General features: G+C 48.5%; 6 protein-coding genes and 2 non-coding genes across 10 annotated transcripts; 6 read left to right on the forward strand and 2 right to left on the reverse strand.

Moving 5' to 3' along the window:
* Positions 1-3794: 3794 nt before the first annotated feature.
* trnaw-cca (transfer RNA tryptophan (anticodon CCA)) lies at positions 3795-3866 on the forward strand. The gene has a single exon. It is a non-coding gene; the product is annotated as a tRNA-Trp (tRNA).
* A 3452-nt stretch (positions 3867-7318) lies between these two features.
* On the forward strand, positions 7319-42546 carry LOC127580254 (lamina-associated polypeptide 2, isoforms beta/delta/epsilon/gamma-like). Its single transcript, XM_052033411.1, has 6 exons — positions 7319-7623; positions 17496-17622; positions 22219-22341; positions 27286-27365; positions 34030-34109; positions 41019-42546. The coding sequence occupies exons 1-6, from the start codon at positions 7399-7401 to the stop codon at positions 41299-41301; spliced, it is 918 nt and encodes a 305-aa protein (XP_051889371.1). The 5' UTR covers positions 7319-7398; the 3' UTR covers positions 41302-42546.
* Positions 42547-47371: 4825 nt separating this feature from the next.
* LOC127580253 (phosphate carrier protein, mitochondrial-like) lies at positions 47372-57590 on the forward strand. Its single transcript, XM_052033410.1, has 7 exons — positions 47372-47601; positions 50137-50264; positions 51225-51404; positions 53457-53638; positions 56037-56209; positions 56653-56763; positions 56846-57590. Exons 1-7 carry the CDS (start codon positions 47430-47432, stop codon positions 57004-57006), a joined length of 1107 nt encoding a protein of 368 aa, XP_051889370.1. The 5' UTR covers positions 47372-47429; the 3' UTR covers positions 57007-57590.
* LOC127580652 (small nucleolar RNA SNORA53) lies at positions 53676-53919 on the forward strand. Its single transcript, XR_007957853.1, has one exon. It is a non-coding gene; the product is annotated as a small nucleolar RNA SNORA53 (small nucleolar RNA).
* A 12694-nt stretch (positions 57591-70284) lies between the features above and the next one.
* Positions 70285-134792, forward strand: appl2 (adaptor protein, phosphotyrosine interaction, PH domain and leucine zipper containing 2). 2 transcript variants are annotated; one of them, XM_052033407.1, is made up of 21 exons: positions 70285-70397; positions 73640-73738; positions 76110-76169; positions 82212-82283; positions 89729-89816; positions 91508-91549; positions 100287-100345; positions 107889-108035; positions 110147-110229; positions 113924-114085; positions 117093-117281; positions 119219-119261; positions 119352-119408; positions 119500-119591; positions 124457-124609; positions 124698-124750; positions 125742-125916; positions 129423-129459; positions 129702-129848; positions 132997-133044; positions 133964-134109. In XM_052033407.1, the coding sequence occupies exons 1-21, from the start codon at positions 70344-70346 to the stop codon at positions 134081-134083; spliced, it is 1980 nt and encodes a 659-aa protein (XP_051889367.1). In that variant the 5' UTR covers positions 70285-70343; the 3' UTR covers positions 134084-134109. The 2 variants fall into 2 exon arrangements, with proteins under 2 accessions (XP_051889367.1, XP_051889369.1); XM_052033409.1 differs by lacking the exon at positions 91508-91549 and having other exon boundaries at positions 133964-134792.
* Positions 134793-138653: 3861 nt separating this feature from the next.
* Positions 138654-193947, reverse strand: washc4 (WASH complex subunit 4). The gene is made up of 33 exons (XM_052033404.1): positions 193874-193947; positions 193295-193434; positions 183906-183959; positions 183374-183439; positions 183208-183253; positions 182084-182151; positions 178262-178344; positions 177622-177664; positions 177341-177444; positions 174895-175015; positions 174280-174403; positions 172776-172903; positions 172523-172683; positions 169854-169980; positions 168950-169075; positions 162388-162495; positions 160766-160912; positions 160146-160225; positions 159960-160065; positions 157181-157297; positions 155497-155665; positions 155241-155395; positions 154651-154725; positions 154458-154562; positions 152154-152288; positions 151168-151276; positions 149900-149966; positions 149718-149804; positions 148550-148697; positions 145843-145939; positions 144819-145015; positions 140589-140688; positions 138654-138801 (listed from the first exon to the last, which is right to left on the reverse strand). The coding sequence occupies exons 1-33, from the start codon at positions 193932-193934 to the stop codon at positions 138737-138739; spliced, it is 3519 nt and encodes a 1172-aa protein (XP_051889364.1). The 5' UTR covers positions 193935-193947; the 3' UTR covers positions 138654-138736.
* An 8266-nt stretch (positions 193948-202213) lies between these two features.
* LOC127580251 (mitochondrial 10-formyltetrahydrofolate dehydrogenase) lies at positions 202214-279864 on the forward strand. 2 transcript variants are annotated; one of them, XM_052033405.1, is made up of 24 exons: positions 202259-202361; positions 203760-203904; positions 212033-212267; positions 213048-213190; positions 229987-230102; positions 231418-231519; positions 238648-238737; positions 244693-244827; positions 246244-246369; positions 251100-251191; positions 254411-254558; positions 257564-257683; positions 259264-259391; positions 260953-261103; positions 261528-261598; positions 261693-261798; positions 262642-262729; positions 263852-263945; positions 264619-264718; positions 267530-267628; positions 267727-267892; positions 269903-270008; positions 271678-271877; positions 277524-279864. In XM_052033405.1, exons 1-24 carry the CDS (start codon positions 202275-202277, stop codon positions 277577-277579), a joined length of 2904 nt encoding a protein of 967 aa, XP_051889365.1. In that variant the 5' UTR covers positions 202259-202274; the 3' UTR covers positions 277580-279864. The 2 variants fall into 2 exon arrangements, with proteins under 2 accessions (XP_051889366.1, XP_051889365.1); XM_052033406.1 differs by lacking the exon at positions 213048-213190 and having other exon boundaries at positions 202214-202361; positions 229937-230102.
* A 2321-nt stretch (positions 279865-282185) lies between these two features.
* On the reverse strand, positions 282186-285964 carry nopchap1 (NOP protein chaperone 1). The gene is made up of 4 exons (XM_052033412.1): positions 285861-285964; positions 284392-284475; positions 283327-283463; positions 282186-282619 (listed from the first exon to the last, which is right to left on the reverse strand). Exons 1-4 carry the CDS (start codon positions 285925-285927, stop codon positions 282437-282439), a joined length of 471 nt encoding a protein of 156 aa, XP_051889372.1. The 5' UTR covers positions 285928-285964; the 3' UTR covers positions 282186-282436.
* Positions 285965-287249: the final 1285 nt, after the last annotated feature.

The raw sequence follows: 287249 nt of genomic DNA on the forward strand, positions 1-287249 counted from the left end.
TGTGGAGCTTGTACATTCTCCCTGTGACCGGGTGGGTGCTCCGATTTCCTCCCACATCCCAAAGATGCGCGGGTTAATTGGGCACGGTAAAAATCGCCCCTCGTGTGTAGGTGAGTGGTAGTGCCTGGAGGGGATTGATTTGAATGTGGGGAGGATAAAATATGTTAAGGGAGGATTAGTGCAAGTGGCTGGTTGACGGTCGGCACAGACTTGGAGGGCTGAAGGGCCTGTTCCCCTGCTGTATCTCTCTGTAACTCAATGCCTCAACAGGCCTGGTACAAGGAGGATGTTGTCCCCACTTTGAGAGTGTAGAACCGGGGGGGGGGATCAGTGAGAATATGGGGTAGGCCATGTTAGACGGAGATGAGAAGAAATCTCTTCATTCAGACAGTGGTGAGCCTTCGGAGTCCTCTGCCCGGCAGGACTGTGGAGGCTCATTCACTTGAGTACACTCAAACCAGAAAATGATGCACTCCTTGACATGAGAGGCATCCAGGAATATAGGAACAGTGCAGGAACGTAGAACAGTATAGGAACAGGACCTTCAGCCCACGATATTGTGTCAAACTAATTAAGATAATGATGCTTTATTAAACTAGTCCCTTCTGCCTACATGTGGTCCATATCCCTCCAATCTCTGCCATATCTATGTGCCTATCTAAGAGCCTCTTAAACACCCCTATTGTATCTGCCCCTGGTACCCACCAATCTCTGTGTAAAAAAAAAACTTGTCCTGCACATCTCCTTTGAACTTTCCCCCTCTCACCTGAAATGCACCCCTCTAGTATTGGACATTTCGACCCTAGGGAAAAGATACCATCTGTCTATCTATGCCTCTCAAAATTTTATAAACCTCTATCAGGTCTCCCCTCAGCATCTGCCGCTCCAGAGAAAACAACCCTAGTTAGAGTCATAGTCATAGAGCAATACAGCACAGATACAGGACCTTCAGCCCAACCAGTCCATGCCGTCCACGGCACCCACCCAGCTAGTCCCAATTTCCTGCATTCCGCCCATATCCCTCCAAGCCCCACCCCTCCACCGACCTATCCAAGTGCTTCTTAAATGTGCTTTTGTACCTGCCTCACCCACTTCCTCTGGCAGCTCGTTCCACACACTCACCACCCTCTGTGTGAAAAAGTTGCCCCTCAGGTCCCTTTTAACCCTAAATCTATGCCCCCCTAGTTTTGGACTCCCCTGCCCTGGGGCAAACACGATTACCGTCCACCTTATCGATGCCTCTCATAACTTTAAACATTTCTATAACGTCACCCCCGCATTCCCCTACGTTCCTAGTTTGTCCAACCTCTCCTCATAGCACAGGCTCTCTAATCCAGGCAGCATCCTGGTGAACCTCTTCTGCACCCTCTCCAAAGCCTCCACATCCTTCCTGTAACGGGGCGACCAGAACTGAATGCAATACTCCAGATGTGGCCTAGCCAGAGTTTTATAAAGCTGCAACATAACTTCCTGACCCTTGAACTCAGTCCCTCGACTGACAAAGGCAAGCATACCACCTGCCTTCTTTACCTCTCTATCAACCTGTGGAAAGTGGTACTGAGATAGATGAACCATGATCTCAATGAATGGCACAGCAGGTTTGAAGGGCTGGATGGCCTCCTCCTGCTCTGGTTCCTTGTGTTCTAACAATGAGGAGGCATTTGGGATTAGGGAAGATATTTCTTCATTAGTCACATGTACATCGAAACACACAGTGAAATGCATCTTCTGCGTAGAGTGTTCTGGGGGGCAGCCCGCAAGTGTCGCCACGCTTCCGGCGCCAACATAGCATGCCCACAACTTTCTAACCCGTACGTCTTTGGAATGTGGGAGGAAACCAGAGCACCCGGAGGAAACCCACGCAGACAACGGGGAGGACGTACAAACTCCTTACAGACAGCAGCCGGAATTGAACCCGGGTCGCTGGCGCTGTAATAGCGTCGCGCTAACTGCTACACTGCCATATTTGTTCATTCTGGGAGGTAGTTCAGGCAGCCAAACCCAGAACCACGAAAGAGAATATGATGAAGCAGAGAAAGGGATGTATAACACAAGTTGTGCAGAAGTAAAACATCAGGAGGTAGGGAATATAAGACAGGTGACCGACTGCCAGCTTTCCTTAATTATTTGTTTTTCTTGGCATCATTGGCAAGGCCAGCACTTATCGTTCTTCCCCATCCATCCTTGAGGTGTACGACTGCTGTCCTTCTAGTGAAGGTACTCCCACAGTGCTGTCAGGGAGGGAATTCCAGGATTTAGACCCAGTGACAATGAGGAACCAGCGATTCATTTCCGAGTCAGTTCGATGTATGACCTGGAGGGGGGACCTGCAAGTGACGGGGTTTCTCTGCTCCTGCTGCCCTTGTCTTCGTGGTAGACGTCATGAGTTTGGGGGGTGCTGTTGGAGTAGCCTGGACTTTAACCGCAGTCCAATTTGTAGATGGTGCACACTGCAGTCAGTGTGAGCCGGTAGTGGAGAGGTGAAAAGGAAACACAGCCTCCTCTGGGTATACAATGGGTAGCGGGAGATGGCGGAGAACCAGTGGGTAGCATGAGATGGAGGAGAACCAGTTACAGAGGAGAAAGATCCACAGGTGACTGCTCAAAGTGGGGGAGCAGCCAGGATGGTGTTGAGAACCATGGGTCCATTTGCTGGGAGCACGCAGCGTAAGGGGAGGAAGACCACCACCTGACAACCCATCCACCCACCTCGCTCACCGACCACCTACTCCTCCATCGGCGGCAGAGCCTGTGGATCTCACACCGTCCTCGTCAGACACCCCATCGCCCCAGAACCGGAGTGGAAGCAAGTCGTCCCTGAGCCCCAGGTGCTGCCAGACAAGGGGAAGACTCTGGCTGGGATCAATCCGCAGCCAGTCTGCCTTGGACATCTGAGTGAGGAGGAGTGAGGCTGGCCAGAGTCGAGCCTGTGGGAGTGGAACCACAGACGGCAGGACAGCTGCTGAACAAACAGGGCATGGGGTTAGGGAGCCCCCTCAGCGAGGGAACCGCCCCCCTCCAGTGTGTGGGAAGCCCCTCAGTGTGAGGGAACTCCCACAGTGTGTTAGAATCCCCTCAGTGTAAAGTAATCCCTCTGTGTAAGGGAGCTCCATTGAGGGAACTCCTCTCAGTCTGAGACTACCTCTTTCTGGGGGAGATCCCCTCATTGTGAGAGAGCTCCCCACCATCAGTGAGGGAGCTCCCCACACTCAGTGAGGTTCCCACCCACATTGACCGGACCCCACCTGAGTGAGGGAGTGTCCCACAGGGGTAGGGTCCCACAGGGAGCGCCCCATCTAGTGAGCCCCACAGTGAGGGAGCGCGCCACACTGAGGGAACCCCCCACAGTGTAGGAGCGCCCCACCCACAGTGAGGGAGTGTCCCACAGGGGTAGCGCCCCACAGGAAGCACCCCGTCCAGTGAGCCCCACAGTGAGGGAGCGCGCCACACTGAGGGAACCCCCCACAGTGTAGGAGCGCCCCACCCAAAGTGAGGGAGCGTCCCACAGGGATAGCTCCCCATCCAGTGAGCCCCACAGTGAGAGAGCGCCCCACCCACAGTGAGGGAGCGTCCCACAGGGATAGCGCCCCATCCAGTGAGCCCCACAGTGAGGAAGTGTCCCACAGTGAGGGAGCGTCCCACAGTGAGGGAACGCCCCCGGCGGGTTTCTAGCCGCCCCTGCAGCTCTCCCCGGGGCGCGGGTGGCCGCGCGGCCCCGCCGGAGCTCGGGGGCGAGCGCCGGGGGCGAGCACCGCCGCGCTGCTTTAAGGCGATCCCTGAGCCCCAGTGTTTCAGACCTCGTGGCGCAACGGTAGCGCGTCTGACTCCAGATCAGAAGGCTGCGTGTTCGAATCACGTCGGGGTCAATCCTTTTACCAGCTCAGCCACGGCTCCATCTAAACATAAACCGCACTCTCTCACCAACGGCGGGTCAATCACCCCAATAATTACATGCCCATGTCGTGTTATTCTTTTCATATTGTCTGCTTCCGGGCTATTTGAGGGAGGTGAACAAGAACCGTGAATCAATGTTGGGACCATTGCTTTGATGACCTATTTTAGCGACCCAGGCTTGCACAATGTATAAGTCTGCAGATGTAGTTATGTGACAAAAAGAAAAAAATATTGATAAATTGCTGCGGGCGGTAAACAGGCTTTTGTTAGCATGGCAGATGAAATTTAATCCGGAAAGTGTGAGGACGCCGAGTTCCTCCGGCACTTTTTGTGAATTGCTCCCCATTTCAGCGTCTGCAGAAGTTATGGTGTGTGCAGAGGTCAATGCGTTTCAGTGGGAGGATGAGGAGAGGTGATCCAGTCTAAAGGGGACGGTTCTAAAAAGGGGTGCCAGAGGGAGCTGAGGATACGGGTGTTCAAATCATTGAAAGTGGCAGGGTAGGTTGAAAATGACATGCACAGTTCTGGGATTGATCGATGCAAGCATAGAGTATAAAAGCAGGGAACTCACGCTGAACCTTTTCTAAAACAGTGGCCCAGCCTCATCCGGAGTATTGTGTTCAGTTCTGGTCACCTCGTCAGAGGACGATGCAGAAAGCATCAGCGAGAGTCCAGAGAAGAGTTAGGAGAGTGGGTCCTGGGGTAAGGGACTCGCGTTGCAAGGACAGACTAGTGAAGCGGGGACTACCTTCGGTAGAGGGGGATGAGAGATTTGGTGGGTCCTGGGGTGAGGGACTCGCGTTGCAAGGACAGACTAGTGAAGCGGGGACTACCTTCGGTAGAGGGGATGAGGGATTTGGTGGGTGCTGGGGTGAGGGACTCGCGTTGCAAGGACAGACTAGTGAAGCTGGGACTACCTTCGGTTGAGGGGGATGAGAGGTTTGATGGGTCTATGAAATGATCCCGAGTGGACAGCAGGAGTCTGGGGTTGAGAACTAAACTCAGGTAAAAGGGGGGGGGGGGGGGGGAACTTCTTATCTGCAGCCTGTGGTTGGAATCTGGAAGGCTTTACCTGCAGATGTGATGAAGGCTGGTTTTTATTCTGGCCTTCAAGAGGAAACTGGATAAATATACGGCGAGGGAAATTTTGCAAGGCCACGGAGAAGGGGCCTGGGGTGGAACGAGAGAGTTGCTCTGGTAGAGAGCTGGCGAGGACACAATGGGCCAAGTGGTTTTCTTCCGTTATTTGACCCAACCATTGCAATAATCATTTCAATGATATTACAGGAACTCCTCAATTTACAGACATTAGATTTACACTTTTTTTGTTGGTGCATTGCCTCTTGGGTCCTCAATTACAGATCTATTTTTCACTGTGAAGATAGTGGGTACTGAAATGTCCATTGTGCACCACTCAGCCTAAAGTGTTACCCAGAACAGTACATTTATGGGTTATGAAGGGCAGATTGGTAATAATTGAAAAACAAAAAAATGGTAGAGTGTTGTTGGAAGATCAGAATCAACAGCAGTTGCCCCTGATGATGATCCAGGAAAATACAACACAGTTATGGCAAAACTTGAGGCAGGTGAAGGGTCGTCAAAGAGGGCAGGAACTTCACTGCCGGGAGCTACAACAAATCATTGAGGAATATGGCCTCTCTCCTATATATGCATTTAACACATATAAGATAGAGCTGCTTTGGAAAAAGAGATCACACCCCTCCTACCCAAACACCCCACATCTCACCCCTCTCCCCATTAGCCCTCTGCCCCCATATCTCACCCCTCTCCCCACATATCTCCCTCTCCCCCACATATCTCCCTCTCCCCCACATCTCCCCCTCCCCCTCACACACCTCCCTCCCCTCTCCCCAACACATCTCTCCCTCCCCTCCCCCAAGCACCTCCCGCCCCCTCTCCCCCCACGCACCTCCCTCCCCCTCTCCCCCCCACGCACCTCCCTCCCACTTTCCACCCAGCCCCGCTCCCCCCCACGCACCTCCGTCCCCCCTCCCCCACGCAACCCTCCCCCCACAAACCTCCCTCCCGTCTCCCACACACACCTCCCTCCCCCTCTCCACCCACGCACCTCCCTCCCCCTCCCCCCCACGCACCTCTCTCCCCCACACACATCCCTCCCCCTCCCCATCTCCCTCCGCCCTCCCCTACATCTCCCTCCCCCTCCCCCACCCCACATCTCCCTCCCCTCCCCCACATCTCCCTCCCCCTCCCCCCACCTCCCTCCCCCACATCTCCCCGTCCCCCCACTCTCCCCTCCACCCAACATCTCTGTCCCCATCTCCCCCCTCCCCCAGATCTCCCTCCCGTCTCCCCCACACACCTCCCTCCCCCTCTCCACCCACACACATCCCTCCCCCTCCCCCCACATCTCCCTCCCCTCCCCCACCCCACATCTCCCTCCCCTCCCCCACATCTCCCCGTCCCCCCACTCTCCCCTCCCCCAACATCTCCGTCCCCATCTCCTCCCTCCCCCAGATCTCCCTCCCCCCTCCCCCACACATCTCCCTCCCCTCACCCACACCTTCCTCCCTTCCCCCACACCTTCCTCCCCTCCCCCCACATCTCCCTCCCGCCAACTCCCCCCACAGCTCCCCCTCCCCCAACATCTCCCTCCCCCTCCCCCAACATCTCCCTCCCCCTCCCCCCAACATCTCCCTCCCGCCAACTCCCCCCAGATCTCCCTCCCCATCTCCCCCTTTCCCCCTCTCCCCTTCTCTCCCTGCCCCCTCTCCCCCTGCCCCCCACATCTCCCTCCCCCTCCCCCAACATCATCCTCCCGCCAACTCCCCCTCCCCATCTCCCCCTCCCCATCTCCCCCTCCCCCCAGATCTCCCTCCCCATCTCCCCCACATCTCCCCTTTCCCCCCTCTCCCTCCCTCTCCCCATCTCCCCCTCCCCCCTTTCCCCCTCCCCCTTCTCTCCCTGCCCCCTCTTCTCTTTCCCCCCTCCCCCCGCCCCCCCACATCTCCCTCCCCCTCCCCCCAACATCATCCTCCCGCCAACTCCCCCTCCCCATCTCCCCCCTCTCCCCTCCTCCCCCTCCCCATCTCCCCTCCTCCCCCCTCTCCCCCTCCCCCTGCCCCCTCCTCCCCCTCCCCCCTCTCCCCCTGCCCCCTCCTCCCCCTCCCCCCTCTCCCCCTGCCCCCCTCCCCCTGCCCCCCCACATCTCCCTCCCCCTCCCCCCAACATCATCCTCCCGCCAACTCCCCCTCCCCATCTCCCCCCTTTCCCCCTCTCCCCTCCTCCCCCTCCCCCTCCCCCTCCCCCCTCCTCCCCCTCCTCCCCCTCCCCCATCTCCCCCTGCCCCCCCTCCCCTCCTCCCCTCCTCCCGCCCCCGTTGCTACGGGATCCGCCCCCTCCGCCGGGGACCAATGGGCGCGGGGCTGGGCCGGTGCGTGGGCCAGTGGCGGCGGCGGTTGCGGCGGGGTGGGGCGAGGGCGGGAGCGGGAGCGGGAGGCCTGGTCGGTCGACCGGCAGGCAGCCATGCCCGAGTTCCTGCACGACCCGTCCGTGCTCACCAAGGAGCGGCTGAAGAGCGAGCTGGTGGCGCACAGCGTCCGCCTGCCGCTCGGCGACCAGCGCAAGGATGTGTACGTGCAGCTCTACCTGCAGCACCTGACGGCCCGCAACGCCCGCCGCAGCCCCGACTTCTCCAGCGACGAGGACGAGGGCCCGGCACCGGGACCAGGCCCGGGCCGCCCGCACCGGGTGAGGCAGCCCCGGGGGCCGGGGGGGGGGCTGTACCCCGGGACTGGGGCGGTGTAGGGGGGACGGGGGTGTGGGTGAGGGTGTGAGGGGAGATGGGGTGTTGAGGGTGTGAGGGGGGATGTGGGTGTTGAGGGTGTGGGGGGGTGAGGGGGGATGAGGGTGTGAGGGGGGATGTGGGTGGGCGGGTGAGGGGGATGAGGGTGAGGGGGGATGAGGGTGTGGGGGATGAGGGTGTGGGGGGGTGAGGGGGGATGAGGGTGTGGGGGGGTGAGGGGGGATGAGGGTGTGGGGGGATGGGGGGATGAGGGTGTGAGGGGGGATGGGGGTGTGGGGGGATGAGGGGGGATGGGGGTGTGGGGGGATGAGGGGGATGGGGGTGTGGGGGGGTGAGGGGGGATGAGGGTGTAAGGGGGGATGAGGGTGTGGGGGGGTGAGGGGGGATGGGGGGGTGAGGGGGGATGAGGGTGAGGGGGGATGGTGTGGGGGGGTGAGGGGGGATGAGGGTGTGAGGGGGGTGGGGGGGTGAGGGGGATGAGGGTGTGGGGGGGTGAGGGGGGTGTGGGGGGGCGAGGGGGATGAGGGTGAGGGGGGATGAGGGTGTGGGGGGGTGAGGGGGATGTGGGTGAGGGGGTTGGGGGGATGAGGGGGTGATGAGGGTGAGGGGGGATGGGGGTGAGGGGGGATGTGGGTGGGGAGGTGAGGGTGAGGGGGATGGGGGTGAGGGGGGATGTGGGTGGGAGGGTGAGGGGGGATGAGGGTGTGGGAGTGAGGGGGATGTGGGTGGGGGGTGAGGGGGATGAGGGTGTGGGGGGTGAGGGGGGATGTGGGTGAGGGTGTGGGGGGGTGAGGGGGAATGAGGGTGAGGGGGGGTGAGGGTGTGGGGGGTGAGGGGGGATGGGGGTGAGGGGGGGATGGGGGTGGGGGGGATGAGGGTGTGGGGGGGTGAGGGGGATGAGGGTGAGGGGGGATGGGGGGGTGAGGGGGGATGGGGGGGTGAGGGGGGGATGAGGGTGTGAGGGGAGGGTGAGGGGGGGGATGAGGGTGTGAGGACTTGTGGGGGGCGAAGACATGGTGGAGGGGGCAAGGACGTGAGGGGGTTTGGGCTTGAGGATGTGGGGGTTGAGGATAAGGACGTGAGGGGGTGAGAACGTGAGTTGGTGGGGGTGAGGGCAGGCGGGAGGGAGGGGGGATGAGTGTGGGAGGATGGTGTGAGGGAGGGAGGGCTGATTCGGGGCAGTGGCTGGGGTAAAAGTCAACAGGTCAGGTAGCATCTGTGGAGGCAAAGGGATGGTCAACATTTCGGGTCAAAACCTCACATCAGGATTGGATGCAGGGTCTTGACCCAAAACGCTGGCCAATCTTTTCCCTCCGCAGATGCTAACTGACCCACTGAGTTCCAGCAATCATTTTGTGCCATTCAAAGGTCCAGGCAGTGGGCTGTCAGGGGGTCCATCCAAATGACTGCCTGCTCCTCTTCCGAGGATACAGACTCGTCTGAGGAGAGGGAGCAACGGTATCCACTTGCTCACTGGTGGCCTTCCGAGACTGGTGGGCATTGTGTGGGTTGAAGTGCATCCTAGACGTCAAGGATTGCATTTTAATCTGTACATTGCTGTGTGCATTGTAAATTAATGAAGTTATTGTCTTTTTTTTAGTACTTGTAAGGGGTCTATGCTGTTTTCCAACTGTGTGTGTGCATCTTTCCGTCAATTTATTTTTGTCAGAATACCAGAGTGCCAGAATGACTCTTATCAAAATTCACAGTTAAAATACTGTTTGACTGTCTATTGTTAGCTCCCCCTTAGAATTCTGTAGTCTTTGAGGTGGGGCAGACCTCCTCTGATAGTTGCTTATACGTGTAGAATTGCAGTTACTTGGTTCCATCTCTATCTAGCAGGCGTAATAACAGAAAATGCTGTTCAGCAGGTGAGGCAGCATCTGTTGGGGGGGGGAAACAGTTTCAGTTTTAAGACTCTTTTTCCACAGATGCTGTGGGACCTGCGCAATGTTTCCAGCATTTTTTTTTTGTCTCCTGGAGGAGCTTCTCTTTCCACTCCTGCTGTCATCTTGAGTTCAATCAATGACTTGCTTTTTCTCATGTACATACTGCTCTCTATCAGAAAGCATAGTGTTAAGTTTTAAATATATGTGGCTGGTACCCAGCTCTAACTTGCACACCTTTCCTAAATAATCGATATTGTTGACTTAGATGAAGGAACCAAATGTACTGTAGTCAGTTTTGCTGATTATGCAAAGATAGGTGGGTTCACAAGTTGTGAGGAGAATACAGAGCCTGCAACACAGTGTAATGGGTTAAGTGCTGAAGATTGATGAGGATGGGGCAGTGGATGGATGTATGCATGGACTTTAGTAAAGCATTTGACAAGATCCTTTTTACAATATTTTTTATTAATTCGGCAAAGAAAATACAGAGTACCTGAATGAAAAAGGTAGAAGTACTACTAAATACATTGTGTTAAATCATACTTGAAATCACAATACTCTATATTAGTAATCACACATAATTAATTAATAATGAATAAATTGGAATCATTTTATTATTTAAAAAAAATCTAAACCCACTACCAAGACCGGAGCTGTTTAGTAAAGAAAAAGGACAAGGAAAAACCCTTGACACATGGTGATATCAGCCAATATCTATACTTTAGCCACCAAATCAAAGGTTTTGAAAATAATTCAAAAAAGGTCCCCAAAGTGTTTGAAAATCTAAGTTAGATTCAGAAATTGAACAGCAGGTCTTCTCTAAATTCGGGTAGGACATAACATCCCGTAACCATTGAGCGTGAGTAGGTGGAGTGACTTCCTTCCATTTAAGCAACACAGCCCTCCTGGCTATAAGAGAAATAAAAGCCAGAATGTGTAGATCAGAAGCCTCCAAAGTTGTATCCTTTTCTCCAACAATCCCAAATAATGCAGTCAAAGGATTAAGTTTAAAATTTATTTTAAAGAGCACAGAAAAAGTTTGACACACCTCTGTCCAATTTTTTTTAAGACTCTGACGTGTCCAAAACATGTGAATTAAAGAAGCCACTCCGTTATTGCATTCATCACAATAAGGAGATACATCCAAATAAAAACGGGTAGCTTGTCTTTAGACAAGTGAGCTCTATGGACCACTTTAAATTGAACGAGAGAGTGACGGGCGCATAATGATGAAAAGATCCTTCATGGTAGGCTGATCGAGAAGATTAAGCCAAATGGGATCCACACTGACTTAGATTAGATTCAAAATATGCTTGGCCATAGAAGATAGGGTAGTGGTGGAGCTTTGTTTCTCAGACTGGAGGTCTGTGACCAGTGGTGCCTGTCAGGGAGGAGTGCTGGGACCTCCGTTGGCAAAATGAGTTGGACAAAAATGTAGGTGGGCCGATTAGTAAGTATTGCAGGTGATGCAAAAATTGGCAGAGGAATGTTGTTAAAAGATACAGCAGGATGTAGACCAGTTGGAAATATGGGTGGAGAAATGGCAGGTGTTGCACTTTGGGAGGATAATTGCCCTAAGTTTCGGCATGCAAAACTGTCATGGGACAGTCTAAGGAAGAGATCGTTTAAGTACAGTTGAGGCCCATTCCCATGAGCAAAGAAAGAAAATACAAATCCAGAGCTCCCTGGCTGACAAAAGAGATAGGAAGATAAAGCAAAACAAGGCTGTCTGTGAGTGTCAAGTTATAAATATCAGTCGGAAACTAAGCTCGTTACAGATGGTTGAGAAGGGAAGTGAAAATTAAAATAAAGGGTAAAGAGAGTGAATGAGAAAAGATAGCTGCCAACAAAATTAGGAATCTAAAAGTGTTGTATGGGCACATAAATAGCTAAAAGATAACGTGTGTGTGGAGGAAAATGGAGTAATTAAGGGAAACCAGCACACTTTTTCAGGGCAAATCGTGTTTGACATATCTGGTAAATAGTTGCAATGAGCTACTAGATAGAGTTGATGAGGACCATGCAGTTGATGTGGTGTGCATGGACTTCCAGAAGGCTTTGGATATGATGCCACATAATGAAATTTGAAATAAATGGCAGGAATGGAACGCTGATAGCACGGGTATGAAATTAACAGACCAAGCACCGTGAACTGTGGAGAGGACAGTGATCGGCTGCAGCAGGGCATAAACAGGCAGACGCGTGGCAGAGGAAGTTTCATGTGGAGAAAGAGATGTGAGGTGATGCTCTCTGGTGGGAAGAACGAGGTGAGGTGATAATAGAACGAAGGATACTGCTGTAAAGAGGTGTCGGGGAACCTGCAGTATGGGTGCACAAATCATTGAACGTGGCAGGGCAGGTTGAGAAAACGATTAATAAGATGCACAGAATTCTGGGCTTCATCAGCATGGACCATCAAAGCAGGGATGTTGTGCTGAAGCCTTTTGAAGCGCTGGTCTGCACTCAACTGGTGCACTGTGTTCAGTTAGGGTTACTTCTTTATAGGAAGGGTGTGAAGCATTAGAGTCCAGTAAAGATTTACATGATTGGTTTCTGGGTTGAGTCACTACAGTTACAAGGTAGATTAGAGAGTCTGGGACTGTTTCCTTTCCTGAGGGGGGGATTTGATAGAAGTGTATAAAATGATGAGTCTGGACAATGGGAGACTTTTCCCTTCGGTGGAGTGAGCTGGGGCACAGAGGACGTCCAATAAAGAAGAAAATTAATAAATGAAAAGCTTGTTTAAGCAGCAAGTGGGTGGAATCTGCAGATGTGGTGACAGGTTCTACTGGGCCCTTGAAGAGGGAATTGGAGGTATGGGAAGGAAGAATTTGCAAAGCTACGATGTAGAAATAGAAAGTTACTCTGATAGCTGGTTTGAACATGACGAATCAAATGGTAGCCTCTGCAGTAATTATTCTAAGATTATAGCCTCAATAAGCATAGAAAACCAAATGTTATGCTGAAGCATTGACAATTATATGAGCCCAACTGCATTTAGAAAAGTGGACTTTGGATGATCAGAGGCTGCTTATTGTGTGTCAGTTGTGCTTCTGAGATTTTTAAATTCCCTATCACTTTTGCTGCTGTATGTCTGGTGTAAAGGGCATAGTTGAGCCTATACTGTGCCAGTTGCGCCAATCTGGAATTTGGTCAGGGTTCCTGTTACTTGATAGCAACCTGTGTGTATTAATCAAAATATTAAAACAAAATACTGCTGATGCTGGAAATCTGAAATAAAATTAGAAAATGTTGGAAACGCTCAGCAGGTTAGGCAGCATCTGTCGAAAGATAAATGGTTAATGTTTCAGGCCGAACACCTTTGTCAGAACTGCGGAGGAGAGAGAAAAGCTAATTTTAAGCTGCAGATCGGGTTTTGGAAAATGAAATGGCGCTTTCTCAGGTGGTTGTCCCTCATCTTCTGTGTGACGCATGTTTCTTGTAAAACCTCTCCGTGGAGGAATGTTGTCCGAGGTCAAAAAATTGTAAGAATGCAGCTGCTTTTGTGCTCTTGCTGGAAGGCTTTCCTGTTTCTCCCATCTCATCATTTTGAAGGTGAGCTTGCCAGAGTTTTGGGAATTGTAAAATTAACTGATGTGTGCTTTCTTTAGACGCCTTCAAACAACATAATACTGTTGATCTCAAGAATCCAAAAGTAAAATACTCCAGATACTGGAAATCTGAAATAAAAACAATGCTTGAAACAAGTATGTCAGGCAGAATTAAAAATTTAGGTCAATTTGCACTTGAATTAGAGATTAACTGAGTTAAACTCAAAGTTGGAAGTGTTTTGATTACAAGTTATTGTCATTGAAAGCCAGTGGATGCTCTGCTGTGTGTAGTCCGAAAATTACAGATTCCTTGCCATGTGTTTTGATAGTAGTTCTTGTAACTGGGCAAAAGCAGCATCTGTATCTGACGAGTCTAAGGGTAGCAAACATTAGGGTAGCAAAGCAGTGAAATGTTATAAATTACATGATTAGCCTTGGCTCATCATTTCGCCTATGACTTGCATTTCTTTTTTTTTACTTCACCTGGCTCACAGCCATTTGGGTAATGGAGATTCACCCTTACGGAATTCACAAAGCAATACCCAAAAATTTGAGATATGGAACAAAATTTGCTCTTGTCGAATTTATAGGGGGGAAAATAAACACAAAATGCGAAAGAAACAAATTTTGTCAACTTTAAATTTAGTTACTCAATGCTGATTGCCAAATCATATTATAATTGCCAATATGATTTGGATGTGACGTCACCATGTCCGTTGGATTGGCAGTGACAGCGGAGTCCCTCCTTTGCCACACCCTGACCAATCCGAGGACCTGTGAACAGATGTCTCAGAGTGCAGGACTGCTGCGCTCTTTATCTGAGGCATTTTCTCTGACACACTGCATAGTGGGGAGCTGCAGTAGCCATGGCCAGCTCCTTAAAGTAATCCCTTGGCATCTACTCCACTTCCACTAAGTCACTCTGCCTTAACCCATTGCCCCCACCCCCCTCCCCAGAACTCCTACACCTCCTTTCTCCCATGAGCCCTGATCCTCAAATTCTGTCCCTCTCCCTGATATCCCCACTTCCTAAGCCCTTTCCCAATCCACAAACCTTGCACATCAGAGAAAATGCCTCGCAGTTGAAGAGTATGATAGCACTTCACACCGAGGCATCGGTTCACATGTCCTCTGAGTGGAGACTGCATGGCAAAGGAGGGACTCAGCTGCAATTGCCAACCCAATCGACGTGGTGACGTCACATCCAAATCTTATTGCCCCACAGTAGTGAGAGACTAAGAAAAATTGACATAATTTACTGTTTCTTTTGCACAAGCCTTGTTCATCCTGAGTCTAATGTTGGCCTCAGCTGTTAGGTAATGGCCATGGGTCACTTTGTCATTGCCAATAAAATGGCTTAATAATGTTTCTTTATTTAAGAAGGACTGCAAAGAAAAACCTGGGAACTATAGACCAATAAGTCTAACATCAGTGGTAGGTAAGTTACTGGAGAGGATTCTGAGGGATAAGGAACACATGCATCTGGAAAGATGGGTTGATTAGGGGTAGTCAGCATGGCTTTGTGCTGGGAAGATCATGTCTTATGAACTTGATTTTTTTGGTGATGTGACCAAGAAAGTCAATGAGGGCAGGGTGGTAGACGTGGTTTATATGGACTCCAGTACGATAAGGTTCTGTGTGGTAAGCTGCTCTTGGAAGGTTAGATTGGAAGAGAGAGCTGACCGATTGGATGCATAATTGGTGATGGTAGGAAGCAGAGGGTGATGGTGGAAGGTTGTTTCTTGGTCTTGAGGCCTGTGATTAGAGGTGTGCCTCGGGTCAGTGCTGGGCCCGTTGCTATTTGTTACCTATATCAGTAATTTGGATAAGAATGTACACTGCATGGTTAGTAAGTTTGCAGGTGGCACTAAAACAGGCAGTATAGAAGAAGGTTATCAACATTACAGGGGGATCTTGATCGGCTGAGTAAGTGGGCCGAGGAACGGCAAATGGAGTTTAATTCAGATAAAGTGTTGCATTCTGGAAAGTCAGGTCAAGGTAGGATTTTCACAGTGAATGTTAGAGCCTTGGGGAGTGTTGTAGAACAGAGGGACCTTGGAGTTCAAGCAGATGGTTCCCTGAAAGTGGAATCACAGATAGACAGGGGAGTGAAGAAGGCCTTTGACACGCTGGCCTTCATCAGTGTGGGCATTGTTTAAAAGTTGGGAGGTCATGGTGCAGTTGTACAGGACGCTGGTGAGGCCGCACTTGGAGTACTGTGTTCAGTTTTGGTCGCCCTGCTATAGGAACGATGTTATTAAACTGGAAAGAGTACAGAAAAGATCTACAAGGATGTTGCCAGGACTTGAAGGGCTGAGTTATAGGGAGAGGTTGGAAGGGCTGAGTAAAAGGGAGAAGTTCGACAGGCTAGAACTTTATTCCTTGGAACGTAGGAGAATGATCTTATAGAGGTGTATAAAATCATGAGGGGCATAGATAGGGTGAATGCACACAGTTTTTTTCCCAGGGTTGGGAATCTAGAACTTGAGGGCACAGGTTTAAGATGAGCAGGAGAGATTTAATAGGAACTTGAAGGGCAACTTTTTTTTGCACAGAGTGGTATGTGTATGGAACAAGCTGCCAGAGGAAGTGGTCGAGGCAGGTACAATAACAACTTTGAAAAGACAATTGGACAGGTACGTGGATTAGAAAGGTTAATAAGGTTATGGGCCAAACACTGGCAAATGGGGCATCTTGGTGGACACGACCAGTTGGGCCAAAGGGCCTGTTTCCATGCTGCTTATCTCTATGACTCAGAGTAAAACATACTGTAGGAACTCATCTCTGCTTATAACATGGGATTCAGTGGGGAATTGTTCACCTGACAGAAAATTGTGATATGGATGGTTTTCTAGGAATGTAGCCTGTCCGTGATGCCTGTATTCAGCTACTCCTAGCGCTTTCCCTTGGTTTCTGTAACTGACTCAAGTAGTAGGCAGCAAAATCCTGACACAGGAATACTCATTAACAGGCCATCCAACAATAAGGAATTGTAATTAACATCAGTTTTATTTTTGTTCGAACAGGGAAGGTGCTAATGTAGAAAATTGGAATAGGTTCAGAATTGAGTTTGGATTGTCACTACATTGATGAGGCATCATATGGAGTGCAGTGTACTGTATTGGCCTCCTTATTGAGGAAGGTGTTATGGCTTTGGAAGCAGTTCAGAGGTTTACTGGACCAGTGCCTGAAATGGACAGGTTTTGCTGGTATCTGCAAGAGTTTAGAAAAATGAGAGGTAACTTGATTGAAACTGAGGGATCTTGACAAATTGACGTAGAGAGGCTGTTTCCTGTGGGAGAATCTAGAACAAGGGCTGCTCCATTAGAGATTGAGATGAGGCAAAAAAACGATTCCAAGTGTCATTATTCTTTGGAATTTTCTTCCTCAAAGGGTGGGGGAAGCAGAATGTGAATACGTTTAAGGCAGAGGTAGATGGTAAATTATTGATAAATAAGGGAGTGAAAGATTACAGTCTGCTCGGTCATGAACTTATTGAAAGGTAGAGCAAGCTGAAGGGATTGAGTGATGTGCTCCTAATTTGCGTGTATGCACAACTCTGATGAACTAGTACCTGATTGTGGGCAAAACAATGTTTTTTGGAACCAATAAGCTTTAAATCAAATTAACGTGTTGACTTTGGTAGATCCCATTGTCAGAACCAATGAGTGGTTTGATCCCTTTTCTCTCTGTGCCCTGGAGAGTGGTTTAATTCTGATCCACTGTTAAGAATTAGCTTCATTTCTACAGTCCTTGTATATTTTTGAGGGAGAATGTGAGAAATCAAACAAGGGAAAAGAGGATAATAAAGTATGTGAGAAACATCAAAGGAGCTCGGGCAGTTCTGGCCACAAGGTTAAAGAGTGAGGAGGGGTTTGGGGGAAAAGTGTACGGGACACCTGTGTTATTGTGGATGTAAACTTGGTTGCAGATAAAGTGAAGAACGTAGCAGTGAAGGAATGACGAAAGCTTTACTCAGGATTTATGCACTAACACCTATGCTTCATCTCAATAAAGGGCAGGCACGGTAGTGTAGCGGTTAGCATGACGCTATTACAGTGCCAGCGACCCAGGTTCAATTCCCGCCGCTGTCTGTGAGGAGTTTGTATGTTCTCCGGGTGCTCTGGTCTCCTCCCACATTCCAAAGACGTATGGGTCAGGAAGTTGTGGGCGTGCTATGTTGGCGCCGAAAGCGTGGCGACACTTGCGGGCTGCCCCCAGAACACTCTACGCAAAAGATGCATCTCACTATGTGTTTCGATGTACATGTGACTAATAAAGATGTCTTGCGTCATACTTCAGTTGATCATTTAAAGAGTAATGGAGATTTTCCATTTGTATCCTTTTCTTGGCCCTAATATTGCCTTTCTTACACAGAAAGCCACAAAGAAGACAGACAAAACCAGTGTGGAAGAGAACAATTTTATTGATGTGACTCAGTTGACAGATGAAAACTTAAAAGAACAACTTATAAAATATGGGTATTCTGTGGGTCCCATTGTGGGTAAGTATCAATGCCGCATCTCATGATGTGACTGATCTTTTCACTTCGAAGTACTAGGCCTCCTGGAGGATTATTTAACAGTTCATCCGTTCAGAAATTTGCTTCTTTCCCTGTTGGATCATTCAATTATTTTAAATTACTGAATCATAAAATCGTTATAGCACAGGAGGAGGTCATTTGGCCTATTATATCCACACTGGCCCTTTACCAGAGGTGTTTAGATGAGCACTTAAATTGCTTAGGCATTGAAGGCTACTGGCCAAGTGCTTGAAGATGCGATTAATATGGATGGGTGCCCACAAGTTAGCATGGACATGGGTGGAATGGTCTGTTTCTGTGCTGTAGGACTGACTCACTTGCCCTGCCTTCTCCACCCCCCCCCAACTCCCCTGACCCGGCCACCTGTCTATAGCCTTACAGATGTTTGCATGATGAGGCTTTCCGCTCCTGGACACCCGAGACGTCCAACATCTTTCTAACCAGGGATTCCCCCCGACTGTGGTCACGAAAGCTCGCACCCACACCTCTGCCATTTCCTGCACCTCCGCTCTCACCCCCACTGCTCCCAGACCCAACAGGGATAGGGACCCCCTTGTGCTCACATTTCATCCCACCAGCCTACGTATTCAACATGTCATTCTCCCCCACTTCCACCATCTCCAATGAGACCCCACCACCAAGCATATCTTCCCCTCCCCACCCCTTTCTGCCTTTCACAGGGACCGTGCTCTCCGTGACTCCCTCATTCACTCCTCCTTCACCCCCCCATCTGTCCTGCTCCCACCCCGGGGACTTTCCACTGCCCCCCCCCCCCATAGGTGCAACACCTGCCCCTACACCACCTCCATCCAGGGACCCAAACAGTCCTTTCAGGTGAGACAGAGATTCACCTGCACCTCCCTTAATATCATCGACTGCATTTGGTGCTCAGAGTGTGGCCTCTACATTGGTGAGACCAAACGCAGACGAGGTGACCATTTTGCAGAACACCTGCGCTCCGTCCGTAACCGCGATCTGCATCTCCCTGTTGCCAGTCACTTCAACTCCCCCTCCCACACTATCACTGATATGTCAGTCCTCGGCCTCCTCCACTGCCAGGAGAATTCCAAGCGCAGACTGGAGGAACAGCTCCTCATTTTCCGTCTTGGAACCTTGCAGCCTAACGGCATGAACATTGAATTCTCCCGCTTCAGGTAATCCCCACCCCACCACCCCAGGGTGCTTCTTCTCTTCTTCCATTTCCTAGCCTCCTTTTTTCCTACCTTTTCCTTTCTCTCCTTACCTGTGACCTATCCCCCGGTGGATCTACTCTCCTGTCCTCCCCCACACCTGCCTATCACTATCTCTTACCTGCACCTACCTATCATTGTGTCCACCCCGCCTCCCCTCTTCTGTCCACCTATCACTGCTCTGCATTCCCCTCCTATATATTGGGCTTCCCCTTTTTCCACCTTCAGTCCTGAGGAAGGGTCCTGACCCGAAACGTTGACCGCCTGCTTTTCTCCACGGATGCTGCTTGGCCCGCTGAGTTCCTCCAGCATCGTCGTGTTTTTCATTCTTACAGATGTTTTCCTCTCCATATATTTACCCAATTCCCTCTTGAATGCCACCATGAAACCTCCTCCATCACATCTGTAGGCAGTATATTCCAAATTCCAACCACATTCCAAAAAAGTCTTTCCTTGTGTCACTATTAATTCTCTTCCTTATACCTGTGACCTCTGGTATTCAACCATCTCCCCAGTAGAAACACCCTTCATGGATCCACTGTCCAGATCCCTGATCGTTTTATCAGATCTTCATTCATCCTTCTCTCAAGAAAACAGTCCTAACCCCTCTAATCAATCCCTGCAACTAGACCCTTGTCCCAGCAACTATTCTCGTAAGTCTTTTCTGTGCCCTTTCTAACGCCAGAGGTTCCATTTCCATCATGTGCAGGAGCTGCTTCGTATGTTGGCTGCAGTGTGAACAGTATCCTGATTAAAGGCCTAAATTTACCAGTTACTGATTGGAATCTGTGACCCTTCCCTTACTCTTGCAATTTAATTTGAAATAATACCTGTGATTTGTCTTCCATTTTCTTGACTATCTTTATTCTATCAGTACAATCACCTCCCAGTTTTAAAAAAATTACCTCCAATCTTTTCCTCAGAACCCAAACTTCTGAGACTATTGCTGTTCACTTTGGTGCAGACATGAATGATAGGGAAATGAATTGTGTGTTCCCTTGGGAAAATGTGATGTAATACACTGTAAGATTAAATGTTTTGACGTCTACTGTTACTTGTGACACATCCGATTCCAATTGGTGATCTTGAATACCAGGTGTCACCAGGCGCGCATGAGCAGTCAGAGGATAGATTAATTCAGTTTTGCTTGTTTTACAATCCTTCAAGTAGCTCCTTTTTGCAGTTTGATATCTGCACTGTTAATGTGCAAGATGTACATTCCCTCTCCCTAACTAGGGTAAAGGTTAATTCTTCGTGCTTTCCTTACCATGTTTTAGATCTTTTCATCTATGGCAGTAAACCAATTGTTGGGTAACTCTGTTTGATCTGTTATAGTATGCAATGGATACCTTCATTAATGCATTGCATAACCAACCAGAAAAGGCAATGACGCCTGTTCCTCCTCACTTCATACTGCTTTCTAAACGAAAATCTATCGATGGAAGAGAATTCATGCTAGGCAAATGTGAACTTAAAACTGGACTCAGATGAAACTCAATCTGAAGTCTCATTTTGAAGATAACATATTGATAAAAAGATTCTATCCGGTCTAGAATTGCCACTCTAGTACCATTCACTAGATGTGTTTTGTTATCTGGACATTGTTCATGGCAACACTGAACAGATCAAATAATTTTTTTAAGTGGCACTTGCATTCCATGTGTCATTCTGAGGGTCAAATGACTTGTGTTCTTGCCTGATAAATGCCCTAGGGTGTACTGAATTTGAAAACTGCAGTTTGATTAATAATAAAGAAGATTGTCATGGTATTGAAAAGTTGTTTTGCATCCCACAACTGCAGTTCCCAGCTCTGAAATTACTGCACGTTTGATGCCAGAACTGGTTGAGAACAGCCTAATGGAAACAGCTTGTGTCCTTTGCACCAAATCTCGAGTCAGGGTCACCTTGAGAATGGGAAATTGCTGCCTTATCAAACATTGGAGTTTCACAGCATTGCGCTACCTCTTGGGATCAGCCTCTTGCAACCCAGGAGCAAACGCGGAGGTGCCTTTGGCTCACTGGATGAAAACAAAACTGTGGAAGCTCTAAAATCTAGTAACCCAGGCAGTGTAAAGGAAAAATAACCAGTTCTCATACTTTATTACTGTGGCTGTTTGTTGTCAATTTCTTGTCACTCAACTAAAGTGGTGGTGTTTTGTTGTACATCTTTTGTGTTGCATTTTCATAGAGTCATAGTTATACAGCATGGAAACAGGCCCTTCAGTCCAACTCGTCTACGCCGACCAAGATCCCATTTGCCTGCATTTGGCCCATAGCCCGCTAAACCTTTTCTATCCATTGTACCTGTCCAAGTGTCTTTTAAGCATCATGAGTATGGATTATGAGGAGAGACTAAGGGAGCCAGGGCTTTACTCTTTGGAGAGAAGGAGGATGAGGGGAGACATGATAGAGGTGTACAAAATATTAAGGGGAATAGATAGACAGCCAGTGCCTCTTTCCCAGGGCACCAATGCTCAATACAAGAGGGCATGGCTCTAAAGTAATGGGTGGGAAGTTCAAGGGAGATATCAGAGGGAGGTTTTTTACCCAGAGAGTGGTTGGGGTATGGAATGTGCTGCCTGGGGTAGTGGTGGAGGCAGATACGTTGGTCAAGTTCAAGAGATTGTTAGATAAGCATATGGAGGAATTTAAAATAGGGGGATATGTGGGAGGAAGGGGGTAGATAGTCTTAGGTGAGGTTTAAAGGTCGGCACAACATTGTGGGCCGAAGGGCCTGTATTGTGCTGTACTGTTCTATGATTGTACCTGCCTCAACCACTTTCTCTGACAGGTCGTTCCATATACCCACCACCTTCTGTGTGTGAAAACTTTGCCCCTCAGATAACCTTTAAACCTTTCCCCTCTCACCTTAAACTTGTGCCCTCTAGTTTTAGACTGCCCTACCCTGGGAAAAAGATAGTGACTATCTATGCTCCTCATAATTTTATAATGCTCTACAAGGTCACACCTCAGCCAGCTCTGCTGCAAGAAAAACAGTCCCAGCCTATCCAGTCTCTCCTTGCAACTCAAGCCCTCCGTTCCAGGCAACATTCCAGTGAATCCTTTCTTCATCCTCTCTAGTATAATCACATCTTCCTTATAGCATGGCGACCAGAACCACACACAGTGTCCAAGTGCAGCCGAACCAATGATTTGTGCAAATGTAACATGTCATCCCAACTTCTATATTTGCCTTGGCCAATGAAGGCAAGCATACCATTCACCACCTTCACCACTCCGTAATGTGCTGATCAGTATTGTAAAGTTCTACTTTTTGTTTTGTAGGGTTTTCTTTTGCTTTCATTTTTTCTTACCTTGTCCGAAGTTTTCAGATGATGAGTGATGTGTCCTTGTTCTCTCTGTGTAGCCACCACGAGGAAAGTCTATGAGAGGAAGCTGGAGCAGCTGATGGACCAAGCTTCAGCAGCAGCTGAGGAAAACCAGCCAAACGGGAGCACAGATTCTGATCAGTACAGCGACACGGAAGAAGGTGACTAAGATTAGAGTGTGAGATTCAAAATGAAAGTGTTTTAGCATTCTGCATTTTAAGATGTGAAACACAGATGGTTAACGGATACATAGGAACAAAAAATTAATTTGGTCCAGTCACTTTTGATTTCCATCATAAAATAATCTTTCATTCCATGCACTTCTGTTCCTTTTATTCTGTTTTTGTAATCCTGGTTTTTATTTATTTGAATCAGAGCAAATGGAACTTTGGTTGCTTTCTGGGTCAGGGGTGTAGCAGAGGCTGGGTAGTTGTCATCCCCTGTGTCACTGGGAAAAGTGACCTGTGAGCTTCTTGTTGAAACAAAAATTATTGCCATATTTCTAAAACTTAATTTTGGTCCGGTGCTTTTTGAAACATTACCCAGTTGAAAGCAGCCACTGATGGGAACAGCAAGCAGTACAAATGTAAATTAATCATCTACCATACTAGAGAATTTTACTCTCCCCACATTCTCATCAACTCTCCTCGGATTCTACCACTCGCCTACACATTCAGGTGTAATTTACAGCGGCCAATTAACTTACCAACCCGCACATCTTTGGGATGTGGAAGTCGGAATGCCTGCAGGAAACCCACATGGAGAACGTGCAAATTCCACCCTGGCTGCACGAGAGGTCAGGACTGAACCCAGGTCTTGGGCTGTGAGGCAGCGGTTTTTCTAGCTGTGCCATCCTTGTACATGTTTTTCCTTCAAATATTTACCCTATTCCCTTATAAAAAGCCCTCCTTACTACTGGCACTGCCATTTCTAACATTCCAAGAACCTTCTGTCTAGCTGATATTTTAGGAATGTTTAAGTTTATCTAGGAGGTGAAAGACTAATTATGCAGGGAAATTACTGAGAGGTGCATGAGCTATGATGGTAATCCAAGACTCACTGTAGAGTGAGTTAGTGATATGTTGAAGCCCCAGAAGGATTTGTGAGTGCTTAATGGTTGGCATGGACACAGTGTGCCGAAGGGCCTGTTTCCCTGCTGAATCTGTAACTCTGAGCTATAGTAGCCCGTCTGACTTCTGAAATCACTTCTCATTTCAGTTAACTGAGCTCCTTATTTTGATCCCCTTTGTCTGATTCTATATTGTGAGATTATTGCTCAGAAACCACTGGAGTCATATTGTTTTATATCTGTAACCTAGGAAACATCCATTGAACATAGAACAGTTCACGGGAACATGCCCTTCGGCCCACAATGTCTGCGCCAAACACAATGCTGAATTAAACTAAATCTCTTCTGCCTGTAGATGAAGCATATCCCTCCATTCCCTAAACATTCATGTGTCTGTCTAACATGCCACTATCTGATCTGCTTCCACCATTTCCCCCCCACACACCCCCAGCAGCCTGTTCCAGGCACTTACTACTCTCTGAGCTTTTTTAAAAAAAAACACTTGCCCCGCACATCTCTTTTAAACTCTTTCACCCTCTTGCCTTAAATGCATGTCCTCTAGTACTTGACATTTCTACACTGAGAATAAGATTTGGACTGTCTCCCTGTCTACGCCTCCTGATTTTATAAACTTCCATCGGGTCTCCCCTCGGCCTCTGACACTCCAGAGAAAACAACCTACAGTAAGTCTGTCCAACCTCTCCTTATAGCTCATACTCTCTAATCCAGGCAGCATCCTGGTAAGCCTCTTCTGCACCCTTTTAAAAGCTTCCACATCCTTCATGTAATGGGACGACCAGAACTGCACATAATACTCCAAGTGCTGCCTAACCAAAGTTTTGTATAATATGACTTCCTGACTCTTGTACTCAGTGCCTTGACCAATGAAGGCAAGCATGCTGTACACCATTACTTCCTTAGCTACTTGGTCACTTTCAGGGCGTTGTAGACCTGGACCCTAAGGTCCTTCTGTGCATCAGTGCTGTTTAGGGTCCCACCGTTAACTGTATACTTTCCCCTTGCATTTGATCTACCAAATGTGCAACACCTCCCACTTGCTCAGATTAAACTCCGTCTGCCATTTCTCTGCCCGTATTTGTAATTGATCTATATTCTGCTGCATCCTTCGACAGCCCTCTACACTGTCCATGACTCCGCCAATCTTTGTGTCATCTGCAAATTTGCTAATCCACCCGTCTACGGTTTCATTCAAGTCACTTATATATATCGTAAATAATAGAAGACCCAGCTCCGATCCCTGCGGAACACCACTGCTCATGGACCTCCAGCCAGAACAACACCCCTCCACCACTACCCTCTTCTTTGGGCAAGCCAATTCTGAATCCAAGTCACCATGGATCCCATGCATCTTAACCTTCTGGATCAGCCTACCATGAGGCACCCTGTCAAATTACTGTCAAATCCATGTATACAACATCCACTGACCTACCCTCATCAATCACCTTCGTCACCTCCTCAAAAAAAATTAAATTAGGTTTGTCAGACATGACCTGCCCTGCACAAAGCCATGCTGACTGTCCCTAATCAGGCTATGTTTTTCCATATGAGTGGAAATCCTATCCCTAAGGATGCTCTCCAGCAGTTTACCTACCACTGATGTGAGACTCACCAGCCTATAATTTCCAGGATCGTCCCTATTTCACTTCTTGAACAAAGGAACAACAGTGGCTACTCTCCAGTCCTCCGCGACCTCGCCTGTAGCGAGAGAGAACACAAAGATGTTCGTTAAGGCCCCAGCAATCTCATCTCTTGCCTCTTTCGATAATCTGAGAGGTGTCCCATCAAGCCCTGGGAACATCCACCTTGATGCCTTTCAAAAGACCCAGCACTATCTCCTCCTTGATCTCAAATGCCCTAGCATGTTAGCATGCCCCACACTGCTCTCGCCTTCCTCCACATCCTCCTTGGTAAATATCGATGCAATATACTCATTTAATACCTCACCCACTTCCTCCGATTCAGAGTATAAATTCCCTCCTCTATCCTTGAGTGGTCCTACCCTCTCCCTAGTTATCCTCTTGTTTTTAATACAAGTATAAAATGCCTTGGGGTTCTCTAATCCTACTTGCCAAGGACATTTCATGGCCCCTTTAGGCCCTCCTAATCCCCTGCTTGAGCTTTTTCCTGCTATCTTTATATTCCTCAAGAGCCCTGTCTGGTTTTAGCTTCCTAAACCTTACACGCGCTTCCTTTATCTTTTTGACTAAGTTCATAACCTCTCTCGTCATCCAAGGTTCCCTTACCCTGCTATCCTTGTACTTCCTCCTCACTAGAACATGCAGTCCTGAGCTCTGATTAGCTGGTCTGTAAACAGCTTACACGTGGCAGGTGTGGACTTGTCCGAAAACAGCTGCTCTCAATCCCCTCCCCCCAGCTCCTATCTAATAATGTCATAATTTGCCCTCCCCCAGCACGTTGGCATGTCCCACACTGCTCTCGCCTTTCTCCATATCCTCCTAGTACATTTCCCACAAGGTCCAGACTTGTCTTAATTCATAACCATCTTAAAACTTAAGGAGTTTTCTATTCTTATTTTTATTCATAGCCATCTTAAAACTTAGGGAGTTGTGATCACTATTCCCAAAATGCTCTCCCACTAAAAGATCAGCCACCTGCCCAGGCTTATTTCCCAAAACAAGATCCAGTGTGATCACCTCCTCCAGTTGGACTGTCCATGGACTGTTTCAGGAAACCCTCTTGAGTGCACTGAAGAAACTTAAGCCTTTTGCACTAAGGAAGTTCCACTCAGTATTGGGGAAGTTAAAGTCACCCACTACGACAACCCTGTTGCTTTTATATGGTTCCTTAATCTCTCTGCGCATCTGTTCCTTTATCTCCCAGTGGCTATTGGGAAGCCTATAGTATAACCCTGCATTGCTTATTTTTGAGCTCTACCCATCATGCTGCAGTGGATGAGCCCTCCACTGTGTCCTCTCTGAGCAGAGCTGTGACGTTCTCTGATTAGTAATGCAACTCCTCCCCCTCTTTTACCTCCAGTCGACTTTCTCTTCTGTTTTCGCAATTCCTGCTTACCGTATTTCCTTGAGTAACTTCATATTATTAACCCATTTCCTGTATAGTATCTTGGCAAATCTCTTTTGAAAATCCATAGTTCCAGCATCCAGTGTGTCCTTTCACTGTTACTTTTTGAGGGCAAATTGAATCCAGTCCCTGGAACAGTGAGGCAACGCACTAGCTGCTGTTACATTTCCTGGTTTTTCCACATCATTGATATCAGTTCCTTACCCGCTGTTTCTGGGTGATCATTGGAGTATGGAGGAAGGCAAAGATGTGGGTACCCCTTAGGGTTACGGTTAACGTTGGGGGTGCAATTTAACCAAGGAACATTTATTAAGCATGTAAAAAGTAAACGGGAGGACCATCTGGTCCAGCCCAGCCAGCCTGTCGTCATTCCTTGTTGGAAAAGAAAAACAAAATAGTTTTAGGGAAACTGACGATTAATAATATTAATTATAAGTTATGATTTATCTGCATCCTTTTTTTTGCTATCGGGTTCATGTCAGTAGAACAATCCCATCAATCCCATTTCCCCCTCCGCTTAATTCCCTTTGGTCCCGCAATTTACTTTCTTTTTCCTTCCCTCGTATCAACTCCCTTTAGATTCTCCAACTGCTTATCAATACTAAGAGGCAATTTACAGTAGCCAATTAACCTGCCAACACCCTCTTTAGGATGTGGGAGAAAGCCCATGGGGTTACGGAGAAAATGGGCGAACACCCAACATCCAAGGGCAAATTGAATCCAGTCCCTGGAACAGTGAGGCAACGGCACTAGCTGCTGTACCGTTGTATTGTAATTGGGACATTGAGTTTGTGCAGGGGAACCTTACTAAGGTTCTGTTCATTTTCTCCTCCCGTGTGATAGTAAGGTCAGCTTTGGGAATTTGGTGTCACCTATGTTGTAGGCCCATTTATACACTAAAAGTGTTCTTGTGACGGAAGAGCCATTCTTAAACTTGATGTGTAATATTCCTTCATGTTTTCTGAACATTTAGAGGTAATTGTGGCAAAAGAGCTGTTTCCAAGCAAAACCAAGACCCCCGTGACCAGGCAAAGGAAAACAGACTGCAGTCGGGTAAGTGATTTAGAAGAATTATTCTGTGACGCTTTTGATTTTGAACTGCAGATGCTGGAAGCACTCAGCAGGTGTCAGACAGCATCTGTGGAATGGGAAACAGAGTTAGATTTTTCAGGTTGAAGACCCTTTGTCAGAACACCTTGATCATTTTGGGCCCCATATCTGAGGAAGGATGTGCTGGCATTGGAGAGGGTCCAGAGGAGGTTTACAAGAATGATCCCAGGAATGAAAGGGTTAACGTAGAGGAACGTTTGATGGCTCTGGGCCTGTACCTGTTGGAGTTTAAGAGGATGGTGGTGGGGGGGTGTCTCATTGAAACCTACCGAATATTGAAAGGCCTGGATAGAGTGGATGTGGAGAGGACGTTTCCTGTAGTGGGAGAATCCAGGACCAGAGGGCATGGCCTCAGAATAGAAGGGCGTCCCTTTAGAACAGGGATGAGGAAGAATTTCTTTAGCCAGAGGGTGGTGAATCTGTGGAATTGCCACAGACGGCTGTGGAGGCCAAGTCATTGGGTATATTTAAAGCGGAGGTTGATAAGTTCCTGATTAGTAAGGGTGTCAAAGGTTACAGGGAGAAGGCAGGAGAATGGGGTTGAGAGGGAAAAATAAATTGGCCATGATTGAATAGCAGAGCAGACTCAATGGGCTGAATGGCCTTATTCTGCTCCTATGTCTTATCTTACTGTCACAACCCCAAGTAGAATTTTAAGCATAATTGTGGCTATTCCTGAGCTCTGTTTCTTTGGATCTAAATTAATGCTCTAATACCTATTTTAGAATTTAGAGCAGTAAAAAGATTTACTATTATTATTTTAAATTAAGTAGAATGTACACAGGGCCAAGCAGTTGATTATTTTGTGTGCAGTCCGAGTTTCACATCCTGTGCAAACTATGAATGAAATTATAGAATTTTCTTTAACTATTTTGCATGAATTTGTTTCAAAAATTGTCGTCCACGTTGAATTGAACTATTTAATTGAAATTTATGTGATTAAATTGGAGAGAGTACACAAAAGATTCACAGGAATGTTGCCTGGACTGGAGGGCTTGTGGGGAGAGAGTGGACAGGCTGGGACTGATTTCCCTGGAGGGAAGGAGGCTGAGGGGTGACCTTGTAGAGGTTTTTAAAATTATGAGGGGTATAGATAGGGTAGATAGTCATAATCTTTTTTTCCCCAGGGTAGGGGAGTCCAAAACTAGAGGGCATAGGTTTAAGGTGAGAGGGGAAAGATTTAAAGAGGACTGGAGGGGCAATCTTTTCACATGCAGGTGGTAGGTATATGGAACAAGATGCCAGAGGAGGTACAATTACAACTTTTAAAAACAGTTGGGCGGGTTCATAGATAGAAAAAGCTTAGAGGGATATGGGCCAAATGCAGACACATGGGATTAGCATAGATAAGCATCTTGGTCGACATGGATGAATCTCTCTGAAGATGTGATATTTTGCTGCATAGAGTGTAAGTCATAAGTTGATGGTTGCCTTTGATAGAGTTCTGTAATTATATCAGGGTATTTTCACAGAACTGGGGAGTTGTCACATTTGGTATTTGGCTGCATTGATGTAAAAACATGATGTAACAGGACTTAAGAGCCAAGATGTGGTGATCTCAGCATGTGAACAGTGAATTGGTTTGTGTGATCCTCTTAACAAGCTCTCATCTGCTTGTTTTAGTTAAATTAACTTCAGGAATACCAGAGGAATATTATTGAATGCTATCTGGTAACCTGAGAAATTTACATGGAATCTGCAGTACTTAAAGATCCCACTTGGTTCCACTAGTCCTTCATGTGAGCTTTCTCTTGCTCTGCTTCATCTTGGTCTAATAGAGTGCTCTTATATTTAGCTTCTCCTATGTTATTAATTCTATTAAACATGTCATACAGCGACTGATAGATTATTTACACTGTAATCCACTGATGGATTTCTGACCGTTGGGCATGCAGTCAGTCTGCAAGTGGGCATGCATACATAAGAAACGGGGGGAGGAGAAGTCCATCTGACCCTTTGAGCCTGCTCTGCCATTCATCAAGACCTTCTACCTTCTATCGATTTTCCTGCACTCTCTTTGTTATCCCTTCATTCCCATATATCAAGGAATCTATCAATCTCTGTTTTGAACACCAGACCCCTGTGGCTCCTTTGGATGGTCATTTCTTAAAGATTTATATCACCTTGAATGAAAAAAATTCTCATCACTTAGTCAACCTCAGTAAGAATTCTATCGGTTTTGATGAGATTACTTCTCAATCTTTAAAAGTGCCAGGACTACAGACCTAATCTACTTGTATGGCAAACCTGCCACCTTGGAACCAGTCTGATGAATCTTCACTGCACTCCCTCTGACAATTTTTTCTTTTGTAAGATGAGATTTCTTTATTAGTCACATGTACATCGAAACACAGTGAAATGCATCTTTTGCGTAGAGTGTTCTGGGGGCAGCCCGCAAGTGTCGCCGCGCTTCCGGCCTGCAACTTCCTAACCCGTACGTCTTTGGAATGTGGGAGGAAACCCACGCAGACACGGGAGAACGTACAAACTCCTTACAGACAGTGGCGGGAATTGAACCCAGGTGGCTGGCGCTGTAATAGCGTCGCGCTAACTGCTCCACTACCGTGTAGTGTACACGAGTTGTGGTCTTACCAAGGCTCAGTTATATTTGCAGTGAGAGACCTTTACACCTGCACTCAAATCCTCTTGTAATAAGGACCAACCTTTCATTTGCCTTCCTAATTGCTTGCTGCACCTGCACATTAGTTTCATGTGCAAGAGCACCTCATTCCCTTGGAACATTTTCATTTCCCAATCTGTCATCATTTAATAGCACACTCTGTTTTTCAGTTTTGTGCCCTAAAGTGTATGGCCTCACATTCTCCCACATCATATTCCATTTGCCATGTTCTTGACCTCTCACTTGGTGTGTCTGTAGACCCCTGAAACCTCTCTACATTCTCCTCCTCACTCTTGTTCTCATCTAGTTTTTTGTTTATCAGTGAACTTGGAAGCACAACATTTGGTCCTCTCGACCAAATTGTTGGTATAAATTGTGAACTTGTATGCTGTGTTCTGGCTTGGCAGTTAATGCTGCCACATCTCACCTCTGGGGACCCATGTTTGATCCTGACCGGGTGCTATCTGTGTGGACTTTTCATGTTCTCCCCATGATCCCATGGGTTTCTTCTGACTTCCTAAAGTAGTGCTAGTAGGTTAATTGCCTATCACAAAGTACAATTAGTGGAAGTAGGTGAGACACAATCAAAAGGAGATAAATTGGTACCTCAGAGAGATAAAATCCCACATAACCAATACATGCATGGCCGTGAATTGCAGGGATTCAGGGAAGTATAAAGAGAGATTGGGATTGAATGGATTGCTTTCTTGGAAGCTAGCATGGACCTGGTGGGCTGAATGGCTTCCTGTGATGTAATAAGTAGGTAGGTAGGTAGCTGGGCCCCAGGTGCAAATTCCTGCAGTGTGCCCCCAAGTCAGAACCTGCCAACCTGAGAAAGATCTGTTTATTCCTGCACTTGGCTGTCTGTTGGGTTAGCCTCGACCTGGCCATTGGAGCCATGTCAGTGTGGGAATAGGAAGTGGAATTAAAATGGCTGGACACCAGGAGATCCCGGCTGGTATGGCAGATTGGAGCGAAGGTCCTCAGCAAAGCGGTCCCCCAATCTGTGTCCGGTCTCTCTGATGTAGAAGAAGCCGCACCAGGTACAATAAATGACACCGGATTCGCATGCCTCACCTGGAAGGACTGTTAAGGGCCCTGGATAGTTCCACTGACATCTTCTACAAACCCACCGACTCCCAGTTACCTTGACTACACCTCTTCTCACCTGGTCGTTTGCAAGGACGCAATTCCCTTTTCTCAGTTCTTCTGTCTCCACTGTATCTGTTCTCATGATGAAGCTTTCCATTCCAGCACATCCGAGATGTTCTCCTTTCTCAGAAGACAGGGTTGCCCCCCCCCCCCCACCCCACCCCTTACTGGTACTGATGGAGACCTCGCCCCCTTCTCTTCTATTTTGCATAGATCTGCCCTCACCCCATCTCTCTCTCACCCCCCCCCCCCCCCCCCCCCGCTGACATAACAGGGATAGGGTTCCCCTTGTAATCACCTACCACCCCACGAGCATACTCATCCAATATATCATTCTGCACAACTTCTGCCACCTCCAACAGGATCCCACCACCAGGCACATCTTCCCCTCCCCTTTCTGCTTTCTGCATGTTTTGCTCTCTCTCCATGACTCCCTTGTCTGCTTGTCTCTCCCCACTGATCCCCCTCCGGGCATTTATCCCTGCAACTGCACAGTTAGACCTGCCGCCACCATTCAGGGCCCTAAATACCCCTTCCAGGTAAGGCAGTCCTTCACGTGAGTCCATCGGTATCATTTATTGCGTCCAGTGCTCCCGGTGAGGCCTCCTCTACATCGGTGAGACCCAACGCAGATTATGGGACAGCTTCGTCGAGCACCTTCGCTCCATCCGCCGTACCAGCCGGGATCTCCCGGTGGCCAGCCACGTTAATTCCACTTCCCATTCCCACACCGACATGTCTGTCCTCATCCTCCTCTACTGCCAATTTGAGGCTAGATGCAGATCAGAGGAACAGCACCTCGTATTTTGCCTTAGCATGAACATCAAGTTCTCTTAACTTCTGGTAACCACTCCCCTCTGTCCCTTCCCTTTCTTTTCCTTTATGCCACCGGACCCCATCACCGTCTCTCTTTCCTCTCTCCATCTGCCCATCACCCACACTTTCCTCTGACTGGTTCCCCTCCCCACCTCCCTCCCTCTATTCCATGGTCCACTGTCCTCTCCTATCAGATTCCCTCTTCTTCAGCCCTCTGTCACTTCCACCCCTCCCCTCACAGCTTCTTGCATCATTCCCGCTCTCCTCCCTCACCCACCTGCCTATCACCCCCGCCCCCTCACCTGGATCCACCTATCACCTGCCAGCTCCTGCTCCACCTCTTGCCCCTGCCTTTTTATACTGGCTATTTCCCCTCTTTCCAGTCCTGATGAAGAGTCTCGATCCAAAACGTTGATTGTTCATTTCCCTCCATAGCTGCTGCCTGACCTGCTGAGTTCCTCCAGCGTTGTGTGTTACTTTTGTACGTTAATACTCATTTCTCATACTTCCTTGTGACATAGGAGGTTGGTCACTGGCCTAACAGTGGTTAGGCTGCATTTGAAGTATTGTGTGCAACACCCACACCATAGGAAGGATGTGATTGTGCTGGAGAGGAGATTCACCAGGACGTTGCCTGAATTGGAGGACTTCAGTTATGGGGAGAGATTGGACTGGCTGCTCATGTCTTCCCTAGACTGAAGGAGGCTGAGAGGGGATCTGATAGAAGTACGTAAGGTTAAGAGGTATGGGTAGGGTAGATGGTCAAAATCTTTTTCCCCATGGTACGAGTGTCAAAAACAAGAGGGCATGAGTTTAAGCCAAGGGGAAGGAGGATTGAGGGCAAGTTTTTTTTACACATGGTAGCTAATATCTGGAATGGACCGCTAGGGGAGGTGGTGAAATCAGATTCAATTACTCAGTTTAAGAGGCATTTAGACAGGCACTTAAATGGGCAATGCACAGATAAATACGGTTTTAGTGTAGATAAATGGAATTAGTGCAAATGAGCAAAATGGTCAGTATGGACGTGATGGGCCAAAGGGCCTGTTTCTGCGCCATACAGCTGTGGAACTCTGAGACCAATCATCTGGCAGATCTCCAAGCAATCCCATTCTCCCTCTCATTCCTCTCTGCCCATTCTTTCTCTTGTCCACCAACTCCTCCCGGCTCTCCATCCACCTACTTAACCAGCAGTGTTTGCATCTTTCCAGACGTCTTGATAATACATTTATGCAGCTTTTTGAAATGTGTGTTTTGCTGCAGAAAAGTGCTAAAGTTCCAAGCTGTCTTCCGGTTGCAAGTGTTGTGACTAACACTGGTCCCGTAGTACATTGCCTTGTTTGAGTTGAATAGGACGTAACTTCTATAGGTCTGGATAAATGTTTTATGCAGGGACACAGCAGGGGAACTACTGGACTGCAATATATTACATAACCAGCAGTCCTGCCAAGTGCAAAGGCAGAAACAGGGATGTTACCAATTCCTGTACTGTGGTACAGTCTCTCCTTAACTGCATCCCTCTCTGACTTTTTGTCTTGTGTCACATGTTGCAGCCTTTACATCTTGCTGTCTCGGTGAAGCAGCCAGCATAATCAAAGACCCCACCCACCCGGGTCATTCTCTCTTCTCTCCTCTCCTCTCCCATCAGGTAGAAGATACAGGAGCCTGAGGGCACTTACCACCAGACTTAAGGACAGCTTCTACCCCACTGTGATAAGACTATTGAACGGTTCCCTTATACAGTGGGATGGACTCTGACCTCACGATCTACCTTGTTGTGATCTTGCACCTTACTGCACTGCACTTTCTCTGTAGCTGTGACACTTTACTCTGTACTGTTATTGTTTTTACCTGTACTACATCAATGCACTCTGTTCTAACTCAATGTAACTGCACTGTGTAATGAATTGACCTGTACGATCGGTATGCAAGACAAGTTTTTCACTATACCTCGGTACAAGTGACAATAATAAACCAATACCAGCACCAAAAGTTTTATGCCAAGTTTTCATTTTATAGGTGGAGCAAAAAGAAGTGGTGAAGGACAATTTGCTGGAAGAAGTGCTCCCCAATCAGGCACCAGCACCCACAGGGATCAGGTAGGATTGGCCTCCTTGCTCTATTTATCTTCTCCGTCACAAGTTGGTTTCAAGGGTGCCCACTCGCTCACGCCAAAAATGGTTCAACAGCTGCCGGAAGTGCATTATTTGTATTGCAATTCTTCCCATCCAAGTACTGTGAAGTTTTGAAAGTAAATGAGTGCAATAATTTTCTTGCTTCATTTGTAGAAATGTGGCATATAGCATAGTAAGACTTGAAGGGTCAGTCAAATAAATCTCGTTCAAGTTGTCGAGTTTATTGTCATCTGCACAAGTACGTGTACTCACGGAGGCAATGAAAAATTTACTTGCAGCAGCATTACAGGCACATAGCATTAGAGAGACAACATTCACAAGAAAAACAAATTAAGAATATTATACAAAATTATACAAGAAAGAACACAATTAGAACAAAAAAAAGTCCATTGTAGTGCAAAGTGGTCGTAGTGTTGCTACGCTGAGGTAGTGATTAGGGTTGTGCAGGTTGGTTGAAGGGGAGTAGCTGTTCCTGAACCTGGTGGTGTGGAACTTCAGGCTTCTGAACCCCCAGTAGCTGCGAGAAGATGGCGTGACCTGGATGGTGGGGATCTTTGATAAACATTGCCTTCTTGAGGCAGCACCTCATATTGGATATTTTCGATGGTGGGGAGGGATGTGTCTGTGATGCATTGGGCTGAGTCCACTACTCTCTGCAGTCTTGTGTTCCTGCCCGTTTCATTTGCTGTCCCAGACCGTGATGCAACCAGTCAGGTTATAGGTATGATTACTTGCATGCTGTCAGCTGGCTTGCTTTGATGAAATGCCTGAAGCTGCTTATGATTTGTTTCAGTTAGATAAATTAACTGCTGTCATGTAGTTTTGTTTGAAATGCTGCACTTTGCTGATTGAATTTCCATTATAATCAAATTTGTCAGCAAGCAAAAAGTCACTTCAATTAATTGATTTATGGAACATGTAGGAATATACACAGCATTTAGATTCCCTGAGCATTAAAGCAGTTAAATGTTCTATTTGCTTACCTGTTTTGACCTTTTGACTCTTGATTTCCTTAGTATACAGTTACCAGTGGGGCACGAGTGTGTGGTGTGTATACTTGTGTGTATTATGTAAACATGCCAGGTTATTCACTGTTTGACAGGATAACAGAAGCTGTGTCAAAAACATTACTGTAAACCACTTCTGCAACACAGCTGGCTGGAGTAAGCCATTCAGTTCCTCTAATATTGTCCTACTATTAGCTTATCTGTAGCTTAACACAGTTCACCTGTCTGTGTTCCACAATATTTAGTACCTATGTCTTATAAAAATCTACTAGTCATTTTTCAATGATATGGTTAGTTTTCAATGGTCTGATTAGTAAGTTTGCAAATTACACAAAAATTGGTGGAGTCGTAGATAACACCGAAGGATACAGCGGGACATAGATCAGCTGTAAAGTTGGGTTGAGCAGTGGCAGATGAAATTTAATCCAGACAACTGTGAGGTAATGCACTTTGGGTGGTTGAATTCTGGTAGGATGTATAGAGTAAAATGACAGGGACCTTAGAAGCATTGATGTACAGAGAGACCTTCAGGTGCAAGTCCATAGCTCCCTGAAAGTGGTAACACTGGTGGATAGGGAAGTGAAAAAGGCACTTGGTGTGCTGACCTTCATACACCAAGGCACTGAGTGTAAAAGATGGGGTGTCGTTTTGCAGTTGTACGAAACACTGGTTAGACCATACTTGGAGCATTGTGTACAGTTCTGGTCACCACACTATAGGATGTAGTAACAACAGAGAGAGTGTAGAGAGATTCACCAGGATGTTGCCTGGAATGGAGGGCTGTGCTTATTGGGAGAGATTGGACGTGCTGGGTTTGTTCCCACTGGAACGTAGGAGGCTGACTGGTGACCTTGTAGATATAAAATTATGAGGAGCTTGCATACAATAGATGGTCAATCTTTTGTGAACAATCTTTTTCCCAGGGCACAGGTTTAAGATGAGAGGGGAGAGATTTAAAGGAGATCTGAGGGCTACATGGTGAGTATCTAGAACAAGCTGCCAGAGGAGGCGGTGGAGATGGGTACGTTTACAATGTTGAAAATGTGTTTGGACAGGTATTTGGAAACAAAGGTAAAGAGGGATACAGACGCAATGTGGGCAAGTGGGATTACTACAGATGGGCATCACAGTTGGTACAGATGAGGTGGGCTGCTGGGCTGGTTTCTGTGCTGTAATTTTCTGTGATTCTAAATTTTCAATTTTGGGGCTTTCCCTTTTGCTTTGGGCCCGCTGCTACTGGAGGAAATTGTTTCTGTCTAATCTCTAGACTCAAGGATCAGGAACCCTAGTCTTTGTTTTGGTGAATCTGCACTCCGCCTCTACCCCAAAGTTAGGATGTTCTTACTGAGGTGTGGTACCCAGAATTGAATGCGGTACTCCAGGTCACTGAAGCTTCAAATAACTGCCGCTTTCTCTCCTTTATTTCAGCGCTGTGAAGGTCAACATCCCACCTGTCCACAAGCTTTTAGTGACTTTATATTTGGGCCTTTATCTCTGCTCCTTCATATTTCCTAGTACACGTTAGAATGTACTGTGGTGAATCAGTCTTAATCCCAGAATGTTTCAGTTTGCACCTCCCCCACACTGAACTTCATCTGCTACTGTTCTGCCCAGTCTATCTAAATTCTTGCTGAGGAGGTGTGAATCAGTGTACAAATGTGAGTTCTGTGTGATGACGTATACCCTTGCATTGAGCTTGGAAGTTTAGTCAGTCTTTCATGACAACAAAGATGCAGGGTTGTGGACGTGGACAAGAAAATCTTCTGTGGGTGTAACCCCAAAGAATATTGTACATTGAAGAGTGTTGTGCAGATGAGGTTGGTTTCCCTGCCTCAGCAGGAAGAAGCACTGAGGAGCTATTAGCTGTCTCCACAATTATTACACGTCTGTTTAGTGTTTGTATAGGAGACAGCATAATGTGTTTAATATACCGTGTAGTGCCTGCAAATCACCTACAGTGCATCAGGTCCCCCAATGGTGGCAGCAACAACTTTAATCTGCCTGCAATCTTTTAGTGCAAAGCTCAAACTGGATTTTTCGCCATCTTGTAGAGCCATTGGATTCTGTATGAAATTAAAGTAATTCAACCAACTGAGATCAACTCAAGGATAGAATTTTATATGGAAATGTGCTGTGTTCCAAGGCATGACTGACCCCCTTCACTCACATTTTCCTTGTTCTTTCCTGCTCCCTGCCTCTCCATTTTATTAAGATTCCGCTAAATGAGTGAACTGTCGAGCAAATTTTATGAAGTTATTACCTCTGAGTCCAGTAGAAGAATATTCTCTGATGGAATTACAGAATAATACTGCAAGATGATCCCTGAGGTTTTTTGTGTGAGGCTACACAATTAATCCCTTGCTCATTTCCCATAGCTTTGCAAAGCTTTCATTCTTAAATATTTAACTAATTTTATTTTGAATGTTTACTAACCTTCTGGGCAATCACGATGTCTTCTTGCTGAATTTATTTTTAAATTTTCTTGTACGTATTCATTAGTTAGAATGATTCTACTTTTAAATTGCTAAATGCATAATCAGCAACAAAGAATTACTACATCATAGGAGAAGACAATTTGTCTCCTACAGTCTGTGCCGGCTCCTTGTAGAGCAATCCAGAGACTCCCATTTCCTCCAAACCCCTGGCACATTTTTATCTCCAAATATTTATCTAGTTTCCTTTTCAAAGCTACAATTGAATCTGCATCCACCTCAGGCAGTGCATTCCAGATTATAATTATTTGCTGCAAAAGCATTTTACTTGTCTCCCTGGATCTTTTACCGGTTACTTTAAATCTGTTCTTTGACCCACTGCTGAAGTTTACCTCAGTGTACTCTTATCTAAATCTGTTCAGACTTTACACCTTTCAAATCTCCATCTCAACTTTTTCAGCTCCAAGGGGGATGATTCTAATCTGCTTTGTCTGCATAGTATAATGTAGAACATTACAGCACAGTACAGGCCCTTTGGCCCACACTGTTGTCCTGACATTGTATCCTGCTCTCAGATCTATCTAACCCTTCCCTCCCACATAGCCCTCCATTTCTTTATCATTCATGTGTCTATCTAAGAGTCTCTTAGATGTCCCTAATGTATCTGCCCCCACAACCTCTGCTGGCAGTGTGTTCCACGCACCCACCACTCTGTGTGACATCCCCCTTGTACCTTCCTCCAGTCACCTTAAAATTATGTCCCTTCATGTTAGCCATTGTCGCCCTAGGAAAAAGTCTCTGACTGTCCACTCAACCTATGCCTCTTATGATCTTGTACACCTCTATCAAGTCACCTCTCATCCTCCTCCTCTCCAAAGAGAAAAGCCCTAGCTCGCTCAACCTATCCTCGGAAGACATGCTCTCCAATCCAGGCAACATCCTAGTAAATCTCCTCTGCACCCTCTCTAAAGCTTCCACATCCTTCCTATAATGAGGTGACCAGAACAAGACACAATACTCCAAGTGTGATCTAACCAGGGTTCTATAGAGCTGCAACATCACCTTGCAGCTGTTGAACTCGATACCCCGACTAATGAAGGCCAACACACCATACGCCTTCTTAACAACCCTATCGACCTGTGCGGCAACCTTGCGGGATCTATGGATGTGGACCCCAAGATCCCTCTGTTCCTCCACACTGGTAAGGGTCCTGCCATTAACCTTGCATTCTGCCTTCAAATTCAATCTTCCAAAGTGTATCACTTCACACTTATCTGGGTTGAACTCCATCTGGCACTTCTCAGCCCAGCTCTGCATTCTATTAATATCCTGTTGTAATCTACAGCAACCTTCTACACTATCCACAACACCACAAACCTTTGTATCATCAGCAAACTTACTAACTCACCCTTCCACATCCTCATCCAAGTCATTTATAAAAATCACAAAGAGCAGGGGTCCCAGAACAGATCGCTGCGGAACACCACTGGTCACCGACCTCAAGGCAGAATACGCTCCATCTACCACCATCCTCTGTCTTTTATGAGCGAGCCAATTCTGAATCCACACAGCCAAGTTTTCCTGGATCCCATGCCTCCTGACTTCCTGAATGAGCCTTCCATGAGGAACCTTATCAAATGCCTTACTAAAATCCATGTACACCACATCCACTGCTCTACCTTCATCATTGTGCTTTGTCACATGCTCAAAGAATTCAATCAGGCTCGTGAGGCACGACCTGCCCCTCTCAAAGCCATGCTGACTGTCCCTAATCAGCCTGTGCTTCTCCAAATGCCCATAAATCCTGTCTCTAAGAATCTTCTCCAGTAATTTGCCCACCACTGAAGTAAGACTCACTGGTCTGTAATTCCCAGGATTATCCCTACTCCATTGCTTGAACAAAGGAACAACATTTGCCACCCTCCAATCATCCGGCACTACTACTGTGGCCATTCAGGACGCAAAGATCATCACCAAAGGCGCAGCAATCTCCTCCCCGTAATAACCTTGGATATATCCTGTCTGGCCCCAGTGACTTATCTACCCTAATGTTTATCAAAAGTTCCAGCACATCGTCTTTCCTCATATCCACATGCCATAGTAGATTGCCTTGCCACAGGCACTCTCCTCAGGCATTCACATCCTTCCTCCAGTGGAATGATCAGAACTGGACTCAGTGCGCTGGTTGTGGCCTAACAGCCTTTTATAAAGATTCAACCTAATTTTCTTGTTTGCTCAATGCTTCTATGTGTGGAACGTGAGATACTTATACATACTTTATAAGGTCTTTCTCAATGTGTTCTGTCTTTAGGCACGCAATCACCCAGGTCTCTGTTTCTGGATTCCTTTTGGAATTGCACCACCTTATCTATGTTGTCTCCTGTTTCCAGCCAAAATGAATCACCGCTGTGTTTGTCTGCCATGTGTCTACCCATTCCACCGGTCTATGTCCTTTTGAAGTCCATTACCCTCCTTATCACGGTCTACCACAGTTCCAAGAATTTTGTCATTTTAAGCTTTGGAATTTTTACCCTGCTCACGTTTAGTTATTAAGTCATAAAGATGGTAGTGACTCTTCTCATTTAGTCATAAAGATCGCAATAGTCTTAACACCGAGTTCTAAACCAACATTAAACTGGCACCATTATCCATGAAAAACAGCCCTCTGCTTTCTATACATATATAAGCCTATTTCTTAGCTGCCACTTTTATTCCTCGTGCATCAATCTTCTAACCAGCCTTTTGTATTGAACTTTATCAAATGGCTTGTGACTACATCCACTGTGTTCACTTCACTTTTTGTTAGCTCAACAAAGCCTCAATTAGATTAGTCAAATAAGATTTGCCTTTAACAAATCGGTGCAGACTTTCCTTTATTCTCCAAGGGACCGATCATCTTTTCCTCCGAATATAGTTTCTAAAAGTTGAATCTCCACTTCGAATTGTTGTAGTCCTTGCGGCAAATATACACATATGGTTATAAAGCAGTCTGCCACTTCATCCATGTATTTTCTTTCCGTTCCCCTCTGGCTACAGTTCCTCGGGTGCCTGTTGTCTTCTGACGTAGCCGCAAGACTCCATGCCTTTTCTTTTTGTTATCATTTTTGCCAAGAATAGTTCTGCCATTACTCATCATTCACACTTGTACATTTCCAGTGGGAGTTATTGAATGGGGATCATGGATTGGAATATTGATTGTTCATCCCCATAATTCAGGGGTTTTCTGTCCAGTTGGTACTGATGCACAGGTTGGATTGCTTCTTTGGAACCCTTGAGCCACCACACAACCAGGAGGGAATCTCGCACCAGCAACCACACCCACCTCCCCCACCCCCCAAGTAGTTTCTGAGAAGCAGTGCCTACTTTAAAGTTTTAAGATTTTGGTAAATTTAAAATATTGCATAATTTACTCTATTTACATGATTTTCTTCCAGTGCCACTTGCCGTAAACCAATCAGAGGGGCTGCTGGGAGGCCAGTTGAGTTCACGTACAAGGACGCACTTCCAAGGAGGCCCGTGCCCAAAGTCCAGCCGCTGGCACAGGTCAAGCCAGAGAAGAGTAAAAGCCAACGCTCCGTGCCCATCTGGGTCCAGATTGCGGTTCTCCTCATCGTGGCGTTCTTCCTATTCCTGGTGTATCAGGCCATGGAAACCAACAAAGGCAACCCATTCCATGTGATTCCAGAGGCCCCCAAGCAAATGGCTGGCACTCAGTGAGCTGGGTGGTGCAAGAAACATAACCGTGGCTATGTCCTCATCCAGGTCTGAACGAACAGTTCTATTGTTGTTCCAGAGTAGTCAGGTTAGGGTTAAGAGGCTGAAGGAAATCAGTCGTGTAGAAATGTTTCTTAATGTGACAGAAAAGGAAACGGCGCAGCTGAACTGCTTTAGAAATGGACTTTTTCAGGTCTCTGCACTTCAGGATCACTTGATTGAAATTTAAAGCCTCAGATTTTTTGGTAAATTATTTTTCTAAATTTAAACATCAATTTTTTTTTTAAAGAAACCAATCAGTCATGGTACAATTGGCACATTCAGGGTAACAAATGTACACTGATACTCGCGCTGCATGTCTGTAGCAGTTTTAAGTAGTCAACAATAAGGATTGTATATGAAGTCAGTAACTATGAATCTTTTGTACTTTTTTAAGATACTGTTAGGGCATTCTTTAAGCATGATTAGTTTTCTAAAAGTAACTGATGTTGGATAATGTAGACTTTGTGTTGATCAGGTATAAGGATTAAAATAGCTGGAAGCACAACTGTTGCATAAGTTTGAAAGACATGGTATCTTTCACAGAATTTGGATAGTACTGCAAATTGTATCATGAGCCTTTGCATATAAGCTCTGTGACATTAGATATTTTTCATGCTAACTTCACTGATATTTTCCTTGTTTTATTGTTAGAAAATACATATTTACAGTTGAAAATAGATGTGAATTTTAATTTTGAAATGTCTTTTTAGGAGATCTTCGTGTTAGCAATGCTGTATGTTTGTATTGAAGTAAAATGACTTGAATATTGATGGTAATGGTATTTGTATACATCTTCCTAACGTTTTTCTTTTCTATAAACTAGTGACTAGCAGGTCGTTCACTGCTGCAGTAGCATTCCAACACACTTGGGGACTTCCCTGATCGTTTGCTGTGACTTCTGAAGCTGTTTATGCTTGTACTCCAGGCTCTCCATTCAGGTTACATTGGAGGATTGGGGAAATACCCCACAAATTTTGGTTGATGCTGCTTTGACCAGCATGCTTTGGCTTAGCCAACTATTTTGTAGAACCCAATGTTACAAACTTGTGTTTTAGCTTTAACCTATCTGTGAAGTTTTTAGGGCCCGTAATCTTACATTGGAGCCTCTTGTTGCTTTAGGTTTGGCCAGTTTTGTACAGGTAGAATTGTCATGAAATGTCATTGTGTTATAATGTGATCTAAGGGAATAAATGATTATCAATACAAGTACTTGTCTTCATTCCTAAACTGCATTCCATTTTATTCCAAAGGTGGGTTATATAAAATAGGCTAGCGGGTTAAGGACATCCTTGATGAGTACCCCCTGCTCAAAACAAAATCCTGAATATAACCAGGAGGTTTCAATAACTAAAGGTGGAGAGCAGCTTTATCTGCAAAATCATCTATAAATCTGGTACCGTGAAAGAGGCGCAGCTACAGTAGAGGAATGGAGAGACTCCTCTGAAAGTCTGCATCCTCATTGAACAGAGCCTATGTTTTATAGCTATCAACAAGGCTGTGTTGGTAAACTAACAAAGCTGATGATGGATTTCAGATCTCACAAGTTTCTATGACATTAATCAAACAACAACGAAAGACTAGTGATGAAGCTCCAAGTCCAGATCATTGGCTTATTGGAGGAGATAGATTTGTGTGACACTGCTCACGTATTTGACGGTAGCGGTCAAGGGGAGGGAGATTGTATTGAAATCTTACAGAAAACATCGACATACTTGTTTTTTGAACGGCAACCTGGTCTCTGTCAAAATCTATATTATTAACTAAAATGAATCAAGCAAAGGATTCTTCATTGGTAAAGTTATTGGCCACTGGTCCAGCAACACATTGAAAATTCTGCCCCCCGCCCCCCCCACCCCCTGACATTTCATCTAACCTACTTGAGCTCAATGACTCCATGATTGGTTGATTGGTTTGTTCCTGTAGTTCTGTACCCCTGCACATTCAAATTCTAATTCCTCCATTATTTGCAATCATGCCTTCAGTATCCTCTGCAATCCTTAACCCTTCTTGAAACTTAGCTCTTTGAGTCCTAATGTCATTTACATGACTTCTATTGCATCTCAGTTCAATCTATTTCCTTATTTTTGTCTGAACTTCAGCATTGACTTGTGGTCTGGGCTACCCTTGGTGCTTTTTTTCCTGACCATGCACTTTATTCATTTGCGGTTTTAAACCAAAGCCTTCCCCTTTTTACAGTTTATTTGTCTGAAGCTCATTCTACCAGCCATCTTGCATTTAGACAGGACCTTCATCCTCCCTCAGTGCAGCCACTCCTGCCTCCTTTCTGTTCATGAAATGACACCCCTTCTCTCTCACACATCCTTGGCACACATTCTACTTTTGTTCCTTTTTGTTGGAAATAAATGTGGTTTGAATAATCCTGAGTTTATTACCCTTGTGATCTTTTAATCTGGTTCTCTTCTTGTTGGACCTGAACCCTGTTTTGTCTCTTTTGGTCCCAGTATTGGTTTATTATTGTCACTTGTACCGAGGTACAGTGGAAAAACTTGTCTTGAATACCGTTCGTACAGATCAATTCATTACACAGTGCGTTGAGGTAGTACAGGGTAAAACAATACAGAACGCAGAGTAAAGTGTCACAGCTACAAAAAACATTAAAAAACAAAGTTGGTAATAAAGCCACCTGTAGAAGTAATGCAGGAAATGAGAGGGAAATTTAAGGAGAGGATTGCATGGTAACTTGTTTCTAATTATTTAAAATTGGGGCTGCTCAATCATTTTGGTCATATAGGTACGAGAGGACATGGCTTTAGGGTGAAAGGGGAAAGGTTTAGGGGGAACATTAGAGGGAACTCAGAGTGGTGGGAGTGTGGAATGGGCTGCCATCTGACTTGATAAATGTGGGCTCGCTTTTAACTTTTAAGAGTAAATTGGATAGATACACGGACGAGAGAGGTCTGGAGGGGTATGGGCTGGGGGCAGGTAAATGGGATTAGCAGAATAATGTTTTGGCACAGACTAGAAGGGCCGAATGGCCTGTTTTCTGTGCTGTAGTTTTCTATGGTTCTATGGAGGAATGCAGGTAGCGTGGAGACTTGTCACTAGAGTAACTTGCAGTGATGGGGAGAGGCAAGACCTTGAAAACAAGTAAAATCATTGCAAAATCAGCCGAAGTGAGCAACAGTGCGATGAGTGAAAGGGGCAATGTGGTAGAGGTCATGAGAAGAAGGTTGGATCAACCTAGGAGAAGGTGAAAATAGGTCGAAGTAACAAAGGTACGAGTGACATCTTCACAATGTTGAACACTGTTATTGTGCATTTTTAATCAGGGTGGATGTATGGTTAGAAGTTCAACTTGTGTCAAATACATCAGTCTCTCTCCCTTATCACACCAAAATAAAAGTTCCTCATGTCTGTATCAACATCACTCGAGGACTGAAGAATAACCAACAAGTTAAACTAATGAAGTTACTTATTAAACAAAAGCACTTCATTTAGTTTAACTTCCTTAGACATGCATCATTTCTCTGCTGTGTGCCTTCTCCACATAGAGAAGCAGACAGTTTCTGAACAAGGAGACAGATTCAGGCTGTTCCTGGGTAACCAGTGGGTTCAGTTTTTACAGATGTACAGAAAATAAGACAAAAAAAATCATACGCTGTGGTAACCATACCTCCACAGTATTGTAATGAATGGCAGTAAAGGTACACATAACTGATACAGAAGAGGAAACTAGCTCTGCCGTTTGTAGGAATGTAGGAACGTGCGTACAGGAGTTCGTTCGTATTTGGTGTCCATAAGGCGGGCATCCGTCACCCGGGAACAGCCTGTATGTAGGCCGTATGTGTTGCATCCATTTTAATACTGAAAGAGCATCCAAAATAACTGAGCTTTGGCACAGCTCCTTCAGGTTCTTGGATGGATGAACTATCGTTCCAGATCCCGTCTCGCACCTTTTCCTCTAGTTTGGGACGTGTCAGGTCATCACTGCCTCCTGCCACAACTGATGTCAGTCTGATGTGGACTTCAGTGTCTTCCATTCTTGGTGGTAGCAGGTCGGTACTAGTGTGGCTGGCCTGCTTTGACCCTGATCCTGCCGTCGTGTACCTTTTATCAGCTGGACTTCACCACTTCCAAGTGTGGGTGTGACATCCGCAGTCTACTGCGTTGGAATCCTTTGTGCTCACCACCTTGCGGGAACACCTGTCCACCCGAGTGTAATCCTGTTGTACATCAATAACGTGTTTAAACTGCTCCACCTCGCGACTGATGGCTTGCTTCAGGCTGGCATTGTTGCCTGGAGTCAAATTGAAACGTGGTTTGCCCTGGCATCAACATTGTAGCCAGGATGCATCCCGCAGGTATTCTCACTGCAAAGCTAACCTTTTAAACTAAAAATGTATTCAACCGGCATTCTCAATCTGACGCATATTCCTGACAGCTCACCTCATCCCACAGACCTTCCATAACCTCTTCATTGTGCAGTTTTCAGGAATGATTTTTCCAATCGCATGACATACTTTTTTCCACATTCACAGGGCATTCCTTTCCCACTTGTATTGCGAAGTGTAGGATACTTATTATCTTCATTTAATCTCCCATAACCATCAAAGTCCTCCCCTTTAATTCTTTCTTTCCTGTATTTTGTAAAACTTGTATCTCGACTTTATTCCAGTTCTGATGAATTCATCAACATTAACTTGGTTCCTCTTTCCACAACGTGCTGCCTGAGCTACCTACCACATTCTCCGCTTCTCTTGCTGCAGCTGTTGTTACTTATTCTATCTTGTTCTTCTGGTTCTTGAACATTCATAGGTGCTTCCTGAAACACTCTCATTCACCTGGCTGATACCTTCCTATGTTACATGGCTCTTTTAAATGGGTGGATCTGTTTTCCTGTGTGATTTTTATTTCCAAATAGAATTCATTGATTTGTGGACACTATTTGAATTGGCAAACATTTTAACTAAATGTCATAATTTACCACAGCCCCTCGTTTTTGATTTTAAGTGCAAGATTTTTGCTTCAGTATAGTTTGCCTCCCAGACCGAGAACATCATATTGCGGTTGCATTACCCTAGAGGAACTCGTGTGCATTCCTTTCTGTCACATTTCACAAGGTCTAAAATGGTCTGCTTCCCCTTCCGTGTTGCTGCAGGAAATTGCCCGGAATCCACTGTGGGAGCTCAATTTCTGAATTAGTTTCACCAGTTTGACTCAAGACAGTCGATTCGAAATGTCCCCAAGTGGTCGCGTTATCTCTGCTACGAGCTCATTTCATGCTGCCGTGCTATCTGTTGGGACAAGTACTGCCAGTGTTTGTTCTAGCCATTACTGGCACCCTCCCTGCACTTTCCGAGAGAAGCCTGAGCTTTCGTGCACACGTTATTTTAATTGCCTTAATGTCGACACCGATATTCTGGAGCCGGATACCAGATGAATGTGGAACTGAATGGTACTTGCCGGCTGTGCTGTGTGTGCTGGTGGTCCGGGCTACCTCAGGGGGAGCAGGCTGCGGTCCGGCAGCCGCAGTGAGACCAGGCTGAGCAAGGGCCTTGTGGAGAACACACAGTCACCTCCACTCACCACTCCACACCCTCCATTTATTTAATTGCATTGAACCGCCGGTGCAATCGGGCTGGGCTGTTCATTGGCCGGCCCCGGTGCACCGACCGGAGGGGGCGCGGACCTGCCCCGGTGCACCGACCGGACTGTGCTGGGACCGGCCCCGGTGCACCGACCGGAGGGGGCGCGGACCTGCCCCGGTGCACCGACCGGACTGTGCGGGGACCGGCCCCGGTGCACCGACCGGACTGTGCGGGGACCGGCCCCGGTGCACCGACCGCGCTGTGCGGGGACCGGCCCCGGTGCACCGACCGCGCTGTGCGGGGACCGGCCCCGGTGCACCGTCCTCCACAAGGACACCCTCCGCCCTCCCCCCGGGGTCGGCGGCCACCCACGTGTTCGGTCGCGGCCAATGGGCATGGCGGGCGGGCGGGCGGTGACGTCAGGCGGGGGGCGGGGCGGGCGGGCGGTGACGTCAGGCGGGGGCGGGGCGGGCGGGCGGTGACGTCAGGCGGCGGTGTGGGCGGGAGGCGCGGCCATTTTGCAGCAGCCGGCCGCTCGCCATGTTGTCCGCCGTGCTCCGCCTGGCCCCGGCCAACCCCTTCAACGCGCCCCGCTTCCAGCTGCTGCCCCCCGACCACCGCGCCGACACTGACACCGACACCCACACACACACCGCCCAGCCGCCCGCCGGCCCGGGAGTCGGCCGGCGCCTGGCTGCGGCCGCGGGGCCGGGTAAGGAGGGGAGGGGACGGGTGGGCCGGGGGTGGTGGGGGGATGGAGCCCGGGGTCCGGGGGCGGCCGCGCCGCTTCCCCCTCCTGCCGCCCGGGGCGTCGCCGTCCGTCCGTCCGCTGGCGGCCCCGGGCCGCTGCCCTTGGCCGGGACATCCGGTGACCTCTAACTCCCGGGCCGGGGCTTCGCCGCCGGTCGGTGGGCCCGGGGCCCTTCCCCTCCCCCTCTCCTGCACCCTCCCTCGCCCCCCCCCCGGTCCCCCTCTCCTGCACCCTCCCTCCCCCCCCCCCCAGTCCCCCTCTCCTGCACCCTCCCTCCCCCCCCCCCCAGTCCCCCTCTCCTGCACCCTCCCTCCCTTCCCCCCCCGGTCCCCCTCTCCTGCACCCTCCCTTCCCCCCCCCCCCCCGGTCCCCCTCTCCTGCACCCTCCCTCCCTTCCCCCCCCGGTCCCCCTCTCCTGCACCCTCCCTCCCTTCCCCCCCCGGTCCCCCTCTCCTGCACCCTCCCTCCCTTCCCCCCCGGTCCCCCTCTCCTGCACCCTCCCTCCCTTCCCCCCCCGGTCCCCCTCTCCTGCACCCTCCCTCCCTTCCCCCCCCGGTCCCCCTCTCCTGCACCCTCCCTCCCTTCCCCCCCCGGTCCCCCTCTCCTGCACCCTCCCTCCCTTCCCCCCCCGGTCCCCCTCTCCTGCACCCTCCCTCCCTTCCCCCCCCAGTCCCCCTCTCCTGCACCCTCCCTCCCTTCCCCCCCCGGTCCCCCTCTCCTGCACCCTCCCTCCCCCCGGTCCCCCTCCCCTGCACCCTCCCCCCCCCCCCCGGTCCCCCTAACCTGCACCCTCTCTCCCTCCCCCCCCGGTCCCCCTCTCCTGCACCCTTCCTCCCCACAGTCCCCCTCTCCTGCACCCTTCCTCCCCACAGTCCCCCTCTCCTGCACCCTCCCTCCCCACAGTCCCCCTCTCCTGCACCCTCCCTCCCTCCCCACAGTCCCCCTCTCCTGCACCCTCTTCCCCCCCCCGGTCCCCCACTCCTGCACCCTCTTTCCCCCCCGCGACCCTCTTTCCCCCCCGCGACCCTCTTTCCCCCCCGCGACCCTCTTTCCCCCCCGCGACCCTCTTTCCCCCCCGCGACCCTCTTTCCCCCCCGCGACCCTCTTTCCCCCCCGCGACCCTCTTTCCCCCCCGCGACCCTCTTTCCCCCCCGCGACCCTCTTTCCCCCCCGCGACCCTCTTTCCCCCCCGCGACCCTCTTTCCCCCCCGCGACCCTCTTTCCCCCCCCGCGACCCTCTTTCCCCCCCGCGACCCTCTTTCCCCCCCCCGCGACCCTCTTTCCCCCCCCCCGCGACCCTCTTTCCCCCCCCCGCGACCCTCTTTCCCCCCCCCGCGACCCTCTTTCCCCCCCCCGCGACCCTCTTTCCCCCCCCGCGACCCTCTTTCCCCCCCCGCGACCCTCTTTCCCCCCCCGCGACCCTCTTTCCCCCCCCGCGACCCTCTTTCCCCCCCCGCGACCCTCTTTCCCCCCCCGCGACCCTCTTTCCCCCCCCGCGACCCTCTTTCCCCCCCCGCGACCCTCTTTCCCCCCCCGCGACCCTCTTTCCCCCCCCGCGACCCTCTTTCCCCCCCCGCGACCCTCTTTCCCCCCCCGCGACCCTCTTTCCCCCCCCGCGACCCTCTTTCCCCCCCCGCGACCCTCTTTCCCCCCCGCGACCCTCTTTCCCCCCCGCGACCCTCTTTCCCCCCCCGCGACCCTCTTTCCCCCCCGCGACCCTCTTTCCCCCCCGCGACCCTCTTTCCCCCCCGCGACCCTCTTTCCCCCCCGCGACCCTCTTTCCCCCCCCGCGACCCTCTTTCCCCCCCCGCGACCCTCTTTCCCCCCCCGCGACCCTCTTTCCCCCCCCGCGACCCTCTTTCCCCCCCCGCGACCCTCTTTCCCCCCCGCGACCCTCTTCCCCCCCATCCTCATCTCCTAACCTTGCCCCTCGCCATCCCTTTCATCTCTCCTGCCTTCACTGTTTTCCCCCTTCCTCCCCTACTGTTTCCTGTTCCCTCTATCCACCCCACCTCTGCCTGCTCCTGAACCTGACCTCCCCAACACTGCTGCTGACCACTTCCATCCACCGCTTGCCCTCCCCTCATTCCTCATTCCTCTGGGCAACAGTTTCTTCCAGCCTTGCTCTCACTGTCCTCTCCCACACAGACCCGGAAGAGTACAGCTGCGAGTATGGCTCTGCTCGTTTCTATGCCTTGTGTGGCCTAGGTGGTATCCTCAGCTGCGGTACAACACACACGGCGGTGGTGCCCTTAGATCTGGTTAAATGCAGAATTCAGGTTTGTTGTGTGGAGTATGGTGAACAGCTCCTCGCAGGAAGATTGGGGTGAATAACTGCACGTAAAAACCAATGGTATCTGGATTGTGGAGGTGCAGGTTTAGCACCAGACACCAGAAAAATAAACCTGCCACTCCACGGTGTCTTGCCTGCTGAACATTAATCTAACCTGCCTACATTAATCTAACTGCATGGTGTGTCTTTATTTTGCTATACAGTAGAGGACTACAGCTGTGAATATGGCTCCTCCAAATTTTATGCTTTGTGTGGATTTGGAGGTATACTGAGTTGTGGTATTACACACACTGCAGTTGTTCCATTGGATCTGGTGAAGTGTCGAATCCAGGTTTGTATTTAATGTTAATATGAATTTTGCAGATGTTCCACTAGCATCCAAGTGTGGTTCCCATTGAGAAAGCCAAAGTTTTGTTAACATGAAAAATGTGAGACTGTGCACTGTTAGAATAAGCAGGTTATTTCTTTTAATTGGTGAGATTGAAGGGGTCTGATATTTAGAGGGAATTACTGAAAGTTAATGTGCAGGTATAACAAACATTTAAGAAGGCAATTGGACTTGTGCTGCAAGAGGATTTAAGTACAATAGCAGAGACAGTTTGTTCCTATCATAGAACCCCAGTAAGATGACATTGGGAATATTGTGCACAGCTCTGGCCTCCCTACCTAAGCAAAGGTATAATGTCATATAGTACAGGCAAGATTTACTGGATCGATTACTAGGACCGAAGGGTTTGAAGAGAGATTGAGCAGAATGATTTGCGCTCTGGACTTGTAGAAGAAAAAGTGATCCCTTTGAAACATGGTTCTTATTGGGGTTAACATGGTATATGCAGGGTTGATGTTTACCCTGGTTGGGGTGTCTGGGTCGCTATCAAAATAAGCAGTAGGCTATTCAGGACTAAATCAGAAGAAAATTCTTCACCCAGTGGATTACTAACCTTTGAAATTCTCAACCCACGAGGGCTGTGGAGGTTCAGTCACCAAATGTGATGCATGTCAGTCGATATGCATTCAGTGTAGCAAAGTTGGACTGAGGTAAAGGATCTACCATGATTTTAATGAGATAGAGTAGGTGCTGAATTGCCTACTTCTGTTATTTTTGTGCTGACTTCCCCCTCTATCCCTTTCCCTGACTTCAAATATTAAAAACAAGTTGCTGTCTAAGCTGTTTTTGAAAATTAACGGCATGTGATGAGTCACTTGAATGTTGGTTCTTTATTCAGGGATGGAAATCAAACGTTGCCTACTGTTATAAAAAGGGTAACTTGTTGTTTTCTGTTTTGACCAGGTGAATCCTGGCAAATATCAGTCCATCTTCAAGGGGTTTTCTGTCACAGTGAAAGAAGATGGCTTCCGTGGCTTGGCAAAGGGGTGGGCTCCAACCTTCATTGGATATTCAATGCAAGGACTGTGCAAATTTGGTTTCTATGAAGTCTTCAAGAACGTGTACAGTGGTATATTGGGTGAAGTAAGCATCTTTTTTAAACTTCAGATATAAGTATTTTCTGTATTGTGCTGTTATATGTGAACAGTGGGTATTATACATGAGTGCAAATGTATTTATGGGAGGTAGGGGTTCTAGCTGGATGAGTTACTAGTGGTAAGGGTACTTTGGGAATAAAACTGTAGTGCACGATTTCTCTTGGTCTTCTAATGGACTAAGGATGTTGAGCAGGGTAAACTGACCACAAGTCTGAGGGGCAGAATAGATGGGTGTGCAATAGTGATGAAGTGGGAAACTGCAACCCTGTGGATATGAGCAGATAAGGTACAGCTGACTGAGCACTTAAAAGGATGAAGGGGACTAGGATTTTGAATCTAAAGGCCTTGTAGTTGAGGGGATGTGTAGGGCCATGGCGCAGAATTCTAGCGGTGCTTGGTGAATAATGATGACATCAGTGAAGCTGGGATGTCATGGTTTCAATCAAACATCTTGGTTAGAAGACTTGGCTTAGTTAGTGGGCTTTCTGGGATTAGTCTCTGGTCCACCCTGCTGCAGGGTTTTGGTCTGAAACATTGACAGTTCCTCCGCCCACCACTAGGGACGCTGAGTTCCTCCTGTTTGATTTTTTTGCTCTGGATTCCAACATCTGCAGTCCCTTGTGACCTTCTAGTCTTCTGGTAGTTTAATCCATGGGTGTCTGGCTATTATCTCTCACTTTTACAGGTGACTATGAGAAATATACATGTAGTTTAAGTCCACATGGCAGTGTAGCTCGTGATCAAGATTTGGTCCTTGCCTTGGTTGGTGTCTGTGTGGAGTTTGCACACTCCCTGTGTGATTGCTTGCATTTTCCCCGGTTCTGGTTACCTCCCGCGTGCCAACAGTGTGTATGTTGTTAGGTTATTGGTTGTTGTAAGGTACCCTGGTGTAAATGGCTGGTGGAGCAGGGAGTGTGAATGATTGGGGTACAGGGACAGTGGGATTGATGAGATTGCTCTGAGGACCAGTATAGAGGGTGGCTGAATGTCCTCCTATGTTGTAAGGAAATATATGAATCTGTTAAAGAGAAAAAATATATAAGCAGTGTATGAAGGTGGTGCAGTTGAATCAGAGGCTGGTAGGTGATTAGGTGGAGACAGATGGGGAGGGGGTGGTGGACAGATAGACCCCGGTGAGGGGAAGGTTGATCAAAAGGAGACAAGAACTGGGTTTGATAAGCGTGGGGGAGGGGAACACTAGGATTAGGGTTACCTGCAAATGGAAAATTCCATGTTCATACCATTGGGCTGCAAGCTACGCTCGCCTTTCACTCCACCAGCCTCTGTGTCCGACACATTATCCTCTGCCAGCTCCAATGCGATCCCACTACCAGTCACATACTTCTGCTTTCCACATAGACTGCTCTCTTCAGGACTCCCTGGTGTGTTCATCCCTCCCCATCTCCTGGCACTTTCCCCTACAACTGGGGGAGGTGTCCCTTTGCCTCCCTTCACTGCCATCCGAGGACCTAACAGCCCTTCCAGGTGAGGTGCTTCTTCCAATCCGGTCATCTGCATTTGTGGTTCCCATTATTCCCTTGTCTACGTTGGAGAAACAAAGCATAGATGAGACGGTCATTTCGCAGAGTACCTGCACTCTGTCTGCAACAGTCATCGTGAGCTTCTGGTTGCATGTCATGTTAACGCTCCGTCCCCACACTGACCTGTCGGTCCTTGGCCTTCACCATTCCTATGGAGAGGCCAACCGCAAATTGGAAGAACAACATTTCATCCCGCTTGAGCAGCCTACAACATAATGGTATGAGATTGATACATTTTGGGCAGTTTTTGTTTTAGCATTTTACAGTGCAGAGCTCAGGAACTTTGACTTGACAGAGAAATTTAGTTAAAGTTCCATGAGTTACTGACTGCAGCCCTGTGGTGACATGTTTTGTTGGGGGGGGCGGTGGAAAGGATTGGCTGCTATCAGTCCAATAAAGGTATTTGACACAGGTTAAAAATGAAATTTTCCTTTGAGAACTAGGAGCCAGTGATTTAAATGTTCATCAGAAAAGGAATAATCTCTATCTCATTATAGGAAAATGCGTACTTGTGGCGTACATCTCTGTACCTTGCTGCATCTGCCAGTGCTGAATTCTTTGCAGATATTGCACTTGCTCCAATGGAGGCTTGTAAGGTCCGTATTCAGACCCAGCCTGGGTATGCAAACACCTTGAGGGAAGCTGCACCCAAAATGTATGCTGAAGAAGGCCTTTGGGCGTAAGTATGAGTTCTGTTCATTGGCTGAAGGTTTGCCAACACATTCCTTAGATCCACCTTTGGGATGTATCTGTCTTGCTGTTCTGGATCATTCCATGTGATGGGTTTTCCATTACGGTTGCCAGATAATCCACAACTTTCATGGTTGTACAGTCGAAGGTGCTTGAGTCATTGATGTGTGAGAATAATCTACCTGCATGTTAGCCTTGCCTGTTCCTTTGTGAATAGTCTGTATTACATTCTATTTCCTGCCACTGGGACTTGGCTGATTTGCGGACATAAAAATTGTATTTTTAAAGTCAGTTTTTGATTTGGGAGCACTGCTGGGAATCGGTTTATCCATCGTGCATGATCTAGAGGAAACTGTGCAGCATTAGGCCGCACAAAATGTTGCCTAGACGAGTTATGAGTTGTAAGGAGCGAGTGGATAGGCTGGGGCTGTTGCCCTGGAGCACAGGATGTGGAGGGTGACCTTGCAGAGACTTATAAAATCATGGTTTTATAAATTCAGAAGATAAAGATGCACGGGATCCAGGGTGAATTGCAAGTTTGGATTCTGAACTAGTTTGCCCGTAAAAGACATAGTAGAGGTGGAAGGTTGTTTTTCTGGCTGGAGGTCCGTGACCACTGGTGTTCCGCAAGGATCGGTGCTGGGACCTCTGTTGTTTGTTATGTATATCAATGATTTGGATGACAATGTAGATGTTTGCAGATGACACCAAGATCGGTGGAGTTGTGGACAGTGTAAAGGACGATCAAATAATACAGCGGGATACAGATCAGTTACAGATATGGGCAGAGAAGCGGCAGATGCAGTTTAATCCGGGCAGTGTGAGGTGTTGCACTTCGGGAGGTCAAATGAACAAAGAAAGCGTGCAGTTAATGGTCGGCCCCTTAATAGCATTGAGGTACAGAGGGATCTTGGGTCCAGGCCCATAGTTCGCTGAAAGTGGCGATGCAAGTGGATAATGTGGTAAAGGCAGCGTATGGAATGCTTGCCTTCATTGGTAGGGGTGTTGAGCACAAGAGTAAGGAAGTCATGCTGCAGCTGTATAAAACTTTAGACCGCACTTGGGAGTATTGTGTGCGGTTCTGGTGGCCCCATCATAGGAAGGATGTGGAGGCTGCGGAGAGGGTGCAGAAGAGGTTTACCAGGACGCTGCCTGGATTAGAGGGTATGAGCTATAAGGAAAGGTTGGACAAACTTGGGTTGTTCTCCCTGGAGCGTCAGAGGCTGAGGGGAGACATGATAGAGGTTTTTCAAACTGAGAGGCATAGATAGGGTAGACAGTCAGAATCTGTTCCCCAGGGTAGAAATGTCAAACACCAGAGGACATGTTTTTAAGGTTGTGGGGGTGAGGGGAGTAAGTATAAAGGTGACGAGTTTCTTTTACACAGAGAGTGATAGGTGCCTGGAGTGGGTTACTGGGGTAGTGGTGGAAGCAGGCAGTTTGGTGGAGTTTAAGAGGCTTTTAGACAGACGCATGAATATAAAGGAAATGGAGGGATGTGGACAATAAACAGGACGTTTAGTTTAAATCAGGATCAGCACAACGCTGTGGACCAAGTGGCCTGTCCCGTGCTGTACGGTTCTATGTTTTGTGAGAGGCATAGCTAGGTTAGATGGTCAGTCTTTTTCCCAGGGTAGGGGAGTCTAAAACTAGAGGGCATAGGTTTAATGTGAGAGGGGAAAGATTTAAAGGGGATCTGAGAGGCAACTTTTGGGTATGTGGAAAGAGCTGCCAGAGGTGTTGGTGGAGGCAGGTACAATTACAACATTTAAAAGCTATTTGGACAAGTACGTGGCTATGGTTTAGAGTGATATGGAACTAGCGTAAATAGGCATCTTGGTCAGCATGGATGTCTTGGGCTGAAGGGCCCATTTCTGTGCTGTATATTTCTATGATTATTAATACAGGTGTAGATAAATGTGGGTTTTCCAAAGTATATGGGTTTAGAGGGACACTGTTGCTGAACACGTGACTTCAGTGTTGAGTGGCCTTTGTCTGCTTTCTGCCAGTGCTATATTTTTCAGCAGGCAGTCTGATGGACTTTGATAACAGCAGCCCAGAAGAAACTGATGTATGTTTGAGCATGAATAAAGAATTAATTAACTGACAGAAAACTGATGTGATGTATATTGCCACCTATTGGAAGATAGGAGAAAGTAATTGCAGTACTGAAAATAAATGACGAAGTTCCGTTCTACTTGTTATCAGTTTAAATATCAGCATTAATTTGGAAGGATGGACTGATACGAAGTCACCTCTTCAGTACAAGATGTTTGAAGTGGGTTTTGGACTTTACAGGAAATTTCTTCTGTCTTCACATTTTGAATTCTTCCTGTATTGCAGGATTTGATAGATTAAAAGCTTCACTCGTACTTTTTGTTCAACAGATTCTACAAGGGTGTTTCTCCTCTTTGGATGAGACAGATTCCCTACACAATGATGAAGTTTGCTTGTTTTGAGCGCACAGTTGAAGCACTATACAGATATGTGGTGCCCAAACCTCGTGATGACTGTTCCAAGGCAGAGCAGCTAGTGGTGACTTTTGTTGCTGGCTATATTGGTAAGACAGTTATTTGGAAACGTTTTACAGACTATTGGATGTCTGGTGTATGTGTGTTCCACAAGTGATGGTAAAAGAAATTCACAACTTTCCAAAGGGGAATTTGATCTGTTTTTTGAGAAGAGAAGGACTTAAGAGCCAGCTTGATTATTTTTATGCTACAGAAGTACTGCCTTTTGAGCTTATAATTAAGGGGTAGGGTGAATGCTAACTGGCGCTCTGGATTGCCCATCAGTGCATTCAGTTTTTATCTTAAGGTTGCCCTGAAATGGCTATTTGTAGCTGGCTCACAATGCTGGTGGCTGACGTGGTTTTAGTAAAGCAGTCTTCATGGGATGCTTCCAGTGGGGTGAAAACTTCTCTTACTCAAATGTTCCAATACTTTTGAAAATAATTCCTTGGCATCTATAGACAGTCGTTAACCTTCTGTATATTCTTTCCAGCCGGTGTGTTTTGTGCTATTGTATCTCACCCTGCCGACTCTGTGGTGTCTGTGTTGAATAAGGAAAAGGGCAGCTCTGCTTTTCAAGTTCTCAAGAGGCTTGGACCTGCAGGTGAGCAATATTCTGCTTTCCAGATGTGCAGTTTTCCCATTTCCCAGTGAAAGATGTGGTGAGTGGATGTTCTGTCTTGCAGGTGTGTGGAAGGGGTTGTTTGCCCGTATCATCATGATCGGCACACTGACCGCCTTGCAGTGGTTTATCTACGATTCGGTTAAGGTTTACTTCAGGCTTCCTCGCCCACCACCACCTGAGATGCCAGAGTCACTGAAGAAGAAGCTTGGACTGACTAATTGAAAGATACACAGATGGACTGGGCCACATGTGTTGCATCCATAAGACATGTAAAAAGTTTTATTTAATATTCAGAGTATCATGTCTGTAATGCCTCGTTGGTGAATGCTGGCAAAGTGGGTACAGTATTCGTCATCTCCACTTCTGAATAAAGAGCATTAACCCAAGTTTTAGATGTGTAAACCGATCACTTTATTTTCAGGTTTGTTTAATCAGTTTAAAATAGCTTGGATTCAAACTTTGTTTTTATGAAATACAAGATCAGCCCATTTTGGAAATTTGCTATTGGTGGACATCTAGGCAGGAATCATTTGGCTACACCAGAGCTATTGTATATTTGGTTCAGTCAGTAAAAACTGTTTAAAGCTGCTTAGACGTTGTTGATTTGTGACTGAGTTCGTCTGTAAATTTAATTGCTTGAGTTAAACTTTTTAAAGTCACTCCTTGTATTCTCTGCAGGTAAACATCAGTTTTAGTAGTTGTGCAATTAAAGGTGTACAAGGTTAATATTACCAAAGTGGTGTAGGCATGTAGACTCTGCTGCCATGGATGTTCTGTCAAAATCTAATAAAATGTTTGCAAGCTTACCAGCTGCTTAATGATCCCTTCATTGTGGAAGAATTGGCAGTTCTGCTAAATTATTCTGTAGATACAACAGTAACAAAAGTTAATTTAAGAACATGGAACAGTACAGCACAGGAACAGGTCCTTACGTCCACCTTGTCTGTACTTGTCCTGATGCCAAATTAAACAAAAGTGTTTAAACCACCACAGAGCTATCAAGGTGTCTTGGTGAACTCGGTGTGTTGGAAGAGCTGTCATCCTTACCCTGGGTGACCATTGTCATTCCAGAATCACAGTCTGATTTACTCTTTAACTGGCCTGAAGTGGAGGATGTTCTTTATACCACCTTGAGACCAATAAGATTTGGGGGAAATCTTGCAAACTGTGAATTTTAAAATTGAAAGGCTGTAACATTGAAATGTAAAATGTATGCATTTAACATTTCAGGTGTATTGCAATTTTCAAACAGGTTTAATAAGGCTAACAATCAAATGGAACCAAGACACTCCTTTTGTTCACTGATTTTTAGTTATTGGGGTCAGTAAGCATTAAAAATAAATCTGCAACAATTTTTCTTGTTTTATGCTCTTTGGTGCATTCACTTTCTGGGCTGTGCTTTCACAAGCAACTGTTTTGTCACTGTTATTATCCTGTGGCTGTCACTACTTATCAGCTGACTTTTAGACTGTGGAGTCCAGCTGTGAAGGGCATAGATAGGGTAGACAGTCAGAATCTGTTCCCCAGGGTAGAAATGTCAAACACCAGAGGGCGTGCTTTTAAGGTTAGAGGGGGGCGGTTTAAAGGTGACGTGAGGGGCAAGTTTTTTATGCAGACGGTGGTAAGTGCCTAGAATGGGTTACTAGGGGTAGTAATGGAAGCAGGCAGCTTGGAGTTTGAGACTTTTAGACACATGAGTATGGAGGGATGTGAATGATACACAGGAGGAGGACATTTAGTATAAATTGGCATCAAGATCAGCACAACATTGTGGGCCAAATGGCCTGTCCAATGCTGTACTGTTCTTTTGCCAAATTGGAGTGGGGAAGAGTCCAACTTTTGTTCACGGGCCCTGGCTAGAGATTAGAAATTATAACTCCCTGGATAGAAATGGGTGCAGACCAGGGATGACTGCACCCTCTTCAGTGCAATCACATTCTTCCTATGTTCCTATCAAGTTCTTTGTCCATATCCCCATCAAGCCTCTCTTCACCTGCCTCTCTACTCACTACGTCACCTAGTTTAGTTTCCCCATTTATCCCTTGAACCAGCCCATTGATACAGGGGGTAGTTGGGGGTCCAAGCACCAATCCCTGCCGTACCACTCGAATCACAGAACCCTGCCTTCCGTCCACTAACAGATTCTCAATCCGCATCTGATATTAAACTCCTTCCATGTTCTCCAACTTTGTTAATCAACCTTCTGTGGGGATTTTATCGGGATATCCAGATGCAGCACAGGACAGAGAGAGAAGACAGAAACAAATCCAAATAAAAGGGAATGAGAGGGAGAAAGAAATTGCAAAAGGCAGGAGAGAAATCTAGGATCCGAAACACTATGATGCTGGAGGAACTCAGCAGGCCAGGCAGCATCCGTGGGGAAAAGCAGGCGGTCAACGTATTTGGGTCAGGACCCTTCTGCGTTTCTCTAGATTCAGTGAGAGAGGGGTACCAGGGACAAATATTCTGAGGGACAGACAGATGAAAATGGAACAGTAAAACAGCAATAAGACAGCGTAAGCACCTGGGACAGAGCATGTGTAGGGAACGAGTGTGAGGCAGGCACAGAATCAGGTAGTGAGATTGTGAAAGTACAAGAGAGAGAGAGCAAGCTGTTGCATAGCAGGGGGCAGAGTGTTCATGTAGCTCTTGCACTGAAGGCTTTTTGCCAAACTAGCTCCTGTCTTTATAAAGCAAAATGAGGCTCTTCATTTCTTACTCATCAGCTTGTCCATTCTTCCCCTAAATGTATCCATACTCTTCACCTTAACCCCTCCAGTTCCTCATTCACCACTCTTGGGATAAAGACGTTTCATCTGAATTCTGATTTCTTGGTGACCATCATATTGACTGCTTCTAGCTATTACCATCCCCTGCAAGTAGTAATATTCCCCCTCTCTCTCATTTCCCCCCCTCGCCCACCTCCCCCATGCTATGAAAATATTTCATCCTTTCATTTGTCACTCCAGCTTTTCCTCACATGATGAGGTCCCCACTATGTTCATCCTTTCCTGATGGGTTTCTCCTGATATTTCTGCTATCGTCCTTGTAAATCTCTGCGCCCTCTCCAATATAGCAGCCAGAACTGCGTACGGTATTCGAAGTGTAGCCAAGCTTCCCTATTTTTCAGTTCTATGCATTGAGAATTAAAACATAGTGTTTCTGTGGCCCTCTTGCCCTGTGACACAGCATTCTTGTCATTGCGGTATTTCTTCCTCGACCCTATCCAAATAACAATGAGCTACGTCCCCCCTCCACCCCATTCTTCCTACAGTAATGCACCACCTCCTGCCTATCAACACAACTGCATTTACCAATTTGCCTGTTTTGCAAGCTTAGTAATAATCATACAACACAGAAACAGGCCTTCAGCCCAACCAGTCCATGCTGCCAAGATTCCTATCTAATCTAGTCCCATAATGTCCTCCTGTAACTTGCTGAGTCCTCGGTACGATCTCCCCACCCCAAATTAAGAATCATTCTGAAATTTATATGGCCTCTATTGTTAGATGTACTATCCTTGTCTATATTGTTATTTCAAAGGACTCAGTAAGGCTGGACATTTTGAAACTTGCCCATCGCTCTTTTACTTTCTGGATGTTTTCCTATTTTACCTTTCAATAAATACTAGCTCTCTAGTCTGGTGTTTTTTAGATGTTTCCTACCTGGATGCGCACCTAAAGGTTTTGAAATTTCGCCCTGAATTCAAGTCCTTAACGTGCATTTTTGAGAAGAAGCGGTAGCAGTAGCCCTGAACCTCGGGGAACAAGAGAGATTTACACAGCTCTCCATTACCTGACCCGGTTGGCGGGTCAGTTGGCCGCTGTAATTTGCCCTCGGCGTAGGTGGACAGCGGGAGAATCTGACGGGAGGTGGATGAAGAAAACAAATTAGAATCATAGTCCTAGATACAGGCCCTTTGACTCCGTGCTGATCATCAGCCACCCACTTACACTAATCCTACATTAATTCCATTCTGTTATTTCCCCCACATTCCCTCTGCTGATTTGTGAAATGGGGTCCTTGGTGGTCAGAGTGGATGTGATGGGCCGAAGGGCCTTGTTTCCCTGCTGTATGTCTTCCTCAGCAGGGTGGTGTAAGTGGCAAAGGGAGTGTCTGTGACCCCTAAAGACTATTAAGTAATAAAATCGTTAACGCATTGACGTATTTACAGTGCTGCAAACCATTAAAGGAATGAACTGTAACCTATTACCTGCTGTAATACCTTCATTGAAATGAATGGGTTGGTTGACTCCTGAGCCAGGTTGCACCAGCTGCCCGGCGTAAGTACAGGGAAGTTCCAGCAAGCTCCTCCTCCACCAGTGGACCCCAGCCAGGGTCCAGCAGCAGACCTTGGCGGTAATTTCAGAAACTTGCCGCAATCCTCAGTGTTCCTGCTCCGACCATGGTGGATGCCGTCGGCTGTGTACAGAAAACTCCCCATACCTGAGCTACTGGCTGACTAATTTGGATGCGACCTGCATACCTGACTCCGCTTACTTTGACGTGTTTGATGCATGTTGTTTGACCTTGCTTCTCTGTGTTTGACCTTGGCACATTTAAAATTATGATGTATCGGGGGGAGGCCTCAGGCAGAGACCTCCCTTTTGTGATGCCCTTCCAATTGTCTTTTCTCTGATTCATCCAAGTCAGATCTTTGTAACTAATATGTTTTTTAAAAGGGGGGGGGGGTTCAGAGTGATTAATACAAATCCTTCCCTCATTGAGGTCGGAACCCCAACTAACGTAACTTGGGTAATGTAGCTGGCTACAATGAACCCTTTAAATGTGCAAACTGGAGTCCTTTGATGTAAATCAGACCAATTTCTTTCGACTCTAGGTTATTAAATAGGCAGTGCTACCATGATGAGAGGTTTGCAGAGCGAAGAAAAGCAGTGGGTTATGGTGAGTGGAAGGGAAGGTACCGTGGTGTTTCCCAGGAGTAGTGACTGCTAATGTTGGTACCTGTAGAGTCACAGAGGGTTGTACGGCATGGAAGCAGGTTGTTGACTCCAACTTGTCCCTGCCAACCAGTGGGCACCCATTCGTATAAATCCCATCTTTTAGCACTTGGCCTGTGCCCCTCTATGCCTTGGTGATTCAAGTGCTCATCTAGACACTTCGGAAATGCTGTCACCACCCTCTTAGACACTGTGTTCCAGGTACTCGCCACTCTCTGGGTGATAAGATATTTCTTTATTAGTCACATGTACATCTTTCACGTAGAATGTGCTGGGGGCAGCCCGCAAGTGTCGCCACGCTTCTGGTGCCAACATAGCACGCCCACAACTTCCTAACCCGTACGTCTTTGGAATGCGGGAGGAAACCGGAGCACCCGGAGGAAACCCACGCAGACACGGGGAGAACGTACAAACTCCTTACAGACAGCGGCCAGAATTGAACCTGGGTCTCTGCCGCTGTAATAGCGTTCGTTACGCTACCATGCCCCTCGGATTCCCTCTGAATCTCTTCCCCCTTATCCTAAACCTATGTCTAGTTTTATTCACCTCTGATAATGGGAAAAGTTTCCTGCAGTCTGCTCATAATTCTGTATCTCAATCATGTACCATCTTAACCTCCTCTGCTCCAGGGAGAACAGACCCAGTCTCTCCTCAGACACTCCATCCCAGGCAACATCCTGGTGAACGTCCTGTGCACCCTCTCCCCCACTATCACATCCTTCACATTCACATCCATGTGTGATCTATTTAAAGCTGAGAGATTGAAAGGTTTTGGATCTCAGAAGCTCTCAGCTGCGGTAATCAGGAGTGGGAATGGTGCGCTGGCCTTCACGCTGCATGACAACGACTACAGGAATAAAGACATCTCACTGCAATGCATCTGGAATACTGGGCCGGGTCTCCCGTACGAAGGAAGGATGAATGTGATAAGAGTGCAGCAAAAACTCACCAGTTCGATTCCTGGGAACGGTGGTTGTCCTGTGAGGAGGGATTAAGCATACAGAGCCCTGTACTCTCAAGAGTTTAGCGGAATAAGAGGTGATCTCATCAAAGCACTCAGAATTCACGCAGGGGCTACACTGTAAGTGCAGGGATGTTACTTCCCCCAGCTCGGGTATCTAGAACCAAGGTTATCTCAAAATAAGGGACTCGTCTCTCAGGAAAAAGACATTTCTTCACGTGGTGGTGGTGGCGGGGGGGGGGGGGGGGGGGGGGGGGGTTGGTGGTGGTCGGTGACTTTTTAGAATTCTTTACCGGTGAGGGTTGTGGAGTTTGCATTGAGTCTATTCAAGACCGATAGATGGAGCTTTTGGTGGGGATTGAGGGATATGCAGAAAAACGGGGTTTTTCTGCGTGTCTGTGTGTGCATGGGGCTATTAGTGCTCTTAACTGTGCGTGGTTCTGAGAGGTGTGTCACGTGGTTGTGTGTGTGAGTCTGTCTACATCATAATGAGTGGATGTGTGTGTGTGAGACTGTGCCTCACTCTGCGGCCGATGTTTGTGAGTCAGATGTTGAATGCGGTTCCTTTGGTGTATGAGTCACAGGCCCTTTGGTCCACCTTCTCCATGTCCACCATCAAGTACCTATCTACACGAACAAACACACAAAAGAGCTAACGGAACTCATCGAACTCCTTCATCGATGAAGGCCCTCAACCTGAAACACCGACTGTCCATCTCCCTCATAGATGTTGCCTGACCACTGAGTTCCTCAAGCTCCTTTGTGTGTTACTCCAGATTTCCAGCATCTGCAGTCTCTTGTGTCCCCAACTACACCAGTCCAATTTACCAGCACTTGTCCCGTAGCCTTTTATACCTTGGTGATTCAAGTGCTTGTCCAGACGCTTATATACCATGGGTGTCTGTCTTCACTACCCCCTCAAGAACTGTGTTCCAGATTCCAACCATCTTCTGGGTGGAAAGATTCTTCCTCAGTTCCCCTCTGAACCTCCGACTTCTCACCTTAAACCTAAACCCTCTGGTTTCGGACACTTCTGCCTTGGGAGAAGCTTTCCTACTATCGACCCTATTTGTGCCCCCCCCCCAACGACTCTGTACATCTCTGTGAGGTCCCCATTCAGCCTCCTCTGCTCCAAGGACAACAGGCCCAGCCTATCCGGACTCTCCTCATCACTGAAACGCTCCGTCCCAGGTAATGTTCTGGTGAATCTGCTCTGCACCGTCTCCAGTGCAATCACATCCTTCTATAGAACTGCTCGCAGTACTCCAGCTGTGGCCTAATCAGTGACCTCCCTGCTCTTTTATTCTATCCCCAGCTGAGGAAGGCAAGCATCCCATGTGCCTTCTTCACCAGCTTATCTACCTGTGTTGCCACCTTCTGGGTTCTTCGGACTTGTACATCAAGGTCTCTTTGTTCCTCAGTACTCCCCAGGGTCAGACCATTTATGGCGTATGCCCTACGCTTATTAGACCCCACAGTATGTTCCATCTGCCGTTGCTCTGCCCAGCTTCTCAGCTGTCCAAAACCATTCTCCGCCTGATTACCCTCCTCATTATCAACGACACCAGTACTGTGTTAACTGCAGACTTGCTACTAGTATCTCCTACACCGACACCGAAGTCATTAGGAGCCGGGGAGGTCATGTTGCAGCTCTATAGGTCGCTGGTCAGACCCCACTTGGAGTATTGTGCTCAGTTCTGGTCGCCTCACTACAGGAAAGATATGGAAGCCATAGAGAGGGTGCAGAGGAGACTTACAAGGATGCTGCCTGGAATGCGGAGCATGCCTTATGAAAGCAGGTTGATGGAACTCTGCCTTTTCTCCTTGGAGAGACTGAGGATGAGGGGGGACCTGATAGAGGTGTATAAGATGATGAGAGCTATTGATAGGGTAGATAGTCAGAGGCTTTTCCCCAGGGCTGAAATGGTGGCCACAAGAGGACACAGGTTTAAGGTGCTGGGGAGTAGATATAGAGGAGATGTCAGGGGTAAGTTTTTTACTCAGAGAGTGGTGAGTGTGTGGAATGGGCTGCAGGAAACGGTGGTGGAGGCTGATACGATAGGGTCTTTCAATAGACTGTTAGATCGGTATATGGAGCTGAGTAAAATAGAGGGCTATGGGTAAGCTCAGTAATTTCTAGGGTAGGGACATGTTCGGCACAGCTTTGTGGGCCGAAGGGCCTGAATTGTGCTGTAGGTTTTCTATGTTCTATGTTCTATTAATGTATATAACAAACAGCAGGTCACAGGTTTACAGTCACAGAGCAACCCTCCACCATCACCCTATGCCTCCTATTACCAAGCCAATTTTGGATCTAACTTACCAATTTGCCAGAGATATTATTATAATATCTTTATGTGTATAATTTTGGGTTCCAACCTTTTGGGCTCCAACCTTTTGGACCTGTTTCCTTTGCAGGACGCCTTACTGAAGTCCATGTAAGCCATATCTACTGCATTGCCTTCATCCATAGATTTAGTAACCGCTGCAAAAAAACTCAATTAAGTTTTTCAGACAGAATCTCCCACTAACAAATCCGTGCTGACTGTCCCTGACCAGTCCCTGCCTTTCCAAGTGTAGAATCATGCTGTACCTCAGAATTTTTTGCAGTAATTTCCCGGCCACTGGCGTTAGACTCACAGGCTGTAAGTACCTGCCTTATCCCGTCCTGAAGAAAAAAAAACATTTGGCACCTCACCAGTGAAGATCTGGTGAAGTACCTGCCTGCCCGTCCTGAAGAAAAAAAACATTTGGCACCTCACCAGTGAAGATCTGGTGAAGTACCTGCCTGCCCGTCCTGAATAAAAAAAACATTTGGCACCTCACCAGTGAAGATCTGGTGAAGTACCTGCCTGCCCGTCCTGAAGAAAAAAAACATTTGGCACCTCACCAGTGAAGATCTGGTGAAGTACCTGCCTGCCCGTCCTGAAGAAAAAAAACATTTGGCACCTCACCCAGTGAAGATCTGGTGAAGTACCTGCCTGCCCGTCCTGAAGAAAAAAAAACATTTGGCACCTCACCAGTGAAGATCTAAATATCTCCACCAGGGCCCCAGCATTCTCCTCCCTTGCCTCCCACAACAGCCTGAGATGCATCTCATCAGGCCCTGGGCATCTATCCATCTTTATATCTGCTAAGACAGCTAATATCTCCTGCATTTTTAATCTGATCCTGCTCTAGAATTTCACCACCCGACTGAATTCTCCAATGAAAACGTCTTTCTCATTAGTGAATACAATTGAGAGGTATTCATTTAAGATCTCGCCCACGTCGTCTGGCTCCACATGTTGTTTGCCCCTTTGATCCTTATGGTGCCTACTCATTCCCTAGTTAACCTCTTGATTTTAATATATGCATAAACTCCTTTGGGATTTTCCTTAATCTGATCTGCCAGTGATATTTGATGCTCCAGGCTTCACTGGACTTGTCGTCTTTACCTTTCACCCTGATGGCAACATGTTGGCTCTTGTACTGTGAAAGGTCACGGCTGTCACGTGACGCCATCGAGTACCGGTCGAAAGCGACACCACTGTCAATCAAGGTCTGGCTCCACCCGCTCATTAGTGCCCACTCTTGACCAGTGGCTCCCGCGCACACCTTTTGTACCTGGCCATGACCCATGGGACCTGTTGAATTACCTGGGCTGGCTCCACCCAGCTCTCCAGCACTATAAAGAATGCCACATATGCGTGGCTCTTTCTCTTTTTTGATTGCTGCAGGAGTCGAAACCACACCGAGGGACCACTGGTGAGAGTGTGCACTTCCACAGGGGTTTAGGAGCATCCTAAGTAGATTCCCGGTAGCGTAGAGCTGATGCTTGTCCAGAATCAGGAGGTTCAGGCACCGTATTGCATTTTCCCTGGTAGTTTGTAACTAGTTCGCTCTGTGTGTGTGCGTGTGTGTGTGTGTGTGTGTGTGTGTGTGTGTGTGTGTGCGCGCGCGCGCGCGCATTTCACCCCCGTTGCGACTCCCTCCACGTTCCGCGATCACCTGAGTGTGTGTGTGCGAGTGTGCATCCGTTCCCGTTCATTCTGTTCCCCCCTCATTCCGTTCCCGCGTTTGTCTTTGTGAATAAATCCTTCTTTTTTTCAAAATCCAAAGGCTGTGTCCAGAGTCCTCTACCTTTGGGACCCCAAAGAACCTTTTCTCACAACAGCTCTGAACTCTCATTATTTAATTCCTGAAGGATTCCCGCCCTAAGTGTAGCTTTAACTGCAAATAGTTGCTCCCTGTCTGCCTTTACCTGGTCCTGTCGAATGATATTGAAATCGACCTTCCCCTCCCAAATCAGACACTTTATTTCTGGACCATCCTGTTCCCTCTCCATAACTACTCTGAAGCTTTCTGAGTTATGGTCACTATTCCCAAAGTGCTCGCCCACTGACACTTCATCCACTTGCCTGGTTTCATTCCCTAGAATTAGGCCTACCACTGCCCAATTCTCTCTTCTCTCCTCTCCCATCAGGTAGAGGATACAGGAGCCTGAGGGCACGTACCACCAGACTTAAGGACAGCTTCTGCCCCACTGTGGATAAGACTATTGAATGGTTCCCTTATACCCTGAGATGGACTCTGACCTCACGGTCTACCTTGTTGTGACCTTGCACCTTATTGCACTGCGCTTTCTCTGTAACTGTGACACTTTACTCTGTACTGTTATTGTTTTTACCTGTACTACATCAATGCACTTTGTACTAACTCAATGTAACTGCACTGTGTAATGAATTGACCTGTACGATCGGTATGCAAGGACAAGTTTTTCACCGTACCTCGGTACAAGTGACAATAATAAACCAATACCAATACCAAATAGTAGCACTATTTATGTACTGGCATAAAAAATCTGTCCTGGATGCACTTTAAAAATTCCAACCATCTAATCCTTTCACACTAAGCCGATCGCAGGGAATATTAGGAAAGTTGAAATTTCCTACCACTGCAACCTTCAAAGAACCCTCCTTCATTATTGCAGTGATAGCCTCCTTGATCAATAATGCAATTCCGGGGCACGGTAGTGTAGCCATTAGCGTGACGCCTTACAGCGCCAGCGACCCCGGCTTCAATTCCCGCCACTGCCTGTGAGGAGTTTATACGTTCTCCCCGTGTGTCTGCGTGGGTTTCCTCCGGGTGCTCCGGTTTCCTCCCACATCCCAAAGACATACGGGTTAGGAAGTTGTGGGCGTGCTATGTTGGCGCGGGAAGCGCGGCGACACTTGCGGGCTGCCCCCAGAACACTCTACGCAAAAAGATGCATCTCACTGTGCGTTTCGACGTACGTGTGACTAATAAAGAGATCTATCTTCTCGCCCTCCCCGTTCCATCTGTCCATCACTCCTCCCTTATCTGGTCCCACCTATCACCTACTAGCCTCTATCTCTACCTTCCCCTCCCCTCCTCCTCCCCTCCCCTCTCCTCCTCCTCCCCCACCTGGTTCCATCTGCCTAATCTTTTCCTCTCTCACCTACCATCTAGGAGCCTCTTCCTCAGTACTTCCACCCACCCCCATCCAGTTCCATCTATCGCACCTCTGTCTCACCCCTCCCTCTCGCTTCTATCTTCTACACCCTTGACCGGCCCTCTTGACTCCACAGACCCCTTCTCGGCCTCCTGAGTTCACCCAGTGGTTTGTTTTCCGTTGGGAGATTTTTAAACCTTCGCTGGCCACGGGTGAGCTGCCAGATGACCGGAGGCCAGCAAGTGCGGTGCCTTTATTCAAGAAGGGCATCAGGCATAAACCAGCCAATCACAGCCTGTGAGGTAAGAAATTCCAAGGCACAGAATTAATCAAAAATGGTCAGCAGCGTTTTGTTGGAGGAATATCCTTCGGACAAACTTGACTGAAATTTTTGAAGAGGTAACAAAATGTGTTGGTGAGGGTAGGGGAGTTGATGTGCTCCATACGGACTTCAGTGAAACATTTGACAAGGTCCTACGAGGGAGACTGATCCAAACCTTGACAGCCCATTGGACCGCCTGTTTTTCTCCACGGTTGCTGCCTGGCCTGCTGAGTTCCTCCAGCATCAGGGCGTTTTTCATCCAGATTCCAGCGGTCCTTTTGCTTCTCTGCACCCACACAAGTTTGGCAAGTCGGTCCCAAACTCGGCTTGGTGATGGGAGGCAGAGGATGATGGTGGAGTATTGCTTTGTGATCGAGAGCCTGGGATCAGTGGCGTACCACAGAGACCGCACTGTTTGTCACGTACTTTAACAAACTGGGTGTGATTGTAGGGTGCACAAGACCAGGGATCCCCGGCAGCACAGGTAGACAAGTGATGTGAGATATTTGCCTATGTCAAGCAGAGAATATATGAACAGGCAAGTACTGGTACAACTTTATAAAACATTAGTTAGGCCACAGCTGGAATATAGTGTGCAGTTCTGGTCACTGCACTATAGGAAGGCTGTAGCTGCACTGGGGAGGATTTTGCCTGGGACAGAGTGTTTCGGTTATGAGGTGTAAGCCAGAAGATTGTGGTTAGTTAAATCAGGTCAGATGATAAAGAGCAATTAGCAGGACATTTGAAGAAACGGGATGAGGAAGGGACGTAACCATGATAACGGAAAGGCTGAGAGAATAGTTCACCTGAAGTTGGAAAAATTCAATATTCATTCCAGAGGGTTGCAAATTGCCTGGACATAAGATGTTGTTCCTCTAGATTACACTGGGCCTCTATGACAGAGGAGAGACTGGATAAGTGGGGGTTGGTTTTCTTAGAGTGGAAGAGGCTGAGGGGCATCTGATAGAGGTGTCTAAATTATGAGGGGTATACAGCGGGGAGATAGCAAGGAACTTCTCCCCATGGGACTTGAGGGACGGAATTTCAGAGAGAGATTGAGCAAGCTAGGTCGTTATTCACTGGAGCTAAGGAGAATGAGGTGTATAAAATCATGAGGGGCATAGAAAGGGTGAATACGCACAGTCTTTTTCCCAGGGTTGGGGAATCAAAAACTAGAGGGCACAGGTTTAAGGTGAGAGGGGAGAGATTTAATAGGAACCTGCGGGACAACTTTTTCACCCAGAGGATGGAACGAGCTGCCAGAGGAAGTGGTTGAGGCAGAGACATTAACAAAGGTACTCGGGCAGATACAGGGACAGGAAAGGTTCAGAGGGATATGGGCCAAGCACGGGCAAATGGAACTAGCTTAGATGGGAATGTTGGTCGGCATGGACTGGTAGTGCCGAAGGGCCTGTTTCCCTGCTGTCTGACTCTGCAGCGGAGGCCACCAGTTTAGGGTGAGGGGGAAGAGGTTCAGAGGGGATCTGAGGAGGGCTTTGTTCCCCCAGAGGGTGGCTGGGCTCTGGCGGGCACTGCCTGAGGTGAGGGGTAGGGGAGGCAGGGACCGGAGAGGGCCCCAGGCGGAGGAGGCGAGGGGGTCCGCACCGGGGTGGGACTGAGGGGCAGCAGGGGCACGGCGGGCCGAGCGGCCTGACCGTGTGGGTGGCACAGATTGTGGGAACGCGCAGTGTTTGGAGTGTGGGGGCGGGGACGCGCGGGGACGCGCGGCGTGTGGGGGCGGGGACGCGCAGTGTGTGGGGGGGGGCGGGGACGCGCAGCGTGTGGGCGGGGACACTCGGGGACGCGCGGCGTGTGGGGGCGGGCACGGCGCGGGGACGCGCGTTGTTGGGAGCGGGGAAGATGCCGCCCGTGGACAGGCTGCTGCTGGAGGAGGCGCTGCTGGACAGCCCGCAGGTAGGGGCCCCGGGACCCGACCCACCGCAGCCCCGGCACCGGCACCAGGACAGGCCCGGGCTCCGGCGGCAGGCCCGGCCCCCGGACAGCGGAGGCGGCCTCGGCCGGAGCTGGAACCTCGGCCGCAGCTCCCTCACCCCTCCCCCCCCTCCCCTCACCCCCTCACCCCCCTCCCTCACCCCCCTCCCTCCCCCCTCCCCCTCCCTCACTCCCCTCACCCCCCTCCCCTCACCCCCCTCACCCCTCTCCCCCCCTCCCCCTCACCCCCCTCCCCTCACCCTCACCCCCCTCCCCTCACCCCTCTCTCCCCTCCCCCTCACCCCTCTCTCCCCTCCCCCTCTCCCTCACCTCCCCCTCTCCCTCACCTCCCCCCTCCCCTCCCCCCTCCCCTCACCCCCTCCCCTCCCCCCTCCCCTCACCCCCCTCCCCCTCACCCCCCTCCCCTCACCCCCCTCCCCCTCACCCCCCTCCCCCTCACCCCTCACCCCCTCCCTCCCCCCTCCCCCTCCCTCACTCCCCTCACCCCCTCCCCTCACTCCCCTCCTCGCTCCCTCACCCCCCTCCCCTCACCCCCCTCCCCTCACCCCCTCCCCTCACCCCCCTCCTCGCTCCCTCACCCCTCCCCCCTCCCCTCACCCCCCTCCCCCTCACCCCTCACCCCTCTCCCCCCTCCCCCTCACCCCTCTCCCCCCTCCCCCCTCCCCCTCACCCCTCTCCCCCCCTCCCCCTCACCCCTCTCCCCCCTCCCCCTCACCCCTCTCTCCCTCCCCCTCACCTCCCTCCCCCTCTCCCTCACCTCCCCCTCTCCCTCACCTCCCCCTCACCCCCCCTCCCCCTCCCCCTCACCCCCCCTCCCCCTCCCCCTCACCCCCCTCCCTCACTTCCCTCCCCCTCCCACGCCCCCCTCTCCCCGCCTCCCCGCTCCCCCCTCACTCCCCCTTCCCCCCCTCCCCCCCCCTCCCCGCTCCCAGGACTGACCCCACAGGTTGACAGACACCGTTTGTCTCCACAGATGCTGCTTGACCTGCTGAGTTCTTCCAGTGTTCTGTCTGTTGTTGGGGATGTAATGAAATGGTGGTGGGGGCATAATGTGGAGGAGGATGTGGACAGGAGTGTGTGTATGTGTCCAGTGGTGTGTGTGCGCGAATATTACGTGCCTGTGTTTGGTGAGAGTATGTGTAGAGTGTGCACTACAGGCCTGGTCCCTGGCTGTTTTGGATCTCCTTGGACCGAAAGGGTGGGTTAGTAAGTTTGCTGATGATACAAAGGTTTGTGGTGTTGTGGATAGTGTAGAAGGTTGCTGTAGATTACAACAGGATATTGATAGAATGCAGAGCTGGGCTGAGAAGTGGCAGATGGAGTTCAACCCGGATAAATGTGAAGTGATACACTTCGGGAGATCAAATTCGAGGGCAGAATACAAGGTTAATGGCAGGACTCTTAGCAGTGTGGAGGAACAGAGGGATCTTGGGGTCCACATCCATAGATCCCTCAAGGTTGCAGCGCAGGTCAGTAGGGTTGTTAAGAAGACGTATGGAGTGTTGGCCTTCATTAGTCGGGGTATTGAGTTCAAGAGCCGCAAGGTGATGTTGCAGCTCTATAGAACCCTGGTCAGACCACACTTGGAGTATTGTGTTCAGTTCTGGTCGCCTCATTATAGGAAAGATGTGGAAGCTTTAGAGAGGGTGCAGAGGAGATTTACCAGGATGCTGCCTGGATTGGAGAACATGTCTTATGAGGATAGGTTGAGCGAGCTGGGGCTTTTCTCTTTGGAGAGGAGGAGGATGAGAGGTGACTTGATAGAGGTGTACAAGATGATAAGAGGCATAGATCGAGTGGACAGTCAGAGACTTTTTCCCAAGGCGACAATGGCTAACATGAGGGGACATAATTTTAAGGTGATTGGAGGAAGGTATAAGGGGGATGTCGGGTAAATATTTTTTTTACACAGAATGGTGGGTGTGTGGAATGCACTGCTGGCAGAGGTTGTGGGGGCAGATACATTAGGGACATCTAAGAGACTCTTATATAGACAAATGAATGATAGAGAAATGGAGGGCCATGTGGGAGGGAAGGGTTAGATAGATCTTAGAGCAGGATAAAATGTCAGCACAACATTGTGGGCCGAACGGCCTGTATTGTGCTGTAATGTTCTATGTTCTATGAAACCTTTTGGTAACTGAAAAGAAATCACAAAAATTGGAATGATGTCATCCTGCTATGCCTAAACAGAAGAGCTCAAATAGGAAACTCTTCTGTTGAATGGTTTTTAAATGTATTTTACCCCAGCGATATCCTGCTTGAAGCCACCTGACCTCTTTGAGATAGCAACTTGCCATAGTCATACAGCGCGGAAGCTCCGGCCACTGAATGCATGCCAACCGTCAAGCACCCATTTACACTCATCCTACCCTAACCCATCTTATTCTCCCCTCATTCAAATCTACTCCCCCCTGATTCTACTGCTTGCCCACACACTAGGGGCAATTTACAGCTGTCAGTTAGCCCACTGACCTGCATGTCTTTGGGAAGTTGGGCTGGGCGGTCGCCCACGCAGTCGCAGGAAGAACGTGCAAACTCTGCGCAGACTGCCCCTGAAGTCAGGATCGAACCGGGATCGCTGGAGCTGTGAGGCAGTGGCTCTGCCAGCTGTGTCCGTTTGCGTGCAGAGTTTGACCACCATATGGGCGGGTGTCAAGTGTGGGTCCAACACGGTCCAGTCCAAGGTATTAAAACAGAACAGAGTGGAATTGGTTTATTATTGTCACTTGTACCAAGGTACAGTGAAAAACTTGTCTTGCGTACCGATCGTACAGATCAATTCATTACACAGTGCATTGAGGGGGTGCAAGGTAAAACAACCACAGAAAGCAGAGTAAAGTGTTACAGTTACAGAGAAAGTGCAGTGCAGGTAGACGATAAGGTGCAGGGTCATAACAAGGTAGGTTGTGATATCAAGAGTCCATCTTATCGTACTAGGGAATCATTCAATAGTCTTATCACAGTGGGGTAGAAGCTGTCCTTGAGCCTGGTGTACGTGCTTTCAGGCTCTTGTATCTTCTGTCTGAAGGTATTGGTTTATTATTGTCACTTGTACTGAGGTTCAGTGAAAAACTTGGCCCCACAATGTTGAATGTTCCTGTCAAAGGTAGCTTTGACAATCTGAAATACTTTAGCAAAACTATAAAAGTCTCTCTTTTGCAAATGCAGGAAAGATAATGTGTATTTAATTTTTGCTTTAGACACGTTCCCTGCTGAGTGTGTTTGAGGAGGATGCCGGCACCTTAACTGACTACACAAACAAGTTGCTGCAGGCCATGCAGAGGGTCTACGGTGCTCAGGTCAGTTGACTTGCTCATCTCAAGTTGAGTTAAACATTGATTTCATCAGTTCGAGGTAACCAGCCCTACAGGTTTACATTAGAGCCGACTGTAAGGTTAACACTCTCACCACAGATGCTGTCTGACCTGCTGGAAATTCCCAGCATTTCTCAGCGGCTACAGTGTCCCACACCTCACAGCTCCGTCACTGTATTTTGTTCTCTCTCTCCCGTATCCTCTTGTCATTTCTAAGTCGCCTCCTTTTTACACCTCCTCCAGACAGGCAACAAGCCGTCACCGCCCTGATTCAGCTGGCACCATCGCCTTCTGTTGTCCTTCAGCATTGCTTGGTCCCCACCCTCCCGCACACATTACGTTTGTCCTCTCCTCTGGAGCTGGCTCTGCCTGCTACTGGTCACTGTTTCTCTGCATATGCTTCATTCCCCTCACCGGCCTTAATAGATCCCTCTTCCCCCATTTTCTGTTTATATTTCTTGTTGAATTATATTGGTTTATAATTCATGTCTGTAGTAACCTAGAAATCCATATCTCACATCTTGGATCTTTATGACACATACTTTGCAATGTAATTACAGATAACACAAAGGCTTTCTACCCAAAAATAGGTTAACACGTGGCAAATATTTGAGTTTAAGCTTCAACCAACCACTCCCTTTACCTGCCAAACCAGCCTGGGTCCACTGAGAAAACAGCGGAGGATATGCTTTTGCAACTCCCAGTACTAAAAGAGCTGAAGAAAAGTCCGTGACCTGACTTAATGCACAGTCCAGTTATTCATCATAAAGCAGAGTGCATACTGGAATTAGATGTGCACATGTAAAGGATTAACTTGTCGGGCTGAGGGGAGAAAGAAATCCTTTCAAACTCCTCACCACCACCCCCCCCCCCCCCCCCAATTAGTTGCAACTGAAGAAAAGGTGTCCACATTAGAGAGATGGGGGTTGGTCCAAAAGGGTTGGACAGACCCAGACAAGCTAGAGATAAACTGAGCAGGGCCTTTGTGTGAGGGGATCCCAGAGACTCTTCAGGCAGGGGATTACCAGAGAGGGTTCCTGTGAGGGCAGGCGTGCAGCCTTCACTTCAGGAAACCTGCTTTGCCTGCTCCCGTATGTTGAAGGAAAAGTCTCCCCTCCTTGAACGCAGAGTTTGGGTGAGCTCAAACCCTGAGACGCGGCAGAGATCAGCAGCGGCGGGAATGGTCCCGAGACCGGGGCGTCGACTGTGAACCCCCCCCCCAATCTCACGGGGAGAGCAGCCGAGGCAAATGTGTGAGGTCTTGTCTGAGGTCACGGGTCTCAGTGAGGGCATAGGATGCAGTTTGGGAGTTGTCTCTCCAAACAGCATGGCTCAGGGGAAATGTTCAGTGAAACCCACCAGTAAATACGAGGCCATTGAACATTGATTTCTCCAACTTCTGGTAACTCTTCCCCCTTCCCCTCTGTCTCCCCCCCCCCCCCCCCCCCCCCCCCCTTATCCTACCAGCACCATCACCCCTTCTCTTTCCCCTCCCCCCCACCCTCTCCACCTGCCCATCGCTCACCCTTTCCTCCCATCGGTTCCCCTCCCCACCTCCCTCCCCTTATTCCATGGTCCACTGTCCTCTCCTATCAGATTCCGTCTTCTTCAGCCCTCTGCCTCTTCCACCTCTCCCCTCCCAGCCTCTTCCTGCTCTCCGCCCTCCCCCCTCACCTGCCTATCGCACTCACCTCACCTCACCTGGATCCACCTGTCAGCTCTTGATCCACCCCTATCCCCCCACCTTTTTATACTGGCTATCTCCCTTCTACCTTTCAAGTCCTGAAGAAGGGTCTTGACCTGAAATGGCAACTGTCCATTTCCCTCTGCAGATGCTGCCTGACCCGCTGACTTTTTGGGTGTTACTCCAGGTTCCGGCATCTGCAGTCTCTCTTATGTCAGCACTTTTTTTTTGAAAGGTTTGTGCAAATGATTTTGAGCCCGTCATGTTTGGGAAAGGGCATCAGACACAAATAACAAAGCTTGTCAAGAAAAAGTACTTAAAGAAATTCAGATTTTTCCCTGAAGGACTTTGCAAATTCTGACTTATCTGAATTTGCATTCTGCGTATTGATGGAAGAGTGACAGCCATACATAAATGCAATGTCATTAGTTGTTGTAACGGTGTGACAAATTGTACTTACAATTAATACACAGTTAAAAGGAACGGCAGCTCGGTATTACTGTTGTCGGCTATTTTGATGGAGCTTGTATTGAGCGCTTGTAAGATCGAGGACTGTGTATTTATTAACACAGAATTGTATTTTGCTCAAGTCCTTGCCATTACATTGCTGCCTTTAGACAAATGTTTTACCCCTCACAAACATCCTGATGCGCTGGTTTTTATGTTTTGCAGAATGAAATGAGTATTGCAACACAACAGCTGTCCAAACAGCTCCTTGCATATGAGAAGCAGGTGAGAGTATGACTGGGGTTTGATACCGACTTTCTTGCCCATTTATTTTCTAAAGTAGTTCATGTGATCTCTGTAGGCGATGGTCCATTCTAGTAAACTAAAGACAGAAAATGGCGTCAAAACCAGGGATTCAAAATAACTAATCTCAGTAATCTAGTAATCTGACTGGGCAATTCACCAAGCTGCCACTGTCTGGTTAACCGTAAAGCGTTATGGGACTGACTCATTGTAGTGTTGCTCAATGATAGTGGCTCTTCCCTCCATTGTGATTAATGCTACACCATTCACAGCTGTCGAACTGATGCAGAGACAGATGTTACTCATCTAGTTTAAGTATTCAGGATGCCGTTTAAAAAAACGAGACCATGTGAAACTGGTTGTATTCTCTCTCCTCCGATGATAACATTACAGAAGCAGCTGTTTAATCATCAGGGAATGTAAACCAAGCATACACAGGCCCACTAATCCAGCGCTCCACCTTGAATTATTCCTCTCAAGCAACAAATTATCTTCATTCAACTACATTTTGTGGCTTGCTGTTTTCCATTTGTCAAACCTAAATCTCTGCTAAAATGGATCAGTGTCTCTACATTCCAGTGCATTATTATAGGGGTGTGGTCCACTGACATTTAACAATATGCACTGGACCCAGTCTTCTGGTGTGGCAGTCAATTATGTGGTTAAACTTTCTCTGGTGAAGTACACAATGTGAAGCTGTTGTAATACATACTTGTACTGGATGGCGTATAGCTGGGAAGCCCACCCCTCACTGCCCTTTGAAATTAATGGGTCACTACTTTCAGCTAAGATAAGATATCTTTATTAGTTACATGTACATCGAAACACACAGTGAGATGCATCTTTTGTGTAGAGTGTTCTGGGGGCAGCCCGCAAGTGTCGCCACGCTTCCGGCGCCAACATAACATGCCCACAACTTCCTAACCCGTACGTCTTTGGAATGTGTGAGGAAACCGGAGCACCCGGAGGAAACCCACGCAGACACACGGGGAGAATGTACAAACTCCTTACAGGCAGTGGCCGGAATTGAACCCGTGTCTCTGGCGCTGTAATAGCATTACGCTAACCGCTATGCTACCGTGCCCGCCCCGTGCTACTGTGGTGAAGTTGCACCCTCAGTGCTTCTGAGTGGAGATTTCAATGCAGTAACAAAGAAGGAGAAGCAAGATATTTCCATGTGAGAATGGTGGTGAGTCAGAGTGGAACGCCCCTGTGGTGGCGGTAGAGGTTGTGGATTTGGGAGGTGATATCAAAGTAGCCCAGGTGAGGAAGTGTAGTGAACTGAGTAGATAATAAACACTGCAGCTACAGAGCACAGGAAGCTCGCAGCAGGGGTCAGGCTACCCGCCATTCAATATGATCGTGGCTGATCTACCCCAGACTTCAACCTCTCTTCTGTGCCAGTTTCCATTGCCCTCAGTTCTCCGACCTTTCAAACATCGACGTCTCCACTTTGAATACCTCCAGTGATCTCGCCTCCACAACCCTCCAGGGCAGAAAATTGCAGAGATTCACCATCCTGTGAGAGAAGAAATTCCTACGCACCTTGGTCTTAAGTGGCCACCCCTCTGTTCTTGTGGCCAGGTTGGAGACTCTGCCACCCCTGCAAACAGCCCCACATCTGCCTTGCTATGAACCCTTCGAATTTTATATGTTTCAATAAGATCACCCCTAAGCTGCAAAGAAAACAGATCCAACCTCTTTAGCGTCACGAGATAAGACAATCCACTCATCCCAGGAGTTAGCCTATCAGAAAATCTCTTTCTGGTGGTAATACTATTGAATATTAAATCTCCCTTGGCAAAGTCTGTGGAATCTTGGGCTTCATGTGCTCTTGGATGTTGAATACAAAAGTAGGAAGGGGTTTGCCAGGATGGTTCCAGGTTGGGGGACCTTGGCTACAGGATTGGATTGGTTGCTGGGAGATTTGATGGAGGTGTAAGGGTTTGTAAAAAGTTTAGTTTAGGTGGACACAGGAAAGTTGTTTCCATTGACTGATGTTACTGGCACTAGGGAATACCAATTTAAGGCTCTGGGTAAGAGATACAGGGGGACGAGAGTCACAGAGTCATACAGCACAGAAACAGGCCATTTGGCCCAACTGGTCCATGCCAACCAAGATTCCCATCTAAGCTAGTCCCATTTGCCCACATTTGGCCCATATTCCTCGAAACCTTTCCAATCCATGTACCTGTCCAAATTTCTTTTAAGTGTTGTTAACATACCTGCCTCAACCACCTCCTCTGTAAGCTCGTTCCATATATGGACCAACGCCTGGGTGAAAAAGTTGCCCCTCAGGCTCCTATTAAGTCTCTCCCAGCTCACCTATGCCCTCTAGTTCTTGATTTCCCAATCCTGGGAAAAAGACTGCATTCAGCCTACCTCTGCCTCTCATGATTTTGTACACCTCTATAAGATCACCTCTCAGTCTCCCATGCTCCAATGAAAAAAGTCCCAACCTGCTCAACTTCTCTCCGTAACTCAGTCCCTCGAGTCCTGGCAACATCCTCGTAAATCTTCTTTGCACAGAGTGAGGAAGGTTGATTTTATGCAGCAAATGGCATCGTGCTGGAACTTGTTACCTATACAGGAGGTGGAACTGGAGGAAAGGGAAATTAGATCGGCATGAGGGAAGTTAACCTTCAGGGAAATGGGGACCGACTGCTTGCTTTGGCACATACCTGCTGTGGACGTCTAAAGTAAAGGCAGAAAATACTGGAATTACTCAGCGGGTCAGTCTGCATCTGTGGGAAGAGAAGCAGAGCTGAAGTTTCAGGTGGAAGACCCTTCGACAGAACGGGCATGAACTTGACGGCTGAATGGCCTCCTCTGATATGTAATAACTCTTCTGGTCACTGCCAGGCACTTGTGTGGTGTGAGAGTTATAAAGGCCATACCTAACTGTTCCCCAGCTCCTGCTGCATCAAGGCCCAGCACCTTCGGCTGCTTCATCACTGACTGACCTTCCACAGTCAGAAGTGGGGATGTTTGCTGATGATCACACAATGTTCAACTCCACTTCCAATGTCTTTGCAAGTGAACTAGTCCCTACGTGAATGTGCCGGGACCAAGACATTCAACAGCATTGCCATCACTGAGATCGCCAACCATCAACATCCTAGTGGGGGTTCACTGGACCAGCCACATAAATACTGGCTACAAGAGAGGTCAGAGGCCATGTATCCTATGAATGACTTGCATCCTGACACCTCAAGGCCTTTCCACCATGTCAAAGGCACCCAGCCAGGAGTGTGATGGAACACACTCCACTTACTTGGATGAGTAGTTGCAAGGAAATGGCAGATAGAGTTTAATCGGGCCAAGTGCGAGGGTTTGCACTTTGGGAGATCAAGTGTAAAGAGACAGTACACAGTTAATGGCAGGTCCCTTAACAGCGTTGATCTACAGAGTGATCTTGGGTCCAAGTCCATAGCTCCCTGAAAGTGGCTGCACAAATTGATAGGGTGGTAAAGAGGGCATATGGCATTCTAGCCTTTATTAGCCGAGGCACTGAGTTCAAGAGTCAGGAAGTTACGTTGCAGCTTTATAAAACCCTAGTTGGGCTGCATCTGGAGTATTGCATTCAGTTCTGGTCACCCCATTACAGGAAGGATGTGGAGGCTTTGGAGAGGGTGCAGAAGAGGTTCACCAGGATGCTGCCTGGATTAGAGGGCTTCTACTACGAGGAGAGGTTGGATAAACTTGGGTTATTTTCTCTGGAGCAGTGGAGGCTGAGGGGAGACCTGATGGAAGTTTATAAAATTATGAGAGGCGCAGATAGAGTAGACAACTGATATCTTCTCCCCAGGGTCGAAATGTCTAATACTAGAGGGCATGCATTTAAGGTGATAGGGGTAAGTTCAAAGGAGATGTGCGGGGCAAGTTTTTTACACAGAGAGCAGTTGGTGCCTGGAATGTGCTGCCAGGGGTGGGGGTGGAGGCAGATACGATAGAGGTGTTCGAGAGGCTTTTAGATAGACACATGGATGTGCAGAGAATGGAGGGATGTGGACATTGTGTAGGCAGAAGAGATTAGTTTAGCTAGGCGTTTAATTACTAGTTTAATTAGTTCGGCACAACATTGTGGGCTGAAGGGCCTGTTCCTGTGCTGTACTGTTCTATGTTCTATGAGTACGGAGCCAACAATACTGGAGAAACTCAGCATCGTCCTGGACAAAGCAGCTGCTTGATTGGCTCCCCATCTACTACTACTGAACATTTATTCCCTCCACCGCTGATGCATTCTGGCTGCAGTGTACTCCATCTACAAAATGCATTGCAGTTATTTCCCCAGGATACCCTGATTTCGCCTCCGGAATCCACGATGGATAAGTGAACCACCTGCTGGTTGCCCTCCATGTCACACACCAAACCGGCTTGGAAATAATTCACTGGTCCTTCACCGTTGCTGGGTCCCCTTTGACTCTCACCAACTTCTACCGATGCACCATAGAAAGCATCCTATCTGGATGTATCACGGCTTGGTACGGCAACTGCTCTGCCCAGGACCGTAAGAAACTGCAGACAGTTGTGGACACAGCCCGGTGTGTCACGGACACCAGCCTCCCCTCCTTGGACTCTGTCTTTACCTCTCGCTGCCTTGGTGAAGCAGCCAGCATAATCAAAGACCCCACCCACCCGGGTCATTCTCTCTTCTCTCCTCTCCCAGGTGCCTGAGGGCACGTACCACCAGACTTAGGGACAGCTTCTACCCCACTGTGATAAGATTATTGAATGGTTCCCTTATATGATGAGATGGACTCTGACCTCACGATCTACCTTGTTGTGATCTTGCACCTTATTGCACTGCACTTTCTCTGTAGCTGTGACACTTTACTCTGTACTGTTATTGTTTTTACCTGTACTACATCAATGCACTCTGTACTAACTCAATGTAACTGCACTGTGTAATGAATTGACCTGTACGATTGGTATGCAAGACAAGTTTTTCACTGTACCTCGGTACAAGTGACAATAATAAACCAATACCAATCACCAGCAAGACAATCACCAGTACCCTCACAAGGGCAGTTAGGGATGGGCAATAAGTAAAAGAAACCTAGAAAGGAGAAGGGCAGCTGACGCAGGGAATGCCACGACGTGTAAGTTCCTTCATTATTGCCGGGTCAGAATCCATAACTGGGAGCACCAGAAAACTGTGTGGGTCAGAAGGTGGGTTATCATCAACCTTCTAGGGACGGATATTAAATGTTGGCCTTACCAATGATGCCCACATCCTGAGGTGACTTACACAAACGTCTGCATCAGACAGAATAACAGGGAAAAGAATTAAAAACCTGTTGTACTTTTATTCCACATCTAACTTCACTGCCCTGATGAACTTGTATAAGATTAGATGAGATATTAGTCACATGTACATTGAAACACACAGTGAAATGCATCTTTGCGTAGAGTGTTCTAGGGGCAGCCCGCAAGTGTCGCCATGCTTCTGGCGCCAACATAGCACGCCCACAACTTCCTAACCCGTATGCCTTTGGAATGTGGGAGGAAACCGGAACACCTGGAAGAAACCCACGCAGACACGGGGAGAACGTACAAACTCCTTACAGACAGCGGCCGGAATTGAACCCGGGTCACTGGCGCTGTAATAGCGTCATGCTAACTGCTACGCTAATGTGCCTGCCCTTCACTACCGTGCCGCATAAGCGTTCCTGTTGGATTATTTGGTAAAGGCAATTTGTCTCCGAGCTCTGTAAAGACAGTGACTTGATTGTAGGTTTGCCTTGAGTCACTAGAGCTGCAATTTAAATGCCAGGGTTGTCTTCATGAGCACTGGCGCAGGGAGAGGAAAGTTAGCTAATATTCACGATCCTGCTTCGAATTCCTGACGCCCACGTGCAGCGGGCTGGAGTTGTACTGTTAAAGGGATGAATTGTGCTCAGTGAATGTCAAATGTTGATGCTGTCAGCAAAGGAGGTCAGAAAAGCAGAAATCTTATCAAAAGCCATTAAAAATGCTGTGCATATTTAAACCTTAAACCTGAAACCTCTTGTCACTTCCTAGAACTTCGCCTTGAGCAAAGGGGACGATGAAGTGATTTCTACTCTTCACCGCTTTGCCAGAGTTGTCGATGAGGTAATGCATTTAAAAATTATTTACATGTCAATTGTTCCAATGTCCTCGTGGTCCTAGTGCTGATCTAATACCTGAAAGGTGAAATGTTGGGTAGAAAAGCATAACATACAACTTTAATTAATCTGCACCTTTCCCGCTGTTGCGTGCCTTAACGTGTAAAAGTGGAAACAAAGTGTATTTTTGGTAATTATACCGTAGAGGTAAGAGCACAATTACTTTCAATGACGTTGCAGAATAGCTTTGGATCTCTGATAGAAATTCAAGCAAACTTGGAGGAAATTGAAGATACTTATATATCCCAGAAAAGGTGCAAGCTTTGGGAAAAAGAAATTAGCAGTCGATGAAGTCGTACAGCACAGATCGTGTTCTTACAATCTCGTTTTCTTGTTCCCATCCACCTGCAACGATATGGGAGGAATCTTCAAAGGTTGTTGCAATGATTTTGCAGAGAGCACATATTGCAACCATGGTACTGAGATGGTGGGTGGGATGCAAGTTAGATGGGTTCCATTATTTGGTGCCAAGGTCGTCTTTGTGGTAAATGGAATATATTCCTTTGCACTCTTGACTCGTGTCTTGCAGACACTGGAAGTGACTCGGCCGTTAGAACTGAGCCATTCACTCCGAGTACCCGGTGTCTGACCTACATTTGTGTGGCTGGTCCAGTTGTTTTTGGTCTGTGGTGACTCCCACTGCGCTGATGATGGGAATTTGGTGACGGTAATGCCAGTGAACATCCCTGGTGTCTCCAGTTTCTGAAAGCTTCTGTTGATTGGCAGTAGGTCGTTAGCCAAAGCAATATTTGGAGTAAGGCTATAATGAGCTCCAGAGCTGAGTGAGCATCTATGAACAGATTACCGGTTAGTGCTACTTGATTGCACGGTTGGTGAAACTCTTTGCTAATGACTGAGAATAAAAATGGGTTGATAATAGTTGGATTTGCCCTGTGTTTTGATTGGAGATACACCTGAGCAATGATCCATTTTGTTGGATGATTGGACGTGTTGTGGCTGTCTTGGAACAGCTCGGTCTGAACATCTACAGGAAATAGAATCAGGATGGGCCATTAGCCTGACTTCCTTGCCCTAACCTCAGATCCCCTGATTCTCTTACTGTCCAATATTCTACCAGTCTCTGTCTTGGTTAGAGATGTAGCTAACTCTGGGGGCACGTCTGAGAACAATTGTCTGGATGCTGTTGGATCTGTTTCCATTGCACACAGTTGCTTCTTCCATCAAGTACCCATCCACACTCATCCTATTTACCAGCACTTGGTCCGCAGCCCTCTATGTCTTGGTGATTCAAGTGCTCGACTAGATACTTCTTAAATGTTGTGAGAATCTCTGCCTCCGGAATCCACTCAGGCAGTGCGTTGCAGGTTCAAACCACCTTCTGTGTGAAAATATTTTTACTTATATCCCCTCTAAACCTCTTAATCCATGCCTTAAGCCTCTGCCCCGTCGTTGCAGATACTTCTGCTGTGGGGACATTTACTACTGTCTACCCTACCTATGCCCTTCTGCCTGTGTTGCCACCTTCAGGGATCCTTGTATACCAAGGTCCCCTTGTTTCTCAATACTTCCTAGGGCCCTACCATTCATGGTGTATGTCCTACCTTTATTTGACCTCTCAAAATGCATCACTTTAACCCTTACCAAGATTAAACTTCAGCTGCTGTTGCTTTGCCCAATTTACCAGCTGATCAATATCTTCCTGGGTGAAACAATCCTCCTTACTATCTGCAACACCACCAACTTTTGTGTCATCTGCAAACTTACTGATTATACCTCTTGTATGAACATGAAAGATGTTAATGTATATAGCAAACATTAAGATCCTAGCACCTATCCCTGTGGTATACCACTGGTCACAAGATTCCAATCACAAAAGCACTCCTCCACTGTGTCTCCCATTACCAAGCCAGTTTTGGATCCAATTTGTCAACTTGCCCTGGATCCCATGGGCTTGAACCTTTTAGACTAGCTTTCCATGTGGGACCTCGTCAAATGTCTAACTTTATGTGGAGTACATCAACCACACTTCCCTCATCATTGTACTGAGTTACATCTTCAAAAAACTCAATCAAAGTAGACAGACAGGACCTCCTCATAAAAAAAGCCATGCTGACTATCACTGATCACTCCCTGCCTTAATCCTGTCCCATAGAATTTTGTTCTAAGAAATTAATTACCACTAACATAAGACTCTGGCCTGTAATCACCTGGTTTATTCCTGCTACCCTTCCTCAATAAAAGGACCAGATTTACTGTCCTCCAGTCTTCCGGCACCTCACCCAGGGTCCCAGATATCTCCACCCTTGCTTCCTATAGCACTCTGGGATAGATCTCGTCCACCCTTATGTCTACCAAGACATCTAACACCTCTTTAATGATAAAATGCTCTAGAACATCACCATTCCCCTCCCCAAAATCTCCAGCCGCAACGTCTTTTACTGAAAACGTAAGAGAAGTATTCATTGAAGATCTTGCTGACTTCCTGTGGCTCCACACACAGATTGCCCCTTAGGTTCTTAATGGGCCCCACTCTTTCCTTGGTTACCCTCTTGCTCTTAATATACTTAAAAATTCTTTTTGATTTTCCCTCATCTTATCTTCCAGTGGTATTACATGGCCCCTCTTTGCCCTCCTAATTTCTTTTTACTCCCCCTCTCCCCACATGATGTTCCTGAAGGGCCTTCCCATTTCTGGTGTCCATACCTTCCATACTCTTTTTGTTTCCCCTGATCAAACCCTCGATGGCCAGGATGCTCCGGACCTGCTGTTTTTACCATTCACCCTTATGGGAACATGCTAGCCTTGAATTCTCCTAGTTCACTTTTAAAATTCACTACCGCCTCGTTCTACCGGAAAGTACTTGCTCCCACTCTACATTTGCCAAGTTATGTCTAATGATGTTAAAATCAGCCTTTCCACCCCATTTCCTGCCCATCCTTGCACCTTTCCATAATTACCTGGAAACATAGAATTGTGGTCACTCTTCCCAAAGTGCTCACCCACTGGCACTTCTTTCAGTGCCTGGCTTCATTCCCTTGGGTTAAGACTAGAACCATCCCATCCTAGTCAGAAGATTAACCTACTGGCACAAGCAGCTCTCCTGAATGCACTTTAAAAATTCCACCCCATCTAATTCTGTCACACTAAGGTGAGTTATTTCTTGATTTGTGTGTGGGCAAAAATTTGAGTTGCTTTCCATTCACCTGAAACTACCTTGCCACTTATTCAGTTTAAAGTCTTATCTACAGCTCTGGTTATTAGATTCACTCAGGCATTAGTCCCAGCTCAATTCAAGTGAAGCTTATCCCAGGGGAACAGCTCCCTCTTTCCCCAGTCCCTATGAACTGAAACCCTTTTCTCCCACACCAATCTCTGAGCCATGCATTCAGCTCTCTGATCTTACTGACCCCATGCCAGTTTCTCCATGGCTTGGTAAGTAATCCACAGATTATTCCTTTTGTTGTTTGGTTTGGTCTGGTCCCTAGCTGCTCTCACTCCTTCAGCAAAATGTTTCTGGTCCAACGTATGTGATTGGTTCCCATAAAGACCACAGGACAGAATCAATTCCAACTTCTCCACAGCCCCAAGCAGATTGTATTGGTATTGGTTTATTATTGTCACTTGTACCGAGGTACAGTGAAAAATTTGTCTTGCATACCGATTGTACAGGTCAATTCATTACACAGTGCAGTTACTTTGAGTTAGTACAGAGTGCATTGATGTAGTACAGGATAAAAACAATAACAGTACAGAGTAAAGTGTCACAACTACAGGGAAGTGCAGTACAAGTAGACAATAAGGTGCGAGGTCATAACAAGGTAGATCATGAGGTCAAGAGTCCATCTCATTGTATAAGGGAACCGTTCAATTGTCTAATCACCGTGGGATAGAAGCTGTCCTTAAATCTGGTGATTCATGCCCTCAGGCTCCTGTATCTGTGATTGTGATGCATGCTTTGACAGCATGGATATACAGCTGGGCACAGAGTATTGGATACACGTGACAGAAGTGAACACTTAAAAATAAATAATTTTCTCAGTTGGATGGGAAACGAAACACTATCCCTAAACTCAGCACCGACTGAGCTTATTACCTGCAGCTTTGTGAACCAGGTGCAGAATAAAGAGTTGCTTTACTTATTGTGTATTGTAATAGCAACAACTTTGGTCAGTTTATTAAGATATTTTTATTATGTTCATACTCAGCGGGAAAATTGAGTCTGTGTTGACGGGAGAGACCTGCTTATCTGCGTGAATGTCTGGAATGGAAAGAGATAGATGCTATAATGAGCAAATTAGTGCCAAAGGTTTGACAATGAGAATCACCATTCAATTTGCATGACTGGTATTTGACAGGTTGTCAAGATGTTCGTGATTAAGGTACAGGTCAGAAATTTAAACGGAGGTTCAATGAGTTCATGAGGGAGAAAGGATTAGAAGGAGGTGTTGATTAAAAAAAAATGAAAATGCTGGAAATACTCAGCACTTGGTGGACGTGTACTTGGTGTGCAAGTCTGAAGACCTTTGAAGGTGGCAGCACAGGTAGATAACGTGGTTCTGAAGGTATATGGGATACTGGTCTTCATTAGTTGGGGCATCGAATACGAGAGCAGGGAGGTTATGTTCCAATATTATAAAACATTAGCTGAACCTCAGCTGGAGTTGTGTATGCAGTTCTGGTCACCACACTGTAGGATAGATGTGGTAGCACTGGAGAGGGTGCAGAGGAGACTTACCAGGATGTTGCCTGGGACGGAGTGTTTCAGTTACGAGGAGAGGCTGGCTCTGTTCTCCCTGCAGTGGAGGGGGTTAAGAGGGGACATGATTAGGGTATGTTTTAAAAAAAAAGAGGGGTATAGGTAGGGTAGACTGCACGAAACGTTTCTCCTTTTTGTTGTTTTTAATAGAAATAAATGACTTGGATGAGAATGTGGGCTGGTCTGATCAGTAAGTTTGCAGACAATGTGAAAATTGGTGGAGTAGTACAGAGTTGTCTACGGATACAGCAGGACGTGGAGCAGCTGGAAAGTTGGGCAGGCAGTGGCAGATGGAATTTAATCCAGACAACTGTGAGGCAACAGCTCCTCCCACCCTGTCTCTCACAAGGACGCGATCCCTTTTTCTCAATCTCTCTGCCTCCGCCGCATCTGCTCCCACGATGAGGCTTTCCACTGCAGGACATCCGAGATGTCCAACCTCATTCCTAACCGGGGCTTCCCCCCGACTGTGGTGGAGAGAGCTCGCACCCGCATCTCTGCCATTTCCCTACCTCTGCTCTCACCCCCACCCCTCCCAGACCCAACGGGGACAGGGTCCCCCTTGTCCTCACGTTTCATCCCGCCAGCCTACGTATCCAACACATCATTCTCCGCCACTTCCGCCATCTCCAACGGGACCCCAGCACCAAGTGTATCTTCCTCTCCCCACCCCTTTCTGCCTTTTACAGGGACCTGTCTCTCCGTGACTCCCTCATTCACTCCTCCCCCACCCATCCCGCTCCCACCCCAGGGACTTTCCACCGCCTACTCCACCCTACCCGCAGCCCCCCCCCCCCGCCCCCCCATAGGTGCAACACCTGCCCCTACACCACCTCCATTCCAAGGACCCAAACAGTCCTTTCAGGTGAGACAGAGATTCACCTGCACCTCCCTTAATATCATCCACTGCATTCGGTGCTCTAAGTGTGGCCTCCTCTACATCGGTGAGACCAAATGCAGACTAGATGACCATTTCACAGAGCACCTGCACTCCGTCCGTAACCGCGACCTGCATCTCCCTGTTGCCGGTCACTTCAACTCCCCCTCCCACACTGTCACTGATATGTCAGTCCTCGGCCTCCTCCACTGCCGGGAGAATTCCAAGCGCAGACTGGAGGAACAGCACCTCATTTTCCGTCTGGGAACCTTGCAGCCTGACGGCAGGAACGTTGAATTCTCCCACTTTAGGTAATCCTCCCCCACCACCACCCCCCCCCACCCCCAACCATGCTTCTCTTCTTCCCTTTCCTAGCCTCTCTCTCTTTTTCCTACCCCCTTTCTTTTCTCTCCTTACCTGTGACCCATCCTCCGGTGGGTCTGCCCTCCCCTCCTCCCCCCCACCATCTCTGACCTGCATCTACCTATCGCCACCCTGTGCCCACCCGCCTCCCCTCTTCTGTCCACCTATCACTGCTCTGCTTTTCCCTCCTTTTCCTATCTTCAGTCCTGAAGAAGGGTCCTGACCCGAAACATTGACCGCCTGCTCTTCTCCACGGATGCTGCCTGGCCTGCTGAGTTCCTCCAGCGTCGTCATGTTTTTCATCTAGATCCCAGCACCTGAGGTCCTTTGTTTCTCAAGTGTGAGGTAATGCACTTTGGGAAGTCAAATTGGTGTAGGACATATACAGTAAATGGCAGGGGCATTTGGAGCATTGACGTACAGAGATGTCTCGGGGTGGAAATCCATAGCTCCCTGAAAGCAGTGACACAGGTAGATAGGGTAGTGAAGGAGGCATTTCGTATGCCAAGGCGCTGAGTATAAGTGTTGGGACGTCGAGTTGCAGCTGTACAAAACATTGGTTAGACCACACAGAGTATTGTGTACAGTTCTGGTCACCACACTACAGGAAGGATGTGGTAGCAACAGAGAGAGTGCAGAAGAGATTCACCAGGACGTTGCCAGGGATGGAGGGCTGTATTTACAAGGAGGGATTGGACAGGCTGGGTTTGTTCTCACTGGAACGTAGGAGGCTGAGGGGTGACCTTATCGAGGTTTATGGATTCTGAGGAGCACAGATAGGGTCGATAGTTGGAGTCTTTTTCCCAGGGCACAGGTTTAAGGCGAGAGGGGAGAAATTTAACGGGGATCTGTGGGGTAAGTTTTTCTTTTACACAGAGGGTGGTCGGTGTATGGAACGAGGTGTTGGAGGCAGATACAATTGCAACGTTGAAAAGGCGTTTGGAGAGGTACTTGGATGTGAAGGGCAAAGAGGGATACGGACCTAATGTGGGCAGATGGGATTAGTATAAACAGGCACGATGGCTGGTGTGTATGAGGTGGGTCGAAAGAGCCCATTTCTGTGCTGTACAGTCCTATGATATCAAAACTAGAGAACGCAGATAGAGGGGAAGAGATCCCCTCTTGGAAAACACTGCCGGAGGGAGTGGTGGAAGCAGAGTCACTGACAGCATTGAAGAAGTTTCCAGACGAGCACTTGATCATTGAGGCACAGAAGGCTGAGGGCCAAGTGCTGGGAGATGGGGTTAGTACATGATGGGCACCCACTGGTCACCATGGATGTGGTGGGCTGAGTGGACTGTTTCCATGCTGTGATGATTTGGGCCAAGTGCCAATTTCTGTGCTGTGGGTTTTGTGTTATGTATATAATTAGAATGGTCAGTTCATCGTTGAATGGTAATAAGTGTAACTAATAAAATCATCATTTTCTTCACAGCTAAATTCTCTCCATACGGAACTAGCTAAACAAGTTGCTGACACCATGATATTCCCAATGATACAGTTCAGGGAAAGAGATCTTACCGGTAATGTTGAACTCTAGCCATTTCTTACACTCTTGGATTCATCCGAGGAGTACGTAATATTAAATGCTTAGCATTATTTGCCATCGCAGTATTTGATAAGGGAATATATTTGTCATTGCAGATATTGCAAGAAGCTTTATTTATCTGTATTGTGGTAAAACAGCATAACCATTTTCAAAATGCTGCAGGAACTCAGCAGATCGGGCAGCATCTGTGGAGGGAAATGGTCGACGTTTAGGCACAATGTTCATTTTAGTTACTCTGGTGATCAATCCTTTGTATATCAGAAGATTAGACGTAAAATAAAGCAGAAATATAATGGGGAATATTCCTAATGTAATTATGATTTGAAATGCGTTTCTTTATCTCCATCATATAGATTCAATCTGAAATGCCATATTCTCTATAGTGTGTTACACACCATTTCAGTGTGCCATAATCCTGGGATTGTTCAGGAATAACGCAATGAAATAAGTGCACCTTGACCCTCCTTTTTCTTGAAACGACTTTAATTTAAAAAGTTATGTCTGCAGATGGAAAGTGGAATGCAGCAACTTAGATCTTTATTAAAGGGTGCAAATTTCCAACTGAATTGAAGCTAATGTACTAGGGAACGTAATCTGTGGTTAATTTTTGATGACGGCTCTTGCAAGATCTATCATTCCATAAGTATCATTTAATCCCAGGGCCTTGCTTTTGTTATAGAGGGTGCTTCGTTTTAGCAGACATGACCTTATTCAATTATTATATTGTGTCACAGGTCACACCACCTGCAAGTTTAGTACTATTGTCTGTTGTATGCGTTGAGCTATTGTTGGTAGCTGGTGCAGAGCCGTTAGGTATACAGATATTTTAAACTCGCCCATGTGCCAACTGATCTGGAGTAAAAAGCTGAAGTGCCAGATCTGCATTATTTAGTTAATGTCCTCATCCATTTTCTGTAGGTCTACACCCTCAGTTCAGTACCATGCATGGACAAATCATCAGTTGTGCATTCTATGACAATATAAAACCACATGCATTCCCAGCCTTTGAGAAACCAAGCTAAATGACTCAATGGTATCTTTTAAATTATTTAGCCAAAGATTTACTTTGTCTGTTTTTATGTGTCTATGTAAACTGAGTCTGTGAGGAGGAGCTATAATGCATAATACATCGTGAAAGCAGTACTGACAGACTGAACTGAAATAAGTAGATCCTTAACAACCCTGGATTAATGATCCTCTTCTGGGGTAAACTCAACTCCTTTCTGTTGTTGAATTCCTTCATAGCCAATGCTGATTGATGCAGAATAGCACTGTACTGGTGGAAAGTGAAATGTAGTTCATGTCGTTGTTAAATTAATTTTACTTCTTTCGTTTGGATGATATTTGCATTATAGGGAAAAAAGATACCTGAAATGGTTATCTTTAATCATAAAAGTGGTTAGACAATTATTTGACAGTTCCCTGTTAGATCATATTCGCCCTCTCACTTGATTTGCATTTGCTATAATTAATTACCATTAATTTATTAAGAAAGTTGTACAAGCAAGCATCTTATAAATGGTACTACATCAGACAGAATCATAGATCTGGCTAATGTATTTAAGCCAGATCATAATTAATGCTGATTATTATTTTATTTGGATTATCTGTTTTTGACTTTTATTTTGTGCCTTACACTGAGCATTACTGTTTTATCATTTGCAGAAGTAAGCACTTTAAAAGATTTGTTTCTACTTGCTAGTAATGGTATGTATATTTTTTCATTTCCAGTTTTAATTGTTTACCCTTTTTTAGAAATGGTTTCTTGCTCTCTCTCATGTCCGCGGCTGCATGCCCGGCTTTAGTGACAGCAGACTGTCTTATTGCTACGTGCAAAACTTTCCTGTCCTTCGGGAGACGCTTTTCATTCCGTCAGTTTCAGGCAAATTCAAAGTCAAGTTGAGTTTATTGTCGTATGCACAAGTCCATGTGTGCACAGGTGCAATGAAAAACTTACTTGCAGCAGCATCACAGGCACAGAGCACCAGATAAGCAGCAGTCACAAGAAAAACAGAAATTAAACACCATTTTTACAAGAAAGAACATAATTAGAACAAAAAAAAAGTCCATTTTAGTGCAAAGTGATCAAAGTGGTCATAGTGTTGGTAAGCTCCAGTTATCTTGTGCCGGTTGGTCCACGAACCGAATGGTTGAAGGGAAGTAGCTGTTACTGCCTGACAATAGCTTTGAGAAGAGGGCACGGTCGTCAGGTGTTTGCTATTCCAAGTATCCAGCTAACAAGTCCTGTTAGTTAAGGACTGCTTACGTTGATATGCTATGACGCTGTCCCTGCCACTTTGGCACCTCTTCTAATCCTTCTCGTGTGATGTGGAACTGCATCTTTTCACGGCTGTTTAAGTCCAATCCCTACAAGTGCTGTGTTCCCCACATAACACGTCAAAATGGTAGTAAATGTGCCTCCTTTATCTTATGACAACACAATGAGACCAATCAGCCCATCAGGACCATGCCGGCCCTCCTCAGAGATATCCCATCTGTCCCATTCCCCTTCTCTTATATCCCTGCAATCTCATTCACATGTCCATCAACTCATTTTTGCCATTAATCCATACCAGCGGGTAATTTACAGCGGCTAATTAACCTACCGGCAAAGCTTTGGGACGTGGGATGAAACCAGAACACCCAGATGAAACCCACACGGTCGCAGAGAGAATGTGTGAACTCCACACAGACAATGTCCGAGGTCAGGATCGAACTCGTGCCCCTAGAGCTGTGAGACAGCAGCGCTAACAGCTGTGCCACTTTGCTGCTTCAGATCTACCATCTTTTGTTTGGACTTAAGTTATAGCACGTAGAAAATATAAATATTGAACATCCCATTGAATGATATGGGGAGAGCATTGCACAAGCTTTGTGTTCTTTAATGTTGTGCTGGCAGTTCTCGGGGAAGGTCACTTCCGTTTATGTACAGATACAGATTGAGAGCAATTTTCCCTGCGATCATGAGCTGATGCAGTTTCACCAAGGATTCTTGTCAGTGGAGACTACTTTTTGTCACTGGGTTTTGTAAATGGAGCGGTGAAGCACTTTCAAATCTCCAGCAATTAAACAGGACATTTTCCAGATCTTATCCATCGTAATCTAAAACATCATTTCCAGATATCTTCTCAAAGTATCTGTGCACATTTTAACCATTGATTAAAATAACTGTTGTCACAGTTACATAAACTCCTCAAAATTTTAATGTTTGATTAATTATTGAACATTTTACATGACACACTGACATTCTCTCAGTTCCTGCTGTTTGCTATTCCTCAAGTTGGAAGGTTACTCTAAGACTATCTACTTCCACAAAGGTGGCATGGAAAATGTTCCAAGCACTCGGCAGAGATATTAAGAATGGTGGGCAGGGAATCAAAGGAGGTAGTGGGATGGCTGATCAGAATCTTGGTCGGAAACACAAGCACAGATCCGTTTTGCAAAGCCTTTCCTTCGAGGTCATTAGTAATGGGGCGTTGATTGAATCATTGGGGCCCAAGTGGCTGAAAGCATGGCACCTACTGTGGAAGTGGGTGGTATCTTGAGGCCAATATGAGAGGAAGGGTGAGCTTAGAAGGACTGCACATGGAGTTTAGAGAGAGGAAAAGATGGGGCTTCATGAAGGGTGTGACTAGAATTTCACCTCTGAGACACTTAGGAACAATAACTAGAAACCCAACAGAATCACTTGAGTTGCAGTTGTTTTTGTTCTGAGTAAACCAATGAGAGCTTTAGAGGCGTACGTAAGGGCATGAAGATTTAGAGTCACGGAAACAGGCCCTTCGGCCCAACCGGTCCATGCCGACCAAGATTCCCCTCTAAGCCAGTCCCATTTGCCCTCGTTTAGCCCATAACCCTCCAAACCTTTCCTATCCAATTAGAAGCAGGAGGGGGCTATTGTGGCTGATCTTGTACCTCAGTGTCACATTACTACACATATTCCACATCCTCTGATTTCCTTAATATCTGAAAATCTGTTGATTTTTGCCTTGAGTATCCCAGCGACTGAGACTGAACAGCCCTCCTGGATTCAGAATTCCAAAGCTTCACCCCCCACAGAATTGTAGAAATTCCTTCTCATTATCATCCTGAATGGCTCTTTTGGGGACTGACACTTGGTTCCAGACAACCCCAGCCATCATTCCTGCATCTACCCTGTCAAACCCCGTCAGAATTTTGTACACCTCTTATTCTTTCAATCTGCTGAGAGCACAGACCCAGTTACTGTTTAACACTCCTCGTACGACAATTCCGCCATCCAGGAATTAAGCTGGTGAACTTTCGCCGCTCTCCTCCTATCACAAGTGTGTCCTTCATTGGGTAGGGAAACCAGACCTATACACAGTGTCGCAGATGCAGCATCATCTGCTCTCTACATAGCTGGAGGAAGGGATCTTCACTCCTGTACTCAAATTCTTTTGCAGCAGGGGCTTACCTACTGTTTGCATTTCTAAATGCTTTCTGTATCTGCGGGTTAACATTCAGTGATTCAGCCAGGTCCCTCTGAATGCCAGCACCTTTCAGTCTCTAACCAATTAAAGAATACTCTGCTCTTCTCCTTTCTACTAGATTTTCATAACTTGTCTTTCATCAGCCTGTCTCTATCCTCTTGTAGTCTCTCTGCATCCTCCTCGCAACCCACACTATATCATAAGGAAACTTGGTTACGCCTGGTTCCCTTGTACAAGCAACTGATGTAAATGGTGAATGGATGGGACCAAGCGCTGGCCTCTGGGGCACCCACTTGTCACTGCCTCCCTACCTGACAACGCCTTGCTTATCCCCTCTCTCGATTTCACCTCTGTTGGCCTCTGACAATATTACCCCCAATACCATGTGCACTAACTTTTAATAATCTCTTGTTCGGAACCTTATTGAAGGCCTTCAGGAACTCCAAGCGCACCACATCCACTAGTGTGCCCTTACCTGTTTTGCTAGTTACAAGCTCAAAAAATTCCACAGGCTTGTCAAACGTGATTTGCTTTCACAGATCCTTGTCAACTCAGCCCAACCTCAGTATTATTTTCCAAGTGCTCTGTGACTATTTGATTAATAATAGACTCCAGCATTTTCCCTGCCACTAATGTCAAGCTAATGTAGACATCAGAGTTCCCTATTTTCTCTCCCACCTTTATTAAATGATGGAGTTACATTTGCTACCTTCCAATCTGTGGGGTCTGCTATACAGTCTGGATTTCTGGAGATGATATATAGTGCATCTGCGAGATGTCCGTAGGGGAATGCTGCCGACTGGTACATTCCAGGCTGCAGGAGTACGTGCTGAAGGACGCACTGAAGCTGGGTGCAGCCAATGCGAGGGCTCGGTGGGGAAGGACAACAGTTTAGGTTCTTCTGCCACTGGAGAGGGAGGGGCAGGGTCAGGCGAGGAAGCCCCTTAAAGATTGTAAGTAGGGATTGGGGTATCATTCCCAGGGAGCCACACGGATGGCATCGCTGCTGTGGTTTTTTACAAAACGTAACACTGATGGTTGATCTGTACATGAATGTAAAGGTTTGCACTGTTTTATTATTGTATATAGTTTGTCTTTTATTATGAATAAGGTTTATTTTGATTAAAAAAAAAAGCCACAGCCATCTCCTTCAAAACCCTATGATACAGGTAATTAGTTTTCAGTACCAGCACTTTCTCCAATACTACCTTTTTACTAATGGTAATTTTACTGAACTCCTCTTTCAGATAGGTTGAGCGAGCTAGGGCTTTTCTCTTTGGAGAGGAGGAGGATGAGAGGGGACTTGATCGAGGTGTACAAGATGATAAGAGGCATTGATCGAGTGGACAGTCAGAGACTTCTTCCCATTGCGGCAATGGCTAACACGAGGGGACATAATTTTAAGGTGATTGGAGGAAGGTATAAGGGGGATGTCAGGGGTAAGTTTTTTACACAGAGAGTGGTGGGTGCGTGGAACACACTGCTGGCAGAGGTTGTGGGGACAGATACATTAGGGATATATAAGACACTCTTAGATAGACACATGAATGATAGAAAAATAGGGGGCTGTTTGGGAGGAAAGGGTTAGATAGATCTTACAGCAGGATAAAATGTCGGCACAACATTGTGGGCCGAAGGGCCTGTACTGTGCTGTAGTGTTCTATGTTCACTCTCAACATGTAGGTTGATTTCCAGGAAGTTTTCTGTGTCCCCTGTGAAAGCAGATGCAACATACTCATTTTTTCTTCTTCTGTCATTTCTTCATTACGGAGTCAGAAAGGTGTTTCCTTTTTGCACATCTGAAGAAGTGGTTACGACCTGTTTTTATGTCCTTTGCCAGCCTCCTCACATTCTGCTTTCCCGTTCCCGGTCAGTGTCTTGTCTTCCTTTGCCGACGTCTGAAACTTTCCCACTCTTCAGGCTTACTGCTCTGTTTTGGCTATCTTTTATACCATTTACTTTGATCTAATATCTTTGACTTCTCGTGATAGCTGTGACAGGACCACTTTTCCTGCTGAGTTTTTTGCCTTATAAAACATGTAAACTATATATCCTTTAAAAGGTAGGCATTACTTGTTTGCTGTAATACGTATTTAAAGTTATTTTCCAATCTACCATAGCCAACTCGTGGTTCATGGCTTTGTTCAGATTTAGGATGCTGGCTTCAGGTTAAAGTAGATCACTTTAAATCTTAATATAAACTTTTACTATATTATGATCGCTACTCCCAAAAGGCTCCTTTCTTATTACACAAAACAAGTTCCCTCATTGGTTCCTCAGCTTACCAAAACCCTCTCCGAGACACTCCATGTATTCACCCTCCACATGATTGCTGTTAATTTGGTTTGCCTCATCTACAAGTAGATTAAAGTCATCAATTTTAATTTTATTATGCTTGTTATGTGCACATCGTATAAAGCTTTAACTTCGACATTGGGCAAGTATAACATCAGCACCTCAACAGACATCAGCAGTGATGGTAACTCACCACTTTAAGGTCCCCACACAGAATATTGTTGACTTTGTAAGAAAGTTACACAGCCCATCAAATCTTTATGAGCTGAGCATCAGAAATATTTTACTGGGTTATTGTCAGGTAAATTTTACCCATTTCGTGTTCAAATGTTAATCTACCAATAGAATAGAAATCTGACATTAAGTATGCAATTGTTTTGGATCCAGGTTTCTAACTGTGCTTTAATTAATGCAGACGTAAGCTAAAGAATAACGATCTGATGTACCCGTATCAGTTGCACCTGTTCACAAGTGTGAGGTGGTCTGTACTCGGCCAAACCCATGTCTTGGGCATTACATGTTGGGTTGTGTCTTTGAATATCATGTTAAAGCCCTAACACCCGTCAACAAGTTGCTCTCTGTTAGTTATTGAGTCTGATTTGCTCATGAATCCCCAGTAGTCTTTGTATCGGCCAACAGAAAGGTAATTCTCTGTAATTTAGAAGGAACTACCTTGCAGTGGACCCAGGAGGAGCAGTAGTGCTCCCTTGTATTGGCTCTCCCACACCAGGACCTAACTTGAGGGCTGCTGCTGGTGAGTTAGGCAGCCAGCCACTGATGCCTGCTGTTGAGTGGGCTGCCTCTGGAGGTGTGGCTGATACCAGCAGCTCACACCAATTGTTCACATGATTTTATTTTATTTTGGGCTCATTTTTCAGCTCTTTGCTTGCATGTCGTTGCTAGTGCACTGAATTTGGCCACAAAAACAGACCAAGATTCATTTCTCATCCTATGGGGCATTATTTCCTAACCAGCACTTTTCAGCTTTTTGTTCAGTGTGCCAGTTTAACCTCAGCCAGCCAAATCTCCCGCTGATCAATCCCTGGCCCAGCGCGCTGTGATTTTTAAACACTGGCCTTCTATGGCCTCTCAAAGCAGTGAGTTAATATGTAGCTGAGTGGTTTTGGTAACACCTGCGGTTGAACATCAGTGAGGTGCCGGTTGTATCAGGATCCTAGGAAGTGCACCACTGAGATTGCTGCACATCAGTTACAAGTAGGGTAACTAACTGCCTTTCTGCTGCTTTGGTAGAACTAATCTGCAAAGAACCTGCAACAGAGTAATCGGCCCACACTGTTTTAAAAATAATAATACTTCTGCAAAAGATGTGCTCAATCCGGTTACACTGAAAAGGTAGCTGAGAAACGGCAATCATTTGCATCCCTAGGTTCCCTGGTTACAAGACCCCCAGCAACATGCTTATCTTTGTGTGTGTTATTTCTGTGATGTGTGGTTTATGTGAGATGGAGGAGTCTGAGGCAGGAAAGGTTCCAGTACCAAAGATGCTAGGTATTGGTTTATTATTGTCACTTGTATCAAGATACAGTGAAAGACTTGTCTTGCATACCAACCGTACAGGTCAATTCATTACACAGTGCAGTTACATTGAGTTAGTACAGAGTGCATTGAGGTAGTACAGGTAAAAACAATAACAGTACAGAGTAAAGTGTCACAGCTACAGAGAAAGTGCAGTGCAATAAGGTGCAAGGTCACAGCAAGGTAGATCGTGAGGTCATAGTCCATTTCAGGGTGTAAGGGAACCATTCAATAGTCTTATCACAGTGGGGTAGAAGCTGTCCTTCAGTCTGGTGGTACGTGCCCTCAGGCTCCTGTATCTTCTACCTGATGGAAGAGGAGAGAAGAGAGAATGACCCGGGTGGGTGGGGCCTTTGATTATGCTGCTGCTTCACCAAGACAGCAAGGGGTAAAGACAGAGTCCAAGGAGGGGAGGCTACAGATGGGCACATCTTCAGCAGAGAAGGCACTATTTTGTCTGAAATGATTTCCTTCCTGATCCTTTCACAACATAACTTCACCACATTAATGGATGACTTTTCTTTGTGACCATTTTGTGATCTCTCTCTCTGTGACTCGCCCAGGAATGCTGACTTCCCAGCTGTAGAAATGGAGACTGATACCACCTGATTTGGGGCTGTTCCAACTTGCTATCTTACGGTTCGTAACCCGAACAGTTTGCAAGTCGGAAATGAAGCCACCCGGCGATGTATTTAAATAAAGACAAAGGCCGACCGAAGGCCACCTGTGGTTAAACCAGGGTGTTTAACTCAGCCATTCAGATACTGCAGTCAACCGAGTTCCCACATGGCAGAAGATGCCTGCAGTCCCACTGCAGCCAGAAGATCCACCCGGCCGCTCTCCCAAACACTCGCTCGTATGAACGGGCTGTACACAAGTCGGGCATTTGTTCAAGGTTCAAGCTAATTTATTGTCATACACACATATGCTATTAAAAAAACATGGAGGAACGAAATGTCGTTTCCCCCAGACTCTCACAACAGGGGACATACATAGAACAGAGGACATACAATAAACGCAAACAAAAAATTTGTGCAAGTAGAAATAGTGCAAGAAACAGTATATACAGAATACAATTTAGTGCAGGGTTAGTGCAAAACCGAATTAGACGGAGAAATTACAGAACTCAGTGTGTTACACTAATTGTATAAACATGTTCAGCAGCAGCCAGAGTTCTTATACGCTGTTGTGCAAACCAGGGCTTTTGACGCGGCATTTGTCTGAGACTGTCTCCAGGGTATTCAGGAGCCTGACCGCCTGGGGGAGAAAAACTGTTGTACAGTCTAGTAGTTCTGGCCCGGGTGCTCCGGTACCGCTTGCCAGACGGCAGTGGGACAAATAGGTCGTGGGAGGGATGAGAGGGGTCACCTATGATTCTGCAGGCCTTGCGGGTGCATCGTGTGTTGTAGGTGTCCAGGATGGAGGGAAGAGGTACTCCAATGATCTTTTCAGCTGAACTCGCAATTCTCTGCAAAGACATACGGTCAGAGATGTAACAGTTACCGTACCGGTCAGAGATGTAACAGTTACCGTACCAGGCAGAGATGCAGCTGGTCAGAACATTCTCAGTGGTACCCCTGTAGAATGTGGTAAGGGTGGGGGAGGACCTGTACGCCCTTATTGCAGAAGATCAATTCAGTCTTTCTTGCACAGAGCTCTGGAGGTGGATGTGCCTAAATCCTGTATCATCTTGCCCCTGTTACAAGAGTCACAAAGAGCTCAGTCTCTATCAATTCTCAATTTGTTCAGTTGTTTTTATTCTTGCCTCAAAATTTTCACGGGGGATACAGGGATGGCATTTTGGATATTCGCTCTCCTGGGAAAACCAGGACAGTATTCACTGATAAAAAGATAAAATTGCATAAGTGCTAGAATTGATACATACGTAGGCAGAGAGTGCTGGAGAACGAAGCAGGTGAGTCTGTAATCGTTGGGTGAACGGTCTGACAGCATTGAAGGTTTGGGCTCTGGAAGGTGCAATCCTGAATTGTTCAGTCCGAAGCATTCTGACTCTGGTACACAGCTGCCTTATGTTTCCAGCTATTTTCCTGTTATTAGCTGATTATTAATTTGGTGAAATCTGAGTGTTGCACCTCACATTGTATTGCTTGGTTTTAAATAATCCATACCCAAAGTAAAGTGCTGGTATCTATCTTCTGTAGAACATGATGTGGCGATGGCAAAGTACAGCAAGTTACCCAAGAGAAGAGAAAATGAAAAGGTAAAAAAGATTCTCAGATGGATTAGATATGACTTGGACAGTGATGCCATAAGATAAGATATCTTTATTAGTCACATGTACATCGAAACACAAGTCAAATACATCTTTTGCGTAGAGTGTTCTGGGGGGGCAGCCCGTAAGTGTCGCCACGCTTCTGGCGCCAACACAGCATGCCCACAACTTCCTAACCCGTACGTCTTTGGGATGTCGGAGGAAACCGGAGGAAACTCACGCGGACACGGGGAGAATGTACAAACTCCATACAGACAGCGGCCGGAATTGAACCTGGTTCGCCAGCGCTGTAAAGCATTACGCTAACCGCTACATTACAACTGGGTATCCAGTGGGGACTGGAACTCGTAGTCCGTACAATACATCCAAGTTGTGTTACTGTTTGACCACTTTCTACCTCCTCACCTTTACATAGTTCTTTAAGGAGGTGTTATACATTTAATGGATTATGTTAGACCTGAGCCCACCAATTCTCTGACTGCATTCTTCTTCCCATTTTTCCTTTTCACTCTATCGCTGCTGGACTCCCAGTGAGCTCTCACCCTGAGTCAGGAGTGCTTGCTGCTGTGTTCACGACGGTCCTCAGAGTCAGTTCCCAACACAACCTGCGCAGTCCATTCCAGGAGAAGAGAGGTCACAGGTGCCGTGAATATTCAGAGGCTCTGCTTCCACCTCCCTTTGAGGAACAGATTTCCAAAGAGACGGAGTAGTGAATAGTGTGGGAGACTGGCGACTGATACAGCGTGATGTAGATCAGCTGCAGATGTGGGCAGAGAAATGGCAGATGGAGTTTAACCCGGATAACTGTGAGGTGTTGCACCTTGGTAGGACTAATGTCACGAGGCAGTACACTCTCAAGGGCAAGACCCTTAACAGTGTTGAAGAGCAGAGAGACCTTGGGGTGCAGGTCCATGGCTCATTGAAAGTGGCTACACTGGAGACAGGGTGGTTAAGAAGGTTTATGGAATGCTTGCTTTCATTAATCAAGGTATTGAGTACAGGAGTCAAGAAGTTATGATGCACCTCTATAGAACTCTGGTTAGGCTGCATTTAGAGTATTGCGTGCAATTCTGGTCACCTCACTATAGGAAGGATGTCGAGGCTTTAGAGAGGGTGCAGAGGAGGTTTACCAGGATGCTGCCTGGATTAGAGGGCATGTGCTATCAGGAGAGGCTGGACGAACTTGGGCTCTTCTTTCTGGAGCGGCGGAGGCTGAGGGGTGATCTGTTGGAAGTGTATAAAATTATGAGGGGCATAGATAGGGTGGACAAGCAATATCTTTTTCCCATTATTGAGCGATCCAATACCAGAGGGTATGCATTTAAGGTGAAGGGGGGTAGGTTCAGAAGAGACGTGAGGGGTAAGTTTTTTTTTACTGAGAGTGGTGGGTGCCTGGAATGTGTTGCCTGATAGGGTGGTGGAGGCAAACTCATCGGGGGCTTTCAAGAAGGGCTTGGATGGGTACATGAATGAGAGGAAAATAGAGGGATATGGGCATTCCGTAGGTAGGAGGGAATAGCTATGTCGGCACAACATTGTGGGCCGAAGGGCCTGTTCTGTGCTGTATTGTTCTATGTTCTATGAGACATGACCCTGTGAGGGAAAGATTTACCCTCATCTCTGTCGTAAATGGATGGTCCCTTATTTTTAAACAGTGACTTAGTTCTAGATTTTCTCACAAGAGGAAACGGCTTCTCCGTAATCACCCTGTTAAGACCCTTCAGAGTCTGGTATGTTTTAATCAAGTCATCTCTCGCTCATCTTAAACTCCAGCAGATGGGAGCCCAGACTGTGGCCAGAAGACGGCCTGCTCATTCCAGGTGTCAGCCTGTGCAGAGTGGAGCTCACAGTCTCCGGGCTCTGCACGATCTTTTGGACTGACAGTGTGCCAGACACCCCTCTCTTCATCTCTGTCAGCCTTGTGACCGCTGTGACTGACTAAACCAAGCCATGTGGAAGCTGTAGAACATAGAACACTACAGCACAGAACAGGTCGTTCGGCCCACAGTGTTGTGCTGACATTTTATCCTGCTCTAAGATCTATCTAACCCTTCCCTCCCACATAGCCCTCCATTTCTCTATCATTCATGTGACTATCTAAGAGTCTCTTAAATGTCCCTAAATGTATCTGCCCCCACAACCTCTGCCGGCAATGCGTTCCACGCACCCACCACTCTCTGTGTAAAAAAAAACTTACCCCGACATCCCCCTTATACCTTCCTCCGATCACCTTTAAATTATGTCCCCTCGTGTTAGCCATTGTTGCCCTGGGAAAAAGTCTCTGACGGTCCACTCGATCTATGCCTCATCATCTTGTACACCTCTATCAAGTCACCTCTCATCCTCCTCCTCTCCAAAGAGAAAAGCCCTAGCTCGCTCAACCTATCCTCAAAAGACAGCAGCTGGGAGTCTTTAAGTACAGCAGATCTTAGAATCTCGTTCTCCTCTCCCAATACAATGTTTTATACTTCTTGAACAGGAAGACAATAATAAACTATTAATGGAGACACGAGATTCTGCAGATGCTGGAAATCTGGAGGAACTCAGCCGGTCAGGCAGCATCTGTGGAGGGAAATGAACAGTCGACGTTTCGGGCCGAGATCCTTCACCAGGACTGGAGAGAAAGAGGGCAGAAGCCAGAATAAAAGTGTGGGGGAGGGGGGAGGAGCACGAGCTATTATCTACAACTATTCAACTATTAACTACAGTTTCAATGGCTATGATTACCTTCTTAACCATAACATTTTGAATGTTGACAGGTAACTTTGCAGAATTACATGTTTACAATGGTAGCACATCCCAGCTAGCAGAACCTCTTCAAATACTGGTCACTTGTTCAGGAGTTTCTAAGTGCAAACTCCGGAATGTACCTCTTCTGTTACAGTATTGAGGGACAGCTCCCTGAATATTCTGCTCACTGGAATATTAAGTGACATAACAGACCTATCCTGAACTGTGCATTAAGTGGCAGGGATTTAAGAATGTGTTAATACAGGAGATGGCCACTTAATAGCCTAATCCCTGATCTCATCAGGAGGGTTACAGTGACCACCAGTTAACATGAACATTCATCTACTGTCTTCCCCTGTGTAGTTACAATGGGACAGAATCGGAATGTCCCACACCCAGTGATTGGTACCAATGGCCTTACGGTAGTGTAGCGGTTAGCGCGACGCTATTACAGCGCCAGCGACCCGGGTTCAATTCCCGTTGCTGTCTGTAAGTAGTTTGTACGTTCTCCCCGTGTCTGCGTGGGTTTCCTCCTACATTCCAAAGACGTGCGGGTAGGTTAATTTGGGTTTTAAATGGGCGGTGCGGACTCGTTGGGCCGGAAGGGCCTGTTACCACGCTGTAAATAAAAAAAAATCAGTTGAAGTTAAATTGTGAACAGGTTTTATTTCCTGAAGACTGATTCTCATTTTAATTAATATCTGCTCTCCATAAATTTCATAACTCCAGAATAATCCCTAACATGATGAAGGCATCCTCCTGATTTGTAGTCCTTATCTGAGTCCTCTGGGGCTGTACAGATGCCCCCTTCCAGAGGAGCCACCCACCAGGTTCCTATCGTGGGTGCCAGTCTGCTGCCTGATACTGCCCGCTGTGCCTCCTGCTGACACATCCCTCTGACCTGCCGCGTCTGTCCCTCATGGTCCCAGGGTCTGGGCTGTCGTGGGGGGGGGGAGGGGGGGGCGGGGCGGGAGGGGCGGGGAGGGGGTCAGCTGTAATGACCTGCAGAGGATCATTATCCTCTGCCCCCCACTCTTCCCTCCAGCCCCTCCATCTCGTCCTTTTCTCCGCCCTCCCCTTCTCTGTGGGTGAAACAGGTGATAAAACAGAAAGGAGTCGTAGACGGAAAAGGGATGAAGTACCACTCAAAGTGAACAACAGTACAGCGCAGGAACAGGCCCTTCGGCCCACCATGTCTGTGCTAACCGTGATGCCAATTTAAACTAATCCCATCTGCCTGCACTGGGTCTGTATTCCCTCCACTCCCTGCCTGTTCATGAGTCTGTCCAAATGCCGCTTAAGCATTGCTGTTGTATCTGCTTCCACCACCTCCCCTGGCAGTGTGTTCCAGGCACCCACCGCTCTGTGTTTAAAAAAAAAACTTGCCTCATTAATCTCCTTTAAACTTGCCCCCTCTCATCTTAAACCTGTGGCCTCTAGTATTTGACATTTCTACCTGGGGGAAAAGACTTTTATGATCTATCCTATCTGTACCTTCCATGATTTTATAGACCTCTATCAGGTCTGCCCTCAGCCTCCGACGCTCCAGAGAAAGTCCAAGTCTGTCCAACCTCTCCTTATATTCTCTAATCCAGGCAACGTCCTGGTGAACCCCTTCTGTCCCCTGTCCAAAGCCTCCACATCCTTGTAATGAGGTGACCAGAACTGCACACTCCAAATGTGGCCAAACCAAAGTCTTATACAGCTGCACCATGACTTCCCGACTTCTGTACTCGGTGCCCCGACCGATGAAGGCAAGCGTGCCGTACACCTTCGTTACCACCCGATCTACTTGTGTTGCCACTTTCACAAGACAAGGGAGCAGAAGTGGGCCATTCGGCCCATCGAGTCTGCTCCAAAGAAAAGGAATGAGAAATGGGGGGGGGGGGTGGCAGGGACAATGAGAAAAACTATTCTAACCCCAATTTCTGGCCTTATCCCTTGATACCTTGACTAATTAGATATCTATCTATCTCCTCCTTAAAAGCCTCCACTGCTGTATGTGGCAAGGAATTCCATAAATTCACTACCCTCTGGCTAAAGAAATTTCTCCTCCTCTCTGTTTTAAACCTGTACCCTCTAATTCTAAGATTGTGCCCTCTGGTCCTGGACTCACCCACCAAGGGAAACAGCTTGGCCACATCTACTCTGTTCAGTCCTTTCAACATTTTAAATGTTGCTATGAGGTCCCCGCTCATTCTTCTGTACTCCAGTGAGTACAGTCCAAGAGCCGACAAACGCTCATCATTTCAGGGAGCTATGGACTTGGTCCCCATGGTCCTCTGTACAATGTTGCGAAGGATCCTGCCATTTACTTTTCTTTTACATTCGATCTGCCAAAGTGCAACACCTCGCACTTGTCCACATTAAACTCTCCTATCTGTCATTTCTCCACCCATACTTCCAACTGATCGATATCCTGCTGAATCCTTTGACAACCTTCCTCAATATTCACAACTCCACCAATTTTTGTGTGGTCTGCAAATTTTCTAATCAGCCCACCTACATTTTTGTCTGAATCATGTACATATATCAAAAACAACAGAGGTCCCAGCACTGATCCCTGTGGACCACCACTGGTCACAGACCTCCAGTCAGAAAATACCCCCCATCATTACCCTCCCGTCTTCTACGGCCAAACCAATTTTGAATCCAATCTATCAAGTCTCCATGAATCCCATGTGCCTTAATCTTCTGCACTAGCCTCCCTTAAGGGACCTCTTCAAATGCCTTACTGAAGTCCATGTAGACAACATTCACTACCCTACCCTCGTGCACTGCCCACCTTGGTCACCTCCTCAAAAAAAAACTCAATTGAGTTTGTAAGATGTGACCTCCCCTGTACAAAGCCAAACTCACTATTCCTAATAAGTCCATGCCTTTCCACATATTAGGAAATCCTATCCCTAAGAATCTTCTCCAATAATTTCCCCACCACTGATGTAAGACTCTCTGGTCTGTAATTTCCTGGTTTTTCTGTATTGCACTTTTTAAAAAGTGGAACAACATTGGCCTCTGGGACCACGCCTGTGGCCAAAGAGGAGAGAAAGATCTCTGTCAAGGACCCAGCAATCTCCTCTCTTGCCTCTCTCTATAACCTGGGATAGGTCCCATCAGGCTCTGGGGACCTATCCACTATAATGTTTGTCAAAAGACCCAACCCCCCACCTCTTCCTTGATAGCTACCTGTCCTAGAATATCAAAAACTTCCTGGTCTCACTATCCTCCATGTCCTCATTGGTGAATACTGATGCAAAGTGCTCATTTAGTAGCTCGTCCACTTCCTCTGGCTCCAGGCTTAAATTCCCTCTATCTTTGAGTGGTCCTACCCTCTCCCGAGCTTCCCTCTTGTCTTTAATGTATGCGTAAAATGCCTTGTGATTCTCTTCAATACCCACCAAGGACATTTCATGGTCCCTTTTAGCCTTCCTGATTTCCTGTTTAAGTTCTCTCCTGCCTCCTTTATACTCCTCAAAGGCTCTCTCTGATTTCAGCTTCCCAGATCGTACATATGCTTCCATTTTCTTTTTGACTAAATTTGCAACATCTCTCATCATTCCCAGATTCCCGAACCTTGCCATCCTTGTCTTTCTTCTTCCCGGGAACATGTCGCTCCTGATTTTTTTTTTGATTCGCTGGTCTTTAAGCGACTCCCACATGTCAGATCTATCCCAATCTACTCACCCCAGCTCCTGCCTAATACGGTTTTAATTACCCTTTTCCCAATTTAGCACTCTTCCCCCAAGGTCCAGTCTTATGCTCAGCCAATAACTATCTAAAAACTTAGTGGTAATGATATTTATTACAAAGAGGATGTTCTGGTCACAATGACACATCTTTCAGGAGCCTATATGTGCTCATCATATGTGCAAAGCCCCTGCTGGTGAGGTGGAATTGTATCAATTTGTCTCCATGTATTCATAATACCAGTACCTTAAGCAAAGCAAGCAGATGCAGTTTGGGAGGGAGCTCATCTTGACACTAACTACAAAGGTGTATAAAAGCATGAGGGGCATAGACAGGGTGAATGCACACAGTCTTTTTCCCAGGGTTGGGGAGTGAAGAACCAGAGGGCACAGGTTTAAGGTGAGAGGGGAGAGATTTAATGGGAACCCGACAGGCAACGTTTTCACCCAGAGGGTGGTCAGTATGCGGAATGAGCAGTGGTTGAGGCAGGTACATTAACAGCATTTCGACAACACTTGGATAGGAAAGGTTTAGAGGATCTGGGCCACCTACAGGCAAATAGAACAAGCTTAGATGGATGTCTTGGTCAGCATGGACCAGTTGGGCTGAAAGGCCTGTTTCCATGCTGTATGACTCTGTGATTCTAACTAACCCACTAGATAATAGAAGTGATGAGAAGTTGCATTTGAAGTTCCCATTAAAAGGTAATAAAAGCATCAAAACTGTATTAAATGGTTAAAGTAAACAGAACTAACTCTTGGTAACTGTTGATTTGTATGGATAACTCATCCTCTCTAGATATGGGTTTGTCAAATTAAAAAGAAAAACAGTATCTATAAATGTTATTAATTGGTTTAAATTACATTTCTTGTAACTTTATGTTGCCTATTTACCTTTAGTTTAAAAGGTAATATCTATGCTGACTGCATTAGAGAAAGGGCACGGGGGGGAGGGGGTATTGTTCAAGGGGCAGGTACACCCTCCTGCTCACCCTTGCACACCAACACGATCCATGGTGTAATCCATAGGTCAGCTTTGCAGGTTGCTATTTCATGTTTTACCAATGTATACTTGCAAACAAATGATTGGGACTGTAACTCCTTCTGTTTCTCAGTTGAAGGCAGAGGTGGTGGCCGAAGTAGCTGCAGCAAGGAGAAAGCAGCATCATTGTTCCTTGCAGTATTACTGTGCCTTAAATGCACTGCAACACCGGAAGCGAGTGGCAATGCTGGATCCATTACTTGGCTTCATTCAGGGTCAGGTGAGTGAATCTGGCAACGTACGCATGTCTGCTGGTTCCCCAGGTTGTGGTGGAGTCAGCAATCACAAGTGGACTCAGTGTGCCGTTTCAATGTTCTCACACTAAATTCTGATATTGAACATTAAATTCCTCTGGATTTAATACCAAATAATTTCTGAAATACTGGGCCTCAGTCTAAAGCACAAGTGCTGAGCATGGAAGGATATTACCCAAACTACAATAAACTGATGCCACGTTTGTAATTGCTGAGTCTGGACAACACTGGGGACACAAAGTTTATAAAGCAGTGTGTAAAAATCCAATATTCAGTGACGTGCATAGTCCCGTGATTGATTCGCAAGATTTTAAATATTACTTGTTTTCTCGAAAACTGATGACTGCCACATGGATCTATTGGAAGATCTCTTGTGGTTATAAATGTACTTCATTTGATGCAATTATCAAAATATGTATTGGAGGAATGATGAGTTAACTGGTTGCAAATGTATTTTTACCAATTCACAACATGGTATTACTCTCTATAAAATTTGACAAACTATAATGTAGTAGTTTTGGTAAACTAGATTCCTATTTGTGAAAATCCAATCAGCGTTCCAGTAATATGGTCCAGGTTGTGAATAAACATGCCACAATGCAGAGTGTTTGTCATATCCTAATCCCACACAACAAGCATTATTAACTAACGACAGCCCTGACCGTGAATGTAGACCTGGCGAGATTATGACAGTGTTGCAGTGCCCGTTGTGATCATTGGCCCTTCACGTTCAGGAATGCAGTGCTGAAATACGTTGCTTCTACACGTGGCCTGGGCGATGATGACAAACTGCAGCCACCCTCTCAATTAAAAGAATTACTTCATCTCTTATAAGAGAAAACCAGCACTGTGCTTCATCTTAAAACACAGCTTCATTCAGTGCAGCGTATCTGGTTTACCCGATCTGGTTATTCCTCCCTCATTGATTCCTGTCCATTGGCTTTTTGCAAATTTTAAGGCATGTCAAACTTGCGCTATTGACCTGAAAGCTCAGCTGATGTGAGCAACAGGAACGTATTCCTAATTTATAGGAAACAGAAAAAATGATAAATATATGAAACAGATTATTTCATTTATTCTTTATTTTTGATTAATTCCAGATAAAGTAGATGAACAGTGTAATCAAAAGTTCCTAACCTGCCTAACCCAGACCACAGCCACAGTCCAATTAACTTGTCTTGTCCTGTTTGCGTTTTGTGGGCCTCAAATTTTGGAAAACATTGTCCTAAGTTTTGGATCTGATGTGAATTGGCAGAAGTGTAAAGATTTTGAGGGTGCACGAAGTAGGCTGTTGTCGAACTCCCCTGTTTGAAGATCAGAGCTTGGACAATGTCTCTCTAGAAATTTTGCAAGACCATTGCCACTCTTTTAGATTTGCCTTTAACTAAAGTTAATCTTGCTTCCTTGGATTCCAGAAACCTTCAAAGAGCTGGAACAGGAGAATACAGTGTCCATATGACTCAATTTATATCACTCTTGATTCTAAGTCGGAAATTTTGAATTCAAGTCTCGTGCTAGAACGCTGCTGAGCAATTCATTGCACTGTTAAATAGTGGGAGAGGGAATAAGAGTCTCATTCTCCCTCTCTGCCTCCCAACTCCCTCTCCCACTCAGCACTCTCTCCCTCTCTCTGTCAATGTTCTCTTTCTCTTCCTCGATCTCTTTTCCTCCCTCTCTCTCTCTCAGCACTCTCTCCCCTTTTGGCTCTCTCCCTCTTGAGTTCATTCTCTCTCTCTCTAACACACATACATATTTCTCTGGCAGTAAATGTGGAGTTCTTGCCTTAATCCTGAAGTTTGGCAGGGCAGGCTGTCTGGGTGAAGGCTACACCCACACCTTGACTGTGGGAAGAAGAGGGGAAACCCGTCACCAGCAGGAGGTGCACATTGTTGTTTGTGAGACGCTGCACGTAAATTGGCTGCTGCATTTTCTTCCAGGGAACAATGAGTGAATTTGACAGGTACTTCCTTCGCTGTGGACGTGGTCTGGAGACTGTGAAGGATGCCAACTCTGTCTCCATGCCCAAGTCAAGCACGGAACCTGTGAAAACTCACTTCTGTCTCTTCTTGTATTTCAGATCAACTTCTTCAAGATGGGAGTGGAGATGTTTTCGAAGAAGCTGGATGAATTTTTGTCTTCTGTTGCAAACATGGTTCAAAGGTTATCAAAATTCTTTCTAGTCACTGTATGTGTCGTGTTCAATTGATTTTACTTCCCAGGTTCCAGGGCTGTACCCCTTGCAGTGATTGTACGGTTTTCAAGGAGGAGACGCTCGACAAATAGAATCTTAGATGGAAGTCCATGCAGTTCTTTAAGTTCAGTTCTCCACAGCAATTTTCTCTGCAATCCTACAAGTTAGTCTCTTCAGAAACATATCAAGTGGCATTTTGAAAGTTCTCCTGTCACCTGATTTCACCCCCTTTAGGTAGTACCATCCAGATCAGAACCTTCTGTGAGTACATTCTGCTCTCTCGTCTAGTTCGTGCTGATTATTTTAAGCCTTTTGCTTCTACTTTCTGATCCTGTTGCAAGATGAAACAACTTCTACTACTTAATCAAACTCTTGGAACATAGAACAGGACAGACCCTTGGCCCACGATGTTGTGCCGATGACTCTTAATTAATCTAATCCCTTTTCTCCACACATATCCCTCCCTTCTCTGCATATTCATGTGCCTATTTAAGTGTCTCTTAAATGCTCCTATGCTATCTGCCTCCACCACCACCCCTGGCAGCGCATTCCAGGCACCCACCACTCTGTGTAAAAAAAAACTTGCCCCACACATCTCCTTTGTACTTTTCCCCCCTCACCTTAAATACATACCGTCTAGTACTAGACATTTCAACCCTGGGGAAAAAAGTACTGGCTGTCTATCTATGCCTTGTGTAATTTTATAAACTTTGAGTCGAATAAAACTCCCGGAAGCAACGGCTTACCGGCGGAGCTGTACTCGGCTCTGTGGGACTGGATGGGCCCCGACCTGCTGGAAGTGTACAACGCTGTGCTTCGAGCTGGCAGCATGTCAGAGTCCATGAGGAAGGGTACCATTACCCTCATCTACAAGCAGAAGGGGGAGAGGGAGGACATCAGGAATTGGAGACCCATCTCACTGTTGCATGTGGACTATAAGATCCTGTCCAAGGCCATCGCCAACAGGGTCAAGTCTGCTCTGGGACAGGTGATCCACCTGGACCAAACCTGTGCTGTACCTGGCTGGAAGATCTTTGACAGCCTGGTGCTACTCAGAGATACGATCGCCTACGTGCAGGACAGAGGGGTGTCCACCTGTCTGGTCAGCTTGGACCAGGAGAAGGCCTTCGACAGGACATCACACATGTACATGATGGACGTGGTCTCCAAAATGGGTTTTGGGGAGGGAATCAGGAATGGGATCCAACTGCTCCACACAGATCTCCGTAGTGCAGTGCAAATCAATGGGTGGGAGACGGAGAGTTTCCCCCTCAGGTCTGGAGTCAGGCAGGGTCGTCCACTCTCCCCTGTCTTGTCTTGTGTGCTGCACTGAACCCTTTGCCGAATCCATCAGGAAGGACGAGAGCACAAGAGGGGTGACGTTGCCGGGCAGTGGGGGCACACGAGGCAAAACCTCCCTGTACATGGACGATGTCGCCGTCTTCTGCTCAGATCCGAGGTCAGTTGGCAGATTGATCAGCATCTGCGACCGGTTTGAGTCGGCATCAGGGGCCAGAGTCAATCGCGCGAAGAGCGAGGCCATGCTCTTTGGCAAGTGGCCCGACCGATCCAACATCCCCTTCACCATCAGGCCTGACTATCCGAAGGTGCTGGGGATCTGGTTCGGAGGGGCCGGGGCGTGCAACAAAAATTGGTGGGAGCGGATTGGGAAGGTGAAGCAGAGACTGGGACTGTGGGAACGGCGCTCCCTATCAATAACCGGGAAGAACCTGGTCATCAGGTGTGAGGCACTCTCAGGGCTGCTGTACTTGGCGCAGGTGTGGCCTGTTCCTCGCTCCTCTGTCTTGGGAATCACCCGCGTCGTCTTCCGGTTCATCTGGGGATCCAAGATGGAGCAGGTCCGACGGGCCACCATGCACAAGTCCCTGGACAATGGGGGTAAAGGTGTCCCCAGTGTCACCCTCCTCCTGATGACCACCTTCGCCTGTGGCTGCATCAGGCTGTGTGTGGAACCCAAGTATGTGGGCACCAAGTGTCACTACGTACCGAGGTTCTACCTGTCCCGGCTGTTGCGAAGGATGGGCCCGGCCCCGTGGCCACACGGCGTCCCAGTCAGCTGGACGCCGCCGCGCTACCTGTCCTTCATGGAAAAGTTCTTCCGGACCAATCCCTTGGACCATAAGTCCATCAGGAAGTGGTCAGCATGGAACATCCTGCAGACACTGCAGGAGAAGGACTCAATGGACACTGTGGGGTGATTCCCTGAGCAGACTGTCCAGACCATCTGGCAGAACGTCTCATCGCCAGAACTTACCAACAAGCACCAAGACCTCGCTTGGCTGGCGGTGAGAGGGGCCCTCCCAGTCAGATCCTTCCTGTATGGTTGGAACCTCACTCGCAGCGCGCGTTGCCCCCGAGAGGACTGCGCTGGGGACGAGACGGTCGCCCACTTCTTTGTGGGCTGTAGGTTTGCGAGGAGGGTGTGGCGAAAGGTGCAAGGGTCCTTGTCACGTTTCATCCCCAGCAGCAGCGTAACAGAGGATTCTCTGATCTACGGGCTGTTCCCGGGGACACACACAGAGACGGACGTCAACTGCTGCTGGAAGGTCATCAACTCGGTGAAAGACGCCCTTTGGTCTGCCCGAAACTTGTTGGTCTCCCAGCACCGCGAGATGTCCGTAGGGGAATGCTGCCGGCTGGCACATTCCAGGCTGCAGGAGTACGTGCTGAGGGACGCACTGAAGCTGGGTGCAGCCAGCGCGAGGGCTCGGTGGGGAAGGACTACAGTTTAGGGTTGTTCTGCCACAGGAGGAGGGGCTGGGTCAGGCGAGGAAGCCGCTCAAATGTTGTAAATATGGGATTGGGGTGTCACCCCAGGGAGCCACACGTGTGGCATCGGTGCTGTGTGTTTTTTTATATATATAAAAAAAGTAACACTAAGAATTGAACTGTACACGAATGTAAAGGTTTGAACAGTTTTTATTATTGTATATAGTTTCTTTTATTATGAATAAAGTTTATTTTGAATAAAAAAAATCTTATATCAAATCTCCCCTCAGCCTCCACTGCTCTAGAGAAAACAGCCCCAGCTTGTCCAACCTCTCCTCACAGTACATAGCACTTCCCTTCACATTTTCTGCTCCAAGGAAAACATTTCCTGGTGTCTCTAAGTAGCTCACCCTTGATACTATTCTGATTGATCTCTGCACTTTCTCTACAACCTGATATTCTTCCTAAAGTATCATGTACTGCTCTAACTGGGACCTAACCAGTAAATCTGTTGATTGTAAGATTTCTTTATTAGTCACACGTACATCGAAACACAGTGAAATGCATCTTTTGCGTAGAATGTTCTGGGGGCAGCCCGCAAGTGTCGCCACACTTCCGGCACCAACATAGCATGCCCACAACTTCCTAACCCGTACGTCTTTGGAATGTGGGAGGAAACCTGAGCACCCGGAGGAAACCCACGCAGACACACGGGGAGAACGTACGAACTACTTAAAGACAGTGGCCAGAATTGAACCCGGGTCACTGGCGCTGTAATGGCGTTACGCTAACCGCCACACTACTGTGCCTGCCTTTGGGGGGAAAACAAGTGTCTCATTTGCTAAAATGAAATCCTTAATAGTTACAATCAAACATTTAAAGGGGAGAGGCTCCTGTTGTATTAAATGGTGTGTTTTACATTACCCACTACAGCGTCCAAGGACAACTGGACACAGAGGCTGAATCTATGCGACTGACCCAGCAGGAGCTGCTGCTGGCCAGTGAGACCACCTATATGCCTGACAACAACACTGCCGCGTCCCAAAAAGCTAACAGGAACCTCCTTCAGAAGGCTGGCTATCTGAATATTCGAAAGTATGGCCACTGTATTTTTATTCTGTAAACTTGATCGTTATGTGCAGATGTCTGTGTTCATATGCGCCATTTCAAAAGGCAGAATATCTGTGGCTAGCTCAGCTGGCCTGCTGGTTCATGCTTTTCTGATCTCACAGTTCCTGTCTGCTGTTGAATGATGGAGTTTGTGAGTTAGTGAAAGGGCGGGGAGGGGGTGGGGAGAGTATCTGAGAGTTGATCCGTTCTTGCTGACAGTAAACAGATGATTCTAGGGGGAACAGAGACAGCCCGACTGGTCTGGTCTCTGAAAAACAGGCCTTGCCTTTTGTGGCTATGGGTACTGGGAGCATGGATGCCTTGTGGTACTGTGTTGGACGGCTGGAACTAGTGCTGGACAGTGAACTGGGGCTAATCTGAGAGCTTGGACGTGCTGAGAGATATCAAAGACCATCAGCCAGTGAGAGCAGGAATGCTGTCATCACTGTACCCTAAAGCGAGGTGAGGGAGGGGGTGTAGTGAGTGTAGGGCAGGCACAAATTCAGCTCCCCTGTCAGCAGTAAGTCCGATTTCATGGAGAAGTGGCAAATGTGGGATCTGAATGTTTAAATATAACACGAGACAGTATCTGTGGATTTCATATGGCAGGCTTCACTCCCGAGTCATCCCGGGGCCTGTGGAATTGGAGCTGAGGCCGAGGCTGGGAAATATCCAGAGTGGTGCCCCGCGGCCAGCTGGTGCCCTTGCTCCCTCCCCACGGGGAACCCTAGTCATTCCTTGGGCCACAGGTCACTCGTCCCCACTGCTCCTTCACAGCCTCAGCTCTGAAGCCCCGATGTGGCCAACTTTAGTTGTGCTCCAGTCAGGATCTAAAACTGTAAAAGAATGAACGGCGTCTCCGGAGGTGGGGATTGTGGGGTAGGCACATACCCTGTATGGGGATCACTAAGCAGGGTCCCACAACCGTTTGAACTCCTCCTCCGGTTGGGAGTGGGCTGTTCAGCACAGGGTTAACTTGCCCGGCGGGAATCTCGCAGACACTGGGTTGACTCGGGTGTCAAGCCTGGAACTGATTTCTTCCTACCTTCATCCTCCTTTTGTCCAGTCTCATCCCCAGCCTGCGACAGCTCCCAGCTCCTGGTCCCCTGTATCCATTTTCACCAGGGGCGTCCCACCCCGTATACCCTTGGGCCACAGCAGGATGACGTGAGGGTTCTGTTGTTGTTCTCCACCAGACCCCCTCCACCATCGCCCTACTTCACCTGGCTGAACTGGCTGTCACATTGAACACCCCCCCCACCCCCCACCCCCCAGCACCACTCCCCACCTCCAAAACAGGGGTGTGGTTATGGAAACCCTCGAGTCCAAGTTGTGCCTGCCTCTTGTGGGATGTGTGGGGCAGAGTTCTTTAGGTCTCCTCCCTCACCCCTTTTTCCATTACATGGGTGACTGTGTTAGAAACTAAACTGGAAACACTGAGCAGGTCAGACTCCTGCTGTGTGATGACCTTCCTGCTCTTATATTCTGCTCCCCTGTAAAGTAAAGGCATGTATCCCAAACGCCGCCTTCACCACCTTGGGGGATCCTTGGACATAAACACGAAGGCCCTCTCTTCCTCAGTAATCCCATTCATGGTATATGTCCTGCCCTTGCTTGTCATCCCAAAGAGTTATCACTTCACAATTTTCAGGATTAAATTCCACTTGCCTTGCCCTGCCCAACGTTCCTGCTGAACAGAGTCACACTGCAGCCTAAGACTACCCTTCTCTCCGTCACCACCACCAAATTTCATGTCATCAGCAAACCTACCGACCCCATGTTCCTTTCTCTCTCTCCTTTTGATCCATCCAGGATCTCTCACCCCCCCTCTTCTTTTTTCCCCCCAAACACTCCCCCACCCCCCCCCCCCAACCCACATAACCCAGTTTAATTCCCCTCCCCCTTCTGGCTTCATCTGTCTATAACCCCACACTTGACGTTCTTATGTTCATGTCCAAATCGTTAGTGTAACTGGCAAACAGTAAAGGTCCCAGCAATGATTCCTGTGGTACACTGCCAGTCACAGGCTTCCAATCGCAAAAGCAATCCTCCACCACCACCCCCTGTCTCCTATTTCCAAGATAACTTTGGATCCAATTTGCCAACTTGTCTCAGCTCCCATGGGCTCTGACCTTTTGGACCAGCCCTCCATGTGAGACGTTGTCAAGGGCCACACTGAAGTCTGTGTAGTCCTTTTTGCTCTGCACCATCGTTGTTTTCCTTGCGTAATTGCCCTAGTGTTTCACCCTTTACAGACCCAATGTTGCTCTTTCCTCTTATCTTCTTCCCCTGAGAGTCATGGAGCAACACAGTGGCGCAGCGGGTAGGGCCGCTGCCTCACAGCGCCAGAGACCCGGGTTCAATCCCGACCTCGGGTGCTGTCTGCGTGGAGTTTGCACGTTCTGCCTGTGACCGCATGGGTTTCCCCCAAGTGCTCTGGTTTCTTCCCACATCCCAAAGACGTGGGTTGATAGGTTAATCGACCACTGAAAGTTGTCCCTACTGTGTGGGTGAGGGGTAGAATCTGGGGGAGTTGATGGGAATGTGGGGAGAATAAAATGGGATTATTGTAAATGGGTGTAATATTGATGGTCAGCACAGACTCGGTGGGCTGAAGGGCCTGTTAATGTGCTGATACTCTCTATGAGAGTCATACGACACAGAAACAGGCCCTTCAGCCCACTGATTTGTAGTTGTATTTCTTGTGTAGCCATTACCCTGTTCGGTTGTATTTCCTGTGAAGACATTACGCTGTTCGGTTGTATTTCCTGTGAAGACATTACCCTGTTCACCATCTCTCCACCTTCACCCATTCTTGCCTCCGTCTGCTGAGAAGTTGTTCAATTGGAAACACCTTCCCGTTCTGATGGAAGGCCGTTGATCTGAAATGTTGACAATGTTTCCCGTGCTCTTTCTGTTTTCTTTATTTTGAACGTTATTTGGTCGCAGTAATTCGGGACTAATTTCATCTCCTTGTCACTTTTTGTGCTAGTAAAACTGGCCTGGTGTCTACATCCTGGGAGAGGCTGTACTTTTTTACCCAAGGAGGGAACCTAATGTGTCAGCCACGCGGGGCTGTGGCCGGTGGACTCATCTTGGATCTGGACAATTGCTCCGTGATGGCAGTAGACTGTGAAGACAGAAGATACTGTTTTCAGATCACATCACCTTCAGGGAAAATGTACGTCCCGCCACAAACTATCCATTTGACACCTCGCGCTAAAGTATTTTACTGCTTGATTTCTCATCCATTTGTTCTCATTTCTGAATGTTTGTACTTTGATGTAAATTGCAGTTCCCCATTTGCATTACTTAGGTTCAATACTCACTATGTTGTGTCAGGAAGAGAGTTGTGGTGTTTAGTTATTGATTAAATAGTTCACCGTTGTTTTAGATGGGGAATCCAGGGAGTGTTAGAGATGAATTGTGGACAATTCCAGTGCAGTTGAAACTTTGCAAATTTGGAGGTTTCTAAATGACAGTCATTTTCTTTTTTCTCCATTGCTGATTTAAAAGTTCAGTACATTGTGCTGTCAATACAAATCTGAATTCTTGGCCTGCTTTTAAACCTAAGTTTTCTATATATAAACTGTATATTTAGATTAAACTTCAGCTGTAAACTGCTCAGTTGCATTTCCTGTGTAGCATGACCCTGTTTGGTTGTATTTGCTGTGTAACCATTACCCTGTTTGCTTGTATTGCTTGGTTTCGGGCCGAGACCCTTCATCGGGACTGGAAAGGAAGAGGGCAGAAGCCAGAATAAGAAGGTGGGGGGGAGGGGGAGGAACACACGCAGGCAGGGGACAGGTGAGTCCAGGTGAGGGGGGAAGGTGGGTGGGTGGGGGAGGGGGGGAGAAGATGTAATAAGCTGAGAGGTGACAGGTAGAAGAGGCAAAGGGCTAAAGAAAGAGGAGGAATCCGGTCGGAGAGGGCAGTGGACCATGGAATAAAGGTTGGGGGAGGGGAGGAGCGGAGATGGGCAGGTCATCAAGGCAGGGGAAGGGAGCCACAGGAATAAAAGAAGGTGGGGGGGGCAGGGGGGAAGAAGAAGGAAAAGGAGGGGGGGGGGTTACCAGAAGTTGGAGAAATCGATGTTGATGCTGTCAGGTTGGAGACTCCCAAGGCAGAATATGAGGTGTTGTTCCTCCAACCTGCGCCTGGCCTCAACGTGGCAGTAGAGGAGGCCCCCCACTTCAATTCCACATCCCACTCCCACACTGACATGGCCTTCCACGGCCTCCTCTACTGCCACGTTGAGGCCAGGCGCAGGTTGGAGGAACAACACCTCATATTCCGCCTTGGGAGTCTCCAACCTGACGGCCTCGACATTGATTTCTCCAACTTCCGGTAACCCCTCCCCTTCGTTTTCTTCCCTCCCCCCCCCCCCCACTCCTCTGTCTTCCCTTATTCCTGTAGCTCCCTTCCCCCTGCCTTGATGACCTGCCCATCTCCTCTCCTCCCCTCCCCCAACCTTTATTCCACGGTCCACTGCCTTCTCCAACCGGATTCCTCCCTCTTCAGCCCTTGTCCTCTTCTACCTGTCACCTCTCAGCTTCTTACATCTTCTCCCCCCCTCCCCCACCCACCTACCTTCCCCCCTCACCTGGACTCACCCGTCCCCTGCCTGCGTGTGCTTCTCCCCACCACCGCCCCCCCGCCCCCACCTTCTTATTCTCGCTTCTGCCCTCTTCCTTTCCAGTCCCGATGAGGGGTCTCGGCCCGAAATGTCGACTGTTTATTTCCCTCCATAGATGCTGCCTGACCCGCTGAGTTCCTCCAGCACTTATTGTGTATTGCTCCAGAGTTTGTAGATATAATTACTGTCCTATCCCCATTGCTGGTTATGAACAACCTACAAATACGAGCATCAGATCAGTCATTACAGGTGTATTTTAGTCATGTCTCCCACACTACTGAACATTGTACTCCAGGTAAGACTTTGTAGCATCCTCTAATCATGGTGCATAAACCAAACCTCAGCTGGACGAGGCGAGTTGCATTTTAGAGTCAAAGGAAAGCAGGACAATAGGTGATAATGTAGTGCGAATCTCAATGTGTTTAAAATTGAACTGTTCACTATCGGAGCTAACTGTTTATATGTCAATGGTTGTATTTTAGGAACATTATCCTACAAGCAGAAGGCAAGCAGGAGTATGAAGAGGTATCAAACTAAATTATATTCTGAAAGTTTTCTTTAGGCTATTTTCCTTAAAAATTGACACAATTTTGTTTTTATTCATTATTTTCATAGTGGATTTGCACAATCAATAATATATCCAGGCAGATCTACCTCACCGACAACCCAGAGGTAACTTACTTTGTTGTATTAATGTTCCTGTATTTTGTTTTAAAACGTTCGAGGTTGATGGATTAACAAACAAATACCTTTGCATTGCTAGGCAATTGCAATTAGGCTGAACCAGACAGCAGTGCAAGCAGTGACACCGATGTCCACGTTTCAGAAGAAACATGAAAGTTTTCGTCCGAAGCGGTAAGAGGTGATGGGCACCACGCTGGCTCACACTTGCACTCCTGCAATGCACAGCATCCTTCTAACAACATGATGGGCTAGATCGTGCAGACTATTGTCAGTGGTTCTAAGCTATGGAAACTGATATAAATCCAGGACTCTGGCACCCGTGCTGTAGCACAGAAGTCCTGAGCTTTCTGATAGATTCAGACGGCTGACTGCCTGTGCTTCACTGCTGAACTCCCCATGGATAGAGCCCTGACCTACTGGGATTCCCCAGCGATATCCTGAGGAATCGTCTCTCAGATCCTGTAGGATCCCAATGACTGTTGGGCACGTTCTCAGGAGGAACAGTGGAAGATGTTACTTTTTTAATATATTGCTGGACTTTTAAATTTTTAAATAGTTACACGTTTTACATGCCTTTACTTAAATTCTAATATAAAAATATAAAATAGTTATCTTTTACATATTACTTACTTTAGCTTAATAGCTTTTGAATATACTTGAATGTCTTCTCCCGTCCCACTGCCTGTACCCCTGTGGCTGGACTCTGGGTTCAGAGGGCCAAGACAACAGGCCCTCTGCATCCAGACATAGTAACCGTGGGTGGGAGGGTTGACCTGACCCTGGCCCGTCCAGTCGCTGCATTATCATTGAGGAGCTGGCAATCCGTCTCCCTCAGTTTTGTGACTTTAGGGAAATGCTCGATCTCTGTGGCATCTAATGAGAAAACATCCCAGAGGTTCATCATTCTTTATTCAGAACTGAGTTTCCTCTGATACAGAATAAAGCTACAAGAATATCTGTAGTTGTATTAAATTCCAAAGCATCTCCCATTGATAGTGTGTTGAGTGTTAGAAGATGTCAGACCTGTTTGGAAGGTTCTTTTAGAGGGTGGTGTAAATGTTTGAAGAACTTGCATTACTGAATGTTATAAAGGGATTTCACACAACAACAAGAACATGGAACATAGAACAGTACAGCATAGGACAGGCCCTTCGGCCCACAATGTTGTGCCGACATAGCTATTCCCTCCTACCTACAGAATGCCCATATCCCTCTATTTTCCTCTCATTCATGTGCCCATCTAAATCCCTCTTAAAAGCCCCCAATGAGTTTGCCTCCACCACCCTATCAGGCAACGCATTCCAGGCACCCACCACTCTCTCAGTAAAAAGAAACTTATCCCTCACATCTCTTCTGAACCTACCCCCTCCCACCTTAAATGCATGCCCTCTGGTATGGGATCGCTCAATAACGGGAAAAAGATATTGCTTGTCCACCCTATCTATGCCCCTCATAATTTTATGCACTTCCAACAGATCACCCCTCAGCGTCTGCCGCTCCAGAGAAAAGAGCCCAAGTTTGTCCAGCCTCTCCTGATAGCACATGCCCTCTAATCCAGGCAGCATCCTGGGAAAACTCCTCTGCACCCTCTCTGAAGCTTCGACATCCTTCCTATAGTGAGGTGAACAGAATTGCACGCAATACTCTAAATGCAGCCTAACCAGAGTTCTATAGAGATGCATCATAACTTCTTGACTCCTGTACTCAATACCTTGATTAATGAAAGCAAGCATTCCATGAACCTTCTTAACCACCCTATCTACTTGTGTGGCCACTTTCAATGAGGCATGGACCTGCACCCCAAGGTCTCTCTGCTCTTCAACACTGTTAAGGGTCTTGCCCTAAAGAGTGTACCGCCACTTGACACTCCCAACTTATGATAGGAGAAGACCGTTAAGGATGATGGTGGACCTGGAATGGTAGATGTTTGAACTTGACCTGTACTACATAAACTAGAACACTATTGCTTAACCCATGATGCAGTCAGTGAACTGTCTGACCTTCTCTGCACAGTCATCACTGCTCTGAACTCTTTATCTTGAAGTATTCTCAACCAGCTTTACGTTACTCCCCTGTGCTCCCTTCACTTCCCGGTCTCTGACAGTCCACCTCCATAACGTGCAGTGTCTCTGTGCTTAACTGCAGTTCTGAACGTTTTACTTCAGAGAAAGCATGGAGAATATGGAAGGAGTCTGCCATGGGTGCACTATCCTGGACTCTGCCCAATTTAAGAAGTCAGTTACTGAAACGGGAGAACTTGGGAAAAAAAAATAGCCTAGTGGCCTTGCCACATTTGAGGTTGGAATGCATACTTAGAAATCCAATCACATTACTCATTTTATTCCAGTGTTGTACATCAGACACTTATTTTTTTTTCCTTGAGTGAAATTTGAGATTGACCATTTTTGGGTGGGTTTGCATCAGTCCAGGATTTGGACTGGGCACGTCCTGCCATGAGTCAAACTTTTGGAGCTGTTGGTGAAGGAAACACAGCAATCAACACAATGGATGACATCCTGTTCAATGCAACCTTCCTTTTGGAGCAATGACCTCGGAGCATGTTGCCCCGGGCACTCCCGTCACTGAGCTCTCCTGAGACACCATGGTTCTCCTAGTGGAGGGCTACACTAGGATGCCTGCTGGGTATATCAGGTAAACCTTCAGCCCACCCCCGTCACCCCTCTCCACTAATAGAACATACAACATAGAAAACCTACAGCACAATTCAGGACCTTCAGCCCACAAAGCTGTGCCGGACATGTCCCTACCTTAGGCTTACCCATAGCCCTCTATTTCAGTCAGCTCCATGTACCTATCCAGTCTCTTGAAAGACCCTATCGTATCCGCCTCCACCACCGTTGCCGGCAGCCCATTCCACACACTCACCACTCTCTGAGTAAAAAACTTACCCCTGACATCTCCTCTATACCTACTCCCCAGCACCTTAAACCTGTGTCCTGTTGTGGCAACCATTTCAGCCCTGGGGAAAAGCCTCTGACTATCCACACGATCAATGCCTCTCATCATCTTATACACCTCTATCAGGTCCCCCCTCACCCTCCGTCGCTCCAAGGAGAAAAGGCCGAGTTCCCTCAACCTGCTTTCATAAGGCATGCTCCGCCTCCCAGGCAGCATCCTTGTAAATCTCCTCTGCACCCTCTCTATGGCTTCCACATCCTTCCTGTAGTGAGGCGACCAGAACTGAGCACAGTACTCCAAGTGGGGTCTGACCAGGGACCTATATAGCTGCAACGATACCCCTCGGCTCCTAAATTCAATTCAGCCCACCCTGTCACCCCTCTCCACTGATCTTCAGCCCACCCCCGCCCACTGATCTTCAGCCCACCCCCGCCCACTGATCTTCAGCCCACCCCCGTCACCCCTGCCCACTGATCTTCAGCCCACCCCCACTAAGGCTCATTTGCTTCCCCTGACCTTTCCTTGCCTCTGGAATGTTTGATTGCTTGCCCGATGTTTAGTCCTGGATGAACAGAAGTTTTCTCCGGCTAAACATTGGGAAGACCAAAGCCAGTTTCATCAGTCCTGTCAAAACTCTGTCCCCTTCCGCTCTCGGTAAGTGTGAGACGTCTGCTGCCCATCTGACGTTCCCCAGGACCTGTCCTCCCACGAGCCTCCTGCTTGCGAACAATGCAACGACCTTGATTCTGAAATATTCACCCTTGTCTACAAGTTCTTGCCATGGTCTCCCCCCAGTTTGTCTCTGGACTCCACTCTATGAGACAGCTTTTCCACTTCTAACCTCCCGTTCAACCCCAGATTTAATTCCTCTACCATTGGTAACCACCGCTTCATCTTTCAAAGCTCCAAACTGGACTTCCTTCCCTAAGTCACTTCACTTTCCTGCCTTTAAGACATTCCTCTTTGAGCAACTTGTTGTGGCCAGCTCCTCTGTCAGGCTCCCCTGGGTCACCTCATTATTTTAACACTGTATACAGATAACAGTTGGTGCTGTCAGTATATTCTTGTATTCAAGAGCTGGTGAATTAATTCTAGAATCATGTTCATGGGGAGCATAGTTTGAAGAGCTGAAATCATAGTCGTTTAAACCTTTAAACCAGGCTCGATACGAGGAATATGAAATGATACCACTCACCATACACCTGCAGTTCTTACTGGACAGAATCTGCACAGATGTCGAGCTATAAGTGGCCTCAGTGGAGCATATCTCCTCTCCAGTTCCTGCACTGGGTACAGCTGTGTCCGACCGTCTAAGCACATCTATTTTGTCTGTTCGTTCTTCCTTGTCTCTTACTGGGTGACCAGATAGCAAGCGTAATAAACTGGGCTCTTGCCTGGGGGTAGGGGTGGGGGGCAGGTTGTTGGGGGGAGAGGGTAGTGGTTGGGGTGGTGGGGGCAAGGTTGGCCCTGGTGAACAAGGAATGCTGGTGAGAGCAGGATGGGTGTTGTGTGGGAGGGGTATGGTTGTGCACGTAACAATGTGGCTAAGTTGTTTCCCTTGGTGGGTGAGTCCAGGACAAGAGGGCACAGTCTTAGAATTAGAGGGTACCCATTTAGAATGGAAATGAGAAATTTCTTAAGCCAGAGGGTTGTGGATTTATGGAATTCATTGGCATGTACAACTGTGGAGGCCTGATCATTGGGGGTGTTTAAGGAGGAGGTTGATAGGTATCTCATTAGTCAGGGTATCAAGGGATATGGGGAAAAAGCTAGGAATTGGGGCTAGATGGGAGAATAGTTTAGCTCACGGTGAAATGGCGGAGCAGACTCGACGGGCCGAATGGCCTACTTCTGCTCCCTTGTCTTGTGATCTTGTGAAAATGCAAGCAGAACTTGTCATCACATTCAATGCATGGAACACCTAAATACTAAGGCCAGGTTCCTGCCAGTGTCCCTGTGATCCTCCCCTATATTTCACCTGCTGCCTCCCACACCCTTTGCTTCATGTGGTTGAGAGGTTGGTTGTTTCAAGGACAGGAAGGGTCTCTGGGATTGTAACTTGCCGTGCAGAAGGGATTGCTGTTGTGCGCTAGTCCACTGTTTTATGTGGATTGCAGGGCTGAGAGCGGAGGTGCAGAAGCCGCCAGCAGTGAGAAGGTTTTGACGGACCTCCCGGAATCAGCAGACCCGCTCATCGTTCCTGGAACGCCGATTCAGTTTGACCTGTGTCCAGCAAGCGAAGAGGGCGACCAGAATCAGTCTGTTGGCAGGTGCGTGAAAGCGGCGAGAGACAAGTCAGAGAGCTTCTTAATCGAAGGAAATGTGTCGGTGTAATTTAACTGGTTAACTATCTTTCAGACGCACAAACCCATTTGGAGAATCAGACCCTGACACAGATACTACTTCAGAGGGTAAGCAACATCTTAGATGAATGGTTATTGGTAATTGCCACAGGAAATAACTGTACTAAAGGGGGAAGATGAACGTTGATAATTAGAGAGCTCTGTGCCTGCCACATCTGTGTCTGTAGTCACCTCCCACACATTCTTTCTGAGGTGTAACAAGTGGAAGGCAGGAAAACCAGGCCCATTCACATTTCCCCATCTACTGCAAGCACAGCTCAAACGACTCTCTGACGGCTAGTCCCTGGGCAGACGTGAAACAACAGGTCTTTGACCCGAGGTGATGGATCTGTCCCTGTCCACAGACACTCCCTGACCTGCTGATTACTGCCTGCATTTTCTGTTTCCGGTTAAAAAGACGTGAGCAAGATGAGCCTTAAATAAAAAACTCTTCCTGGTACAGTAGAGTCCTGGGTACAGAGTAGTCCTTCAGGGGGCCTGCCCTGAAGGTGGCAACATGCTCTAGGTGTCTCAGGGGAGAGTGGGAACCGGGGTCCCAGCGAGTCTGTGGGGAGTGTGGGAACCGGGGTCCCAGTGAGTCTGTGGGGAGTGTGGGAACAGGGGTCCCAGTGAGTCTGTGGGGAGTGTGGGAACCGGGGTCCCAGTGAGTCTGTGGGGAGTGTGGGAACCGGGGTCCCAGTGAGTCTGGTGGGAGTGTGGGAACCCGGGGTCCCAATGACTCCCAGAAGTATCGGGAGACATTACCTGGTAAGCCTGACTGAACCATCAGAATTTACTCCACTGCAGATGCTTGAAATCCAAAAGAAAAGCAAAATATGCAAGAAATATGATCCAGAGAGCAAAATATAGTTAACATTCTCAGGTCCTTGGTGTTGGGTTAGAACTGATGAAGGTCACAGGTCTGAAACAGTTCTCTCTGCCGGATCTGCTGAGTATTCCCAGCATTTTCTCCTTTTAATCCATTCATTGTGTGAAGATCCCCAGGTACACGGGAACAGGATTATGGAGCTTAAAAGCAACCTATACACTTTCTTCACAGATCAGCTTCTGCGCCGAGTGTTTACCGTGAGATTTTTGGGCTCCATAGAAACGAGAACTGACCAGGACAATGAAGTGATCTATGAAACGATGAGGCAGGTTTTGGCTGCAAGGGCAATCCACAATGTCTTCCGTATGACCGAATTTCAAATGGTGGTCAGCTCCAGGAAGCTGAGGCAAGTACGGTGTGGCATTCAGCTTTTAATTGCGTACTCTCTCCCTGCCCAGGAACCAGAGTAGAACATTTGCTAACCTTTATTTTATTTTAGCTGTATGATACAGACATGCATTGTGTGCAAAGTATAATAATTTTTGGATTCACTTTTGCTCTCAAAGATGAAGTTTAAAATAAAACTAGTTTTAATTTTTAGTACTTAAGCTATCAGCAACACATGAATTGTCCAGGAGTATCAGCTGGAGACTGCGACAGGGACGTTATGAACGGATTATTTCCCATTACCCATCTTGCGGCTGGTGCCCTGTTCAGTACACGACCAAAGTCATACAGTCACACAGCACCGAGACAGGCCCTTTGGCCCAACCGATCTCTGCTAGCCATCAAGGCCCCTTCAAAGCTAATCCTGTCAAAATATACCCCGGAGGTATCTACTGGATTTAACACCTTGCAGTCAGTGTTGGTTTAACAGGACCAAACAGCCAAGGCCCCAGTTACATAGTTGTTTGCAATTTCAGTTACTCTGAATATGTAGTCGTTTGAGGGCAAACACCACAGACTACAGACCCCCCCAACACCGGTCGGTTAACACTGCTCGATGTGGTGGCAGTATCCAGTAGGATGGTTGGGGGATTGTGGGTCACATTACAGATGAACCCCTTAAACCCGGGATAATCAGAGGGTTTATCTCAGGGTAGAGACAGACGGCGGGTCTTATCGCGGGGGTGGGGGGCAGGCGGGGGTAGAGAGAGACAGACAGCGGGTCTTATCGCGGGGGTGGGGGGTGGGCGGGGGGAGAGAGAGACAGACGGTGGGTCTTATCGCGGGGTGGGGGGCGGGCGGGGGTAGAGAGAGACAGACGGTGGGTCTTATCGCGGCGGTGGGGGGGCGGGCGGGGGTAGAGAGAGACAGATGGCGGGTCTTACAGCGGAGGTGGGGGGCGGGCGGGGGTAGAGAGAGACAGACAGTGGGTCTTATCGCAGGGGTGGGGGGCGGGCGGGCGGGGGCAGAGCGAGACAGACAACAGGTCTTATCGCGAGGGTGGGGGGCGGGCGGGGGTAGAGAGAGACAGACGGCGGATCGGATCGGACCCCACCAATAGGCTACCCCGATGTAAAACAACAGACCCGTCCCCACTGGTACCGTACCCCAGTGTTACAGAGTGACACACCCGTCCCCACCAATACTGTACCCCGGTATGAGACAGTGACAGACCCGTCCCTACTGGTACCGTATCCCGATGTAATGTGTCACCACCGAGGGACAGACTGTGGTCCTACAACATCAGGGGTGTACAGTGTCACCATCCAGGGACAGACTGTGGTCCTACAACAGCGGGGGTGTACAGTGTGACCCAGGGACAGACTGTGGTCCTACAACAGCAGGAGTGTATAGTGTCACCCAGTGACAGACTTTGGTCCTACAACAGCAGGGGTGTACAGCGTCACCCAGGGACAGACTGTGGTCCTACAACAGCAGGGGTGTACAGCGTCACCCAGGGACAGACTGTGGTCCTACAACAGCAGGGGTGTACAGCGTCACCCAGGGACAGACTGTGGTCCTACAACAGCAGGTGTGTACAGTGTGACCCAGTGACAGACTGTGGTCCTACAACAGCAGGGCGTGTACAGTGTCACCCAGGGACAGACTGTGGTGCTACAACAGCAGGCGTGTACAGTGTGCCCCAGGGATAGACTGTGGTCCTACAACAGCAGGGGTGTACAGTGTGACCCAGGGACAGACTGTGGTGCTACAACAGCAGGGGTGTACAGTGTCACCCAGGGACAAATTGTGGTCCTACAACAGCAGGGGTGTACAGTGTGACCCAGGGACAGACTGTGGTCCTACAACATCAGGGGTGTACAGTGTCACCCAGGGGCAGACTGCCGTCCTACAACAGCAGGGGTCTACAGTGTGACCCAGGGGCAGACTGCCGTCCTACAACAGCAGGGGTCTACAGTGTGACCCAGGGGCAGACTGCCGTCCTACAACAGCAGGGGTCTACAGTGTGACCCAGGGGCAGACTGCCGTCCTACAACAGCAGGGGTCTACAGTGTGACCCAGGGGCAGACTGCCGTCCTACAACAGCAGGGGTCTACAGTGTGACCCAGGGGCAGACTGCCGTCCTACAACAGCAGGGGTCTACAGTGTGACCCAGGGGCAGACTGCCGTCCTACAACAGCAGGGGTCTACAGTGTGACCCAGGGGCAGACTGCCGTCCTACAACAGCAGGGCGTGCAGTGATTTAAAGCATTTTATCTCAATCATTCAAATGTCAGGAATTCCTGGAGAAACATAGAATAGGTGAGAGGTGGACCGATGTGTGCTGAAATGGTCTCCTTTTGTGGGACTTTTGCTGTTTACTTATTCTTGAAATGTTCTCCGGGGTCGGCACACCAAGGAGCGCACATGTTAACCCTTTTATTGCCAGTTGTTCAGCCATCACTGCATTCCCCTTCAAAGGAGCTTGAAGAGCTGCCATGCTTCGGTGCGGGGAGCCAGTGCGGTTTTACTCTGATGCTCTGCTGTTCAGTGTCTGTGCAAGTTCCTCATGTCACTTGCAGAGAACATTTACTGAGTGGCCTCCCATGGCTCAGAGCTGTCGCTGTGGACACTTGTTTCACAGAAACCTTGTGACAAAGTCAGTCAGAGGACTGTTTGTGCATCTATGTGTGTAAAGGAATCCAAGGCAAGGGAACAGTCCTTGCTTCCATCTTCCGTGGTCCAGCTCGAGGCCGGCTTGTGAGATGGTTGATGTCTTCAGCGAAACGGTGAATGACTTGCTCTCCACGTCCAGCTTCTCTTTCACCTTGAACAGGCCGACCCGTGACTCCATCTGCAGTCTTCTGAAGAGATTGGTGGATCTCTCGAAACCCTCTGCTTCACACAGGCATGATGTGTGTTACTATCAGACAGTGGCTGTTCCACCCTCTGCCCTGACTGAGTGCTGAGGCCTTCAAATAACACTGGAGGGAATGCGGTGGATGAACTTAATCTCGGACGAACACGTACATTAAAAAGGGAATTGTACTTTTGTGTGGATGTTTGTGGAGTCCATGCCTGTGGAGGCTCGTGCTCTGCAGAAATGACTCTCGGATTTGTTCGTTCACACCCTGCTAGATGAGGCGTTTACTCACAACTTTCTCTGATAAATGTTGACATGTTTATTTGAAAGAACTTGTGGACAACACATGCTGGATTGAACACTTCTCATTTGATCTTGATTTTTTTTTTCTCAAATTTGTCATCTGATGAACAATGTGTAGTCGAAAGCAAGTGAAACTTGGTGTTTTGTGCAGACTTGAATGCTAATTTTAAGATACCTCTATTAGTCACACGCACATCGAAGCACACAGTGAAATGCATCTTTTTGCGTGGAGCGTTCTGCGGGAACGGTCCACGCAAAAATTTTATAGAAAAAGTTTTAATTGAGAACAGAGGAAAACAGTGTAATGATCGTCAAGCACAATTTACTGTAAGTAGATTAATTATTCTGTTTGATTACAGGTTCGTTGATCCACACACTCAGAATACCAAGATAAGTGTGAGTAACAATTCTGTTGTTTTATCTTCTGTGATCATTGTTTCACCTGGTTTTGTATGCTCCTGCTCTGTCTCCAGTTCAAAATGGTTCACAACGCCTCTTGTATTGTCTTCAAATCATGGGATTTGAACCCTAACCTTTTCAATGCAAGTACAAAACAATGATGTACCCTGGGTTGGATGGTACAAGGTTCCATTCCCAGCGGGGTGTGTGACGTTTGTATTATGGCATCTGTTTTCCAGATCCCCCTCAGTGAGGTGCCCCTGTGTGCTACTCATCAGGATAACAAGAGGTTAATTGGCTTTGTGGCACGGACTCCTGACTCGGGCTCGGAGATCAAGGCATCGCTCAGCTGCTGCATCTTTGAAACAAATGACGATGGAAATGAGGTAACTCAGCTGCTGACCCCCGAGGAGTGCGTCTAACCACGCTGCCCCAGTTGTCAGGGCTGACTCTGTGCCTTTCCCACCCGATTTCTCCCCCCAATGCCCTCTGATTCCCTTCCTGCCTAAAGTCTACCGACTTCAGACTTGAAAGTATCCAGTGAGTGAGTATCCGTATCCCAGTGAGAATTCCCAGTTCTACAGTCCCACGTGTGATGACGTTCCCCCTCATCCCAGCTCCATGTCCTGAACCCATGAATCCTGACAATCCCCGTGGCCTCAGTGGGATCACCTAAGCTCTGGTGACCATGGACTCAGCCTCCTCTGCATCTCCCCAAAGACCTGACCCCCTCACCCCAGGACTCTGTGCTGCACTGACTCCAAGACCAGTGTGTCCTGCTCTCGGCAGCGAGACCCCATCTCCACGGCACTGCAGGTGGAATCCCACCACAGGCCGGGACAGTTTCAGCAGGACCTCACTGTGTGGCACTGCAGATCACTGACAGTCACAGGCAACGTTTCTCATTTCCCTGGCTGTACCAGTGCGTTCACTGTGTAGTCACAGGAGCCAGCACCACTTGGGCTGACTGGAGGCTGTGTTACACATTGAACCACGTCTGTCTGCACACATTCTCTACCCCTGTCTCTGTTACGGTCGCAAAGGCAGTGAGAGTAGGGTGTGGATAAGGAGACAAGACACCATGATGTCCCAGCTGTGGACATCCATTCATCACATTAATCTTGGGAATTAGTTAAAACCCTTCACAATCATGCTGGCCAGCTTTATGATGTGTGTGTATGTCTGAGGTGATCTGAGCACTAGAGTCATGGTCATACAGCACAGAAACAAGGCCCTTCAGCCCAACTGGTCCATGCTGACCAAGATGCCCCATCCAAGCCAGTCCCATTTGGCCCATAACCTTCTGAACCTTTCCTGTCCACGTACATGTCCAAGTACCTTTTAAACGTTGTTCATGTACCTGCCTCACCCACTTCCTCAGCAACTCGTTCCACATACACACCACCCTTTGTGTGTAAAACAAAAAGTTGCCCCTCAAGTTCCTATTAAATCTCTCCCGTCTCACCTTAAACCTGTGCCCTCCAGTTCTTGATTCCCCAACCCTGGGAAAAAGACTGAGTGCATTCACCCTATCTCTGCCCCTCACGATTTTATACACCTCTATAAGATCACCTCTCAGTCTCCTACGCACCAATGAAAAAAGTCCCAACCTGTCCAACCTCTCCCTATAATTTGGTCCCTCAAGTCCTGGCAAAGTCCTTGTAGATCTTTCCAGTTTAATAACATCTTTCCTATAGCAGGGCGACCAAAACTGAACACAGTACTCCAAGTGCGGCCTCACCAGCGTCCTGTACAACTGCACCATGACATCCCAACTTTTATACTCAATGAAGGCCAGCGTGCCAATAGCGTTCTTCACCACCCTGTCTACCTGTGACTCCACTTTCAGGGAACCATGTACCTGTACTCCAAGGTCCCTCTGTTGTATAACACTCCCCAGGGCCCTGCCATTCACTGTGAAAGTCCGACCTGGATTTGACATCCCAAAATGCAACACCTTATCCGAATTAAACTCCATTTGCCGTTCCTCGGCCCACTTCCCCAGCTGATCAAGATCCCTCTGTAAACCCCGATAACCATCCTCACTGTCAATGACACCACCTATTTAGTGTCACCTGCAAACTTACTGACCCTGCCCTGTACGTTCTCGTCCAAATCGTTGACATAGATGGCAAACAACAATGGGCCCAGCACCGGGCCCTGGGGAACACCACTAGTCACGGGCCTCCAGTCCGAGAAACAACCTTCCACCATCGTCCTCTGCCTCCTGCCATCAAGCCAATTGTGTATCCAATTAACCAGCTCTCCCGGGATCCCATGCGATCTAACCTCCCAGAGCAGCCCCCTATGTGGAACCTTATCAAAGGCCTCACTGAAGTCCATTATAGACCACGTCTATCGCCCTGCCCGCATTGACCTTCTTGGTTACTTCTTCAAAAAACTCAATTATGTTTGTAAGACATGATCTTCCACACACAAAGCCATGCTGACTACCCCTAATCAACCCATGTCTTTCCAAATGCTTGTATATCTTATCCCTCAGAATCCCCTCCAGTAACTTACCTCCCACAGGTGTGAGACTTGCTGGTCTATAGTCCCCAGATTTTTTTTTGCAGCCCTTAGAACAGAACATAGAAAACCTACAGCACAATTCAGGCCCTTCAGCCCACAAAGCTGTGCCAAACATGTCCCTACCTTAGAAATTACTAGGCTTACCCATAGCCCTCTATTTTACTCAGCTCCATGTACCTATCTAACAGACTCTTGAAAGACCCTATCGTATCCGCCTCCACCACCATTGCCGGCAGCTGATTTCACACACTCACCACTCCCTGAGTAAAAAACTGACCCCTGACATCTCCTCTATATCTACTCCCCAGCACCTTAAACCTGTGTCCTCTTGTGGCCACCAATTCAGCCCTGGGGAAAAGCCTCTATCTACCCTATCAATACCTCTCATCATCTTATGCACCTCTATAAGGTCCCCCCTCATCCTCCGTCTCTCCAAGGAGAAAAGGCCGAGTTCCCTCAACCTGCTTTCATAAGGCATGCTCCGCATCCCAGGCAGCATCCTTGTAAATCTCCTCTGCACCCTCTCTATGGCTTCCACATCCTTCCTGTAGTGAGGCGACCAGAACTGAGCACCGTACTCCAAGTGGGGTCTGACCAGGGTCCTATATAGCTGCAACAATACCTCTCGGCTCCTAAATTCAATTCCCTGATTGAAGGAGAATACACCATATGCCTTCTTAACCACAGAGTCAAACTGTGCAGCCGCTTTGAGTGTCCTATGCTTTGAGCATGCCTTCTTAAATAAAGGCACGACATTAGCCTCTGGCACTTCACCTGTGGCGGGCGGTGATGCAGATACCTCAGCCAGGGCTCCTACGATTTCTTCTCTAGGTTCCCGCAGTGTTCTTGGAGATACCCAGAGATTTATCTACCTTCAGATGTTTTAAGACTTCCAATACCTTCTCTCCTGTAATGTGGACTATCCCCATTTAACTTTCCCTATTTCTGAAACCTTCATGTCTTTCTCCATGGTAATTGGGTTATCTGTCTGTTATCCGGCAGATATGTTCTGTTATCGATCTCGGAAGGAGAATTACTCAGGCAGAAAAGGTGAGTGTTAAACTCATCCTTAATATTGCAATGTTACCAAGCATTCCATATGTATAAATACATTGAAGTACGAATGAGTTTTACTTCACAAACTATTACACCAAGGCCAGGTAGGCTTCAGTTGGCGGATAAATATTGTTTCCCAGACAGCCACAAGTTTTGGTGCATGTCAGGAAATTCTGGGTTCCCTTGGGAACAGGTGCTGAACTCCAAGGTACTGATCAGCAATCTGTTAACTGCCGTCCCGTGCTGGACTCTGTCCAGTGGTGGCCCGTCCTGCGATGAGGGGTCCTGCTGCAGTTTCCCAGTGCTACTGGCAGATCTGCCCAGTTACACCTGCTTGTTCAATGACTCCATTAGTTTCAATGGAGACAAACAGAGGCATGTTCATGTCATTTCCAGTTTTAGGGATTAAAACACTTTAGAATCATCGGACCAAGTGCTGGGAAATGGGCTTTGTGTGGATGGGTATGCTGGTCGGCATGGACATGATGAGCTGAAGGGCCTGTTTCTGTGCCTTGTGACTCCAAATGAATTAATTTAAATGCTTTACCTGTTCACTGATCTTGGTTTAACCATTTGAATGTATATCCAGCGTCGGGCACTGCTGTGGGATCCCAAGCCACAACATGGCACTGGGCAGGACTGGTCACTCAGCGTTGCAGGGTGCCGAATCTTCAGGGTGGGGGGGGAGAGCATTGCAATATTGATTTGGAGGTTAGAGAGGGATGGGTTCAGGATGGAAGGGGAAGACCATCAGCAGGAAACATCCCTGCTCCTGTCTCATCAGATCAGAGTTGAACCCCCTCCTTCACACCAAGACAGTACCTCTGCACAGCTGCTAGCCCCCCCCCCCCCCCCCCCCTCAATAGGACCGAATGGCATTCAGTTCTTTAATACAGAAACAATTCTGTTTTAGGATCCAGAAGCTTTGGCTGCACTCATGAAGTCAACAGAACTCAGTGCTGATGGGAGATTCCTTCTGCTCGGTCAGACGGACAAAGACGGAAGTGACGCTTGTTTGGAATCGGAGGCCTAGACATGTTCAGCACCGCAGCATCTCACTCGCTAACGGCATCTTTCCTCCTCCGCTCTCACTTCCCTCGAACTGCACACTGGTGAAGCTATGGGCAAACTTTCCTTTCACTGGGAGAGAAAGAACCAGTGTTTATCATTGTACTTGTAATTCGGGGTAAATTAGGGCTAATTTACACAATCAAACTTACAAGCAAAAAGGCTTCATTCAGGAACTCTCAGTAATATTTTTAAAGCAGTCTTACACCAGGCAGGTGACAAAGCTTTGAGGAATCCCAGCATTTTATAGTAAACGTAGAAGAAAGATTTGTATTTATGATCTCTTTCAAAACCTCAGACATTCCCAACGTGCTTTCTACTTATTCACATTGCAGTGTGGCTACATGTACTGCAAACATTTCAAACTTGCAGTAGATAAATTAACTAAGTTATCCCAAAAGTATCTGAGATATTTAGCTAAGTATTTCACCATAGTGTGCGTGTATATGGAGGGTTTTCGCAGGATAGCAGTTGATGATGAAGCTGGAATACTGAGCTGGTGTGACACAAGTATCTTTTGTTAGATGTCTCCCTGGTTGTTAAACATTGACAAGTCCTTCCATGTGTGGAAAGTGATCTTTCACATCTGCATTCCCACATTTAACCACTTGCGTGCTAACAGGTTAGCGAGATTTCGGTCGTACAAAGGGTAACAAAGATAAGGGGGGTGGGGGTGGGTGGGAGAGAGTTATATGGGACCTTGGTGAGACTGGATCTGGAATACTGTACATTGCTGGTCTCTTTAATGTGCTAGAAACAGTTGAAAGAACGGTTTCTCCAACAGGCAACATTGGAAGGAAAGGTTGGGCTTCTGTCGGTAAGGGTGAGTTAAAATCCTGAGGCTCTTGCCAAGGTGGACGTGGAGACACCTCTGCTGTGGGAGGAGCTAGACAAGGCCAAACAGAAAAAGGGTTGTCAATTTATGACAGATGAGGTAATTTTTTTTTGACTATTGGTAGTTTTTGGTTAGTTTAAATGGGAGGTGGGAGCAGGCTTTCTGAATATTTTTAAGGCAGGTAATCGATAAGCAGGCAGATGCGAATGTGTTAGATTGACCGCTGGAAGGTAGTGGTGTGGTACGTGAGTCCTGATGTCTCCCTGCCTCCTCCCTCTGGGAACACACACCAGCATTCACTCCCTGCAGTACAAGGCAACAGCAGCACTTTCTTTACACTGTTCTTTGCTTCATTCCTTCCAAACATAACAGGAAAGGAGTGGATTGCTTGTATACATTTACACAGTGAGCTGCTTTAATGGAACAAGAAGATAACCAACACCCATGCATGCACTCTGCACCCGTTTCAACACTTCAGAGACAAGCATGTGCTCAGGCCTGGCTTTCAACACATCACAGGGAGTGCTACAGTGCCAGAACTGCTATGTTTAGGATGTGATTTGAGGACCAGTTTTCAAGAATTGACTTTTCTTCCAAGTGACAGTAACTGCCACAGGGGCAGCAGGTGAGTGGATACCACCACCTGCAGGTTCCCTCCAGGCTGCATACCGTCCTGACTCAGAAATATCATTGTTATTGCTGCTGGCTCTAAATCCTGGCAGTCCCTCCCAGCACTGTAGGAGCAGCAGCACCATGACTGCAGCCGACCAGGGCAGCTCACCACCACCATCCAGGGATGAGCAGTAAATGCCGGCCTTGCCTGCAACATCCCCAAAATGGATTAAAAAATAACCTTAATGGTTTTCACTGGGTGTCTTGTTCATTCAAACTGGTTTACACCCCCAGGAGAACAACCAGACACACTGTGGGAACTTAACTCCAACTGCCACTAAAACTCAACATTGTTCAAATTAAATTTTTATCAATTTAAGCTCTGATTTTCCAGTTAAACTCTGTTCCCTTTGGAGCCAGGGATGAGGGGTAAGCGAGGTGCACAAAACCGTGGACACTCAGAAGAGGAAACGGGAAGGATTGCCTCAGTGAAAAGGTGGCACCCCGGGGACATTTACTCCCATCACTTGGGAGACGAAGGATGATTTCACCCCCGAACCCAGGAGGCAGAAAGTCTCCCCACCTGAAGAGCCGAGACAGACCCACGGGTGGAAGGTGGGAGCAGGCTGTGGGTCTGCCCCTGTGCCGGGTCTGTGATGAACAGTGGAACTACATTCAGACGTGACATCGAATTGTAAACAACTGACACTGAGGGGTTACCAAGTTGTGAGGTTTTATTTTGATAAAAGCTACCCAGGGAACCCTCAAATTTCTTCTAATGTAATCTCTGTAACAATGCAAAGTAGTTTGACATTCTGGTTGTTTTGCTTTTTGTGGATAATAAACATTAAATACAGTCTGGCAACTAAACAGTGGCATGGAAATTATTACTAACATTGTTAGATGTATGACAGTATGTTTCCTAATTGTTATCCAATCAGGGGGTCTAATAAAATAAATCAGAACAACATGTAACCCGTGACACATTGTCAGACCACCAGAACATGTTTACTTAGGATGTCAAGTTGAAGGACAGTTAACATCCGATCCGAAGCACAAACATAATGCATCGCACACACGCCTCAGCCCTTCACCCCACTGCTCCACCATTGAGGCCAGCGCTGCCAACATTCCCCCACCACCATGGTACTCTGGAATCGAGCAATCCGCTGTCACAGGGTCGTTCTGCCCACTGTGTTCATGCAGTGAGTACTCACAGGCCAACGGGTCCAGAGTTTAAATGATTCACAGTGGGTTGAGTCAAGACACCCCAGTGCCTTATCCCTTAATTCTGCTCTGAAGAACCGGTCAAGCTCCCTCAGCATCTTTCCTGTCAAGGTCTTTAAAGAAAAATGAAGCACTCCAGAGAATAGCCGTTCTCCTCAGTCACTCCCTGGACCACAGCCGTGCCCGGCTGCAGCTAACAGAGCCACTGCCTCACAGCTCCAACAGCCCAGGTTCAATCCTCACCTCCGGTGCTGTCTGTGTGGAGTTTGCACGTTTTCCCCATGACCCTGTGGGTTTCCTCCCACCACCCGCAGGTGTACTGATTGGTAGGTTAAATCGGCCGCTGTAAATTGCCCCTGGGTGTGTAGGGGGTGGGGTTGATGAGAATGTGGGGAGAATAAAATGGGATTAAATGTGAAGGGTGCCTGACGGTCAGCATGGGCTCCGCGCAGTGAAGGGCCCATTTCTGTACCGTACACCAACAGGTTGGAACTCTAGTCTGGCATCCTATGGTCCGGAACTCCCGTGGTCCGGAACATTTTGAATCTAGTACAGATCTGTACTAACTAATCCATTCTAACTCTTCTATCCAATTAAGATCTAAAATCAACCAAGATCTGTTCTACCTAATTCGCCCACCAGTGCAACTTGTGTGACCTCAGCTGACTGTTTCTGACCTTTGGGTTACTGACGGTTCAGGGGAACAGGACCCTCGCATTACCCACAGAGTGTCCTGTACTTACAGTTCTCCTGCACAGAGGAAGACAATCGGGGGCAGTTTCTGTGGTCCAGCACCAGTCAGGTCCCAAGGGTAGCAGGCTAAAGAGCTTCCACCTGTATAAGGCACGTGCCGAGGGACACAACGTTGTGTGCACTGAAACATTCACAAGGGTAAAGGTACAGCTGCACATTTAATGCTTTATTTTGAAATAAGTGAAACCTGTTTGAAACCGATCAGACTGCTTGGTCCAACATTTCTGAGTATTGCAAACTTGGTGCTGCCTGGCTGACAAGCATCAGAGCCCCGTTCTAGAACAGGCCACACACAATGAAAAAGCTGCGGTCAGCAGGCTTCTTCAGATACTTCGTGTGACACAAGAGGAGACAAGGGCCAAATATTTAGGAGCTACTTAAATGAGAACTCCTTTGAGCAGGAGTTAATTTTGTTCCACTTTGTATTTTGGGTATTGTTCTGTAAAATTCGGTCCCTGTGGGAAGGATTTCACTTCTATGTCAAAGTGGGGCAGCAGAATGCACGAGTGAAGCGACATGATCCAGTGCCAAGGCTGAAGTCCAATCTGGAATTGTAAATTAACACAAGGCTTGGAACAAAACAGTGGCCGTGTGATAGCACACAGCCCCCCCTAACCGTGCTGACTGGAGAGTTCCCAAACCGGACCAAACACTGACAGAATAACAAGTCTTTAACTAAACTGTATGCTCCACTTACAGTCTCAGCACCCATCATTCTGTAAGGTACAGTTCTACTAAACCACATCCATAATCCTTGCCGGTCAAAGCAATGGTGACCACCGCTCTATCTCACTACATGAACACAGTGGCACTCGGTTCAATTCACAAGACCAGGATCAAGCGTGATCACACAGACTGCACCTGGCAAAAGAGAATCCAATCGGGAAGTAGATGCGAGATGAATGGTGGCTTCTGTGAGTGAAACACAGTAACTGCTGGTTACTCTTCCCCACCCTTTACACCAGGGAAATGAGACAGTCGGACACTAGTGACCAGAGGCAAACTCTGACCAAGTTACAGGGCCGCCAATAACCCAGGCAAAGCTTCAAGGACAACAAACAAACCACATGGAAGTGTCAGCAGCCAAAATAAACACAGTGTGAGGCACAAAGGGGTGAGGGGAACACAGGAAGGTGCAGGTGGGAAGTACAGCGAGGTGAGAGTAGGTTCGCTTCGAACACGGCGCCCGCTTCACTTTGTGCTGGATTCTGACGGCAAATCATTCAGGTTATCGTTGCCCGATTTGGCGGTTTCATCTGAAGAAAGCAAATGACAAATTCTGATGAGGATTTGTAAATGATTGCTATCCAAAATTATAACACAGTGCACCAATTTTTTCCAATAGCCAAGTGTGCTGCACCACATCTGTCTCATCACTAATAGTCATAACTCTGGAAATGACAGGTCTCCACTTCCCCAAGCACAGAGGTTCGTCCGTGTGAACCTCCATCCCTAGGACAGTTCACAGAGCCACACAGATATTGGGGCAGCTGTCCAAAGCTGGAAAAGAAAGAGCTCCTCAAAGGCAACACGTCCCGGGGTAGGATTCTAGCTGGACACTGAGCAGCTGAAGGCACAGCCACCAGATTACATTCAGTGCTGAGCTACAATTGGAGGGACGGTGATCATGAGCCGGAGTTAGCTTGAAGGGGCCAGGAGTACAATGGGGCTGTCAAGTCTGGTGATAAGAAAGGAGTAGGAAAGGGGTTCAGGAAACGGGCTGGGCAGAGATGTCGGATGTTCTGGATTGGTGGGAGGGGGGGGGGCGTGGTGGTGGTCAGAAACTCTGGTCCAGTATACAACCTGGTTCAGTCTCCAGCCTGACAGAAGAGATGGAGTTGGTGGCGAGGAAACAGGATTGGCAGCGGGGATCTACTCATTCAGTACTGACAATTCAGGAGAGGGGTGGACGGGTGGAATTGGGTGTTGCCTGCGCAAGGTGTCATCACGGGAGAGTCTGTGGCTGAGAAATGACACATTGGGTGGCTTGTACAGTTGCGGTCTCAGCTCTGGAGACCGAACCTTGGGCGCTGTCTGTGTGGAGTTTGCACGTTCGCTCTGTGACTGCGTGGGTTTCCTCCGGGTGCTCCGGTTCCCCCCACCCCCTGACGACATGCGGGTTGGTGGGTTAATTGGCTGCCGTTGACTGGCCCAAGGGTGTAGGTGGTTGGGTTGGGAATTGGTGGGGAGTTAATGGGGATGAGAGAGAAAACAGGTGCGAGGGAAGTGAGAGGGAGTGTGACTAAATGGGGACAGCGGCTCACCTTGCACCGAGCTCAGCGAGGGGGGGGGGGGGGGGGGGGGGGGAGGAGAGGAGACACCGAGAACACAACAGCGGCTCGTGAGGGGGGGGGGGGGGGGGGGGGGGGGGGAGAGACAGAGGGGGGCAGAGAGAGAGGGGGGGGAGAGAAGGGGGGAGAGAGAGGGAGAGAGAGAGAGGAGACACCAAGAACACAACAGCGGCTTGTGCTGGGAAGTTACTTGTGTGAACGGGAATAATGAGCCACATCTCTGGAGTTACTGAGGATTTTTGCAGCATTTATCCAAACACAGGCAGTCCCCGGGTTATGCATGGGTTCCACTCCCAAGAACTGTCTGTAAGTGGATTTGTCCACGTCAGAAGCGTCTGTTTTCTTCAGTAACCCACACATCACCCTCCACATACACTTACTGTAATTCTTTCATTTCCTTGACTAATTGCCCTAATATTACCCATAACTAAACGAGTGGAATATATTCTGCATCCAGTCATTGAGGAACACCAAGAAACAGCATTATTACTGTGAAAAGCACTTTAACAATGGATGGGAGAACTAGCACAAAGTCAGGTCGTCCATAACCCGGGGCCCCTGTGTACTGCAGTTCAGATTTCTGATTTAGAGATGTGAAAACATCACCGGGTTCCTCATCGCTGATACTGCGACGGCCCAGCTATCACCGACAGTGTGTCACTGCGCCACACTGCAGGCGTATCAGGCATGTTAACCCAGTCCAATAGCCGGAGGTCCCCGGTGGGTGACCGGACGTTAATATTTCTACTTGCCGTCCTTCTCCTTCTGCTCCTGACTTTCTTCAGCTGCCGTCTGATCCCCTCGGAAGAAAATCCTAGCACTGCTCAGTGAAAAGTACAGCAGCTCGAACTCCTGGAGACACAAACCGGTGGAATCAACGTCAGCGAGGAATGAAGCACTCTTGGCCAAAAGCAACACTTACCCCGCCTGTAACTGACAAGGTCACTGCTCTCCCGCTACAGAAATTCAACAACTTCACAATGGCAACAAAGACAGAAGATGCTGGAAATGCCCAGCAGGTCAGGCAGCCCCTGTGGAGAGAGGTTAAAGATCCTCTGTCAGAGCTGGGGGCACCTGCACAGAATGACAACAGGTCTTCGACCTGGAACATCAGCTCCGTTCCTCTGTCCACACAGGCTGCTGAGTGTACCGAGAAGTTTCTGCTCGTATTTCACATCCGTTTTACTTCCAACTACACAACGTTGGATCCAAGAACAGGTTTTCTTTCAACTGCAGTTAGCTCTATAACTCTCTCGCACTCCTTCCTGTTCTGATATAGCTGAGTTGGCTCAGTCAGTCGCAATCTTGTCTGAGTCAGAGACAAAAGGTCCGATCCAGCGACAACGGTTAATTAGAACATTTCCGTGTGCAGTGGGAGGTGGTGCCCTATGGATGAGGTTAGAGGATTCGTTCCTAAATCTAAATCAATATATAGAGGTACCAATGAGAGAGAATGCAATACTTGGTCTCCTATTAGGGAACCAGGCAGGTCAGGTGACAGAAGTATGTGTAGGTGAGCATTTTGGGTCCAGTGACCATAATGCAATTAGTTTCAAGTTAATTATGGATAAGGATAGGTCTGGACCTCGAGTTGAGGTTCTAAATTGGAGAAAGGCCAATTTTGTGAAAATGAGAAAGGATCTAGGAAGAGTGGACTGGGATAAGTTGTTCTCTGGCAAGGATGTGCTCAGTAAGTGGAAGGCCTTCGAAGGCGAAATTTTGAGAGTGCAGAGTTTGCATGTTCCTGCCAGGATTAAAGGCAAAGTTAACAAACATAAGGAACCTTGGTTTTCAAGGGATATCAGCGATCTGCTTAAGAAAAAGAGAGAGGTGTATAGCAGGTATAGGCAACTAGGAACAAATAAGGTACTTGAAGAGTATGGAAAAAGTAAGAAAATACTAAAGATGAAATCAGGAAGGCAAAAAGGAGACATGAGGTTGCTTTGGCAGATAATGTGAAGGTAAATCCGAAGGGTTTCTACAAGAATAAAAGGTTAGTAAGCGACAAAATTGGTCCCTTAGAAGATCAGAGTGGTCGTCTATAGCCTCGGGAGATGGGGGAGATTTTTTGCATCAGTATTTACTCAGGAAACTGGCATAGTGTATATGGAAGGAAGGGAATCAAGCAGTAGTGTCATGGAACATATGGAGATTAAAGAGGAGGAGGTGCTTGCTGCCTTACAGTGAATAAAGGTAGATAAATCCCCCGGGCCAGATAAGATATTTTCCTCGGACATCGAGGGAGACTCGTGTAGAAATTGCAGGGGCCTTGGCAGATATATTTAAAATGTCCTTAGCCACAGGTGCAGTGCTGGAGGACTGGAGGGTAGCTCATGTGGTTCCGTTGCTTAAAAAAAGGATCTAAAAGTAAACCAGGTAATTACAGGCCAGTGAGCCTGACATCAGTAGTGGGTAAATTATTGGAAGGTGTTCTGAGAGATCGGATATACAAGTATTTGGACAACCAAGGGCTGATTAAGGATAGTCAGCATGGCTTTGTGTGTGGTAGATCGTGTTTAACAAATCTTGTAGAGTTTTTCGAGGAGGTTACCAAGAAAGTAGATGATGGAAAGGCTGTGGGTGTTGTCTACATGGACTTTTGTAAGGCCTTTAACAAGGTCCCACATGAGAGGTTAGTTCAGAAGGTTCAGACACGAGGTATCCATGGAGAGGTTGTAAACTGGATTTGAAATTGGCTGTGTGGGAGAAGACAGAGAGTGGTGGTGGATGATTGTTTCTCAGACTGGAGGCCTGTGACTAGTGGTGTGCCTCAGGGATCTGTGCTGGGACCATTGTTGTTTGTTATCTATATCAATGATCTAGATGATAATGTGGTAAATTGGATCAGCAAGTTTGCTGATGACACTAAGATTGGAGGTGTTGTGGACAGCGAGGAAGGCTTTCAAAGCTTGCAGAGGGATCTGGACAAACTGGAAAATGAGCCAGAAAATGACAGATGGAATTTAATGCAGACAAGTGTGAGGTGTTGCATTTTGGAAGGACAAATCAAGGTAGGACATACACAGTAAATGGTCGGGCACTGAGGAGTGCGGAGGAACAAAGGGATCTGGGAGTTCAGATACATAATTCCCTGAAAGTGGCGTCACGGGTAGACAGGGTTGTAAAGAAGGCATTTGGCATCTTGACATTCAGAAATAAAAGTACTGAGTATAGGAGTTGGGATGTTATGGTGAGGTTGTATAAGTCATTGGTGAGGCCAAATTTGGAGTATTGTGTGCAGTTCTGGTCACCTAACTATTTGGTAAGATTGAAAGAGTGTAGAGGAGATTTACTAGAATGTTGCCGGGTCTTCAGGAGTTGAGTTACAGGGAAAGATTGAACAGGTTAGGACTTTATTCTTTGGAGCGCAGAAGAATGAGGGGAGATTTGATAGAGGTTTACAAAATTATGAGGGGTATAGACAGAGTTAATGCGAATAGGCTCTTTCCACCCAGATTAGGAGAGATAAGTACGAAAGGACATGGCTTTAGGGTGAAAGGGGAAAGGTTTAGGGGGAACATTAGGGGGAACTTCTTCACTTAGAGAGTGGTGGGAGTGTGGAACGGGCTGCCATCTGATGTAGTAAATGTGGGCTCACTCGAGCTTTAAGAATAAATTGGATAGATACATGGACGGGAGAGGTCTGGAGGGTTATGGACTGGGTGCAGGTAAATGGGACGAGTGGAATAACGTTTCGGCACAGACTAGAAGGGCCGAATGGCCTGTTTTCTGTGCTGTAGTGTTCTATGGTTCTGTAGGTTCAGCTGCCCAACCAGATGGATCACTGGTAGAGTGAGGATCGCTCACAACCTTCTGTTCCCAACTAACAGACTGGCTTTGCATTCTACATTTATTGGTGTTGGTTTATTATTGTCACTTGTACCAAGGTACAGTGAAAAACTTGTCTTGCATACCGATCGTACAGGTCAATTCATTACACAGTGCAGTTACATTAAGTTAGTACAGAATGCATTGATGTAGTACAGGTAAAAACAATAACAGTACAGAGTAAAGTGTCACAGCTACAGAGAAAGTGCAGTGCAATAGGGTGCAAGGTCACAAGGTAGATCGTGAGGTCAGAGTCCATCTCATTGTATAAGGGAACCGTTCAATAGTCTTATCACAGTGGGGTAGAAGCTGTCCTTAAGTCTGGTGAGAGAGTCTAGCTTTCTAACACATTCAATAAATATAACACTTTTTAAAACATTCCATGCAAGTGCCCTAGAACCTTCAAAAGCAGTGATGGACCATTTAACCTTAACCTTTTACCTTTCCCCTTTATGCCAAATCTGACACTTGTGGGTTGTTAAACATCCAGATTTGTTGGCAAGTTATTTGTTCAGCAAGCAGATTCAAATGATTTTTTTTTCTTCTCAGGCAAGCTTCCCAATATCTTAATTTAAAACTACAAATTCCCATGTGTGGGCCAGTCAAACCTGCAGCCCCACACAGGCACTAATGCTGGGACTAACCCATGTCCCCCACCACAGAAGTCCGGGTCACAACACCAGCACCAGCCACTGCACTCCTCCTGAAGTCCAACACGGCAGCACCAGCTCCCAAAGGCTCCCAGACTGGAAGGTGCCAGGGTACACCTGTAAGCACAGCGACCTCGGCTGACTCCCAGGAGAGGGCAAGGAGGGTTTATCATTTTAGGGAGTTTCACTTTCTTCTCAAATTTATTTTGAATGTAAAAGTAATGTTGAATTTTTAAAACAATATTTGAGTCCAAAGTGCCACTGTATCCTGTATCCACAGACACCCTGTATCCCATTGATAGTTTGGCGGCTTCCGCACTGGGACATTGCGCGATCACTTTCCCATGTGCCGTGCAGGGAGTCAGGATTAGGTCTGGGATTCGGGATGTGTTTCAAGGAGACGGAGCTGGGGGGGGGCCACACTGGAACACGCAGGTGGTCAGCGACCCTGGGGTAACGGAAGATCACCGAGTACATTCATACCATTTACTTTAGGTACACTACCTGTAAATAGATGTCCAACCGCTTCTGCGTTAGGTTCATTGTTTGCATCAGCTTCTCATCCTGATTAGTTGACTGGACATTCTGCTGTTTGACAACTGCGTTCTTTTCCTTCACGTATTTCTCTCTCACGGACTGGAACCAGTGTAATGAGTCAAACTCCTGGTACTGATCCAGCAGTTTTAGAATGTAGGCAACACCTATAACGGATGAAGAACCGTTAGTGACCACAGACAGTAAATCAGACCGACGAGAGATTTCACTGGCCCGGACACCGCGTGCGATCCGCACTGTGAATCCAGCGGCGAAGGGACAGGGGAGTCCGCTCATCCTCTAAGAGCTCGCCTTGGGAAACCGACGGAGATGCAGCCCAGCCAGAGCGACAAAGCAGACGGAGCCCCTCTCCAATGTGTGGGACGTCTGTAATATTCAAACGACATCCACCCCCCCCCCCCCCCCCCCCCCCCCACTGTATCTGAGAGTTCCTGTTTGGCATAACGGGTTGTTTTGGGGGGTGGGAGCTGGGGAATGAGGTAGGCTTAGGGAAGGATAACCAGTTCCAACAACCGGGAGAAGCTGTGAGGTGGCTCACTCCATGTGGCCTTTAAAAGAGACTTTGCTCACGATGCAGGTTCAGTAAAAACTACCGGTGACACCTTTGGCTTATTCTGACACAAAGGACAGCTCCAGTGCCAGACAAGCCCCATTCCAACCTCCAGTGACCACCCAGGTAGAAGTACTAACTGCCATTTGCATCACTCTAGCAGCACCGTGAATATCTGGGCAGTTTTCAATAACGTCTAAGCGGCATCTTATTTAGAAAGTGCTGCATTTCTAGGACAGGAAACTATCTGCAATCACATCTCAGGCAATCGAATGCCTTCAGCTCCTGAACGCTAAATCGCTGCTTCTTTTTGTTAATCACTGACAATCTTCCGGTCTTTAGTGCAGGGGGTACCAAGAACACGTCAAAGGTAAATCAGCTTAATTCAAACATAGACAAGTCAAGTGGGTATACTTCACCAACCCATTGCAAACCCATCATCGGTAAAAGCAGCTCCAGATTTATTCTTCTTGTTCAACTTCTCCTTACAGCTTATTGAGTGGTCAACAAAATTCAATGTCTGGAAAGAACCAGGCACACTCATCAATAATGTGCAGAGTGAGAAATGACATTAATGACTGCTAGACTCCATCTATTCTCTACAATGGCTTGCATTTTCAATTGTCTGGAAGATTTAGGAAGGTCACTGTATTAAACTCGTTGCTACACACACTTTTAGGAAATTCTTCTCTGCACTTTAACATTGGCATTGTCCTCAAGTTACAGGACTAATGTAATTCAGAGACAGCAGTTCAAAAGGTGGTGAATTTAAATTCAATTAACAATATAAGCTGTATTTAAAAAGCCTGCAGGTCTAGCAACAGTAGCCACGACACCAGCAGACTGCCCTACAGCACCCACTGGTTCACCCCTCAGGAAGGAAACCTGCTGCTCACACCGGAGCGGTTCCACATTCCGATGGGATCGGGACACCGGTGGGAGGGACGGCATCTCCCGACCACCCCAAGCACCCTGCAGCAGATGTAGTTGAGCCACTGGTGAACACAGTGCCACAGAGAGTTCCAGGGTTCAGGCCCAGTGATGACGGAGGACTAGAGATACATTTCCAAGCCCGGGACTTGGAGTGAAACGGCTCTTGGTGGTGTCCATGTGGATCTGCTGCTCATCCTCCTCGTCAATAGAGGTTCTGGGTTTGGGAATGCTCTCGGGGAGAAGTGCAGTGCATTTTGCACGCTGCGCGCCGGTGCCGGAGGGAGTGAATGTTTACGACGGGGTACAATCAGCTCGAGGAGCTCCTGCAGGGACATCTGGGATGCAACACCTCTGTTAGAGGTGCACCTTCCCCTCAGTGTCTGGCTGATTGACACCCCCCCCCCCCCACTGTACACAACCCCAAACACTCATTCCAACACCAGGGCACCTTGGCTACAGTGCATGCACTGCAGTGATGTGCCTCAGCCATCTCAACAGCATCTCCAAGCCTGCAGTCTCTGCACCTGTTTTTATTCTAAGTCACCTGATTAACTTGGAAATGCATCAGCAGGTCTCCACTGTCCTTCCCCAACAGCGCTGTCGAAGTACGCTCACTAGAGATGAGGAGGAATTTGTCTCCGAGGGTTGTAATTCCTTGGAATTCAATACCCAGAGCGCCGTGGAGGCAGGGTCACTGAATGTATTGAAGGCAGAGAGGGCCATGCACTGAAAGCACTCGGGGCACGGGGAGAGAGCAGGAAAGGGGTGAAGCCTTGGTCTCACTGAACAGTGGAATGGGCTGGAGGGTGCTGACTGTTCCACTCTTGCTTGTGTCCTGAAAGGCGACTCACCACCACCTTGAAAAGGGCATGGACAAGATGGCCAGTGACCCCACATCCCGTAAACGAGCAACAAAACGGAAAGATCGTGCGTGTCCACATCAGCATACAGGCGACCTCCGCATTGTGGCAGTCCGCGTTACACAAACTCCCCCTTACAGAACTCACAAATCACTACCCAACAATTTGAGACAGGGAACACAATTCGCTCTCACTGAGTCTGTGTTGGAAAACAATTTTCTTTTCCTCTAACTTGCGTTTCTTGCATTATGAAAAATCGCGATACGGCCCACTTTCTAGGAACACAACCCCCGTAATGCGGGGTCGCCTGTAACTGACAAGCGCTTGGTGCTGTGAACACACGTGGTTCTCAGTGGCGGCACTGCATCACCTTGGTTTAACAACCTCCAGTGTGCTGCAACTGCGGAGAAGCTGCTCAGCATCAACCGGTTCCTTACTCTGCATTTATGCTTCTGAACTCTACACAAGACAGTAAGACAAAGGAGCAGAAGGTGGCCATTCGGCCCATGGAGTCTGCTCTGCCATTCTAGAACATAGAAAAACCTTACAGCACAATTCAGGCCCTTTGGCCCACAAAGCTGTGCCGAACAATGTCCCTACCCTAGAAATTACCAGGCTTTACCCTCTATTTTTCTAAGCTCCATGTACCTATCCAACAGTCTCTTAAAAGACCCTATCGTACCCGCCTCCACCACCGTTGCCGGCAGCCCATTCCACACACTCACCACTCTGAGTAAGACAAAAACTTATCCTGACATCTCCCCTATACCTACTCCCCAGCACCTTAAACCTGTGTCCTCTTGTGGCCACCATTTCAGCCCTGGGGAACAGCCTCTGACTATCCACACGATCAATGCCTCTCATCATCTAGCATGAGCTGATCCATTCTCCCATTTAGCCCCACTCCCCCGCCTTCTCACCATAACCTTTGATGCCCTGGCTACTCAGATACCTATCAATCTCTGCCTTAAATACACCCATTGACTGGCCTCCACAGCCGCCCGTGGCAACAAATTCCACAGATTCGCCGCTCTCTGGCTGAAGAAATTTCTCCGCATCTCCAATGGGCGATGCCTCCAATCCTGAATGGGCGCCCTCCAATCCTGAAGTCGTGTCCTCTTGTACTCGACTCCCCTACCACGGGAAACAACTTTGCCACATCTACTCTGTCCAGGCCTTTTAACATTCGAAATGTTTCTATGAGGTCCCCCCTCATTCTTCTGTTGTTACCAATGTGCACTGCAGAAGGGCAGCATGGTGGGGGTTTCTGATATCCCTTCCTCTGCTCCCTCCTCTTCGCACACGGCTAACAAGAACAGGCCCACGAGCACACTTACCAACGGCGGCACGATGATGTAGAAGTTACGCAGGTGCATATTCTTAGAGCTACGAAATTCGGGAGAAAATACATCCACCAGCATCTTGAAATATTCCGTGCCTTCTGCCGAGTTTCTGGTGAGATCAGTGAGGACAGAGTCCAGCTGTCTGGCGTTTAAAACAAACACAACGGTAAAATGTAAACCCTCAGAAAGCAACGTTTAATTAGAAGCAATTACAGAATAAACTGTGTTTCTCAGGCCTATAAATGCCGAAGGACAGGAAAACCAAGCTGGAGGAGGAATGGTCCAGAACGAACAAAACGCTGGAGGATCTCAGCGGGTCAGGCAGCATCTGTGGAGGGAATTGGACAGTTGATGCTTCAGGTCGAGACCCTTCATTTGGACTGAAAGATGGAGGGGAGATGTTCAGTACAGAGAGGTGGGGGAAGGGGGGGGGGGCAAGAGCTGGCAGGTGATGCCGGTGAGGGGGGTGATAGGCAGATGGGGGAGGGGAGAGTGGGAACGGCGACAGAGGCTGGGAGGTGAGAGGTGGAAGCGACGGAGGGCTGAAGATGATGGAATCTGACAGGAGAGAAAGGTGGAGCCTGGAGTAAAGGGAGGGAGGTGGGGAGGGGAACCTGTGGGAGGGGTGTGGGGGTGGTGGGCAGACGGAGAGGGTGGGGGGGGGGTGGGGGGAAGGAGACAGGGTGATGGGGGATGAGGTGGGTGTAGGAGGGACTGGGTCGATCAGGAGGAGAGAGAAAAGGGACAGAGGGGAAGCAGTGTACCGGAAACTGGAGAATTCCCCGCAGTCTAGTCCGGATAATGCCTTCGGAGAGTGAAGTTACCAGGTCCGAGCTGGCGCGCTATTTGGCATAGTCAACAACCTGATTTGCTAATCAATAGTCTTAAAGGTGTTGTCTTGAGGAAGAAGGGATTTTGTACAAGGTGGAATTTTTCTTCTGTGGGGAACTTTTCCCTGGAAGCTCGAGGGCAAATGGGACTAGCTGGATGGGCACCTTGGTCAGCATGGACCAGCTGGGCCGAAGGGCCTGTTTCTGTGCTGTGTGACTCTGTCAGCTGTAATACAGCAAAGAAAGGGAACGTGTGATGCTGATAAAGCTAGATGGGTAATTCAGTGCTTTGTAGTGGCATGTGGTTCCTGTCAGACAAGGGAGGACGTTACCTGGCAGCTGTCTGAGTTTCCTCAGACAGTCCCTCTTCTTTCACAAGCTCCTCGAAGTTCACAATATCCTCCAAATCTGGAACAAATCTTTTTAAAAAAAAAACACAACAGAGTCACCAAAAGCTCCTTGCAGCTAACAACAAGTTTGAACAGTTGTACATAGCTTTGTAATGAAAGCGCACCTTATAGCATTACTGCAACAATGTAGTCCACCGGATCGTATCATCCGGACGTAGCCCATTGCATTCCCTGCAAGGAAAGTTATTCGAATCGGTGAAAAGTGAGCGAGCATTCGGCAGTCACCACGTGCTGTCTCACACCCAGAGTATAAACTTACACCCACTGTATTATCATCTGGACACAAACACCCTTTAAATTACTTTATTCTCCACCACACGAACAGTATTGAAAGATCAAACCAGCCCTCTGCACAGAACTGACAGCCACTTGGCGTCAGTGGTTTGTGCCAGAGTTTACGCTGCACACAAGCTCACTCTCTCTCCTCATCCAAATTCTATTCCCATCCCTTAAATGAATCCATTCACCTCCAATATTCCTGTGATAACGACACCCACATTTTGTCAATGTTCCCTGCATCAAGCAGCTTCTTCGGAAGTCCTAATATGATTTATCAGCAAATATTTAGCTCTAATGCTTAATTCTGGTTTAGCCCACTAGTGGACACATCCCTTTCAGCTAATCCATGGTCTGAAACATGGTCGATTTTATGAATGAAGTTACTATCTGGATGCATCACAGCTTGGTACGGCAACTGCTCTGCCCCAGACCGCAAGAAACTGCAGAGAGTTGTGGACACAGCCCAGCGCATCAGACACCAGCCTCCCCTCCACGGACTCTGTCTATACTTCTCGCTACCTCAGAAAAGCAGCCAATGTAATCAAAGATCCTACCCACCCACCCATTCTCTCTTCTCCCCCCTCCCATCAGGCAGAAGACACAAAAGCCTGAAAGCACGTACCACCAGGCTCAAGGACAGCTTCTATCCCACTGTTATACGACAATTGAACGGTTCCCTCGTGCGATAAGATGGACTCTTGACCTTGCGATCTACCTCGTTATCACCTTGCACCTTATTGTCTGCCTGCACTGCACTTACTCTGTAGCTGTGACACTTTATTCTGCATTCAGTTATTGTTTTCCCTTGTACTACCTCGATGTATGATGTTTTCAAATGGTCTGTCTGGAAGGCAGGCAAAACAAAGTTTTTCACTGTACCTCGGTACAGGTGACAATAATAAACCAATTCCAATGCACAAAACGCCTTGATCACTATCAAGGCGAAAAGCCAAGACACTGACCCCAATCCCCCTCCCCATCACAACGTTCTTTCTGCAATACCAGAGACACATAATTTGGATTGAGAAACCAGGTAGGAACCTTGAAACAGATCGACTGAAACTGCACCGTACGTTCACTTTCGGTCTCTTACCTATCTGGCTAATAAGCTGCCTGAACTGGTCAAGGTAGCTCTGTCCCTCTGGAGTGAGGCCAAGTTTCCTGATGCCTCGATTGAATTTGTCTGCACGATCAAAAGGGTACTGTGAACAAGAGGAGGTTTCTTTGAGTGTGACAGAACGGAGAAGTCGACGACAAAATGAATCACATTGATACCTGCCTGTCGAGTTCAGTGACTGCACTGCAAATTCACCACCCACCCCACCCCCTGCCCGTTTTTCCCATGGAAACCACATATCAGAGATATGGCCACACTGATCGATAACTTTTTGCTGTACATTTCTTCCTTTCCAACTATTCCTCCTCCCATAAAAAAGTCGCAGCTGGTCATCAGGAGCATGCTGCCATGTGACAATCTAACCTGGTTTACAACTGCTGCCTGAACAAGTGAGGTGACGGGGGGATGTTGGACATGAGGGGCAGGCAGCAGGGACAGGAATGGCTCACGTCACGGAGGTGCTGCCACCAGGGGCAGCTACAAGGACAGTGAGAGACGTCACCGCTCATCTGATGCACCGCAGCTGTGCCCAGTACCACTGGAGAGACCCAGGAGTACAGCCTCACCTTGAACCCTCCAGTGCTCATTCCAAGACAGATTCGGAGCAGCCCGGACTTACAGGAGCTGCCAGCGTGAGGCGTAAAGGTTTGCGTTGGGAATGCAGCCCATTCAGCTCAGTCCTGGTGCAGCAGGTCTGCTCTGACCAAGACAGAGCTGTACGATGGGCGACAAGGCAATGAGTTCACTGGGCTGGGTGGAGATCACGTTCCCAGACCTCAAGTTTTGTGGGGTTTCTGTCCTGTGACTGCTCGACTGGACCAGAGGTCCCTGTCTTGGCTCGAATAACAGCCTGCCCCTGGACCTGAGGCAAGGTGACCACCTTGGAACACACAGGCTCATCATTGTATCTGTATTCAAACTGCTGATTAGATCAAAATAGCACTTTGAAATTCTGCTGATACCTTCTGATCATTTTGGTCCTTGGTCTCCTTGAAGAATCGAATGTCTTTGATGAGTCGAGACTTGATGTGTTCATCATACATGAACTGACTGAAAATATAGAACTTTTTCCTCAGAAACTGGTAGGTGAAATTAACCTAAAAGTAAAATTCAAACAATAGAGTTCGAGTAACCGACATTGAAAACTTTGAAAGCCAAGTGACCGGCGAATGGAATGCATTATACAAGTGAAAAATGTTAAAGCTTTGCAGAAATCTGAAATAAAAAGGGATAATACTGGAAACACACAGCCGGTCAGGCAGCATCTGCCGGAAGAGAAACAGTTAATATTTCATGAAGAGACTTCTACCTTCGAACTGGGAAAGGAAAAACACAGTGGTGTTAAAGTTCCAGAGAAGGTATGGGAGAGACAAATAGGGTAGAGAGGATGTTCTTCAACCTGAAACAGTAACTGTTTCTCCCTTCACAAATCCTGCCTGGCCTATAAACTCTTCCAAGGATTTTCTGTTTTCATTACATAACATACATGACAGAGGCCCCTCATTCCCCAGAAGGTGACAACACCTTAGGAGACGGTGAAATTCGAAAGTGTTATCAATGAGGTAGATTAGATGGATTAGAGCAGTATCAGTGTAGAAGGGTCAAAGTCAGGTTTATTGTCGTCTGCATGTCCATGTGTGCACAGGTGCAATGAAAACTCATTAAAATAGATCTGGTTGTATCTTGTAGGTGCTTAGGCGGGAGTTGAACCCGGGTCGCTGGCGCTGTAATAGCATTACGCTAACCGCTACACTACCGCGCCGTACTGGCAGATGTGAAAGAAGAAACCCAAGCTTCCCGGAGAGGATCGTCTGTTCAGGGTGGTGACAGGTCAAAGAGAGGATAGGAGTCGGGCGGAAGCATCCCGTTAGAGCTGGCAGTAACTGAGAGTTTTAGGAAATTCACACTTGTTGAATGTGGAGGCCTGCAGGGAGAAAGTGTGGAAAAGAACTCCTACCCTCATTCCAGCAGAGAGCTGAGATAGTGAGGGCACTGATAACTGTGGTAATGGAGAGTACATAGTGAGGAAGAAGGAAAGGAGGTAGAGAGCAGCTGTACGGAAAGTGAGAGTCAGATACAGGAGAATGGAGTTCTTGCAAGCAGCAGGATGAGAGGCAGGGTGTTGAACGTGGCTGCAGTAGATTGTGGTTGTTAGCCTCTCTTGAAATACAAGGAGGAGGAGGGGTCATGGATGGCGTGGAGGAGAGAGCAGGATGTGAACTAGCACAACAGAAATATCAACAACATTTAACTAAAGGACACAAAATTTTCCTCACTTTCCAGACAATTTATTAGCCCTGTCCTCGAACCAGGCTACAAAGTGCGGCTGCAAGTTATGGGAAAACCATGAAGGCCCATTGGACGTGCAGCAACCAGGACAATGAGGTTACTCATGTGCAGGATCCACACGTACGAGTTGCCTGCTGCAGCGCTTGGGAAACCATTCTGGCCAACGCTTGCCTGGAGCATGAGTTGTGAGCTCTTGCCTAAACAAGAGGGCCTCCACATGCGCAGAAAATACTGAAACAGAATTAATTGTGAGGCCAAATGAGACCGCAATGAAATATTGTTGAGATGGGGAAATGGTTAACAAGCAGCAAATGATATCCTTGGTATCATCTGGTGAAAACAGTACTTGCAGGAGTTGTAGAATGAGTGGAAAATACAAAAGTTTTTTTTTTTATTTACAGCATGGTAACAGGCCCTTCCGGCCCAACGAGTCCACGCCACCCATTTTTGTTTAAACCCAAATTAACCTACCCGTACGTCTTTGGAATGTGGGAGGAAACCGGAGCACCCGGAGGAAACCCACGCAGACAAGGGGAGAACGTACAAACTCCTTACAGACAGCGGCGGGAATCGAACCCCGATCGCTGGCGCTGTAATAGCATCGCGCCAACCGCTACGCTACCGTGCCGCTAATATGGTCGGGGCCATTTTCTCACACGGGGGATAAACACCACTTACTGGTTCGGCTAAATGGTCTGGTTTCGTTTTGAAACTTCGACCTCATTTCCCCTTCTCCACATATAGTTATTACATTTAAGAACAGAATACTGAACGAGAGATCATCAACCTGGAACGTTAACCATTTCCCCCCTCACAGATGGTGCCAGACCTAAATATTTCCAGCATGCCTTTCTTATTTCTGATGTTGAGCACCTGGAGTTTCTTGCTGTGTGATGCACACGTTAGATCAGGGGTTTTGTAATTCCTCCCAGCCAGTTTGCCAAACGTACCTAACACTTCTGTTAATTCATACTTACTGTCGTGTTCATGATGCCTGTTCCGTGTGTACGGATTGAGTTTGCGACATGCCTAATGTTGATTGTATTCAGGTGTTTATTATTGCTCGTGCGCTCAATGAAGATCTGTAACGTGTAATGAAACCAAGTTTCAAACTCCGAAGAGACTTATGAAAATTTATCCGCCACAACAATTTCTAAAAACAAGCAGTACCTGGTTGTTGAGATTGTAAAGATACCTTGAAACAAATACATGGATATTTCGCATGATCTCCAGAACATCTAATCCCTGTAAACAATTTGATATTATATTAGTAAAGAGTGTTATAACTGCCTTCATCGACTTTGCCTCTATATATATGAATGTAAGAAGAGTGGGGCACAAGATCACCCAAGCCTGTCGTAGTGAATTTGAAAGTTACAGACCAATTCCCATAACCCTTAATTCCCATCAACTCCAGAAATTCATCCAAATATTGATTACAGAATAACTCAGCACTCCCAGCTGTCTGGGATAAAGCACTGCAAAGCCTGAAGAAATACTGCTCATTAGAGTTAAATGGGTGAGCTTGCATCCTGAGATTGTGCCACCTAGTCCTAAACAAATAGTCGAATGTTGCAGAGACTATAATCAGTGTATCAAATGATGGGCTCAAAAGGAAACAGGAGTGTAACCCTTGGCTCCCCCCAAGAGATTCAGCACAGCTTCATTCTGCACCAGACTCTAATCATTCATCTTCCCGTTCTTCATTGCAAAATAATCAAGGTAAACGCCACGCTTAAAAAGGGCCCCTCAACACTTACCTGTTCCAAGGTCTGGCTTGGAAGGTGTGCTTCGGTCATCGACAGACTGTAGCGCTGGGTCGCTAGGTTTCTCATTTCACTATAGGTGGCCCAGTCATGGATAGCCACTGTGGTCAGGTTGTAGAAAGTCTTGTCCAGATAGTGAGTCACATATGCTGTTAAACAGTGGTGAAAATAATTTTTATTGTTGAAGTGTACACATGAAGACAACACAACAAACAGTACTGGATAAACCAAAATCTAAACAGGAGCAAACCTTTGACATCAATGAATCGGTTCAAGAAACGTATTGGTTTGATTGAGAAGAAATCTGTCAAGTCTTTGATGCCGACTCGGAATGGATTTCGATCATCTAGTTTTAAATGAGTGTGCACAGACAGCCTCAGGTCCTTTTCGATCTCCTTACACAGCTTATCCAAAAGGTGCTGTTGGAAAATGAGTGATGAAGAGATTTGCAATTAAAGAAAAAAAATTACTCTGAGTTTGCAAACTCTTTGAAGCATGTGAATGAGCTTTAGTCAGAAACACAAACTCACTCCTGCCTTTCAAATTATAAAGCATTGCATAATCAGAACTTCAACTTCACAGGTACAACTCTCACCCACCCTCAAAAAGCCTCAAGAACTCCATTGCAATGACAGACGTGGCTCAGGCCCCCAGGCTCCATACTACCAAGCCCTGCATGTAATTGGGTGGGAATGGTGACGTAGGTCCTGCATTTCCAAAGCTTCCTTGCAATGCAACACCCCCAATGAATCCCAGGAACCTCTGATCCATGACCTCTCAAAGTGAGAAAGGAACATTCGGGGTGGTATCGAGAACTTTGAGACCATGGACTGGCAGCACAGAAGCCTATTACAAGCAGGAGTTACTCTGTCACTCCATCAGCCATCTCCTGCTCCATCTACACTGGAGCCTGAAGGTTCCCACATTGGCCTCGTCAGTCACCTCAAAACCCGCACACCGGAGTGAAAGCTAGTCATCTTCAGTGCAGAGGGAACGCTGAAGAAAAGCTCCTCCAGCCTATCCAAGAAAAACCACGAGCAGCATGGTCATTCTCTACATTTATAAAAGCACCTACAACATAAAACCAAATCTATTTTAATGACACATTAATACTTCACCAACGGCTCATTTATACCATGCAAATGGTACCCAAACTTGGAACTCCTGAAGAGTCACTTAGGGGCACACAATCCATTTTAATTCGTGTTAGTTTCAAAGCCATGCTGTTTGGGAAAACTTAGCAAGCTCTTCAACTCCCATTTCAGGACTGAATCAGCATCCTATCTGGATGTATCACGGCTTGGTACGGCAACTGCTCTGCCCAGGGACGCAAGAAACTGCAGAGTTGTCGACACAGCCCAGCGCATCACAGACACCAGCCTCCCCTCCTTGGACTCTGATTATGCTGGCTGCTTCGCCAAGACAACGAGAGGTAAAGACAAAGACCCCACCCAGCCAGGACATTCTCTCTTCCCTCCTCTTCCATCGGGTAGAAGATACAGGAGACTGAGGGCACCTACCACCAGGCTCAAGGACAGCTTCTACCCCACTGTGATAAAACTATTGAACAGTTCCCTTATACGATGAGATGGACTATGACTTAACGATCTACCTTGTTGTGACCTTGCACCTTACTGCACTTTCTCTGTAGCTGTGACACTTTACTCTGTACTGTTATTGTTTTTACCTGTACTACATCAATGGACTCTGTACTAACTCAATGTAACTGCACTGTGTAGTGAATTGACCTGTACGATCGGTATGCAAGACAAGTTTTTCATTGTACCTCGGTACAAGTGACAATAATAAACCAATTCTAATACCAATAAAATTGAGGTAGTGATTCTAGTTAATATTTTTCAAATCAAGTCACTTAAAATATATTCTTATAACAATTACAACAGCATTAGCTACTTTTGCTTGGTGTCCATTACCTCATTCAGCACATCCATGATTTCTTTATCAAAACACTCCAGCAGCATGTGTGTGGATTCCAGATGTCTGGTGTGCATCATGGGTGGGACACAGTCTCTCAGAGCACTAAACATGTACTGTTAAGTGAAATATCAAAGAACACAAAATAAATGTGGACATTTCACGACCAAATAGTTTTCAGGTGCCCAAAACAAATAATGTTACAAATTACATGAGAAATTTAGGATAAATGATCTATTCCATTCAAAAAAAAATTAAATCCACATTTTATTCCACCTTGAACAAGGATCAAGCCAAGACCAAGAAAGAGTCATACAGCATGGAAACAGGCCCTTCAGCCCAACCAGTCCTTGCCCATCTGAGCTTGTCCCATTTTTAAATTAAAAAAAACATTTTTTTTAAATTTTATTTACAGCGTGGTAACAGGCCCTTCCAGTCCCACGGGTCCGCGCCACCCATTTTAAACCCAATTAACCTACCCGTACATCTTTGCAATGTGGGCGGAAACCGGAGCACCCGGAGGAAACCCACACAGACATGGGAGAACGTACAAACTCCTTACAGACAGCGACGGGAATCGAACCCCGATCGCTGGCGCTGTAATAGCGTCGCGCTAACCGCTATGCTACCACACCGCCACCCACGTTTGCCCATGTTTGACCCATACCTCTCTAAACTTTTCCTATCCACGTTCCTGTCTGAGTGTCTTTAAAATGTTGTTAACATACATACCTGCCTCAACCATTTCCTCTGGCAGCTCGTTCCATATACTGACCACCCTCTGGGTGAAAAAGTTGTCCCTCAGGTTCCTAGTAAATCTCTCCCCTCTCACCTTAAACCTGTGCCCTCTAGTTCTCGATTCCCCAACCCTGGGAAACAGACTGTGCGCATTCACCCTACCGACGCCCCTGATGATTTTATACACCCGAGAGTGAGGAGCCCAGATATCCTCTGCTTCTTGTACATCAAATTAGGCTCTTGACTGCTCATCGTCTGCCTTTCTGAGGAGCATGCAGTTAATGCGGAAGACAAAAGACTTTAATTACTTCACTTCAAAAGCTATCAGTATGTCTGCACGTGTACTTTGAAATATATGGGTTTAAGATTCAGGAGCTATAAAGAATAGAGTTATTGTAAAGTATTCCAAAATAGTTCAGCACTACATCATAAAACCATAAAGTGGTCAATTACAAACATATAATGTTTACTGACACCAAATTTATTTTCTTAACAATTAAACTTGATTCAAACCGTCAAAGTACAAGGAAAGATGTGCACACATCTTCTGGATTACTAGTGCAGAAACAAAGCCAACCTTGTAAACCAAAGTCCCTCTGTTCCTTGATACAGAGGAGCAGTGGGACCTTGGTTTACAAGTCCAAGGATCACTGAAGGTGGCAGCACAGGTAGATAAGGTGGTGAAGGAGGCATATAGAATGCCTGCCTTCATTAGCCAAGACAAAGAATATAAGAGCAGGGAGGTTATGGTACAACAATGGTTTGGCCAGATGATTTCACTGGAGGGGGTACAGAGGAATTTCACCGGGATATTGCCAGGGATAGAGTGCGACAAGATAGGCTGGGCTCGTTTTCCTTGGAGTAGAAGAGGCTGAGAAGGTTCCGTGTAGAGGGATATAAAATTATGAGGGGCCCAGATAGTAGAAAACGTTTCCCCCCAGCAGAGGTATCGAAAACTAGAAGGAACATGCACAGGGCAAAGGGGTTTAGAGGGGATTGGAAGAAACACTGTCACCCAGAGGGCGGTTAGAATCTGGACTACAATGCCTGTGTGTGTGGAGGGAGTATAACGGCTGTGTATCTGCACGAGCACTTGAATTGCCAAGGCATGGAAGGCTCCACGGCAAATGCTGGTAACTGGGATTAGTACCTGATGGTTGGCATGGACAGCACCATGGAACGATGCCCTTGTTTAACTGTATGCACCACACTGCAAAATAGGTAACACCTAACTCCCGTAATCGCCACTAATGCAAAATGCCTCGTTATCAATAAATCTGTTCCGAGGAAACTTGGAATGAAATTTTCAAGTTGGTTAATACTTCATCATTATGTGCTCGTCACTCTCTCCTTCAATTTAAAGTGGTCCCTAGAGCTCACTTGTCTAAAGACAAACTATCCTGTTTTTATTCTGATATATCTCCTTACTGTGATAAATGTAATAACGGAGTGGCTTCCTTAATTCACATGTTTTGGACACGTCAGAGTCTTAAAAAATATTGGACAGAGGTCTTTCATACTTTTCCTGTACTTTTTAAAATAAATTTTAAAATTAATCCTTTGACTGCATTATTTGGGATTGTTGGAGAAAAAGATACAACTTTGAAGGCTTCTGATTTACACATTCTGGCTTTTATTTCTCTTATAGCCAGGAGAGCAGTATTGCTTAAATGGAAGTAAGCTACTCCGCCTACGCATGTTCAATGGTTACGGGATGCAATGTCATACCTGAATCTAGAGAAGCTTCGCTGTTCAGTTTTTGAACCTAACCTAGACTTTCAAACCCTGTGGGGACCCTTTTTGAATAATTTTCAAAATCTCTGATTTGGGGACTAAAATGCAGATATTGGCTGACACTGTTACGTTTTTTTTTTAAGGTTTTTCCTTGCTGTTTCTTCTATCTAACAGCTTCGGGTTTTAGTAGTGGGGGTAGATTTTTTTTTGTAATAAAATATTTCAATTTTTTCTTTCCTTATTAACTAACTACTATATGTGATTATTGATTTAGAGTATTGTAATCAATAAATCTGCAGTTCTTACATGGATTCTCGCAGAATCGACAGCACTGTCATAAATATCGTCCAGGTAGATGGGGAATATGGTGCGATGCCAGTACAAGAAGTTGCAATTACACAAAACTCGAATCCTGCAAAATGCAGCAACAAAGTAAAGTCAGCTGCTGGGTCCCACATGGATTGTCAGCAAGTGTCTTTATGCTCTACTCACCGCTCCCTCAGCTCACTGATCAGGTCCAACTTCTTCAGCACCACGTGCAAGACCAGCAATTCCTCATCTCGGAATGTTTTCTTCACAAGACAAAACAGCGCACATCAGCTAAGCTGATCGAACAGCCACACAGAGCAAACCTAAGGCTATGATGCTCAGAACTTTAAAATATAGTCCAGCAACTGTCACATTAAGCTGAACAGATTTTGTGGCTATATTCAACTGTAATATTTAGCATGCTAATTATGATTTGAATTTTTTTTGAACTACTTTCAAAACCCTTGATTTGGTGCTTAAAGTACAGATATTGGCTAATACTATTATGTCTTCAGGGCTTTTTTTCATTTTTTTAAAAACCAAACAGCTTTGGTCTCGGTAGTGGGTTTAGATTTTTTTAATAGAATAAAATTAATCCAATTTATTAATATTAATTAGTTACCATTTCTGTTTATCAATACGAGGTGTGATTTCAAGTGTGACTCAATACAATGTATTTTGTAACATTTTGTCTTTTGTTTCATGTACTTTGTATTTTCTATCTGGAATTAATAAAAAATATTGTAAAAAGAAAGAAAGAATTATATTATTACAGATGTTAAGATACTAGACATTATTCTTACCATTTGAGTCCCCACACTCAATGCTAGGGCGACGACGAGTCTACGCTCTTTGGTACTGGGTCCATTGAGAGCGTTTTCAGCCAAAACCAGAGCCGACAGCACATCCAGGCGTCGTTCACTGTACTTCTTGTCAGATATCACTCTTTTCTGAAGCAAAATATTCAATTATTTAAAAAAATATATAGCTGTTGTTTCCAAGTCCAAATCTACAGCACTAGATTGGGCAAAAATTAAAGGTGAACTGTTCAGTTTGTGCTTTGCACTTTAAAGTCCAAACACAATCATTTTTAAAACCATCACCAACTCACATTTTCATTCCAATTACTTCCAAAATAACATTAAGACTCACGGCAACCCCATTACTGAAGTCACTGTGTTTTAATTAAAATTTACATTGTTTTAACTTTTTGGAGGAAATTTCTTCGAAGTTGCTCCACCACTTCCCTTCCCAAAGTGGAAAGCAAGTGATGACCTTTGCAAATGACTACTTCACGTCAGAAGTGACCAACTTGCCAAAAAAAGACCAAACTGTCACAACCAATACAAACTACATCTTAATTCAAAAGGCAGGACATGGCATGGGGTAACTGCCTTACGAGCCTGATTGGTTTTTTTTGAGGATGTAGATGTAGTGTATATGGATTTCAGCAAGGCATTTGATAAGGTGCCCCATGCAAAGCTTATTGAGAAAGTAAGGAGACATGGGATCCAAGGGGACATTGCTTTGTGGATCCAGAACTGGCTGGCCCGCAGAAGGCAAAGTGTGGTTGTTGACGGGTCATATCCTGCATGGAGGTCGGTGACCATTGGTGTACTTCAGGGATCTGTTCTGGCACCCTTACTCTTTGTGATTTTTATAAACAACCTGGATGAGGAAGATCAGAGGGATCCTGGGGTCCGAGTCCATAGGACGCTCAAAGCAGCTGCACAGGTTGACTCTGTGCTTAAGAAGGCATATGGTGTATTGTCCTTCATCAATTGTGGAACTGAACTTAGGAGCCAAGAGGTAATGTTGCAGCTATATAGGACCCTGGTCAGACCCCATTTGGAGTAATGTGCTCAGTTCTGGTCGCCTCACTGCAGGAAGGACGTGGAAGCCATAGAAAGGATGCAGAGGAGATTTACAAGGATGCTGCTTGGATTGGGGAGCATGCCCTATGAAAACAGGTTGAGGGAACTCGGCCCGACGGAGGATGAGGGGTGACCTGATGGAGGTGTATAAGATGATGAGAGGCATTGATCGTGTGGATAGTCAGAGGCTTTTCCCCAGGGCTGAAATGGTTGCCACAAGAGGACACAGGTTTAAGGTGCTGGGGAGTAGATATAGAGGAGATGTCAGGGGTAAGTTTTTTCACTCAGAGTGGTGAGTGTGTAGAATGGGCTGCTGGCAATGGTGGTGGAGGCGGATACGATAGGCTCTTTTAAGAAACTTTTGGATAGGTACATGGAGCTGAGGAAAATAGAGGGCTATGGGTAAGCCTAGTAATTTATAAGGTAGGGACATGTTCGGCACAACTTTGTGGGCCAAAGGGCCTGAATCATGCTGTAGGTTTTCTATGTTTTTAACCCAAATTCAGCAGTTTAAATGAAAACACATACACGGAGTAACTGCATGTACAAACCTTTGCAACTGATATAGAATTAAGGGCCTGATGCTGAAGATATTGAGCAATGTGACAGACAGAATCTGCTATAACCATGGTCCTCCTGTGCACAGTATGTTCAATTGCCTAGGAAAAAAAAATATGCTCAGAGTTAGTATTTATGGCAACAAGCACATATCCAATAAGTAGCCAGAAATTGTGGTAAGAACACAAGAATTGTGGAGCAGTCTTTAAGAAACTAGACAAGTAATTAAGAGGTGAGGACTAACAATCCAAAGACGAGAGTTCAAATCCCACAATTGCAGTTTGTGGAATTTAAATTCAGCTAAATAAATGAAAGAGCTTGTCACAGATTATTGCAAATACCCACTTGGTTCGCCGATCTCCTTTATGGAAGGAACTCTGATGACCGTATCCAATCTGGTCTAGATGTGACTGCAGACACAAGGCAAAATGGCTGACTCTGAACTGCCCTCTGAAAGGGCAAACCATATAAAACCTGCTACATTACAACAGATTAAATTAGGACAGGTCACCTAGCATAGATCCAGGCACTGAATTCAGACACAGCAGAGTCACTGCCAGTCAGCCTCACAAGGTCATCCTCACAAATATCTAGGGCATGGTGTCTTAATTGGGACACACCTCGATCACAACCTCTGGGTACGTACCATCCCACAGGCAGGACAGAGCCACCAGAAGGGGCAGTAGTGGCAGACGAGCACAGAATCAGAAACGCACAGCACAGAAAGGGGCCCTTTCAGCCCACCTACCACCTACACTAACTTCATTTGTCGGCATTAGACCCGTCCCCCTACACCTTTCCTATCCAAAGCACCGGTCCAAATGTCTTTTATTGTACCCGTCTCTGCCACCTCCTTTGGCAGCTCGTTCCAGATAGCCACCACCCTCTGTGTGAAAAAACGTACCCCTTAGACCTTTACATTTCTCCCCTCCCACCCTGGAATTGGTATCGGTTTACCATTGTCACAAGTACCGAGATACAGTGAAAACCTTTTGTTTGCGTGTCATCCAGACAGATCTTGCCACACACAAGTACTTTGAGGTAGGAAAACAGAATGCATAGTGTTGCAGTTGTAGAGAAAGTGCAGTGCAGGTAGACAAATAAAGTGCAAAGGCCACAGCTCTGGTTCTAGATTCCTCTGCCCTGGGGGATAAAAAAGACCAACCACCTCCCCTAGCTATGCCCCTCATAATCTTATAAACCTCGATAAGGTCCCCTCAGTCTCCTATGTTCCAGTAAGAACAAACCCAGCCTGTCCAATCTCTCCCTATAACCACTGCCCTCCATTCCCGGCAACGTCCTGGTGAATCTCTTCTGCACTCTCTCTGTTGCTGCCACATCCTTCCTGCAGTGTGGTGACCAGGACTGTTCACAATGCTCCAAGTGCAGTCTTACCAAAGTTCTGTACAGCTACATCACAACATCCTGGCTCTTATACTCAGTGGCCCAGCCTATGAATACAAGAGCACCAAATCCATCCTATCCACCCATGTTTCAACTTTCAGGAAGGGGACAGAGTGGGCAACCTCAACCTTTATTCTAGATTCCATGAAATCCCATCAGTTTAAACATAGGCCAAGGAAAGTCCTGACCTTCCTCAGCTGCTGAATGTCTGCTTTTCCAAAGTGTACTAAGAACACCAAGCACACACTGAATATACTCTGAATAGTGGATTTCATTGCCCATCACCAGGAGTGGCTAAATGGCACCAACACTGAGCAAGCCGACAGAGTCCTGAAGGACACAACTGTGCGTCAGGATCCACAACAGGCAGTGAGCAAATCAACACAACACTATCCTCGCCAAACTGTCCGGCACTTGCATGTCTTGGTGACGACAGTATTGGTAGAAACACCCATCACACAGTCCTGTTTTCACACGAAGAACGTTCTTCATCCCGTGTAACACCACCATCATGCAAAGTACGAGATACTCAGCAGTGTGACAGCTCAATCCTGCACTTCTATAAGGTGCCGTTGGCAATCAGCAGATCCCATCACAATCCGCAATGTATCTCTTAACATCGATCTCATTTTATCACTAGAATCAGGCCAAGTTAAACCAAAACTGGAAAAGGAGGTGGACCCTGTTCCCAGTTCTAACAAAAGGGTCTTTAACCTGAAACGTCAACTTTGTTTCTCTTCCCGCAGATGCTGCGTGACCTGCTGAGTATTTCCAGCATTTTCTGTTTTTATTTTAGGTTTCCAGCATCTGTAGTTAGTTTTTTTTTTGAATCAACACTGTTTCAATGACAGGTGCCATGAAAACGTCTGAGCAATGTTAGGCCCGTCCTGAAAAGAAATGACGAACCGACAAGGCTGGGCTGTTCAGAGCACTTTACACTGGACTTTTCCAAGAGGACAGTATCAAAGTCTCAGTAAAAAGGAAGTTACTAGAAATGAAGTACTATGGAAACTGGCTGCATTCAAGTCAGCCCTGATAGGAAGCATCTTGGCTTGTTGAGGGAAGTAGGGGAGCACATTATGCAAATATGGTGTGACAGTTAACACTACTACCTCACTGTTCCCGAGACCTGGCTTTGATCTGGACAGCAACTGCTGTCCCTGAAGTCTGTACAATCTGTGACCACCTGAGTTTCTTCCAGATGCTCCAACATCCTAAAGACTTGCTGGTAGATTCACTGGCCACCGTAAATTACTTCTTCCGTGTTGGTAAGTGGCACAAGAATCAAATAGGAAAGCTCGTGGTTGAGAGAGAATAAATTGCAGGGCTACAGAAGAGCAGATGAGGGGAATGGGACTGATGGGATTGCTCTGCTGGAAGTTGGCATGGGCTCAATGGGCCGAACAGCATTGATTGAAGAAATGCTAAATACATTGACATGCCTCTTCCAACCCTCCCACGAGAGAGGAGCCAAAGGACTGCAGCATGGTAGCATAGTGGTTAGCATAATGCTTTACAGCGCCAGCGACCCGGGTTCAAATCCGGCCACTGCCTGTAAGGAGTTTGTACGTTCTCCCCGTGTCTGCGTGGGTTTCCTCTGGGTGCTCCGGTTTCCTCCCACATTCCAAAGACGTACGGGTTAGGTAGTTGTGGGTGTGCTATGTTGGCACCAGAAGCATGGCGACACTTGCGGGCTGCCCCCCAAAATCACTACGCAAAAGACGTATTTCACCGTGTGTTTCGATGTACATGTGACTAATAAAGATCTTCTCTTACAATCAACACAGGCGCTCCTCAAGGATGTGTGCTTAGCCCACTGCTCTACTCTCCTGACTGTGTGGCTAGGCACAGCTCAAACACCATCTATAAATTCACTGATGACACCACTGCTGTTGGCAGAATCTCAGACGGCGATGAGAGGGCAGAGTGAGACAGATCGGCTGGCTGAGTGGTGTTGCAACAACAACCTTGCACTCAACGTCAACAAGACCAAGGAATTGATTGTGGACTTCAGGAAGGGGAAGTCGGGAGAACACACACCAGTCCTCATTGAGGGGTCAGCGGTGGAAAGGGTGAGCTGCTTCAAGTTCCTGGGTGCCAACATCTCAGAGAATCTGTCCTGGGCCCAACACATTGATACAATCATGAAGAAGGCTCGCCAGTGGCTCTACTTCATTAAAAGTTTGAAGAGATTTGGTACGTCACCAAAGATACTTGCAAATTTCTACAGATGTACGGTGGAGAGCATTCTGACTGGTTGCATCACTGTTTGGTATGGATGCTCCAACATGCAAGATCGAAAGAGGCTGCAGAGGGTTGTAGACTCAGCTGGCTCCATCACAACACTCCCCACCATCGAGGACATCTTCAAGAGGCGGTGCCTCAAGAAGGCAGCATCCATCATTAAGGACCCTCACCACCCGGGACATGCCCTCTTCTCATTACTACCATCGGGGAGGAGGTACAGGAGCCTGAAGAACCACACTCAACGATTCAGAAACAGCTTCTTCCCCTCCGCCATCAGATTTCTGAACGGTCCATGAACACTACCTCGTTATTCCTCTTTTGCACGATTTATTCATTTTTGTAACTTGTAGTAATTTTTATGTCTTACACTGTACTGCTGCCGCAAAACAACACATTTCACAACCCATCAATGATAATAAACCTGATTCTGATATACCCTTGTAAGGACATACCCAAAAACCTGCAGACCAGTCAGTTTAATCTCAGTGGCAGGCAAGCTTTTACAAACAATGAATGAAAGAATAAATAGGCAACTGTAAGTATCTGAATTAATAAAGAGACAGCTCAGAGTTGTTAAAGACAAATAAAGTTTGACAAACTCGTATGATTTTTTTTGATGAGGTGGTACAAAAGGTTGAAATGAATTTGAATTTCAGGCTTGTTAGCAAAATTAAGGCCCACAGAATAAACAGGTCAGGGTGACACTGTAGCGTAGCGGTTAGCGCGACGCTATTACAGCGCCAGCGATCGGGGTTCGATTCCCGTCGCTGTCTGTAAGGAGTTTGTGCGTTCTCCCCGTGTCTGCGTGGGTTTCCTCCGGGTGCTCCGGTTTCCTCCCACATTCCAAAGACGTACGGGTAGGTTAATTTGGGGGTTTAAAATGGGCGGCGCGGACTCATTGGGCCGGAAGGGTCTGTTACTACACTGTAAATAAAATTTTTTAAAAATGACAAGGAATTGACCAAGGAAAAAAGCAGGCGGTGATGACAAACATTCATTCTTCCCCATCTGGAGGATAGTAGATGGTAGTGACCCCCCACAATCTGTGGTGGATAGAGATGAGAGGAATTTCTTTGGAGAATGATAATCTATAACACAGTCTAACGGACAGTTGAAACAGAATCAGGTATTATACAAGGACATTTGTTAAGCACCAGGCAAGAACTATTAGAAGGCTGTAAACAAGCAGGACCAATAGGGTGCCTTCAAAGAGCTGGGACAAACTCAAACACCAGAGCTGCACACAGAAGTCCGTGTACTCCAATCAACTTCATCAGTTCACTTCCTTTCACTTCTAGTTACATTCTCACCGGCCAAGTGATGCACATTTTTCTTGCCAAGATGTGATCGTTTTTACAAATCCATCTTGAAATAAATTTGCCAACTGTATGCACATCCTGCAGGTTTCTTTAGCAAGCTGAAGCCTAATTGTGTGTCCTCCATGTATTTAGAAAATATGTTTTTAATTCTCAATTAAATTATTAACATAAATTGTGAACAGCCTTGAGCCTTGTGGAGACAATAATGCACCTTGTGTTAAGGTCTAGATGCTCTGTAGCCTGACATTTGCTTCACCAAGTTTCCTCAGCTATGTCTTCTGCCCTTATTCAGTGGTCTATTATTCACTGGTGCCTCACGTTCCACATAAGTTTCTCCCTCCCTCTTTCATCCAACACTATCATTTCTTTCCCCTGCATATGCATTGTAGTTATGACGTTATGAGAAAAAATGCAAGTATTTCTAAAATCATCAGGTCCTCACTCTAAAGCAGGACACCAGATCTCAAGAAGGTAATTTAAATGCTTGTAAGCATTGTTGCGTCATATTTCCAGGAAAGCCGCCATCCGGAACGGCAACATGTTCTGCTGGTGGAACAGATCGAGAAGCTGAGAAAAATCAGGAAAATAACTCCTTGAAGTCAATATCGAAATGGAACCAGTGGAAACAATGTGTGTCACCCAGGAGCAGTGTATATCCAGCCCCTCGTCTCCAAGTTAAACATCATATCTGGCCTCTCAGCATTACACCAGCCACACCTTGCACATCGATCAGAGCCCCGTCCATTGGAATGGGTCACTGACTTTCAATAAGAAAAGTTAATTTAGTAACTTATTTTGTTTTAACAGTAGTTAAGTAAACTAAATTGAAATAAGATCTTTATTAGTCACATGTACATCGAAACACACAGTGAAATACATCTTTTGCGTAGTGATTTTGGGGGGGGGGGGGGGCAGCCCGCAAGTGTCGCCACGCTTCCGGCACCAACATAGCATGCCCGTAACTTCCTAACCTGTACATCTTTGGAATGTGGGAGGAAACCCACGCAGACACGGGGAGAACGTACAAACTCCTTACAGACAGTGGCCAGATTTGAACCCAGGTCGCTGGCGCTGTAAAGCATTATGCTAACCACTATGCTACCGTGCCTGTGAATGCACAGTTTAGAGTTCTTTAAAAAATTTGCTTTATTTTAAGTTATTTAACTCTATTGTTTTTAGAAGTCTCTGATTATTAGAGATTTACAAATAATGAACCAAGCCATCAGGACAATGTAGGGGACTGCACCCTAGGTAGTGATGCCTTGAGACCTGATCCACTCTTGCTACAACAGCTGTTCCAAGACCTCAATTCTGTTGGGAGATACAGTGGTGGCAGTGAATTGGACAGAGCACAATCTGGCCAAATGAACATATGAACAGCTTCAACCGCGCAACTTGGAGCAATTGGAGAATTAAAGATCTTCCTGTCCTTTTGTCAAAAGAACCTGGTGGAAGGTGTGGAACGAACAGTGGTCACCAATGATAAACCAACTTTTGCTAATATAGCAAGTAAATCTGAACTCAACTCCCACAAGTCTCAACAACAGCTGAAGAAACCGAGGAGGCGGTGTTTTCAAAGGCTTACCTTTAGAAGTTCCACAAGTCTGCACAATGCTTTCACAGATGTTTTGGTCATGGGTTTCTGCATTGACATGTACAGGTTCATTGTTGTTCGGACAATGTTACTGAGACTGTTTGCATACAGAATACCCTAAAGACAAAAGGTGTTCAGTCACATTTAGTTATCCACAAGACAACAGTCCATTTATTCATTTACATTCAGTTGCAAACTACATCAGTTCAAACCCATTAATATAGTGGCCTACAATCTGCTGGAACGGCATACTCAGTGAGACTTCCTACATCCTTTCATCCAGAAAACTTTGCTCAAAACGAGCAAATATCAAATGAGAACAGAAACGGGACATTACTTAACAATTTAAGAACTAAGGAATGAAGGACTGAGTGTGGGTTAATTCAGCCTCATACAAGGAGAAGATTAACAAGTGAGGCAGAAAGACCGATGGCAAATAAAACAACCAAAAAATTAAAGCAGGCAGTTTTTAAAACATCTAATGATTCACTGGCTAAAGGTATATGACGCCAAAGTTTTACATGTTCTTATTTTGAGCCAAAGGTTCAATTAACCAAAGGGATATTTACAATAATAATTATCCTTCAAACTCAACGCAAGAAATTTAATGCACAGATACAGCAATTCCACAAATGGACAAGGAAGTTAAAGGATTAAATGGAAAGGATGCAAATCATCCAGCAGCATGTGGCTATGTATCACTTCCTTGACGCAAGTTGCTGGACAACTTGCATACTATCGACAAGCATCACTCATTGCTTTCACTGTCAAGTGTTGGACTATTACATGATATAAGAAATCCAAGTTCTTGATAACGTCAGTTATTTTGTAAACCAACCACATCCATGATCTGAGTTTTGAGCAGCCAAGACATCAGCGGATTTCCAAGCATCACCTGTATAAAGACGTTACATCTGCTGGACAGATCTTCAGCAAAATTCTCCAGGTTCTGCACTTTGGACAGGATGGATTCCATTTTCATCATCCACGAACTTATGAACAAGTAATATGACTGCACATCTCTACAAAATAATATTTTTGTTTGAATAAAAATAAGAGAAGATTAAACCAACAGATAGTGCCTATATTCTACTGTTCCTGGACACTGCCATCTCACTTTGAGATGACCCCCTTGCAGACATAAATTATTCTCTTCTACAATCAAGTTGTCTGCAAGCTGTTTGGCTGTGTGAAGCAACTCAAGGATACTCGACTCAACCTGCAAGCTAACTTGAGGGAATCCTAAACTAGGACTCCCAAGTCCCTTTACACCTCCGATTTCTGAATTCTCTTCCCATTTAGAAAACGGTCTACACCTTTATTCTTCCTACCAAAGTGCATCACCCCATACTGCATTCTATCTGCCACTTCTTTGCCCATTCTCCTAACCTGTCCAAGTCCTTCTGCAGACTCCCTGCCTCCACAACACTACCTGCCCCTCCACCTATCGTGGTATCATCTGCAAACTTGGCCACAATGCTGTCAGTTCCTTCATGCAGATCATTAATGTATAAGGTGAAAACTTGCAGTCCCAACACTGACCCCTGTGGAACTCCATTGGTCACCGACAGCCATCCTGAAAAGGACCTCTTTATCCCCACTCTCTGACTTCTGCCTGTCAGCCAATCTTCTATCCACGCTAGGACCTTGCCTCCAACACCATGGGCTCTTATCTTGTTTAGCAGCCTTGTGTACGGCACCTTGTCAAAGGCCTTCTGAAAATCCAAGTAAACAACATCTACCGACTCTCCTTTGTCTAACCTACTTGTTACCTTCTCAAAGAATTCTAAGAATTCTCAAAGAAACAGAAGGGAGGGTGACTTGTCAGACTTCTCCTTAATAATGGACTCTAAAATCTTACCAACCACTGAGGTCAGGCTAACCAGCCTACAATTTCCTGGCTTTTTACTCATTACCAAACCTAATCTTACTTAACGCATTTTCAAGGGAAGTCACTGGAACTCAGTAGCAAGAACCCCAGCCAAACTCCTCCCCTACCTCTGAGCGAAAAAATAACAGGCTCCAAGTCATCCAAGACCAGTTAACAATATTGAATCCAACCAAGCATTTCTTTCATAGACTCCCTTTACACCATCTTGTTCAAACAACTTGCATTAACAAAAAGTGCCTTTTCTGTCAGAAAAACATCCCATGACACATTAGAGGTACAATCAGTTAAAAATGCATACAGCCAAAGAAAGAAACAGAAGGGAAGGTGAGCAAAAGCTCCGTCAAAGAAGTTTTATACAGAGCATCGAAAGGAGAAGGGGTCGAGGAAGTCAAAAGTACAAGTCACAGGTGGCTGACAGTTCAGTTACCAACTGCAGGCAAAAGAGAAAGTATGCATCATAGTCTAGTCGGATGAACAGAGCACCTGGAGAGATTAAACCTTCAATTAAAATCTTTATTTCCTGTGATTTAATTGTCCTCACTCTCATCTACCCCCTGACAATGCAGCTGGCCTCCTGGACCCACACCACCGCCTGTACTTACAGTTTTTGGATGCAGAAAGCTGGACGCATTGAACCCTGCCATACCTGATGGGCATCAGGCAGGATGGGGTTCTGCTCTGAAACACACAACAGCTTGCTGGCTGTCAAAGGCTTTTTAAACCGGATTAAATTCCTGATGCAGATATTTAAATGATTTAAAGGAAAGCTACTTTTAAATATAATTTAATTAAATACAAAACAAAATACACCAAATTATTTGACTTTAATGTTGCAAGTAGAACACTGGCCTTTTTCCACTGACAGGATTGCCTTTCATACTCCAGCCCCTGGGAAAAGCTGAAGGCTGGCAGTGAGATGCATCACTGTTCTGTCCCAGGGCTCAGTGGGGAGTTGAACACCAGGGCAGGGTCAGATCAGACCTCCAGCTCGTCTTGGATTTTCTCCTTTCACTGCACAACCATTGGTTATCCACAGCACAGCTCAGCCCAGTGATTCTCACGCTCTCAGACTATATTAAAACTGGCACTGGTGTTAAGCGCCCACTTAAGATGGGCAAACACTTGTAGTTGCATTTTGTCACCTTAAAGCACCACACTTCAGTCGCACCTGGCTACAGACTTCCCTGAAAGATCCACACAACATTAAGTGAATAATATCAGCAGTCACGGTCCTATTCACATCAGTGGTTCCAGTCCCACTCATGGATGGAATGCTGGACCTTAAACAACATTGTAAGCTTGTGCATAGCTGGAGACTTCACTTAGCATTACAAGCTCTTTTACCCTCCCCCTCCACACCATCCCCCCGAGCTCATCACATAATGAAAATCAAAAATACTGCAGCCTGCTGGAAATCTAAAATAGAATCAGAAAATACGAGAAACACAAAGTCAGGCGGCATCTAGCCCAAGACACAATGGAAATAGGCCTGAAGCCTTCTCATAACTTCTTAATATGTCATCCTGGCACATCCTCCATCTCCCCTCGCACAGGGTAGAGTTCCACTCTGCAACACTTGACTGGAAGCTTGCTGACTGTCAAATCCCCATTCTACCCTTGCTTATATACTGTACATCCACACTACGCAGCAACTGCAGTTGACTGAGACCTACTTGGACAGAGTCTGGGCCTTCTGCTGTAGGAAGGTTTCTCTCTGGATTTTAATAGATTGCAGATTCTTTTTCTCTGTAAGCTTTGCAGCTGAGGCCAGCTTATCCATCAAGAAGTGGTCAGCATACCAGATAATGTTGGCTGCAAGTGTGATGGCAGGTACCTGGAATGAGTCAAGCAGAAAGGTCAACATTCTGATATTAGCAAATGATTTCGAAGGACAACTGAAATATCCCACATGAAAATATTGCTTACCTTCTTGCAAACATCTAACAATGATTTGTACAATTTTTTATCTAACGTCCTGAAAATCTGGAAATGTAACACAAATAGTGCACAGATGCCAGTATATTTGTCCCGCTGATCAATCTCTGAAGGCTCTCCTGGTGCAAATACAAAGGAGAAAATTTCTGATAGCAAAAGATTAAATCGTGGATAACTTTCAGCACAGAAGCAAACAGATGCTAAATATTTTTAGAACAGAGTAATACAGCACAGAAACAGGCCCTTCCCTCACACGACTATGCTGCTGATCAAGACCTATCTACACCAATCCCAATTTTCCCCTTGCATCCTTACCAACTGCCTCTGCCCCGAACTCCCCCCTCCCCAGTTCTCCTGCCACCCACTTACCCCAGGGGCAATTTCCTGTGGCCAATTAACCTCCCAGCCGTCACACCTTTGGCAGTGGGAGGAAGCTGGAACACCAGAGGGAGGTTCTAGTGGTTGCGGGGAGACTGTGCGCCCAAGGTTACGATTTAATCTGGGTCTCTGTAATCCCAAATTTTCCATTTGGGATTGCCTAACTGAATGAAAGTTAAGGTCAATACCCAAAGATAATACAATTAATACAATAGTTTAATAAATTGCACATTGCAATGAGGAATGAATGCTTAGATATGCTGAATCCTATTGAGTGCATTTTGCTTATTATGAGAATCTCTTTTCCTTCAAATGTCAGGACTAGAAACAATGAATAAACATATAAAGCATATAATATAGTAAAATATTTCAACACCATTGGAATACCACTGTGCCCCACTGGAGACCAGTGCACACATAAGACCATTGACAAAACAAAATCTGGCATTAAGCCACAAAAGGAGATATCAAAACAGGTCAATAAAAGGAATGAAAAAGAGGGAGTTTTAGGATGTATTTTAAACTGGGGGGGGGGGTGGAGAGGTAGGGAGAGGTTATTTGAGGTTTGTGAGTGAACTCAGACAGCTATAGATGTGGTAGATAATGCTGTAACCATTAAATTGGGCACAGTCAATAGGCCAGAATTGGATGCACACAGGTATTCAGATGGGTTGGAGAGGTTTACAGGAAACCCAGGGTATACCCATGGAACAATCTGAAGAGGATGATAAGAATTTTAAAGATGTTTGGGGAAATCTATATTAAGCATCCACAACATTGATAAATGAGTGAGAATTAGGATATTGGCTCAGTTTTAGATGACCTTCAGTTTTATGAAAAACTTACAATAGCAGGTCACCCAGTGGTGAACTGCAATAGTCAGACACAGCAGCAATGCATGGATGCATGAGTGCTTCCACAGCAGAGAAGCCAAGGTAGAAATTATAGAGGCGAAGGTCGGTGCTCAAGTGCTGGAAGATATGGAGTTGGAACACAATCCTCAGGGATAAGTATATCATCACAATGGAGAATAATCTAGTTTGGCCTCAGACAGCAGCCAGCGACCAGTTACACATTCAAAGACACCAGCACGTGCAACGAAGCATAAACATCTTACCAAGCTTTGACTCCACATTGCTGAAAATAGTGCGAATGTTGTGGGCAAACTCTTCTGCAAACGTGCTATTTTTTGAGACAGAGGTTGGTTCATTTATTTTGTCAAACTGTTGATCAACACAGGCCTGCATAATAAATGCAGTTAACAGCAGAGAATTATCCTCCATGCACACACTATGACAAGTAACAAGCTTTAAGGTTAAGACAAACACCCATCTTATGAGAAACTACTTTGCACGTTTAAGTACCATTTGCACGAACTACTTATAAAATACATGTCTGTTACTGCTATACACAGAAAAAATCTGTAAGAGATTTTTTTTTACTGCAGATAGCCATTTCAATTGCCATGTATTAGAGGTACAAGAGATCTGGAGACATTGCAGGAAAATGAACCCGAGGTAGAAGTTCAGCTCCATGTTGTAAGTAGAAACAATGATAGGTCAAAGTGTATTCATAAAGAACATTTAACATAGTAAAATGTCTCAATTCACTACGTAGGAGTCTTGTCATCAGTGGGATGAATGGCCCATTGCTAGTTCCTACGTTACCACGCTCACATCAGTGAAATCTCCTGCAGTTTATTGGTTTTGCCATGACATACAAAAGCACTAACCTGAAAAATCATCCTGCTCAGCAACTGGCGCTCTAATTTTAACAGTAATATTTCAAACGGTTTCAGTTTTTCTTCAGCAATTCCAAATTTAGATGGATTGTGGTGGACTGATTTCAGTAACCTGAAAATCAGAAACACGCTTGTAAATGCTCTCAAATATGGTACATCGTAATTAACCCACCCGTCTACCTTAAGTACCTGTGATAAGTGGGGATAACTTTCTTAAGATGATTACATCTGACCTTTGGAGAAATTTCAGAAATGGAAGTGAGAATGTGACAACACAGCCTGCGCACTAAACTACATCCTGGGGATGCAGCAGGGAACCATGGCTATAAACAGAATCACTTGCAGCTCCCTAGCAGTCGTTAAACCACACAAGTTAAACCATAGAAACTTACAGGAGTCAAAAATTCAAAAGACCCAATTAGCTAAACAGTTACAAAACTAAGCTAATTGTAGATGAATATTTTCCCACAGTTTTATTTCCCTTCATTACATTTTTCTTGCAGTAAATGAGTTGTTGGTGTATGACATGTAGCAAGGGTACCATCTTGGGACAGGCAGGCAGCCCTGGACCTCTGGTGCCCAAAGCTTTCCTCATCTTATATCTGGATCTGTATCATAGTCCAACTGATACAGATCATTGCACCATCTAACTGCTCACGCAAATTACCGGCTTAGGTGGGCACTTTGGTCAGCATGGACTGAAGGGCTTGTTTCCACGCTGTATTACTCTATAGAACATAGAACAGTACAGCACAGAACAGGCCTTTTGGCCCACAATGTTGTGCCGACATAGCTATTCCCCCCTACCTACAGAATGCCCATATCCCTCTATTTTCCTCTCATTCATGTGCCCATCCAAGCCCCTCTTAAAAGCCCCCAATGAATTTGCCTCCACCACCCTATCAGGCAAAGCATTCCAGGCACCCACCACTCTCTCAGTAAAAAAAACTTATCCCTCACGTCTGTTCTGAACCTACCCCCTCTCACCTTAAATGCATGCCCTCTGGTATGGGATCGTTCAATAATGGGAAAAAGATATTGCTTGTCCACCCTATCTATGCCCCTCATAATTTTATGCACTTCTAACAGATCACCCCTCAGCTTCCGCCGCTCCAGAGAGGAGAGAGCAAGTTGGTCCAGCCTCTCCTGATAGCACATGCCTTCTAATCCAGGCAGCATTCGAGTAAACCTCCTCTGCACCTTCTCTGAAGCTTCGACATCCTTCCCATAGTGAGGTGACCAGAACTGCACGCAATGCTCTAAATGCGGCCTAACCAGAGTTCTATAGAGATGCATCAGAACTTCTTGACTCCTGTACTCAATACCTCGATTAATGAAAGCAAGCGTTTCATAAACCTTCTTAACCACCCTGTCTACCTGTGTCGTCATTTTCAATGAGCATTGGACTTGCACCCCTATGACTGGATGCACCCTGGCACATCCAGTTCCTGGCAGATGGAAAGTTTTGACCATCTCAACACTTTATTATAACATCCCACTGTCTCTCCGACCTGCGGAATATTGGAGGCCCAGGTCAATGAAGCATGAACTGCACTTCATGGCAGGCACGATAGTGTAGCAGTTAGCGTAACGCTATTACAATGCCAGCGACCTGGGTTCAATTCCCGCCACTGCCTGTAAGGAGTTTGTACGTTCCCCGTGTCTGCGTGGGTTTCCTCCGGGTGCTCCGGTTTCCTCCCACATTCCAAAGACGTACGGGTTAGGAAGTTGTGGGCATGCTATGTTGGTGCCGGAAGCGTGGCGACACTTGCGGGCTGCCCCCAGAACACCCTATACAAAAGATGCATTTCACTGTGTTTCCATGTTCATGTGACTAATGAAGATAGCTTGTCTTATCTTGGACAGCAGCCTTTTGGACTCACTGATCTCAACAATTTCAGATTTTGATTCTGCCACCACATTAACCTGTCCCATTCCCATCACTTTTTTCATTGAACTGCTCCCACTTCTGCCCCTTTACAGACTTGCCTTTTAGCTCTTTTTCACCCTGCGCCCCCACCTCTCACCATCTATACCTGCACCTTAAAATGTTTTTTTTCCAGTTCAGATGAAAATTCCGCCCCCCCCCTCCACTGATAGTGCCTGAACTGAGCATTTTCACACCACGTTAACTGTTTTTTTAAGTTTTTTCAAATTCAGCAGTTGCAAAGTTGCGTTTCTATCTGATTCTCCCACACACACTTAGCAGCGAAGGCAAAGCCCAGCACCACGTCACGGGACACCCAAATGGTAGGGATGCATGACAATGGCCTGCCTGACTTGTTCTTGCACCTTGTGGGAAATGCACGTACTTCTCCAAAGGATACTTCAGATGAGAATTATACATGCAGAAGATAAAGCCGTGCCCTGCAACACACTAAGTGAATTAAACTGTACACCAATGAAACGATTTGCATTTTTTACTGCACGTTCTCACCTTTTATATGTGACCCAGTGGTCCTTCAAGGTGACATGATTGTCGATTATTTCATCCAAAGTGAGGAGAACAACCAGCAACTCCCCTAGGTGTTCATACACAGTCTGCAACAATATTTGTTTAAACAGTTTACAGCATTACTGCAGGAGGATACCAACTCCCCATTTAAGTATGTCACCGAACTTAATGCTTTGACACGTTCTATAGTGACGTACTTCAAAATAACATTGTGCACATTAACAAATCCTCTGACTGTAGTTTGAAAAAGAATCGTAGCTCACCTGGAAATGAACCCCTGTCGTTTCTATGATTTTTGGTGCAGTCCTAAGGGAAAGGAAACCTTTAGTAATAAGGAGTTAATTTATAATGGACATGACTGTTATTTCTACAATAAAAGGGACAAAGAATTAATTAACTAAAAACAAGAACCTGACTTAAACTCTGGTCAAAGACCCAGAGATAAAAGGACCACGGCTTTCAGGATGTTTGAAATAAAAATAGTTGAGAAACAAACACAACATTAATCACAGGGAAGGTGAAATGAGTCCCCTTCCTGCCGAAATATAATCTACGTTATTTCTTTAGTGGTGGCTTATTTTCAGAAGGTTCTGATTTTGAAATAATTTCATTTTGGTTACGCCCAGGTAACCACTACGTCATCTCTAATTTGGTCCTGTGCATTTCTGGTCAGGGATTTCAGAATGGATGATTTGAGAAATTGAAATTCTGTGTCACAGTGACAGAAGCGAATATAATTTATAAGCAAAGTACAACTGTTATAACATTAGGGTGTAAATAAGGGAAATTATTCAATTCCCTTACACCAACATCCCTCAGCACAGAGTAGAGATAAATTTTCTTTTTAAATTCCTCACTCATCGGTTCCTCCAATGGTTTAAGATACAATGGAACTTTACTTACTTACTGCTGGTGTAGAGTGAAGCCAGCTGTTGGACAATATTCATTACCACCTCGTAACATCTCGTAATAAAACAAGATAACTCCTAAAATTGGAAACAATTTCTTTTAGTTGCTCCTTCAAACTCTTCTGTTCAATGAGTCTTTGAAATGATCACAAACCTCACTTTCCATGAACCCACTACAACAGGCTCAAGCTAGATAGAGTGCTGGATCCCGACCACACTAGGTAAACAAAAACTTTCCCACTCCCCTTAATCCTACAATAACTATCTATCTACATCACTGACCTATCAGTTCTGGAAAATGAAACCTTTCTCCTCAGAATTACAGGCTTGTTAATGTTGAGTACGGCAGTCTTCTCCGTTCCAACAGAAACAATTCCAGCTAAATCCATCTTTCCTCTTCCAGCCTTCCCTAGTGCTATCTCATCCTTCCTGTAATGTAGCATTCAAGATTTTATACCTTAGTATAGATGTGGCCAAACTAGTGCTCTACTTTGTTCTTACATGGTGTCTGTGCTCTATTCCTTGCCTCAGTTTATTTAAAATGTATTCATTTCTCAGAATCTGTCTTGAGAGGGTGGTGGTGAGCCAGCTTCTTGGTATTGGTTTACTATTGTCACTTGTACTGAGGTACAGTGAAAAACTTGTCTTGCAAACCGATCGTACAGGTCAATTCATTACACAGTGCAGTTACATTGGGTTAGTACAGAGTGCATTGAGGTAGTACAGGTAAAAACAGTAACAGTACAGAGTAAAGTGTCACAGCTACAGAGAAAGTGCAGTGCAGTAAGATGCAAGGTCACAACAAGGTAGATCGTGAGGTCATAGTCCATCTCATCATATAAGGGAACCGTTCAATAGTCTTATCACAGTGGGGTAGAAGCTGTCCTTAAGTCTGGTGGTACATGCTCTCAGGCTCCTGTATCTTCTACCCGATGGAAGAGGAGAGAAGAGAGAATAGAGAATGACCAGGGTGGGTGGGGTCTTTGATTATGCTGGCTGCTTCACCAAGACAACGAGAGGTAAAGACAGTCCAAGGAGGGGAGGCTGGTGTCTGTGATACGCTGGGCTGTGTCCACAACCCTCTGCAGCTTCTTGTGGTCCTGGGCAGAGCAGTTGCCGTACCAAGCCGTGATACATCCAGATAGGATGCTTTCTATGGTGCATCGGTAAAAGTTGGTGAGAGTCAAAGGGGACAAACTGAATTTCTTTAGCCTCCTGAGGAAGTAGAGGCACTGGTGAGCTTTCTTGGCCGTGGCATCTATGTTATTTGACTAGATCAGGCTAGGTGATGTTCACTCCCAGGAACTTGAAGCTCTCAACCCTCTCGACCTCAGCACAACTGATGTAGACAAGTCTATGTACACCGCCCCCTTTCCTGAAGTCAATGACCAGCTCTTTTGTTTTGTTGACATTGAGGGAAAGGTTGTTGTCATGACACTATTCCACTAAACTCTCCGTCTCCTTCCTGTACTCCGACTCATTGCTGTTTGAGATACAGCCTACAACAGTGGTATCATCTGCAAACTTGTAGATGGAGTTAGACCAGTATCTGGCCACATAGCTGCTGCAATCCAGAAAGGAATTTCCAGGAATTGGAGCAAGTGACAAAGAAAGACCAGCAACATATTTCCATGTCAGGATGGTGTGATGGTATATTCTTTCCAGAGCCTGCCTGTTGCCAGATATTGCATTAGGACCTTCTCCATTCCTAGCCAACACTCACTTTTCTATACCATAATTCTACTCTCCTATTACTACCTGCTGTTTTCCATCCCCCGCCTTTAAACCCTTCCCACCCTCCCTGCGAGGACACTGGTCCTATTCCCGTTAAGGTGCGACCCATTCAGCTCGAACAGCTCGCTCCTGTCCCATACGTGGTTCCAATGTTCCAAAAACCTGAAGCCATCAACCCCTGCTGGACCATGTCTGCTGCTTGCTTCCTCCATATTAATTAAGTTATCAATTTTATATCTGCAAAGTTCTTGATCCCGACTCCAAAAGTTACATCCAAATCATTCACGTATGCTGCAAAGAGCAAGGGATCAAGCAGTGATCTACAGAACGCCATAGAATGGGTGCAGAGGAGATCTACAAGGATGCTGCCTGGACTGGGGAGCATGCTTTATGAAAGCAGGTTGAGGGAACTCTGCCTTTTCTCCTTGGAGAGACAGATGATGAGGGGGGACCTGATTGAGGTGTATAAGATGATGAGAGGCATTGATCGGGTAGATCGTCAGAGGCTTTTCCCCAGGGCTGAAATGGTGGCCACAAGAGGACACAGGTTTAAGGTGCTGGGGAGTAGGTATAGAGGAGATGTCTGGGGTCAGTTTTTTTTTTTACTCAGAGAGTGGTGAGTGTGTGGATTGGGCTGCTGGCAACGGTGGTGGAGGCGGATACGATAGGGTCCTTTAAGAGACTTTTGGATAGGTACATGGAGCTGAGAAAAATAAAGGGCTATGGGTAAGCCTGGTAATTTCTAAGGCAGGGACATGTTCGGCACAGCTTTGTGGGCCAAAGGGCCTGTATGTGCTGTAGGTTTTCTATGTTCGATGTCAACACCACTAATGATAACCTCCCAGTCTGCAAACTGCCCATTAACTGTCTGGATGTTCTTTTAGTGGACTGCCCTTTTTATGGTTCCTCACTTCCACATATGTGGATTTACTGGATTTTTCTTGCACGTCCTCCTCCGTAAATTCAACTGCACATTCTCCCCCTGCGCCCCCCCCACCCCCCACTTTCTCCAGTCTGAGTACCCAGTAACAAGGAAAGCCGAGCTGCAATTTGTACCTTTTACGCCACATTTAACGTACTGCTGTGATTTCCTCTGTGCCCCAGCTCATCAGCTTTGTGTTTCCAGTTGATGATAAAGTGATGTACCAGTGAACACTGCCTAGCTTCTGCTTCCTCTGCTCCCCGAACTTCCACATCCAACTCTGCCTCCCTCCCTTCTGAAATCATTGCTGGGTTTCATGCTCATGGCCTAGCTAACTTAAACCTTCACCACGAAGATACTGGTTCTGACCAATTGTAATGCAATGCAGTTGAGTTAAAGTTCCACCTCGCACAGAACCAGTCCCAATGGCCCAGGAATATACAGCTCCCACAATCCTTCCATTCATTTACACTTCTGTTCAAATTGCGTACTCGCTGCCATATAATCTGTGGTACTTTGGACAATAAAATGCAAGACCTCAAAAGTACTAGTGTAAAACCCCAATAATCTAGCACACTCAGGACTGGCAGATTTTCTGGACCACCCGACATTATTTCCATTAACACCTTAACAATACTTTTAATGCACTTCTTTCAGATGTTTATGACAATATATTTTTCAGTGAACCAGGTAAATGGAAAGGGAGCGCAGGAAGGATTACCTCGTAAACCACATGCCAATCCAACAGGATTTCCAAACAGTCAGACGGTAGATTATCAGAGTTTTACTGCAATGTGTTTTTAATGTGTTTTTTTAATGTGTTTTATCAGTGTTTTACTGCAATGTGTTTTAAGTTCCCACAGTCTGCCTGCAGGAACACATCCCCCTCATTGTAAGCAACAAGGACCATGGCCTGTCGATGTTACCCTCTCCCCTCACATCCGGAATATTCTGGAGAAACTTAGTGACCTTCTTTGGCACCAGGGAGCCAACATACTATACCAGGGAGCCAACATATTTTGTTGCTGCAAAATGTCTTTCTGCTCCACTGTCACCACCACATTCTTCCCTCCACCCAAGCTACTGAAAACCCACCGCAAACGCTGGTGATCTTCTCCTTTTATGGATAGCACTGAAACAACGGAAAGAAGAGAGGCATACCTGCAAGAAAGAAATAAACCTGCCCATCTGGATCTGTGACTCCCCTTCAGCCATACTCGAATCGGTGACTAAAACAGAAAGCAAAACCGTTGGGTCACTCTGGATTGCCGGTTTAGGAGAACAAGAGAGATGGGAGGGTGGGGAGGTTCAAGGAACGTCACACCGCACCTCCTTCCACACTGCTTCGTGCATTCGAGGAAGTTACTGACCAGACAAATCAGTGTAGCAGAATCAGTAAAACAGAACAGCTGTTGGTAGATCTCTGTACTACAAGTTCAAGACACTACACAATGTACCACTTCATATCAGCAAACTATAGCTGCACATATCCACAGAGCAAACTAGGTATCAGAAGGTTGTGCAGCAGAACAACTGTGATTTACACCAAGGCTGGTTTCAAAATCAGGCAAAGACAAACAAAATTAAAGAGTCCCAATTACTGACGGATAAAGTAAATTCAAACAGAGCGCAGAGATGAAGCTCTAAAAAGATGCAATAAAGTAAAACGAGCAGTTGATGCTCCTGCCTCACAGCTCCTGCAGTCAGGTTTGATCCTGACCTCCGGCGCTGTCCGTAGGGAGTCTGCACATTTGCCCTGTGACCGCATGGGGTTCCTCTGGGTGCTCCAGTTTCTCCCACCTCCCAAAGATGTGCTGGTTGACAGCCTAATAGGCCTCTGTAATCTTCCCTTGGTGTGGGAGAGCGGTGGGAGAATTCGGAGGTTGTTGATAGGCATGCACGAGAGAAGAGGCAATAAGTGGGGCAATGAGATTGGGGGGGGGGGGATGCTCTGACAGCCAGCACAGATCGATGGGCTGCATGGCCTCTATTCTCTATGAGGCATCAGGCTGTTGATTTTTTTGTTAAGTATTCATTATCACATGAACACAAATCTATATTTGCCAATAAGTAGTAAATGTGACAGACAAAATGTCCCACTGGTACAGAGGGTACAGCATTATGCTGCCTGACCCATTGAGTTCCTCCAGTGTTTTGTGTGTTGCTACAGATTCTAACATTTGCAGGCTCTTGTGTCTTCCCAGCATATTAAGTTTAGATTGTGAATATGTAGATATTAAAGCATTATCTACTGACAAAGTGTGTCAGAAGTAAATCCAACTAACCTCCTTCTCCATAAAACAGAAGGCCATTGTAAAATTTTGTTTCAGCCTAAAAGACAAAAACAATTCATTTACTTTAAAAGCACTATGTCATTAAATAGGCCGTTTATTGTTTTCTCAAACAGACACCAAAACTCACTCAAAACTCAAAGATGATATTTTCCCCTACCTCGTATTTCAATTTTTTTACTTCACAGCAAAGGGCAGCGTAAACTGTTATTACTTTATTCAGGACCTACAAAAAAATTTTGTGTAATTAACAAACATTCAAGTCAAGAGCACCATTTGCAAGCAGCACTGAACTCTGCAGTTATCATCACTAGTTACCTGCTTTGACAGCTAAACATAAGACTGGCTCAAGTACAAGACACTTCTACTAGGATTTTGTGTGGAAAACACAGACAATAAACCTTGAACTAATTTACTAAAATAGCTTAAATAAGGGATCCAAACTTTGTCAATTAAAACAGAGCAAATCAGGAGCACTCAAGCTCCAATCTTCACACACAGCTTTAATTAGTTACATATTGGCCAAATGCCTGCAACAAGTGCTATCCAATGTGCCACAACAAAACTGGATGACAAAAAGATTACTAATTTCATAAGCAGACAAAACCTTCAACATATTATTGATAATGTAACTGATTAAATATTATTTAATGCAATGATAGACTGTAGTTTACAGCCTAATATTAACTTACTTTGTTTTCAGTCTTGATAAGTTCCAGTAGTGAGGATTGTTCATATGGCAGAAGCTAAACAGAACAAAAACAGTTAAATAGCACAGCATTTAAATTACAATTACCTTGTGACCCAGAGGTTTGGACAAACAATCTAGAGATCCAGATTCTAATGGAGGGGAAGGAGTTGGCGTACAAAGACAGGTTGAGCAGTTGTGTTTTCACTCACTGGAGTTTAAAGATTGAGAGGCGATCATATTGAAACGCACAAGATTCAGAAGGCGATTGACGAGATGGAGGCTGAGAGGATAGAGTCAAATGGCACAGGAACAGGCCCTTCCGCCCAACTGGTCCGTGCCAACCAAGATGCCCCATCTAAGCTAGCCATTTGCCAGTGTTTGGCCCATAACCTTCTAAACCTCTTATGCTTCCTCTTTTGCACTACTTAATTATATATTTTGGGCAACTTGTAGTAATTTTTATGCCTTGCACTGTACCGCTGGCACAAAACAACACATTTCACGACATATGTCAGCGATGATATCAGAATCAGGTTTATTATCATTGACATACGTTGGGAAATGTGCTGTTTTGCGGCAGCAGTACAGTGCAAGGCATAAAGACATAAAAATTACTCTAAGTTACAAAAATAAATAAAGAAATAGTGCAAAAGTAGAATAGTGAGGTAGTGTTCATGGACCGTTGAGAAATCTGATGGCGGAGGGGAAGAAGCTGTTCCTAAGTCATTGAGTGTGGGTCTTCAGGCTCCTGTACCTCTTCCCTGATGATAACAATGAGAAGAGGCCATGTCCCAGATGGTGAGGGTCCTTAATGATGGATGCCGCCTTCTTGAGGCACCACCTCTTGAAGGTGTCCTTGATGGTGGGGAGGGTTGTGCCCGTGATGGATCTTTCAACCCTGCACATTGGAGCCTCCGTACCAGGCAGTGATGCAACCAGTCAGAATGCTCTCCACCGCACATCTGTAGAAATTTGCAAGAGAGTTTGGTGACGTACCAAAAGTCCTCAAACTCCTAAGGAAGTAGGGCCACTAGCGTGCCTTCATTGTGATTCCATCGATGTGTTGGGCCCTGCCTGATATGCTGAGTTCCTCCAGCATTTCATCTGTTTTGCTCCAGATTGCAGCATCTGCAGAGTCTCGTGTCTCCTTATCTGAGTTAAACTCCATTTGCCATTCCTGGGCCCACTTACTCAACTGATCAAGATCCCCCCGTCAATCCTGTTAACCATCCTGTCAACACCACCACCTATTTTAGTGCCACCTGCAAACTTACTAACCACGCCTTGTACATTCTCATCCAAATCGTTGATATAGGTGACAAATAACAATGGGCCCAGCACCGACCCCTGAGCAACACCACTAGTCACAGGCCTCCAGTCCGAGAAACAACCTTCCACCATCACTGGGGCAGAGTTTGTTAAGTGTGTCCAGGACAGATTCCTGTCATAGTATGTCGACAGGCCAACTAGAGGGAATGCCATATCAGATCTAGTATTAGGTAATGAACCGGGTCAGGTGACAGATCTCTCAGTTAGTGAGCATTTGGGGGACAGTGACCACTGCTCCCTAACCTTTAGCATTGTCATGGACAAAGATAGGAGCAAAGAGGACGGGAAGACATTTAATTGGGGAAAGGCAAATTATGAGGCTATAAGGCTAGAACTTGAGAGTGTAAATTGGGATGACTTTTTTGAAGGGAAATGTACTATGGAGATGTGGTCGGTGTTCAGGGATCTCTTGCAGGATGTTGGGGATAAATTTGTCCCGGTGAGGCAGAGAAAGAATGGCAGGGTGAAGGAACCATGGGTGACAAGAGAGGTGGAACAACTAGTTAGGAAGAAGGCAGCAGCATACATAAGGTGTAAGCAGCAAGGATCAGACAGGGCTCGTGAGGAACATAGGGTAGCAAGGAAGGAACTTAAGGGGCTGAGGACAGCAAGAAGGGGACATGAAAAGGCTTTGGTGAGTAGGGTTAAGGAAAACCCCAAGGCTTTTTTCTCATATGTGAAGAGCAGAAGGATGACGAGAGTAAAGGTAGTTCCGATTAGAGACAAAGGTGGGAAGATGTGCCTGGAAGCTGTGGAAGTGGGTGGGGTTCTCAATGAATACTTCTCTTCAGTATTCACCAAGGAGAGGGGTCTTGATGATGTTGAGGACAGTGTGGGTAAGGTTTATGTTCTAAAGCATGTAGATATCAAGAGAGAGGATGTGTTGGAGCTGTTAGAAAATATTAGGACAGATAAGTCCCCAGGCCCTGACGGAAATTCCCCAGGTTGCTTCACGAGGCGAGGGAGGAGATTGCTGAACCATTGGTTAGGATCTTTGAGTCCTCGTTGTCCGCGGGAATGGTACCGGAGGATTGGAGGGTGGCAAATGTTGTCCCCTTATTCAGAAAAGGTAGTAGGGATAGTCCAGGGAATTACAGACCAGTGAGCCTTGTCTGTGGTGGGCAAGCTGTTGGAAAGGATTCTAAGAGATAGGATCTACGAGCATTTACAGAATCATGGACGGATTAGGGACAGCCAGCATGGCTTTGTGAAGGGAAGATCTTGCCTCACAAGCCTGATAGGGTTCTTTGAGGAGGTGACCAGGAAGATTGATGAGGGTAATGCAGTGGATGTGGTCTACATGGATTTTAGTAAGGCATTTGACAAGGTTCCACATGGTAGGCTTCTTCAGAAGGTCAGAGGGCAAGGGATCCAGGGAGGCTTGGCCGTGTGGATTCAGAATTGGCTTGCCTGTAGAAAGCAGAGGGTTGTGGTGGAGGGAGTGCATTCAGATTGGAGGGCTGTGACTAGCGGTGTCCCACAAGGATCGGTTCTGGGACCTCTACTTTTCGTGATGTTTATTACTGACTTGGATGAGGGGGTGGAAGGGTGGATTAGCAAGTTTACAGATGACACAAAGGTCGGAGGTGTTGTGGATGGTGTGGAGGGCTGTCGAAGGGATATTGATAGGATGCAGAGCTGGGCTGAGAAGTGGCAGATAGAGTTCAATCCAGAGAAGTGTGAGGTGGTACACTTTGGAAGGACAAACTCCAAGGTGGAGTACAAGGTTAATAGCAGGATTCTGGGGAGTGTGGAGGAGCAGAGGGATCTGGGGATTCATATCCACAGATCACTGAAAGTTGCCTCACAGGTGGATAGGGTAGTTAAGAAAGCTTATGGGATGTTAGTTTTCATAAGTCGTGGGATCGAGTTTAAGAGCTGCGAGGTAATGATGCAGTTCAACAAAACTCTGGTTAGGCCACACTTAGAGTACTGTGTCCAGTTCTGGTTACCTCATTATAGGAAGGATGTGGAAGCGTTGGAAAGGGTGCAGAGGAGATTTACCAGGATGCTGCCTGGATTGGAGAATATGGATTATGAGGAGAGACTAAGCGAGCTAGGGCTTTACTCATTGGAGAGGAGGAGGATGAGGGGAGACATGATAGAGGTATACAAAATATTAAGAGGAATAGATAGAGTGGACGGCCAGCACCTCTTTCCCAGGGCACCAATGCTCAATACAAGAGGGCATGGCTTTCAGGTAATGGGTGGGAAGTTCAAGGGAGATATCAGAGGGAGGTCTTTCACCCAGAGAGTGGTTGGTGCAATGGAATGCACTGCCTGGGACAGTGGTGGGAGGCTGATACGTTGGTCAAGTTCAAGAGATTGTTAGATAGGCATATGGAGGAATTTAAAATAGAGGGATATGTGGGAGGAAAGGGTTAGATAGTCTTAGGCGGTTTAAAGGTCGGCACAACATGGTGGGCCGGAGGGCCGGTATTGTGCTGTACTGTTCTATGTTCCATGGTCCTATCACCCTCCGCTTCCTGCCATCAAGCCAATTGTGTATCCAATTAACCAGCTCTCCCTGGATCCCATGTGATCTAACCTTCCAGAGCAGCCCACCACGTGAAACCTTATCAAAGGCCTCACTGAATTCCATATAGACCATGTCTACAGTCCTGCCCTCATCAACTTTCTTGGTCACATCATCAAAAAACTCAATCAAATTCTAAGACATGATCTCCCGTGCACAAAGCCGTGCTGACCACCCCTTATCGACCTGTCTTTCCAGATGCACATATATCTTATCCCTCAGAATTCTCTCCAGTAACTTACTTACCACAGATGTGAAACTTACTGGTCTATAGTTCCCAGGTTATTCTTTACAGCCCTTTTTAAATAAGGGCACAACATTGGCTACCCTGCAGTCTACCGGCACCTCACCCGTGGCTAAAGATGATGCAAATATCTCGGCCAGTGCTCCACAATTTCTTCTCCAGTATTCTTGGGTAATACCAAGTCAGGCCCTGGAGATTTGTCTATCTTCATACCTTTTGAGACGTCCTGCACCTCCTCTACTGTAATGCAGACTATCCCCAAGACCTCCCTGTTTACTTTTCCTAGTTGCAAAGCCTTCATGTCTTCCTCCATGGTAAAAACAGAGGAGAAATATTGATTAAGGACTTCGCCCATCTCCTGCGGCTCCTCACAAAGATGTCCACTTTGGTCTTTGTGGGACCCTATTCTCTCTCTAGTTACTCTTTTTCCTTTAATATACTTATAAAATCTCTTTGGATTCTCCTTAACCTTCTGCCAAAGCTATCTCATGCCCCCTTTTTCCCCTCCTGATTTCCTTCTTGAGTACACTCCTCCCGGGATTAACTTGATCCCAGCTGCCTAAATCTAACCAATACCTCCTTTTTTCCTGGCCAGGGCCTCAATCTCTCCTTTTTAGGATGTTGCCACTCACAGGATTACTGAGAACTAGGAACATTGTTTCACACCCGCTGAAAGAATGAAGGACTGCCCTGTTAAGCCAGAGATGAGGAGATGTGTTTCAAGAGGGCAATCTTTTATTCTTTCAGAGGGTCGTGACTCTTTGGAGTTCTCTACTACAGAAAGCTGTGGAAATGAAGTTACTAAATGTATTAAAGATGGACATTGACAGACATATAAACTGCAAGGGAGTCAAGGTACAGGGGGGAGACCTGGAAAGTGACGCTGAGGCCAAAACTGAATTGGCCACGACCTTCATGAACGGAGATGCAGGCTTAAGAAGCAGGAGTAGGCCAATCTGCCCCTCGTCCTTATTAGTTTAACTTGCTTTTGGGTATGATATCGCTGCAGAAAATTTAACCAGTTAAGAATACTGAACATTGCAAAGTTCTCTTAGTCCCTCGCTGAGTTCATTCCTCTGTGGTCTCAGTTTCTATCTGTTCCCTCAGTTAGCAGCTGTTATTTACACGTAGTCACCAAAGATCATAGTAGGTGTGGGCAAGGTACTAAATGAGTAGCTGGTGTCAGTATTCACCAAGGAGAAGGACATGGAGGATAGTGAGAGCAGTGTGGGGCATGTTAATGTGCCAGGGCATTTCAGATCACTGTGCTGCTGGCTCTCGAGGAGCATCAAGGTGGATCAATACCCAGCGCCTAATGGGCGATATCCCAGGTTATTGAAAGAGGCAAGAGAGGAGATTGCTGGGGACTTGAAGATCTTTGTATCCTCACTAGCAATAGGTGAGGTCCTGGAGGACTGGAGAATAGCAAATGTTGTTCAAGGAGGGAAATAATAATCCAGGAATTTATAGGCCGGTGAGCTTGACATCAGTGGTAGGGAAGCTATTGGAAAGGATTCTTGGGGATAGGATTTATGCACATTTGGAAAAACACGGCGTAATTAGGGTCAGACAGCATGGTTTTGTGAGGGCAGGTCGTCTTACAACTTGGAGTTTTTTTTGAGGAGGTGACGAAGGTAGTTTATGAAAGTAGAGCAGGGGATGTTGTATATGTGGATCTCAGTCAGGTGTTTGACAAGGTCTCTGATGGGAGGCTGATCCAGAAGATTAAGATGCACGAGATCCATGATGACTTACTGGTTTGGATTCAGAATTGGCTTGCCCATAAGAAGACAGAGGGTAGTGGTGGAAGGGTGTCGTTCTGGCTGGAGGTCCGTGACCAGTGGTGTTTCACAGGAATCGGTGCTGGGACCCCTGTTGTTTGTGATATGTATAAATATATATTAACTGACAGATGAAACCGTAGATGGGTGGATTATTAAGTTTGCAGACAACACAACGATTGGTGTAGAGGGTTGGGACAGTGTAGAGGGTTGTCAAGGATGCAGCAGAATACAGAGCAGTTACAGATATGGGCGGAGAAGTGACAGATGGAGTTTAATCCGGGCAAGTGTGAGGTGTTGCACTTTGGGAGGTCTAATGTAAGGGGAAAGTATACAGTCTAAGGTATCTTTAAGGTATCTTTATCAGTCACATGTACATCGAAACACACAGTGAAATGCATCTTTTGCGTAGAGTGTTCTGGGGGGCAGCCCGCAAGTGTCGCCACACTTCCGGCGCCAACATAGCATGCCCACACCTTCCTAACCCGTACGTCTTTGGCACGTAGGAGGAAACCGGAGCACCCGGAGGAAATCCACACAGACACGGGGAGAAGGTACAAACTCCTTACAGACAGCGACGGGAATCAAACCCGGGTCGCTGGCGCTGTAAAGAGTTACGCTGACCGCTACACTACCATGCCTGCCAGGACCCTTAACAGCAATGACATTCAGTAGATAGGGTAGTAAAGAAGGCATATAGTATGCTTGCCTTCATCGCTAGGGGCATAAGAGTATAAGAGTCAAGGAGTTATGTTGCAGCTATATAAAACTTTGGTTAGGCCGCACTTGGAGTGTTGTGTGCAGTTCTGGTCATCCCATTACAGGAAGGACGTGGAAGCTTTGGAAAGGGTGCAGAAGAGGTTCACCAGGATGCTGCCTGGATTAAAGGGTATGATCTAATAGTTAGATCATAAGGAGAGGTTGGACAAACTGGGGATTTTCTTCTCTGGAGCATCGGAGGCTGAAGAAAGACCTGATAGAAGTTCATAAGATTGAGAGGTATAGACAGTCAGAACCTTTTTTCCCAGGTAGAAATGTTAAGTACTAGAGGACATGCATTTAAGGTGAGAGGGGGAAAAGTTTAAAGATGAAGTGCAGGGCAAGTTTTCTTTAAAAGAAAAACAGCATGGTAGGTGCCTGGAACGGGCTGTCAGGAAGTATGATGGAAGTAATGATGATAGGGGTGTTTAAGAGACTGTTAGACACACAAATATGCAGAGATTCGGCAGAGACATGGAGGGCCAAAGGGCTTGTTTCTGTGCTGTACTGTCCTATGTTCTATATCCAGTCCAAGCAACCCTCCATCACTAACCTGTCTCAGATCACCAATTTGACAACTTGACTTGGATCCCATGGGCTCTAACCTTTTGGATCAGCCATCCATATCAAACCTCATCCACATAAACTACATTATTAAAATTTGTAATTAAAACACCACTGGAAAAATTAATGACCCCAAAAATTATATATTCCAAATACCCTATGATATTCATCACAGAATTCTAATAGAAGTGGCAATGGATTGTGACTCTGGTTATCATTTTCCAAAATTCCATCGACTCTATGATTCCTGTGAAATGTGGCCACAATATTTCAGAAAGGAGGGAGAGAAAACAGGGAATGACAGACCTGTTAACTTGACAGTGGAAGCAGGGAAAATATTGTAATATATTCACATAACAACAAAGCACTGAGAAAAATGATTGAAAGTCAACATGGATTTATGAAAAGAAAATCATGTTTCACTAATCAATTGAGTTGAGGATTATCCTGCAGAGAAAATGAATTGGAAACCACTGGATGTGCTGCTTTGGAATTTCTCATGCCTTTGTACAACTGGTTTCCTCATAAGGCGCAAGGTGTACAAGGAATTGGGGGCAGTATACTTGCATGACCTAAAAGTTGGTGAACAGAGGAAACAAATAATGACTAAACCGGTGCTTCTCAGAGTGGCAGACTGTGGCTAGTGAAGTAGCACAGGGAACTATGTTTGGGCCCCAGATGTCCACTACCTATGTCAACAATTTGTCTGAGAAGACCGTATGTTAATATATACAAATCTGCTCATGACAAGAAACTCAGCAACGACAAAGATGCAAAGAGAATTTAAGAGGATCCATAGAAACTAATTAAGTGGGCAATAACATGGCAGATAGAGTATAATAGAAAGAATATAGGAGAGATTGGGTAGGCTTGGCTCTATTATCCAGAGTTTGGAACAATGACGGATAACTCATTGAAACATAAAATTCTTCAAGGGTTCAATAGGGTCAGTAAAGGGATTATGTTTCTGCTCCCTAAGGAGTCTAATATCTAGGGCTTATAATCTTAAATAAGGACTATTTAGGAGTGAAATACAGAATTTCTTCATTCAAATTCTTTGGAGGGCTGTGAAAACTCAGTCATCGATTCAAGAGGTATCAATAAATATCCAAATATTAAAGGAATTGGAGAATAGGACAGGAAAACAGGATTCAAGGTAGATCATGCCACGAACACTGAACTTAAATTCAAAGAGATTATTCCTGCACCAGTTGCTTATGTCCTGCTCTGACACCAGAGATTCCCTAATGAGAAAGTAATACCAATTCCAGCACTGGATGACAGCAAGTCTATGCCCAGAAACCCCACTGTATTGTTCGTGTTTTAAGTATTAGAACGTAGAACAATTACAGCACAATTCAGGCCCTTCGGCCCACAAAGCTGTGCCGAAAATGTCCCTACCCTAGAAATTACTAGGCTTACCTGTAGCCCTCTATTTCACTCAGCTCCATGTACCTATCTAACAGTCTCTTGAAAGACCCTATCGTATCAGCCTCCACCACCGTTTCCGGCAGCCCATTCCACGCACTCACCACTCTCTGAGTAAAAAACTTACCCCTGACATCTCCTCTATATCTACTCCCCAGCACCTTAAACCTATGTCCTCTTGTGGCCACCAGTTCAGCCCCGGGGAAAAGCCTCTGACTATCTACCCGATCAATGCCCTTTATCATCTTATACACCTCTAGCAGGTCCCCCCTCATCCTCCGTCTCTCCAAGGAGAAAAGGCAGAGTTCCCTCAACCTGCTTTCATAAGGCATGCTCCGCCTCCCAGGCAGCATCCTTGTAAATCTCCTCTGCACCCTCTCTATGGCTTCCACATCCTTCCTGTAGTGAGGCGACCAGAACTGAGCACAGTACTCCAAGTGGGGTCTGACCAGGGGCCTATATAGGTGCAACTATACCTCACGGCTCCTAAATTCAATTCTCCGACTGATGAAGGACAATACACCATATGCCTTCTTAACCACAGAGTCAACCTGCGCTGCCACTTTGAGCGTCCTATGGAATCAGACCCCAAGATCCCTCTGATCCTCCACACTGCCAAGAGTCCTACCATTAAGACTATATTCCGCCAACATATTTGACCTACCAAAATGAACCACTTCACACTTATCTGGGTTGGTCCACTTATGCGGACCACAAAATCAGGACCATCAAGGATTTTTAAGATGTACCTTAAGGGCTATGGGATCAAGTGTAAAATCCCAGACGTCGCCAATAGAGTCATCCAATGCATCCTCAATTCCTTTCAGCTGGTTGGTGTACTCCTCGAGAAACTTCCCGTAACTCTTCAACTGCACCTCAGCGTGGATTCCTGAACACGGGGGGGGGGGGGGGAATGAAATGTTTTGTCTGAGGGTCAGCTGTTCACCTTCACCGCACGCTGGCTACCCAGCCCGTCAAACCACAGCACAGGGCTCTGGACTGCAGGGCACCTGCACCGCCCTGTCCCTTCAACAGCTCACTGCAGGTAAACTCCTCACTGCCCCACACTGGTGGGGAGATGACTGAAGCCCTGCGACTGCCAGTGGGGTGCAGCGACCCTGCTCCCCGGCGTGCAGGACAGGGGGAGGGCTGCAGGAGACTGACCGGTGCCGAGGCCGGACTTCGGCCCACCTGCAGCTGCTATCCCGGCCCCCGGAGGTTAGGGCGATGCTGATGTGCTCTCGGGCAGCTGTGCGCGGAAACGTCACCCCCCCCTCCTCCCGTGAATACACAGCACCCTCCCCGGACCCCACACCCCCGGCACCCACTCTGGGAGCCGTCGTCCAACCCGTCCAGCCTCCAGCCGGGGGAACCCGCCTCCAGCGCCATCTTGGGCACAGGGCCGCTCATGTGACCCGCCGCCGGCGCACATGCGCACAGCCCGGCCGGCGGAGCGTCGTTCTGATTGGGCGGGAGGGGAGAGGGGCGGGGCCGGTGCAGTGGGGTGGGGGAGGGGGGGAGATGGAGACGATGGGGGGGGGGTGGGGTAGGGGAGGATGGGGGGTGGGGAAGAGTAGGGGAGGGTGGGGAGGATGGGGGGTGGGAGGGGTTGGGGAAGAGTAGGGGAGGGGTTGGGGAGGATGGGGGGTGGGGAAGAGTAGGGGAGGGGTTGGGGAGGATGGGGGGTGGGGAAGAGTAGGGGAGGGGTGGGGAAGAGTAGGGGAGGGGTTGGGGAGGATGGGGGGTGGGAGGGGTGGGGGAGGGGTTGGGGAGGATGGGGGGTGGGGAAGAGTAGGGGAGGGGTTGGGGAGGATGGGGGGTGGGAGGGGTGGGGGAGGGGTGGGGGAGGGGTTGGGGAGGATGGGGGGTGGGAGGGGTTGGGGAGGATGGGGGGTTGGGGAGGATGGGGGGTGGGAGGGGTGGGGGAGGGGTTGGGGAGGATGGGGGGTGGGAGGGGTGGGGGAGGGGTTGGGGAGGATGGGGGTGGGGGAGGGTTGGGGAGGATGGGGGTGGGGGAGGGGTTGGGGAGGATGGGGGTTGGGGAGGGGTTGGGGAGGATGGGGGTGGGAAGGGGTTGGGGAGGATGGGGAGGGGTTGGGGAGGATGGGGGTGGGGGAGGGGTTGGGGAGGATGGGGATTGGGGAGGATGGGGGGTGGGAGGTGTGGGGGAGGGGTTGGGGAGGATGGGGGTGGGAAGGGGTTGGGGAGGATGGGGGTGGGAAGAGGATGGGGAGGGGTTGGGGAGGATGGGGGTGGGAAGAGGTTGGGGAGGATGGGGAGGGGTTGGGGAGGATGGGGGTGGGAAGGGGTTGGGGAGGATGGGGAGGGGTTGGGGAGGATGGGGGTGGGGGAGGGGTTGGGGAGGATGGGGGTTGGGGAGGATGGGGGTGGGGGAGGGGTTGGGGAGGATGGGGGTTGGGGAGGATGGGGGTGGGAAGGGGTTGGGGAGGATGGGGAGGGGTTGGGGAGGATGGGGGTGGGAAGGGGTTGGGGAGGATGGGGGTGGGGAGGATGGGGATGGGTAGAGGAGGATGGGTGGGGAAGGGGAAATGGGGTGTGGGGAAGGGTAGGGGAGGATGGAGGGAGGGGTAGGGGAGGATGGGGGGGTGGGGGAGAGTTAAGGGAGGGTGGGGAAGGGTAGGGGAGGATAGGGGTGGGGAGGGGTAGGGGAGGATGCGGAGGGGTGGGTAGGGATCGGGGAGGATGGGGAGGGGGTGGGTGGGGAGGGGCAGGGGAGGATGGGGAAGGGGTTGGTGGGTGGTGGCGAGGGATGGGGCGGATGGGGGATGTTGTGAATTTAGTCACAAAGATAAAGGAAGCATCTCAGAATCAGATTCATTAGCACTGACTCAGGTTTTGCTGCAGCAGTACAGTGCACATGTAAGGTTGTGGGAGCTGAAATTTGACAGAGTCTTAGGAATATAAAAGAAGCAGGAGAGAACTTAAGACAGGGAATTAGCAGGGTGAAAAGGGGCCGTGACATCTCTTTGGAAAGTAGGATTAAAGATGATCACAAGGCCTTTTATACAAACATTAAAAGCAAGAAGGTAACTGGTTGCCCCATTACAGGAAGGATGTCAAGGCTTTAGAGAGGGTGCAGAAGAGGTTTACCAGGAATCTGCCTGGATTAGAGGGCATGAGCTATAAGGAGAGGTTGGACAAACTTGGGTTGTTTTCTCTGGAGCGGCGGAGGCTGAGGGGCGGCCTGATGGAGGAGTATGAGAGGCACAGGTAGAGTAGATAGGCAGTATCCTTTTCCCGGGGTCAAAATGTCTAATACCAGAGGGCACGCGTTTAAGGTGAGAAGGGGGTAAGTTCAAAGGGGATGTGGGGGACAAGTTTTTTACGCAGAGAGCAGTGGGTGCCTGGAATGTGCTGCCAGGGGTGGGGGTGGAGGCAGATGCGATTAAGAGGCTCTTGGATAGGCACATGAATGTACAGAGAATGGAGGGATATGCACATTGTGTCAACAGAAGGGATTAGTTTACTTTAATTAGTAGCTTAATTAGTTCAGCACAACATCAAGAGTCGAAGTTCCTGTGCTGTCCTGTTCTATGCTCCATTTAACGAGGGAGAGGACAGGGCCACACAAGGACAAAGGAGGGAATTTATGCCTGGAGCCAGAGTAAGTAGGTGAGGTACCAGATGAGTACTTGGTGTTGCTATTCAACAGGGAGAAGGGCATGGAAGACAGCGAGATCAGGGACGGTTATTGCTGATATTGTAGGGCATATTGATATCAACGATAAGATTTCTTTATTAGTCACCTGCACATCGAAACACACAGTGAAATGTATCTTTTGCATAGAGTGTTCTGGGGGCAGCCCGCAAGAGGAGGAGGTTTTGGGTCTTTTGAAGAACATTCAAGTGGATAAGTCCCCAGGGCCTGATAGGATCTCTCCCAAGTTATTGAGAGAGGCAAGAGAGGAGATTGCTGTGGGCTTGACTGTAATCTTTGTATCGTCTTTAACACAGATGGGGTCCCAGAGGACAGGAGAATGGAAAATGTCTATCCTTCTATCCTGCTGTTATAAGACCATTGAATGGTCCCCTGGTACGATAAGATGGACTCTTGACCTTACAGTCTACCTTGTTATGACCTTACACCTTATTGTCTACCTGCACTGCACTCTCTCTGTAACTGTAACACTTTATTCTACATTCTGTTATTGTTTTACCTTGTACCACCTCAATGCACTGTGTAATGAATTGATCTGTACGATCGGTATGCAAGACAAGTTTTTCACTGGACCTCGGTATATGCGACAGTAACAAACTAATACCAATGTTTAAGAAGGGCAAGAGATACAGACCAGAAAATTATAGGGTGGTGAGCCTTACACCAGGGAAATTATTGGAGAAGATTCTTAGGGATAGGATCTACTCACATATGGAAAGGCATGGACATTAGGGACAGTCAGCATGGCTTTGTGCCGGGGGGGGGGGGGGTGTCTTATAAACTTGATTGAGTTTTTTGAGGAGGTGCTGAAGATGATTAATAAGGTATCTTTATTAGTCACATGTACATCGAAACACACAGTGAAATGCATCTTTTGTGTAGAGTGTTCTGGGGGCAGCCCGCAAGTGTCGCCACGCTTCTGGTGCCAACATAGCACGCCCACAACTTCCTAACCCGTACGTCTTTGGAATGTGGGAGGAAACCCACGCAGACACACGGGGAGAACGTACAAACTCCTTACAGACAGCAGCCGGAATTGAACCCAGGTCGCTGGCGCTGTAATAGCATTACGCTAACCGCTACACTACTGTGGGACAGTGGCTGTAGTATACATGGACTTCAGTGAAGCTTTCGACAGGGTTCCTCATGGTAGGCTGATCCAGAAGATTAAGGCACGTGGAATCCATTTGGGATTTTGGTAGATTGGATTGAAAATTGGCTTGACCAGAAGATAGTTTTGGAGGGATATTATGCTGACCAGGGGTCTGTGACCTGTGGTGTTCTGCAAGGATCAGTGCTGGGACCTCTGTCTATTAAAAATATAAATGATCTGGATGAAAATGCAGGTGGGCTGATGAGTAAGTTTGCAGACAACACAAAAAACTGCAGAGTTATAGATAGTGAGGAAGGTTGTCAAAGGATTCAGTAGAATAGAGACCAGTTGGGAATGTGGGCAGAGAAAAGGCAGATGGAGTTTAATCCGGACAAGTGTGAGGTGTTGCAGGTCAAGTGCAAGAGGAAAGTATACATTAAATGGCAGTACCCTTAGGAACATTGGTATAATAGAAGGGGATTTTAATTTCCCAAACATCAACTGGGAATGCCATGGTTTTAAGATCTTGGATAGTGAGGAACTTGTGAAGTGTGTTCAGGAAAAAATTCTCAATCAATGTGTAGATGGCCCTATCAGAGAAGGGGCCAAAAAGGTGTTAGTGAGGGAGCACTTTGGGATCAGTGACCGTAATTCTATTAGTTTTTAAATAGTTACTGAAAAGGATAGGACTGGTCCACAAGTTGAAGTCCTAAATTGGGGCAAGACCAATTTAGACCGTATTGGACAGGAAATTTCAAAAGTTGATTGGGGGAGGCTGTTTGCAGGTAAAGGGATGTCTGGCAAGTGGGAGGCTTTTAAAAGTGAAATAGCAAGAACTCACGAGTACCCTTCACACTACCATGTTCCTGTTAGTGTGAAGGGTAAGGCTGGCTGGAGTAGGGAACATTGGATGACGAGACATTGAGGCTCTGGTGAAGAGGAAGGAGGTACATGTCAGGTTTAGGCAGCTGGGATTAAATGAATCCCTTGAGATATAGGGGGTGCAGGAGTATGCTTTGGCAGATAATATAGTTATAGAATCTCTTAGGATTCTCCTTGACCTTAAGGGCAAAAGGGTATCTAGGGAGAGAATAGGGCCCCTTAAAGATCAACAAGGTCATCTATGCGTGGAGCCAGAGGAGATGGGAGAGGTCCTTAATCAATATTTCTTGTCTGTATTTCCCATGAGAAAGACATGGATGTGAGGGAATTTGGGAAAGTTGATAGTGATGTCTCAGTTCAGCAACTTGGTCAGCATGGACGAGTTGGGCCAAAGGGCCTGTTTCCCTGCTGTATCATTCTGTGGCTCCACAGAGGGACCTTGGGTCCAAGTCCATAACTCCATGAAAGTGGCAACACAATGTATTGGTATCGGTTTATTATTGTCACTCATACCAAGGTACAGTGAAAAACTTGTCTTGCATACCATTTGTACAGGTCGATTCATTACACAGTGCAGATACATTGGGTTAGTACAGAGTGCATTGAGGTAGTACAGGTAAAAACAATAACAGTACAGAGTAAAGTGTCACAGCTACAGGGAAGCGCATTGCAGGTAGACAATAAGGTGTAAGGTCATAAAAAGGTAGATTGTGAGGTCAAGAGTCCATCTCATCGTATAAGGGAACTGTTCAATAGTCTTATCACAGTGGGGATAGAAGCTGTCCTTGAGCCTGGTGGTACGTGCCCTCGGGCTCCTGTATCTTCTACCTGATGGGAGAGGGGAGAAGAGAGAATGTTCCGGGTGGGTGGGGTCTTTGATTATGCTGGCTGCTTCACCAAGGCAGCGAGAGGTAAAGACAGAGTCCATGGAGGGGAGGCTGGTTTCCATGATGTGCTGGGCTGTGTCCACAACTATCTGCAGTTTCTTGCGGTCCTGGGCAGAGCAGTTGCCGTACCAAGCTGTGATACATCCAGATAGGATGCTTTCTATGGTGCATCGATAAAATTTGGTGAGTGTCAAAGGGGACAAACTGAATTTCTTTAGCTTCCTGAGGAAGTAGAGGTGCTGGTGAGCTTTCTTGGCTGTGGCATCTACGTGGTTGGACCAGGACAGGCTGTTGGTAATGTTCACTCTCAGGAACTTGAAGCTCTCAACCCTCTCGACCTCAGCACCATTGATGTAGACAGGTGCATGTACACCACCCCCTTTCCTGAAGTCGATGACCAGCTCTTTTGTTGACATTGAGGGAAAGGTTGTTGTCATGACACCATGTCACTCAGCTCTCCACCTCCTTCCTGTACTCTGACTCATCGTTATTTGAGATACGGTGGTATCATCTGCAAACTTGTAGATGGAGTTAGAGCAGAATCTGGCCAAACAGGGAGTCGAGGGCTGAGGATGCAGCCTTGTGGGGCACCAGTGTTGGGAATAATCGTGCTGGAGGTGTTGCTGCCTGTCCTCACTGATTGCAGTTGTAATAAGCCAGGGAATTCTATCATTTTCAATTTGTGCTTTTTAACTTCTTTCCCAGCTTCTTAAATTCTGCCTGCAGTACCTTATCTACAGGGATCAGTGCTGGGACCCTTGCTGTCAGTTACATACATGAATGACTTGGGTGTTAACGTAGAAGGTATGATTAATAAGTTTGCAGATAACCCAAAAATTGGTGGTGCTGTGGTTAGTGAGGAGGGTAGTCCTAGGCTACAGAACGAAGTTGTTCAGATGGCAAATTGGGCAGAGCAATGGAATTTATTCTTGGACTTAGTCCCAGGGAATATTGAGGAAGACCTTGGTGTACTTCCAAAGGTCCCTGAAGGTGGCAGCACAGATAGATAGGGTGGTAAAGGCGGCAGACGTGCTCCCCTTCCTTCCCTGGGGAATGGAATCCAAGAGCAGGAAAGTTATGGTACAACTTTATATAACATTGGGTGCCACAGTACAGGAAGGATGCGACTGCTCTGGGGAGGGTGCAGAGGAGATTCACCAGGATGTTGCCTGGAATGGAGGGTCTCAGTTATGAGGAGAGACTGGATAGGCTGTGTTCTTTGGCGTGGAGAAGGGTTACGGGGGACCTGATAGAGGTGTACAAAATTATGAGAGGGTGAGAGGTTTAGGGGGAATATAAAGAATTTTTTTTTAAACTCAGAGCTTGCAACCTGGACTGCACCATCTGAGGAGCAGTGGAGCCAGAGACTGTCACTATATTAATTCAGTATCCAGACGAGCACTTGAATCACCAAGGTATGGACCAGGTGCTGGTAAATGGGGTTAGTGTGGATGGGTACCCCATGGTCAGCATGGATATGGTGGGCTGAAGGGCCTGCTTCTGTGCTGTATGCCGGTATGTCACTGGTACTAATACGGTAATTGTAACATCTCAGACTGCAAGACTCTGCAGAGAATTGCGAGCACAGCTGGAAAGATCGATGGAGTACCTCTTCCCTCCATCCTGGACACCCATAACACACGATGCACACGCGAGGCCTGCAGAATCATAGGTGATCCCTCTCATCCCTCCCAAGACCTATTTGTCCCACTGCCGTCTGGCAAGCGGTACTGGAGCATCTGGGCCAGATCTACTAGACTGTACAACAGTATTACTCCCCCAGGCTGTCAGGCTCCTGAATACCCTGGAGACAGTTTCAGACAGATGCTGCGTCAAAAGCCCTGGTTTGCACAACGGCGCGTAAGAACTCTGGCTGCTGCTGAACACGTTTATACAATGAGTGCAACACACTGAGCTCTGGATTTTCTTTGTCCAACTCGGTTTTTCACTAACCTTGCACTAATTTTGTATCCTGTATATACCACTTTTGCACTATTTGTGCTTGGACAATTTTCCTGTCTGCGTTTATTGTATGCCCTCTGTTCGATGTATGCCCTCTGTTCGATGTATGCCCTCTGTTCGACGTATGCCCTCTGTTCGACGTATGCCCTCTGTTCGACGTATGCCCTCTGTTCGACGTATGCCCTCTGTTCGACGTATGCCCTCTGTTCGATGTATGCCCTCTGTTCGACGTATGCCCTCTGTTCTATGAGTCTGGGGGAAACGACATTTCGTTCCTCCGTGTGCTTTACAGCATCTGGGCGAATGACAATAAAATAACTTGAACTTGAACTTGACCCTATTCACCCACCACTGCTGTTCCGCAAACACTCAGTGGTATCCTTGACCCTAGCACCAGGGAAACAACAAACTGCCTGAAATTATATCTGTCAATTTCAGGTCAGCACCTTTCCCTCGGACACAGCCCAGACTGAGGTGTTGGATAAATTGTCTTGGAAAGGAACTCAATCCAGGCACGTTTGGGGTATTTCATTAGCTACAAATGAATAAAGCAAAGGAACCTACAATAAGTAGAAGGGGATGGCGGGGGGCTGCAAACCGACACACGGTCACTCAACGCTGAGACGTGCAACTGTAAAACCAGACTCATCAGACCTCCCTCACCAACCCGACCCCCCACCCCACACGATACCCCGGCCCTCACCACGCCTCACCCCACCACACCCCCTCCCGTCGTTTGGGGAGGGCAGATGTGATTCCGGGCAGTGTGTTGTTGCCCTGGTGCCAGGGTCACGGATACCACTGAGTGGTTGCCGAGCATTCGGGTGGCTCCCGAATCCTCCTCGCCAGGAGCGGAGGGGAGCCTCCCCCTCCCCCACCCACCCCCCGGGTGGGTCCCAGGACCCCCGCTGCTCCCCCGGGACCCGGACCCGTTCTGTTCCCCCCGCCCGCCGCTGGGTCCCGGGACCCGGTCCCGTTCTGTTCCCCCGACCCCCCCCCCCCCGCTGTTCCCCCGGGACCCGGACCCGTTCTGTTCCCCCCGCCGGCCGCTGGGTCCCGGGACCCCCGCTGCTCCCCCCGGGACTAGGGACCCGGCTCCCGGAACCAGCTGGCACTGACAGGCGATTGCAACAGATTTGGGGGCTGGGTCGGTAGCTATGACGACCGGCCGCTGATTGGCTGCGGGGGAGCGCGCACGTCCGGTGTCGGGCGCGGGCTCGGGCGGGATGCGCGCCCCAGTCGCGGCGCTGCTGATCCCGGGAGCCATGCTGTGGGCGGCGGGGCCGGCCGTGCGGAGGCTCAGCACCTCGGCGGTGAGGGGCAGGGGGGCACCGGCACCGGGGGGCAGAGGGGGGCGCGCCCGGGCACCTCACCCACCACCCGCTGTCCCGTCACCCGTGTCCCCCACCCATCCGGTCTCCTCCCACCTGTCTCCCGTTCCCCCCCCCCCCACCCTCCCGTGTCCCGTCCACCCCCCTCCTGTCCCACGCCCCACCCCGCCTCGGGTCCCACCGGGAGACACGTCCAAAATGACTCCTTGAGCTCCGTCCCTGCCTCCGGGAGGTGGGTGGCAGCCCCTCTTCCCACCGCCCCCCCCCCCCCCACCCCCGACCCGTCTCTGCCCGCTCGTCTCCTCGCTGCACCCCGCGGCCCTCCTGTCAGCACCGCACCCCCACCCGCAAACCCAGTCCCCCGTCCTTCCGCCCGCCGGCTCCCTCCACCCCCCCCCCCCCCCCCCCCGCAAGCCCGCTGCACCGCCGCAGCCGAGTGGACACGTTGCATTGCATTAGACTGAGCGGCGGGAGTCGGGCCAGCGCGCCGGCAGGCACCGTGCACCCGGCAGCCCGCCGGCACCCTGTCCCCCTCCCCCGGCACCCTGTCCCCCTCCCCCGGCATCCTGCGGCACCATGCCCCCCTGGCAACCTGTGGGCACCCTGCCCCAGCCCTCCCCTGGCACCCTGCCCCCCTTCCCGGCACCCTGCGGGCACCCTGACCCCCCCCTCCCCGGCACCCTGCTCCCCCAGCACCCTGCGGGCACACTGCACCCCCCCCCCCGCAGGCATCCTGCCCCCTTGGCAGCCCGATCTCTCTCCTTCCCCCCTCAACTTTTCCCCCAATCAACCCCCACACACCCCTTTCCTGGTCAGCCTGCTGCTGCCCTGAGCAGCCCAGTTCTCGTGCCCCCCCCACCTCCCCTCCACCCCCCTGTACACACCCTGGACCCTCCCTGGTTCCCTGTCCACACCGCCCCAGAGTCCCCAACCACCCCCCCCCCCCCCCAAGCACCGTGCCACCAATGAAATCTACCCCCTCCCTCCATCTCCCTTGCTCCAGATCCTGTCAGTCCACTCTGGGACCTCTTCTCCCCCCACCCCCCCCCCACCACCAAACCCTCCCACTCTGTTTTTTTTCCTCCATCCCCACAGGCTCTGTGCTCTCTTCCCCACACCCGCAGCCCAACGTCTCTATGGGTCCCCTCCCAGCCTGTATTCCTGGACACCATCCTGTCTCTGTTGCACCCCCCCACACCCTGCCTCCTGGGTTCCACCCCCCCCCCCCCCCCCCCCCCCCCCCCCCCCCCCCCACCCAGTCCCTCCTCGACTCTGGTGTGGCCCTGTCTCTGTCCCTGGGACGGCTCTGTCCGTTTCTGCACCCCGTCCCCACGTCCCTCGGAGAGCTGTGCTGTGATTTGGTTTCCTTTCGATTTGTAGATTCACTACCAGAACAAGCTGAAGGTAGCTTTAATCGGCCAGAGTTTGTTCGGGCAGGAGGTCTACAGCGGCCTGCGGAAGGAGGGACACAAAGTGGTCGGCGTGTTCACGGTGCCTGATCGAGATGGGAAGGCTGACCCTTTGGGTGAGTGTGTGCGACCGGTCACTGTGGGATACATGGTTTGGGTTATGTCAGCACTGATACGTTCAACTGTTGGGGCATGGTAGTGCAGTGGTTAGCATAATGCTTTACAGCGCCAGTGACCTGGGTTCAATTCCGGCTGCTGTCTGTAAGGAGTTTGTACGTTCTCCCCGTGTCTGCGTGGGTTTCCTCTGGGTGCCCCGGTTTCCTCCCACATTCCAAAGACGTACGGGTTAGGAAGTTGTGGGCATGCTATGTTGGCACCGGAAGTGTGGCGACACTTGTGGTCTGCGCCTCCGGAACACTCTACGCAAAAAGATGCATTTCACTGTGTGTTTCAATGTACGTGTGACTAATAAAGATATCTTAAAAACTCTCTCCAGTTTAGTGAGCCCACTGATCAATAGCAGAAGTCCCCCTGTCATAGTGTGGTGACTACCTGCTGTCGATCAATGCCGGTACAGGAAGCTTGAAGTCCATGTGTAAATTCTTTGGAAGACCATGCCCAACGTCGTGGGCTGAAGGGCCAGTACCTGTTCTGAATACTAAGCATTTCAAAAACAAGCAATCTTCATTTCTTTGCTCTCTCAATCCAGTTTACAGTTCCCACTTTATCTCGTAGAACAGTGCAGCACAAGAACGGGCCCCTGCACCCAAAACGGTGCCAAATAAACTTGTGTGCTTGCACGTGGTCCATATCCTTCCATTCCCCTCCTGTTCAAATGCCTTTCTAAATGCATCTTAAACTTTGCTATCTTATCTGTTTCAACCACCTCCCCTGGTGGTACATTCCAGGCACCCACCACTCTGTGCAAAAATAAAACCTTGCCTCGTAAATCTTTAAACTTTTTCCCCCTCTCACCTTAAAGCTATGCCCTCTAGTATTTGACATTTCCACCCTGGGAAAAGAATTGTGTACCCTTTCGATGCCTCTCATAGCTTTACATAGAATATACAATAATACAGCACCAGAATAGGCCCTTCGGCCCACGATGTCTGTGCCAAACACAATGCCAAATTAAACGAAATCTCTTCTGCCTGTGCATGATTCATTCCCTGCAAATTCATGTGTCTACCTAACAGCCTCTTAAACGCCACTGTTGTACCTGCTTCCACCTGGCAGCACATTACAGGCACCTGTGTGAAGAAAAACCTGCCCCGCACATCTCCTTTAAACTTTCCCCCTGTCACCTTAAACGTATCTCCTCTAGTGATTGACATTTCTACCCTGGGGTAAAGATTCTGGCTGTCTACCCTGTCTATGCCTCTCATAATTTTAAAAACTTCGATCAGGTCTCCCTTCAGTCCCTGGCGCTCCAGAGAAAATAACTCAAGTTTGTCCAACCTCCTCTTATAAGAAGAGGACAGGCCCTCTAATCCAAGCAGCATCCTGGTGAACTTCCGCACCCTCTCCAAAATCTCCGCATCCTTCCTGTAATGGGGTGACCAGAACGGCACACAATACCCCAAATGTGGCCCAACCAGAGCTTTACACAGCTGCGGCATGACTTACCAACTCTTCCACTTCGTGCCCTGACTGATGAGGGCAAGACTGTATGCTGCCTTTATCACCCAATCTACTTGTATTGCCACTTTCAGGAAGCTTTGGACTTGTACCCCAAGATCAGTGCTCCAAAGGGATCTGACGTTTACTGTATACTTTCCTCTTTTCATTTGATCTCCCAAAGTGCAACACCTCACGCTTGTCCGGATAAAACTCCACCTGCTATTTCTTCGCCCATATCTGTAACTGATTTATATCCTGCTGTATCCTGTGACAGCCTTCCTCAAAGTTTAAAAAGTCGAGTTTATTGTCACCCACACGAGTCCATGTGTGCACAAGGTGCAGTGAAAAACTGACTTGCAGCAGCATCACAGGCACAGAGCAGCATTCACAAGAAAAGCAGCATTCACAAGAAAAACATAAATTAGACACAAATCTTACAAGAAAGAACACCATTAGAACAAAAAAAGTTCATTTTAGTGCAGACCAAAGTGGTCATAGTGTTGCTAAACTGTAGTGATTAGGGTTGTGCAAGTTCAAGAACAGAACGATTGAAGGGAAGTAGCTGTTCACTACTCACAACTGAGCCATAATCAGCCCCCCTACATTTTCACCCATATCATTAGTATATATCACAAGCAACAGAGACCCCAGCACTTATCCCCGCGGAACACCACAGATCACAGTCCTCCAGCCAGAATAACACCCTTCCACAGCTACCCTCTGCCTACCATGGCTGAGCCAGTTTTGAATCCAGTTTACCAAGTCACTCTGAATCCCATGTGCCTCAATATTCTGGATCAGCTTACCACAATGGACTTTGTCGAATGCTTTACTGAAGTCCATGTCGACAACATCCACTGCCCTACCACTCATCCATTACCTTCACCACCTCAAAAAAAACTCAATCAAGTCTGTAAGATGTGACCTCTCCCGCACAAAGCCATGCTGACTATCCCTAATGTCCATGTTCTTCCAGATGTATGTAGACCTATCACTAAGAATTTTCTCCAAGCATAGTGGTTAGCACAATGTTTTACAGCACCAGAGATCCGGGTTCAAATCCGGCTGCTGTCTGTAAGGAGTTTGTGCGTTCTCCCCGTGTCTGCGCGGGTTTCCTCCGGGTGCTCCGGTTTCCTCCCACGTTCCAAAGACGTACAGGTTAGGAAGTTGTGGGTGTGCTATGTTGGCACCGGAAGCGTGGCGACACTTGCGGGCTGCCCCCCAAAATCACTATGCAAAAGATGCATCTCACTGTGTGTTTCGATGTACGTGTGACTAATAAAGATCTTATCTTATCATTTAACCCCATTTTGCCCCATTTCAGTCAGTTTCTTTCCCTTTACATTAGAGAGAGAAAACCGATGGTCCTGCTGTTCACTAAATCCTCATTGCCCTTGCTCATGTTTCCACCAAGTTACAGTGCAAGATATCTTGACTTGTAGTCATACAGCTTGGAAACAGACCCTTTGGCTCAGCTCGTCCATGCCAACCAAGGATGCCTCCCTGAGCTATTCCCATTTGCCTACGTTTGGCCAATATCCCTCTAAACCTTTCCTGTCCATGACATATCCAAATGTCTTTTAACTGTGTAACTGTATCCGCCTCAGCCACTTCCTTTGGCAGCTCAGTCCATTCTCCCTACCACCCTCTGTGTGGATAAACTTGACCCTCAGATCCCTTTTAAATCTTTTCCCCTCTCACCTTAAACCTATGCCCTCCAGTTTTAGACTCCCTTACCCTGGGGAAAAGACCGCGATCGTCCACCTTATTTATACCTCTCATGCATTTCTAAACTTCTATAAATGCAGGCAACTTGATCGGCATGGATGTGTTGACCTGTCTCTGTGCTGTATAATTCTGAATCTATATCCCTCGGCTCCACGCGCCCACCACCCCCCCCCCCCCCCCCACCCCCGCTCCAGGGAAAACAATCCCAGTCTCTCCTTGTAACTCAAACCCTCCAATCCCGGCAACATCCTGGTGAATCTTTCCTTGCACGCTCTCGAGCTCGGGCCCTGAGTTGCAAGGGCTGGAGTTGACCAGTCTGAAAGAACTAGTTTTGGCACTACCTGGTACCATACAGAGAGCTGGCTGCTCGTGCTGTGTTGTCGGGAAGGTCAGTTGTGCAGCATTTGGTATCAATGGAGCCTGCATGTACACCCACCGAATAGTTTAATAAACTCCCTTTCAGATTTCAGAAATAAAGTGTACATTTCACTGTCAAAGTGGAGTTTATTGTCAAGTACAGAAGTCCATGTGTGCACGGGGGCAATGAAAAACTTACTTGCAGCAGCATCACAGGCACACAAACAAGCAGCATTCCCAAGAAAAATCAGAAATTATACACAATTTTTTTTACAAGAAATAAAAACACAATTAGAAAAAAATCAAGGTCTATTATTTTAGTGCAAAGTGGTCACAGTGTTGCTAAACTACAGTGATGACTAGGGTTGTGCCGGTTGGTTCGAGAACCGAATGGTTGAAGGGAAGTAGCTGTTCCTGAACTTGGTGGTGTGGGGACTGCAGGCTTCTGTACCTCCTGCCCGATGGGAGCTGCAAGAAGATGGCATGGCTCATGGGTGAAGTTATTTCAGAAATCTATGATGTACTGAGACGTTTTAATATAACCTCATTCTGCATGCTGTGCTGCTTGTCTCAATGCAACCAACCGAATTAGATCTGGTTGACAGTGCAGAGTAGTGTCCACATCCAGTGTGTAACCACTACGTTCACGGAAAAGACTAGGGCCCAACTGTCCCACCTTCTCTCCTGCTGAAAACTACCCTTTTTTACTTTCTGAGAAAGTGTCTCGGACCTGACGCATTAACTGTTTCTCCTTCCACAGATGCTGCCTGACCCGCCGAGTGTTTCCAGCATTTTCTGTTCTGAGTTCCGATTTCCACCATCTGTAGCCTTTTGATTTTCATTTCCCTGACTGTTCTATACTGTGCCATGGAAATGCATTTGTGTAGTCTGCAGCGGAACAGGTTGGAAATGAGGCAAATCCCTGCAAGCAGAAGCAGAGGGGACCTGCTAATTGTACTTCCTCTACGTTCACATGTACGTAACGAACAGTTGCAGACCTAACATCAGTCAGTACGCTGCTGGTCACAGGCTTCCAATCACAAAAACGATCCTTCACCATCACCCTCTGTCTCTGATAACCAAGTTAGTTTTGGATCCAGCTTGACCCTGATCCCATATGTTCTCGGATGAGACTTTGTCAAAGGCCAGGTCACAAGGAAGAACAAGAAGCATTTTGTATTCTTTGATGCTTTTAGAACCTTCATTAATTTTTTTGATACTTGGTGGCCTGATCCAGAGTCACATCCTGCTACATTCGCCATGTGGTTTGTGTTGCTTTTCGGAATTTTCTGAAGGCAGTCGGTCAAACTTGCATTGACGGATGGCTTCCGCCATCTTCCCGAGGGAACTGGTTCAAGAGATGGATTTGCATGGTGTTTTGGCAAATGATTCAAGGCTGAGACTGCAAGTCACAGCAGCCTCAGATGGTTTGATGGACTCTGGTTCAGGCTGCCTGTTTGTCTTGACTGGATGACGTGTTTTGTGCTGCAGGAACTTGCTGGTCCAGAAATTATATCCCATTGTGCAACAGACTTTTGGGCTGTGTGATGGAAATTTGGAAAGAATCTAAACTGAGAGTGTGTTTCCTGAGGTTACTTGTTGGCCAGGATTGCTGAGGTTACACAGAAGTCTCTGTGCAGACCCGATCAGAGCCTTCGCTCCTTTTGCATCCCTTCCCTGTGAACGGTGCAGACTTCACCCACCTGAAGCAGGTCTGAGCCAGTGCCCAAAGCTCCTGGACCACCTCTGATGGCGGCAAGGGCTCTCCTTGTCCTCTTACCACCCAGGTGCTCAGCTGCCTGATTGGTCCTCTCCCTCCATGAAACCACCCCCCCCCCCCCCCCCCCCATACTCTTCTGACAACAGAGCATCCCCTCCCAACCACCTTTCCAGATAATCCGCGCTGTCGTCTTCAGGCCTGTACATTTAACTGGCTCCCACCTCGGCCCCCGAAGGTGGGAGAGGTCCTCTCGCGTTGAGTAGAGCTCATGTCCTGTGGTGTGCTGGTGCTTTGGCCCATTGTCGGTACTGTAGCATTCAAAACACTGGAGGAACTCAGCGAGTCAGAGATGAGATATCATGTACATGGAAACACACGGTGAGATGCATCTTTTGCGTGGAGTGTTCTGGGGGCAGCCCGCAAGTGTCGCCACACTTCCGGTGCCAACGTATCATGCCCATAACTTCCTAACCCGTACGTCTTTGGAATGTGGGAGGAAACCCACGCAGACACGGGGAGAACGTACGAAGTCCTTACAGAGAGTGGCCAGAATTGAACCCGGGTCGCTGGCGCTGTAATAGTGTTACGCTAACCGCTACACTACCGTGCCGCGCCTACCGTGCTATACAGAGAAATGGACAGTTGACGTTTAAGGTCGAGATCCTTCGAGACTGGCTGTCTTGCTCCAGATTCTAGCATCTGCAGTCTCTCGTGTCTCCAGCACTGCAACGTTGTTGCCTGAGGGCCAGACCCCAGTGCACCATTGTGCTGTTTAAAGCGTGCATCCTATTTTGTGGTTCTTCGACAGCTTGTCCACGGCAGCTGAATGGTGTCTCTCACCAACTGTGGCATCTGGCAGCAGTTTAAGGTTTACTTTCTAACAAAGCCGAGAGCCCAAAGCTTGTGGGTGGCTCACGGTACCTGGTCCTTTTGGTGCATCTCGCGTTCTCCAACCCTACCGGGGTAACTCCGCTTGTACAGCAGGTTCATCGATCAACGTCCCAGGCTGTCAGAAGCACCGTCCCACTCCAAGCTGTACATAAGTTGAACTGTCTGTAACCTTGTGTGGAAGGAAGAGATGAATATTTTGCTGATGGGAGCATTTGTAGGGAAGGGGGCGATGAATTGGAAAATGAACCTTCACCGTTCTACCAAGTTAATTACAATTTCCAAATGCTGTATCACTACGTTTAAAGAGGAAAGTGATTTATCTCTCAGTAAACCAGCAGTGCGTTTCACCTTGGGCACACACGAGATTGCAGACTGTTATCTGGAGCAAAGAACAGATTGGAGGGACTCAGCAGATCAGGCGGCATCTGTGGAGGGAGAGGGATGGTCAGTGTTTCGGGTTGAGACCCTGCATCAGGACTGAGAGTGTAGAGGGGAGATGGCCAGTGTCGAGAGGTGAGGGGCGGGGTGAGATAGACCAGCAGGTGATGGGTGATGGTGACAGATAAGGGTGGGAGGGGCGGGTGGCAGCTGAGACAGGCTGGAAGCTGATAGGTGGAGAAGCAAGAGGCAGCAGATGCCGGAAGGAAGGTGATTGGTGGAACCAGATAAGGAATGGATGATGGGCAGCTGGTGGGGGAGGGCAGAGGAGACCCAGTGGGTGAAGTGTGTGGTTGATGGGCAGGTGGGACCAGGCAGGGGAGGGGAGCATGTGGGGGGAGAAAAAGGAACCCGGGGGGTGTGGGTTACCTGAAACTGGGACATTCAGTGTTCGTGCCGTTGGATTGTAGACCACCCAAGAGGAGTAATGAGGTGTCGTTCTTTATGTTTGCGCTGGGCCTCACCGTCGCAGTGGAGAAGGCCAAGGGCAGATAAGTCGGGGGGGGGGGGTGGGGGTGGTGGGGAAGAGAAACGAGGTGAGAGCAGAAGTATGGGACATGCAAGAGATGGCTCCATCAACCACAGTAGAGGGGAAGCCACATTTCCTGAAGGAGGACATTTCAAGTGTCCTGGAATGGAAGGCCTCATCTTGAGAATACATTTGGAGGAGACGGTGAAACTGAGAGAAAGGGGTGGGGTCCTTTGAGACACGCTGGGTGGAGGTGTAGTCTAGGCAGCTGTGGGAGTCGGTAAATCTCAGTGGATATGTTGTCTCCTGAGATGGAGACAGAGATCCAGAGAAGAGGCAGAGAGGTGTCAGAAATGGTCCAAGTGAATTTGAGGGCAGAGTGGAAATTTGTAGCAGGGGTAGTAAAATTGCATTATTTATCTTGTTCCATCGTTGGGTTGCGAAGAAAGTTCACTGTGAGATTTATCTGTAAACCTAGCCCTTGTCAGCTGAGGCTCAGATTGTAGGTTATGGGTTCAAACACCATTCCACAGAGTTGGTTTAGTACTGAGGGGGATCTGCCCTGTCAGGGGAGCTACCTTTTGGATGGGGTCGTCAAACCAAAACTCTGTCTGCTCCAGGAGAGTGCAAAGGATCCGAGGGCACTTCTTGGAAGATGAGCAGGGGAATTATTCCTGGTGACCTGGGCAATATTTATTCCTTGATCAAACCACTGAACATGTGACCTGGTGGCTGCTTTGCGTGGAGAGCGGCTGCCGCATTTCCTACCTTAAAATAATGGCTGCTTTAAAAGTTCATCGGTCACAAGAGGGACGTGAAGGGTGTAGCTTTACGAACGCAAGTCTCTTCAGTCAGACGACCTAGTCGCATTGCAGGTGTTGGAACCGCACATCAATGATTCTACTTTAATTATCCAAATACCACTAACAGGTGAAAGGCAGTTTGGGGTGTATGGTGGGGGAGAGGCAGGCCTGCAAGTAAACATTCCAAACTTACAGTTGTAAATTTATTTTCTTCTCAGCGGTTGCTGCAGACAAGGATGGGATCCCGGTCTTCAAGTTCCCCAGATGGAGGCTGAAGGGGAAACCTATTACTGATGTTGTTGAAGCCTATAAATCTGTCGGAGCAGAGCTAAACGTGCTCCCGTTCTGCAGCCAGTTTATCCCTATGGACGTCATTAATCACCCGCGGCATGGATCAATAATCTACCACCCGTCACTGCTTCCTCGCCACAGGGGTGCAGCTGCTATAAACTGGTAAGATTACCACACCACTAAGCAATATTAACTGCGGTAGCCTTCAGATTGTGCCATGAAGATCTGCTAAATCTGAAGCTTGTTGCAAAGGAAATATTTGCACCCTTTGAAATTTTTGACATGGTCTTGTCAGTAAAAGTCTCTGTGAAATCTTTCCTACTCTGTCACCTTGTTTAAACTAAATTTCCGTTAATTATTTACAATAACCCAAACAACCTGTTCCCAGATTCTTTCTCCCACACCTTGTCAGGGAGCTGCCTGTTTTACTTTAATAAATACATAGACAAGTGGCTTGTTTTCTCAGGGGAGGAGGGTGTGTCGAGTTTGTCAGTGTGGGTTGGACCTTGGTTGAGGTGAAAGGCAGGAAGACGGGGACCCTCAAGCCCCCGTCGTGTGTGAGATAGGCGGCCCATCGTGAATTGTCAGCCCACCCAGTGTTGGAACTTGATCTGGTGATGCAGCATCTCTGTGTTCGAGCAACATGTGGCATCAGGGAAGGGGACGTGTGCTCGGCAGCTCAGGACATGGAGACAATGAAAGGGAGGGTATGATGTACGAAGAGCTCCAGTTTCTGGCCTCCCTGAGCCCACTCCATGTCAGCTTGTGACCTACTAACTGTCCCAGCCAGTGTTGCCGAGGGGAGCTGGGGTTGTGCTCCCCGGGACCTGACCTGGAGAAGGGCGATGTGGGAGGTGCTGTTAACTGAATGATGCATAGACTGATGGACAGTAATGTAAAGACGCAGTGGTTAAAATAATCGTTGTCCATCTGTTTTCCCAGTGAAGGATGCCTAGGAAAGCTTCTGGGAAAGGAGGCAGAGTTGTTGAAAATCCCATCCACGTTGCCACCGTCTGTGGTTGGGATACAGATTCTTGCGGAGTTTGTCACTGGATTGATGACGATCCCTGGGAGAGAACCTCCAGGTTGCTTTCAGTGCTTCGTGCTTCATGTTCATTCAAGGGATGTGGGCTGAGGCAGCAGTTAATTGCCCGTCCCTAGTTGCCCTGGAGAAGGTGGCAGGGAGCTGCCTTCTCGAACTGCTGCGGCCCTTGAGGTGTGGGTGTACCCACAGTGCTGTTCCGGGATGTTGACCCGGGAACGGTGATATGTTTCCCAGTCAGGATGGGGTGTGGCTTGGAGGGCAACTTCCAGGGGGTGGTGGTCCTCAGGCTTCTGTGGCCCTTGTCCTTCTAGCCGGTAGAGGTGGTGGGTTTGGAAGGTGCTGTCTAAGGAGTGAGTTGCTGCAGTGCATCCTGTAGATGGTACAAACTGCTGCTACTGAGTGTTGTTGGTGGAGTGAGTGAGTGGGTGTGGATGGGGTGTCTATCAAGTGGGCTGCTGTGTCCTGTAAGGCGTCGGGCTTCTCGAGTGTTGTTGAAGCTGCACTCATCCAGGCAAGTGACAGGTATTCTATCACAGTCCAGACTGGAGCCTTGTAGTTACTCTTTACAGGATTCCTAGCCCCTGACCTGCTCTTGTAGCCATACTGTGCATTTGGCTACTCCAGGTCAGTTTCTGGTCAGTGGTAACCCCCGGGATATTGATAGTGGGGGATTCAGTGACGGTAATGCCATTGAGTGTCGGGGGATGATAGCTGGATTTTCTCTTGTTGGATATCGTCACTGCCAGCACTTGGGTGACGTGAATGCCACCGGTCACCCATCAGTCCAGGCCTGGATATTGTCCAGGTCCTGCTGCATCTGTTGTGGATACTTCATTATCAGAGGAGCCGTGAATGGTGCTGAACACTGTGCGATCATCAGCGAACACCCCTACTTCACCCAGTGATTGAAGTTCGTCAATGAAGCAGCTAAAGATGGTTGGGCCTAAGACGCTGCCCTGAGGAACCGCTGCACAGATGTCCTGTGGCTGAGATGATTGACCTCCAACGAACGCAACCATCTCCCTCTGTGCTGGGTACGATTCCAACCAGCAGGGGGTCTTCCCCCTCATTCCCATTGACTCCAGTTTAGTCAGGGCCAGACTCGAGTGTTGCTTTGATGTCAAGGTCAGTTACTGGGCAAAGGGTGATCTTCAGGTCCGGGCTAGTGTTGGAGGGAAGGGTTCATATTATTGGAACACTGGAGCAAAGCCTGTAACAGACAGCTCGTGGAGGAAGGTGTTGGCTGAACTGAAGCCAGCGTCAGAGTGGATCCGGCGCTGTCTGTGTGGAGTTTGCACGTTCTCCCTGTGACCACATGGGTTTCCTCTGGGTGCTCCAGTTTCCACCCACCTCCCAAGGATGTGTGTGGGTTTGTACGTTTATCAGCGACTGTAATTGCCCCTGGTGGTGTGTGGTAGAACGCTGGGGGCGGTGTTTGCCGAGAATGAATGAGATTACTTTGTGAACCAGCATAGACTTGATGGATTGAGTGGTGTCCTCCTGTGTCATAAGGAAATATGAAATGGAGATTTTGGAAAGATAAGCCAGTAAACATTGGATCTCATCTCAGAATGGCGAATGGTTAATTTGAATGTTGTTTACTTTTTCTATCAGAATAAAAGGGGATCAAAGCTTGTAGCAATAAAAAGAGCAATGAAGTTTTTTGACTGCTGTGACAAATCATCGCCCTTGCTCGAGGGAACAAAGTTTCCCTCTGTGAGTCCCTCCGTCATTTATCTATTAGCTGTCCTCTGTGGTTTAGCAAGCTGCTCGGGGACAGATACAAGGGCTCGTTGCTAACTTCTCAAACCGACGAGGGAAGGGCAATAGATGCTGGCCTGCTGCCGACACCCAAATTCTGAGAACGAACGGCTAAAAAAAAAGGGTGGTGACTCCAAATGGAAAGCAAGATTAATCAAGTCACAGTTGTAGAACTTGAATTTCATTTAAATACAGAACAAAAACAGTGTCCAGGGGATGAGAGATCTAAAAAATAACATGGAATGTGAAGTAACTATGGTGTAGTACTGAGTGTTGGAAGCCGATGTCAGTCGTAATGACATTCTTAAATGGATATTTATCTCCCTATTTTCTTTACAATATTTTTATTAAATCCATGAAACAAAATACAGAGTACATGCATCAAAAAAGAAAGTAAAAACCCTACTGAATACATTGTATTAAGTTGTACTTAGGATTACAATACTCTAAGTCAATAACCACATATAGTAGTTAGTTAATAAGGAAAGAAAAAGTTGAAACATTTTATTACAAAAAAAAATCTACCCCCACTACCAAGACCCGAAGCTGTTAGAAGAAACAGCAAGGAAAAACCTTAAAAAAACGTAACCGTGACAGGCAATATCTGTATTTTAGTCCCCAAGTCAGAGATTTTGAAAATAATTCAAAAAAGGGTCACCACAGGGTTTGAAAGTCTAGGTCAGGTTCAAAAACTGAACAGCGAATCTTCTCTAGATTCAAGTATGACATAACATCCCGTAATTGAGCCTGCGTAGGCGGAGTGACTTCCTTCCATTTAAGCAACACAGCTCTCCTGGCTATAAGAGAAATAAAAGCTAGAATATGTAAATCAGAAGCCTTCAAAGTTATATCTTTTTCTCCAACAATCCCAAATAGTGCAGTCAAAGGATTAAGTTTAAAATTTATTTTAAAAAGTACAGAAAAAGTATGAACCCTATTTTCAATTGGCATAACGAATGGATTATTGGCGTTTTCTGTAGAAGATTCTATTAATATTGTACTTGTGTATTGAACTTAGTCTGCCGCATACACTTTCCACAATTTGGTTTTAAAGAGCGTTTTGCCTATCAATTATTTCTTAAATGTTTTGTGAATTTTATTATTCAGTGAAATGTTCCCCATGTAATCCCCATTTTGAAAGTTTGGCAAACACATTGTGATTCATGGTTCAATTAATTGTTGCTCTTTGTAATTGAACTTGTCTTGTCCCTACTTGTGCCTCAAAACTAAAACAACTCGTGGGCAACGCTCCTTCCCGTCGTGGCTTTAAGGTACTGCGATCTCTTCTGAAATCTTGCACTATCCTTTACATTGTCCAAGCACAGTCTGGGCTTGTTTTGCAGCCACAACTTTTATATTCTGAGCAGTGGCCAGTTCAGCGCAGTCCCTCTCCTTGCCTCATTGCCCAAGGCTTGAGCCCTTCCTGTGCCCAGACAGGCCGTGACTGTGAGAGCTGCTCAGGGGTTCTGTAATATGTCAATACCATGTTCGAACAGCACCTCAACCACCAACTAGGGTTAGCGGAGCCTGTTCTTCAGTAATTTTGTTAATGGCTTCAGAAACTTGTCCTGTTGATTTGTGCATCCGACTCCCTAAATAGCTGTACCACCGATCCTTTGAGAACTCTGCAGTGTGTGTGCTTTTTCTCCTCTTCCTCTTACCTCGCCTCCAATGCAGGGACTCTGAAAAGGTGGTTCCGAGATCCAAGAGGTAAAAATGTGATGACCTTTTACAGAGGAACTGCTCAATTTGTCGCTGACACAGAATTGGAGGAGTGTATTTGGGCCACGCTGGCTTTTCTGAAGGAACATCCCTTTAACCATCCCCTGGTGGATCCGCTCTCCCCTCCTCCCCACACCTGCCCATCACCATCTCTTACCTGCATCTACCTATCGCCACCCTGTGCCCATCCTGCCTCCCCTCTGCTGTCCACCTATCACTGCTCTGCTTTTCCCGCCTATATATCGGGCTTCCCCTTTTCCTATCTTCAGTCCTGAGTAAGGGTCCTGACCCGAAACGTTGACCGCCTGCTTTTCCCTCACAGATGCTGCCTGGCCCGCTGAGTTCCTCCAGCATCAAGGTGTTCTTTATCCCATTAATTCCACTCCACTTACTCTCTTCCCATAGCCCTGAAAATACCTTTTCTATCCCTCCACACCACCAACCCACCACCCCTCCACCACCCCCCCCCCCCCCCCCAGGGTAAATTATCTTTTCTCCTTTTAAAATGTGTTCTTGAATCTGCTTCTCGTACTTTCAGGCACTGCTTTCACATCATTTGTGAACTTGCTGTGTTGAAGTATGATTTCCCTTGTTCCCCCACTCACCCTTTTGCCAATTACTTGTCAAAATTAATCAAATTATTCACTCCCGTTGGCAAAACCAAGGCATTTTCTGATGCCTTCACGTTGTGCCAAAGGGCAGAGGAAGAACACAGTGAGATCTTGGGTGCTACCTGATGGAGCTTGCACATTCTCCCTCTTGATCACGTGTGTTTTCCTCCAGGTGCTTAGGTTTCCTCCCATGACCTGAAGGATAATGGGTTAGTGAGCCGCTAAGTGTGTAATTGAGTGGTGGGATCTGGGGGACCATAAAATGGGATTGGTCTATAAGTGGGTGCTAGATGGCTAGCAGGACCTGTCTCTAATGTGAAGGCTCACGGTTTACCTTGAACTGATCTGTGAAGAATCCTGTCATTCTATTGAATCAACATGTATGCCCAAGCTCAGAGTTGAGATGATCACTCCCAGAACTGTGGAGTCATCAGAACTCTCCTCCAGATGAGTCCAACTCTCCTCTCTGAGTCCTCGACTTGACTCTCTCCACACTTGTAACCTAGTATCTCCAGAAATTTGTTTTACTTTAACAGAGGAGGAAACTGATTAACAGGAGGAAACTTGCATCATCAGCACATAGCAAGTAAGCTTTTTTGCAGCATCCCAGGCATTAGTAAGGTTTTCTCATTGCACCTGTGCATACATGTACCTGTGGCATATGACGACAAACTCGACTTTGATTTAAAGTCTGTGCTAATTTTGTAAAGCTCTGTTCTTTCTACCGCCCTGCTGGATCTTCTGGGCACAATGACCAACTGAGGCAGGTTGACCTTGCAGTCTGGACTTTGTTCCCCACTGAGTGCTGAGTCAATGGACACTAGATTTGGTCTTGGAGATGGTGTGTTCTACAGAGGGGAAAAACAAACTAAATTCCCAGTGGCTGGTGCTTGTTGGAATCTGAATGCAAACTGGATGAGTGAAGATCTCAGGAAGTAGACAGTCTGTTACCGCCTGCAGCTGGAAGTTGTGAAGGATGGTCATTGAAGTAAAGTTTTCCTGCTGTGGGTCATTGTTCTGTGAGGAGGGTCCGGGACATGGTGGGTTCCTGCCTTGGAGCAAGGTAAAACCTGACCTGAGAAATGCACATCTTCCAAAGGTAAACGTTGCACAGTTAGTTGAGTGAAGAACTTGTAACACTTGTTTTACCAGTACTGATTTGGCACTCTTGCTTGCGTTTGGTGTCTAATAGTTCTCCACGTGGTACCGTATCCTCTACTGTCTCCGCAGATGATCTCTTCACTTTAGTCTCCACAACGTTAGTCCAAACTTTTCTCAGTGGAGGATCAAAATGCCAGTGAGGACACGCAACATGTTCCCAGAGGATCAGGGTCTGCAACTACCCGAAGTTGTTGGGCTTTGTGCTTACAATGCGAAGGTGGTGTGGCAGCTGGGGTTCCAGTGCCCTGACCTTCATTAACCTACTCCCACACACTTAGCTGGACAAGTGCTTGATCTAAGGCACCAAGTACATTGGTCCCTGCCGGAGTACAGTGACATTGAGTGACTGTTTATTTTGGCCAAGGAATGGTCGGAATGCAGCCTGACTCATGAGTTAATTTGCTCAATACAATACACAAAATCAGTAAACATCTCTTCCCCGCTTGGGAATGTGTTCCATGGAAGCCTCAGTGGTGCCCAGAACAGTAACGCCTGGTGTTATCTCACTGGGCGGCAAGGATCTTTGTAACCTCAGCTATGGAAATTGTGCGCCATTTATGTCTTGAGCCACAGGAAATGGGTGGGATTTTTAATGAATATTTCTTCTCGGTGTTTACTGAGGAGGAAATTGTGGTTGCTCAAGAGATAAGGGAAACAAGTAGAGATGTTTTGGAGAACATTCGTATTACCATGGAGGAGGTATTTGCAGCCTTACAGCGCATCAAGGTGGATAAATCCCCAGGGCCTGACCGAGTGCATCCTCTGACTTTGTGGGAGGCTGGAGAAGAAATTGCTGAGGCCCTTGCGGAGATTTTTGCTTCATCGTTAGCCACTGGTGGAGTTCCCAAAGACTGGAAGGTGGCTAATGTTGTTCTGTTGTTTAAGAAGGGTAGCAAGGACGAGCCGGTGAACTACAGGCCAGTCAGCCTGATATCAGTGGCGGGGAATTTACTGGAGGGGATTCTGAGGGACAGGAACTACCAGCATTTGGATAGACAGAGTCTGATTAGGAAGAGTCAGCGTGGCTTTGTGCATGGAGAGTCATGCTTGATGAATCTGAGTTCTTCAAAGAGGTAACCAAAATGGTAGCTGAGGGTAGGGCATTGGATGTTGTCTGTCTGGACTTGAGCAAGGCCTTTGATGAGATCCCACATGGCAGGTTGGTCTGGAAGGTTCGGTCCCATGGAATCCAGGGAGAGTTGGTTCGGTGGATTCAAAATTGGCTCGGAGGTAGGAAGCAGAGGTGGGGGTGGTTGAAGGTTGTTCTTCGGAATGGAGGCTGGTGACGAGTGGTGTGCCGCAGGGGTCGGTGTTAGGACCCTTGTCCTTCGTTATTTATCTAAATGATTCGGATGCGAATGCGCGAGGCTCAATCAGTGAGTTCGTGGATGACATGGAATTAGGAGGTGGAGTTGATAGTGAAGATGATTGGTTTAGGGAAGTGGGCCGAGGAGTGGCAAATGGATTTCAATACAGATAAGTGTGAGGTGATGCATTTTGGAAAGTCAACCCAGCGTAGAGCTTATACTGTGAATAGTAGTGCACTAGGGAGTGTAATGGAACAAGAGTACATGTGCATAGTTTGTTGAAAGCAGTGTCACAGGGTGACAGGATGGTGAAAAAGGCATTTAGCACGCTGGCCTTCATCAATCAGGGCATTGAGTTGGGACAATTATGTTGCAGTTGTACAAGTCGTTGGTGAGGCCGCACTTGGAGTGCTGTGTACGGTTTAGTTGCCCTGTTATAGGAAAGACATGGTTAAACTGGAAAGAGTGCAGAAAAGATTTACGAGGATGTTACCAAGACTGAAGGGCCTGAGTTACAGGGAGAGATTGGCCAGGCTGGGTCTTTATTCCTTGCAGCATAGGAGAATGAGGTGTGACCTCATAGAAGTGTTTTTATAAATTGAGGGACGTAGATAAATTGGGCAGTGACAGTCTTTTCCCCCGGGGAGGGGAGTCCAAAACTAGGGGGTGTAGGTTTAGGTTGAGAGGGGAAAGATTTTAAAAGGGCCCTGAGGGGCAGGTTTTTCACACAGAGGGTGGTGAGTGTATGGAACGAGCTGCCAGAGGAAGTGGGTGAGGCAGGTACAACAGTACATTTAAGAAGCACTTGGATAGGTCAGTGGAGGGGTGGGGCTTGGAGGGATATGGGCTGAACGCAGGAAATTGGGACTAGCTGGGTGGGCACCGTGGTCGGCATGGACTGGTTGGGCTGAAGGGCCTGTATCCATGGCGTATTGCTCCGTGACTCTGACTTTCTCATCCCCTCACTCTGCTTTCCGAATTTCCCTTTTAACTTCACTCTTACACTTTCCACACACATCTAGGTTTCTGCTGCGTTAAACTCGGTGCCTGATGTGTTCTTCCCTCTCCCTAGGAACCTTGTCATCCAGAACCCCCTTGAATCGCCTTAAATGTCCCCCTTTGCTCTGAGACTGAGTTACTTTCAAGGAGTTGTTTCCAATTCACTTTTGCTGAATGATTTCTCCGTCGTCATCTTCCGAGGCAGTCCCTTGGCTTCGGGAATGACTTGCTACCGCTCTAGCTCTGAAGTGACTGATGAGGCTGTAGTTCCGCTGGGACAGGAGGTGCTTGACGGGGTCTACTTTGGGAGGTGGCGTACTCTTTCCCCGTCTTCACTGGACACCTGCACGCTTGAGACCAGGGAATGACATTCCCGGTGCTATCCTGAATGCTGCTTCTCTACTTTGAGCCGCCATGGGCCAAGCATTCCCGGTGTTGGGAATGCTATGTGGTTTTTAAGGAGGTTTTGAGCTGGGCTTTGAACCTTCTGTCCTGTTGTTAGTCTCCTGTGATGATGGGCCTGGAACCGAGTGCCTGTGTTATTGGTTTATCATTGTCACATGTACTGAGATACAGTGAAAAACTTTGTTTTGCATTTCATCCAGACAGGTCATGTCCCATGCTGAGGTAGTAAAAAGAAAACGGAATGCAGAATATAGTGTTGCAAATCGGGGAAACCGTCTGCTCCTGAGGCCTTATTTCTTGGTCGGGCCAGTCAAAGGTTGTGGCGAGATTGGGCAGACCTTTTGGCGTGGAGTCGAGGGCAGTCGTGGCCGAGGGACTTTTGAAGGGGTCCATCCAGCGACTTCTGATAGCCCCTCTGTTTGTGAAAAAACCCTGTTCTTGGCTCTTGGAGTTGGCCCCTGGCTATCTGGGCTGCAGATGACACCTTGTGGACAGCATGGAAAAGCCGAGCCTCCTGAGCTCTCTTAATCCACCATCCGTTCCTCAGGTCACAGGTTTTCTGCTGGATCTTGGTCTTCAGGTGCCTGGAGGACATTGTTTTCACCTTGAGGCGTGATGTGAGCTTGCAATCCGAGAATGCTTTGTCTGCTGATAGATTGGTTTCTGAATCTCCTGGTCATTCTCATCAAACCAATCCTGGTGTTTTCTGACCGAGAAGCTAAGAGAGTCCTCGGTGCTAATTATACTTGCCCTTGTTGGGGAACACCAGACGCTCTGAGCAGTCTGCGGCTCTTGTTATAGGGTCGTCAGGTTAACTGTGAGGCACTGTCCGGGAAGACCCTTAACAATGATTTTCTTGCAGTGATCTTTCTGTTGCCACTGTGGTCTTGGGGCCAGGCTGCTGGATCAGGCCGTGCCTGTCCAACAGTCATGTGTACCTGTCACCAGGTGGGCAGTGTGACCGTCCTTGTGCTCTCTCAATCAGGTGATGACGGAATCTCACAGTGCCAATGCTTGGATCATGGGAGGTGGTCCAGCAACTCGCCGACAACTTTGGTATGTGTGGATTTTTCAGTACTATTGATGGCCCCGGGCACTCAAAGCTGCGTCCCACTGAGAGCCAAGAATGGAGATGAACTTACTATGGTCAGTGGTAGGAAGTTATTGGAGAAAATTCTGAGGGACAGGATTAATGATCACGTGAAAAGGCAGGGGTTAACGAAAGCTGGTCAGACAAGCGACCCGCTGGAGGAACTGTGGGAGGAAAGGAATCGTCGACATTTCGGGTTGAAACCTTGTGTCAGGACATTCCATGGATGCTGTTCTACTGGCTGAGTTCCTCCAGCAGATGGTTTGTTGCTGCAGCTTCCAGTGTCTGCAGTCTCTTGTGTCCTCAAGCTTGGCCAGCGTGGCTTTACTAGGGGAGGTCATCGAGTCATAGACCGATACAGGCCCTTTGGCCCAAAGAGTCCATGCCGACCACGGTGCCCACCCAGCTAGTCCCAATTTCCTGCGTTCGGCCCATATCCCTCCAAGCCCTGCCCCTCCACCGACCTATCCAAGTGTTTCTTAACTGTACTGTTGTAGCTGCCTCACCCACTTCCTCCGGCAGCTCGTTCCATGTATTCACCACACTCTATGTGGGGGAAAAAGTTGCCCCTCGGGTCCCTTTTAAATCTTTCCCCTCTCACCCGAAGTCTCTGCCCCCCCCCAGTTTTGGACTCCCCTCCTCTGGGGCAAAGACTGTTACCGCCCACCCTATCTCTGCCTCTCATAATTTTAAACTTTTCTCTAAGTTCACCCCTCATTCTCCTACGTTCCAAGGAATAAAGACCCAGCCGGGCCAACCTCTCCCCTGTATCTCAGGCCCTCCGGTCCCGGCAACATCCTCGTAAATCTTTTCTGAACTCTTTCTAGTTTAACCACATCATTCCTATAACAGGGTGACCAAAACTGTGCACAGTGCTCCGAGTGTGGCCTCACCAACAACTCGCGTTGCCAGTCACTTCAACTCCCCCCTCCCACACTGTCACTGATACATCAGTCCTCGGCCCCCCTCCACTGCCGGGAGAAGTCAAAGCACAGACTGGAGGAACAGCACCTCATTTTCCGTCTTGGGACCTTACAGCCTAACGGCATGACATTGAATTCTCCCGCTTTAGGTAATCCCCACGCCCCACAACACCCCCCCCCCCCACTGTGCTTCTTCCCTTTCCTAGCCTTTCTTTCATCTCTCCTTACCTGTGACCCATCTCCCGGCGGATCTGCTCTCCCCTCCTCCCCCACACCTGCCTATCACCATCTCTTACCTGCATCTACCTATCACCACCCTGTGCCCACCCTCTGCTCTCCACCTATCACTGCTCTGTTTCTCGCCCCTATATATTGGGTTTCCCCCTTCTCCCACCTTCAGTCCTGAAGAAGGGTCCTGACCCGAAATGTTGACCACCTGCTTTTCTCCACGGATGCTGCCTGGCCCGCTGAGTTCCTCCAGCGTCAGTGTTTTTTTCATTATGTCCCAGCCCCTATACTCAATGCCCTGACTGATGAAGGCCAGCGTGCTCGATGTCTCTTTCACCACCCTGTCTACCTGTGACCCGCTTCCAATGAACTATACACTTGTACTGGTCAGTCAGTCTGTTCCATTACACTTCCTAGAGCCCTACCATTCATAGTGTAAGTCCTTCGCTGGTTTGCTTGACCCCTGCGGCACACCACTAGTCACTGGCCTCCATTCCAAGAAACAACCTTCAACCGCCCCCCTTTATTTCCTACCTCTGAGCCAATTTTTGAATCCACCCAACTAGCTCTCCCTGGATGACCTAACCTTCCAGACCAGCCTACCATGCGGGACCTTGTTGAAGGCCTTGCTGAAGTCCCAACAGACAACATCCACTGTCCTGCCCTCGTGTACCGTTTTGGTTACCTCTTCAAAAAAAAAACTCTAAAAGGTTTGTCAAGCATGACTTTCCACGCACAAAGCCATGCTGACTCCTCCTAATAAGACTCTGTCTATCCAATTGCTGTAGATCCTGTTCCTCAGACTTCCCTCAACCTCCCCACCACTGACGTCAGGCAGACTGGCCTGTAGTTCCCTGTAGACCGGTCCTGTCTGAACAATTTGATTGGATTTTTCAAAAAGGAACAAAATGCATTTAGAGCAGTGTAGTTCATGTGGCTTATGTGGACTTCAGTAAGACCTTTGACAGGGTCCCAATGGAAGGAGACCCAAGAGACTGCAGATGCTGGAATCTGGAGCAAAAAACAAACTACTGGAAGAACTCGGTGGACCAGGCAGTGCCTGTGCAGGCAGCGGGATGGCCGTGTTTCAGGTGAAAGCAGGGTCTCGCTCGGAAACGTCAACCATACCTTCGCCTCCACAGATGCTGCTTGATCCGCTGAGTTCCTCCAGCAGCTTGTTGTGTCCCATTTGGAAGACTGGTCCAAACCCATGGAATCCAAAGCAATTTGCAAATTGGATCAAAAATTGGCTTGGTAATGCAAGGCAGGGTATTGGTGGAAGATTACGACTGTGATCGGAAGCCTGTGACCGGTGGTGTACCAGAGGGATCGGTGCTGGGACCCTAACTGTACTGATGTTCCCCTGTAGGAAAGACAGTCGTAGGCCACAGCACGATATGGATCAGTTGGTAAAATGGGTGGGCCAATGGCAGATGGAGCGTAATCCCGATCAGTGCCGACATAGACAATGAATGGTGGGGCCCTGGGAGGAATGAGGAACGGGGAACTTGGTGTACAAGTCCAAGCATCCCTGAAAGTGGCAACACAGGTAGATGAGGTGGTGAAATAAGGCATACTTGGTACTTGCATTCATTAGCCAGGACATAGAATACAAGCATAGGGAGGTACAACTTTGTAAAACTTTGGTTAGGCCTCAGATGGAGTGCCAAGTGTGGTTTTGGTCGCCACACTATAAAAAAAAGACGTGATTGTAGAAGAGATTCACCAAGGCGCTTAGGCTGTGAGGAAAGGCTGGGCAGTCTGGATTTGGTTTCCTGAGAGCGTTGGAGACTGGGGGTTGGACCTCATAGACTATAGAAAGTTATGAGGGGCATAGGGTAGATAGTAGGAATCTTTTCTCCACAGCAGGGGTATCAAAAACATAGGTAAAGGATAAGAGGTTTGGAGAGGATCGTTGGGCTCTGGAACACACTCCCTGCATGGAAGGGACTCTCGCGACACCTGAATTATCCAAGCGAGCCCTTGAATTGTCATGACGTACAAGGCTCTGGATCAAGTGCTGACAAATGGGGTTGGTTGAAATGGGTGCTCGATGGTCAGCAGGGACATGATGGGCCAAAGGGCCTGCGTCTATGCTGTTTGACTCTGACTCTGTGACCATGGTCAGCGTGTGCTGGAAGGACCACTGGAAAGAACTCGTCAACTATGATCCTGTCTCCATCACGGTCGCCTCTCGATGCCATCCCACCGCAGAGTATCTGGTCCGGCCTCACTGCCACCTCTGGGCAGTGTCGCCATGAAGTCTTGTGCTCGACGTCCTGATGGGACCAGGTGCTGGCTGTGAGGAGGCCCAGCTCCAAGCGATTTGTCAGGAGGACTCTGGAGTTGGCCTTCACTTATCCCTCCCTGCCAGCTGAATTTCTCCAGAGGTCTGCAACTTTCTCAGCCTGGTTGCCCAGGGGCCTCTGTGCGTCTTCCCCTGGGTTGCAGGCCAGGGACCTGCAGTACAAGTCCACCTTGGCTTTGTGCGGCGTCGAGCAGTGGGGAGTGTGAGCCGGATATTTATGAGGTGGTCACCGCTCCACCGATGACAACAGACTAACTCTGCCATGATGCCCTACGAGAGGAAGGTGTGCCTCAGCCTCCTCCTGCCTGTTGTGGCCCGCTCAGGTGCCGATATCATGTCGGGCACCTGAGTCCCCAGACCACGAAGGCAGACAGCGATCAGATCTGTCGTTGTTGCTTCTCTCCATGGGGCTCCAGATGTTTCTATATTTCCTTGTGACATTGAAGGAGGCCATTCAGCCCACGAGTCTATGCTGGCTCCCAGAGCATCTCTATCAGTCTCATTCCCCCTTTTATTTCCTGTAACGTGTTCTCTCTCACCGTTGCCTGTCACCTCTCCCTAATTTCCCCTTGTGAATCTCGGTGGTTAATTCAATTGCCGACACCAGAGAAAACTGGAGACCCTCAGTTCCCCCCTGTCCCCAACCTTCCTTCCTTTGGTATTCCCTCAGTTCCCAAACTCCCAACTTCCTTGATCCAGCTCCTCTTGAACCCTGCCCTTTGGCCCTCTCCTCTCCTGCTCCAGGCACCTCTTTCTCCCACCCACCTCCCATGCTCTGACCTCCCAAACCCCCTCACTCTCCAGTGCTGAGGAAATCTTTAGGGGCAAGTGTTACTGAGTGGTGGGTTAGGACCAGGAGCAGGCTTACACTTGGCTGCTCTGTAATTAAACTTCTGCCAAATCTCTCTGAAATGTGATCACTACCACGATGGGTGTTTTCTTCGTGCTCCCCGGCTTCATTTCGTGAAACTATGTCCAGTATTTACCCTCCCCCTACATAAAACAAACTGCCGGAAACGCTCAGAAGGTCAGGCAGCAGCTTCATGTTTCAGTGCTTCCCCACCTAGGGCACTTGCATGTCAGAAATCTGGGGTTAATGGTGTATCAAGGCCTGTGTCACGATGAACCTGGGGTTAAAGGTGCATCAGGGTCAGTGTCACTGTGAACCTGGGGTTAAAGGTGCATCAGGGTCAGTGTCACGGTGAACCTGGGGTTAAAGGTGTATCAGGGTCAGTGTCACGGTGAACCTGGGGTTAAAGGTGTATCAGGGTCAGTGTCACGGTGAACCTGGGGTTAATGGTGTGTCAGGGCCCGTATCACGGTGAATCTGGGGTTAATGGCGTGTCAGTGTCCGTGTCACGGTGAATCTGGGGTTAATGGCGTGTCAGGGTCCGTGTCACGGTGAAGCTGGGGTTAATGGTGTATCAGGGCCAGTGTCACGGTGAACCTGGGGTTAATAGCGTGTCAGGGTCAGTGTCACGGTGAACCTGGGGTTAATGGCGTATCAGGGTCAGTGTCACGGTGAACCTGGGGTCAATGATGTATCAGGGCCCGCATCACGGTGAAGCTGGGGTCAATGGCATATCGGGGTCAATGGCATATCAGGGCCAGTGTCACGGTGAACCTGGGGTTAATGGCGTGTCAGGGCCCGCGTCACGGTGAACCTGGGGTTAATGGCGTGTCAGGGCCCGCGTCACGGTGAACCTGGGGTTAATGGCGTGTCAGGGTCAGTGTCACGGTCAACCTGGGGTTAATGGCGTGTCAGGGTCAGTGTCACGGTCAACCTGGGGTTCATGGTGTGTCAGGGCCCACGTCACGGTGAACCTGGGGTTAATGGTGTATCAGGGTCAGTGTCACGGTGAACCTGGGGTTAATGGTGTATCAGGGTCAGTGTCACGGTGAACCTGGGGTTAATGGCGTCAGCTTACTGAGAATTTTGTTTCCCTGGAAGCGTTGTGAAGGAACCGGTTGGGGAGAGGGCAGTGATGTGGTGTGTGGGTTGAGGGTCGCGGTGCATGGATGTGTTCTGACTGGAGAGCACTCTGCAGGCCCCTCCTCTCCCCACCGCTGTTCATCTCACCGCCTGCTGTCTCCACGCCCTCTCTAGGTCGCAGTTACACCACCGACTTATTGTGCAGCCCTTTAAGATGTGTTAAAACTGGTGTTTACTCAATTACCCCGTGGTCTTGTGCGGGCACGAGGAGATTGCTGATGCTGTCTTCGAGCACGTCATCCCGCGTACAGTGCGTGGTTCCCTTGTGTTCTCTGCATCCCACCCCAGGTGTCTGTTTCAGCAAATCGTAGCCACGTTGTGTGTCGTCTCTGAAGTATGTCATCTTATAGTTGGCTTAGTTATCTGAGGAAGGTTGTGGTTGGACGATGCAGAGGATATCCTGATGGAAGCTCAGCCCAGGGTCGGTTAGGTAAGGAGAATTGGATTCGTTCCTCGCAGCAGGAAGTTGGCTGTAGTTGTTGGAGGTCAATCACTTGTGCATGAGTCCTTCTGCATGGCGTCCTCAGCCCAGCCATCTGCTGCTGCATCAAAGATCATCCTTCCATCACGAGGTCAGAAGTGAGGATGTTCACTGAAGGTCGCACAAGGTTCCCTTCCATTCCGAACCCCTCAGCGAGGAATCAGCCCACGCTGCCTCCAGAAAGGCGCAGACCAGTGGCAAGTAAGGTTTGTGCCACATGTGGCAAGCAATGACCACCTCCAAGGGAGGGTCTAACCAATGACTCCCACGTTCACTGGCATTACCATCTCCTGTACCCCATCGTCGATGCCCTAGGAGTCACTGATGAAAAACACGACGACGCTGGAGGAACTCAGCGGGCCAGGCAGCATCCGTGGGGGAAGAGCAGGTGGTCGACGTTTCGGGTCAGGACCCTTCTTCAGGATTGAAGATAGGGAAAGGGGGAAGCCCGATATATAGGAGGGGAAAGCAGAGCAGTGATAGGTGGGCAGCAGAGGGGAGGTGGGGTGGGCACAGGGTGGTGATAGGTAGATTCAGGTAAGAGATGGTGATAGGCAGGTGGGGGGGAGGAGGGGAGAGCAGATCCACCGGGAGATGGGTCAAAGGCTAGGAAAGGGAAGAAGAGAAGCACGGTGGGGGGGGGGGGGGGGGGGTGTGGGGAAGGGTGGGGGGGGGGATTACCTAAAGTGGGAGAATTCAACGTTCATGTCGTCAGGCTGCAAGGTTCCCAGACGGAAAATGAGGAGCTGTTCCTCCAGTCTGCGCTTGGAATTCTCCCGGCAGTGGAGGAGGCCGAGGACTGACATATCAGTGATAGTGCGGGAGGGGGAGTTGAAGTGACCAGCAACAGGGAGATGTAGGTCGCGGTTACGGACGGAGCGCAGGTGTTCTGCGAAACGGTCACCTCGTCTGCGTTTGGTCTCACCGATATAGAGGCCACACTTGGAGCACCGAATGCAGTAGGTGATATTAAGGGAGGCTTTTCTCCACGGATGCTGCCTGGCCTGCCGGGTTCCTCCAGCATCGTCGTGTTTTTCATCTGGATTCCAGCATCTGCGGTCCTTTGTTTCTCCTCGGTGTCACTGTTGACCAGAAGTTCAGCCAGACCAGTTCCACGAAGACCATGTCTGCGAGAGCAGGTCGCAGGCTGGGGATCCTGCAGTGAGTGACTCGCCTCCAGACACCGCGGAGCCTTTCCACTGCAGACGAGGCTCAACCAGGGTTGCCTGGAGGAGTGCAGCCCCAACAGTTCTCTGGAAGCTTGGCGCTACCTTGGATAACGTATCCCACATGACTGACATCATGTCAACCACTCTAAACGTTCATCCCTCCGCCACCAGTATGTACCCTCTATAAAATGCACTGGAGTTACTCGTGTGAGTGTGTGTGTGGTGGGGCATGGTTTGGGATCGATCAGCAGCTGGGGGGGGGGGGGGGGTTTCCCCAGTGTAGGAGAGGGTATGAGGTGCAGAGGGCCACGCCTGTCTTTCCTAGCTACTGTGAAACGTGAAGGTGAAATTCTGGCCCGCCCCCGGCTCTTCACACGTGGGCTGTGCCCCCAGAGAGAGAGTGGAATTGCCCCCACAGTCTGACATCTCGGCACGCTGGGCAAAATCCACGTCCCTGAAGCCCAAACCACCTTGTTCAGCTGCTCCACAGTGCCGATGACGGCGAGGCCACAGTGGGGAGGAGGCTGATGCCCGGCGAGTTGATTTGCCCTCCCCACTGCCCGCCACGTGGTGCAGCTGAAGTCGGAGTCTGTGGAGGGACCGTTAAACATCTGTTCTTTGTGTGTAGGACTCTTATTCATGGAGATAAGACGGGAGGTTTCACCATTTTTTGGGCAGATGATGGACTGGACACGGGCCCCATTCTGCTGCAGAGGCAATGTGATGTGGACCCAAACGATACCGTGGATTCACTGTACAACCGCTTCCTGTACCCGGAGGGAATAACCGCAATGGTAAGGAACGCTATCATGTGAACACCTCCGCACAGAAACCTACTGCCCTGTCCTGCTGTGAACACCTCCCCACAGAAACCTACTGCCCTGTCCTGCTGTGAACACCTCCCCACAGAAACCTACTGCCCTGTCCTGCTGTGAACACCTCCCCACAGAAACCTACTGCCCTGTCCTACTGTAAACACTTCCCCACAGAAACCTACTGCCCTGTCCTGCTGTGAACACTCCCTCCCCCCACAGAAACCTACTGCCCTGTCCTGCTGTGAACACCTCCCCACAGAAACCTACTGCCCTGTCCTGCTGTAAACACTTCCCCTACAGAAACGTACCAAGCTTAAACAGGAAGTAATCTGCTTTGAGGGTTATTGAGTTGAATGAGTTAGCAATTACTTGCACGTTGAACCTAGCAGTAAACTGAGATGCCCAACAGTTTCTGAATGAGGTCAACTTCCCACGAATGCACCAGCTAAACTTTGCCACTGTCCATGAAATGCAGCGACACAGGAGCAGTTCCTACTGAGCAAGGCCGTGGGCTGAGGCGGCACAAACAAGTTGTTAAACGTAGCCCGTGTTAATGCTGTGAGTGTGCCCTGTGTTGGAGACCTTTGGGTCCCGTGCCAGTGTATTATGTGGGGAGAGTGAGGCGCATCTTCAGGCAGTGGCTGGTGTTCCTCTGTGTTTCAGATTCCTTTCACAGATGCACGGAGAGAATTTAGAAGGTGTCTGTTGGGGCAGTGAGTGAAAGCATCCAAAGTGGCGTCCATGATCCATGGAATGGGGCAAGGTCAGCTCGTTGTGTTAAAGGTTTCCTTGTTGGGGCCAGTCAACCAGAAAGGAAACTTCCCAGTTCTCGGAAGGTGCCAGCCTCCGATGCCTGGGATGGGGCAGGTGGGAGGGGATGCTTGTGTCCGGCCGGGGATTCGGGTTGTTGCAGAATGAAATAACTCCTGTGTGATTTCTCACAGTCGCACATCTGGTCGGCTTTACCAATCATACACCCTCCCCACCCCCGATGTCAGTGTGGAGCCCCTACCCAACCAGGCACTGACCCCCGTGCTCCCTCCCTCCCCGGTCTTCACTCCCACCCCCCCCCCCACCCCACCCCTTCCATACACGGAGAACTTACATCATGTTGAATGTTGGAGAGGACAGAATTTGGTGTGATGTTGCTGTTAGCTGGAGATGAGCAGGGTCTCTTGCCTGTCAGGTTGGTCCAGCACCCACTGTAATTTAACCCTGACTTGTTTGTGGCTTCCTCGCGGACAGTCTGACAGTGCAGAGTGGCCGATGACAGAGTCCGCCTTGTCTTGTATAGGTGGAAGCGGTACAGCTGATTGCCGACGAGAAGGCACCCCGTGTCGCTCAGCCCGAAGACGGAGCGACGTACGAAGGGATCCAGAGGAAAGAGAATTCCAAGGTAGTGTTCCCGGCTGCTGGCAGTGCGTATCCGTTCCCTCCGGAACAGCTACAGTTTCGATGTTGGATCTGTTTAGTCATCCCACAATGGACCCAAGTGGCCCTTTGATTCAGATAGTCTGCCCCATACAATATAGACATTCCTCGCTCTATTGTACCCAGGGCCGTGTGATCTGGGTGAGGTGAAAATTCCACACGGATCAGAGAAGAGTTCAAAAGGTCTGTGTTCTGGGCCGCTCACACAATTAAGGCAAGTTCAGCAGTTTCCAGTCTGCAGTTAGCTTTCAGTGAAGATGTTTGGGTGTTCGATTCCCTTTAAATGAATATGAAATAATGCAAAGTCTTCTGTGATTTTCTTTTGTCTCAATTAAAATAGTGGAATATACTTTTAATTAATGCATGTTACCGCTCTCTGGTAAATGAAGTGTCTGGCTGGGAATAATGACAGGACATACTTTAGCCTGACGAAGGGTCTTTGAACTGAGAGATGAGCTCTGTTTCTCTACCCACTGATGTGATCTGACCTGAGTATTTCCAGCATTTTCTGTTTTTGTGTATTTTAAAGATTCAGATGAGACCAGAAGCAGAATGGAGAGACGGGAGACGGTAGATGCCGGAGTCCGGAGCAACGCACAAAAAGCTGGAGGAATTCGGCCGGTCAGGCAGCATCTGTGGAGGGGGATGGACAGTCGCCGCTCAGATGGAGGGTCTCAACCTGAAACATTGACTGTCCGTACCCCGCCACAGATGCTGCCTGACCCGCTGAGTTCCTCCAGTTTGTTTACTGCTGTCTGTACCCAGGGATCAGGCAAACTGTCCTGAGTATTATGTTCATGTTTTAAAAAAAAACCTTTTGGGCTGTTCAGGTGAACAGATTTGATGCTATTCACTGTCAATGGTGAGGGAGCTCTGCATGTGTGGCCATCTCCCACATTTGCTGCGTCTCAGTTCAGGAACCGTGAGCCCTTAGATTTGACCCCTCTCCGATTGCTCCCAGTTTCTCATGGGACATGTCATTCCCTGTTCAGAGTCTCGGAATGGGAGGTAAATGGAACAGCACTTTGAACCTGTTCCTCTCCTTGCCACACAGCGAATGTCTAACACTCAGCATCGCCGTGACTCTGTTTCCCCTATTGATGCTTTTTACCATGAATGACTCTTGTGTTAATCAATATTATTGCTGTGTGGCGTAGGTCATGGTTATGAAAGTATGGGTTTACCAGGCCGCAGTGGGAAGTGTGGCTATGTCATTGCTGGCAATCGAGAGTATGTAACCAAGTCTCAGTGTGGCTGGTGTTAGAGTTTCTTCTAGCACGGTAGCATGTTCTTCTAATGTGCGCTCCTCCAGTGTGGCGTTCTCGGTAAAAACAGGAGAAATATTTATTGAGCCCATCTGAGGCTCCACACAAAGATGTCTACTTTGGTCTTTGAGGGACCCTGTTCTCTCCCTAATCACTTTTTTTTCCCTCGGTGTACTTTAAATCTCTTTGGTTTCTCCTTAATCTTCTCATGCCCCTTTTTGCCCTCCTGATTTCCTTCTTAAGTACGCTCCTGCAACCCCGATACTCCTCCAGGTATTGATCCCAGCTGCCTGTACAGACCCACGCTTCCTTCTTTTTCCTGATCAGAGCCTCAATATCCCTCGTCATCCAGGGTTCCCTACCCCTGCCAGCCTTGCCCTTCACTCTAACAGGAACAGGCAGACCTTGAACTCTCGATATCTCACTTTTAAAAGCCTCCCACTTGCCAGACGTTCCTTTGCCACAAACAACCTGCTCCGATCAACTTCTGCAAGTTCCTGTCCAATACTGTCAAAATTCACCTTGCCCCAATTTAGAACTGAAACTTGTGGCCCAGATCTGTCCCTTTCCATAACTAATTTAAAACTAACAGAACTATGGTCACTGGTCCCAACGTGCTCCCCCACTGACACCTCACTCACTTGTCCTGCCCCATTTCCCTAGAGTAGGTCGAGCTTTGCCCTCTCCCTGGTAGGGCCTTCTATATACTGCCTGAGGAAACTTTCCTAAACACACTTAACAAATGCCACCCCTTAGCACTATGGCAGTCCCAATCTACATTAGGAAAGTTAAAATCCTCTGCTATGACAACCCTATTATTCTTGCAACTTTCTGCAGTCTCCCTGCATATTTGTTCCTCTAATTCCCGTGGACTATTAGGGGGCCTGCAGTACAATCCCAACAAGGTGATCGTCCCCTTCCTATTTCTCAGCTCCACCCAAAAAGCCTCACCGGACGATCCCTCAGTAACTTCATCTCGGACTACAGCCGTGATGTTCTCCTTAATCAGAAACGCAGCTCCCCCTCCTCTCTTTCCTCCACCTCTATCCCACCTATAGCACCTGTACCCTGGAACGTTTAGCTGCCAGTCCTGTCCCTCCCTTGCCATGTTTCTGTAACAGCCCATGCAGCTATCCATGCCCTGAGTTCATCCACCTTACCTGTCAGGCCTCTTGCATTGAAATAAACGCAGGTTAATCCAACAGTCTTTCCTCGCTCCCTGTCATGCTGCGGGCTGTCTGTCTACTGACCTTACTGCCATTGAATTCTGTCTCAATTTTCAGCCTCGCTTCTGCTTAGGATCCACCCTCCTGCCAACCTAGTTCAAACCCTCTCTCTAGTCTATCTCGTGTTGGGTCCACAAGCTTGTGTAAGTATGATCATAACCAGAGGGTACACAACAGAGCCTGTCTTTGTGAAAAGCAGTGTCAAATAAAGCTGCATCATTGCCCCAACGCTTCTCTCAGTCCCTCTCCACAAAGATGCATCTCGCATCCGACAGCTGTCCAGTGGAAGTGCAGCTAATGGGAAACTGTTCAACCTACGATGAGTGCACTCCGGAACTGAGGTCACTCCGGAACTGAGGTCACTCGGACCTCGGTCGCTGAGCTGCAGTGCGTTCACAATAAGTTTGCATTTACAGACACCGAGGCCGAGCTTCGAGACCTCAACTCGTCCACTGAGGCACAGGCAAGGATGGACCTTCCACGTGTCCAAGGCCCTCGAGCGTCCTGCCCCCTGCACCGCTGCCCTCCGACAAAGAGTTTGCAGCCAGACCTGGAAACGGTGGACTGCTCGTTCCTCAGAAGCCACCACTTGACGACGGCAGACTGAGGGTGAAGCCCACCACTGCCTTCAATGTGCCAGCATAACCTTGGGGCCAAATGAGGAAAAAGGCTTTTGTTGGTGAAGACTTCAGGACCTGGCACAAAACCCATGGTCTACTGGGCAGCAGTGACCCCTTGGCTCCTCTCTGCTTCTGACAACATACAGCAGGCACCAGAAAGGTACCAGCAGTGCTGTCAGCGCAACATCCCACAAATTCACTGGAAAAATAACGGAACTAACGTTACCGTTGACATCCCCGGTATGGAGGTTCAGTTGGCTATGTGAGGCAGGCTATATATTGTATGCTTGATAACAGATCTCCAAGGCGCACACTCTCTCTGTTCTGAGCTCCATCCTGGGAAGAAGTTACCAGCTGGGTAGAGGGAAAGATTGGAGGCTGTGCTTCATACCTCCTTGAAGAAATGCTTTCATTAACTTCCGGGAATCCCTGGCTCGCGACTGCTGGAAGTGGAGGAGGAGCATCCACAAGGGCACTCAGAATCTCGGGCCATTCATGGGGAGCACACCAGGCCCTGTATAAACGGTAGAAGGAGCACAGCGCGCCACCTCACAAACTACCTGCCAGGCAACTCCCACCCCATCTGTGGCAAAGTCTACAATGCAGGCACCGGCGGAAGCACATCCTCCTCGATCCCAAGGGACCGCCTACGAAGGAGTAGTTGTATCAGGCCGTCGGGACAAAAAACCAATGGGAGCAGGTTCTCCAGCGGGCAAGTATCCAGGGACTGTGGGACACATTGCTTCACCGAGAGTGAACCAAAACAACACCTGAGGTTGAAGGCACCCAGCAGGTGCCGTGGCGGTGTGGAGAAGTGCTTAGAGTGGAAGGGATGTGCCTGGGTGTTAAACATAGGCAGAGGACAGTTCGGGGTGCCCCGTTGATGTGTGGCAAACGTTGGGGGGAAGGAGCTGAGAGCTGCTGACTGTTAGTTGATGCTCATCCATTTAACAGCATCAGGTGTTAATTTTAAATATCTGATGTAACATTGCATTTAGCCATTTGGATCCAGACCTGGCAGTGTTGGAGGTCTCTCCCCAGTCCATTAAAGGATATGGAGCCAGTGATTATGGATTAAGGTGAGAAGTGGAGGTGTTCACGAGCGATTGAACAACAGCCAATGACAGAGCCCAGACTTGCAGACGATAAGTCTGAGACAACAACTGGGTGCTGTCTGAGACAACAACTGGGTGCTGTCTGATAAGCGGCATCGTCACTTTCCCCACCATCGGTGTCCCAGGGATCACCGTTGATCAGAAACTCAACTGCACCACTGTGTTAAAAGCAAAGTTGATGCTTCGGGTCATTGACCCCCTCATTAGACGTTTCAAACACTGCTGGCTTTGTGTCTCAGTTCCAGCGGTTTCAGGTTTTTGCTTCATTAACATAAATATTGTGGCTTCTGGTACTCTGCGGTGAGCAATTTGTCTCCTGACCTCTCAAGGCACAAGTCAGGATTACGATGGAACACTCCCCACTTGCGGGAATGAGTGCAGTTCCAACGAATTGTAGCTCGCCACCCTCCAGGACGAAGCAGCTCCCCCTCCACTGCCTGAAGTTCCCTCCCTCCACCACAGTGTGTACAGTGGCTGCAGTGTGTACCACCTGCACAGTGCACTGCCGTTACTTGCCAAGGCTACTCCGCCAGCACCACTTAGTCGGACAAGAGCAGCGTGTGCATTGGAAATGCCACCGGCTGCAGGTTGCCCTCCGGGTCGTATGCTGTCACTGGGTCTAGATCCTGGGAGGGGCATCGCCTCAAGGACTGCATTGGTTCAAGTTGGCAGCTTACCGCCACCACCTCAACGGCAAACGGGGAGAGTCAGTTAATGCTGCTTTTGCCAGCAATGCTGAGATCCCAAAAAAATAAATGAAGCTTTTCTTTTTAAAAAAAAGAGGGTGTATTGCAAAGACCTGAGTGTGCAGTCCAACCCCCTGGTGTCCTGGCTGATATCTGTCAGAAGTAGCAGCCGGCCCTTCAAACCTGCCCCGTCACTGGATTAGGTCGTGGCTGATTGCCCACCTCAGCACCATTTTCCTGTGTTATCCCCATATCCATATCCAGAGATCAGTGTCTATCTTGAATGAATTCAATTCCACAGTCCTCCAGGGTGGAGAATTCTAAATATTCGCCACCCTCCAAGTAAAGAAATTTCTCCACATCTCGGCCTTAAATGGCCTCCTCCTCCTCCTCCTGGGTCTTGACCCCTGGTTCTAGACTCGGTGGAAACTCCAGCCTGTCGAGCCCCTCCCTGTATGAATGAGATCACTCGTTCTCCTAAATTCTGTGGAATGCAGGTGTAGTCTCCTCACTCGTACGGCAACCTGCCATTCCTGGAACCTGTCCAGTGAACCTTCACTGCGCTCCCTCCATGCCAAGTGCATCATTTCATTGGGCAAATGGACCATACACAATACTGCAGGTATGGTCTCCCACAGGTTCTGTATAATTGCACTGAGACATCCCTAGTCACTTGCTACACCTGCACGTTGGCTGTCAGTAGTTCCTGTCCAAGGACTCTGAATATCAGTATTTCCCAATTTCTTGCTTTGCTGTCTTGTACACAGTTGGCTGCTAATTGGTTTGGAATACCCAAGGTGGTGGAAGGGCTGTAGAAGTGCAAACTGCTCATTCTGTAGGGTGCAAGAATTTGGAACAATTTTTGTACCAAATCTCCCATGGCGCGTTGTATTGAGAAAATATTTTTCTTGTCTAATTAACGTTAGTTTTATAGTTGGTTTTGCAGGCCGTCAAAGTTTTGATGTGTGTGAATTAAAGCCGGTGTGGTTTGTTGAATCATTTTGGGTTTATGCAAACACCAAGGTTTTGGACTTGAGTTTCCATCAGATAAAGTTTGTGAAATGGAACCTGTTCCTTCAGACTTTGCTACCAGTCCTGGAACAACTGAGTTGGGTCACTGCCCTGGGTTCATGGCAAGATGTTTTGAGATTAACTAATTACAAAATATTTCTTGATAGCTTATTAATATTGGCACGGACTATGTGACTGAGGGTAGCAGGTGGCACTGAATATCATCTTCCCACTCTGCCTTCTAATGCTGTGCTTAAATTACAGCCAGTTCTCACTTCTACTTTAAATGTCACTTCAGCATATTCCAAACCAGAGACCGCCGGCCGCTCAACACCGACCGCTGTCAGTACCACCTCCAGGAAGTGAAATGAGGAGACGAGGCCCATTGTGTGTCTCCTTTCACTGACTAATTTAATTAAAAGTGTTAATGATGCTGGTGCAAATGCTATAACTTTAACAGAAATGTTCTTTTTGGTATTATGCACAATTAAAGTGTCCTTAAAAGCAGTGTTTAACTACAGATTGCAAGGAATGATTTCTGCGTTGCAAGCCGGGCCCACTTCTCACAAAGATTCCTGCTAAGCTGCATGCCTTGGCGGTAAAACGTCAGCTTTCTGTTGCTGAGCCCAAGTCGATCCTTTCCATTGCGAGTTCACCACACCGCTGACCAGGTTTATCTTCGGCGTGCTAACTTGGCCACCTCCCTCACGTTTGCTTTTGGAGGTGATGCTGCTCGACAGTGGCAAATGCAGTAAAATTGTTCTTCTGACACGCTCCCATTCCCCTGCAGCTGAGTGGTTGCCCGGCAACAACTTGGTGAGCCACTGGAGTGTCACCAGGTTAAACCTGGCACCGAGTAACCTGAGGTGGTAGGAGAGACAGCCCAAAGGATGTGTTAACGGAGGTGACCGACATGGGGAGAGTTCAGGAGGGAATTCCAGACTTTAAGAGCCGGATAATGTAGGAATAGTGGGGAGGAGGGGGACAGGGATGTTATCATTGATATAACAAAACTTGAATCGTTTGAAGCACCAGTGTCCCCACCTCATCAGGAGCAATGAACCACACAATAATGTTGTTGTGCCGAGGTGTCGGTGAGAAGCCTGTCTGTGTTTTGTTGCGTGATATTTAACTGCGCTCAAGAACTTGGTCCAATCTGTTGTTCTTCAGATTTGCTGGGACCAGTCAGCAGAGTCCATCCACAACTGGATCCGTGGCCACGATAAAGTACCTGGAGCTTGGACAGTCATCGATGGGCAGGTACCTCACACAAACCTCTGTGTAGCATGGCAAGCCAGCATGGGTCCTACTGCTTGTCAAATAATGTACGTTCAAAGTAATTGTGGGCTAATATAACTGCAGGTTGGGCTAGGATATAATGCGTCCAGAAGTTGGGCACCTCCCCTTAGTGGTTGAGTGAGTGCTCTCTGGCACAGGCTATTTGTGTTTTCATGTCTTTGCTAACGTTAAGCCATTTCTCCTCTTTGCTGGATGTGATGTAACATTGATCTGGGGCCTAATTTTTGATGATGTGTAATTCCACCATCTTGGGCCTCCTGTTTGAGATGGATCACTGAACCAAGGGCTCATTAATCAGCATTGGTGAACCAAAGTCTTGCACAAAATCCTTGCAGGGAAACTCTGGTTACTGCACTCCAACATCCAAGCATGAGCTGTCAGGTGCTTTGAATCCCCTCCTCTCCCACCAGGAAATGTCTCTGGACTTCCTTGGAACAGAGAAGGATTTGGCCCATTGTGACCTTGTCGATCGAAGTAAGGGCTCTTTTTGCACTTCCCACTACCCATCTCAGAACTTAAACCTTTTGATTCATGGCGTATTCAGTTATCCAAGTACTTGTTAAATCAGTCAGGGCATGGAGTATAGGAGCGAGGGCATTATGTTGCAGTTGTGTAAGTCGTTGGTGAGGCCACACTTGGAGCACTGTCTACAGTTCTGGTTGCCAAGTTATAGGAAAGTCATGGTTAAACTGGAAAGAATGCGGAAAAGATCTACAAGGATGTTGCCAGGACTCTAGTTACAGGGAGAGGTCGGCCAGGCTGGGTCTTTATTCCTTGGAATGTAGGAGAATGAGGGGCGACCTTATAGAGGTTTATAAAATCATGAGGGGCAGAGATAAGGTGGACGGTCACAGCCTTTTCCCCAAGGCTGGGGAGTCCAAAACTAGGGGGCGGAGATTTAGGGTGAGAGGGGAAAGATTTAAAAGGGACCCAAGGAGCAACTTTTTCACACACAGGGTGGTGGGTGTATGGAACGAGCTGCCAGAGGAAGTGGGTGAGGCAGATACAATAGTATCATTTTAGAAACATTTGGGTAGGTACATGAAGGGGCAGGACTGAGAGGGATTTGGGCCAAACACAGGAAATCGGGACTAGCTGGATGGGCACCGTGGTCGGCATGGGCTGGTTGGGCCAAAGGGCCTGTATCTGTGCTGTGTTGCTCTGTGACTCTGTAAGGGGTTCAGGCGGAGAATGCAGACACCCAGAAGTCTTGGGGTTGGGGGAAAAAGAACATTCCTTCATCTCCCTTCTGATCCTATCAAATAAATTAAGTCTGTGGCCGCTGGTTATTGAGCCTTCTGCTCTAATAATTTTCTACATTGTGATTAAATTTCTTCTCTGCATTAAAAACGACGACCCTAACCGATCAATCTTTCCTCACGGCCAAACTCTTCCACAGAGAGACGAGACTGCAGATGCTGGAATCTGGAGCAACAAACCATCCGCTGGAGGAACGTCGACAGTTCCTTTCCTCCCACAGATGCTGCTCGACCCGCTGAGTACTTCTAGCAGATGGTTTGGTGCTCCAGCTTCCATTGCTGTTGGAATCCAAGTGTCCTGCGCCATGTTCTATTGCCGCCCTTGCGTTGACCAGGACTGCGTGGGGTGATCTCCCTCTGACCCTGTTGCCGCTGTTTGACACTGCCCCTCAAATCTATCCCTCAGCCGGTGGAGGCTAGTAGCCCGTGTACAGTCAGCTGTCGATACCTTAAGTGATCTGTGGACGTGCTCTCCGTCTCCCTCTGTCCCCCTACACTTTTCAGCATCCTGCCATTTATTGTGTACTCCCATGCCTTTACTCTCCGCTCTCCCAGCAGGCCTTTACTCTGTACCCTTAGAGTCATACAGCACAGAAACAGGCCCTTCGGCCCAACTAGTATGTGCCGACCAAGATGTTTATCCGAGCTGGTCCCATTTGCCGGCAATTGGCCCATATCCCTCTAAACCTTCCCTACCCAGGTACCTGTCCGAATGTCTTTTAAACGTTATAACTGTACCCGTCTCTACCACTTCCTCTGGCAGCTCGTTCCATGTACCCACCATTCTCTGCATGGAAAAACTTGCCCCCCCCCCCCCCACCCCCAGGTCCCCTTTAAATCTTTCCCCTCTCACCTTGAACTTATACCCTCTAGTTTTGGACTCACCTACCCTGGGAAAAAGACCGCAACCATCCGCCTTCTCTATGCCCCACATGATTTTATAAGGTCACCCCTTGGCCTCCTGCACTCCAGGGGAAAAAATTGTCCCAGCCTATCTCCTAGTATCTCAAGCCCTCCAGTCCCGGTGAGTCCTTGTGAATCATTTCTGCACCCTCTCTAGCTTAATGAAGTCCTTAATGACCAGAACCGCGCACAATACTCCAAGTGTGATCTCACCAACGTCTCGTACAGCTGTAACGTGACGTCCCAACTCCTGTACTTGATATCCTGACCAATGAAGGCCAGCGTGCCAAACGCCTTCTTCACCCCTCTGTCTACCTGTGTCGCCACTTTCAGGGAGCCATGTACCTGTACCCCGACGTCTCTCTGTTCTACAACACTCCCCAGGACCCTGTCATTCACTGTGCAAGTCCCAGCCTGGTTTAACTTACCAAAATGCATCACGTTGCACTTGTCAGGGTTAAATTCTGTCTGTGAATCCACGGCCCACTTTTCCGGTTGATCTAGATCCTCTTGTAACCTCAGACAACCTTCACTATCCACCGCACGATCGATGTTGGTGTCATCTGCAAACTTACTGATCATGTAACCTACCATTGTCGTCCAATTTGTTAACATATGGCAGATAACAGAGGACCCAGCACCGATCCCTGGAGCATGCCACTGGTCACTGGCCTCCAATCTGAGAAACAGCCCTCCACTGCCACCCTGTGTCCCTTTCCAGTGAGCTGATTTTGTACGCAGTGGGCTAACTCGCCCTGGATCCCCTGTGATTTATCCTTCCAGACTAGCCTACCATGCGGGACCTTGTCAAAGGCCTTGCTGACATCCACGCAGACAACATCTACTGCCTTGCCCGATCGATCTTCTTAAATAAAGGTACAACATTAGCCACCCTCCCAGTCTTCCAGCACTTCACCTGTGGCTAAAGATGTTACAAATATCTCCGCCAGGTCCCCTGCAATTTCTTCCCTAGCTTCCCACAAGGATACACTCGAACATGCCCTGTGGACTTGTCCACCTTACTGTGCTCTGAGAATGCCAGCACCACCTCTGTTGCAATGTGGATATGTTCCTACACATCACTATTCATTTCCCTTAATTCCTTGGCCTCCACAACCTCTACAGTTAAGAAATATTAATTTACCACCTCGCCCACCTCCTGTGGCTCCACACACAGATGACCACACTGATCCTTCAGGGAGACACAGGACTGCAGACACTGGAATCTAGAGCAACACTCAAAGCGCTGGAGGAACTCCGGGTCGGGCAGCGTCTGTGGAGGGAGATGGACAGTCAGTGCTTGGGGTCGAGACCCTTCAGCTGGACTGAGAGAGAGGGGAAATGGGCAGTATAAAAGGGTGAGGAGTAAGGGGTGGGGCGAGAGCTGGCAGGTGATAGGTGGATCCAGGTGAGGGGCGAGATAGGTAAATGAGGGGTGGGGGGGGGCCAGTGGGAACGGCGACAGAGGCTGGGAGGTGAGAGGTGGGAGTGACAGAGGGCTGAAGATGATGGAATCTGACAGGAGGGGGAGCCTGGAGTAAAGGGGAGGGAGGTGGGGAGGGGAACCAGTGGGAGGGGTGTGTGGGTGATGGGCAGATTGAGAAGGTGGGGAAAGAGGGCATTGGGCACCAGTGGGATTAGGAGGAGGAGGAGGAGAGAGTGAAAAGGGACAGAGCGGGAGCTGTTACCGGAAATTTGAGAGTTCGGCATTCACGGCACCAGGTTGGAGACTGCCCAGGCGGGACGCGAGGTGCCGTTTCTTGAATTTGCACTTAGCCTCGACCTGGCAGTGGAGGAGGCTGAGGGCAGACATGTCGGTGTGGGAATGGGAAGTGGAATTCGCACGGCTGGCCACCGGGAGATCCCGGCTGGTACGGCGGACGGCGCGAAGGTGCGCGGCGAAGTGATTCTTTTCTCCCCCCCCCCCCCCAACCTGCGTAAGGTCTCACCGACATAGAGGAGGCCGCACCAGATGCAACAAATAATGCTGATGGAATTACCTGTCAGGTACTGCCTTACCTGGAAGGGCTGTCTTCAGGACGGTGGTGAGGGGCGAAGGGCAGGTGTAACACCTTTTGTGGTTACAGGGGGGAGCTCCTGGGGAGGGAAAGGGATGGGAGGGAAGGATGAGCGGACAAGGGAGTCACGGAGAGAGTGATCCCTGCAGAAAGACGTGGTTGGTGGCGGGATCCCGTCGGAGGTGGCGGAGAATGATGAGTTGGATGCGTAGGCTGGTGGGGTGGTAGGTGAGGTCAAGGGGGAGCTCTGTCCCTGTTCTATCTGGGGGGTGGGGGATGCGGATAGGGTACGAGCAGAAGTGCGGGAAAGAGAGGAGGTGCAGGTGAGGGCTCCATTGACAGCAGTGGTGGGGACCCCCCCCCCCCCCCCCCGTTTCCTGAGAAAGGAGGACGTCCCAGATGCCCTGGAGTGGAAGGCCTGTTCCTGAGAGTGGAGACGGAGGGACTGAGGAAAGGGAATGGTGCCCTTGCAAATGACGGTGGGAGGAGGTGTAGCCGAGGTAGCTGTGTGAGTCAGTGGATTTGTAGTACATGTCCACCTGGGTAGCCGAAAACCTGAGGGCATGAATTTTCCAGTTTCAGGTACCTCAAACCCTAGGTTCCTTTCCTAATCCCACCAGTACACCCAGGGTCTCTCTCCCCTTGTTCACCCTTCCATCCCTCCTGACACCCCCTTTCTTTTGTTACCTGGACTCCTCACCTCACCCCCTCCCCCAGCTGGCCATCATTTCCCCCCCCACGTCCTTTCTCCCCCCCTCCCCAAACCAACCCACTCCATCACCTATCTCACCCCCTCACTCTCACCTCTTTATACTGGCTATCTCCCCTCCACACTCTCCGTCCCGGTGCAGGGTCTTGACCCGAAACATCGACCATCCTTCTGCCTCCACAGATGCCGCCTGACCCGCTGTGTTTTGCTTCAGACCCTTCCCACAGTGTGGTGACCAGAACTGTACACAGTATTCCAAGTGTGGTCTTACCAGTGTTTTGGAAAGTTGGAGCGATGTCCCAGCTTCTATATCCCGTGCCCCAATCTATGAAGGCAAGCATGTCATCTGCTGCCTTCACCTGTTATCCTGTGTTGCCACTTTGAGGAAACTATGGACTTGGACCCCTGGGTCTCTCTGTTCATCAGCAGAGCCCCATCATATTTACTGTATATGTCCTACTCTGATTTGACTTCCCAAAGTGCATCACCTCGCACTGATTGGGACTCAATTCCATCTGCAACCAGTTCACCCAACTTTCCGTCTGATCTCCATTCCGCTGTAGCCTTAGTCAACTTTCCTGGCTATCCACGGCACCAACTTCTGTGTCATCCGCAAACTTGCGGATCATATCTGCATCCAAGCCGTTAATGTACGTCACAAAGAGCGGCGGTCCCAGCACGGGTCCCTGCGCTACACCGTTGGTCACAGACTTCCGATCGGAAAAGCAGGTATCAGAATTCCATGAGCCTTTGTGCTGTGGAAGGGTTAGAGGTGGGACTGGATGCAAGTGTCCTCACCACCTCCTTCATTGGTGAGGCTCTGTACCCTGGAACCTCGGCCCTGGTGGCCTTGGGTTTTGTCGATGCAGGTTTTCGCTGTGCTGGTTTGGAAACCGCAGGACAAAGTAACCACGCAAGTTCTGGAAGTTGCATTTGGGGACTGGAATCGCTGACGTTCCATTCTAAACGAGGCCAAGTGTTCATTTGTTGCGAGGTCAGTAACCATTCTGCACTGTTGTCGTTTCAGGTGGTCACTTTGTACGGTTCATCCATGTATAAAGGTGCAGTCCCTTCAGGACAGCCGTTGGAGATCAGTGGGGCCAGTAAGCCTGGCCTGGTAACCACCAATGGACTGCTACTCTTTGGCAACGATGGAAACATGGTAATGGTCTCCCCCCACCAAACCCATAGTGCCACTCCCCCCCCCCCCCCCCGCGTGTCAATGTTTGTGAAACCCCTGGCAAGTCCCGACGAAGGTCAGGATCTCGTTGTGCTCTCCAAAACAACTCTGCAGTTGAAAGTGATTACAGTCCATCTTCATGACAATTTATGGGTTTGGAGCTAATGATGGTTCCAGGATAAATACATCAGCGGAAGTGAGACATTGGCGAGACCAAACGCAGACTAGGTGACCATTTTGCGGAACACCTGCGCTCTGTCCGTAACCGCGACCTGCATCTCCCCGTTGCCGGTCACTTCAGCTCCCCCTCCCACACTATCACTGATACGTCAGTCCTCGGCCTCCCCCACTGCCGGGAGAATTCCAAGCGCAGACTGAAGGAACAGCACCTCATTTTCCGTCTGGGAACCTTGCAGCCCAACGGCACGAACATTGAATTCTCCCGCTTTAGGTCATCCCCACCCCCCCCTTCCCCACCCCCCCCCCCCCCCACCGTGCTTCTCTTCTTCCCTTTCCTAGCCCTTTTTTCCCCTCTCTCTCCTTACCCCGACCCATCCCCCGGTGGATCCGCTCTCCCCTCCTCCCCCCCGCCTGCCCATCGCCATCTCTTACCTGCATCTGCCTATCACCACCCTGTGCCCACCCCACCTCCCCTCTTCTGTCCACCTATCACTGCTCTGCTTTCCCCTCCTATATATCGGGCTTCCCCCTTTTCCTATCTTCAGTCCTGAAGAAGGGTCCTGACCCGCAACGTCGACCGCCTGCTTTTCTCCACGGATGCTGCCTGGCCCGCTGAGTTCCTCCAGCGTCGTCGTGTTTTTCATTTCAGCTGATGTATTTATCCTGAAGGCCTTTCCTAAAGCTGTGTGTGTAAAATGTAAAGAACGAAACAGTGAGATCTGGATATTACTGGAGGTTTTGGTCCCTGAGTAAACAACTCCACATGCAAACACGGAGCAATGTGTTTCTGCGTTTGTCCCCTGCTGCTCAGCACCGCCTGTCTCCCCTCTGCCCACTGGAACCCAAGTAACCAAAGAACCTCTGATTGCTGGATCACTGGGATCAAGCTGACATCGTGGTTTGCCCACTGGATTGGTACGTGGAGCTTTGAACCGTTGATGTTGCGGAATAATAAAGACAGTATAAGTATTCACTGTCAGTGCCCAACCCACAGATTTGGGGAAACATGGTAGGCTGCCTCTGGTTACCTGGCCCAACAAGCCCCACGGTCTGAAAACGGTCAGACGCAGCTCGGACACCTCTCCGGGGGTGCGACTGGTCCGATGGACCCTGTTCGAAGTTGCCGAGGCCCACGAGCGGGGTCAGGGTGTTTGGTCTTGACGTGCTGGGCGGCAGCGTGGGAGGCGGTCCTTTGATGGCTTTTGGTGAACGTTGCAGCTGGTGGTCCGAAACCTTCAGTTCGAAGATGGGAGAATGATTCCTGCCTCCAAGTATTTCTCTGCTGGTGACACGGTCGCTGTGGAGCTGACGGATGAAGAGAAGAAAGTTGCTGAAGATATAAGGGTAGGTTTTGGCCCTTTGTTCTTACAAATTGCTGCTGCGATGTCAGGGAGATCAGTCCACCGCCATCTTGTTCTGAGGGTGAGCCGTTAAAGCTGCAAATCCCTTGTGAAGGGAGGAGGGAGGCCCTGAGATCCTGCTGTGCCAAGCGTGGTGAATCGGCGAGGTGTGCTGGTGTCTTGACCAAAACCCCAGCCTGAGTGACTCCATTCTGTGTCCATGGTCCACCTCGGAACGGGCAGCAGTCAGTGCCCTTCACCCAAGTATTTCATAACATGTTTTTTGGAAGTGTTTGAAATTGTTTGGTCAAGGTTAGCAATTGATGCAAAAATATTTGAATTTCTGGGAATGCAGTTGGATAAACAGAGTGATTTGGGTTGATGCCCTTGAGGTGACCTTCGGGCTGAATGGCCTCCTCTTTTTATCCAAACGTTGACCTTCACTTGTTAAACACTCCAATTCTGATTTGGATTCCTGTTTATTCCAAAAATATAGCGTAGGGTGGGGTTAGTGGGGACAATTCTCTTGTGTTCCCAGAGCTCCTATGTTACCTGCACTATTTCTCCAGAAGAGTCCTCTGGAGTTGGTGTGAGATTTGGAATGATGTGAAGTCTGCCGTCAGAGATCATGTGGTTGTTGGAGAAGGGCAGAAGAGTGTTGTCTGGGTGTACTTGTTGCCTGGTGCTGTAGCTGTAACGTGCTCCAATGTCGTTCTGTGAAAAAGCCTGTGTGCGTCAGATTTCAGTGTTGTGTGTGTGTGATACCACCCCCAGCTCTGCACGTTCAGGGAGAACTCACCTACGACACTGCCACCTGCCAGGCTCCTCGTCAAGCTAAGGTTCCTCTCAGACGAGGCCAAGGAGGAAGTGTAACTGAAGACGCGGCATCAGTTTCCAGATGTACACTTGGGGCACCATCTCGGCTTCACTCCTGGCTCGGCCTCTGCACCGACTCTGTGATGTCAGGCTGTTTGATCAGCATCCAACACTGGTTGCACGGAACTTTGCTCCAGTCTAACAGTGGATTTCTCTGCCGTTTCTCTCCACGCCACCCCACCCCCCCCTACCCCCCCCTGCCCGTCCACTGTGACATAGCCACAGATTCCACCTGCCCAGGCCATTTGCGGAGCTGGACCAGATCCTGGTGTCGGATTTCACCCTGGAATTCTCTCATCCCAAATCTGTTCCGTCGCAAGGCGGTTTGCTCCATGCACCCTGGTGCAGAGCCTCAGCCATGCTCGTGTGCCTCGGATGGACTTTCCCATTGCTCCCCTCGCTGGTCTCCCACCTCCCACCAGCTTTGGCTTGTCCTAAGCTCTGCCTCTGCTATAAACCCATCTTCTCATTGACCCTTTTGAAAAATTTGTAATGGGGTTTGCATGCTGCTGACAAGGAAGGCACGCGTTGTCCATCCTTAATTGCCCTTGAGGGTGCGATGCTGAGCTGTCTCTGAACTGCTGTGGTCTTGTGAAGGTGCTCCCACGGTTGGGGAGAGAGTTCCAGGAGTTGGACCCAGCAACGTTTCCTTTCTTCTTACAATATTTTTTATTAATTCCACAAAAAAAATACAGAGTACTGACATCAAAAAGAGAGTAGAAGTACTACTGAATACATTGTGTTAAATCATACTTGAGATCATAATACTCTAAATAATCATGTGATAGTTAATAAAGAAAAAAACTAGAATAATTTTATTATAAAAAAAATCTACACCCACTACCAAAAATCAGAGCTGTTTGGTTTAAAAAAAACACAAGGAAAAACCATGCTAATATCTGTACTTTAGTCACCAAGTCAAAGGTTTTGAAAATAATTTAAGAAAGGTCCCCACAGGGTTTGAAAGTCTAAGTTAGATTCGAGAATTGAGCAACGGATCTTCTCTAGATTCAGGTATGACATAACGTCCCGTAACCATTAAGCGTGAGTAGGCGGAGTAACTTCCTTCCATTTAAGCAACACAGCCCTCCTGGCTATAAGAGAAATAAAAGCCAGAATGTGTAGATCAGAAGCCTCCAAAGATACATTTTTGTCTCCAACAATCCCAAATAGTGCAGTCAAAGGATTAAAATTTATTTTAAAAAGCACAGAAAAAGTTTGAAACACCTCATTTTTTCCAATATTTACAAATTAGAGATCTTCTTCGATCTCAATTGCATACTTTTCCTATGAGTCCTGACAAAAATTTACTAGATGCAATTTTTAATTTGAAACCTTTTCACGATGGCTCAATAGCCAATATTTATGACAGGTTATAGGAACGAGTAAGGTTCCACTAGATAAAATTAAATACGCCTGGGAACAAGATTTGCGGGTGTCAACTTCTGAGGAAACTTGGAATGAAATTTTTAAATTGGTTAATACTTCGTCATTATGTGCTCGTCACTCTCTCCTTCAATTTACAGTGGTCCATAGAGCTCACTTGTCTAAAGACAAACTATCCAGTTTTTTTTATTTGGATGTATCTCCTTACTGTGATAAATGCAATAACGGAGGGGCTTCTTTAATTCACAAGTTTTGGACACGTCAGAGTCCTGGCAACACTTCCGATTATATTGTTTTGCTCTGATACGTTTCCAAGTCGGGATGATGTGCAACGTGGAGAGGAGCCTGCGGGCGGCGGCGTTCCCATGCACCTGCTCCCCTCGTCCTTTTTCGTGACGGAGGAGGTCACAGGTTTGGGAGGTGCCATCGGAGTAGCCTGGGTGAGCAATGTACTCGGTAATGTTTACCCACAGCTGGTGCTTCCAATGTAACGGTATCTCCCTCGGCTTCCACCGAGGAAGGAGGCATTGCTGGATGTGGTTCTGAGAGAGAGATTTTGAGAGAGACCTTTATTGGTCACATGTACATCAAAACACACAGTGAAATGCATCTTCTGCGTAGAGTGTTCTGGGGGGCAGCCCGCAAGTGTTGCCACGCTTCCGGCGCCAACATAGCATGCCCACAACTTCCTAACCCGTACGTCTTTGGAATGTGGGAGGAAACCGGAGCACCCGGAGGAAACCCGCGCAGACACACGGGGAGAACGTACAAACTCCTTACAGACAGCGGCGGGAATTGAACCCAGGTTGCTGGCGCTGTAATAGCGTCACGCTAACCGCTACACTACCATTCTGGGGGATGAGGTGGGCCAAGGTTCGACGGGAGTGTCGCTGAGGAGCAGCGATCGCTGGTCATGAGGCTTGAGTTAATGACGGCGAAGGGCAGCTTCGGTGGGAAAAGGGTGGACAGGCCATGGAACCGCAGGCTGGTGAGCCTAATGTCAGTGGGAAAGTAACTGCGGGGGATTCTGAGAGGCAGAATCCACCAGCATTTGGGAAGGCAGGGATAGCGTGGCGTCGTGTGGGGAAATGGTGTCTCACTGAGCTTGACTGGTCAGTCCCATCTTCTCTCTCTCTCTCTCATATCCTCATTGTTCATGGCAGTTATTTAATATTGCCAATTTCCTGGCCCAAGAATTCCTGAATTGGGAGAATTTTGGAAGTTCGTGATCAACCCACTAACTCCCTCAGTTCTTTTAATAAGACAGGATCTTGGGATCTTACATCAGGTCTTTGGAATTTGTCTGGCTTCAGCTTATTTTTGCCACCTTCATTACCTTTACATAAGAAATTTAGTTTTGTGCTTCCTCCTTGATTTAATTTTATTTCTCTGCATTATTGCTCGGTAGTAGTGTGGGAATTCATGTTGTACCTACTCCGAGTGGCAGTGTTGTCCCGTGAACTTGAGGGACTGTGTGTCTGATCATGGGCGCAATAGTGTGATTCAAGCACCACGTGAGTGAGCAAAGATCATCTCCTCCTCGTATAACCCTGTTATGGTACCCCATCCCAGAGTGCAGCAGAGGGCCGGGGCTCCTCCGTGGGACTGCAGCTGGCCTCTCGTAGAACCTGGTGACGGCGGTGAGGCAATTGGCGGGAGTGTAGAAAACAACCTGTTCAGTCACATTTCAGAAACATTTCGATCCGGGGCAAGTCAAGTTTGGACGTTCAAACCCGCCTCCGCAAAAATGGCATTGGGTGCAAAGGGGAGTAGTGCTAAACATTTGATTAAATGGCCTGTCGCCACCTGGAAGGTTGCCCCCGGTTCTGGGCACTGTGCCCTGGGAAGGGTATAGAAGTTGGCGCTGAGGATGGGGAGCTTCAGTCAAGAAGGAGTTGGAAAAGCTAACGTTTTCCTCGGAGCCGATAAAGTTAAGGAGAGGTTTCCAAGTTGTTCAAGGTTTCTGAAGGTAATGTAAAGTGCTGGCAAAACAGTTAGTAAACAGAGGGAAGGAATCTCAAGATAACTGCGAGTGGGAGCAGAAGTGTTGTCATGTGGAGAGTTGTGCCTGGAACGCACTGCCTGAAAAGGTGGTGTAACAGCTGAAAAGTAGACACTTCTATTGCCATAGGCAAGAGCAGGAGAATGGTGATTGGCGGGTTGTTCCTTGGAATCAACATGGGTAACATGGGCTAAACTATCACCTAAGATCCCTTCGAACCTTCGAGTAATTGTTATGAATTGAAATTTTGATGTTGCGTTTCATATCAGGAATGACAGGAAATCCTGAGTGTACAGGTTATGTTTGGGAGTGGTCTACGTGCCCAGCTGGAATTAATGTATGATGAGGAACATCGCCAAAACGTTCCTGAGTGATGTGAGAGGCAAACTGTTATTCCTGGGGCTCTGCTTCAGAATGGAAGGGTTTTTTTTCCTCCATTTGTGTACACATTTGTTTTTGATGTGCTCCAGGCTATCTGGAAATCCATTCTGAGCAACGTTGCTGTCATTGAGGACTCCACGGACTTTTTCAAATCTGGAGCAGCTTCCATGGACGTGGTCAGGTAATCTCCTCCTCTTGGTCTGTGTGTTTGTGAGCAGTCGTGCTGAAGACACCAGCCGCACTGCACTGCTGACCGGTGAAAACTAAATTCCATTTGCATGTCCCATACGCTGAATGAACACCTTTTGCTGTTCTGCGTTGTGGGTTTTTGCTGGCTTTCACGATGCAACGAGCAGAATTTCAGCTTCAATATCCTAATGATGATGGCTTTAGCCAATCTGATGTCCAGCAGATATGTAGTGAATTAGCGCAAATATTCCTGGTTTTTGGTGTTTTAAGAGGGATGAGGAAGGGGGGAGAAGAGGTGGAGGGCTGGCGATACTGGTCAGGGACACTGTTACGGCTGTGGAAAAGATGGATGTTGTAGAAGGATCATCTCTAGAGTCCGTATGGGTGGAATTAAGGAACAAGAAAGGAGCAGTTACTCTGCTAGGAGTATTCTATAGGCCCCCCCGGTAGCAGTAGAGATATAGAGGAGCAGATTGGCAGGCAGTGTTTGGAGAGAAGCAGAAATAACAGGGTTGTTATAATGGGAGACTTCAACTTCCCAAATATAGACTGGAACCTGCTTAGTGCCAAAGGTTTGGATGGGACGGAATTTGTTAAGTGTGTCCAGGAGGGATTCCTGACGCAGTATGTCGACAGGCCGACTAGAGGGAATGCCATGTTAGATCTAGTTTTAGGAAATGAACCGGGACAGGTGAAGGATCTATTGGTGGGTGAGCATTTGGGGTACAGTGACCATTGCTCCATAACCTTTAAAATTGTCATGGACAGGGACAGGTGCAGAGAGGACAAGAGGTTTTTCAATTGGGGAAGGGCTAACTACGAGGCTATAAGGAGAGAGCTTGGGAGTGTAAATTGGGATGTCCTTTTTGAAGGAAAATGTACCATGGGGATGTGATCGATATTCAGGGATCTTATGCAGGATGTTAGGGATAAATATGTCCCGGTGAGGCAGAGAAGTAATGGCAGGGTGAAGGAACCGTGGGTGACGAGAGAGGTGGAACGACTTGTTAGGGAGAAGAAGGTAACATACGTGAGGTATAAGCAGCAAGGTTCAGACAGGGCCCGTGAGGAATATAGGGTAGCGAGGAAGGAACTTAAGAAAGGGCTGAGGAGAGCTAGAAGAGGACATGAAAAGGCTTTGGCTAGTAGGGTTAAGGAAAATCCCAAGGCCTTTTTCAAGTACGTGAAGGGTAGGAGGATGGCTAGGGTGAAGGTAGGTCCGATTAAGGACAAAGGTGGGAGAATTTTCCTGGAGGCGGCGGAAGTGGGAGAAGTTCTCAATGAGTACTTCTCTTCAGTATTCTCCAGGGAGAGGGGTCTTGATGATGCGGAAGGGAGTGCTGGTAGGGGTAATGTTCTCGAGGTTGTTGATATCAAGAGAGAGGATGTGTTGAAGTTGTTAAATAATATTAAGACAGATAAATCTCCGGGGCCTGACGGGATTTTCCCCAGGCTGCTTCGAGAGGCTAGGGAGGAGATTGCTGAACCGCTGGTAGGGATCTTTGAGTCCTCGTTGTCTACGGGGGTGGTGCCGGAGGATTGGAGGGCTGCGAATGTGGTCTCCTTGTTTAAAAAAGGTAATAGGGATAGGCCAGGGAATTATAGACCGGTGAGTCTCACGTCTGTGGTGGGTAAGCTGTTGGAAAGGATTCTAAGGGATAGGATTTATGAACACCTTGAGAATCATGGACTGATTAGGGACAGCCAGCATGGCTTTGTGAAGGGAAGATCTTGCCTCACAAGCCTGATAGAGTTCTTTGAGGAGGTGACCAGGAAGATTGATGAGGGCAGTGCGGTGGATGTGGTTTACATGGATTTTAGTAAGGCATTTGATAAGGTTCCTCATGGTAGGCTTCTTCAGAAGGTCAGAGGCCAAGGGATCCAAGGAAGCTTGGCTGTGTGAATTAGGAATTGGCTTGCATGTAGAAAGCAGAGGGTTGTGGTGGAAGGAGTGCCCTCGGATTGGAAGGCAGTGACTAGTGGTGTCCCGCAGGGATCGGTTCTGGGACCTCTACTTTTTGTGGTATTTATAGATGACTTAGATGAGGGGGTGGAGGGCTGGGTTAGTAAGTTTGCGGACGACACTAAGATCGGCGGTGTTGTGGATAGTGTGGAGGGCTGTCGGAGCTTACAGAGGGATATTGATAGGATGCAGAGCTGAGCTGACAAGTGGCAGATGGAGTTCAATCCGGAGAAGTGTGAGGTGATACACTTTGGAAGGACAAACTCCAGGGCAGAGTACTGGGTAAATGGCAAGGTACTTGGCAGTGTGGAGGAGCAGAGGGATCTGGGGGTTCATATTCACAGTTCATTGAAAGTTGCCTCACAGGTGGAAAGAGCAGTTAAGAAGGCCAATGGGATGTTGGCTTTCATAAGTCGCGGGATTGAGTTTAAGAGCCGCGAGGTGATGATGCAGCTTTACAAAACTCTAGTTAGGCCACACTTAGAGTACTGTGTACAGTTCTGGTCGCCTTATTATAGGAAGGATGTGGAGGCATTGGAGAGGGTGCAGAGGAGATTTACCAGGATGCTACCTGGATTAGAGAGTATTGAATATGAGGAGAGGCTTAAGGTGCTAGGGCTTTATTCACTGGAAAGGAAGAGAATGAGAGGAGACATGACAGAGGTATATAAAATATTGAGAGGAATAGATAGAGTAGACAGTCAGCGCCTCCTTCCCAGGGCACCAATGCTCAAGACGAGGGGTCATGGCTTTAAGGTTATGGGTGGGATGTTCAGGGAGATGTCAGAGGGAGGTTTTTCACCCAAAGAGTGGTTGGTGCATGGAATGCACTGCCTGGGGTGGTGGTGGAGGCAGATACATTGGACAGGTTCAAGAGCTTGTTGGACAGGCATATGGAGGAATGAGATGGGGGGATATGCAGGAGGAAGGGGTTAGGTAGTGCGAGGGTGGTCTGATGGACGGCACAACATGGTGGGCCGAAGGGCCTGTTTTGTGCTGTATGGTTCTATGGTTCAAATGTAAACGTAGCGCGAGTGGTCATTTATAATCTCAGTAGGACCATTCCTCCTTAAGCAGCAGTTATCTTTTATATTGTTGAATGGCGAGGATGAATGAGGAATGTTCTGATGAACTGGACGTGTGCTGCTGAAGGCTGGTTGCACCTTGATCACTGCGTGAAGACCTTCAACTCTCAAGAGGAGACCTCCCTCTGAAGTGCCGTACCAAATGCCACTCTCCTGTGCCCAGGTTGGTCGAAGAAGTCAAACAGAAATGCAGCGGCCTGCAGCTGCAAAACGAAGATGTTTACATGGCGGCCAAGTTTGAGGATTTCGTTCAGGTGGTTGTGCGGAAGCTGAGAGGAGAGGATGAGGAAGAGGAGCTAGAGGTGGATTATGTAAGTACCACAATGTCTTCAGTGATCCTCGGACTCCGGAGTGCCTGGTGTGAGGTCCCGTGAGAGATTGCTCCCTCTCGTTCAGGAGAACGGGGCATCAGCTTTAACGTCGAACACTACAGCACAGTACAGGCCCTTCGGCCCACAATGTTGTGCCTTCTCTAAGATCTATCTAACCCTTCCCTCCCACATAGCTCCCCATTTCTGCAACTCTTAGAATAAAAACGTTTTTAAACTGTTTGAAAAGTTGTAAAATACTACAGAGCAAGTTGTGGCTTCCAGAATTCTCCATATTTCTCCTGACACAGTTCGGCCTGTTGAGTCGATGTTGGCTCAGGGGAGCAGTCCCATTATTTCCCTGTAGCCTATTCTGTCTCCCAAGCCCACCAACACACCCACCCCATTCTCCTGCCACCCACCTGCACCAACAACAACTTGCTGCAGCCGTTTCGTTGACCTGCCTATCTTTGGGGTGTGGGAATAGACCAGAGCTCCCAGGGGAAACCCACGTGGTCACAGAGAACGTGCAAAGCCCATGCAAAGAGCGTGTGAGGTGCAGGTCAAACCTGGAACTGTGAAGCTATGAGATATTTCCTTTTTACAATATTTTTTTTCCACTTAAAAAATACAGAGTACATGAATCGTAAAAAAAGACAACATACTACAGAATACATTGCGTTAAATCATACAGAAAATCACAGTACCCCGTATTGATAAACAAAAATGATAGTTAATTTAATAACAATTAAATTGGAATAATTTGGAATAATTTTATTATATAATAAAAATCTAAACTCACTACCAAGACCGAAGCTGTTTGTTTAAAAAAAAGACAAAAAACCCCTAACATAGTGGTTAGCGCGACGCTATTACAGCGTTAGTGATCGGGGTTCGATTCCCGCCGCTGTCTGTAAGGAGTTTGTACGTTCTCCCCGTGTCTGCGTGGGTTTCCTCCGGGTGCTCCGGTTTCCTCCCACATTCTAAAGACGTACGGGTAGGTTAATTTGGGGGTTTAAAGTGGGCGGCGTGGACTCGTTGGGCTGGAAGGGCCTGTTACCATGCTGTAAATAAAATTTTAAGTTTAATTTAAACAGATAATAATAACTAGCCAATATCTGTACTTTAGTCACCAAGTCAAAGGTTTTGAAAATAGTTCAAAAAAGGTCCCCACAACGTTTGAAAGTCTAAATTAGATTCAGAAATTGAACAACGGATCTTCTCTAAATTTAGGTCTGATAAGATATCTTTATTAGTCACATGTACATCGAAACACACAGTGAAATGCATCTTTCGCGTTGAGTGTTCTGGGGGCAGCCTGCAAGTGTCGCCACGCTTCCGGTGCCAACATAGCATGCCCACAACTTCCTGACCCGTACGTCTTTGGAATGTGGGAGGAAACCGGAGCACCCGGAGGAAACCCACGCAGACACGGGGAGAACATACAAACTCCTTACAGACAGTGGCCGGATTTGAACCCGGGTCGCTGGCGCTGTAAAGCATTATGCTAACCACTATGCTACCGTGCCTGCCCGTAGCCGTTGGACATGAGTGGGGGGCGTAACTTCCCTCCATTTAAGCAACACAGCCCTCCTGGCTATAAGAGAAAACGTGTAGCTCAGAAGTCTCCAACATTATATCTTTTTCTCCTACAGTCCCAAATAATACATTCAGAGGATTAGGCTTAAAATTTATTTTAAAAAGCACAGAAAATGTTTGAAATAACTCTATCCAGTATTTTTGTTATTTTTGAGCAGTAAACATCAAAGAAAGCAAAACTTCAGTGCTGTCTCTTCCCAGATAGAGAGGAACCCTATTGTACCTTTCTAAACCAGACTCTCAAATGAAGAAACATTTCTGAGCTTGGTGCTTGTGTTCTTGTGAGTGTTCTTTGATTACTCAAGGCTTTGGCAATTGTGACCCAGATTTCCTCCAGGGATGAGACATCGAACGTTTTCACCCTGTTCTTCTGCACACTCCCTGTCTCAAAATTGTCTGCCTAAACTGCTTCATATTATAAACCAAACCCCAGGCATCCTGTCCACTCGCCAAACACCTAACGCAGCCAAGGCAGTTCCTCACAGCGCTTGTTTTCACTGAGACAGTTGATCTACAGACGTGACGACAGATCCCGCTGTGACACCTGGGGAATGTAAACCCCAATGGTTAAATTGGGGAGTTAAAAAGCTGACCCCTTGAACAGTGACCATGAAAAGGGTGGATTGTTGTAAATGCCCACTTGGTTTACTCATGCCCTACAGGGGCAGACCCGGGTCTGGTCTGTGTGGGAATAATTCAAACTTGAACTGCTCTCTGGTCCACGAGGCCTCTTGGTCAAGGTGTAAGGGAGGGTGGACAGTTGACATTGGCCTTGTCACAACCTCTAAATTGTCAATAAAGTATAAAACATCAGCAGTGACATCCTAAAGAAAATGCAAGTGTGTAAGATTAAACTGATCCAGTACTCGCTAGATCGGCGTCTCTCTCGGGGTGGGTGTGTTGTCGGTGTCTCTCTCGGGTGGGGGGGGGGGGGTGTGTGTGTGTGTGTGTTGGCGTCTCTCTTGGGGTGTGTGTGTTGTCGGCGTCTCTCTCGGGGGGGGTGTGTGTGTGTTGGCGTCTCTCTTGGGGTGCGTGTGTGTCGGCGTCTGTGTGTGTGTGTTGGCGCCTCTCTCGGTGTGTGTGTGTGTGTGTGTGTTGGCGCCTCTCTCGGTGTGTGTGTGTGTGTGTGTGTTGGCGTCTCTCTCGGTGTGTGTGTGTGTCGGCGTCTCTCTCGGTGTGTGTGTGTGTCGGCGTCTCTCTCAGGGTGTGTGTGTGTCGTTGTCTCTCTCAGTGTGTGTGTGTGTGTGTCGGTGTCTCTCTCATTTTGGAAGAGGAGTGGATATTTGAAAGGTTTCCAGATTCCTGTCCAGTTTCTAATCATTTCATAAACTCTAAAAAGTAGAGTTTCTCTCGCGATGCTCCTGAGTGGCATTTGTAGTAATTTTGAGATGTTTGGTTCCAATTCGAAGGTTACCAAGGATGTAAATGATATGACCGTGAAGATGCCCCACCAGTGCTTTATTGACGGCCGGTTTACCGACTCCGAGGACGGAAAGACCTACGATACCATCAATCCCACCGATGGCTCGGTGAGTAGCAGCTCTTTGTGAAGCTCATCCGGGTGGCAAAGTAAGCGAGGGCATTTCGTAAAGAGTGCTGTGGGAGTTTGATGCCCTCGTGCTCTCCCACCCCACTCCTCCACTGCAGTATTTAGTCAAGACTCCAGTTCCTTTGTCCACCAGGTTTGTAAGCGTGTGCAGGGAGGTCACCGAGATCAAGTTCCGGGATGACTTAAAATCACAACTGATACATGATTGTACTCTGATATTTACATGTGACCTGTATCATCCCATTCTGAGTGTGTTCTCGTCTATAAACACCTCAATTACTTGACCAGCCAGAGGTAAGACCCTTGTCCCTGCTCACGTCAGCCCTTTGATTCATCCAGTCAATGTATCGCACCCTTTCGCCGATCTCCGTACTCGACCGGCTGCTTATTCTCAGTAGCCACACTCCCTCCCCAGTGACCAGTTGTTCCAAGCACCGTTACCTCTCCCTGCACTCCTGCAGAGCTTCACTGTTTCAGGATCAGGCACCTGGCCCTGTCGTGTCTGTAAGAAGGGCATCCCTCTGCTCCCTTTCTCCCAGCCTTGCTAATTCGAGGAACCAGGACTGACTTAATACGAAAGGATGCTTGTTCTGTTACATGTTTACCAGCTCCATCAATGTCCTAAGAGCCATAAAAATATAACCGCAGAATAGAGAAGCAAAAGCTCCAGGTGCTCGAACTCTGAAATGAAAGCAGACCAGGCAGCGTCTGTGGAGAGAGAAACGGATATCACTTCAGGTTGAGAGGTTATTGACTGAAAGGTTATTAACTCCATGTATCTCTCTCCACAGATGCTGCCCTGTGCTGCTGAGTCTCCAGTGTTCTGTTTTTCTTTTTTTGCATCCATAGTTATACCGCACAGAAACAGGCCCTTCGGCCCAGCCTGTCCATGCCGACCAAGGACCCATCTTGGGTAGGAGTCGGGTGGGAGAGCACGAGGGCGTCAAACTCCCACAGCACTCTTTACAAAATGCCCTCGCTTACCTTGCCACCCGGATGAGCTTCACAAAGACCCAGTCCATCTCCCTCCAAACCTTTTCTATCCATGTACCTTTCCAAACGTCCCTCAAGCGTTATTACTATCCCCGCCTCTACCATTTCCCCTGGCAGCTCGTTCCAAACACGCACCAACCTGTGCGTGGAGAAAGTTGCCCCTCGGGTCCCCTGTAAATCTTTCCCCTCTCACCTTAAACCTCTGCCCTCTAGTTTTAGACTCCCCCTACCCTAGGGGAAAAAGACTGACCATTCACCCTATCCGTGCCCCTCATGATTTTATGAAGCTCTATAAGGTCACCCCTCAGCCTCTTTTGCTCCGGGCAAAACAGTCCCAACCTATCGAGTCTCTCCCTATAACTAAAGCCCCCCCCCCCAGTCTTGGCAACATTGAGTGAATCTTCTATGCACCCTCTCCAGCTTAATCACAACCTCCCTACAGTGTGGTGACCAGAACTACATGCAATATTCCAGGAGCAGAAGGAACTGATGCTAATGGTGATACTACTGATGTATAAATGTGCAGTGATGTCAGTCTGACGATGGTGACTTTGTTCCGTGCACCAGGTGATCTGCCAAGTGTCCTATTCATCAGTTGCTGATGTGGATAAAGCTGTGGCAGCAGCAAAAGATGCATTTGAGAACGGACAGTGGGGGAAGATGAATGCAAGAGACAGAGGGAGACTGCTGTACCAGTAAGTCCTTCCTGCTCCTCTCCCATCCGATGTGCAGCGTGATTGTACAAATGACCTGGTGCGCTACCTCCTCCAGGTCTCACCGCTCCCCTGAGTGGTGGTGGATGAAGTACAAATGAGGCCTGCCGGACGTGGTCTGATAACGCAAGCGCCCAAAGGTGCAGGAGCCGCCCCGACTGACTCGCCACTAACCCATGAGGCTGCCGCTCCATTTTGCCCCCGGTTCCCTTTTACCTGCAAGTCGCCTGTGCTGGCAGGTCCCAGCTTGAAAAGTAACTTGAATTTGGCTTCACACAAGGGGTTGTTATGTGGGACCAGTGGAATTTGCTGTGTGGGTCAGAGACACACCCACACTTGGGCGGGGGGGGGGGGGGGGGGGGGATGTCCCAGAGGAGAAGACCACACGCTGGGGGTGGGAATTCATGGCGGGGGGAGGCCACACACTGGGGCAGTTTCCCTGGGGGGGATGAGTCTTCCACACGCAGCATTTCCTTGCTTTTTGTCCGTATGACGCTGCGTACCTGAACATCTCGAGTACCGCGGGTGGCTCCATCCCCAAGTCCGGTACCGCTCGCGCACACTTCCTGCCGCATGTACCTGCTCCACTCGTGAAATTGTTTCTTAAATTGCATTTTCACGTTTCCAGTACAAGTCGCATTAAAGTGGGAACGATGAGCGACTAGCGCAAGGACTTCCTTCCCTTCACCTCTGATTGCAACAGTAATACATTCTGGTCATAGATCTGTGCAGCGGGTCATTGACCCCGGAGTCTGCCCCTGCCACCGACCCCCCATTTACTGTAATCCCCACTGTCCCTTCGACTCCCTCCATATTCCATACACTTGGGGCAATTTACAGTGGCCCATTAACCCGCAGGCCTTTGGGACGTGGGGGGAAACCGGAGCACCCGGGGGGAAACCCACGTGGTTACAGGGAAAGCGTGCAAACCCCACACAGAACCAGAGGTCAGGATCGAACCTGGATCACTGGAGCTCTGAGGCAGCGGCTGTACCTGCTGTGATACGGTGCTGCCCTGGTGATAGTGAGATTGGAATAGAAATATTGGTCAAAGTTGGTGTCAGCAAAGTCTGAATGGGGGAAATTACTGTGGCAGGCACAGTAGTGTAGTGGTTAGCGTAACGCTGTACAGCGCCAGCGACCCGGGTTCAGTTCCCGCCGCTGTCTGTAAGGAGTTTGTACGTTCTCCCCGTGTCTGCGTGGGTTTCCTCCGGGTGCTTCGGTTTCCTCCCACATTCCAAAGGCGTACAGGTTAGGAAGTTGTGGGCATGCTATGTTGGCGCCAGAAGCGTGGCAACACTTGCGGGCTGCCCCCAGAACACTCTACGCAGAAGATGCATTTCACTGTGTGTTTCGATGTACATGTGACTAATAAAGATTTCATAATTACAGTGTAATCTCATGAAAGTACCCACAAGACCTGCGCCACGGGGTAGTTAATGCTGGGTACAGGTGATTCCTCATTCTGAGAGCACCTCAGAACGAGGTGGGGAACAGGAGGCACCTGCTGTACTAACGCTGTGGTGGGTGTGTTTCACTGCAGGCTGGCAGACCTGATGGAAGAGCATCAGGAAGAGCTGGCCACCATCGAGGCCATCGACTCCGGGGCCGTCTACACGCTCGCTCTGAAGACCCACGTCGGAATGTCCATTCAAACATTCAGATACTTCGCAGGATGGTGCGACAAGATTCAGGTAAAACGAACACGGTCACTTGGACACTCCCTCTGGTGACTGCTGCTTGTTTCCATACCATCTCATTCCTAAGATATCTTTCTAAAAAATCCAGCGCCTTGAAATTTTCTGGGGGTGGGGGGAAAAGACGAGCTTTTCTCTTGATTTTAATCGGCTCTCAGGAGAGGCGGAGGTCTGCTTCCCCTGATGGGCGGCGTGCGTGCGATAAGGTCCTGCAGTAGCGGGTGTCCCCGACTGACGATGAGTGTGTGTCTCCGCTCCTTCACTTCTCAAGAATGTCACTTCCCTGGCTCAACTCTCCCAACCTCTCCCACACACTGCGCCTCCCTCATTTTACCTCCGCTTGAATCTGACTTGATTATTTTACAAACGAATGGGTCAAATTGGAATTTAGAAACTGACTACCTTTTTAATTTCTCTTTAGGGCTCAACAATCCCCATTAACCAAGCACGCCCCAACCATAACTTGACATACACGAAGAAGGAGCCTCTGGGGTAAGGTCACAGATGAAAGTGTCAGTCACATCAGTAGACGTTCCCTGAGGTGAATAAGTTGGATGTGATTTGGTTCTTATCTCCCGCTTTCCAGGGTGTGTGCGATCGTCATTCCCTGGAATTACCCCCTCATGATGCTGGCATGGAAGAGTGCAGCCTGCCTGGCTGCCGGGAATACCTTGGTGCTGAAACCGGCACAGGTAAGGTCGCGCTGATCCCTGATTTAACGTGGGTTTGTCAGCAGACGGAGCGGTTGACACTTGCTGGGCAGGCTGTGTGTGTGTGTGTGTGTGTGTGTGTGTGTGTGTGTGTGCGCGCGCTGGTACCTGATCGACTCCCAAACGGCTGGAGATGTCCCCAGGAAGGTCGTGTGTTTAACCACCCCCCTCCCTCAGGACACTGCCAGTCTAACTCTACTCTGGTGAGCTGCGGGAACTGGCAGTGGTATTTCGTCTGCCTCACTGGCTTCCGATTCTCTCTCCCCCGCTATGTAGATTTTGTTTCTGCGAGGGGAGAACCTTTTCTTTCCTGGGGAAGGAAGGAGAGCGGCGGACATCGCGTCTCCCATAATGTAGAATCATTGATATTAAAAGTCGAGGATCATGCAGTCAGGTGCCCCGTTGTGCTGTCAGAACATTCACCGTCGCTATCACCTCGCTGGTTAAACGCACGGTCGGCACCCTGTGCGGAGGGGGAGGCGGTTCCACGGGCTGGGTCCCGGCTTGTGTAGCTCGGCGCCCGTTCCTGCTGGTACACGGCCGGGCCCCCCCTCACCCCCCCCCCCCCCCCGCTCCTCTCCCCACCCCCCGCTCCTCTCCACATCCCCTTCCTCCCCTCCCCCACTCCTTCCTTTCCCCCCACCCCCTCCCCCCACCCCCCCTTCCCTCCCCCTCCCCCCTCCCCCCTCCCCCCTCCCCCCTCCCCCCTCCCCCCTCCCCCACCCCCTTCTCTCCTCCCCCCCCCCCCACCCCACCCCTGCGCTCGGCTGCAGTCGGCCCCAGCTTGCGGTGTGACCCCTCTGCCGTGTCCTATCTCCGCCCCAGGTGACCCCACTCACGGCGCTGAAGTTTGCCGAGTTGGCTGCACGAGCCGGCATTCCCAGAGGAGTCATCAACATCCTTCCCGGCTCAGGTAATCCAGTGGGTCTCCCCGCGGTGCGCTGTCACGTGGTTGGCGGGTGACTGGTACCTGGTGTATCTGTGGTAACAACGAACCGTGGGTAATCCACCTCCGGGGTCTGTGTCCCTCCCCCATGGGCAACACTACAACAGTGGGAGGTTCTGGCAGGGCCTTGCCCCGTACAGGGGTGTCCTGGACCAGGGCAGCCTGCATCCAGCTGCTCCTGCAGGTCACCAGTGTGGGCCCAGCCCAGTGGGGGCGGTCCATCCAGTGTGGGCCCAGCCCAGTGGGGGCGGTCCATCCAGTGTGGGCCCAGCCCAGTGGGGGCGGTCCATCCAGTGTGGGCCCAGCCCAGTGGGGGCGGTCCATCCAGTGCAGGCCCTGACTGGGAGATGTTTAGTTGCCCAGATGCCCAGGTTGACCTACTCGAAGACCTCTGAGAAGTGTCTCCACACCACTGTCTGGTGGTAGGTGTGGTGCTGACCTGGCTCCCTCTGGTCTCCTGCCTCTGGATGCCAGTGCCAGTCAGTGTAATCCCACCAGTGATGACCCGGCAGCTGGAGTTTGGCTTCGGATCAAGTTTCCTGGTGGAACATTCCCATCCGGTCAGCACACAGCACTGGAGGGGCTTTGGGCAAGAGGGTGGGTCCCGGGGCTGCTGGCAGCTCTGAGACTGGGCTGCTCCCTCACTGACCCCCGGGTCCTGAAGACACGGTGGTGTTGGTGTCACAGCGCGCCGGGTTTACCGGAACTGTCCGCGGTCACCCCTCTGAAGGTCCCACAGCTCTAACAGTTGTGCTGTCCTCTTGGACTTGGTCCGGGTGATCTGGTGTCCCGAGGCCGGGCAGCCGTGGTGTGCTGGCGTCAGCCCGTGGCTAGCACTGTGTGGTCGGCCCTTGGTGTGAGTGAGTGTCTCCTGTGTTGGCTCGGGACACCTCTCCGTGCGCGAGGCTGTGGTCGGCTGGCCCCTGGTGTGTGCCCGAACCGCGTAGACCGGGGCGGGTGATCACCTTTGCCTGTCCCCAAGGTGATTTGGAAGCTCGGTGTCGCGGGCCGCTGAGGGGTCGGGAAGTGTTGGTCAGGTCGCTGGGGACATCTGTCGGTTTGTCTGACGCGTGTGTCACTTGACCGCAGGTGGCCTGGTAGGACAGCGGTTGTCCGAACACCCTGACATCCGCAAACTGGGCTTCACGGGATCCACTCCCATCGGGAAACAGATCATGAAAAGGTAGGTGAGCACCAGTTCTGTCCGCCTTCTCGGGACCGTGGTGGGGAGTGTGTTCTGTACGTCCCCGTACCACAGTGGCGGGCGGGTGTCGGTCACTCCCTCCGCAGGTGAGGTCTGGACCACCCCAACGCCACGGCTGCTGCACTGTCCGTCACCTTCCCACCCCCGCACTCCGGGGGAATGCCTGGGGGTCGGGGTGGTGGGTTCTTGCTGGGGGGGTGGGGGACAGGATCAGCAGGAGCCGTGGGCCGTGGGTGGGGTCGGAGTTGGGGGGTGGGGGGCAGGGTGCAGGGGTCAGAGCTGGGGGCCTCAGGTTGGGGGTCAGTGTCCAGGGTCGGTATCTGGGACCTTGGGTCGGGGGTCGGTGTCCGGGACCTTGGGTCAGGGTTGTGTCCAGGGTCGGTGTCCAGGACCTTGGGTTGGGGGTCAAGAGCCCAGGGTCGGTGTCGGGGGTCAGTGTCCAGGGTCAGTGTCCGGGACCTTGGGTCAGGGGTCAGTGTCCGGGCTCTGAGGACCCCTTGGGACAAGTGCAGCTGCCCCATCAGGGATGAGGGAGTGGGGGGTTTGTTTACCCAGCGTTGGTCCGGTGATGGGGGGGGGGGGGTTGCGGGGATGAGGGGAAGGACAGTCAGTCTGGCTGGTGACCGGTGACGTTTGCCTGTACCTTCCCCAGCTGTGCCGTCAGCAATCTGAAGAAGGTCTCCCTGGAGCTGGGCGGCAAGTCCCCACTCATCATCTTCAATGACTGTGACCTTGACAAGGCAGTGAGAATGGTGGGTGCCCGTGGCAGTGGGTGCGGTGGTCCGGGCAGTGGGTGCTCTCGGTGGGCGGTGGGTGCGGTAATCCCGGGGGGGAGGTGGTGTGTGATCCCAGGGAGTGGGGGCAGCGATCCCGGTGGAGTGGGCACCCTTGGCGGTGGGTGTGGAGGTCTGGGGGGGGGGGGGGTGGGTGCCATAATCTTGGGGGATGGTCGCCCTTGGCAATGGGTGCCTTCAGTGTTGGGTGCCCTCGGTGGGCGGTAAGTGCGGTGATCCCGGCGGGTGGGTGCAGTGATCCCGGGCAGTGGGTGCCCTCGGTGCGTCCGGGGGCTGCCCCTGCCTTTGGGTGTGGTCAGCACCAGCTGCTCTGCTGCAGAGACGGGGCCGGACCCGCTCCCGTGGGTTGGGTGCTGAGGGGAGCCCGGAGGAAAGGGCCGACAGTCCTGGCTCCTCGCCCCAAAGTCCCCCAACCTTGTGAGCCGGAGCCTCCCACACCAAACCACACCCCCCCCCCCCCCCACCCCCACACTTCCAAAGGTTCACAGGGCGAGCTCTCTGATACAAGCCTCGAGCAAGAGCACAGCTCAGTTGCATCCTCCCAGCCAGACCCATTAAAGAGCCGCAATCCTTGTGTGTCTGACTGCACGACCAAAAGGTCACAGAGACGGTCTTCGGACCCTTCTGTCCTCCGTCGGGAAGGTTTGGCCGACGATGAGTGGAGCAGCCCTTTACCGTGAAGAGCAGCCGAGCTCCATCCCCCCCACCCCCCGAGCTGAATAAACCCGTGGGATGTGAAAGCTGGACTCGGCTCTGTGGGACTGGAGGGGCCCGGACCTGCTGGAAGTGTACAACGCTGTGCAGTGGTATTGGAATTGGTTTATTATTGTCACTTGTACCGAGGTACAGTGAAAAATTTGTCTTGCAAACCCATCGTACGGGTCAATTCATTACACAGTGCAGTTACATTGAGGTAGTACAGGGTGCGTTGATGTAGTACAGGTAAAAACAATAACAGTACAAAGTAAAGTGTCACAGCTACAGAGAAAGTGCAGTGCAATAAGGTGCAAGGTCACAAGGTAGATCGTGAGGTCAGAGTCCATCTCATCGTATAAGGGAACCATTCAATAGTCTTATCACGGTGGGGTAGAAGCTGTCCTTGAGTCTGGTGGTCTGTGCCCTCAGGCTCCTGTATCTTCTACCCGATGGAAGAGGAGAGAAGAGAGAATGTCCCAGGTGGGTGGGGTCTTTGATTATGCTGCTGCTTCACCAAGGCAGCGAGAGGTAAATACAGAGTCCAAGGAGGGGAGGCTGGTTTACATGATGCACTGGGCTGTGTCCACAACTCTCTGCAGTTTCTTGCAGTGTGTCAGACTCCAAGAGGGAGGGCATCACCCTCAGCTATAAGCAGAGGGAGACATTGGGAACTGGAGACCTATCTCACTGTTGAATGTCGATTACAAAATCCTGTTCAAGGTCATCACTAATTGGATCAAGCCTGCTTTGATCCACCCGGGCTAAACCTGCGCTGTCCCTGGCAGGTGAATCTCTGACAGCCTCGCACTGCTCCGGGACACCATCGCCTACATTCAGGACGGAGGGGTGGGCACCTCCCTGGTCAGCTTGGACCAGGAGAAGGCCTGTGACGGAGTACTGCACACATGCTCTCCAAGATGGACAGGGGAGGGAATCTGTAACTGGTTATGACTGCTCCACACAATATTGACCAGGGTGAGGAACAAAGCTTCCCTGTCAAATTTGAGACAGGGCGAGGTTGCCCTCTTTGCCATCTTGTTTGCAGAGTCCACAAGGGTGGACGTGGGCATAATGGGTTTTGATGCCGGGAAGTCGGGGTGCTCTGGTCAAAGCCTTCCCTACACATGGACGTGGCGTACAAATCTCGAGGGGAAGGCGGTATCACCGTGCCCACATGGTGTGCTGTCCACATTGGACCATGCCACCTGGTGGATCACAAGTCGATGAGACAATGGTCTGCACCAAGTGTCTGAGGCCCAGCAGGGAAAGGACTCGGGTACAATTGGGTGGTCCCCCAACCTGACTGTCAGTCATTTGGCCGAGCGCATCATCCCCAGAACATTCAGACCAGCCCCAAGCCCTGCCTTGGCTGGTCGCATGAAGGGTCCTCCCAGTCTCGGCACCTCCTACACGCTGCCCTCGGGTGACAGCGGTCCGAGTGTGACTCTCATTTGTACCCCGTTTCCGGAACGTGCGTTTGCCCAGAAAGTCAGGAAAGAGGCGTTCGAGGTTTGTCCCAAACACAGGACCGTGCTCCGTTGGGCCGTCCCCAGGATGCAAGCTGAGGCAAACGTCGGTCGTTGCTGGGAGGTGAACCCCTGCAGCGGGGCGTTCAGAGCTTGCTCCACCTCCACTGCCGGGAGACGTCCACAACCACGTGCCGCCGGCCGGCACGTTCTGGGGTCTGGGACTACGGGCTGACAGATGTATTAGTCACACGTATATCGAAACACACAGTGAAATGCATCTTTTGCGTAGAGTGTTCTGGGGGCAGCCCGCAAGTGTCGCCACACTTCCGGCGCCAACATAGCACGCCCACAACTTCCTAACCCGTACGCCTTTGGAATGTGGGCGGAAACCGGAGCACCCGGAGGAAACCCACGCAGACACGGGGAGAACGTACAAACTCCTCACAGGCAGCGGCTGGAATTGAACCTGGGTCGCTGGCGCTGTAATAGCGTTACGCTAACCGCTACACTGCCGTGCCTGCAGATATTGTGAATAAAGCGTATTTTTAGGAAAACCAGTGTATGCCCACCAGTGTAACTGGAGTCCAATCCTGCTTCCCTGCAGGGTATGGGAGCGGTTTACTTCAACAAGGGAGAGAACTGCATTGCTGCTGGCCGCTTGTTCGTTGAAGAGTCGATCCACGATGACTTTGTTCACCGCGTGGTAAGGCAACGGGAATTGTTCCGGTGTCGCCGAGAGCTCGCTGTGTGTGTGTGTAGCTCCCTGGACTAAACTCGCTGTACTTTTTCTTTCCCCCACAGGTTGAGGAGATAAAGAAAATGAAAATTGGTGATCCCTTGGACAGGTCGACCGATCACGGGCCGCAGAACCACAAGGCCCACTTGGAGAAACTGCTGGAGTACTGCGAGATCGGGGTTAAGGAAGGAGCCACGCTGGTGTACGGGGGCAAGTGTGTCTCCCGGCCCGGTATGAAGCCCTCCGCCTCAGCGGAGACGTTTTTGCTGTTTACGTTCGTGATTCGGTTGGGGAGAGTTTTACGCTCTCCCTTTCGCGCTTGGAATCGGGATGAGAGGCTGACAGAGGGACAAAGGCGATGGTTTGCACTGCAGGCAGGCGAGGAGTTGGGTGTTACTGAGTTGTGATGAGAGAGCAGTCGGACACCAAGCAGAAGGGTCTACCTGTTCTGGAGGGGTTTATTTGGGATGGTAACGGTTAATCAGGATGTACAATGGGGACACAGCACATAAACGGTCTGCGGAAACCTCGCCTCTGATCTTGCATAGAGCACAGAACACTACAGCACAGTACAGGCCCTTCGGCCCACAATGTGCCGACATTTTATCCTGCTCTAAGATCTATCTAACCCTTCCCTCCCACAGAGCCCCCCATTTTTCTATCATTCATGTGTCTATCGAAGAGTCTCTTAAATGTCCCTAATGTATCTGCCCCCACAACCTCTGCCGGCAGTGCGTTCCACACACCCACCACTCTCTTTGTGTTTAAAAAAAACTTACCCCTGACATCCCCCTTATACCTTCCTCCAATCACCTTAAGATTATGTCCCCTCATGTCAGCCATTGTCGCCCTGGGAAAAGTATCTGACTGTCCACTCGATCTATGCCTCTTATCATCTTGTACACCTCGATCAAGTCACCTCTCATCCTCCTCCTCTCCAAAGAGAAAAGCCCCGGCTCGCTCAACCTATCTTCTCTCAGCTTCCGGATCCCTGGCATCGGCACCGTCCCTCTGCTCGCTCACCTTCCTGGGTCTTGGTAACGTACACTGTCAGTTTTCGCATGGCCTTCCCCACCCCACCCCCCAAACCTCTTCCATCCAGCCCCTCCCTTCCCTGCCTACCCAACGTAAGCTTGAGGAACATCACCTCATCTCTCCCCTGGGCAGCCTGCAGGACTTAGGATCAAACTGCCCAAATTCAGGTGAACCTCGCTCTGTGTCAGAGCCAGCCACATCCGCCCTCCACCGCTGACTCCGTCTCCCTTCCCCACAAGCGCAGCCTACTCCACACTCCACGAGCCCGGGCTCCGCGGCCCCCCCCTGCACTCCGCGGCCCCCGCATTCCTCCCTCAACTGCCTCCACCTCCCAGCTTTCTGCTCCTCGATCCAGTCTCTCCCTGACTGTCCCACGAACTCATCGGCCAATGACCTTGTGTACAGGTTATCCCCACGTCAAACCTGACCTCACCTGACTGCAGTCCCCACTGAACCTGCAGATTGTTTTATTCTTTGGTGAAGGGAGCTGGCCCTGAAACGTTGACCTTGTTTCTCTCTCTCTACAGAAGCCGCCTGACCTGCTAAGAGATTCCAGCATTTTCTGTTTCCTTTTTATGTTTGTCTGAACCCCATTGTCTCCCAGGGTCACTCACCTCATCGCCTGGAGATCTTTCCCCAGGTCTCAGTCCTCCAGCCCTGCTCGCCCCCGAGTCACACGCCGGGTGTTCTGGTGGACTCGTGACTCCAGTCTGGTCCAGCCCCATTGATCTCACTACTTGACTCTATTACAGAACATAGAACAGCACGGGAACAGGCCCTTCGGCCCACCATGTCTGTGCCAAACTATTCTTTCACCTCTCGTTCGATCCCTGCTCACTTCTGTCGGGCCAACTCCGTCACCTTCACCTCGGCCGTCCGATCCCTCTACACCTCCTGTCCTGCACCAGGACGGCATGAAGGCTCCATTCTTCCCGAACGGGGTCCCATCCACTGAACTCGCACTCAGTGAACATCGTCTCCTTTACCCCCACCCACCTCCTCCGAATCAGAGGTGGGGCCCGATCCGTGGAGCAGTCCGACTCGCCTCCTGTCCTGCTCGGGTACGGAACCAGGAGGCCGGTCACCCTGCTGCCCGTTCCCAGCCTGCCCTCGCGCGGGCTCCCTGTGCGACCCAGGCTGAAGGTCTCGTCTCGGATCAGTCTCGGCTCCTGCCCTCCCGCTCACCTCTGATTCTCGCTGCTCTAGGCTTCTTCATGGAACCTACCGTGTTCACTGATGTGGAGGATCACATGTTCATCGCCAAAGAGGAATCCTTTGGACCGGTGATGGTCATTTCCAAGTTCAAAGACGGGTGAGTTGTGGATGCTGAAGTGAAGCTGCTGGTCAGGGAGTGAGCACTGAGTGATGGACAGCGCTGTCCAATGACCCGATTGTCTCCGTAACGTAGTAGGCACAGCGCGTGATTCATTCTAGTGCCCCTTGTTTTATCCACGGATGGGTTGCACCGCTTGGGCGGCTGTTCCCTGGGAAGCTCTGGTTACTGGGAGATCTGAGCATTCAGAAGGAGGCATCACCCCAGCTCGTTTAGAGAAAGGACAGTTGAGCCCACTTCCCAGGTTCGAACTGCCCCACTTCCTCCAGCAGCTCCCACGTAACCAACCCCACCTCCATGTGGTGAACCTTGGTAAACGTCTCAATCCTCCTGCACTTCCCCCTCCCCCAGTGTAACCGGTGTTGTCCCAGTCTAGGAACTGCCCTTTCTCAGAACTGTTGAAGCTCTCACAGTTCCATCCTGTGCTGCTTGCTGGATTACTCTTCCTCGGTTACCATTTCCTCCTTGGTGCCGGGTGCTCCGCTGTATCCCGAAATGTTCTCCGACCTCCGGCTAACTGCTTTGTCTTTACAACATTTTAAGTCCTTTCTGATATTTGCCTTCATCCTGTTGTCACCCACTTTTTCTGTGTCCTGAAGTAATATATTTACTGTAAGTAATCAATCGTGGGGAGAGACCCCTAGAGACGGCCCATGTAGGGCTTAGAACGGCACAGGAACAGGCCCTTCGGCCCACAATGTTGTGCTAGTTAAACTCATGACGCCTAATCCCATGCCAGCCATCAAATGCTGACCCCATTTACCAGCAGTTGGACTGCAGCTTTCTATGCCTTTTGGTGATTCCTAAATGTTGCCAGAATTTCTGTCTCCAGCACCCCCTCAGGCAGTGTGCTCCAGACTCCAACTGCTCTCGGTGAAAAAATCCTTCCTCCGAATCCAAGTATCCCACGCCTGACCTCAACGCGCCCTCTCTGCGTTATTTATCGCCCTTTTCTTGATGTCAACCCTCGTCCCTCATAACTCAGTATGCCTCTGTCGGGGACCCCCCCCCCTCACTCTCCTCTGCTCCGGCGAAATCGATCCCAGCCCACCCGCTCTCCTCATAAACTGAAACGTTCCATTCCTGGTGAGGCTCCCACACCCTCCAGTCTGATCACTGTAATCAATTAGTTCATTGTGTTGTCCACTCTCATACCTTTGTAGTGTGGTTGCCAGTTTACACCTCCATAGTTATCTTTACTTACATTTAAAACCCAGAGTTCAGTTCCATCAAATGTAACATTTAATTGCTGATATCTCTCATCATTAAAAGCCCCTTAACTACAAGATCATCAAGATGAGCCCCTTAACTACCTGTCTCACTGCACAACACCAGATCTAAAATGACCTCATCCCCGGAAGGTTTCTCGACACGTCATTCCTTTCATCCAGGTCTGTCTGCTTCGGGGGGTTTGACTGTCTCACTGAATATTCCCTGTTTAATCTCTCCCCATGCCCTGCCTGTAAGCTCTCCCACTCCCTCTGCTGGCCCTCTGCCCCCCCCCCCACCCCCCCACCACCACCGTCAATGAGGAGACATCGGATGAGAGCACACCTCAAGTGCTTGGCCCTCCCAGAACAGGGAGATGGGAGGAGGAACGTGTGTCCTGCAGGCAGTACGGATTCTAATCCCTGTTCACTGGCTCCAGGGATGTGGATGGAGTGTTGCAACGTGCAAACGACACCGAATTTGGTTTGGCCTCGGGAGTTTTCACCCGGGACATCGGGAAGGCAATGTACGTGAGTGATGGGCTCGACGCTGGGACCGTGTTCATCAACACTTACAACAAGACGGACGTGGCTGCTCCCTTTGGAGGTTTCAAACAGTCCGGATTTGGGAAAGACCTGGGTAAGTTCCGACTCTGTCCAGCTCGTGGCTTGCATCGAGGGTGGGCTTTCGTGGGCAGGGGGGCAGATAAGATTTCTTTATTAGTCACATGTACATCGAAACACACAGTGAAATGCATCTTTTGCATAGAGTGTTCTGGGGGCAGCCCGCAAGTGTCACCACACTTCCGGCGCCAACATAACATGCCCACAACTTCCTAACCCATACGTCTTTGGAATGTGGGAGGAAACCAGAGCACCCGGAGGAAACCCGTGCAGACACGGGGAGAACGTACAAACTCCTTACAGACAGCGGCGGGAATTGAACCCGGGTCGCTGGCGCTGTAATAGTGTTATGCTAACCGCTACACTACCATGCAGAGGGTGTTTTGCATTGAATCTCACTGGGTGGGGGCTGGACTGATGGTGGTTTCACGGCATTGGAGGGCTCACTCTGGCATGGTTTGACAGCCCCGGGCTTTGCTCATTACTCTGGGCTTGGGCCACCCAAGGACATAGAGCCGGTACCGAGGATGTTTGCTTTCCAGGTGAGAACCAAAAGGGAGGAGTTTACAAAGTGAAGACGAGGAGGGAGGGCTCCTCTGGCCAGGAGGAGAAGGAACTGCAGCAAAGGTGCAAAGATCTCCCCATGTTGGTCTCCCCGCCCCTGGCTGAGCCTGTTTGAGGCTCCTCTCTACCTCATGCCCAGCAAGAGATGGGCCTCAGAGCCACAGGAACCCGGCCACAGAGTCACATCCCCGGTGACTGCCTCTTACCAAGCCTCTGACGGTTGCTCAGAAGAGGATGTTGTGTGTGGTTTGTGACGAGTTGAATTTCCTGGGCGGTGCTGTTCAACCTGCAAACCACAGTAACTGGGTTCCAGTCCGGGACTGTGTGCGTGTGTCTGTGTGCCAGTTTTCTCGTGTATGACCCTGAACCTCCAGGCCTGTGTAATTTTTGGGGCGGTCACTGCAATCTATTACTTCAAAGTCAAGGTCGAGTTTATTGTCATCTGCACAAGTCCGTGTGTGCACAGATGCAATGAAAAACTTACCCACAGCAGCATCACAGGCACAGAGCATCAGATAAGCAGCACTCACAAGAAAAACATACATTAAACATAAATTATGCACAATTTTTACAAAAAAGAACATAACTAGAACAAAAAAAGTCTGTTTCAGTGCAAAGTGGTCACAGTGTTGCGAAACTAGTGACTAGGGTTGTGCCGGTTGGTTCAAGAACCGAATGGTTGAAGGGAAGTAGCTGTTCCTGAACCTGTTGGTGTGGGACTTCAGGCTTCTGTACCTCTTGCCCGATGGGAGCTGCAAGAAGATGGCACGGCCCGGATGGTGGGGATCTTTGATGGTGGATGTTGCCTTCTTGAGGCGGCGCCTCCTGTAGATACTCCCGATGGTGGGGAGGGAGGTGCCCGTGACGTATTGAGCTGAGTCCACAACTCTGCAGCTTCTTGCATTCTTGCACATTTGAATTGCCGTCCCAGGCCGTGATGCAACCAGTCAGGATGCTTTCAACAGTGTCTGGAGGGTTTGAGTTATAAGGAGAGACTGGGTAGGCTGGGACTGTTTTCTCTGGAGCATTGGAGTTTGAGGGGTGACCTTAGAGGTTTATAAGATCATGAGGGGCACAGGTAAGGTGGACGGTCACAGCCTTTTCCCCAGGGTAGGGGAGTCTAAAACTAGAGGGCAGAGGTTTAAGGTGAGAGGGGAAAGAATTAAAGGAGACCTGAGGGGTAAGTTTTCACAGAGTGTGGTGGGTGTGTGGAACGAGCTGCCAGAGGAAGTGGGAGAGGTGGGGACGATACCAACGTTTAAAAGACATTTGGACAGGTACATGGATAGGAAAGGTTCAGAGGGATATGGGCCCAACACAGGCAAATGGGACTGGCTCAGGTAGGCACCCTGGGTGGCAGGGATGAGTTGGGCTGAAGGGCCTGTTTCTGTGCTGTGGGACTCTGACTCTTAAAAACAGAAAACACTGGAAATGCTCAGCAGGTCGGGCTGCATCCGTGGAGAGAGAAACATTTGATGGTTTGGGACTGGGACCCTTCCTCAGAACTTGGGGAGGGTGGAGGGGTTGCAGTTTACAAAGCAGAGCTGGGTGGGCTGGGTCTCAGACAACACACGGTGGAGAGAGAGGTTAAGACAGGTCAGATGGTCTCTCACACCTCTCACTCTAACCTACCCCCTTCTGAAGCTGCAACACTCCACTCACTGAGAACCACCCACGATATCATCGTACCGCTGACGGGGTGGTGCTGTTGTGGTCGGGTGAACTGACAGAACAGGTGTCCACTCTCAGACACCTCCTCTTGGATTGTGACCCACCATCAGACCATGGTCACCCAGACAGTGGTGGGCCTCCTTTCCTCAGGAGATCTTCCCCCATCGTGTCCAGTCCCGCACAGCCCACTTCGATCTCCTGCCCAACTTCCACGAGCAGGACGGCCCCGGCAGACCCCTGGCTCAGCCGGCTCTTGCCCCACCGCACTCGTCCCTTCCTGCCTTGACTCCATCCTTCCACCTCTGGTCCATTCCCCTCCCACTTACTCCCGTGACACCTCCCACTCCCTCTGCCACTTTGACCCTTCCCAATTCCCTGGTCCCAAAAGGCCACGGGCGTACAATCCCTTTACACCCCATCCCACACCAGGATGGGCTGAGGGCCCCCCGCTTCCTGGAGCAGAGACCCAACCAGTTCCCATTCGCACATTGAACGTCTCTTCGAATTTGCTCACTTCCCCCAGATCGAAGGCGGGGAGGGGGCTTAACAGCACTGATGTACAGAGGGATCTTGGGGTCCAGGTCCATAGCTCCCTGAAATTGGCCACGCAAGTAGATAGGGTGGTAAAGAAGGTGTACAGCATGCTTGCCTTCATTGATCATGGCAATGAATGCAAGAGTCAGGAAGTTGTGTTGCAGCTGTATAAAACTCTGGTTAGGCTGCAGTTGGAGTACAGTATGCAGACACGGGGCTATTGATGCTGGAATCTGGAGCAACACACACGAAGGTGCCAGAGGAACTCAGCGGGTCAGGCAGCATCTGTGGAGGGAGATGGACAGTCAACGTTTCGGGTCGAGACCTTTTATCTTCATCTGTGTGCAGTTCTGGTCGCCCCATAAGATGAAGGGTGTAGAGAGGGTGCAGAAGAGGTTCACCAGGACGCTGCCTGGATTAGAGGGCATGTGCTATGAGGAGAGGTTGGACAAACTAGGGTTGTTTTCTCTGGAGCGGCGGAGGCTGAGGGGAGACCTGATAGAGGTTTATAAAATTTATGAGAGGCAGAGATAGGGTCGCCAGCCGGTATCTTTTTCCCAGGGTCAAAATGTCAGATAAGATCTTTATTAGTCACATGTACATCGAAACACACAGTGAAATGCATCTTTTGTGTAGAGTGTTCTGGGGGCAGCCCACAAGTGTCGCCACGCTTCCGGCGCCAACATAGCACGCCCACAACTTCCTAACCCGTACGTCTTTGGAGTGTTGGAGGAAACCGGAGCTCCCGGAGGAAACCCGCCAGAAGACGTGCATTTATGGAGAAAGCTTAAGGGAGATGTGTGGGGCAAGTAGGTGCCTGGAACAGGCTGCCAGGGGTGGGGGTGGTGGTAGACATGATTTAAGAGGCTCTTAAGACAGACACATGAATATGGAGGGACATGGATCATGTGCAGGCAGAAGGGATTTAGTTTAATTTGGCATCGTGTTCAGTGCAGCCATTGTGGGCCGAAGGGCCTGTTCCTGTGCTGTACGATTGTATGTTCTAATTTGTATTTAGATCCATGGTCTCGTCCCCTCCCATTCTGTAATCTGCTCAGCTCTCCACCTTTGTACCTGCACTGCCCCAGCCCGGGACTGAACACACCCACCCCCACTTCCATCTCGCCACGAGCGACGGCTCCTTCAGCACACATCCCACCCCACTCGACCTCTGCCTTCCTCTGGTCGATGCTCGAGTCCTGACTCTGAGTTTAGATGAGCTGCTGGACATTTACGCAGCCCAGTGTGAGTTGTCCTTGATGTTGCTCCTTTGAATGGGCATGTTTTGTGGTGAATTGTCTGCCAGATAGGAGTGGGGAGAGCGGACTGTACTCAGACTGGTGTTCTCCACTCACCGGGGCTCGGTCCGTCAGTGGAGGTGCTGTTGACTGGCGCCGGGTTTCCTGGTGACACGGTTGCTGGCTCAGAACTGAACAAAGTTGCAGAGGGACTGATGGGTCAGTGTCCAACAGATGGGTGAAGGCCATCCAAGCGTGTGAGAAGGTGAGAAGGAGCAGAGAGATCTCGGTGTGAAAATCACCAGAGGTTCATAAAGGGTCCAGAAGCTTCAGATGGTTAATAGAAAGCCAACCATCGTCTCACGGGTACAGAATGATCTCGGCTATTCAATTGGTGGCAGGAAGCACAGAACAGGAGGGTATTCCATGCGGTGTGGAAGCGGACATATCTATAATTACAAAAATTTGCATTTATATACCAACTGAAGTATAGCAAAACATCTCAAAAGGCAAGCAAATTTGACTCTGTAAGGAGATTTTAGGGAAGGAAGAGAGGTTTTATGGGGGTATCTTAAAGAGTGGAGACATGAAGAAACTTGGGAGAATTCCAGAGCCAATGCTGAGACCTGCCCCCCCCCCCCCCCCCACCTCCCCAAGCCCCCAATTCTGGCATCCAAATGTATTAAGAGCATCTCTAAAGTCTAGTATGGTTATGTGTCAAAAGATTACATTTTCAGAATATTGTTTTTTTCTTGTTGGCACAACATTGTGGGCTGAAGGGCCTGTACTGTGCTGTAGTGTTCTATGGGGCCGGTTCACAGATATGCTCCACGTCCTGTGTCCCACAGAGACATGTCACTGTGTGGCAGGGGCAACGGGAGTGGGGAGCGTAATAGGACCAAGGTGCAGGCGGGGCAGTCTCCCTGGTTCTGTATTTGTGGAATACTTTGTGTGTGGTTTAAGCAGTGTGGGTTTGGGAAGCAGCGAAGTGGAACTGATTTGAAACAGCCTTTCCCCTGTAGTGAAGCAGGAACAGCTGTCGTGAGGCATTACAGTGGGGTCACCGTCAGACGAACATAGTTATAGAGGAATGTGACACGCAGTACGGCAGGGATGTGTTCTGGCTGTGTGAAGACCCGGGGTTTGGTCATTGATGATAATAGGGCAGTTTTAATCTATGGGTTTATTATAGCGTGCGTCAGCTGTGGCCCAAGTGGAATCTATCCCTACCCTCCTCGTCGGAGGTTTGTGGGTTTAAGTCCCGCTGCAGAGGTCTCGGCACAAACCGCGGGCGGTGCTGTGGTAACGGGTGTAAATCAGATGGGACTTTGAACTGCCCGGCCCATTCTATTGACAGATGGAAAAGGTGCCGTGATGTTATTTTGAAGAGTGGCCATTGCCCTCGATGTCACGGGTCAGTGGTTAACTCTCAATCCGCGTCATTATTCAAGCTGTTTGTGGGATCTTGCTGTGCACATGTCAGTGCATTGCACACAATGAGTACACTTCAAAAGCACTGCTGGGGCAGTGGGGGGCTGTAAACGTGTCTATCGTGTGTAGTTGTAGGATGAGCAAGTCCCCTGGTGACTTCACCAGGTATCCAGCTGTGTCGGTCTCCTCCCAATACACTTCATTTCCTATGCTTGTGTTTTCAGGTGAGGAGGCACTCCATGAATATCTCCGAACCAAAGCTGTGACGGTGGAGTATTAGGTCCTCGTTACAAGAATGTCTTCATTTCCACCGACCCTTTGGCCAGACTTCAGCAGAAGAGAACCTGAGGATTCAGCCTGGTTACAGCGGCGTCTAACAAAGGCAACTGTATCCTACTGTTCAATGCTCAGAAAACTATAGTTTTTAGTTGCAGCATTAGCTTATACCCAAACCTTGCACATTGAACACTGGGCTACAGTTGTAACTTACCAGCCTGTCAGTGTTGAGCCGCTTGAACCCCCCGAATGGGGAGTTTCTTTCAGTTGGTGATCTGGCCACTCATTATGTTGCAAATTGCTGCAGTTTTCACAAGATTTTTGTTTTCCCAACTGCAAATAATTTCACAAGTCCATGTTTGGCAGTATTTAACAAAACATTTTTCCAAAATTCCCATTATTCCTTGGTGTCTGAGAGTGGTGATGCGGTGCAGTTGTGCCAGTGCAGCTGGGAACGTGTTTATCAGCAAAGGATGATTTCAGATCAGCTCCAGGCCCACCTGAGCAATAGATAACTGAAGCAACATTTCATAGCAACTGCAGGGAGCTGTTTGCTCGTCGCTGGAGTTCCAGCTAGGGAGAAGCTGCAGATGGAAGTCCGTGTGGTTGAGGCTGTGGCTGGTTTTCTGAAGGACGACACAGAAACGACCTGCTGGCCTTGTGCACTAGTTTTGGGCAAGAACCAGGGCCACCTAACAAACTCCACGCCCTCCACCACTTGCCGTCTTTTAATTGTATAAATTAATGAATGTTTGAAACAAAAAGTAATCACTTTTTAAAACTTGGTACAGATAAAATGGCTGAGAAGTGGTTCATTGAATTATTATCCTATTGTATTAATGCGGGGAAATGCTTGCTCATGTGTTATGTCCGTTCAGATGTTGTTGCTGTTAGATTCATTGGATAATCACAATGAAGTGCCCTTAATTTGGATGTTTTTAGCCAGTGTAGAAGTCACCATGATCTATGCACATTTGATCTATGCACGAGCTTCAAATCAGAATAATTTCCACATTTGTGCCTCTGAACGCCAGCTCTCTCTGGGAGCAGTGCTTCTGTGAGGACACAAGTGGAGAGTGTGCTCTACAGTGAATGTAAAATCTGACATCTACATCCAGTATGCCTCTTCTAGAATACGCTGCATAGATTATTCAAGTGTTTCGTTGAAGAATGCATGGTTCATTTTGTTTCACTGGCCTGGATATCCATTTGAAAACCAGCAAAAAGCTGCAGATGCTGGAAATCTGAAATAAAAAAACAGAAAAGTGCTGGAAACACTTGGGCAGTATCTTAGGCGAGAGAACCAGATCACTGTTTCGGGTCAATGACATCAAGTGTGTTCACAGACGTGTTTTAAATTGCACACTGGGGAGGGTGGAGAGAACAGAGCGGGCGTTGGGCTGGAGACGGTGAGAATCCAGGTGACAGCAGTGTGTTGGTGCATTCTCTGAGAGGCCAGGGGTTGTGTTCACTGCTCTCTCCGTCAGTACCGCCAGAGCTGTGTGACCAGGCACTGCCTCCCTTGCCTGCAGCCGCATGATCTCCTGGGATCAGGGTGTGGAAAAACAAAGGCCAAATAGTGCTCTGGAAAATCTTGGGTGATTGAGACTAGTGCAGGAAATCGACTGACCCAGGGGTAACCTGGTGTTGGGGAGACAGTGAGTGCTGTGTCTGCTCGAGTGGAGCCTGCTTCCTCATGAAGAGAGAGACACCATCCTCCACGTCAGATGGCAGTGAACACCAGAGGCTCTCTTTTCTCCAGGACACCCTCCCCACACCCTGCAAGGTTCCTCTAATGTATGTTTCAAATCCTATTGTGGAAAGTTATGCATCAATGTAAAAAATTTACAGTCCTAATCTCAAAATGCATTGTGATTTTATTTTACTACAAGTAAAGCTTTGCTCTGCATTCCATCCGGTGCGAGATCAGTTTTCTGTTGGGTTTTGGCTCCATGTAATGTTGAGCATTTGCTGCCTACTCTTGGATCAGTCGTCCCTGGCTGTTCTGGCACATGGTTCCCTGAAGTATCCAGAGTACGGGGTGTGTGAGAGTTCAACCGCCTCGATGCCTGCTTGATGTGATTGCTGCCCAGTGGCTCTTTGGGTGGACCACTCCATTTTACTGTAGAATTTCTGTGTCTGGACTACATCTGGTGAGGCAGAGAACAGTGCTGTACAGCAGCTGAGGGATCTGGCAGCTGGTGCACATTTGGCAAGATTCACATTTCCAGTCACTGAGAAGGGTCACTGACCTGTACGTGGAAACTCAATAAATAAATCTCCCAGTAATGCCGTGAGCTTTGCTTTCCCTAACTTTGCAATTCCATGATCTGTCAGTTACTTTCCAACAGACCGGGTTGTTAGACATTGGTGAGGCCTCACTTGGAGGACTGTGTACAGTTTTGGTCACCCTGTTGTACGAAAGATGATATTAAACTAGAAAGAGCGCAGAAAAGATTTCCCAGGATGTTGCCTGGACTCGGGGGCCTGAGTTACAAGGAGAGGGTGTGTAGACAAGGACTTTATTCCCGGAACGTTTGAGATTGAGGGGTGACCTGATAGAGGTTACAAGATCATGAGGGGGCATAGACAGGGTGACAGCACATAATATTTGCCCCAGGGAGGGGGAGCTAAAAACAAGAGGGTACAGGTTTAAGGTCAGAGACGAGAGATTTGTAAGGGAGATCGGGGGCAGTTTCTTCACACAAAGGGTGGTGTGTATCAGGACTGAGCTGCCAGAAACAGTTGTTGAGGCAGGCACATTGGCAACGTTTAAAAGCCATCGAGATACGTCCATGGATAGGAAAAGTTTAGCGGGCTCTGAGCCAAACGCAGGCAGGTAGGACCAGCTCGCTGGGCAGCATGGAGGAGTTGGGCCAAAGGGCCTGTTTCTGTGCTAGGTGATTCTATTAGAGAGTCTAATCAGCTACACTGACCAGAAACACAAGTGGGCAGCCTCACAAATACCATTGCAGAAACTCCTTCCCACCATCTACAAGGCAGGAGCATGAGCAACACTCTGCAGATGAGAGAAATCTACATGCTTGGATTGGAGCAGTCAGCTTGAAATACTCACTCCTTACACCATGGTGTACACAACAGCCACTGTGTGCCAACCTCCAACGTGGACTGGTTATGCAGACAGTACCTTCTGTGGCTTGGCGATTCAAGTGGTTGTCCGGATGCTTCTTAAACAATGTGCGAGTCCCTGCCTCCAGCCAGCGAGCTCCAGAGTCCAACCACCCCGGGGGAAAACATTCGCCCTCAAAAACCTTTTACTCCTCACCCTAAACTGAAACCTCTGGTTTTAGACACCTCTGCCTTGGGGAAAACTTTCTTACTCTCTGGTCTGTCTATGCCCTCATAATTTTACACACTTTAATCACAACCTCCCTCAGCCTCCTCTGCAATCACCCTACTCAGTTTTGCGCCATCTGCGTACTTAGGAACTATTGATATCTTTAAGTCTGGATCATTAATGTAGATTTTAAAAAAAGCAACTGCACCAATCCCAATCCCTGGGGAATGCCACCATTCCTCCAGTTGGATAAACAACCATTCACCATGGCCCCTGTTGTCTGCCACAACCTCACATCCATGTCCCCTTTGAGCTGTGTGGTTGAGTTCTGCTGACGTCGGTTGCGTGGCACCTTTCCCAAAGCTTCTGGAAGTCCATGCACACCACATCAACTGCATCACCCTCATCAACACTGATACCTCGGCAAAACCTTTTACCTGATATGTCAAATACAAGTTGCCTTCGACTGCTGCTTGCCTTAATCCACTTTTCTCCAGGTCACAATTCATCCTGTCTTGCATTAATGTTTCTAAAAGCTTTCCCACCACTGTGGTTAACCGGGCCTGTTGTTGGGTTTGTCCTCTTTTGAGCGAGGGTGTAATATTTGGCACTCTCTGGTCCTCTGGCCCGTCCCTGTATCCAGAGAGCACCTGGTCTCCAACCACACCATGGTCAGTGACCAGACTGCCCATCAGGGTCAGGCTCCTCCCAAACTGGGGTCAGTGACCAGACCTCCCCCACACCGGGGTCAGTGACCCCACCACATGGGGGTCAATGACCAGACCCTCCCTACACTGGGGTCAGTGACCTCCATCTGTACCCCCGCCCCCCTCCCAGCGTCAGCAACCGGACCACTTTTATCACAGAACAACACAGGAACAGGCCCTTCGGCCCACCATGTCTGTGCCAACCATGATGCCAACCGAACCAATCCCATCTGCCTGCACGTGGCCATGCCCCGTGTACTCTGTCTGTGTGTCTGTCCACACACATCCCCCTCTGTCCTAGAGTGAGCCCACCTCTCCCTCACCACCCTGTATTTCTAATGCCTGGGGATTCTCCTGACTCTTACTCACCAAGGACATTTCACGACCCCTTTTATCCCTCCTAAACAGACAGATCTCTGGTCCATTGGGGAGTGCAGGGTTCTGCGGAAGCTGCAGGGAAGTGGAGCTCGTTTACTGACAGAGCTTGCTGGAGAGCCTGAGCAGCCTCTCCTGTCCCCATGGTGCTGAGGCTGTGCTGCCAGAAATTACCTCAACGTCACAAGTGCACAGGCTGATTAACAACTTGCTCTGGGAGAAGCATGTGGTGATGTTCATCAACAGGCTTCTGGTTGCTTTATTCCTTTCGAACAACAGTTCTCTCAGTCAGTCTGACACCACTGATCATCAGGCAGCTCACTGGTCCATCCACAGGGTAACATGTTTCCATGGAGACTCCCGTGTGATCGCCCTTCGTGATACCGAGGTTGAATGATCCCATCCACGAGGACACAATTCCACAGACCGCGCTCCCAGCCCCTTTATACAACGGGAAATGACGGACAGTGAGCCGGGACTCTCAGTCACTCTCTGTCTCACCAACTGACACAACCTCGATCTGGCCTTTCCGCTGTCGGTGGGTTGAAGGTAACTTGAGATTTGCTTCCGTCACCTCCCCAAGCGACTCGGTGTCGGACTGGGAATCCTCGGACGTCAACTCCTCTGTTCCACTTTCACTGTCCACTTCAAACAGAGAGACGTTCTGGAAGGGCAGAGTGGGAACAGGAGTTAATACAGGACGAACCGACTGCTCTACAAACAGCGGGAGTTGCCGGAGAGAAAGGAAGGATCTGGTACAGCAGGAGGGGAAAGGGAGGGAGTGTGAGGGTGTCAATAATTCATCAGGGCCCACGGGATTCCCGTCAGAATAACGTGATGACAAAAACTGGCACAGGCTGGGAAAGGAAGTGGGTCACCGCAGGGCAAAGAGGGCTGAGGTGTGGGGAAAACTGATGTCTGGGAAGAACTGGAAGTGTTAAGTACACCTGCATGGGTTACTGTGCCTGTACACAGGGGTCACAGGTACACCCCCCCGCCTCTACACGGGGGTCACGGGGACACACCCCGCCTGCACCCAGGGATCAGGGGGACACGCCCCGCCTGCACCCGGGTACACACCCTGCCTATACACGGGGGTCACAGGTACACCCCCTGCCTCTACACGGGGGTCACGGGGACACACTCCACACCTGGAGCACTCAGGGTCTCTCACCTCTATCTGCTCCCGCAAATGAACAAATCCTTGCCATGCCAAAACCGTGGCATGAAGAAGCGCAGAAAAGCGAGGGCGACAGAGGAGCTTCGGTTAAAGTGTTCCTTCACTACCTCCAGTTACTTCAGCTCAACGTGCTATTATTAACGAAACACACACCTGGTCCCCTTACACCACCAAATGAGCCCCTCACTTACCATTTCAATCACCCTGTTGGGGCAATCGTCCACATTCTCAATGTCGAAATGGCTCTGATCAGTTGTCTCCATCTGTCTCCTCAGCTCCATGTTTGCACTCGCCATCTGTGGCAAGAAGTCCTGCAGTCTGTCCAGCACTGGGGGCAAAGCAACACAACCTCACTGAAGATTCAGTCAGACAACTCCGCTACATACAGTCAGATGTCTCCAATACAGTCAGACATCTCTGGTACCTGCAGTTGGTCAGCTCCAGTATACATACAGTCGGACGTCTCCAGTACATACAGTCAATGACAGGAACTGTGCATCTGTTATTAAGCGATGTGTTTTACTTGCTGACCCACAGTACTGCCCACAGCTCCCACCAAGTCAGGCACAAGTTGTGGACCAGAACCAATGGCACCAGGACACAGTGATCAGGTCGGGTTCGCTGGTGCTCACTCCGCTAACCTAGCAAATCCCCGTGGAGATTTGCACTCAGAACCCACAGGGAGCTGGTCCATCACTGCACCTTCCACCACTGTCACTCCACACTGTAAACCTACTTGTCAGTTCTTTACCCCATTACAGGAAAGACCCCAGTCACCAGTTCCTACCACTCATTCCAATATAAACACTGGCTTCCACTTCTACCTGCAGGCGAGACAGTCTGCCGATAACATTCCCAACAATATTGTCACTGTGCAGGAGGTACAGAAGCCTGAAGTCCCACACCACCAGGTTCAGAAACAGCTACTTCCCTTCAACCATTCAGTTCTTGAACCAACCAGCACAACGCGAATCACTACAGTTTCACAACACTGTGACCACTTTGCACTAAAATGGACTTCTTGTTCTTTTTGTTCTAATTGTGTTCTTTCTTGTAAATATTGTGTATAATTTATGTTTTTCTTGTGAATGCTTCTTATCTGATGCTCTGTGCCTGTGATGCTGCAAGTAAGTTTTTCATTGCACCTGTGCACACATGTAATTGTGCAGGCGGCAATAAACTCCACTTTAAACATTAAAGGGGCCTGGGAGAGAGGAGCAGCCGCCTGTCCTGGCATTGACACAGCTGGGACTCACCTCCACTTCTGGGAACCCTCACTATTTTGGGACGGGAAGGAGCCCTGGAACACTCGGTACTGATCAGAAGCTTCCGTTCAATTCCTGTTGGCAGATCACATCCAGGTAACATTACCCCAGAAAATGCACACGTTACCCCAACTACACCAGGGAACAGGCACGGGGGGGGGGGGGGGGTTAATACCTGGGGGGGGGGGAATGAAAACAGGGCATGGGGGAAGGTGGGAAGGGATAGGCGAAGGGGAGGGGGAGGATGGAGGACGAAGCGAGGGGGAGGGAGGAGTTTGGGGAGGAGGGGGATGAGGGGGGGATGAGGAGGGATGAGGAGGGGGGAGGAGGGAGGAGGAGGTGGGTTTCCGGCCCTGCAGCCCCTGCTTGGGGTTACCAGCCCCCTCCATGTCCCCCCCTCAATCTCCGGACCTTTCCCCCAGACCACCCCTCACCCTCACCCCCCAACTCACCTCCCCTCCCAACTCACCTCATCCTCTGGACCCCCTCCCCTCACCCTCTCCCTCCGGACCCCCTCCCCTCAACCCCCTCACCCTCCGGACCCCCTTCCCTCACCCTCTTCCTCACCCCCCTCACCCTTCGTCTCCCTCCCTCCCTATTCCCTCGTCTCCCCCTCCCTCCCTCTCTGCCCTCCTCCCTCCCCCCTCCCCTTCCCTCCCTCCCCCTCCCCTTCCCTCCCCCCTCCCCTTCCTTCCGTCCCTCCCTCCCCCCTCCCCTTCCTTCCCTCCCCCCTCCCCTTCCTTCCCTCCCCATCCCTCCCCCTCCCTCCCCTTCCTCCCCCTCCCTCCCCTTCCTCCCCCCTCCCCTCCCCCCTCCCCTCCCCCCCTCCCCTCCTCCTCCCTCCCCTCCCCCTCCCCTCCTCCTCCCTCCCCTCCTCCTCCCTCCCCTCCCCCCTCCTCCCTCCCCTCCCCCCCTCCCCTCCTCCTCCCTCCCCTCCCCCCCTCCCCTCCTCCTCCCTCCCCCCCTCACCCTCCCCCCTCCCTCCCCCCCTCACCCTCCCCTCCCCCCCTCACCCTCCTCCTCCCTCCCCCCCCACCCTCCTCCTCCCTCCCCCCCCTCACCCTCCTCCTCCCTCCCCCCCTCACCCTCCTCCTCCCTCCCCCCCTCACCCTCCTCCTCCCTCCCCCCCCTCACCCTCCTCCTCCCTCCCCCCTCACCCTCCTCCTCCCTCCCCCCCTCACCCTCCCCCCCTCCCCCTCCCCCTCCCTCCCCCCCTCACCCTCCCCCCTCCCCTCCTCCTCCCTCACCCCCCTCACCCTCCTCCCTCCCCCCCTCACCCTCCTCCTCCCTCTCCCCCCCCTCACCCTCCTCCTCCCTCCCCCCCCTCACCCTCCTCCTCCCTCCCCCCCCTCACCCTCCTCCTCCCTCCCCCCCTCACCCTCCTCCTCCCTCCCTCCCTCCCCCCCCTCCCCCTCCTCCTCCCTCCCCCCCCTCACCCTCCTCCTCCCTCCCCCCCTCACCCTCCGGACCGCCGACCCTCAGCAGCTCCGCCGACCGCCTGGGCGCCGCGCTCCCACCGTCCGCCATGTCCGGGCCCACGTGATCCCGCAGCGCCGCCCGCCGGCCGGAGGACCGCCGCCCGGCAACACGGAAAACCCGGAGCGGATTCCCAGCGCGGGTCCTGTGGGGCGGTCCGACAGTTCTCAAAACCCGGGGCGGATCCACAAAACCTGCTGCAGGAAATCAAGGTCACCTCAGAGCGGAAAACGCTGCAAGACGCTGCAGGTTCTGGATCAGCAAAGGTCTTTGCGGTCTCTGCACTGGGTGACTAAATTCAGGCGGATGTGGTTAAACATATTGTGATGTTCTTTGAATTTCAGCATCCACCCCCCCACCCCCGCCACCCCAGAGGACCGGGTTCGCACAGGTGCCGAGGGACAGCTGGGGTCAGCGGCAGAGGGACAGGTGCCTGCAGTCGGGCGACCGCAGTCTGCACTGGGCAGTGTCCGCACTGGCACTGTCTGCACTGGGGCACTGACCGCACTGGGCTCTGACCACACTGGGCAGTGACCGCACTGGGCAGTGTCCTCACTGGGCGCTGACTGCACTGGGCGCTGTCCGCACTGGGCGCTATCTGCACTGAGCACTGACTGCACTGGGAAGTGTCCGCACTGGTCACTGACAACACTGGGCACTGTCTGCACTGGGCAGTGACCACACTAGCAGATTTCACACTGGGCCACGTCCAAACCACACACCACAGGGTCTGCACTGAGCAGAGTAGGCACTGGACATTATCCACACTGGTCAGAGTTTGTCCTGGGTTTGTCTGCACTCAGCAATGTCCAGCTGTGGTCAGTGGATGGCACTGTGCCAGTTCCAGCTGTGGGCAGTGGATGGCACTGTGCCAGTTCCAGCTGTGGGCAGTGGATGGCAGTGTCAGTTCCCACAGTCACAGCATGGAAGGAGGCCATTCACTGGGGCCACTTGCTGCAGGATCTCCTCTGACCTGCTCTCACCTAACCATGGAGAGGTACAGCACGGAAGCAGGCCCTTCGTCCCACCAATTCAAGGTGACCCTCCCCTGCCTGTTTTCACCAATCTTCCCCCAAACACACTTTTCTTCTCCCCACATTCCCATTTACACCCCACTCCCCTACACTTACGGCAATTAACCCACTGACCCGCTTGTCTTTGGGATGTGGGAGGAAACCTGAGCCTCCGGGGGGAAACCCACGCGGTCTCCGGCAGAAAACTCCACACACACACAGCGCCCGAGGTCAGGATCGAAACTGGATTGCTGGAACTGCACTTACTGCACCACTGAACCGCCCTTGCAGCCACGGTACCTGTGTTTCTGTTCAGTGACGACATCGACGGAGGGGAACCTGCTGATGGAAGTGCCAGTG

Source organism: Pristis pectinata, chromosome 19, assembly GCF_009764475.1.
Source record: "Pristis pectinata isolate sPriPec2 chromosome 19, sPriPec2.1.pri, whole genome shotgun sequence".
In the NCBI taxonomy this organism is placed as follows: domain Eukaryota; kingdom Metazoa; phylum Chordata; class Chondrichthyes; order Rhinopristiformes; family Pristidae; genus Pristis; species Pristis pectinata.

Coding starts and splice junctions, on each gene's coding strand:
- LOC127580251 (XM_052033405.1), top strand. CDS start 202,275: ATGCGCGCCCCAGTCGCGGCGCTGCTGATCCCGGGAGCCATGCTGTGG. Junction 259,392..260,952: donor AGAGGGAGACTGCTGTACCA/GTAAGTCCTTCC, acceptor GTTTCACTGCAG/GCTGGCAGACCTGATGGAAG. Junction 263,946..264,618: donor GGGAAACAGATCATGAAAAG/GTAGGTGAGCAC, acceptor TACCTTCCCCAG/CTGTGCCGTCAGCAATCTGA.
- LOC127580253 (XM_052033410.1), top strand. CDS start 47,430: ATGTTGTCCGCCGTGCTCCGCCTGGCCCCGGCCAACCCCTTCAACGCG. Junction 56,210..56,652: donor TTTTGTTGCTGGCTATATTG/GTAAGACAGTTA, acceptor TATTCTTTCCAG/CCGGTGTGTTTTGTGCTATT. Junction 56,764..56,845: donor CAAGAGGCTTGGACCTGCAG/GTGAGCAATATT, acceptor TCTGTCTTGCAG/GTGTGTGGAAGGGGTTGTTT.
- nopchap1 (XM_052033412.1), bottom strand. CDS start 285,927: ATGGCGGACGGTGGGAGCGCGGCGCCCAGGCGGTCGGCGGAGCTGCTG. Junction 283,464..284,391: donor GAGGGTTCCCAGAAGTGGAG/GTGAGTCCCAGC, acceptor CTTTGCCCCCAG/TGCTGGACAGACTGCAGGAC. Junction 282,620..283,326: donor CCAACAGGGTGATTGAAATG/GTAAGTGAGGGG, acceptor CTGCCCTTCCAG/AACGTCTCTCTGTTTGAAGT.
- LOC127580254 (XM_052033411.1), top strand. CDS start 7,399: ATGCCCGAGTTCCTGCACGACCCGTCCGTGCTCACCAAGGAGCGGCTG. Junction 7,624..17,495: donor GCCCGGGCCGCCCGCACCGG/GTGAGGCAGCCC, acceptor TTTCTTACACAG/AAAGCCACAAAGAAGACAGA. Junction 34,110..41,018: donor CCAGCACCCACAGGGATCAG/GTAGGATTGGCC, acceptor ATTTTCTTCCAG/TGCCACTTGCCGTAAACCAA.
- appl2 (XM_052033407.1), top strand. CDS start 70,344: ATGCCGCCCGTGGACAGGCTGCTGCTGGAGGAGGCGCTGCTGGACAGC. Junction 119,262..119,351: donor GCAAGCAGGAGTATGAAGAG/GTATCAAACTAA, acceptor TTATTTTCATAG/TGGATTTGCACAATCAATAA. Junction 124,751..125,741: donor CACAGATACTACTTCAGAGG/GTAAGCAACATC, acceptor CTTTCTTCACAG/ATCAGCTTCTGCGCCGAGTG.
- washc4 (XM_052033404.1), bottom strand. CDS start 193,934: ATGGCGCTGGAGGCGGGTTCCCCCGGCTGGAGGCTGGACGGGTTGGAC. Junction 162,496..168,949: donor GACTTGTGGAACTTCTAAAG/GTAAGCCTTTGA, acceptor TTTTTTTCCTAG/GCAATTGAACATACTGTGCA. Junction 155,666..157,180: donor TCATGGATGTGCTGAATGAG/GTAATGGACACC, acceptor ATTTTCCAACAG/CACCTTTTGGATAAGCTGTG.